At 37.6% G+C, this 247,695-nt stretch overlaps 1 protein-coding gene across 1 annotated transcript; it reads left to right on the top strand.

Annotated features, from left to right (window-relative positions):
• Positions 1 to 93,425: 93,425 nt before the first annotated feature.
• amon (prohormone processing protease amontillado) lies at positions 93,426 to 216,293 on the top strand. The gene is made up of 13 exons (XM_090386527.1): positions 93,426 to 93,913; positions 151,612 to 151,716; positions 176,411 to 176,542; positions 194,822 to 194,930; positions 198,251 to 198,288; positions 208,180 to 208,256; positions 208,885 to 208,973; positions 209,227 to 209,402; positions 210,223 to 210,435; positions 211,820 to 211,920; positions 212,396 to 212,629; positions 212,766 to 212,930; positions 215,437 to 216,293. The coding sequence occupies exons 1-13, from the start codon at positions 93,719 to 93,721 to the stop codon at positions 215,714 to 215,716; spliced, it is 1,914 nt and encodes a 637-aa protein (XP_090242653.1). The 5' UTR covers positions 93,426 to 93,718; the 3' UTR covers positions 215,717 to 216,293.
• The last annotated feature ends 31,402 nt before the right edge of the window (positions 216,294 to 247,695 follow it).

The raw sequence follows: 247,695 nt of genomic DNA, 5'->3' as shown, positions 1-247,695 counted from the left end.
TTCTTCAATAGAAATTTCTATAAACCTTGCACTGGTTGCATGCGTGCATTGTTCTCTTCCTTCATAGTACATGTATTTGGTAGGAAAAGTTGCAAAATGCTGTGGTTCTGCGGAAGATTCCAAGTTAGTTTCTTATTGTTGCTGTAGTACATGAGAAGAGAAGAAGCATAAACTGTACGAGTAATCATGTCGAAATCCAATCCTTCTTACATTTCGAGGTACAGCTCGAAACCGGTGTTCGTAGGCCAGCCTACTGTTTTAAAGCTTATGATGTCAATGTTTGCTCAGATCGTGTCAGTGAAATTATTCTGGTAGAGATGAAATCCTTTATTCCAAACTCCCCCTTAAAATCTGTTCCTTTATTTAAACCATGGTTTCCAATAAGAGTGTTAAGGCTGTTTGGATATGAGCCAATTGGCTCGCATCCAGATCTTCTAGTTCATTTTTTTCCTACACCAAATCTCGCAACAGTTGTAAAGTAATTATTAATAAATTAATAGTTAATCAATTAACTAGATTTTGGCCTGGCTAAGAACAGAAAACTTGCTTATCCAAACGATGATCGAGCATTTTGGTCACTTGCCAAAGTTATCGGCCGCAACTTTTGCCCATCTATATTCCCACATCTGTTAAAACCTAATATCCTGATGTGGAGGTCGCAGTGGCGACGAACAAGAAGTATTCAGCAGGACTGCGGAATAAACATCCTCCTGTATCCCCTGGCCAATCTTATGATTTTCTGTTGCTAATGGGGAGCAACTTTAAGGCATCACTACTAAAAAGCCTACAATCGGAATTTGACAGCTTCTGCGACTGGTGTTATGATCACTTCTCTTGCGAACTTCGCAATTATTTTAAAGGCAGCATCCCCCACGATCAAGCCTATTTACGAAACCCGTCAGTATTAAAATCGTTGGTCCTCGAATTCTTCACCCTGAGCATTGCGATAAAGTTGTAGAAATCAATCACCGTGTAGTAAGCATATCTCATTTCTAGAAAAGGTGATAATATACCTGAGATGTTTTCGTTTCACATATCTTCAACTGACACGTCAAATGAAGAAGAAAAGAATCCAATGCTTGAGCATATTACGTCCCTTCCAACGAGCCTGAGCCCTGCCGGCACGAAGACTTCACAACCTATTGACGTGCACAACTCATCAAACCAATTGCTAAGGATATCCAGAAGTTATGCACATATGAGAAATGCGCCAAGAGGTTATATCAGCCGTCACATTGTATCGTATACCTTATAAAAATGTCATCAGCACAATATCAGCAGGTACTCTTACAAGAACGGAGCCCTGTCCACTCACAATACTCAATTTCCGAGAGTCAACCAGTCACGTGGCCCCGTGCACGGTTGAAAATGGCATGTGTAAGGAGGCACATGAAATTCCTCTAGGCTCAGAGCCGTGACGCTGCATCGCAGTACCTCTAAGAAATTTTTGTTTTCGAGGTTGCACTCCCCAACAACTCAAAAAGTAGCCAGTGTACTTCTTCAAGATCCTTATGCGACTTCTACACGATGTCAGTGTAGAAGTCGCTAAGCTAGCCACAAAGAGCAATAACTACGCTTCGTTCATGTTAACCTGCCAAGTAACGTTTGTCGAAGTCATCAGCAACTCTTTTTTTCTGGCCAATTGGCGTTATTGTCTGACCGCTCTACCAAAGCTGCAGTATTAGAAGGAGAACCATCGCCTTCCATCTGCACCAGATGGAAGCTGACCTGAGACCCAGGTTAAACAGTGGTCGCGTTTCTTAGGCTACATGTTTAGCGCTGTGTGCGGGCAACGCGAAGTCTCACAAGGGGTCCTGCGGCCAAATGCCAGAACACAGCACAATACCACACATTCAACATAGAACACTTTTCTGGAATTTACAGCGTACATACGCCACAGATGTAAACCACAGGTAACGCCTGACCCTAACACTATTAGTAAGCAATGCCCCCACAGCACAAATACCCTGAGCAAGCTATGCTGGCCGATCCCAATGATACAACCAAGACCTAATGTGGAATTCTGTCTTTCTCGTAGACAGAAAAATTTAATTTGTGCTAGGCTCTGACACTAACTTTAATGTATTAGAACGTTAGGAGCTTAAGGAATAAAATAGACTACTGAGCCAATCCTGTTGGTCAAGGCCGTATTTACATATAAGCTAAAAAAACTACAGTTTAGGTGGTCTCATATTATAAGGGCCTCGCTCCACCTTAAAAATTCTTTTTTAATATTGTCACAGTGAACCGATGAATGTCCTCATACATGTTATAGCTTTGGGTCACAACAGGTTTAAATCCGGCTCTGCTGTTAGCAAGCGAATTCGAGATCTCACCTATATCGAAAACGTTACTTCGGCACGATTAAGAGAACATATCGGTAGCTGCCCCAGCAGGCTATGTGGCACAGTTTACCTCCAGAATTTCGAAGCCTTAGCCATCACACTGATCAGAAACATCCACAATAGATATCTGCTTAATATATATCTCCCGTGTACCCACTATTGATATATTATTGAGGCGGCGAACTGGCCTATAAACCACTTGCACCCCTCAGCTTACAATATTGTCATCGGGGATTTCAACTTCGCTCCGCAGCTCACGGCCCACAAGAAGGTTCTTGTTGACCACCCGAAGTCAGCAAAAAAAAAAAAAAAAAATGTACAGCTAATCAATCATCACCCTACTAGAGGAGAACACCATCTTGATTTGCCATTTTCCTCCTTAGCATTTATGAGTGGAGAACCTGAGACATATTATGAATCGGATCACTAATCTATATGTGCAACTTAATTATACCTACTCGGGGCCAACCTGCCCCAAACAAAAGGTCCAAACCTGCATCATCAACAGTGCCAAGTTCTGTAACAGACAAAAATGCCTGCCAGCTGCTGCCCTTATACCTTGACATATCCTTGAAATGTGTGATATCTTGTTTGCGATACCTCTGCTAACAAGCTGGGTCAACACCATTGCACAATATGCCTTCTCCTCAGAAGATCAAGATTTCATCTCATTCCAAAGCCTGGTGGAATATAGAAGAACTTTTCTATTAAAGCACCAGATTTGGAGAAGCACTCAGCAGGTTTCCAACAGTATATCTTACTCAACAGTATGAGTGCAATATAACAGAGAGACAACAAGTGCAATAACAGCACATCTCAGTGCCCAACTTCAAAAAGAGAAAGTCCCATACAACTCAAAATCCTGTAGCTTATATAGTCAGCTGGATCCGGCCCAATGGCTAGAGAATATCACTAGATTCACTATGCCCTCGGGACAGCCAAACTCTCATCTACGTTCCGACCATGAATCACAACAAGACATCCTGCATTCCATCACCATCTCTACACACCAACTGATATCAGCGATAAATTTGCTTCCAACGAATGAAATCGTTCGGGCCGGCGAAGTTCCACAGTTTATGATAAAATGCCTTAGCCATTCATCCTCCCTCCACTCAGGTCCCTCTTCAATTGAATTCTGCCCACAAGAACCTTTCCTAAAGTCTGGAACAGCTGCTTGTCAAACCACACCCAAAAGTTCGAAACTCCACTCTACCAACACACTTTCGGCCGAAATCTAATCCCTCAATGCTTCTAAAATTCCTGGAAAAAATTATGCTGTCCATCTGAACGAATCAAGCCCTTGGAAATAAGCTGTCACAGATCCATTACGCCATCAGAAACCGGTTTACATTGACGAGCCTCCTTGCAACTACACATACTATATTGTCTGTTTTTGAACGGCACAAGAACTCGTCTTCACGTACCTAGATGCTAAAACTGTCTTTGATGCCATCAACCTGTCGGCATTCCTCTCTTTACTTAAATCTCACTATTTAATCCAGGTAATAACCTCTGGTTCATAGCATCACAAGACAGAGTACTACAGATTGATGCCCATGGACAATCGCACAAGAGAGCGATTTCTGCAAGTGTGCCACAAGGAGGAATAGAAGAAATCGTTATTGTACAGTAAAGATACAGATACAATAATGTGCCCGCCACAGCCAGGAGGCCAGGGGCTTGACAATGATATAGGGTAATATAAAAATATGTACAGTATAAAAATTTGTGCAGTATAAAAGATTACATAACAATTAAAAACTTAGCATTAGCCATTCAATAGATATGAGTATGTACATAGTTGTGAGGCAGACAGTACACCAAGGTATGTGCACGTTCATATGTACAAAGCACATATTTAAGCATATTCACAAAAGTCAGAATATTTCACAGTGCCAAATTGATGTTCGGTATTGCATTTTCTTGTGAGACAGTTCGTCGATTTGCCTGCGACGTGCCGTTATGCGCCCCATAGGAGATAGCAGATGGAGATATCAGTATGAGTCGACATCAGGGGCCAAACAAAAGGGGAACAAGTTCGGCCAACGAGCGCCTGTAATTGCGATCAGAAGCGAATTTCTGGAGGTCAACTCCGATCATTAGCAGGGCTTGTACTGTAGGAAGTACTTGTCCAGGTAGGAATCTGTCACTGATCTTCAGCCTGTTCCGTTGTAGCTGAAGAAGAGGGGTGGCTCGTAAGGAAGGAAGTGGAACGTGCCACTGGCATATATCCCAGAAGTCAGGGGAGTTGATTCTGCCAATCAGCATTTTGGCTGTGGTCACAGTTCTCCTCATGCTGATTATTTGAGGCAGCCGCGGGATTTGGAGTTGGTCGGCCATGCTGGTGGTCCTCTGCTGAGGGGGGAGTCGATGTTTGTGGGTTGCCCACTTCAATATCCAGTATTCACTGGCAAAGATGGGCTTCATGAGAGAAGGTACTACGGAGGCCCATATTTCAGAGGCATACAGAAAGGTAGGATACACAATGGTTTCCAGATATCTGATTGTGGTTCTTGCGTCTGTGTTATGAAGAAGATGTTGACGGGCAATCCAGCGCATTCGGTTGATCTTGCGTAGAACACATTCGATGTGACAGTTGAACCTAAGGTTTGGGTCGAAGGTTACACCGAGATCTTTGTGTTTAGTAACACTTGGAATAACTGCACCCTGCAGTGAGGGTTGTATGGATGTGGGACACTTCTTCAGAGAAAAAACTATAATAACGGATTTTTGGGGGTTCAGTTTGAGACCGAAATGGTTGAGATGGCTAGAGAAAGCTGTGATCTTATTACAGATTTGCGATGTGATCACTCCCCTGTCCTATTTGGCTTCTAATTTAGAACCATCATAGCACTTCTTGTCAGTGGCAACGAGCAAATCATTGGTCGCCGTAGTCGAGTGGTCAGGCGCGCGGGTGCTTAAGTACACATGCCTTGAGTGACCAGGGTTCAAGCCTGTGACTGCTGAATATGGTGCTGTTTCTTGTATTCCGTCTATCTTGTGAACTCCTCTGACTATTTAGTCGTCCCGGAGTATAAACAGAAAATTTATTTATTTATTACGTACGCAGTCAATACAAATACTGTATTCTGATGACTGTTGGGAACAACAGTCATCAGAATACCGTAATATCAGGCACTCATACCCACTGAGATTTGCGAATAGTATTTGATCCAAAACTTTGGTTTTATACTCATGCAGACAAGCTAACGTTCAGAGCAGCTTCTCTTCGATGGATAGCAAAACAGTACTTAATCTACTGTATGTCAAGGATCTTCAAATAATTAGGAAATAAATTAGAATAGTAATCTTTATATTCCACTTTCCGTGTAGCTGAAGTGTAGACATCAGCAGCTACCACAGCGAAGAAGCTAATCCTTGGTGCATAATTCTCCTTAAATGGGCCAACCGGAAGCTGTTCTCCTACCACAGGATAGAACTACAACCTTAACCATTTCAATGGGAATCTAGCAACTGCCTGATATCATTGAAATACAGCGACTGGCCATAGTTAAAATTATCACAGATCAAATATCAACGCCGTCCATTTGTGATTTATGTTACTGCGAATACCCAGGCCACAACTTCGGTGAACCTTGATGCTGTGAACGAAGCATCGCAGACTTCATTTCTCAGGTCGCTTTCTCCCAAATGCAATGCCAACTGAAGTACAATACCTCAATGCCGATTTGAATAAATTTTCCACTAATAAAACCTATAGGATAGAAGTCTTAGCAGTTCCCCCTGCATAGTGCCATGAAGGGTTTGTAAAGGTGGGGTACTTGGGTGTACCTATGAACCTTACAATAAATATCATTTTATCCCAGAAGTCAATTAGAGTAAGGTCGTGTCCCTCCGTACCACCTGCCAGGCTTTTCTGTGTGTACTATTTTCAGTTACCAAAAACAAAACTTAGTGATACCAATCCTGCATGTTACCAAACTGTTTTATATGGAGAAGAATGCTCTGCAATGTGCGATGCGCTGGACATTAAATTCTGATGTGAGCCTTTGGCCGTGATGGGACAGTTGCAACATTAATCATGCTCTACACTGTATTTATTTAGTGTACAAAAAAAAAAAAAAAAATCCCGCATTTTCCTCAGCTAAAGATAAAGCCGTATTACTAGCATCCTACTTCTTTTCTAATTCTACTATTTACGGTCTTGCAAAACCACCTCCTAATATTCCTAGTACACTTCTCTCAATGTCGCTTGTGGTCTAACATCAAAACTATGGCAGAAGAATTTTGAAAAATCATTATGCCAAGAAAGCTTTAAGTCCTGATGGAATTACTCCATTTGTTCTCAAAACCGGTGTTCCTGAGTTTACTCCTGTTCTGTGTCGTCTTTTTGCACTTTCTTATTCCACTGGTGTTTTTATTTCAGCTTGGTGATTAGCTTATGGCCAGCCATTTCGTAAAAACGGTGACAAATCCCTCCCAATTATCTTCCTATTGCATTTACCGATACCCTTTACAAAGTAATGGAGAAATCCAGTAACTGCCAACTGATAAACTATCCAGAAAACCTTCCATCTGAACACTGATCGTCGCCAATATGAATTCCATCAGTATTAATGGAATGGTGATATTTTTACTGACGTTAACCATCTATGGACAAATTTAATGGAAAATTGTGATAAAACTCAAGCAGTTGCTCTTGACAGTTCCAAGGCTTTTAATCATTTTTGGCATAAAGGTCTCCTTAACAAGTGTCCACCTTATGTAATGCTGACTATGTTTTGCAATTGGTTATCCGGTTTTCTCTCTGACTACTCTTGCAAGTGATTAAATGGCTCTCTGTCTTCCGACTTTTCTACTAATACTGGCGTTCCCAAAGGTTCAGTTCGTTCTCCCACTTTTTCCTCGTTTATATTAATGACCTTCTTCCATTGACTGTAAACCCTATTCGTAGTTTGCTGATAATAGCACATTGCATTCAACTTTCTAGTGTGAGGAACCTTGCCCTGCACAAAGAGCATCATCTCGAATATCCACCACCAGTTCCTTAAGTGCTGATCTCCATGTAATTCTTCAATGGGACAAAGACAACTTAGTTAATTTCATTACTTCTAAAACTCAGTCATGTCTTATATCTCGCGAAAAGGAGTATATAGCTCCTATGCTTATCTTCGATGACCCTCATATTTCAAGACAAGACTATACATTTGCCCTCTTGGAGTATAGTTGATATGATCACCATCCTCCCCACACCGCGTGGAAAACACCTGAGTTCGAATCCAGTGAATGACATGATGAATTTTTATGGGCCTTTTTGACTACGTGGCTGAGTTAGTCAGTCTCAGGCGAGGGTTACATGGTTTTACAGGGAAATGTATGTAAAAAAAAAAACACTAATCTCATAAGTGCGATTTTTGTAACTTATTTTATTTTTCCTTAAGACAGTTTTTCCTTGCTTCGTAGTTGAAAATTGGCATTAAGGAAGTTTAAAATAAACTTATGAATTCCTATCAGGAAAGTAAATATTGATCAAGTGTGAAAGAGCTGCATAGCGGAAAGTACATTAATTACACTACTCTGCATTTCGAAAATAATTCCTGATATTGTCTCAGAAAAGGATGTTTCTGAATAATTTTTAATGCTGATTTCAAAAATGACTTCCGTTTGTATTCATCACATCAAGTTTCTTCAAAAATCACGAAAGAAAATTTGATTTATCACAAATTATATTAATTTTGGCAGAATTTGTGCACTGAAATTATAACAAAATGCTACTTTTACCACTTTTATATTTAAATACATGTCGAAAACACTATTAATAAGGGAAGTTTGGTGAACAGTCCATCAATCACTCACCTCTCATTTTAAAAACTGATCTACAACGGATCAGATTTTTGTTTCTTTGATTTTCTTGCAGGTCTTTTTACTTTACAGTCCCTCTTCAGCATCCAGCAATAGCAGCATTGGCGCTGACATTCCATTTCTCCTGGTGGCTCATCTCCAATGTCCTGGTGAAACCTCTCACCCCGCTTTTCACTAACACTTCCTAGACTTTATGGGATGTAGTCGGTGTTGGAGTGAAAAAAATGTGCCAATCGTCAAAGCATGCAGTGGTAAACTCCCTCTTCTCCCCGTTTAAAGAAAGCAAGAATATTTCGATCGAACATCAAGTTCATGCTTGTCGTTTTCTTTGATCATGGTGTTGTTCATCAGAATTTGTCCCGCCAAATCAGACACTCAACATTGAGATTTTAGGAAGCCTTCGTGAAATAATTCGAAAGACATGGTCCAATTTATGGCGAGAAAAGTGGTTTTACATTATGATAATGCCTCGTTCATTCCTCTTTCCCAGTGACCTTGTATTTAACGAAAAACAAGGTCAGAACATTGGAGCGCCAGCCTTATTTTCTAGATCTCGAGCCGTGCGACTATTTTCTGTTCCCGAAAATTAAAATCCACCTCAAAGGAAAACGATTTGAGGGCTTAACAGATATTCAGGAGAACACAACACAACAATTAAAAGCGGTGTCTTCCAAAGACTTCCGCTAATGTTTAGATCCTGGAAATCGCAAATGGAGCGTTGCGTACGCGTGACTGGAGAGTACTTTGAAGGGGATAAACATTAAAACTGTTTTATTATGATTTAAAAAATATTTCTCTTGTTTTTAGCTGCACCTTGTACGTGAGAAAATCCGAACATACACATTTTTTTTTTTCTAACCATTCCTTTATTCTTTTGAGAGAAAAATTGAAGGAAGTGATATAAATCAAAAGCATGCCACCCGCAAGGGAATTGTCTGTTAAATAAACTAACCACACTGAATGTTAATGTGGAACTTTATTTTTGACCTTTGTAGCCAATCTTCCCTTCATTTTGCAATCCATTTGAATCACAGCAGAACTTGATCACGGAATCGGCAGTACTTCCAGGTAAAGTTAAATGACTACTTTGCATGTGTTGTAGAAGCACCCGTATAAAAAAGGGAAACTGCAGCCATTATCAACCCACTGCAGGATGGAAGCCTCCTCAACAATTCATGGTGAGGGAAATGGACCATAATCTGCCACGCTGGTCCATTGCGGGTTGGCAGATCGACCGTATTTAGCAGTTAGGGCTTGAACCCCGGTCTACTCAAAGAGCGTGTGCATTCCCGATCCTGACCACTCGGCTACAGAAGCACCCGTATACTAAATGTTTAATCGTACTAAATTTAATTATATTACATTAATTATTTAATTAATTATATCTATATCCCGGAGGCTCACATCTAGTGAGTATGGGCTTGGCATACCCAGGGTCCTGAGTTGGATATCATCATTCTTCTCTTTCTTGGTGATTCCCTTTGACTCTCTCTCTCAGGGTAACTGGGGAATTTTTTTTTTCTTTTGGCTGGTGCAGCATTAGCCTCAGGCTTCCTTGCACCCTATAGCTAATAATAATAATAATATTTAATTACTAATTTAAGTACACTAAATGTTATATTATACTAAATAGTAGTTCAAACGTTTATAATACGCATTCGTAAATATCCTTGAGTGCAGTCGAGTTATGTTGTTAATAGCCAAACTAAACTGAAATTCAAGCATTATACATAAAGATATTGCCAATTCTTATTCTAATTTTTATTTAAATTGTTTTCTTTTACTGTTTAAATATAACTACTCGTATCCTTAATTTGGTAATAGAATACGTATTTTTGAAAATTTGACTTTATTGAAAGATATATTAAATTCTTCTTGTTACTACCAAGTCTCCCTAAGTTAGGGTACTCATAAATACGGAAAAAAAAAAAAAAAAGAAAGAAAAGAAAAAGATAACTCTACCAGTACAATTGGTCCCGTTTTGCACAATTTCCGTTTCCTGATCAAATTTCCGATGCTTGATGAAATATTCGGAGGAAATGAGAGGGGAATCTAGGAAATTGGTTGTTCTTGTTGTAGGGTTTTGGAATCATCAGCGACTAAGTCCATATTGTTTCTTATATACAGTACTGTTTGTAAATTTCGTGTGTTCTTTGGTCGATTTTCTGTTTTCTAGACGAAAAACCAGAATTTTTGGAAGAAGAAAAAAAAAAAAAAAAATCTATGCTACCCTCCCTGAAACCGACTAACTCGGCCACCTTGTGAAAAAACTCTATAAAAATTCTTCACCTCATCGATGAGACTCGAACTCAGGTTCTTTTCTAGGCGGCATGGGAAGGACGGAGATTCCCTCAACTGTGTTACCCAGGAGGACTTAGGAAATTGAATAATGTAACCCCAAGGGCTCACATCAGGTTCTTTTCTAGGCGGCATGTAACCCCAAGGGCTCACATCTGGTGAGCATGGGCTTGCCACACCTAGGGTTCTGAACTGGATATCATCATTCTTCTTTTTCTTGGTGAGTCCCTTCTACTTCTCTCTATCTCTCCGGGTAATTCAGAAAATTTATTTTTGGCTGGTGCAGCATAAGCCTCATGCTTCCTTGCACCACATGGCTAATAATAATAACAATAATAATGTACTTTTTGGTTTAGTGATTTTTTTCCCTTGGTACAAGTTCATAAAACTGGCCCCACGAGATTCCTTTAAAATATCTTTTTACAGTCACCATTGCCTGTACCGTAATCAACACTTAGCCGATTCTTTTTAGGCGCATCGGCAATGTAGACCATTTCTCCACTGTTTATTATGAATTGCACATTGTGTGGCTTATATCAAGTGGACACTCTACTCCCTCTGCCGGAGATCGGTTTACTCGTCCCCGATTGAAGGGATCTTTAGAAATACCTGTAGTCATCGACGAGATCCGAACCCAGACCTCTCCAAACAAGTGACACTGGCGAAATCACCATACTAGAGAGAAACGTTCAATTTGCTCCACCCGAAAATTCTGGAAAATATCTTTCATTGTTTGTGGATGTATTTTGATTGTTCTGCATGCTGTTTTTTTTTTTTTTTTTGTTTGCATGCAAAAGTTTGCTGTTTGTTTTAGGTAGACGATTTCCTCAAAGATTATCTTGGTCAGCTAATTGTCACTGGAAAAATTAATCTTATAGTTTTCATCAAACTATTGGTAACACTTTACCACGCCACACTTTTAAAACTATCCAAGACGTTGAAAACATGGAAAGTGTGGGTCCATATTTGCATGTTTTCTATTGAAGTATTATAAAAGTCGACAATTTAACCGTATTTTTAACTTTACAATTTGTATGCGTCAGTGGATCAAATTACCTAATAACACTTCAAAATGTAGGCATTTGTACTTTGCATTTTGTCCCTTTAAATTTTTTTTAAAATAAAAGTTGTATTGGAGGATTCATCTCTTACATACTCTTATATATCTATGGTTATATACAAGTGAATAAAAAAATTAAAATAAATCAATATTCATTATTATTATCAGCCATAATGATGCAAGAAGCCTGAGGCTTTTGCTGCACCAGGCAAAGAAAAAAAAAAAATTCTGAGTTACCCTAAAAAAGAAAGAGAGAGAGAACGGAATTACCAAGAAAGAGAAGAATGATGATATCCAGCTCAGGGCCCTGGGTGTGGCAAGCTCACACCCCCTTGGGGTTAACTTTTGCTGATAAGTTTTAATTAATTTGATAAATAAACAGGGCCAAACTTATATATATGAAGTGCCCTGAGTCAAACCATTTCTATTTCATGTTTTTAAAATTTTAATTCTATGTTATTTGTTGCTAAGAAACTTATTTTTTTATTTATTACAGAGTTCAACATTTTGGACACAATTTCTACATCCATATATTGGCAATAGATGGCAGCACTTTCCTCTAAACCAATTTTATGACATTTGTAAATTAAATACGAATTGTAGTGAATTGAAAAGTCTGAATATTTGAAGCTCGTTTAATTATTGACCGCCTCATTACCTGAAATTTAAACTTTAACCATATCAGTACACAATATTTATTTATACACAGTGGTGTTGCTATATGAATATCATCCTTTTGTTTGGAACATGGTGATTTTTTTTGAACATCCCAATCAGATCACCTCAAAGGCAGAGAAGAAAAGTGCATGGGATGATAGTGAAGCCTATGGCAGATATAAATTCGTCTGTAATCAATTGACAAGGGAGGTTATGCAAGCTAAGGGGGATTATTAGAATTCTTTGGCAAAGAAAAACAGCAAATACTTAAACAGGATATTGATAGAATAATAATGCAAGAAAAGCAGTAAAGACGTCTATGCTTATATTAACAGTAAAAAGAAGGGGTTATTATTATTATTATTAGCCATATGGTGCAAGGAATTTCAACTTTAACCATATTAGTACACAATATTTATTTATATACAGTGATGTTGCTACATTAGCATTAACATTAGTAGAGGCATTCATGCAAGAAAGCAAGCTTATGCAGCATCAGCCAAAAAAAAAAAAAAAACCTCTCCCATTTCACTCCTCCGTTCCAAATTCCTGGCCAGCTCAGCCTCAAATTTATTTAGGCTATCAACTTCCACAACAAGGGATGGAAGTCTGTTCCACCAATCAACCACCCGCTGGCTAAAGGCAAATTTCTGCACATCTATTGTAAAACTGTCTTTCCTCAATTTCAATCTATGTCCCCTCAGGTTCTTAATCTGAACAAGTGGAAGAAACCCATCAGCATTCTGCTTGCTCAACCCATTCAAGGCCTTATACACCTCAGTCAGATCACTCCGCAGGAGCCTATTCTCCAGGCACTGCAATTTGCAGAACTTTAGCCTTTCTTGGTAAGGACATCCCTTTGTTCCCCTCACCAATCTTGTTGCCCTTTGTACTCGTTTTAGCAACTCTACATCCTTTCTGAAATGAGTTCTCCAGACCTGTACACAGTACTCTAAGTGTGGCCTGACCATTGCCTTGTACAATGGGATAATCACCTCCCTGTCGCTGCTAGCAAAATTCCTATATATCATTGAGAAGACTCCATGACATGCAGTGGCAGCCTGTCTGCACTGATCGGCATACTTAATATTTGACTGCACAATTACCCCAGGTATTTTTTACTTTCCACTTCCCTGAGTGTAGTACCACACAGTTAGTATGTTTCTCTTAGGTTATTGCTATCCATATGCAGTACTTTGCATTTGTCAATGTTAAACTTCAGTTTCCACTTCTCAGCCCATTTGCCCAACTTATCTAGATCCAGTTGGAGTAACATACTGTCTTTACTGTCGTTAACAACCCTGCCAACCTTTGTATCATCTGCAAACTTGGACATTAATCCCGATATACCTTTATCAATATCATTGATGAATACACAAAACAACAATGGGCCCAGCACCAAACCCTGGGGAACTCCACTAATAACATTTGTCCACAAAGAGCAGAGTCCATTGATTGCCACTCTCTGTTGTCTCCCACTCAACCATCGCTTTATCCATTGTAGCAACTTACCCTTAATGCCATACCTCTCCAATTTGTACAGCAGTCTTCCATGTGCAACAGTATCAAAAGCTTTCCCAAAATCCAAGTATATGATATCAAAATTATTTTTGGCATTCAGTTCCTTTGTAACCACATCATAGTATCCAATCAAATTGGTCAGACAAGACCTCCCTTTAACAAACCAATGCTTTGTCTTAACTGTTACTGCAGTCTTGTCTAGATGATCCTGAAATGCTTCTTTAACCAGTGACTCCATTATTTTCCCCAGAACACAAGTTAAACTAACAAGTCTATAGTTACTTGTGTCACCTTTTGAACCCCCTTTGTGAATTGGTGCTACATTTGTACACCTCCAGTCCATGGAGACCTCCTCTGAGACCAAGGAAGCTCTCATGATTATGGCTAAGGGTTTGCTTACTGCCTTTGCTGCCCCCTTTAATATAACTGGATAGATCCCATCCACCCCAGCTGCCTTCTTTATGTTTAAGTTCAACAATTTCTCCTCTACTTTGCTCTCAGTTATTACTTAGCTCTCTGTTAGAGTTTGATAAACTTCTGGTATTCCCCTCATTGAATAACTCCTTATGTGTGAATGTAGATGTAAAATACCCATTCAGTGTATCAGCTATGTGAGCGTGATCATCAATAGTCAACCCATCTATGTTAAGTGGTCCAATCAGATTCATACTTTTCCTTCTAGAGTTTACATAAGTAAAGAATTCTTTGTTATTTTTCTTTGCATCTTTTGCCAAAGACTTGCCAAGGAAGTGAAGCCAGTCGACATCGCTGGACAGTGCAGTGTCGAGTCAGTTTGGTGTGACATAAGCATTGGGAGATCAAAATTGAGAGTAGGAGTGTGCTATAGGCCTAATGACTCTGATAAGTATAATGAGCAGTTGTGCAGAGAAATAGAGTGGGCCAGTAAATCAGAGAGTCTTATAATGGGGGATTTTAATTTCCCAGGTTATTGACTGGAATTTGTGGGTTGGTCACTCACACACTAGCAAGGCTTTTGTGGATTTATTGGATGATTGTTTTCTACATCAGCATGTTCGGGAGGCAACTAGAGGGAGTAATACTCTTGATTTGATTATCAGTAGTGATTCTTCATGCATTAAGAATCTGCAGATAAATGAACGACTAGGTGGCAGTGATCACAGTGTGCTGAAGTGGGATTTACTCAAAGCGGTAACTACCATCAAGGGTAAAGGGAAAGGTTTTTGCTTTCGTAAAGGTGACTGCGATGGGCTGAGACAGTATTTAAATTCTATACAGTGGGACCAACCGATGATGTTACCAACAGCAAATTCAAAATGGGAAGCATTCAAAGAACTTATCTTGGAAGCTACTAGGCTTTACATACCAACTAAGAAATATTGTTCAAGGTTTAGGCCAAAATGGATGTCAGATGAACTAATGGGACATATGGCAGAGAAGAAAAATGCATGGGATACATATAAATTAACACGTGACACAAGCCTATGATAGATATAAGTTGATCTGTAACCAAGTTACAAAGGAGGTTAGGCTTGTGAAGGCAGATTACGAGAAATCTTTGGCAAAGGATGCAAAGAAAAACAGCAAAAAGTTCTTTACTTATGTAAACTCTAGAAGGAAGGGGATGAATCAGATTGGTCCACTTGATATCGATGGTTCACTGTTGATGATCCTGCTCAGGTAGCTAACAAACTAAATGAATATTTTGCATCGGCATTCACAAATGAGGAGTTATTCAGCAAGGGGAATTCCAGAGGTGTATTCAACTCTGGCTGTAAGCTAGATAATCTTGTAATAACTGAGAGTAAAGTGGAGGAGAAGTTGTTGAAGATAAACACAAGAAAAGCACCTGGGGTGGATGGGATCTATCCAGTTATATTAAAAGAGGCAGCAAAGGAAGTAAGCAAACCCTTAGCCATAATTATGAGAGATTCCTTGGACTCAGGGGAGGTAACCATGGACTGGAGATGTGCAAATGTGATCCCAATTCACAAAGGAGGATCAAATGCTGACACAAGTAATTATAGACCTGTGAGTTTAACTTCTATTCTAGGAAAATTAATGGAGGCACTGGTTAAAGAAGCACTGCAGGATCATCTAGACAAGACTTCAGTTATAGCTCGGACACAGCATGGTTTTGTTAAGGGAAAGTCTTGCCTGACCAATTTGATTGGATACTATGATGCAGTCACAAAAGAACTGGATGCAGGGAATAACTTTGATATTATATATTTGGATCTTAGAAAGGCTTTTGATACTGTTGCACATGGATGACTGCTGCACAAATTGGATCAGTGTGGCATTGGAGGCAAATTGCTGCTATGGATAAAGGGGTGGTTGAGAGGGAGAAGACAGAGTGGTAATTATTATTATTATTATTATTATTATTATTATTAGCCATAAGGTGCAAGGAAGCCTGAGGCTTATGCTGCACCAGCCAAAAAAAAAAAAAAAAAAAAATTTCCCTGTGTTACCCTGAGAGAGAGAGAGAGAGAGAGAGAGAGAGAGAGAAGTAGAAGGGAATCACCAAGAAAGAGAAGAATGATAATATCCAGCTCAGGACCCTGGGTTTGCCAAGTCCATACTCACCAGATGTGAGCCCTGGACACTGCTCATCGGGGACTAATGTTATTAGTGGAGTTCCTCAGGGTTCAGTGTTGGGTCCATTATTGTTTTCTGTATTTATAAATGATATTGATGATGGTATATCAAGCTTAATGTCCAAGTTTGCAGATGATACAAAGGTTGGCAGGGTTGTCAAGGACACTACTGACACTATGCTGCTTCAACTGGATCTGGAAAGGTTGAGCAGATGGGTTGAGAGGTGGCAAATGAAGTTTAACATTGACAAATGTAAAGTACTACATATGGGAAACATGTAGTACTTTACATTTCGATGAAGGTATATCAGCATTTTGATGGACATTATGTGAGCTACTGCAACAAGATTTAAAAAAAATTAGGCAGATGGGAAGAAAAATAGCAATTGAAGTTTAACATTGAGAAATGCAAGGTTCTGCAGTTGGGTAGCTGTAATTCTGTAACATACCAACTGTGAGGTACTACACTCAGAGTGGTGCCTCCGTAGCCAGGTGAGCAGGAGCAGCAGTGCGTAGCATACACTTCTTGATTAGACCGGGGTTCGAGCCCGTGCCCACCAAATACGGAGGATGTGGAAAGGTCAGGGAATGACCACCGCATATCCCCGGAGCAATATGGCCTTAGTTGCTAATGCTCCTAAATAAAAAAAAAAACACTTAGAGTAGTGGGAAACAGAAGAGACCTGGGTATCCCAGGGCATGTGCACGTGCACACACACACAGGGTAACTCTGGAAATTTTTTTGGCTGGTGCAGCATAAGTCCCAGGCTTCCTTGCATCATATGGCTAATAATAACTTGAAAGGGATGGATAGGTGAAATGGAATGTTTTTTTTTTCCTTTGGCTGGTGCGGTATGAGCTTGCTTTCTTGTATCATTTGCTGTTACTATTATTAATACTAATACAGCATGAAAAAGCAGTAGATAATCTCTTTGCTCAATTAAATCAATATATGAAACTAATCATTCCATTAATTTTTTATTTCTATTAATTTTTATTTTTATTGTATTTATACTTTATGGTACATATTACAACTCTATATTATTCTGGCTCTCTTATGACTTATTTTCTTTTATATATATTTTTTTCAAATTATAAATAGTGTATATTTTTAATATTATCATGACTACGATATGTGAAAGTCATCATACATTGTAAATGGTTGAAACTATTATGTGTTTGTTAAATAAAATGACAAAAATTTTGTTTCATGTATTATTTTTGGTGTGTCTGCCATAGTTTTTACATCTTTACCTTATCCTCTCATTCAGATGTTTTTATATTATTTAGTATACTTGTACAAAGAAATATAATGAATATTAGTACTGTGAAATTGTTCTAAAGAAATAGTTTTACAAGCTTATTTAGGATGTTTATAGTTGTTTGCTTTTATCAAACAACTTCTGTTCCAGGAAATATAATGGAGTCACTGGTTAAAGATGCATTGCAGGATCATCTAGACAAGACTGCAGTAATAATTCAGACACAGCATGGGTTTGTTAAGGGAAAGTCTTCTCTGACAAATTTGATTGGCTACTATGATGTGGTTACAAAGGAACTGAATGCAAAAAATAATTTTGATATCATATACTTGGATTTCAGGAAAGCTTTTGACACTGTTGTGCACGGAAGACTACTGTACAAATTGGAGCAATATGGTATTAAGGGTAAGTTGCTACAATGGATAAAAGGGTGGTTGAGCGGGAGAAGATCAATGGTAATTAATGTATGCTGCTCTTTGTGGGCTAATGTTATTAGTGGAGTCCCACGGGGTTCGTTGTTGGGTCCACTGTTGTTTTGTATATTTATCAATGATATTGATGATAGTAGTAGTAGTGGCATGTGATGCAAGAAAGCAAGTGTATGCAGCATCAGCCAAAAAAAAAAAAATTACAAAACAATCCCCTCTAAATATTTGTCCAGTTCCTCCTTAAATTTATTTAACCTATCAACTTCCACAACGACAGATGAAAGTTTGTTCCAGCAATTCACCACCAGCTGGCTAAAGGCAAGTTTCCACACATCTATTCTGCATTTGTCCTTCCTCAATTTCATTTTATGCCCCCTTAGGTTCGTAATCTGAACAAGTGGAAGAATCCCATCAGAATTCAGCGTGCTCAACCCATTCAAGGCCTTATATATCTCAATCAGATCACCGCGCAGGTGCCTAGTCTCCAGCCACTGCAATTTGCAGAACTTAAGCCTCTCTTGGTAAGAGGATCCCTTCATTCCCCTCACCAATCTTGTTGCCCTTCTCTGTACATGGTCAAATAAATCTACATCCTTCCTAAAATGAGGCCTCCAGACCTGTACGCAGTACTCAAGGCATGGCTGACCATTGCCTTATACAGAGGGATAATCACCTCCTTTTCCCTGCTAGCAAAATTCCTGTATATCATTGACAAAACCCCATGACCTGTTCTGGCAGCCTGTCTGCATTGCTCAGAAAACTTCATATCTGCCTGCACAATTACTCCCAGGTCTTTTTCATTTTCTACCACCTTAAGTGTAGTACCACACAGTTGGTACGTTTCTCTGGGGTTACTTCTACCCATATGCAGTAATTTGCATTTGTCAAGGTTAAACTTCAGTTGCCACTTCTTAGCCCATCTGCCCAAATTTCCCTTTCCCTTTCAAGGGAAAGAGATTTCGCTTTCAAGAACAGGTACTGGATTACAGCTCTGGCTTCAACTTTGTCCATGATGCTATTTCGTCACACGTTCAGTTGTGTAAGAGAAAAACAAATTATGACACAGGGCTGAAATTTTACACCTTTAGTACAGAGATATGTATGATGCTACACACAAAATATCTCGACTCTGCGATGTGTGGAAGTAGGTGAGAGCGATTGTTTATTGAATCACCCTCGTATAACAAACTGGTTAGCCTTTTGTAAGGAATTCCTAATAATGGCTACATTTTTCATCTACCAAAATGAAACCTTCAAATGAAAGGGGGAAGCAACCTTACAAATTAAACAGTGATGTTGAAGATTAATATGAACTGAGTAATTAACATAATTTAAAAAGAGGCAACCAAAACTTACATAAATTTGAGCAGTATTTGTTTGGTGTGATTGAGTAATTCATTGTTCATTATTTTTACCGTTAGGTTTAAAATCAGCTGTGAATGATCAAATTATTTTTTATTTATATACATATATACACACACTGAATTGTGACCACCCCATCCATAATGAACTATGCCACATAGCTCGCATTGTAAAAAGCTGAACAGGCTTTGTACACTAGAGTAGTGTTAAGTCAAAGTGATAAAGTAGTAGTTATGGGATGTAGTAAAGATATCATGGAGTTTCAAAAGAGCATGATTGTGGGAGTGTGTTTGGGTGCTTCCATATCAGAAATGGTACATCTTGTTGGTTGCTCACATCCCCCTGTGGTTAAGATGTACAAAGAATGGCATTGAACGGGTCAAACCACCTCCTGTCGACAGAACTGTAAAGGATTATGCAAGGTGGATGTTTGTGGTGAGCAATAGGTGCAGTGCATTCTGCAGGCTCATTAGCAGGTCACTGTGCAAGAGTTAACACCACAGTACAATATGGGGAATGTAAGAACAATATCCAAAATTACAACGTACCGCACAATCAGATGTATGGGATTTCACAGAAGATGGCCCAAGAGACAACCTCACCTCACCACTAATCATTGTCGATAGCAAATGCCGTGGTGTTAACAACATGCTGGTTGGACACTGAAGGACTGAAAACGAGTATGCTGGTCGAATGAGTCCAAATACTTGGTGCAACATGCTAATGGATGCCTTCACGTGTAGCATAAGCAACAGAGTTCATGGACCCATTATGCATGGTGCCCACTATTCAGGTAGGTGGCGGTGGTTGTTTAATATGGGGCATGTTTTGTTGGCAAAAACTAGAACCCCTGGTGCATATGGAGAAACATTTCACTGGTGAAGTTTACTGGCAGGTTTTAGGAGACCATATATGCATTGCCATGTTGCATTTTTTCCCAGACCAAAATGGGATATTCCAAGATGATACCTGCACTACACATTTTTGAGGAACACAGAGATGCTATCATCCACCTTGATTGGCTTCCAAATTCACCTGATCTCATTCCATTTGAACACCTATGGAATGTTTTGGAATGAGAAGTTAGGCATTCGCAACTGTCATCTATTCCAGCACAGTGGAAAGCCTTGCAGGTGGCATGGCTGCAGATCCATATGGACATATTCAGATATCTAGTGGAGTCAATTCCTAAGGCGAATAACTGCTGTTATCCATGCAAATAGTGGTCCAACAGGGTATTAGGTAGGTAGTCATAATTCAGTGATCATTCAGTGTGTGTTTATACACTGAGCGATCACTGAATTATGACCACCTGTATGAAACCGGAATGTGACCCGTTGACCACGTGAGGTACGAGAGTGCACAGTTAGTCGATCTACGTAGCATGGATAAGGTGTCAGTGGTTTAGTAGGTAGTAAAATTCCGAGCGTGATGGGTGAAGAGAAGGATTTATCGGACTTTGATAAAGGACAGATTGTGGGGGCTCGATGAGCTGGTGCCTTGATTTCCCAAACGGCTGAACTGGTGGGGTGTTTGAGGCTGCCATAGTTAAAGTGTACCAGGATGCGTCAAAATGGTAAACAACGATCCGACGGCAAAACTGCAAAGGTCAGTGAAAGGGTGATGTTAGAGGTGAGTGCCGGGTTCGACGTCTCGTACAGGCAAACAGGCACAGCAGTGTTGAGGAGTTGACTACCTAATACAACATGGGACAACCCAGAACAATATCTGGCATGACCATGCTTGCACGTATGGGCTATACCAGCAAACAATCCCTACAGCATTCTCTCCTAACCAAGGTTCATTGGCATAAAAGACTCGCTTGGTGCAAAGAACATACAAGTTGGGCGTTAGACTGGAAGGTGTGCTGGTTGGATGAGTCACGTTATTTACTCCATACCGTGGATGGTCATGTACGGATTTGGCATCAACAACGAGAGGCTCTTAGCATTAGTAGAGGCATATGATGCAAGAAAGCAAGCAAGCTTATGAAGCATCAGCCAAAAAAAACTCCCATTTCATCCCTCCTTTCGTTCGAAATACCTGTCCAGCTGAGCCTTAAATTTATTTAAGTTATCAACCTCCACAACAAGGGATGGAAGTCTGTTCCACAAACCAACCAACCACCGGCTGGCTAAAGCAAAATTTCTGCCCATCCATCCTATAACTGTCTTTCCTCAATTTTAATTTATGCCCCCTCAGGTTCGTAATCTGAGCAAGAGGAAGAATCCCATCAGCATTGAGCATGCTAAAACCATTCAAGGCTTTATACACCTCAATCAGATCACCTCGCAGGTGCCAAGTCTCCAGACATTGTAATTGGCAAAACTTAAGCCTTTCTTCGTAAGAGCAACCCTTTGTTCTGTTCACTAATCTTGTTGCCCTTCTCTGTACTCGTTCCAGCATCTCTACATCCTTCTTAAAATGAGGCCTCCAGACCTGTATACAGTACTCAAGGAGTGGCCTGACCATTGCCTTATACAAGGGGATAATCACCTCCTTATCCCTGCTAGAAAAATTCCTGTATATCATTGACAAGACACCATGAGATACTCTTGCAGACCATCTGCACTGCTCAGAAGACTTCATATCTGCCTGCACAATTACTCCCAGGTCCTTTTCATTCTCTACCACTGTCAGTGTGGTACCACAGAGTTAATCTGTGGATTTATGTTACTCTGGGATTACTGCTTCCCATATGTAGTACTTTACATTTGTCAATGTTAAACTTCATTTGCCATCTCTCAGCCCATCTGCTCAACTTTTCTAGATCCTGTTGCAGCAGTGTACTCTCATTAGTGTCATTAACAATCCTGCCAGCCTTCGTATCGTCTGCAAACTTGGACATTAAGCCTGATATACCATCATCAGTATCATTTATAAATACAGAAAACAACAGAGGACCCAACACTGAACCCTGAGGGACTCCACTAATAACATTAGTCCATGAAGAGCAGTGTCCATTGATTACCACTCTCTGTCTTCTCCCACTCAACCATCCCTTTATCCATAGCAACAATTTGCCTCCAATGCCACACTGCTCCAATTTGTGGAGCAGTCTTCCATGTGCAACAGTATCAAAGGCCTTTCTAAGATCCAAATATATGATATCAAAGTTATTCTTTGCATCCAGTTCCTTTGTGACTACATCATAGTATCCAATCAATTTAGTCAGACAAGACTTCCCCTCAACAAACCCATGCTGTGTCCGAGCTATAACTGAAGTCTTGTCGAGATAATCCTGCAATGCTTCTTTAACCAGTACCTCCATTAATTTCCCTGGAACAGAAGTTAAACTAACAGGTCTGTAATTACCTGTGTCCCCCTTTGACCTTCCTTTGTGGATTGGGGTCACATTTGCACATCTCCAATCCACAATCCATGGGTACCTCCCCTGAGTCCAGGGAAGCTCTCATAATTATGGCTAAGGGTTTGCTTACTTCCTTTGCTGCCTTCTTTAATATAACTGGATAGATTCCATCCACCTCAGGTGCCTTTCTTATGTTTATTATCAAAAAATTCTCCTCCACTTTACTCTCAGTTATTACAAGATTATCTAGCTTACTGCCAGAGTTGAATACACCTCTGGAATTCCCCTCCCTGAATAACTCCTAATGTGTGAATGTAGATGCAAAATATTCATTTAGTTTGTTAGCTACCTGAGCAGGATCATCAACAGTTGAACCATCGATATCAAGTGGATCAATCTGATTCATCCCCTTCATTCTAGAGTTTACATAAGTAAAGAACTCTTTGCATCCTTTGCCAAAGGCGCCTCTGTAGCCAGGTGGGAAGGAGCAGCAGTGCGTAGCATACACTTCTTGATTAGACCGGGGTTCGAGCCCGTCACCACCAAATATGGAGGATGCGGAAAGGTCAGGGAATGATAACTGCATATTCCCAGAGCAATATGGCCTTAGTTGCTAATGCTCCTAAAAACCAAATAACAACCTTTGCCAAAGATTACTCATAATCTGCCTTTGACTGCCTAACCTCCTTTGTAACTTGGTTACAGACCAGCTTATATCTGTCATAGGCTTCTGTGTCACATGTTAATTTATATCTATCCCATGCATTTTTCTTCTCTGTCACATGTCTAATTAGTTCATCTGACATCCATTTAAGCCTAAATCCTGAACAATATTTTTTTGTTGGTATGAAAAGCCTAGTAGCCTCCAAGATTAATTCTTTGAATGCCTCCCATTTTGAATTTGCTGCTGGTAACGTCATCAGTTTTTCCCACCGTATAGAATTTAAATGCTGTCTCAGACCACCGTAGTCACCTTTACGAAAGCAAAAACCCTTCCCTTTACCCTTGATGATAGTTACCTCTTTGAGTAAATCTCACTTCAGCACACTGTGATCACTGCCACCTAGTGGTTCTTTATCTGCAGATTTTTGATGCATGAAGAATCACTACTGATAATCAGATCAAGAGTATTACTCCCTCTAGTTGCCTCCCGAACATGGTGCTGTAGAAAACAATCATCCAATAAATCCACAAAAGCCTTGCTAGTGTTTGAGTGACCAACCCATAAATTCCAGTCAATGTCTGGGAAATTAAAATCCCCCCTGATTGCATTGTCCACCAACATCAATTGGATGCACTTCCTTAGATTTTATGTGTTTCTTAACTAACAGCATAACCTCTCCTCCCTTTCTGTCCTGTCTATCCTTTCTGTACACAGTGTACTCCCCAAATTCCAGTTCTGCACCGCTTATGTCTGTGTAACACCATGTCTCTGATATTACAACAATATCTGCCTTTGATGTCTTGGCTAGCAGTTCAAGCTAATCGAATTTATTAACTATACTCCTAGCATTGGTGTACATGCAAGTATACATGCACCTGTTTCTACTGTTAGTTACCCTAACATAGCCCATGTATTTACTTGTTCCACTATGACTCCCAGCAGTCCTGGAAATCCCCATTGCCTTGCTTTCCAGGCTGCTGCTCAATTGCATTTTGATAGAAGTAGTGCAAGAATCACTTTTACCTCTGCCAGCAGCTACTGTTAATCTATTAGTCCGTGTATCCCCACAAGCTAGCAGTTTTCCGACCCATTTAACTCTGTCTCAATAGCATCAGCAAATATTCTTGCACCCTTTCGATTTAAGTGTATCCCATCCCTGTAGAAGCAGTCTCTCCTGTTAACAAGCACAGGCCAGGCTGAGAAAAATTCTACCCCTTGAGCCTTGTACAATCTCTCCAGGGCCGAATTGATCAACAGGGCTTTCATCATATACTCCTCGTATCGTGTCTATGCAGAATTGCAGACACTTTCAAATTCAACCCTAAGTCACGGGTTTTTTTCAGCATTGACTTGTACTTGTTAAGTAATTCCCCCAGTCTCCTACTCTTAATATCATTAGTGCCAACGTGTACAAAAATATCACCCTTTATGCCCTTAAAATATGATATCTGCTGTACAATGTCATCAACCTTTGCCTGTGGCAGACATACCTTGGTCCTGTTCCATCTATCCTTTTTTGAACAATATGTTTCCTGTTTCCCTGACAATAGTCACTTACAACAACTAGTTCCTTTGGGACCAGCACATTCTGCCTTGGGGTTTGCCGCTGTGTTGCTTGATGTTCAAGTGCAAGCTCTGGCATTGATGTGGGCAGCTGAGAGCCTGATGGGCCCCCTCAATTTAAATCCTTCGGGGGCATCCACCCTGTCCTTCAAGCTCTCATATAAGCCCATAATAATGCTGAGTTGGCACCTGATTTCCTCGCACTCCCTACATCGTGCACACACAAAGACATTCCCCTTGGCAATATCATGTCCCATTCCTGATTGCTCCACAAACATCAAACAAGCAGTGCATTTCAATAGACTGTGATTCAGAGGACAACTGCTCCCCTAAGTTCTCCCCAGAGCCACAGCACTTCCATTAGTTTGAGCCTTTTGCTTTGCTGCTCTGGTCTGAGTCATGATTTCTATTCAAGTTCAATAAAATTCTAATACAAAATATAATTCTAAACTTATATCCCAATGCAGTTATAACACTATATATATATATATGTATTTCAGCATCGAATGTTATCCCCAAGTTATGTTATATGGCTTTCTTATCCCCTGTCAACTTATATATATTAATTTAATGTTACGTTTGTAAAAACTAGGTCGCTATATTTATTTAGTTATAGTACAATTCAATTGACAATGGAATTTAATAAGATTAATAAATTTTACTGATTAATTGATACTACTATACTCGCTATCTAGTTTCCCGTTAAACCTTACGCTATCAAGTTCAGTGCACACGTATCGCATAACAAATTGCCTTATACAAAGGAATAATCATCTCCTTTTCCTTACTAGCAATATATCATTGTTGTCAATGATATACATTGACAAAATTGTTGTTGTCAATGTATATCATTGACAACACCCCATGACCTGCTCTGGCCATCTGTCTGCATTGCTCAGAAAATTTCATATCTGACTGCACAATTACTTTCAGGTCTTTTTCATTTTCTACCACCCTAAGTGTAGTACCCCACATTTGGTATGTTTCTCTGGGGTTACTTCTACCCATATGCAGTACTTTGTATTTGTCAATGTTAAACTTCAGTTGCCACTTCTCAGCCCACCTGCTCTAGATCCTGTTGCAGTAGCACCCGGTCATTAACAACCCTGCCAACCTTTGTATCATCTACAAACTTCGACATTAAGCCTGATATACATCAATATCATTGATAAATATCCCTTCATCAATATCATTGATAAATATACAAAACAACAGTGGACCCAACACCGAACCCTGTGGGACTCCACTAATAACATTAGTCCACGAAGAGCAGCACCCATTGATTACCACCCTCTGTCTTCTCCCACTCAACCATCCTTTTTTCTATTGTAGCAACTTACCCATAATACCATACTGCTCTAATTTGTGCAGTAGTCTTCCCTGCACAACAGTGTAGAAAGCTTTCCTGAAATCCAAGTGTATGATATCAAAATTATTTTTTGCACTCAGTTCCTTTGTAACCACATCATAGTATCCAATAAAATTTGTCAGACAAGACTTTCCCTTAACAAACCCATGCTGTGTTGTGTTGTTATTTGGAGCATTAGCATCTAAGGCCATATTGCTCCAGAGATATGCGGTGGTCATTCCCTGACCTTTCTGTATCCTCCATATTTGGTGGTCACGGGCTCGAACCCTGGTCTAATCAATAAGCGTATGCTACTCACTGCTGCTCCTACCCACTTGGCGACGGAGGCGCCTCCATACTCTGTCTAATGAATTGAATTTAAATAGAGAAAATCAAGTTTCATTGCCATCATTTTGATGGTCATTTAAAGCAGCCATGGAGATGACTGCTGTAAATGCAATTGATAGATGGCAACAAGTCGTCTGGATATTAAATTGAATTTAAATGAAAACAAAAAAAATTTTACAGAATCTAGATTTCTATAATGACAACTCTTATATCACGTGAATATTAAAATAGATTATTCAGCTATTAATTTAATCACTATGCATTAAGGTAACACAGTGGTTTTCAACTGGGGTGTTGTAACAACATTCCAGGGGTGCCACGTAATTTGGGTTTAAGTTACTTAAACTTATTTTTTTTTAAAAATTTGTATGTTTATTTCATTATAAAAAGGTGTATGGTATCTTTTTAATTTTGTGGTGATCTATAATTGATGTTTATTTAGCATCTCTATATAAAGAATAAAATTATTATATATATATATAATTTGTATTATGAATTGTGATTTTGTTTATAGTTATATTATTGTAATAACTATCATATAACACATTTTTTTAATATTATATATATATACAGAGAGAGAGAATCGGTTCTAACAGGCAGCAAATTGAGTAGGGGTGCCACAAAATAAAATAAATTACTTAGGGGTGCTGTTATTAAAAAAAGGTTGAAAACCACTGAGATTTTGGGAACCTTGCTTGCTCAATTCAAACTGCTCATTCTTCTCCAACTATATTAATTTTTTTTTTAATTTGAGGGGTATTTTGAGACAGGAAGCAGTTACAAAAATAATATTCATTAAGATTTATTTTTTTTCAAAAGAAACCATTTAGAACTCTTTTAGGACTCAAAATGAACATTTTTCAACGTATGACACATTTTAAGTTAATACAAATCCATACATATCTACTAGGACCTTCTCTAAGGAAATTTTTAGAACTGTACATTAAAAAACATAACAATCTACCATATGGAAACTATGTAATTATCAAATGATCAATCATTATTTAGGCACTGTATCAGTGAAGTAACTAGAAAAAGTGGGTCCCAATGCAAAGTTTGGTGTGGGCCCCCCTGAAAATATTTGTTTTGGTAAAAATAAAAAATCCTTAAACATAAGTCCTTAAAAATTTCTCTGGAAGCGGCAGCTATTCTACTACTATTTCACCTCTACTCACTACAGTTTCACTTGTGCTGGGTGGCTAGCTAACAATAAACATGCTTCGTGTGACAAAAATATATATTGTTCATAGACATAGTAAATTTTATCATAAACATAACTAAAAAACTACATTTTTACTCAATTCATTTTTTTTTTTTTCAGTTTCGGGCAGGAGGGCAGGCCTCAATGCACCACATTGTATCATTATTGTACAATGATACATTTCCTTATCATAGTGCACAAACTGTAATTTCATCCTGTTATTTATTTATTCTTAATTTTTATTACAATCTTTTATATAAATCATGAGTTTTAGTACTTTAACAGTTCCAAATGTGTTATCCATTGTTTTGAAAATTGAAAATGCCAGCTGGCTATAAAGTGCCACAGTAACAATGAAAATAAAATTTAAACACATTTTTGTATTTATTACCAATTTATATTTATTTTGTATTTGCAACCAATGTTATGAATGATTAAATATTGCATAATGTAGTTCTATTTGTAAGTTGGCAGAACAAACCAATATGCCACTCTCCAACTGACTCTCATCTTACTTATAGCAAGTAACTTATGCATGCACATAGCATACATAGACTTAGAGCCCCTTATGGGCAAAGGGCTGACTGAGTTGTGCCAGAGAAAAATTAAAAAAAAAAAAAAAAAAGGCTTCAGTTTCTAATCTTGCATGCTTTTGTTAACGTTTATTTGCAATAGATAAGTAATTAATTAAAAAAAAAATGTCAGTGTTATACACCCCAGGGGCTCATATCTGGTGAGCATGGGCTTCGCACACCCAGGGTCTTGAGCTGGATATCATTATTCTTCTCTTTCTTGGTGATTCCCTTCTATTTCTGACTCTTGCTCTCTTTCTTGAAGGTTTTATGTACCTTTAACTCTTCATAGAGTGAACCATGTTTGCTCTACATAGGAAAGTAGTAAAAGTCATGAGGTTATATTATTTTCAATATTATACTGAAAATTAAAATGCATAAGATTTTCAATATAATTTGAAATTTATATGCATTTCTGTATTCAATTATAAGTTTTCTTTCATATATTATTTAGTTACTTGTTTAGACTTGATACATTGTTCACTGATTCATTTTGTTACCACAGGCAACATTGTTTGAAGAGCCATCATCACATCTCAAAATAAACCAGGGGCTTGCATGTCGTGAGTATGGGATTGGCACACCCAGAGTGCTGAACTGGATATCATCATTCTACTCTTTCTTGGTGATTCCCTTCTACTTCTGACTCTTGTTCTCTCTCTCTCTCAGGGTAATTCAAAATTTTTTTTGGCTGGTACAGCATAAGCCTCAGGCTTCCTTGCACCTTATGGCTAATAATAATAATAATAATTGTCACAATGGTACCTTGAGTTTTAACCCTTTCACAAGTATCCAGGCAGTGAAGAGAACTTTTTTAAAGGAATTCAGAGGTTTGTAAAAATTGAAAACAAATTAATTTATTAAATAAATAAATAAATTTAAATTTATTTCCTAGTGTGACCTTATAGACTAACAGTAGAGTAGAGTTAATAAAATTAAAATAAATGAAATAAAAAAAAATTATAAAAAATTTGAAAAAAAAATGGTGAGACCCGTATTTTTTTTTTTTGTAATGATATCCTTTACCTTTTATATATATTGTTCAATTCAGTTTCAGCAGTTTTTATATTTCTCTAGAATGTCAATTCTAAAGAAATATAAAAACTACCGTTACTTGCAAATACAATTGATAGATGGCAGCACGTCTCTAAAATTTCAAGAGAATTTGTAGATACAGTATACAGACATAAATTGTTGATACTGCATTGAAAGATGCCTCCAAAACGTATATGTACGTTCGTACTACTTTGTAGTAGTTCCAAAAAAAAAATTGGAAGAAAAGAAAATTAGATAACTGAACAATGCACGAATTTTTGATTAGTTAGCGTATTAATTTGTGTTTTACAAATAGAATAAATAGACTTAGTGCTGTTCTTTAGCTTATTTTTTAAATTTTAGCTAGTGATTTTGTAAGTTACAACTCGTTACTCCTACTGCTATCGTAGCAGTGTTTTTAGCGGGGAGATTGTAGCGTAACCAGAACTCAGAAGAATAGCAAGGTTGAAATTGTAATAAGTATTTTGAAGGATTTAATCGCTTTTGGGCATATATCTGTTGTATTTTTTGATTATGTAACGTATTAATTTGTATTTTACAAATAGATTAATTAAATAGGCTTAGTAGCGTTCGTTAGCGTATTTTTTAAAAATTAGCTAGTGACTTTGTAAGTTACAACTCGCTTGAGGAGGCTTCCGTCCTGCAGTGGGTTGATAATGGCTGCACTTTACTTTTTTTTTTTACTTTTACCGCTATCGCATTAGTGTTTTTCCTGGAATATCGTAGCGTAGAAGAATAGTAGGGTTTTAATTGTAATAAATAAGTATTTTTAAGGTTTTAATCAGTTTTTGGGCATCAACCCCAGGGGCTCACATCTGGTGAGTATGGGCTTGGCACACCCAGGATCCTGAGCTGGATATCATCATTCTTCTATTCTCGGTGATTCCCTTCTATATATATCTCTCTCTCTCTGGGTAACTTGGAAATTTTTTTTTTAGCTGGTGCAGCATAAGCCTCAGGCTTCCTTGCACTATATGGCTAGTAATAATAATAATAATATATCTTTTGTATTTAGCTAAGGATATAACTAATTTAGCATTGTGATCGTTATGGTATAGCGTAACTTGATAACGTATATTTCGAATTTGATAGCTAAGCTATAACGTAAAACTACAGTATATACCGGAATAAGAATTACTGCATTAGCTTAGCATAGTATAGTAAATTAATCAATTAAATTTATTAGCCTTATTAATTTTCATCGTTAATTAATTAAATGGTATTTAAACGGAAAGCATACCCCAGACTAGAGCAGCAAAGCAACATGCACAAAGTAGCTGGAGTGCTGTGGCTCGGGGGAGAACCGAAAGGGCGATTCTCCAACGAATCACAACCTAAAGAAAGTGCAATTTGTGAAATGTTTGCAGGTTTCCTGGGACGGAACATGATGTTGCCAAAGGGAGATGGACAGGGTAGATGCCCCCGAAGGACTTAAATTTGGGGGACCCATCAAGCCCTCAGCTGCCCACATCAATGCCAGAGCTTGCACTTGATCATCAGGGAACACAGCGATAAGCTTCAGGGCAGAATGAGTTGGTCCCACAGGAGCTGGTTATTGTCGGTGACACTATTGCGAGGGAGATGGGGAAGTATATTGTGCAAAAAGGACAGGTGGAATAGGACCAGGGTATATCTGCCAGGGGAAAAAGTTGATGACGTTTTAGAGCAGTTATCTTTTAAGGGCACAAAAGGTGATATTATTGTACACGTCGGGACTAATTACATTAAGAGTAGGAGATCTGCGGACTTAACAAGTACAGGTCAGTGTTAAAAAAAAAAAAGTCGCGAGTTAAGGGTTAAATTTGAAAGTGTCTGTAATTCTGCCCAGACATGATAGGAGGGAGTATATGACGAGAACCTTGTCAATAAATTCGGCCCTGGAAAGATTGTGCAAGGCTCATGGGGTAAAATTTTTCTCGCCTTGGTCTGTGTTTCTTAACAGAAGAGATTGTTTCTACAGGGACGGGAAACACTTAAATAGAAAGGGTGCAAGCATATTTGCTGATTCTATCGAGGCAGTGTTAGGTGGGTCAGAAAACTGCTAGCTTGGGGGGGGGGATTCACAGACTAACAGATTAACGGTAGCCACAGGCAGAGGTGGAAGTGATTCTTGCACTGCTTCTACTGGAATGAGCAGCAGCCTGCAAAGCGAGGTACTGGGGATTTCAAGGGCTGCTCGGAGTCATCATGGAACAAGTAAATACATGGGTTGTGTTAGGGTAACTAATAGTAAGAATAGGTGTATGTATAATTGCATATACACCAATACTAGGAGTATAGTAAATAAATTTGATGAATTTGAATTGCTGGTCAAGACCTCAAAAGCGGATATTGTTGGGATATCAGAGACGTGGTGCCGGACGGGTATAACCAGTGCAGAATTGGAATTTGGGGAGTAAAATGTGTACAGAAAGGATAAACAGGAAGGGAGGAGGGGTTATGCTGTTAGTTAAGAAACATGAAATCTAAGGAAGTGCATCCAATTGATATTGGTGGACAATGCAATATTGAGTCAGTATGGTGTGACATAAGCGCTGGGAAAGGGAAAATGAGAATAGGTATGTTATAGGCCTAATGAATCTGATGAGTATAATGAGCAATTATGCAGAGAAATAGAGTGGGCTAGTAAATCAAAATGTTTTATAATGGGGGATTTTAACTTTCCAGATATTGACTGGAATTTGTGGGTTGGTCATTTGCACACTAGCAAGACTTTTATGGATTTATTAGTTGACTGTTTTCTACAGCAACATGTTGGAGGCGTAACCGGAGGGAGTAAAACTCTTGATCATTATCAGCAGTGATTCTTCATGCGTTAAGAATCTGCAGGTAAAGTAACCGCTAGGTGGCAGTGATCACAGTGTGCTGAAGTGGGATTTACTTAAAGATGTAACTACCATCATGGGTAAGGGGTAGGGTTTTTGCTTTTGTAGAGGTGACTACATTTGGTCTCAGAGAGTTTTTAAATTCTATGCAGTGGGATCAACTGATGTGTTACCAACGGTGAATTCTAAATGGGAAGCCTTCAAGGAATTAATCTTGGAGGGTGCTAGGCTTTTCATACCAACTAAGAAATACTTTTCAAAGTTTAGACCGAAATGGATCTCAGATGAATTGATGCGGTTCGTGGCAGAGAAGAAAAATGCATGGGATGCATATAAATTATCAGGCGACACAGTAGCCTATGGCAGATATAAGCTAGTCTGTAATCAAGTCACATAGGAGGTTAGGCAGGAGAAGGCAGATTACGAAAAATCTTTGGCAAAGGATGCAAAGAAAAACAGCAAAGATTTCTTTACTTGTATGAACTCTAAAAAGAAGGGGATGAATCGGATCCGTCCACATTTGACATAGATGGTTTAGCTATTGAAGATCATGATCAGGTAACTGATAAACTGAATGAGCATTTTGCCTCTACATTCACACAAGAGGAGTTATTCAAGGTGGAGAGGGCCAGATGTTTATCAAAGTAACAGGAGACTATAAAGCGTTTAGGGCTAAAGCCTCAAGCTATGGAAAAGTCTAGACTATGTATAAGTTAAGTGCGATAGCATCATTAATACATAGCCAAATCTGAATTAACAGAATATTTGCAAGGCGGCATCGTTTTAAGTTATATCTCATATTGTGAATACCTTCACAATGAGTTGCCATGATATTGCACTTCTTTGAATAAGTAACGCTTCACCTGAGGAGAGTCTGCGCGGGTAGCACAGTGGTACCGTCACCGTCTTCCCCACACCGGGTGGAAAAGGGCCTGGGTTCGAATCCCGTCGATGACACGAGGAACTTTAATGGGCTTTTTTCACTCTGTGGCTGAGTTAGTCGGTCTCAGGCATAGATAGCAAGGTTTTTCTCTCCAGTAACTGGGGTTTTTTCGTTCAGCAAAACAGGCAAATCGACCATAGAACATACGCAATTTACAGACACAAATACGGGTTAATGTATTTAATTACGGGCAACCCTAAAATAATAATAATAATTCACCTGAGGAGAAGACTAATGCTACTTATTCTCAGATGGATACCACCACCAAGACGGCACCGTTTCAGAGCTATTATATACATCTCAATCAGATCACCTCGCAGGTGCCTAGTCTCCAGCCACTGCAGTTTGCAGAACTTAAGCCTCTCTTGGCAAGAGGATCCCTTCATTCCTCTCACCAAACTTGTTGCCCATTCTCTGTACACACTCAAGCAAATCTACATCCTTCCTAAAATGAGGCCTCCAGATCTGTACGCAGTACTCAAGGCGTGGCCTGACAATTGCCTTATACAGAGGGACAATCACCTCCATTTCCCTACTAGCAAAATTCCTCTAGATCACTGACAAAACCCCCATGACCTACCCTGGCAGCCTGTCTGCATTGCTCAGAAAACTTCATTCTCTGGGGTTACTTCTACCCATATGCAGTACTTTGCATTTTTCAATGTTAAATTTCAGTTGCCACTTCTCAGCCCATCTGCCCAAATTTTCTAGATCATGTTGCAGTAACACACTGCCATTACTGTCATTAACAAACCTGCCAACCTTTGTATCATCTGCAAACTTCGACACTAAGCCTGATATACCTTCATCAATATCATTGATAAATATACAAAACAAAAGTGAACCCAACACCGAACCCTGTGGGACTCCACTAATAACATTAGTCCACGAAGAGCAGCACCCATTGATTACTACCCTCTGTCTTCTCCCACTCAACCATCCTTTTATCCATTGTTGCAATTTATCCTTAATACCACTCTGTTCATTTGTACAGTAGTCTTCCATGTGCAATAGTCACCAAAGCTTTCCTGAAATCCAAGTAAATGATATCAAAATTATATTTTGCATTGAGTTCCTTTGTAACCACATCATAATAACCAATCAAATTTGTTAGACAAGCCTTTCCTTTAACAAACCCATGCTGTGTCTGAATTATTGTTGCAGTCTTGTCTAGATGATCCTGCAATGCATCTTTAACCAGCGACTCCATTATTTAACTTCTGTACCCGGAACAGAAGTTAAACTAACTGGTCTGTAATTACTCATGTTACCCTTCGATCCCCCTTTGTGAACATTTGCACATCTCCAGTCCGTGGGGACCTGAGTCCAAGGATGCTGTCATAATTATGGCTAAGGGTTTGCTTACTTCCTTTGCCGCCTCCTTTAATATAACTGGATAGATCCCATCCACCCCAGGTGCCTTTCTTATGTTTAACTTCAACAATTTCTCCTCCACTTTGCTCCCAGTTATTATAAAATCATTAAGCTCCCTGTTACAATTTGATAACCTGGCATTTTCAAACCTTAATAACTCCACATGTTTGAATGTAGATGCAAAATACTCATTCAGTTTGTTTGCTATCTGAGCAGGATTATCAACAGTTGAACCATCAATATCAAGTGGACCAATCAGATTCATCCCCTTCCTTTTAGAGTTTATATAAGTAAAGAAATCCTTGCTATTTTTCTTAGCATCTTTTGTCAAAGATTTCTCGTAATCTGCCTTCACCTGCCTAACCTCCTTTGTGACTTGATTACAGACTAGCTTATATATAACATAGGCTTCTGTGTCGCCTGATAATTTATATGCATCCCATGCATTTTCCCTCTCTGTCACGATTCTCATTAGTTCATTTGACAACCATTTAGGCCTAAATCTCGAACAATATTTCTTAATAGGTATGAAGCGTTTAGTAGCTTCCACTATTAATTCCTTGAATGCTTCCCACTTAGAATTTGCTGTTGGTAAATCATCAGTTGGTTTCACTGTACAGAATTTAAAAACTGTCTGAGACCACTATAGTCACCTTTACGGAAGCAAAAACCCCTTCCTTTACCTCTGATGGTAATTATATCTTTATGTAAATCCCACATCAGTACACTGTGTTCACTGCCACCTAATTGTTCCTTTATCTGCAAATTCTTAATACACGAATGATCACTGCTGATAACCAGATCAAGGGTATTACCCTCTCTGGCTGCCCCTCGAACATGCTGCTGCTGCAGAAAATAATCATCCAATAAATCCACAAAGTCTTATTAGTGTGCGAGTGACCAACCCATAAGTTCCAGTCTATATCTGGGAAGTTAAAAATCCCCCACTATAAGACATTGTGATTTACTAGCCCACTCTATTTCTCTGTAGAATTGTTCATTGTACTCATTTGAGTTATTAGGCCTATAACACACTCCTACTCTTATTTTTGCTTTCGTAGTGCTTATGTCACACCAAACTGACTCAACAGTGCACTGTTCATCTATATCAACTGGATGCACTTCTTTTGATTTTATGTTTTTCTTAATTAACAGCATAACACCTCCTCCGTTCCTATCCTTTCTGTACACATTGTACTCCCCAAATTCCAATTCTGCATTCCTAATATCTGTGTGACACCACGTCTCTGATATCCCAATAATATCCGCCTTTGATGTCTTGACCAACACTTCAAATTGATCAAATTTATTTACTATACTTCTAGCATTGGTATACATGCACCTATTCTTATTCTTAATTATCGTAACACATCCCATATACCCATCTGTTTCACGTGACTGCGATCAGTCCCTGAAACTTCCAGTACCCCTCGCTCCAGGCCGTTGCTTATTCTAACAGAAGTAGTGCAAGAATCACCTTCACTACTGCCTGAAGTTACTTTTAACCTTTTAGTCTGTGAATTCCCCCCAAGGTAGCAGTTTTCGGACCCACCTAACACTGTCTCGATAGCATTAGCAAATATTCCTGCATCCTTTCTGTTTCAGTGAATGTATCTATTTAGAGGTACTGGAACGAGTACAGAGAAGAGCAACGAGATTGGCGAGTGGAACAAAGGGTTGGTGTTACCAAAAAAGGCTTAATTTCTGCAAATTGCAGGGTCTGGAGACTAGGCACCTGCGAAGTGATGTAATTGTGGTGTATAAGGCCTTGAATGGATTGAACAAGCAAGCCCCGTGCTAGTAGGATTCTGCCTCTTGCTCAGATTACTCACCGCAGGGGGCATAAATTCAAATTGAGGAAAGACAATTGTAAAATAGATGTGCGGAAATCGGCCTTTAACCAGCGGGTGCTTAATAGTTGGAACAAACTTCCATCTGTTGTAGTGGGGGTCAGCAACTTAAATAAGTTCAAGGGAGAACTAGACAAAGAATTGGAGTGTATGGAATGGGTGAAATGGGAGGGGCGTTTTTTTTTTTTTTTTTTTTTTTGGCTGATGCTATATAAGCTTGCTTTTTTGCGTCATAAAAAAACACATGGCCTTGTAATGCTAATGATGTGTTGCTAACCCTTGCGTTATTTGCTTACCAGTTTCTCTTTTAACGTGAACTGTTTGACTGCTTGTGAATAAAATTATAAAATTATTTTATTCACAAGCAGTCAAATTTAGTATAGCCAATTTTAAAAATTGGCTATATTAAGTTAATTTTCTAATAATATTTTTTTTTTTCTTGTTGTTCAGTTAAGCCAACGAAACTATTGTTTCCGATTTCTGCCACTATTGTCATTAGCGCTGATATATGAACAGAGAGTTTGAGGTTTTACTGTAACAATGAAAAGCTAAATGGACTGAAAAAGAACGAAAATAGATATAAGTGAAGTAACGGTTAGCAGTGATTGACAAGTAATCTCAGTGATATAATTAATGAATTTTGTTCCAGTTTCAGCAAGACTTGTTTTAAAAAAAAATGTTGACAAGAATTCTGTTTGCTTTCCATCTCAGTTGTAATCCAAATTGGTTTTGCTACATTTACGTTTTGAAGATTACGTCAACTAATTGTGAACTTTGGAGCAATTCGACTTAAAATATCGTTACCTGAAGCTTTCGTTTTTAATAATGCCACGAGTAAATTCTTTTTTAAGTTATAGAGCAGAAGAAAGGAGGTAAGCCTTGATATTAACGAAGTTAAATCTAAGCTTTAATCTGCGGTGGTGGCTCGTTTTGCAAGCTTCATAAATACAGCAAGTGTTCTTTACTCCGTTGAAACTCAAGTATATCGTAAGCACAATAGGAACACTTAGGGGAGTATCAAACTTTGGACGCCCCCATATTTATTTTATATTTCGAAAGAAAGAACGTTAAATGTGCACTAAAACTTTGCATTGGCTATAAGCAAAAAGTGAAAGTACTGTTGAATGTTGGAATGAGTTCTTTTGTGATAACATTAGCAGCTAACTTAAAAATATAGTTTTAATCCAGTACTCCTTTCAGAGTAGTTTCAAATTTGGCTTTACTGTATTTAAAAGCTGTGTTTTTTGGCAAGTGTTTTGACAAACTGAAAAATTTTCATTCTCCTAAAATTTTGCATAATACACCAGAATATGACGTATCTTGGAGGTTGCAACGCTGAATTAAAAGCTATTGAGTTTGTACTGTGCGTGTGAGAGAGGTTAGCAGATATAAAATGATTCAGGGTAAGTAAATTATTGAAAATAACCAATGATTTTTACATTGCTATACTGTAATTTACTCTCTCAGTGAAATATTTTTACTAGTTTCTTAATTCACCCTTAATTATTCACTTATTTAACTAGTTACATAAAACAGTTCATTCCAAATGGAATTAACTTTTATAAGTCAGATTTTTGTAAACCCACTCCTCACAGATTTCTAAATACACAGTAATAATGTTATATCATTAGTTCCATGTTGGCCCATTTCAGATTTTGTCGACCAATAAGTTTTTCCCGTACTTTATGATACCCCCCCCCCCCCATTTTCTAAACATCTCAAAACATCTGAGACTGTAAACAGAACATCTTATTTAAACCCTTTATTAGAAATTACCTTTATTCATTTATCCTGATTATCGATGGTATTGCTATAAATGATTTTTTTTTTGAGAAAGAGCAGCTAATTATAATTTTAAGGAATGGAATAATTACGGTTTAGCCATCTTAAAACAATCTGTCCCAACGATCATTTTCAGTAGTTGATATTGGACGCAATGTCAGAGAACTATGAGAAATGATTCGGCGATTAATTTATAGGTTCATGTGTGTGTGGGGCAAGGAACCCAAGCAAACGTAATTAACTTCGCAAGTCTGTTGGATATCTGGACAACATAGCGACGTCCATCGTGGAGAACATTAATGCCACTGTTGTGCCTAGTATCCAATAAATCATTCTTTGTATTTTGCTGCAAAGAACGCTAAAAGTTTTAATGAAATTGTGCGTGCGTGTGAGTGAAAGAGCGAGATTGAAGAAGGAAAATTTATTTGAAAGTGAGTAAGTCATGGTATTTTCAAATATAAGTGTGCTTAAGTAGCCAGCAATTTTTATGGTATGAATTATTTGCAAGGAAAGTTGAATTCTAATTGTATTATGGTTGGATGTTAATAATATTGAATGAAAGGTCTTTGTTTCATGTGCAGTTAGTATTTATAGAGGTACGTAACCTAAATGAAGTGACATTTTAAATAGCCTGCAAATAGAGGAAATACTGAAGCAGTGGTTGGTCCATGGATTTAATGATAGTCACTTCTCGTTCTGATATTTAACAAAATTCTTTGGAAGCTGTATCGGCATTTTTGTTTTGTCAGTCCGAATATTGATGTTATTGAAAGTTGTTAATCAGTTATTATGGTGATAGGTCATAATCGACTATAACAAATCATTATATTATTTCTAGTATTCAATTCGGATGACTACTGACCATTCGATTATGCATATCACTAGGTTATAATAGGCTCATCCAACCCTTTTTGGTTAAGGGGCAAAAGCAGATACAGTAATAAAGATCGAGAGCCACATTGATTATCTTGGGAAAAAAGCTGCAAGAACGTATCTTACGCATTTTTCGAAATATAATTTAATTAATTTTTGTTAACCGTTTATAAATAAATAAATAAATAAATAAATAAATCTTTATTGTGAAGTAGATTTACAGCACAATATTTACTGTTTAGTTGTTTTGCGTTTAATAATATCAAAATCCAACAAAAGCATAACATTAATAGCATTCTTGTTATAAAGATACTGTCTGGTCAAAACATTGACCCCCCCACCTAATAGTGGTATTTTCTCCTCTTGCCGCTAGTACTGTAGCCACAACGGCGAAGCGTAGCCTCTATAATGCTGCTGCACCATGTCGCCAGGGTTGCGCACCGTAGATTTGCGATAGACCATGGTGGAGGACCCAAACGCCCGAGCTGTTGATCTACGTAATCCCAGAAATATCCTATGGGATTAACATCCGGCGTCGGCAGCCATGGTAGCATTTGGAAGACTCTCGCGTTCGGCGAACCACGGTCGAACAATACTGGCAACGTGGCGGCAGGGCGTGGTATCCTGGTGGAGCATACCTGTAGTGCCCGGGAAGACAGGCATCATGATGCTTGTACCTGATCAGCCAAAATGGTTTTTACTGTTCAGAGTGCGGTCTAGAAGTATTGAGGACTCCAAGAGATACCCAGGAAAACATACACCATACCAAAACACTGCCTTCACCTGGAAAGGAAACACCGATTCATTGGAAAATGCAACCTTTTTTCAGCCCAGAAAATTCGCAGTTTCCTTAATAGTGTCGCCCTTCTACGATTATCCTACCATAATCCCCTTTTTGAATCTGTCAGATCACGTCACTCGCCATGTCGATCAAGTACTTCTCATGGACCGTATGCCATGAACGTTCAGTATCACATTTACCAATTCTTACTGAGACACGTGTGCCACCAGGTGGGGGAGGAGGAATTGCCAATTGTTGAAGGAGGGAAAGGGTGGTCCCAATGTTTTGACTGCAGATGTGTAATAATGTTGTTAAATTTTACTGAGACAAATGCCGAAAAATCACTAAAGACAGATATTTTAACGCTGCCTACATTGCCGTGGTTTCGTCAAACCTAGGTTAATAGATTCTTGAATCTTTTGACCTAGCGGATGGAAGTACATGGAGCGGATCTGGCCTGAAAGCACATGGGATAAGCGATATGTAACGTTATGGCCAGTGTTCTAAGGTGGGAAAAGCATTTTGCTCTTCAAAATATCTTGTTCTAAATTAAATTAACGTTCACTTGTAAGCCTCTTGTGCGCTGGGTGGACAGAAATCATTGGATACCTTCCTAGTAACGGGAAGGTCCACCTTTCGCCCAGATAAGGGCAGTCATTGAGTCTACTAGTTCAGAGAATCGTTACACAGGTATTTCCATCAACGCTTGCTGCACCGCTGTCCATAATTCCGTCGCATTCCTGTGTGCAGGATCAAAAGCTCGAACAGACCTTTTCACAGCATCCCAAATATGCTGCACAGGGTTCATGTCCAATGAACAGGGAGGCCATTCCATCGTGGTAAAATCTGTGGAATGCTCTTTGGACCATGTTCTGGTCACCACGGCTCTGTGGGGAGGCGCACTGTCCTGCTGGAAGTCCATTGGCCTCTGGGTGCAAGATGACCATGAAGGGATGCAGATGGTCTGCAAGAATGGACACGAAAACTGGACCGTTCAGAAATGCGTCTAGATGTACCAGAGGTCCCAACGTGTGCCAGTTGAACACACCCCAGATCATTACCCACCGTTAACTTGCCTGAACATTTTCTTCACATGACAGGGATTAACAGGCATAGACACACAGCATGGCGCATATGAATTTAAATATTTGAGTGGCCTAATATAAATTTTTTTTTTTTTTTTTTTTTTGTTGACATGACGGGTGCATAGCTTCGTACGGTTTCTGCCGGATATGCATCCTTCCGTCCTCTTGGAATAACTGGAAATAGGACTCATTCGATCAGGAGATGCGTCTCCAATTGACCAAGGTCCAGTACCGATATTCTTCTCCCCTGTTGAGGCAGGCCTAGTGTCGTGATGTTAGCAATGGGACTCTGGTGGGTCGACGGATCCCATAACCCATTGCGGCTGATGGTCTTGGTGGAGACGTTTCTGGCACCTCCCTCTTTGAAGTCTGTGGTGATTTGTGCCACTGTCGCTCTCCGGTTGGCTGAAACATTCCGAGACAGACGTCGACGGCCACGTTCATCTACCACATTTCTCCACCCACAGGGCTGTCCCACAGCTTGATACTGTCGAACTGGGATAATGCAATTTCTGTACCACCTCCGCGATAGTGACCTAAAGTCGGTTTACTCACTACGTTTAGCCATAATATGACATCGAATTACCGTCTACGTGAGTGAAGTGATGCAGTATACCTATATACCTGCCAAGCGGTGGGTTTGTCCACTAGCGAGAGTGGATGACAGTGTTGCGAACCAGGTATTCCATGAATTCTGTCCATTCAGTATACTTCTGGGTGAAAACAGTTTTTTTTTTTTTTTTTTTTTTTTTAACACTCTTCGTATATCAACTCGTCTAACTTGAAACTGGTTTGAATAAAACAATCTTGAACTTGCTATGCACTTCTACATCTCTGAAGGTGTGTGACCATAAATATCATCATTTGAGCAAACTATAAACTTACAATTTCGCATACAAAATTACTCAACCAGACCAACAATTTCTGGTTTTTAGAGTAGTAGTAGTGGCATGTGATGCAAGAAAGCAAGTGTATGAGCTTATGCAGCATGAGCCAAAAAAAAAAAAAAAAAAAAAATCACACCATTCCCTCCAAATGCCTGTCCAGTTCCTCCTTAAATTTATTTAACCTATCAGCTTCCACAACGACAGATGGAAGTTTGTTCCAGCAATTAACCACCAGCTGGCTAAAGGCAAATTTTCGCACATCTATTCTACATCTGTCTTTTCTTAATTTGAATTTATGCCCCCTTAGGTTCGTAATCTGAACAAGTGGAAGGATCCCATCAGAATTCAGCGTGCGCAACCCATTCAAGACCTTATACACCTCAATCAGATCACCGCGCAGGTGCCTAGTCTCCAGCCACTGCAATTTGCAGAACTTAAGCCTCTCTTGGTAAGATGATCCCTTCATTCCCCTCACCAATCTTGTTGCCCTTCTCTGTACACGCTCAAGCAAATCTACATCCTTCCTAAAATGAGGCCTCCAGACCTGTACGCAGTACTCAAGGCGTGGCCAGACCATTGCCTTATATATTGTGAACGTGCCTTGGAAAGTCTGTGAAATTCTTTATTTACAATGACTAATTAATTGTGAATGTATTATGATCACGTTATTCACCAAAGTTCAAATTTTGTCGATGTGGAACAAAGTGTGCAAATCTTCAGTGATAAATTTTGATTCCTTTTCATAAATCCGTCAAACCAATCCTGTGTTGGACGCCCAACTTTAAAAGGGGTCTTTAAAACTTTAAAAGTCATTATAGTCTTTTACCAAATTTAAAAACACTTCCTTAGCGCGGGAAGCCCATCTCTGAATACCTTTCGCCATTATCACATTTACAAGTTCAAAATTATGACCTTGTAAATGGAGAATTCCAAAGTTTCAGGGGTAATTGTAAATGTGCTTCTTTTCGTCCAAGCACAGTGTACATTAAAATTGCACCCAAAATCCTAACAGTGATGTAATTTTCCTTGGTGATCTTAATGCTCCCAACTTCAGCTGGTTTTCGTTTTCTAGTTACACGGACCCAGCCGGTGTAGATGCTAAAACTTTTGCAATTACTAATGACCTCGCAGATTGTTCATTTATCTACTGGAATATCCAACAGTCCTAACCCCACACAGATGGAGCAACACTCTTGAACTTTTTCTCACGAACAACCCTTCCTCTAGTTTCATTACAAGAATGCAAAGTGGAATGAAGTGCTATTCTTTTCTTTGGTTTACTCTTTTCAATCTTTTGATGTCTGTTTGCTTGGATCATGTTAGTGAAATTATTCTTATATGGATGAAATCCTTTATTTATACTCCACCTCAAAATCTCTTGATTTATCTAAACTTTGGTTTTCCAACAAATGTGCTAAGTCTATTCAAGATAAGATTGTTGCATATTGCAATCGGCTTGCATCGAAATCTTCACATTCATTTTCTGCTTACCCCACAGCTTGCAACAATTGTAAAGCAGTTATTAATCAGTCCAAATTAGATTTTGAATGGGCTAAAAGTAGAAAACTTGTTTCCTGACCAAATGTTGATCGATCGTTCCGGTCTCTTGCCAAAGCTATTAGCCGCAAATTTTGTCCATCTCTACTCCCGCATCTGTTAAAACCTGTTTGTTCTGTTGCCACCTCAACATTTACCCCAACTAACCCTAACTGAATGGTTCCCCAATCCAGTTATTTGTTTTTAGAGAACAAATATCTTATTTTATAAAATATTGTTGCCTCTCAGAGTAAAGCAGCAATCAGTTTAAAATAGGGACCAGAACACGCTTCAATTTGCTCTATTTAACTTATTTCATTATTTTTTTTAATAGCAACTTTTGCATAGGTTTTAATCATTTTTCAATGTTAGAATTATCAGCAGTTGTTAATTTTATTGAATTAATCCGGTACTCGAATCGGTATTCTATGCAAATGAAACATTTTATGTAAATAAATATTAATTTATAAGCCAATTTACCACTTGCCTAATGATAATCAGGAGAAAATTTTTTTGTTTTTTGAAAAACGTATTACAATACACTAAAAAAAAATATATATAAATACAGTACATAGTTTGTATATATAGTATAAAAACAGACGACAGATAGCGCCACAGTCGCAGTTAAAAATTATTTACTGATCTAAAAATGGCCTACTGATATAGATGTTCTTGTAATAATGTGAATGCCAGATATTTCATTTTATTTTCATGAATCAAAAGAAGCTTTGATGTTTATTAAAACGAATAAATAAAAAAATAATTATAATGTAAGTTATATAAAAATTCTAAAGCTTGAATTCATACACTATTTTTATCCAAATACTTTTCTAAATAAAGTTCAAAAAAGAATAATTAAGGCAATTAAAAATATATCATAAAATTATTTAAAATGAAATTAGAACTGCCGGGAGTAATAAATGTACAGACCCAAATGGAAGTGAAATAAGAAACAAATTATGCAAAATGAAAGCAACGCACAGAAAGTTCTCTATTTGGTCTGTTTTCACCAGAAGGCATTAAAATTAGATTAAAATACAACTGAGTGGAATCATGTGAACCCTGTAATTAATTAATATATGTTATTTGAACTTTCAGTAAAATTTAACGGCAAGTAAGCTTGCATCAAGCTTACTTGCCTTTAAAGTAAGAGCTAATGGCTTATTTCCGTATTATAAAGGGAAATGTTCCATTACGAAGCCAAATCAAACTCAACTTATGATTTTTTTTTTCATGTACCAATTTTCATGAAATGCAGCATAATTTTGATTGTCCCATTAAGTCCAGAAGTACCGCCTCTAGTGTATTTTTTTAATGAGGAACTTCTTACTAAATGCTGCTTTACATTTTTATTTGATCGTCTTCCATTATCTGAAAGATGGACAAAGCCCTCATGTTATACGAAACTTTTAATGACTCTTTCTCTGTAAACAATAAATAAATAAACCGTTTCCTTTGAAGAAATGATTAAGATAATGGGTATGTAGACTTTAGAGGATTACTTTCAAAAGCTCTTTTAAATGATTGAGGTACCTTGTGAACTTTCAGCCTTAATTTAAGGACACTGAAGAAAACCCTTATAACAACATTAAGCTGTGTGTTTGTGGACAGTCGGAGTCTTTTCCAACAGTGGAACAAGAGGCAGTCATTTTCAGGGATATTTAATCACATCGATCGGCTACTCTTCAAAGTAGATTAATAAGGTGAAGTGCCTCTTAGTTATTGAAAGATATTTTCTTTGGACAAATAATTTTTTAACTGCTAAGGAGTTTTTATTTATTGAACGTCTTATAAATCTAAAGATATTGTTCTAAAATATTTCAATATATTCATGCATTTTTGTTATGGTCATGTGTGAATATACAGTTTAGTCAGCTTGGTTATATACAGGGTGGTAATAAAGTTTTTTTCTCACTTTTAATAATTAATAAAAACTATAGGATGTATCGAATAGTTTTAGGATTCAGGTAGCCTTCTTCGAAACGCTTTACAATACTTAATATGGTTGTTCACGAAAAAGGAGGCCTTGAGACATATTTCTGTCTTTGATAAGCTCTGAGGGTTGCATTAGCCCTTGTAGCCATTCTTGTAATATTTATATATATTTATAATGTGAAGATAATTCAGCCCAGGTCCGAATTGATGGTGAAATTAATAAAAATTTGCAAGTATACACAGCACGCAGTTGGAAAACGAGACTGATGTTATGACAGTAATGTTGGTACTGCCATCTACTAGAAATAAACATAAAATTAAAGAGTGATCGTTCCTCGAGCACAGCAGTCAAGGTCAGCTGAAATTGCTGCTATCTCAAAACTTAGCGTTGTGGAGGGACAATGGAACAAAGAACAATAGTTTTGTATTCGACTGGGCGAAAGTGTCACGGTAACGGTTCAAAGCAAGTGTATGGAGAGAATTGTCTGTCTCGTGCACGTGTGTTCGAGTGGCATAAACGTTTTGTGTCCATGGAGGAGAATAACTGGAAGACTACAATCTGTGCTTTAATAAGGAAACCATTCGACAAATAATAACCCAGGATTTGAAGAAAATGAAGATCTGTTTCACATTCGTTGGCAAACAGTGAATCAGGCCTGAGTTTAACGCTGCAGACCACTCATTGAGGCCGCTGAAAGCAAATCCAACTTCCTGAATTTGATCGTTACGGGTAACGAGACGTACTGTTTTCAGTATGGCCCCCCACAACGAAGCAACAAAATGCGAAATGGAAGCCGGCAAACGCTCTAAGCCAAAAATGTTTGCCAAGAAAGGTCAAAAGTCAGAACCATGCTCATAACTTTTACGATAAAAAGGAATTGTGCACAAAGAGAGAGAGTTCGTACACAATGGCCAAAGTGTTACTGCTGTCTACTCTCTGGACATTTTAAAATGTTTTTAGCGGAGAATCCGTCGTGTGCAGTCTCAGTATGGAGAAGACAGTTGATTCCTCTTGCACGACAATGCACCAAGCCACAAGGTTCTCATTGTTCATACTGTATTCACCGGACTTAGCCTCGTGCAACTTCTTTTTGTTCCCGAAGCTCAAGGCGCCACTCAAAGGCTGCTATTTTCTTGACGCCGACACCATTCAAATAGCTGTGACGAGAACATTGAACAATATACCAGTCATAGCCTTTCACCAGTTCCAGTCGCTTCGTGATCGTTGCATGTAGTGTATGGATACGATATAATAATGATATTGGTTGTCGAGTATACAACCGATATTGAAATTTTTATAGGCTGATAGAGGAAGGGTCCATCATCCCTTCTGATTTTGATTTGCAATGGGGATGCAATACAGTTGAAAAGAAAGGTAGCTTTATACAAAACGAGCTCTAAAAAGCATTAGTAAAATTCTCCTGCTCTATGACGCGAGCTGAAGGACTTTACTGCACAATTCACGGGCGGTGTAATGAATTGTTAAAATTCAGAAAAATGGTTTCTACTGTTCGTAAAGCGGTTCCAGACATCTAGGAGAAAAAGGCCTAGGGATAAATTAACCTATAAGAATAGGTATATAGAGTATACATTTAAGATCTAACCAATAAGATTATTACGGTTTAACCAGCACGATAATTACGAAGAATTAAAGTTGATTCTATTTGTTATACAACTTAGAAATCGCGATCTCGGAATCTTGTTAAACATAACTTGGTAGGACTTAGTAGATAAGATTTTATAACTCTATTACCATAATATATAAACCCCGGGGACTCCCATCTGGTAAGTATGGGCTTGGCATACCCAGGGACCTGAGCTGGATATCATCATTCTTCTCTTTCTTGGTGATTCCCTTCCACTTCTCTCGCTCTCAGGGTAACTCGGGAATTTTTTTTTTTTTTTTTTTGGCTGGTGTAGCGTAAGCCTCAGGCTTCCTTGCACTATATAGCTAATAATAATAAAATATTTCTATTGAAAACGATATACCGATTAATATATGCCTTTAAAAATGATGAATACAACACTAATGAAATATAGAAAAGTTTATTCTTCAAGAACTTGGTGATGCTGTTGATCCTGCGTATATTTTTTGAAAGTAATGACGTTAAGCCTTTTTATAAGTTGTCAGTTTTTCACGAGTAGTAACTACTAATTTCAGATTGAATTTGCTATGAATAGGCCGAACAAATCTTCAGGCTGAGATCATTTGAAAAAAAAAATGAACATAATGGCCATCTTCAAAAATGGACCAAAGGAATCAGTCCAGAATTAAGGCACCTTTTTCTGCCAAACATTATCACCTAGTTCAGTGTTGGCAAATTGTGTTAATCGCAATATATTCAGACATTTCAAGAGCAGCCTCTGAAACCGGGTCTACCCCTCTTTCTTTCACTAAAAAGCAAGTTCACTCATCGCATATATTTGGAAGGCCTTTTAGACGTATCTGCTTCACAGATGAATAAATCACTGTGATAGCTTCGAGGGAAATTCATATCACATTATCAGCACCCTAACATTAATCCATGTCTTCCGGTATTTTGGAGAGCAGCGGACTGCAGAACAAGCAATAGATATCTCATTTCTGCTTACTGCTTAAACTATCTGCTTCCGCGACTGGATATTACATTCTCGCTTGACAATATTAAACTGATCTGAAGCAGTAGTGTCATAGTGAAACAATTGTCAGAAAGTTAGTCTTCCTCTTCGATTGAATACAAAGTGATACCCTGGGAACTAATATTCAACTCAAAACCCTCTAGTCCAACCTTTCGAACGCATAAAGAAGAAAACTTTTATTTTTCCTATCAAAACTAAACATTGGTTTGTCTGTTTTAAAGTAGTGCTTCCAGTGTAGGAGAACAACAATTTCATCCTGTGCTGATTATGTTTCTTTGACATCTTAAGTGTGTTCGCACACTTGGATGCACATCATGGAAACAAAGCCAAACAGTCGCCTAGCAACGCAAGCTCCTCTTAGTTTCCCTTTTATTCCAACCATGCGTCTTTCTCTCTGATTTGCTTTCTCACTTTCTTTTATTTCACCTTTCCTTTTCACCCCCCCATCTCTCTGTCTCATTCTTTCCTCATCCCCGTGGCTTCTGGTTCTCTCAAGATCAATATTTCTTCTTCTCACCACACAGTTTTCATATTAAACTTTACTCTGACGCTACGCCAGCTTCCATCTGAAAGTCCATTTAGTTTTGAAAGCTTTTCGATTGGCAGTCGCTTGTGTAATAACAGAGGGGAAGAGAAATAGGTACGTTGAGTTAGGGAGGTGGGGTAGAGTAGAAGTGCCTTTCTAGTCGATGCTGGAACTACTGGGCTTAGGTTGAAAGGAAGAAACTATCAAGAGGTTTTATCCACTAGTTTTCTGAATAGAGATGCCCTTTCGTGTTGAAGATTAGCGAATCACAGGCCTAAAGAAAATACAAAGAAAAGCTAAACTCGAAACGAAATAGAATCCTCTGTGGGTTAGAGTCGCTTTTTTTTGCAAGGACATCAGTTGAAAAGTCATTGTGGAGCTCACTCAATGCTTTAATGATATAGTCTTGTTGGGCACTGATTTATACTACGAGGTATTAATAAGAACTAAAGCAAAACGTACGATTCTTATTTGTAGAATTTATCCTTTACATGTTTAAATTTTTCAACAAATAGATAGGAAGTTGGAGAGATCTAGTTTTCTCAGGCTTTTCAATTCTCAAAATTTATTGTTGCGTATTCATTTAATATTTTACATAGTATTTATGCCTCATTCTAAATTTGTAGAGAAGGTTTTCGTGTTTTCCCTCTCGAGAACAAATATCGTTCTTCGTATTTAGTATATTAAAAGCAGATTAAATGATCTCAGAATTAATATTAATAGGAGAAAACTATGCAAAGAAAAAAAAAAGCATGCTTCTACCGAAAAAAAAACAGTACCTCACCTTATGTGTCGATCTCATTCAAACTACCACCTTCACAACACCAGATGCGATTTTGTTCCCACAGTCAGTTACTCTTTGGTTAAAATCAAATTTTCGCACATGTATCTTGTAACCATCCTTTTTCTGTTTATGTCCCCATGCCCTGGTGGATAGCACTGTTGGTAGGATGGCTGTCCTCCCCGTACCTGGTCAAAAAGACCTGAGTTCGAGTCTCGTCGATGGCAGGAGGAATTTTTATTGGGCGTTTTTTTAGAACGTGGCTGAGTTAGTCAGTCCCAGGTAGCATGGCCTTCTCCCAGAAACTCTGGTTTTTCATCCAGCAAACAGAAAATCAACTACAGAACACACGCAATTTACAGAATATACACGGAGCAATATGGCCTTAGTCACTGATGCTCCTAAAACCCAACAACAACATGTCCCCAGTGTGTGTGTGTGTGTGTGTGTGTGTGTGTGTGTGTTGACTAAGGAAGAATATGGATCTAATCAGCTTTTAGTTTACTCATTTCAATTAGGGAATCTTCCTTAAGAGAATCAGTTAATTTTCTGGGGGCATACGCCATATAAATACAAGGGTGAATCAATTAATAAGATAAATTTTCGTTTTAAACTGATATAAGCACCCATACAAAAATAAGGCCAACATAATTTGGCGGTTCGGCGAATTTAATTGTTATATCCTGGAAAATTACAACTTTTGGTTGTCGTCCAAACCATTAGCTGTAATCAAATCTTTTATAGTTAATTTGTGGTTTTAAAATTTTCTTAAATGGAGTTCCATGCTCTAAAATAAGGCACGGTGCGTCTTTAAATAAAAATTATAGGCCCTCCAATTTTTTTACTAACCATTTCCACTTTGCAGATGATTTCGTTGAGTTCTCCTGGAAATTCGAAACTTTGCTTTGCTTTAGTTCTTATCGCCAGACTTTAGTTTAAGACTGTCATAGTTTTACTGAGTTTCTAAGGACTGCAGACCTATTCCTGGTTGATTCATATTCTATGTAAAGAAAAAATACACTTCATTCATATTTGAACAGTCATATCTTAGAAATACCCATAAGTATAAATTTTCTTTTGGAAAGAAGGCATTTACCAAAAAGGTCTAGACTTATTTTCATCTGATTTTTTCCTCTAACGTGCTCCCATAATATTTTTTTAATCTGTTTATAGTCAAAGGGATATAAGCGCTACATAATAATATATAAAACTTTTAGATTGCTTACATTTTATCAGGAATATTAACAAAAAAGTACTATCCTAAAACATTTTATATTACTATATAAAATAATGCACTCCAAGCTCGATCAATGGAGGTATTTGCGCTTATAACTACATCATAGTAGTTTTGCTCCTTTCACAGACTATGCAAGATATTGAAGATTTTCTCAACACTATTAGGTCTTCATCATACTTCTATAAGGAAGTTATCTGCCCGCTATCCAGGCTATGCTTCGTTTCTAATCTTAAGTAATCCAGCTGAACAAGCACGTATTTTAGAAACTGATGCTGTTATTAAGCCTTAAATGTCTTCAGGAACTGCCACCCATCTTGCCGGACGTACTTATCCTAGCTAGCAGTTATCTTCTCTGCGTATATATCATTTCTTTTTCATTTCTTCCTTTTGCAATAAAATTTTGCCATAGTCGCCTTCACTGAAACCTGGTTACATCCATGTATATCTGACAGTGAAATTTTCACCCTTTTCCTATTCTGTATATTGTTTGGATCGAAACTCGAAGGGTGGTGGTGTTATCTTTACCCATCACCTTGTCAAAGTGCTGCAGTTCACTGCAATTCTTTCATTGAAGGTATCTCGTTATTAGTTAGCTATGCAGAAATCTTCTGTTTATGCTTTTTAACTTTGCTCTCCGTTTCTTTATCGACTATTCAACAATTAGAGAATATTATAGATGAAGAGTCTAAAAGCAGTGCCACTCATTCTGGTGATTTTAATATCCAATCTGCCTTTGACCCGAATCGCTCACCAAATTCACTGTCCAAGGAATTCTGTAGCATATAACTTCGTAACGCCCAACTTAAAACTCTCTGCATTGATTTAGTTTTTACCCATGCATTAACTCTCCTCACAGTTTCTAAGGGTGACAGTTTCATTCGATCAGATCACTTTCCTATTGTAATTGATTTCTTTTTTTCTATTTCTGAGCCTTCGTTTGATGGATACTTTTTAAGCTTTAAGAACAGTGATTGGACTTATTTTCTGGGCAATGCTGATTGGACCCCATCTGAAACTTTGAATCGACTGATTATTACATTGACTATCTGTACTTAATCCTCCGTTCTGCACCTAAGTTCATTACCACCAAATTAGGTGCAGAACGGAGGATTAAGTACAGATAGTCAATGTAATAATCAATCGATTCAAAGTCTCCAATTACAAGTATTGATACATTCAAGGACTTAGGTGTCCTATTTCGATCTGACCTTCATCCCTCTTCCCATGTTGATCATGTAATATTACCATTGGCATTAGTAGAGGCATATGATGCAAGAAAAGAAACTTATACAGCATCAGCAAAGAAAAAAAAAAAAACCTTCCCATTTCACCCATCCATTCGCTCCAAAAGTTTGTCCAGTTCGTCCTTGAATTTATTGAAGCTATCAACTTCCACAACGACAGATGGAAGTTTGTTTCAGTAATCAACCACCCGCTGGCCAAAGACAAATTTTCGCACATCTGTTCTACAAGTCTTTCCTCAATTTGAATTTATGCCCACTCAAGTGCGTAATCTGACCAAGAGGAAGAATCCCATCAGTATTGAGCTTGCTCAAACCCTTCAAGGCCTTATTCACCTCAATCCGATCACCTCGCAAGTGCCTAATCTCCAGACGATGCAATTTGAAAAAATTAAGCCTTTCTTGGTAAGAGCAACCTTTTGTTCTCCTCACCAATCTCGTTGCCCTTCTCTATACACGTTCCAGCAGCTCCACATCCTAAAATGAGGCCTCCACACCTGTATGCAGTACTTAAGGTGTGGCCTGACCATTGCATTATACAAAGGGATAATCACCTCCTTATCCCTGCTAGCAAAATTCTTCTGTCATTGACAAGACCCCCATGAGCTAGTCTGGAAGCCTCTCTGCACTGCTTAGAAAACTTCATATCTGACTGAACAATTAGCCTTACAATTACCCCCAGTAGCTGTAGTACCGCACAGTTGGTACTTTGCTGTTGACAAATGCAGTATTTTGCATTTGTCAACAGTACACTTCAGTTGCCCTCTCAGCCCATCTGCTCAACTTTTCTAGATCCTGTTGCAGTAGCGTACCGTCACTACTGTCATTAACAACCCTGCCAACCTTCGTATCGACTACGAACTTGGACATTAAGCCTGATATACGTTCATCAATATCATTGATAAATATAGAAAACAACGGCCCAACATCGAACCCTGGGTGACTCTAATAACATTAGCCCACGAAGCGTTCATTGATTACCAATGACTATTTTCTCTCACTCAACCATCCCTTTATTCATAGCAGCAACTTGCCCTTAATACCATACTGCTCCAATTTGTACAGCACTCTTCCATGTGCAACAGTATCAAAAGCTTTCCTGAAATCCAAGTATATGATATCAAAATTAAATTTTGCATCCAGTTCCTTTTTGACTATATCGTAGTATCCAATCAGATTGGTCAGACAAGACTTCCTCTTAACAAACCCCATGCTTTGTCTTGTCTGAACATAACTGCAGTAATTTCTAGATGATCTGGAAATTCTTCTTTAACCAGTGACTTCATTATTTTCCCCAGAGAAGTTAAACTAATAGATCTGTAATTATTCGTGTCACCCTTTGATCCCCTTTGTGATTTGGAGATAAAATTGCATATCTTCAGTCCGTGGGACCTCTTCTGAATCCAAGGATGCTCTCGTTATTATGGCTATATCTCAGACTTCCAACCTGACGAAGTTATTCTTCTCTACAAGCAGCCTATACTTTCCATTTTTGATTTTGATATTAAATTGGTCCCTACAACAAGAATATTTTCTTCACAGACGAGCGAATTCAAATGAAATTCATTAAATTAGTATGCTTTCGAAATCGCCTTGCTTTTCACCATCGAAACTATGAAGCTCTTTGTGGTTGTTTCAGAATCTCACTCCAGAAGACAGCTCTATTGGTCTTTTATTTGTCAACTATCTATTCTCCATCTCTTCTTGAACAAATACCTTTTTTTTTCACCATTATCTAAGGTCTGCGTACCATGTGGATGAGAAGTTTTTAAATAAATAAAACCTTTGCTGACATGCGTACTTATAGATTCAATGGTGGGCTGGCTATATATATCTCACCTACTTTATATTGTATTATCAAAAGTGTTGGGACTCTTAAAAGAATTACGGTTTAAAGGTTACAGTTGGGCTTTTTAAAGCATCTTTTCTTGGTGTGTGATACCTTTGAAGTGTTTTTTAGCTGGCGTAAAAAAATAGTTTGTGGTAGCCAGATGACTATCATCTGCATATAAAATGGTACTCCGAGATTAATTTAAAGAGTTATGAAAATTACCTGACAAGATAATGCATACCCATATTTTATAAAATGTCGAAAACCTTCCCTGGCGTGTGTTTCGAATTACGCAATAGGCTGTTCCAGAAGAAAAGTGTTCCACGTCAAAAGAACTCTCTTTAACATAGAGAATTGTTTTGACGGAAACTAGCTGTGGAAATGGAAAAGTCGTGTTACATTGAGAATTCGCTAAGCTTTCATTTGGAGGACTCGGTAGAAACAGGCAAGAAGAAAATGTTCTACTGAAGTATTTCCAGTTCATTTTTGTATGACGGTAGAGCGTATGAGATTTTTCTTGTTCAAGTGGACGAAGAGCTCAATCCCATTAGTAGACACGTGCAGAGAGAGATGTGATGAAATGGATACGATGTTTGTGCATGGACAGAAAAGAGAGAAGACCTAAGAAGAGGGACATCAAGAAATGGTAAAGAATAGTAAAAAAGATTAATTACAAGGAGCGGCGCAAATTACTTAACAAGATAACGAATAACAAGGTAATGCAATTAAGTATTTAATTTGAATGCGAAGACTAATGAGAAAAATGATTAGATGTGGCTGATAGGGCAAATCTTGTTTCTTTATATGATTAATCTAATAAACTTTTCAATTTATTTTTTTGGTAATCCCAAAGATGAAAGCTTTTAAAACATAAGAAGGCCTACGGCTCTAGCAGGTTTAGTACCTTTTGAAGGTCTCTGGTTTGCAAAGCACGGAGAATCTTGTTAACTGAAATTAATTATCTCAAGTGTTTGGTGTAGAGTTAAGATGAGAATGTTAGGGAGAAGGAACCATGTAGTCCTCGACCAGGTGTGAAATGGGGCGCCTAAAAATTTCTGCCCTTCCCAACGTGAAGTACTGTATTTCTTAACTTTGGGCATTGAACTTAGGCATTTTCCAGATTGAATATACTTTTTAGATAAAAGTGGTATAATTAGTGGTACCATTCGAATAGTTATCTACAGCATATATCACACATTCTCAGGATTGAGATCAGGTGAATGTGGGGGTCAGATAAGATTGTGGAAATTTCGTGTCATGTTCTCAGAACCATGCTTGCACGATTGTGGCACCATGCGCTGTTGCATTGTTATTCGTAAAGTGGACACCACTTTCGAGATAAAATTGTAACATTGCAGATGCAGTAGATCTGATACAAATTTGAGGTACTCTAGATGCTATTTTATCTTCCACCGGTTTCAACGAACCCAGCCTTGCCAACAAAACATTTCTGATGTCATGATACCACCTCCAGATGCTTGGGTTGTTTTAACAAAGCAAACAGGGTCCATTGCTTCATGAGGTTCTCACCACACTTTCTGCCTACCATCAGTGCAAAACAAAGCGTATAATGATTCGTCTGACCACATAATTTGTTCCATTGTCCAATCACTACATTCTCAGCACCACTGCAAGCGGATTTTTTGTGTTTCTCTGAAATAGGTGGCTTCCGAATAGGCAGGCGACTGCCAATACCAAATTTCTTCAATTCTCGGCGCATGGTGCGGATTAAAATAGGGGCAACTCTGTACTTGGTCGAATTCAGATGTTATTTGCTGCATACTGTATGTTCTATTTTTCCATACAGTCCTCCTTACAGTACCACGGCTTCGCTCTTGATGTATTGTTTTTTGTCACATTTACGCATTCGAGATGTGGACGAACCACTTGCTTTCCAGTCACTGAAAACCTTTGAGATGGATGATTTTGAGAAACCAGTTATGTCTTTCTTTTCTTGAATCGTGACTCCTGCTAAACGTGCATCCACGATAGGATATTTTTCAAAGTTTGACAGATCACGCGTTTTCCCCATTCTGACTTCAGATTACTGCATTCGAACAGCTGTGCAGTCTTTATACTCTACGAGGCAACGCGTTATAATCCACGTCAGTTTTCTTTGTATCTATTCGTATTTATTTGCATTTTTTCTGTCTGTGACTGTCTTAATACAAAGGTTCATATTTTTTTGGCCAGTGTGTGTATATTGTAATAAGCCCAATTCAATATAATAAATTGCGCTTATTTACATAAAGTTACTCTTATCGTTTTGAAATGTATCTTATTGTTTTGTCATGGGCTGGATACTTTCAAGAAGAATTCCTTCTGATGAAAACACCAATCGCAGAAAGTCTGCGATTGGTGTTTTTATCTCTCTTACCATTCGCACAGTGTATTTTTAATGTTAGATCTTGTATTTCACTAAAAACAATCTGATGCTTTATCAGCACCCGTTTTGAAACCTACTTATGTAGTATATATTCTAAAATACGGTAATGGTCTCATTGATATATGGACCACTTTCGCGCTTCTCTGACGTTTACCAATTCCAGTTTGATTTCCGAAGTAGAACAAATGCTGATTTATGGTCGAAGTTTTGTAAAAAATCCTTTTTTCTTTCATTTGCAGCGAAGTGATAACGTACATTTTTCTTATTTATATTCTTTGATCGTTTAACTTAACTTTTTAAGTTAGTTTTTTTTTTATTATTAATCTTTTCTCTAGTGAATGCGAAAAGGATATTTTATTTTCTGTTTTATCGATGGATGGGTGTTAAAAATGTCAAATTTAATTTCAGGAAACGCTGTTTATAACTGTGATTATCTATAGTGTGTTTTGAGCTCGACTATATGAAAAACGTGTTTTGAGGTAGGGAGACCATGTAACCTTTGCAGAGACCGATTATCTCGGCCAAGTCATGAACAAAGCCCATAAAAGTCCCTCTCGCCACGACAATACTGTAACTAGGCCTTCTCCACAAAGGGTAGAAGAACAGCAGTCGCAACTCAATGTATGTAGGAAATCACTGTAATCCTCCAGAAAAATCCTTTCAGATTTTGAATTCCTTCTAGACTTGTTAAGTGCCAAAACAGCTAAGGCTATTGGGAGCCAGTATATTGTGCTTGTAAATTGCGCGTAATCTGTGATCAGTTCGTCTCTTCGTTGGAAGGAAACCCTGAGCTTTCGAGAATGAAAACCATGCACACCTCTCGCCTGAGACCGATTAACTCAGCAAAACAACCTTAAATTCCTTGCTCCATTGACGGAATTCGAATCCAGGCGGTGTGATGAAGGCGGTAATTATATACACTGTGCGTTGTAAATGCCTTTAAAATCTGATGCGACTGCAATAGCAAATAATTGTACCGTGCTGGAAATCAGACTGACTGCAATAAATCCTAACTTCACTCAAGATGTGAGTTCTTATTCTCATGACCAAATTTCATCCTTTGTGCCTTTTAGCCATCCACTAAGGAATATCGGTATGAACGGTCGATCGATTCTCAAAAATGACTTTTTTTTCATGGCAGAACTGAAAAGACCAAGCTATTCATCATCCAGCTAAATTTCAAGCGTCATCTAGCCTGAAGCATTCTAAAGACGATACCTGAACCTTTTTTTTTTTGTCTTGAATTGATGAAATGCCTTGCCGTGTGTATGTGGAAAGTCAAGAAGATAAGTATTTGTTGGACATAATGAGATAGCTAATTTTTGTGTAGGAAGCCTTGGTCCTCTGGGAAATTTAGTGATTTGATTGCAATTGTCTATCGTAAGATGGCAAACATGTTTCTGGAGCCAGAGCAGGATATGTTATAATCCATACCCAGAAAAACTAAAAACTTACTACATAAAATTACCCAATGTAACGTTTTATTATTAATAATAATGAATTTTGAATATGAAAGAAAATCTAAACTAATAGCGCCAGACCATGTTCCAAGATTTGAATTAATAGCATGATATTTTCAGTATTATTGCTCAAAAGGCATTCCTTATATTTGTACTTATTCGCACACAATGCGAGCTTGTACTTAGAATGTGAATGGTTTATCAAGCTTGTTAAGGCAATTAGTATGTCATGAGAACTTTATTTTGGGCTGGACTTTTGGGTTCTTATTTTTTTTAATTGCGCTGTTAACAGAGAATCCATTATATTTTTCTTGCCAATAATTTTGACCAAAAGTTTATACCAAATAGTTCGCTCTAGGCTCCACTAGCCCCTTGGTTATGAACGTTAAGTACACATTTTATTCGTACTTGCACTAAAAAGTACCTGTTCAGTTACTGCTAATTTAAGAGGATCGTGGATATCCTGGAAAAAAAATTGCACATAAGGGTATCTCCTTCTGAGCCTGGTGACTTTCAGCTCTTTGCACATGTTTAATTTTAAACACACTTTGATTCAACTTTTTGAGCCGCATGTTATAGACGGACGAGACGGGAAAATCAAGAGGAATAAGATACAAGTAACACTTAATGGGCTCAGAAAAATCCTCATTCCATTCGTAAAATCTTATTCCAGCAGTGGGTCAATTATTAACATCCATCCACTTTTCTTCCACACGTTCGACTGACCACTGGCACGTATGCTGAGATAATTGAGACCACGTTTTCACTACTACTAATGGAAAACCTACTTATTGTGTGAATAGCAGGACGCTTCCATTATGAAACCCATGGCTGAATGAATTTCCTTTGGTGATGGACTTGACAGTAAAGAGATGAGTACGTGGCCCCTTCACGGAAGGCGTTTACAGACCAGCGTTCTCACGAACTTTTTTCTTTATTTTTAATTCCCAATACACTGCAGAGGTCTGGAAAGAGTTCTGAATCCCCGTATTTACTGGGAAACCAAATAAGAGAATCAAATTCAGGGACAAGCAAAAAGTTGCTTGTCTGAAATAATTTCCATTCGTTTACGGATAAAACAAACTTTTTTTTTCTCAATCAATTTTTATTTTGCTGCAAATAATAAGAAAATCTTCATGAAAATCTTTCTCCACAAGAAATGACAATTACTCTCAAGTCTTTGATTTCTGAAAGATGTGGTATGATAATGTTCCTGATTTCATAATTATAATATTGTACTGATTTACCAGACTTTTTCAATATATTTGACATTTCAAGACTACAGGGTAGTTATTTCAACAAAGATGTCCGCTGTTTTATCAAATAATCGTATGGGTTCAAAAACGCTTAAGTATTATAATATTTGTGGAATTTCCGCAGAAGAGGAGAGCAAGCCCCATTTTGGCTGCCTCAAACAGAAGCACTCTTCCTTACAAATCTACCGGTAAACATTCCCTTTCAACGCAAATCCGTCTTGTCAGAAATGGAAACTGTTAGCCTCAATGAAAGCTTTTAGTGCCTATGGAAATTCAGCGGCTAGAGCCTGATATGCATTTCCAGCTTCACCTCAATTTAATCAAATTAAGCTTTGTTTCAACACGCCCTTGAAGTGATGGAAGTTTCTTGAGCGAAGTAGAAAGCTGTCTGGTGTCGCGTAAAAAAAAAAAAAGAAAGCCAAGCTCGCTTAAATCGGGCAGTAGGACATCAAATACATATATTAGCGTATAACTGAATTTGTAAATCGTGAGTTTACTCATACAGTGGAAACAAGGCAAATATTTCATACATTTGTCAAGACTTAACTGAAAGAATGCTCTTTAGCAACTCGACATTCATGACTGGCGTGAGTAGTTGGATGACGTAATTAAGAAGAAAGCTAAAACTACTTTAGTGGAGATTAACTGTGCCGTGCAGCTGGAATAAATACATAGATTCTTATCTACCTAGCTTTTAATGAGAGATCTCGTGCTGGCTTTTATCACATCTTGTCTTCGTTCCTGCAGCCCTCTTCGGAAAGAGTTCTGCACGATTTGTAGGTCTTACTTGGAGCTTGCATCTAAAACTGAAGCTGATTAGACTACCCACGCACGAACCAAAGTTTGAGTGCTGTATGCGGTTACCAAGGGAACAATGGTAACTAGATCTTGTTCTTCCTTCACTTAACTGGCCAAATGATAATTCTATGTATTAAGTCTAGTGAAATCAAGGATATACTTGAACTGTTTTTCCCGATTTTAATTAGTATTTCATTTATTTAATTGTACGATTTCGTAATATATTCTAATTAAAGGAAATAATTTATCATTTACATACTTGGTGTATGTGTGTGTGGGTATTAAGCGCCAAAGCAACTTTTCTATTTCGATCCCTGATTTTTATAAAATAAATTTTATTCACGTATGGTTACCACAGTATTCTATAATAAGTATCAGTAGGCCCCGAGTGCCAAGCTATAGTGTCCAAGCGATTTTCTTGAGCGATAAATAAAATGATTTTCTGAGTGATTTTATTTCCAGTGCTTTTCTTATCCTCAGTTCTTTTGAAGTGGTTCTGTACTTAAGATTGAGTAAGAACCCAGGAAGGAAAATCACCTTTTCTTAGTGTATTAATTAATTTTTTCACTAACAAACTAACCTCTCCAGGCGCTTGGTCACTAGGTGGCACCGCTCCTGCCTCCCCGTGGCGGGGTCGGAAACCTGAAAAGGAAAAAATGCTCCTTTCGGGGCTAAAAGGAGCAAAAATGGACTCTACAAACCAGGTTTCACCTGAATCATTGGATCAAACTGAACACTATCGGCAGCAAGATGATCATAACCCATCTACTGCCAAGAGACAAAAGAAAGATGTGACCCAGACCATCTCTCCACTCTTTCTAATTTTACATTCCTTATCAGACCAGCCAGTTAGTAAACCTTCTCCTTTTATAATACAAAGGTGTCTAGAACATGTAGCTGGTCCACCGAAAACGGTTCGCCGCTTGAAATTAGGTGACCTACTGATAGAAACAAATCACCGTCATTCTGAGTTACTTCTTAAAACAATTTTTGGTGGGATTCCCATCAAAGTCACTCCACATGCCACTTTAAATACATCAAAAGGGGTTATCATGGAATGGGATCTCCTAAACAGCTCTGAAGAAGAAATTGTACAAGAGTTACAAAACCAGAATGTCATTCATGCGAAAAGAATTCTTATCAAAGGATGGAAGGAAACCTAATACCAACCCGCACCATCATCAGTGAAAGCTGGATACCTGAATTGCTAGGTAAAGCCATACATCCCCAATCCAATAAGATGCTTCAAGTGTGAAAAGTACGGCCATCGCAAACAGTATGCAGAGGTTTAGCCATTTGTGCCACCTGTGGCTCAAAAGATCATAATGATAAAGAATATAATGCACAGTCTCCTCGCTGCCCAAACTGCAAAGGAGACCACTCTGCCTACTCCAGAGACTGCAGTATATGGAAAAGAGAGAAGCAAGTACAGAAATATAAAACTGAGTATAAAGTTACATACCAAGAAGCTAAAAAGCAGATACCATTACTCTCATCAGTGAGATCATACGCCGCAGCAGCAGCAACGACAGGCGCCTCCGTAGCCAAGTGGGCAAGAGCGGCAGTGCGTAGCATACGCTTCTTGATTAGACCGGGGTTCGAGCCCGTGACCACCAAATACAGAGGATACGGAAAGGTCAGGGAATGACCACCGCATATCCCCGGAGCAATATGGCCTTAGTTGCTAATGCTCCTAAAATCCAAATAAACAAACATTCCACCTAACCATACGTATACACTGCAAGACTTCGAGGACTTAATTGACCAATTACCATCTCCTTTCTGTCTGATGGACGAGCTTAATGGACATTATATCATTTGGGGTTCACTTCATATAGACAAAAGAGGACAGATGATCGAAAAATTTCTAGATAACAGGAATTTAACACTCTTAAACACGTACTCATACCCATGTCCATTTACCAACAGGGAGTACTTCTGAAATCGATCTCGATATCTATTCCCCGGCTCTTTCCTATTCTTGACTGGTCTGTCTCAATTGATCCCTATAACAGTGATTATTACCCAGTTGTTTGTCACCTATTAACAAATGACATACCGCAATTAATGAGAGGTAAAAAGTGGAAATTTCGCAACGCAAACTGGGAAAAATACCAATTTGCTGTTTCTTTAGATGAGCAAACTATAAGGCATTGTGACATCAATAGTGCTGTTATTTATGTTACAAACCAAATCATCTTTGCTGCAAATATTTCAATACCAAAGACTACTAATCACTACCATAAACATTTCAAGCAGTGGTGGAATGAAGAATACCTGGAAGCAAAGAAAGAGAAAAATAAAGCTTGGAATCAATTCAGAAAGTTGCCCACCACCACTAATCTCACAAAATTTAAGAAAATGAGAGCAAACGCACGTTATATACGTCGAAATCCCAAAAAGAGTCTTGGATATCTTTTGCTAACAAAATTAATAGAAATACTGACACTAGAATTATCTGGAATAAAATTAGACAAATCTCAAGTAAATATTCAACAGCCCATAAACCGATAATCAGCTGGAAAGGCCATGACATAGCTGATCCAGAAAAAATTGCAAACCTGTTAGGAGAGATCTTTGAGGAATTGTCAGCTACATCATCATATAGACCAGTCTTTCAAAAATATAAAACTAAATTTGAAAAATACAAAATTAATTTCCGTACAATCAACCCTTCACTATAAATGAGCTACACAAAGCCTTAGCCAAATCAAAAAGTGCAGCAGGTCCGGATGGAATCCACTATAAAATGATTAAGCACCTCACAGAAAATTCCTTATTCATGCTCCTACTTCTTTATAATAGGACATACCTTGAACACACATATCCAGACTCTTGGCGGCATTCGTTTGTGCTGGCCTTTCGAAAACCAGGGAAGGACCACTGAAATCCAAATAATTATCGCCCTATTTCCCTCACTAGCTGTCTTAGTAAAACTAGAAAGAATGGTGAATGATCGGTTAACGTGGTTTCTTGATTCGCACAATCTCCTTAGTCCGAGCCAATATGGTTTTCGGAAAAACAGATCAACACTGGATATATTGACAAAAGCCGAAGCAAACATTCGCGATGCCTTTCTCCCAAACGAACATCTTGTTTTGATATGTCTCGACATTAAAAAGGCTTCTGATACTACCTGGAGATATGGTGTCCTACAGAAATTGCATAAATTAGGACTGCGAGATCATCTACCAAAGTTCCTCCAGAACTTCATGTATAAAAGAACTGTCCAAGTCCGCTACCATAATAATTTGTCTCGAATATACAATCAAGAACAGGGGGTACCCCAAGGGATTGATAAAAATCAATCCTATCACAGACGTCATTCCAGAAACAGTAGAAACATATCTATATGCAGACCATCTCACTATTTCATGTCACTCGCAGAATATGCGGACAATCCAGAGACAGCTTCAATGCGCTATAAAGAAAATTCAATCCTGGTCCACTTATAATGGATACCGACTCTCAGTACAAAAGACAGCGGCAATACACTTCTGCAGAAAACGAATGATGCATCCTGACCCAGAACTAAGAATAAACAATCGACAAATTCCACTGAAACATAGTATCCGATTACTAGGTCTAATCATGGATCAGAAATTAAATTTCCTAGACCATATTAAAACATTTACGTACGGTGTGCGTAAAAAAAAAAAAAAAATCAAACATTCTACGAGCAATGACTGCCATGTCATGGGGAGCTGATCGTTATTCACTTTTGCACATTTATCGAGCAATGATAAGATCTAGATTAGATTATGGTTCTCTCATCTGCGAAGAAAAGTGTTCTAAAATGGTTAGATCCTATCACAGTGCATTACGTGTTGTATCCGGGCACTTTGTACCTCACCCGTGTACAACCTATACACAGATTTATGAACTCCCACCCAGTTTTCGTAGAAAACTTCTTCTGAACTACCCTGCAAAAATTCAAAGCCTTCTCGGACATCCAACATGGCAATATCTATATACTCCAAAATGGGAAACTTTATATGAGAAGAAACCTAGCATATGCAAACCTGCTGGCATACAACTAAAAGAAATACTTTCACAATGGAACTTAAAAATGGATAAAATCTATCTACCAAGATACCCCCATGGGAAATCAGTTGAGTCGACTGTGACATGGACCTCACAAAATGGAAACATCCAAAATCAGTATGTGAAACGTGTATGTTCCCTGTTTATGGTGGCCCCCAGGCATGTGCCTATCTCCACTTAATGTCTCTGTGAGGGAATAATCTCTGTACATAGTATTAACACACACTACATAGTATTAACATAGTACTAACACACACTACATAGTATTAACATAGTACTAACGCACACTACCTGACATAGTATTAACACACACTACAATACTGTAGTATGTGTTATCCATGTCAGGCCATTTTGCCACCAGGGAGCAGCTGTCCCTGGATAGCCAACAAAGTATATGAAACAGCTGCATTCCTTTTATGTAATGCAATTATCCGATTACTCACATCTGTACACTGATGGCTCCAAAACGGATACACACATTGGTGCCACTGTGGTCCTACCAAATAGCATAATCTCTGTCCCTTCCAATAGAGCGTAGTATCTATAGTGCTGAACTGTTTGCAATAAGTCTCGCACTATATCACATTGCCAAAACTTCCCTCGTAAAAAGTATCATTTTTATAGACTCATTAAGTGCAATATATGCTTTACAGCTACAAAATCAACCATCCCATCCGTATCTAAGAAAAATTCTCTCCTGCTTGTCGCTTCTTAAGGCTAAAAACCAAAAAGTTGGATTCCTGGACATTTTGGAATACTGGGCAATGAACGTGCTGATCAGGCTGCCAAACATCCGTCAAATGAAATTTATCACCTGCATAAAATTCCACACAGTGATTTTAAAAATGTCATTCGAAAAACCTCTGAAAATATTTGGACCTGAAAAACTCAAGAAAACAACAAATTATATCAACTGAAACAGCAGCCGAAATCCTGGAATCAAGTTTTCGGACAAACACACACAGGTTATCCTCGCCCGGCTTCACATTGGACATACACATTTAACACACTCATCTCCTAATGAAAGATGATCCTCCACAATGCCCTCAGTGTCTAACCATACTAATAGTAAAGCGTGTCATCATAGAATGTCCACGTTACCAAATTGCCCGCCAATCGGCTTTCAAATCGCATTCAAATGAACAATTAAGCCTTCAACTCATTATGGGAGAAAACTCAGATGTAAAGGAACTCTTTATGTACTTCAGTCTAATAAACATTACCAATCGCATCTAATATTCAAATATCAGTATTAACATAAATGAAATAACAAAACTGGAACAGGCACAATATAGCCGAAGCAGCTTTTGCTCCACCAAACTACAAACAAGTATCAGTAAACAGGTGCTCTTATGTTCGCTTTGACCTCTGTTCTACTTAATCGTTCTGTTTGTATTTGTGTGTAATGGGTGGGGTGTTCACCCGAAATCTGGATCGGAAATATGTAAATGCCAGTCGGCAAAGGGTATATAGAAACGCTTAATTCGTCAATTGCTATCATAGATGGGATATAGTAGCAAATGATCTTCGGGTTCCACTCTTGTTAGCTAAAAACAAGCAGCTAGAGTATGCATTGGAACACCAACACTGGAAATTTGAGGAGTGGTAAAAGCTCGCCTGTCTGACGAATTCCGGTTCCTGTTGTTCCACTGACTGCAGGACCAATGTATGGCGACAACAACGTGAATGAATTGACACAATCGTGCCAGGTTTGACCACTGCATGTTTGGTAGTGAAAGCGTTATTTTGCGGGGAGTGCTTTCTTGGCACAAGTTAGGTTACCTGATATTGGTAGATCAGTGACACAGTCTACTCGAACATCCTTGCTGATCAGGTGCAATCCTTTATGCTCACAGTTTACCAATTTTGGAATAGCAACTTCCAAACAGAATAATGCGCTCTCACTAGGCGCGGATCGTTCGGGAATGGTTCCAGGGATACTTTACAATACTTCACTAGCCTTCTCAGTTATCGAATCTCAACCAGATTGGGCGCCTGTGAGGTGATAGAACGAGCTATTCGAAGTTTATTGTAGGACGTTTAGCATTTTTGTTTGTCTTTTACTTAATTTGTAAGTTCTTTATAAAAAGTGCAATTAATGGGAAAGAGTCAATTTCTTTTATTCTTCTGTTTTATTCTGATAATTAATCCTCACAGTTAGGTAAACTGTGTCTAGGCAGAGTTTCGGAATCCCTGTAAAATGCTTTCGATTTTTTTCTCGTGGAACCATTAGAGACAATCTAGATTCTCTAAGATTGTCTCTTCGTGGACAGGTTCTTTCTTGATGTCTTGGTAAAGATAATCTTATCGGTTTTGAGCTTTAAATTTTTCTTTAAATGAAAAATGATTACTCTCTCCTCCCTCTGTCTTGATTTAGAGAACCCTCATCGGTAGCAAAGTGGTTATAATGACAGTTCTCCTACAGTGGGTGGCAAAGGCCCGAGTTAGAACCCCATCAACGTGACTTCAGTTAGGCGGTCTCAAGCGAAGGTTGCATAGTTTATTCTCTTGGTAACACAGATTTTTCATCCAGTAAACAGCAAACTGACCGCAAGAACACACAATTACAGACATATAAAATACTAACGCCTGATAGCCTTAAAGTCGTATCTACAATCACGTGTTGTATGATCGATTCTTTTAAAACTCTACTTGGTCATTCTGGCTCAGATATTTGTCTAGTACATTCTAATTATGCACTAAACAAGTATGTCATACACTTTCATGGCTTTTCAATCATGATAACGAGAAACTTCCAATTACTATAAAAAATACTGAAAATTAATGAAAAGTTTTTGCTCCAAGGAGGAAGGAAATTGGAAACATCGATCAAAGTTCCTTTGCACACTGATTGGTGATTTTTCTATTTAAAGTTAGGAAACAGTATGCGCTTTCTTACCTGTAAACTTGGCGCAAAATTAATAACCTTTCTCCTAACGGAATTATATAAAAAAAGCTTGCAACCTGAGCTTCAGTAACTTAAGAAAACCGGATTGCAACGTCAGCTATAGAGTAAGATGCTCTTGTAGTCGAAGGCAGATAATGAGACTGAAACACGATACATCATTGATTGCTATGGCCTTGGATGAAGGTATTTACTACATCAGAAGCTTTGCATAAGGAGCTCCCACTCGTCCGAGAACACTTCTATATACAAATTTAATATAATAATATCCAAAAGTTAAGCTACAGACATAAATCTGATGTACAGGGTGGTGCACAAAATGTTGCCAAATTTTTGTGATTAATTGAAACTGAATTGTCTGTTGAATTTTGTTTAAAATTGGAGGAAGTGTGCAGTATATTGGAGTACAATGGAAATCGTACTCCAATATACTTCACTTCGCAGTTTGAAACTTCATTTGACTTCTCTTTTTTCAACACTACAATTAAATTCACTGGCCAAAAAAGTAGAAACTTTTTCGCAGTTGGCTTCAAGAGATAATGTACGGTATGCAAACGTAAGTTGTAACAAGGTATAATTAAATTCCTTGGTATCAGATAAATACTATTTGCTTTCTTGGGGCTTCTTAGTCGATTCTCCTGCTAAAGTTTTCCAACAATAGATTTTTATTGTTGGAACACTTTTAGTTCGGGAAAAAGGTGTGGTGTGATGGTATCGATTTACACATTTGTTTGCTTCAGTGGTAGGTGAAAATGTGGCGTGAACCTCATGAAGCATTGCATTCAGACTGACTCATGTCCATCAGAGCGGCTGGAGCTCGATATCATGGTATGTTCTGTTGGTACAGACTGGGTCCGCCCATACTTTTAGAACAGTGTTTCTCAACCTTATTTTTTTAATTATCGCTCCCTATAGGGCTTTTTTAGACATTTTTTTTTCCTAATCGCTCCTCATGAAATTTTAAACAAGAAAATACTTTATACTTACTCTTTTTATTCAATGGGATCCCTGAGTCTTATGCTTCTTAGCTAAAAGTTCAATGTTTAGTATGATGTTAGTAAGTTTCCTCTTGAACATATCAGTTCTCTTTCTTTTGTTAGTATTTTATTTACTGAACGAAAACCACTTTCAACCATATAAGACGTTGGAAAACTAAAGCACTTTGGCCATTTCAGACCACATTGTTGGATAAAGAAGTTTAGTTGCTTTTGATCCCCACAACTCAGCCATTCCATCTTTTTCGAATTTATATTTGCATTATTCGTTACATTTTAATTCAAGGAGTTCTTGAATTTCTTCACTAGCACACCCAAAATCACATCCAATTGGATCTAACATCCATGGCTTCACTTCAAAAGAAAATAGATGTGAAAATCTATTTATCTGAATAATTCTTAAGACCATTCTCTGTAAGAGATTCATTGATTTCAGCTAACTCTTGCGTACCATGAAATCGTTTTCTCATTAAATTGCTTTCAAATATTTCCAGTTTTTCAGTGAAGGCTTTTAATACGCGTTTGCAGTCTATCACCATAATTAATTTCCCTTTACGTTGAAGCGATACCTCATTCAGTTTTCGAAAAATCCAAGCCATATAGTAGAAGTGGTTTTTGTGTTTACTGATATCCTTTGCTAAATCTGTCTCCTTCGCTTTCTAAAAACTAATTATCGTATCAAAAAGGTTTATAAACCTTGTTAGTTTTCTCTTTAGAAAGCCATCTCTGACTCTTGTATGTAAAAGAAGCCTCACATACTGTTCATTATCAACACAATTTTCTGAAAAGACTATCATATTTGCTATGTGACTTCATTTTATTGATAGTTTTAATAACTATACTGAGAAACTGATAAAGAAAATTGGAAAGTGTAGTTTGGCTTTGTAGTTCTGTACTGACCAAAATACAGCAGCCGATAAATATCATGATGAAAAAATGGTCAAGCCTGGAGCTAGACACTCTCAGACACCTAATGGATTCCATGCCACACCACGTTTAAGGGCTGTAATTCGGATAAAAGGTGGCCCAATTACCTATTGAATCAGTGTTCTAATTTTTTGGCTGGTGATTGTATATAAATGCTTAGGACATTTACAAGAAAGCGCAAAATGCATTTCGACATGCTTTGCCGTTTTACTAATAGTCATCTGACTTGGTAATTTGTACCATTCAACTAATTGTGCATCTTTGTATCGATCTGTGTAATACGAGACACAGGATTCTATTCTGATTTGATTCAACGGTCTTTTTATCCATTACTCAGCCTCATTATTTGATTTCTCTTTCAGCTGTCTGCTTCCTTTTATTTTAAGTCCGCTTTCTGCACATCTGTCGCATTTCATTCAACCGGGATGTCCTTGTAGACTTTCTTCGAGTCTTGCTTCCAAAGCTCTGTTGCTGATATAGAATTTCTTTTAGCTCTTCGTTATATCAGGGCAATTCAGCAGTCTCAGAGAGTAGAATTAAATCATTTAGTATCCTTTGTCGTACTACATGTTTATCTGTGAGTATGAGAGGGAATGTGGTGTGCATTCATCATTTAAACAAAAAACCTGTCTTAAGGCCACCTGAGAATTACCTCATCTACCCCGTGTGTTGTGTATTATGTTCATAAATTGCGTGTGTTCCTGGTCGGTTTGCTTGTTTTGCTAGATGAAAAACCTAAATTTCTGGGGTGGGAGAACCGTGCTGTTTTTGCTTGAGGCTTACTAACTCAACCATGTTGCGAATAAAGTCCACAAAAGTTCGTCGTGTTATTAACGGGATTTGAACCGGGCTTTTTCCACCTAGTGTGGGGTTAAATAGTGGTTTCAACACTAGTTAACCTTATTTTGAAATATTTGTGGTTTTTGCTGGTATTCTACAATTTTTTTAGCGTTCTTCGGAGCTGTTTGTTTGAGAAAATATATGGTATCTGCAAATTAGAGGTATTCTACCGTAGGGATGAAAAATCTTAGTTTCCTGGAGAAAAATGCATGCAAACTTCGCACGAGATCGACTAACTCAACTGCTGTGTGAAAACAATGTTTCTTCCCTACCAACGAGAAGTATTTCTCATGTTTCATGAGAAATACTTCATGAGAATTGAACCTGGAGAGTACCATACTCTCCTGTTATTAAGCTACCTGATGGGTGAATATGCAGAACATATCGTGTTCCTTGGAAAACAAAGTGAAATATGAAACAACTATCTATATAGGTCTTGCCTTGTACTTCTTTCTGTGAACTAAGAGGCTTACTGCATCAATCTCCGTGAAATTGATCGACTTGCAAAAAAAGAAAAAAAAAAAATTTGTGGAGCCCACGATTCCCAAACCTTCCTGTATGTAGTAATAGAAAATGCGCCTTCTGGTTTGCGAAAATGTTTCGAAATGTAAGGGCATATGTTGAATTGTGAATGTTGTGTTGGACCAGTTCTCCACAATATCTACAGTGCATAATCTCAAAAGTATTTCGATACTTCTCAAACAGTAGTGAATCAGATCGTACAGCAGTATGTAAACTAGAAAAACATGTAAAAATGTCGATTGAGCATCACACATTCCAGAAGCAGCCAAGTATGGACTCTTTGTGTGAACACAGTGAAACATGACCAACGATGTTGTGCTTCACCTCCTTCGGATCTATATAATATAACATGCACAAAACCTGCAACCTAATATCTAACCTATAAAATATCCACAGAGTAGTTTTCTCGGTAAACCATTACTTTTCCTTCGTTGACTCAGTCGTCTGGAATAGAGGTAAACTAAAAGTTGATAAATAACTTAAGAGTATTGTGTAAAAAAACTATAAGAGCCCAGATATAAAATAATAGTTCTGAATAGCGTATGCAGGATTTAGTTACAACTCGATTTTTCTGGAGTAAATATGGACACATCACTCCAGAGTATGAATTCCTATGTTAACGGCTCCCAAGCGTAACTTAAATCCGTATAATTGTATTATGTCTGCAGGGACGTGTATTCATGAGCCAATTTGAATGGTGTGCTGACAGAAAAACCCGAATAACTCATGGAAGGAAACTAATCCTTTCGCCTGAGCTCGGTTAACTACAGCTTCGATTGATTGAAAAGGACTTTAGAAATTCCTCCAGTTGTCGACTGGAATCGGACCCACATCTCTCTCTCCAAATGAGTGGTAAGTGGCAAAACCACTGTACTGTCACGGAGGACCATCACTCCAAAATATAACATCCGATCATTCATCATTTTCCACTGCACGAGGAGTCGGGCCAGGATAGTAGGAGGGACATCTGACGGAGCCTCCGATCTAACAAAGCAAAGGAGAGAGCTCAGGAAAAGAAATGAGAAAGGAAGAGAGTTGGATGTAAAGTGGAGGGAAAGGAGGAGACATACAGGGGATGTCCTCAGGCGAGAAGTGCAAAACCACTGATTAAGTGCAATTGCTCTGCGAAACCAAACTGGGTGCCATAAGAGACAATTGGGAGGAAAACAGTTTCATACATGAGCTGCGAAGCTCTTCCTTTCCCTCAAAAACCCGGATTTTTTCTCCCAGAAAAAACAGAAAATCGACTACGGAACACGCAATTTACAAACAGTATATACGGAGCAATATGGCCTTAGTCGCTGATGCTCCTAAAACCCTTCAACAACAAGAGCTCCTCCCTTGAGACCCCAGTCTGTTTTTGTAACTCGAGTTAGTAATTTGATATATCCTTTATTCTACTTGATGAAGCCAATATGTGGAATAAAGCAATCTGTCTGAACTTATAACTTTGTTCTGAAAAGATGGATATAAATAAGAAGCCCTCTTGGGTAGCATAGTTGGTATAATCACCGTCCTCTCCAAGCCAGGTGGAAAACATCTGATTTCGAATCCCTTCAATGACGCGAGGAATATTTTCGAGTCTTTTTCACAATTTGGCTGAGTCAGTTGGTCTCAGTCGAGGGTTAGCATGTTTTTTTTTCTCCTGGAAACTCGGAATTTTCGTCAAGCAAAATTCAAATCGACTGTAGAACACACAATTTATAGACAATATATACGCGCAATATGGTCTAAGTTGCCCCTAAAACCCTACAACAATTGGCGCATTATGGCCATAGATGCCGATGGGCCTAATAAATCCCCAACCAACCCTACAACAACGCACCAATAAGAAAGAAGGTGATGCTTTGTCAAAAACTGATCTATGCTATGTTGTCACTTCAAAATGTTGTTTATCTTCATTCTTGGTGTTTTTTTTTTTTTATGGATTTGAGTATGTTGATTCCGAATATCACTTTAGGATTTGCATATCATCCCTGATTATATCAGGTTTATTAACAGTCTAATTCCTATTAAAAATCACTATTCTGTAGATTGATATTCAGACTAGAAACGAACGCTTGACAACTTAATGATGTCCTGTATTTTCGACAATTTCTCTAAGCCAAAGCTCTTTTTTAAATAAATTTAATTATGTCTGATGTCTGACAGCGTACAAATCAATAATTACATAAGATTCTTTCTGAAAATTCGTTTAACTACACAAACTATTCTGACAGTATTCCATTGTGTTTTTATATAATTTCGAGGAGCAAATCAAATGGCTGCCGGTTACTCTGGGAAACTAGAATTTTTGATCATTAGTGACATCCCGTCAGTATTACTAAATCATAAACCGGCAACCTTCTTTCCATGTGGGTATCATTTTTGTTCATCGCAACTATAAAAATGTTCACGGGTGTTCCTCGGAAAGATGTATGCAAAATAATTCAATAAATACTTTATTTTAAGATTATTTTGGCATTCGAGGCATTAAAAATGAACGAATGACGAAGTAAGCAGGAAATCTTCGTATATTGGGTTGTTGTCGATGCTAGTGAAACTTATGGCCATCAAAGATTTCAATTCTTATTTGCATGACTGCTTTAGAGTAGTATATATAAACAGTGCACTCATATTTAAATAAATTTAAGTTCGCGCTGTTTCAATTGCTATTAGTTACTGGATTTTTTAGTTCTTCCAATTCCTTCACTCTAGTGCACTTCAGATTTTTCTAAGCAACTAAGACTGAATATCCGATGAAGAAGGGTTCTGAGATCGAGACTGGTTAACTCGGCCACGGCGTGAAAGCAGACCAAACCCAAACTTTGGAACCCAAACTTTTTCCATAAGGTGTGGACACACGATAAGCAACCACTAAGCTATTTTTCTTTTATTTCTTACTTTCATTTCCTGTTTAGTATTCTTTTTCTAAACAGGAAATGAAGATGTTTCCAAAAGAGTTTAGGGCTCGCTTCTCTTATCAACGACTAAGTTCCGAGAATATAAAACTATAGAGTTTTATTGTGTTCTATAAAGATAATCTTAGTAATTAATTGATAAACCGATAACGATTTTTGCTTTTCACTTCAGTTAATCACAAAAAAAATAAAAATAATTGAAGAAAAATGATCAAGATATCACATCTTCAGCGTATGTTCCGTTGATTCCTGGCAAGCTTTGAAGATCAGTCTCCCCTGTCACCATCCCCCGACCACAGAAATATATTCATACAAATGAAAGTATATTTTGCGTATTACTCTAGAATAAAAAGTCGGATGAGACCAAATTTTGAATTTATTGTCGGTTCCAAAACAATTCTCTTTAAATATACATTTTGTCTCATTTAGCCACAATCTCTGAACCCTTTTCCTTGAAAAATCCTTTCAGTATCGACAGAACAGATATTTCTCTACTGTCCACCATTTTGTTATTATAGGATCAGTGCTGCCTTCTGTGTTTATTCCTATTTCCTGAGTAACATAAGAGATGTTTCTTCAGTTGCGCCTTCTCTTTGAATTTTCCATCGTTTCAGAGCATCTACGTCGTGCGCTTTATAAAAGATCAGTGATTTTTCAAAGAGAATGTCTTATCTTGTATGCCATTAACGAAGAAGGAAGACCGAAGCTTTGATGTATGAATAATAAAAACTCCGGAATTTCATCGGTACCTTTTATGAGCCTTTATTCAGTAGCTCAAAGGCTGCTGGAATAGAGGTAAACCAAAAGTTGATAAACAACTTAAAATATTGTATAAAAAACCCATAAGAGTTCATAAATAAAAGAAGTTCTTGTTAGAGTATGCAGGATCTAGTTACAAGAAAGTTTTTTTTTTTTTTTTTTTTTTCTTGAGTAAATATGGACACATCACTCCAAACTAGAACACCCGATAATTTCGTTTGAAATGTGGTGTTAAAGATAAACAAAAAGGATAAGCCAGACTGACAGAGTGTTAAATGAGGTTCTGAAAAATGTCAGAAAGGAAACAGAGCTGCTGAAGACCTTAAGTAAAGCGAAAAGCAGCTTATGTGTATGCCTTGCAGGGTCATCGAGAGAAGTCTGTGCAGCTTACAGCGACAAGGAAGGCTGAAGGAAGAAGAGACAGGTGAAAAGAAAGTAGAGAACGGATCGATGGGGTAAAAAATGGTACGAGAGACAAGATGATGACAGGCCAGAACAGAGACGTCATGCGGATAAAATGACAATTATATGAAGCGACAAAAAAGGAAAAAGAGACAAACTTTCTCAACCTGATTCATGTCGCGAGTTTCGTGTTCTTCTACATAATTTTCAAGCTTTACGGTTTTTCGTATGAGTTGATGATCAAAAACAGTGCCTCCTTTGTAATGTTTCCGCTAATAATGATTTATTAACGTAGAACTTCTGGAGAGGGTTCAAAGAAGAAAAGCGATCAGATCAGTGATGAGAGGAAATCGATGAACATATGAAGGTGTGGACTGCAAATTTTGATGACTAGACATCTAAGGGGAGATCTGATTGAGGTGTATAAGACGTTGAAGGGATGAATAAAACGAAGGAGCAAGTTCTGTTCTCCCTTGTAGGTGCCACGACGACCAAGGGGAACAAATTTCGTGAAGTTCATCTATTGGCAGTGGTTGTCGAACACTAGAATAAGCTGCCGCTCAATGTGACAGAAGCAGTGACTGTTTAAGTTTGAAGCGGAACTGTATGGTTACCTTGTGGGAATGGGAATAGTACTATTTGAAAAAAATTATACGATATTTATTAATACGTATATATAATAACAAACGACATTATTATACCATGTGAAAATTCTTAACAAATAAGTTTTATTAAACTCATATTTAATACAAGCTCTATACAGTACTATAATAATTTTAGTAGGTGACGTTTCAGCTTGCCGAACCTCATCTTCAGACCATAAATGATACGTGTTTGTTTTACAGTGCAGGAAGTAAGACATCCGTTTCCTCCAAAGTATATCATTAGTATAGTAGTAGTGGCAAATGATGCAAGAAAGCAAGCTTATATAGCATCAGCCAAAAAAAAAAAAACAACAACTTAAATACTTTACCTATCCATACCTCCAAGAATTTGTCTAGTTCTTTGAATTTATTCAACCCATCCACTTCCACAACAACAGACGGAAGCCTGTTCCAACAATCAACCACCCGCTGGCTGAAGTTAAACTTCCGCACATCTATCCTGCAATCATCCTTCCTCAACTTGAATATATGCCCCCTCATGTGTGTGAAGTCTCAGCAAGAGGAAGAATGTCATTCACATTCAGCTTATTCAAGGCTTTAAACACCTCAATCAGATCTCCCCGCAGGTGCCTAGTCTCTAGATGCTGCAATTTGCAGAACTGAAGCTTTTATAGGTAAGAGACCCTTTTGTCTCCTTCACTAGTCTAGTTGCCTTTCTTTCTATCCCCCTTCCAACAGATATTTTCTGTTTTTTTTGATGATGCAGAAAATGTCCACTTCCTTGACTCATTTGGCATTACTAATACTATTTTGTGTTATAATGATCTCAATTATTATTCATTTGTCTTTTTCCCCACGAGTTTTTGAAAAGTGTTAAATTTTTTTTCCAGCCCTATTATGATGAACCCTTGCAACTAACAGTGCATACGGCCACTGTTCTTGAGTTCCAATCCTTTGGGAAGAGAATTGGAGGGTAGGAACTTTTATGGGCTTTATTTCAAACCATGGCCGAGTTAACCGGTCTTGGGTGAGGGTTCATTTTTGCGTTAATTTCTCCAGAAATACGATTTTTCATTATCAAACTAGAAAAAATGACCATGGAATACACTCCAAAACAATCTAATAAACAAATCCATTCGAAATTGTAGCTGATACTGTTTTAGGCGAATATTTCGGATTACTTCAATCGAATTAAATTTAAAAAAAAACTGACCAAAATTGTGTTCAGAATAAAAACCGGCATTGCCCGAGCGCAAAAACTTCCCAGTATACTTCATATTCAATTTCTACGATCCTTGGAGATTTATTTATTTCAAACGTACGTTACGACAGAGGAGTAAATTAAAAGTAAATTCAGTTTGCAATTTTTGAGAGATAAATAACACATTTTAAGATTTAAAAAAACATCCACTCAAGACTTTCTGATTGCTCTCCCTGCTAAAAAGGCCTTAAAGTAATTTCTCTACCATCAACATAATTTGAACCCAGCCTTTTTCAAGAGATAGCCAAATCAGTAATATCAATAGTACTGTATTGTGTTACAAATTCTGGACTCCAATAACTCGTGGATTTTTTTCATTATTTGCAAATGCGATTTGCTACTATGCTGAGAAGGGATGGAAGGTTAAGGAAGATATGCGGAGTATAGTAAACAAAACTGTCATGATCAAAGTGGGGAATAAAAAAGAAGAGAATTACATCAACCACCTTCATCTAGACATCAATAAGGTTTATCTGAAGAAGGAAGTTGATTTATTGCAGAAACACATTACGAATTTCTACGGGCTAAGTCTAAAGGTTAAGTTAAATGGATGTGTAAGATGAGAAATTTTTTGTTCTTTCTTTCTCATTTCATTTGTATCTTTTCTTTTTTTCGCTCTTTCTTTCTCCATTTTACGTATTTCCTCTCGTGCTGTCTTTTTTATTTGAGTATATTTTTTCCTATTCTTTACTCTCCCGAGAGCATAAATTGGGTTATCTCATGTCTTCCGTCCTGATCTATAAACCATTCCTTTCAGAAATCCAGGCCCAAACTGGATTACAAACGTGTCTAGTAAACAAGCTAATAAAACTTACAAGTTGAAGGAGATTACAGACTTTTGTCACAAAACTTTTAAAGCAAAATTAAGATTTATCAAACATTTCGGTTCCTCGCAAATTAAACGAAGTTGGTTCTAAAGAAAGTTGCATCCAAGAAGAAATTTTTCAATCAGTCTACATCATGGGTTTAATTTTATAGGATCAGTGTGTGGCAATGCCTGGCTGAAGATGAAATATTGAGTTACTCTAACGACATTTTCAAGTCTAGTATTAAAACCGAGTATTTGATTTCAGATAAATTTTTCTGCTTATATCTCATCAATGAGCCTTTAGAATCAGAGTACTACTTTCAGCAGTACTCTGATTCTAAAGAATTATGCTAATGAAAGGTAGATTTGAGATGAAACGAACGGTGGAACTACACATTACAAATGAGATGGACAAAAGGCTTTGAAACATGCAGGTGTCCAGTTACTGTTGGCAATGTGATGTCTTAATTGTTCTCTTACCTCTGTTTCTCCAAGAGGTTCGAATCTTGTCAATGACATGAAGAATTTTTTCACTTCGTGGCTGAGTTAGTCGGTCTTAGGCAAGGACAGTAAGGTTTTTCTCCTGGAAAACTCGGGTTTTACGTCCAGAAAAATGATTTAGAAACTTACAGTAGTTTGCTCTTGATTATGTATGAAGATGGGGCTTTAGCAACTCGCGTACATTAGTATAATTTTTAAATTCAGCCCTGATTAAATTTTTTGTATTAATGCTAAATAAGTATTGCATAAGTATTTTAAGAGTAATTGTTATGCAGAGTAATGACGCTGGTTTCAAAATGACAAGTTACTTTCTGAAGATTATCTGAAGGATTCCTTTTTTTATGTTCTTGTTTTAATCGGGAAATGTCTACTAATTTAATACCTTCAGACTACCAACTCAAAGGAACTAAGCATTCATTTTATAAAAGTGAATAAAAATATCTTAATTAATGAAAAAAAAAAGTTGTTTTTACACTCTATGCTGCATGTTGCTACAGGAAGTAAACAGGCTCTGATGTTCTTCTTTATTCGCTCACGTAATTGAGTTGTAGCTTTGCTTCTGGAAGTAATTAATTCATGAATTTAGAATCTCGTCCAAGAAAAATTTCGATAATTATTTTCAGCTAAATTTGGATGAGTGCGTGCATGCTGATGTCTTACTTTCAGTCTTTTGCCACCTGGTTTTGCTTTATGCGTACTTGAGGGTAACTCTGTTGCTGTGAAATTAGTTTGTGTCTACTGGAGGGAAAGAGAAGGTTGGAGATGGTTATAAAAGAATAATAATAATACCAAAACAGGTGTCGTAGAAGATGCAGATGGTAGAAGCTAAGCAATTTATGTGATGCAACTGAATAAATTTTCCTGCAGTGAACACAAGGACTTGAACTATATTGGAAAGCGAATTTCAAAAGCTGATGTGATTTCTTTCTGAGCTTTAAACGTATTTGACTTCACACGATTCGAGATGTCACTGGAAAAGTTAAGTTAAATGCCGCAGTAGGCAGGAAGAGATCGGATCTTTTGAAGGGGGAAAGGGTGGACAAATATTTTTACAAAGATAAAATAGGTGAAAAATGAAATTAGTTTTAGATGAATAAAGAGAAAGTCGTCATTGTGGTATTGTAATAAGCCCTACATGATATAAGGACAGTGGAACGGTGGAAGTGTGTGCCAGAAGCGCAAAGCAACTAAAGTTATGAGGTGTCTGTAACTGCGTGTATTCTTCGGTTGGTTTGCCTCTTTGTCGGATAGAAACCCAAGTCTACAAGAGATAAAACTACTATCCTTGCTCGAGACCGACTAACGTGTCCACATTACAGAAAATAGCTGATAAAATTCCTGTCGTGATTGTGGGAGGAAGGTGATGGTAGCCAGTGTGCTACCTTGAGAGGGCTGCAGTGTTTCCTCCATTACTGCTGGCAATGCTCCCATTCGTTTTAGATATACAGCACAAATCACTTGTCATAATCACATGACATATCAGCAAGTCTGCATACGACCTCGTGAGTATCTAATAAAGTGGTTACGGACTACAAGTAAATTCTGATTATTCAATGATTCCTTCTGGTACAATTTAAATTTAATCCTATAATTCTAATAGACTTTGTGCGCATACTGATATATTCTATTGCTTGTATTGTATGGCCAGTTTGCATGTTTTTTGGCTGAAAAACCACACTTTTTGGTGGGGGGAGGACAGTTCTTCTCACCAGAGACTAATTTTGCCACGGGATTCGAACCTGCGCCTTTTCCACCCAGTGTGGAAGGAGAACTATTGTAACTACTGTGCTAGACATGATGTTCCTCATACGTACATTAAGAAATATGAAATTAATCCTCTGAACCTTTAAAATGCTGTCCAAAGGGTGTATATTTCTAATATATGACTGAGGAATTTACAAATGTTATAGTCGTTTACTGATCGGGATTTGCAATACCTTCAAAAAAGTATCCGGACACATGGCTTCACATTGACGTCACTGCCACTCCTTCAATAGCGTGTCGTTCCTCCTTTTGGGGCTCACCCTACGTCTTTTTGGATAGGCTTTCCACCGTTGAACGATACATCGAAGTGGATATGATCCTTTCCTCCTGCAATACGGTTTCCAGGTAGGCCACTGATGTACTGTATGTTACTCTGGCTCTCATCTCATAGGTGCTCCATAGGATTAAAATCGAAGGTGTACGAGCCACACTAACTTGTATGGCTCATACACCTTCCTTATACCCGTTTGTGTCACTTGTTTCTATAGAAACGTTCAATATATTATGAAAATAGGGTGTCAGGATACTTTTTGGAGGGTAGTGCATATTGATCTGGAATAGTCGCTGCTTTTTTTTTACTAGTACAAAAAGCAGCAGTTTTTCAATAAAGGGATCTAAATATATATATAAAAAAAGAATATCGAGTGTAATAAACGACTGAATGAATAAGTCGACCATCATCTGTACGATATTTTATAAATAACAAATTTTTCTATCGAGAGAAACTGCGTGGAACGTGAAAATTAAAATAAGTTATCAGGTTTGCGCAGCAAACTTTATTTTGCAAACTTTTATGGATAAATCGAAGATCTGAAAGAATCACCGTTTGCCCAAGGGCTGCAAATTATAGCTTAGTAAATATTCATCGCATCGATGTTTAAAATATCCATCCTCACCATCTAATCTAAGCTTAGAGTTAACAGCATCGCTTTGTATATTTTTCAAAGCAATAACCTGAGGGCCATCAACAGGGGACCAAATAAAAGAGGTAAATTCTAGAATGGTAAGAAGGGGATATAGTGTTCTGTACAGGGACGTTGAATACAAGGATACGGAATATCCTTTCAACAAACATAAAGCTTGATTATTGTGTGTAATAACTTTTTTTAATATGAATTAAGAAACCGGGATTAGAGGTAAGTGTTATTCCCAGATTTTTATAAGACAATATTCTTTTTAACTCATATTCCATGCGAAGTGTACCAGAATCGGTATATGTCATAGAGAAGGATTTTGTTATTAACATGAGCCCAAGAATAAAAATGTCCAATATTGTTTTTAATTCAATAAATAGCCGATATTAACTGTTTATTAAGCCAACGTGGATACTTCGATGTCCTTTGCCTACACAGTGGGATTTAACTTGGGAAGGTTTAGAAAAAAAAAAAGAATCAAATCAGTTGCTGTATCTAGGGGGATAGAAGATTCTTTCTCAATTAAGAGAGAATAGCTATTGCAGGAAACAGTTGATGCAAAGAGGGTCTTTCTAAAGTAATATCGATACTTTGAATTGATCGAAGGAGAAATTAGATGTAAGATAGTTGAAATAGCCTTATGATTGTCAGGAATGATGTTTGGTACAACATGCGAGTTATTTCGTTCGAGAACAGGAGATGCAAGTAATTTTTCCCACTAGCTGGACTATTACAATATTGCAAAAGATTAAATTTTGCCATTGTGTTAAATAAATTTCTAATGATTATATCTTGCTGATCCAAAGATCATCAAAAGATATAATCATTGTTAAGAGTATTATTCGAAACATTCGATGTCACTACCATAGCAGCCTTCGACGTTGAAAACATTTCATGAAGTATTAACTTTAATTATGTACACTGTAGATGAAGATGATAGTCACTTTACTGGCAGTTGTAGTAAGTTCGGTTGTGGACTGTTCTGGTGGAATTAATACCACATGGGTCCAGTGAAGGTCACAGTCAACTGATTTTGCTGAAGAAGAAACCGTGTCTTTTGGTTCGTTTGTTACTTAACTTTGGTTTAGGGAATGGAATATACAGCAACAGGCAATCTAAGAGGTAGAGGACGAATCACACGGTATTGATTTTTATACGAGATTGCATCTTTTTTACCTCCATAAGAGTAGATTCAAGGATTGACATAAAATTGAGCATTTCTTTTATTATTTTTTTATTTTATTAATTCCAGTGGTAATGTTTCTGTGATAAATTTGCCCCAACCGGATGTTTGTTGTTATTTTGTTTTGGAATCATCAGCAACTAAGGCCATATTGCTCCGTATATACTGTCTGTAAATTGCGTGATTCTGAAGTCTGTTTTCTAGACGAAAAACCCGAGTTTCCGGGAGGAAAAACCACGCTACCCTCCCCTGATCCCACCTAACTTATCCACGTTGTGAAAAAGGCCCATAAAAAATTCCTCTCAAACTCAGATCTTTTCCTCTCAAACTCAGATCTGTGGGGAGGACGGTGATCCTACCAACTGTGCTACGATATTTCTACTTCCTCTCTTGAATCAACAAAGGGATTGCATAAAAAAGATTTTCAATACAATTGTCTGCAACAGATGACGAAGCAAGAGGGACGACGAAAAGTGGATGAGACCCAATTCATTGTTGATTTGATTGATTTGGTAGTTGTTGGCGCATCGGCTTCTGTGGCCATATTGCACCTCCCAAGGTTTTTCAGTACTTTGGTCCAAGCCCGAGGCGGGAATCGAACCCGCGACCTTTGGGTTGCCGGGCGGGTACTTTACCCACTCGGCTAGCCCGGTCGGCCCAATTCATTGTAGATGAAAAGATTAAGGGCTATTTAGAGTTGTCTGACCTTTGTTTGATGTTCTGTCTTCTGCAGTAGAGAGAGAGAAATTGAGTTGGTTTGCGAATCTTTGCAAGCACGACATCGCCAAACCTCCCTAGATGAATGACTTGATTTCTTTGGATTTTCTTAAACTACACGAAAATTTACATTTGTCTATTTTCGGTCTCAGAAATCTTTTGCATATAATGTTGAAACATTGTGTATTAATGGTGCCTGCGAAGGCTGGAGGATAAAAGACAGTTTCCAGCAATAGAATATTGAGCGCTATCAGCGCACCTGTTGAAATGCAGCGAACTGGATGTGTGTGGGGAGGGGTTAATTGATGTTGAGGTGGACAACGTGTTCACGTTCTCTAATCCCAGTTGCCTAGCCCTTAAGTTGAGCTTAAAGTGCTCAGATTTTATCGCGAAGGAAGTGTGATATCGATCTGAGAAAATCGTTGTGTGTTTTTGTTGGTTAAAAAGAAACAGCCCCTTTTAGTTTTTGTTTTCATTAACAGGATGGACACGCGAAAGAACCAAATAGAACCGCTGCAGGCTGTGATTAATGAGAAAAGACAAACTGTTCGTCTTCCTTCTAATTTCTGACACGTCTACTTCTCTCTTTCTTTCCGTGCATTAACGAAAGTGTCTTGGCTGGGCTTTTTGTCTTTATTTCTCTATACGTCCAGTACTTAGTGGTAATCCTTCTTCGAAATGAATGGGCTCCTTACACAACGTGACAAAATCTAAAGGAAAAAACCCAGTTTCTTATTTTTCCACTAAATGACATGAGGTTTTCAAGCTTCAGGTAGTTGTAATTTCAGCTTGTTGTTCCACTTTGCGGTTTCGCTTCTTTGAACGGTCACAAATGATATATCGGTAAGAGATAAAGCCCTGTATGTACGCTATTATCCAAAAGTTAAGGAGCAAACACAAAAGATATTTAAATTTACAATAAATTTGACTGTAATAAATATTTAGAGAAAGGGGCATTAATTGGATGATTGCTATTGAACTGTTAACTACATTGTCTAATATTTTGGCAAGGTAGTTTAGACATTTTGAAACCTGATTTAGCTTTTTAATCGCTTTAGCATATATTCATAATGTGTCTTTGCCATCTGTCTGTCTGCCCTCATATAACAACTCGACTCTCAATGGATGGATTTTAATGAAATTTTAATTTTGAGCATTTGAAGAAGACTTGCACAGCCATTCCAAATTTCATTAAAATCAGATGGAAAGAAATAAAAAAATAAATTTTGAAAATTTCTCAATCCCTTCTGAGCACTAATGCATTCCGAATTAGAGTTTAGTAAACTGGGAAAGCGAGTCCCAATAACATAATATCTACAAAGAGATGTTTCTTAGGGCTTGAAGTGTATGCATAGTTCAGCTTTCAGTTGACAATGCTTTTATTTAGCTTCTGTCGTATCTTCTGAGATTTATCTGTGCTTTTTGGCCGACTTTTAAGGCTAGCTTTGTTGTGTGGATGAAAAGTTGGGAGGGAGCGCGCCTATGAGGCCTTCTTTATCCGTTTTGAAGATTAAGGCTTTTTCCTAAGGTCAGAAAGCGGACTATAGGCAGACAGCGTCTCTTCCACCAAGAGTAGGAACAAGGTTCTTCTCTTAAGACTGCACAAAGCATTTCCATCTCCGTCTTCATGGCAACCTTTTTTTACAGTCGACTTACAAAATAAATAAAAGGATCGTTTTAATGGTATACCCTACTCTAGCAGAACAAGAAGAGTACCCAGAGGTTCTGTATCTGTAAACAGTGTCACTTTAATATTTCGTTAGTAGGTTGGAAGAAGACTTTTAATTATGCAGTTTTACTACACTGCCTGACCAAAATATTTGAAAAATGAAACAGAGCGACAACAGATACCGACAAACACAGGAAACTTTAAGAGAATACTCTTACAGGAATGGATATCTATGTGCACTTTGTAAAATCAGTGTGAGGAAGGTTGCTTCATGGCCTCTGAAGGAGGTCAACTCACTATTACCTCATTCTCTAATATTTTGCTTGTGTAGTGTAATTGTCTGAAAATATAATAGGTTTTAGAGCAATACCAGTTGCAGTTTTACGGTTTTGGCTGTTGAGCAGCATAAAGTGAGTGGCAGGCGTAAAGAAGAATCACCTTGCGATCCCACCACGCCCATTGACAACACGAATGCAGAACATTTATAAGGACGAATGTCATTTCTGATTACGCCCACTTTATATCGTGTGATCTGACTCTTCCTTTCCCGTGTAATATCCGTGAAATAGCTCCTTAAACAGGCGTGGTTCACTCTAGGCGAATGCAGTGAGATGTTTGTCGATAATAGCCAGTCCAACGAGGCGTCTGTATTGGAGACATCAACTGATGCTGCCAACTATAAAATATCTTCATCTAGCAAAGAAAACGAACTTTATTTTTGATTTTCGAATATGGTTTAAAATATTACGATCGTTCGGAAACTGAGAACTGTAAGAGGAACTCTAAGACAGTTGGATGTCATAAACAAAAGCCCACCACACCTACTCATAGATGAAATAACCTTGAAGAGACAATATGTCTTTAATCATGCTTTTAAATGAGACATTTTCTTCGCTGGTGATAATAAACCATTCCAACGACTTATACACCACGATGGATATTTGTTGTGTATAAAATGGAACGGTTTATTTCTTAAATATAAAGAAGGAAGTGTTCCAACGCTGATTGGACAGTTTCCACATAAAGCTGAATGAGAAGTTACAACTTGTGTTCACTCGCTAAATATTGCTGGATTTCAGCTTTTACACGTATTTTCGAGATAAGCCCGGTTTCCTGGTACATCTTCTTACCTCCCACTTCCGGCATTTTATCTACGATGCCGTGACACTAATGGTAAAAAAAGTGAGCCGTGTCTCTCTTCTGCGGAAACTCGGTTTCACTAGAGTCGCCTTGAGGTGAATGTTTTATCCATAACAGCTACCGGAGGTACGAAAGAAAAAAAATGGCAATAACAATGTTCGTACACTCTGCTATCAGGCAATCTATTCCGACTGACAAGCACCTTGACCTTATGACATTTGTGCCTTCATATCTGTGATTTTTCCGTTTCTTGATTTTCTTATGGATTTATATATCAGAATTGTTCAAGAAAGCTAATCATATGAACAAACTTTTTGAAACGATAAATAAATGAAGTCTATTAAGTATAGATCGATGGAAAAACCCTAGATCGACACCTGTAAACATTTTAATCAATGCCCCCTGTACATGTTGTTACCACGCAGTACTCAAGTGCTTTGCAGAAATGGCAAAAGGATCTCTGTTAGTGACTGCTCTTAATTTTATTCTTAATGTGAGTGGTCACTTTATTAAGAACTTCTTTATCATAAGATATTCTACTTTTGCTGGTTCTGCTCAAAAATGTTTCTTTGAATTAAAATATCCACGGGGTCATGACGAAAAAGGATCGAAATTATTTGCCAACTAAGAATCAACGCTAGCATCAAGATTTAAGATAATAATTCTTGCATTTAGCTAATGGAAAACCAGAAAGTTGCCTCCAGGAAGCCCAGTAATGCAAATTCAGAACAAACACTCTTCTGGACTCACTACAAACAGAATCGTTATTAGATTAGTGAGCTGTGTGAACTAAGTCGCAGGAATCCAGGCACCGACAGAGTTCGTCAAAGATGTCCTTTCCGTACGTGGCACTTAACCTCCGGCAAAGAACATCCCTTGAGTGATAGAATAGAACGAACAGCAGCTCTATGACGTCTATGCTAATAGCTTAATTTAATCGACGATGGATTTGTTCCCTTCCTTTAAAGACCCTACTTTACCAACCTAATTCCCAGTAAGTCAGTTACAGATACAAACCTGAAAGTAGTTTCTTAAGGCATGTTCAGCAATTACTGGTAGAATACACAGGAATTTATCTACATATTTGTGTTTACTGATCTCTGACATTTTAGCCAACTTCAATTATCTGGAAGAACCTTGTTCTATCTCCATTTTAATGCGGATAAATTGTTATCATCAATGATAAGTGTTTTATTATATATTTTTGAATTAGTATAGTAAGGCCAAATGATCAAAGGAAACAAATATTTTCTGCATAATTTAAAAAAGCAAATAAAATGAAACAGAATATTCGTACTATTCCCATTCCCACAAGGTCATCTACCTTTTCTTTAGTCAGACTCACTGACTCCACCACTTTGGGAAGCAATTCCAATGTTCGACAACCTGCTTTTCATAGATGAACTTCATGACATCCAATCTTTTCTTATTTCCTCTCACCCATGAGGAAGAATAATCCTTCATTCATTTTACTCAATCCCTTCAGCGCTTTATACACCTCAGATGCCTAGTTATCAAAAATTTCAGTCCACACCTCCCCTTCTTTATATGGGTATTTCTTTATATGAGTATCAATTCTAATCGTCACTAGTAGTGCTTCTCTGAACCCTATCTAGAAGTTCTATGCATTTTTAGATGCGATCTGCACGCATGAATATGATATCCCAAATTCAGTGTAACCATCGCATTGTAAACAGGGATAATGACGTCGTTTTTCCTACTAGCAAATGCCCTATAAATCATAGATAAGATACCATATGCCTTCCTAAGCAACCTGTTTGCACTGCATGGAAAATGTCATGTCAGACTGATCATCTAAGTCTTTTTCGTCTTAAATCACTTTTAGCTGCTGTCCCACCTTCTTATACTTGAATCCAGTATTTCTCTTTCTCAAATGCATGACTTTTAGAAACATTAAACTTTAGTCACCATTTTTAGGACAATATATGCAACCGATCTAAGTATTTTTGAAGAAAATAGCCTGGCTGAATTTGTTAACCATCCTTCAAATCATCAGCAAACTTTGAAAATTACCTTGGATACCATCATCAACACACCATTTATGAAGATTAGAAATACGGAGGTACCAACACAGATTCCTGAGGGTCCCCACTTGTTACGCTGGCCTACCCGAAGGCCAACCATTGATATCAACCCTCTGTCCTATCTTTCAGCCTACATTTCGATGCAGCGTAGGATCTTTGATCCAGTAATTTAAACTTCTTTCAATTTATTTAGCAACTTTCCACGAAGGACTATAAAAAACTTTACTAATGCCTGGATATACACTGCTAAATGGCCACATCATAGAAATTTACCACACTGTGAGTCATAACTTAACATATCCATGCTGGGATGTATTCAAGATACAATTTTTTTTCGAGATTGTCTTTAATCGTTATCCTTAACCATAGACTACACGATCTTCCCATATACGGAAGTCAAATTCACTGGTCTATATTTATCTACCTCCTCTTTAGGGCCACATTTGTAGTTTGAGGAGACATTAGCACTTCTCCAGTCCATTGGAATCTTTCCAAAGTTCAATATATATATATCTTTCCTTGCTCTGGATCTTTTCCTTTTAATATTAGTAACTTTTTTCTAATAAACCCTTCTCTAAGATCATTATATCACTTATTTTACAGCAGGCTGATTTCTTATCAATCCCCTTAGTTTCGCGAATGCTTTCGACTGTAAATATAGATGAGAAGTATCTGTTCAACTTATCTGCCATTCCAGTTGGGCTTTCTGTGGACCTTTTTTGTATCCAATTAAGGGAACGATTTAATCTTTCTCGTATTCACGTAAGAGAACTCTTTATCCCTGTTCTTAGCTCTCTTTTCAAGTGCTTTCTGACAATCAGCTTTCACCTGTCTTACCCCGTCGGTGGCTTTGTTACGTATTCTCTTATAATGCTCATACAAATCGACATCACGTGATTTCTCTGGAACGGTTCCTTGCCTGCCACCATTTTGGCATCTTACTTTTACGGAATTTGACCAATGGTATGAATATGCTTATGATTTCGAGGATGAATTCCTTGAACGGTTCCATAGCGTATTTCTATCTGATATCAAACAGTAGTCACTCCAGTTAATCGACCACAGTGAGTATCTCATTCTATTATAGTCTCCTCTCTTGAAATCGAATCTCTCGCCTTTATCTTTTGTTAGTCTACAATGATTGATTTGTTTGGAAATAATATTTTGTTGATTTCCTAACATATGTTAGGAAAACATGTATTTAAATTGCATTTGTTCTTTGTCGATTTGGTCTCTTTTTTGGGATGAAATTCCCGAATTTTCGAGGTTTTTCATCTCTTCTTTGGTTATCAAATAAAGTATCCCAGGGACTAAACTTCTCTGAACTGAATTAGTGTTTACCAAGACTTAAGGTAGGATTTGTGTTGAAATACTTATGGGGGAAGGATGAGTGCACAAGGGAGATGAGTTAATTTAATCTATCGACATGATTTTAGGTACAATGTCTATAATAATATTCGAAATAAGTTCGGAAATTTCGGAGAGGATCGAAGCTACTGTTCCAAGCTCATAGAAATGTTTCTATAGGGGAGAACTTGCAGTCGAAAGTGCCCATGGAAACGGAACTGAATCTAAAATATCTCTAGGACCCATACAAATGAAATATACTTTCACTTATATCTCCGATCTACTGAAGGTAAAATAGTATATATGGATTCATTGTAAAATAGGATTGTTCACGTCATCTCAAAGGCGTCCGATCGGATTCAGGTCTGGACTTCGGGCCAGCCAGAGGTGTTGGACTTTGGTTTCCAAAACCAGGTTTTTACACTGCTCGCAGCATGCAATGGAGCATTCACGTGTTGGAACATGAGGGGTATTTCAACAAAACTTCCAGAGTTGTGGACATCACGAAATTGTCCAGGATGTTGACCATGATGTTCATGATTGTCTATGACTGAAATTGAGGAAAGACAGTTGTAGAATAGATGTGCGGAAATTTGCATTTAGCCAGTGGGTGATGGATTTGCTGGAACAAACTTCCATCTGTTGTTGCGGAAGTTGATAGCTTAAATAAATTCAAGGGAGAACTGGACAAACTTTTGGAGCGAATGGATGGGTGAAATGGGAAGGTTTTTTTTTGTTTTTTTTTGCTGATGCTGCATAAGCTTGCTTTCTTGCATCATATGCCTCTACTAATGCTAGTGTCATTATACAACCAAATATTGAGTTTTGGCTAAAAGCAATGGTTTGAGGCACGATGTAGGCCCACTCAATGTCCATGTCTCCTCCAAACTACATTGTGAACATAATGCATTGTGGTAGATGGCGTTATGTGTCTTACTGCGATTCATTCTGCTTGTTTGTAATAATATCTTTGCTAATAGGTTTAAAGTATGTCGCAATAGTAAAGATAGTGCCAACGAGATGAAAAGCAGAAATAGCTACCTTTGATCTCGTTGGCACTGTTCACCATATTGGTAAGGCATCCGAATACTTTTGGTAGCGTAGTGTATGTATGTATATATATATATATATATATATATATATATATAACGCAAAATATGTATAAAAAAAAACCCAGCTGTATTTTAGTCGGATTTGTTTATCCAATTTTAATGAAAATTGCCACAGCTCGAGAAATTGTTTCAAAAGGACCAAATATAAAATGTCATCAAAACTTGCTCACTGAGACTTGAATTCTAACTGGACCCTCAGTGATAAACAGATCGCATGTGTTGTATACATTTTTTTTTTCAAAAAGTCCTGGTAACACTGTAGAGTAGCATGATGAGTAAACAGCGCCATTTGGACAATTTATTTTGTCTGTTCAAGGTGGTGGAAAGGAATCAAAGCTTGGTCTCCTCTAACTGAAAATAAAGAAAGAAAAATAGATGTAGCAGTTAATAACGATTTTAATACGGAAATGTAAAATTCCTAGTTTCACCTCTTCGGATCAAATTGTAAGATTTTTCTTGTACTTTCACAAAAAAAATTTCCGATAGCAGGCTTGACGATTTAGAAGGCTTCAATTTTAACTCTGTTGGCTAGTGAATACCACGAAATAGATTAAGAATGTTGCATTTCTTCGACTCTTGGTAAATGTATGCTGGTTGTGATTGTATGCATATGAAGGAGACATTCTACAAGGAAAGTTGGTAGAAAGCCAAGTTTAATATGAAGAGCTTCTAAACTTTTTCAAGATTTCCTTCAAGTACAGATGTTTGGAATTTTTAAATTTATCTTCTTTTCTTCGAGAAATCATAGAAAGTTTCTCTGCAGAAACGTCTTTTTCCAAGTGAAAATCGAAATGTCTGAATTTCTTTTCTCTCTATCACTAAAATATTCTTCGAAGATATAAGTACTCTAAATGTCAGTGGGTCGCAGTTGCGTTATCTTTGTTTGTCAACTTTAATGGTGTGTAGATGCTGATTTAATAGGGATTAAAACAGGCCCCTCAGTCAAAAACATTGTGTAACTGTTTCAGAATATTTGGTGGAACAATCTAAAATTAAAAGTAATCCCAGATGACAAAAATGTTTTAGGGGGTTTAAACCTGAGTCCCTTTACTGTTTAATGCCAATGCTCGTTTTTAGAAGTACGACTTCTGCGAAGTCAAAATGATTCTGATGATGCTTTGGCATAATCTCTGACGAAACATAAAGCGTATGGTACAACCAAAGCCAGATTTGTGTATACCATTCTTCCCTTTGTAGATGATCCAACAGCCCAAGAACATTACCCGGTGGATCTCTGAAAAGCAAAGAATTCCATATGTTATTAATTTCATAAATAATCATTCATATATTGAAAATTATTTCTTTCGAAATACTTAGTCAAGAAGTGGTTTTGTTTAGAGAAATCATTCATTTATAGTGCAGCTCATGGATTTTTCATTACATTTTTTCTTAAGTAAACCTCTCTTCGGCGGAAGCCCTGTTGTTTTAATTAAGACAGCTCTCGATTTATACTTTAATATGTCTGATTCACTTTTTCTTTTGATTGGGCAGAGATATTTCATAAGAGACGACAAGATGCTAATTAACTGCCCCTCATGGTAGACAACAAACTGCAAGGTAGAACCACTGGATCAATATGTTCACTAAGCATAAGAAGTTAGAGCATCCTCACTACTTTGAACTTTACAAGTAGTAATCCTCTTATGTTTTAGTGAAAGAACCATTATTTAGGATTAAGCTAACTTTTCTTCAAAACAACTCTGTGGCGATTAGCAACAAACTTCGTGGTCTAATATGAAAGATTAATATTTCTGCATGTAAAGCAATGCATTCTCCAGTCATAACCGAGAGAGCGTGTTCTGATATTTTTAAAGCAAACAATCCATTACTCTTAATTCTGACCTGAATAATTTTAATAACTGCACATATTGTAGTTTGAAAGTTCCACCCTCACTGAGAATTCTTTTACAGGCGGATACTTACCATTAATTACATCACTAAAATACATAGTTAATCTGTATAAACACATGCATTCAAGGTCTGAAGATGGTTTCCAGGAGGCGGATCCATTTTAGCATTTTGAATTTACTTCTACTTGACCCTCGCGGTTAGCAAAGTGATTATAATCATCACCTTTCCAAACGAAATGGAAAGGTCTGTGTTTAAATCCTGTCAGTTGGGAGAAGAATTTTTATGGGCTTTTTTTTTTGCAATGTGGCTGATTTAGTCGATCTCAGTCAATGGGTGCATGGTTTCTTTCTCCCGGAAACTCGCTCGTGGTTTTCGTTCAGCAAACAGCAAATAAAGGAAGCAGTATTTTCTTCTAAATCTTCCGAAAAAAGAGAGAAGTCCAATTACTTACTTGCCTTACCGTCATAAAGTGATTATCCAATTCCACATTGAACTCAACCATTCCCTTTGCCTCGGCTACAGTGGCAGGTAATTATATTCCAGTTTATAACATGCTGCTTGAAGGTAAACCATGAGATCTAGCTTTCTGTTACTGCCTAAGATTTTAAATTTGTATCTCCCAAACCTTGTCTCTCCTACCAGTGATGATCTATTCTTTCGTTCATTTTACTGATCCCCTTAAGGGCCATATATACAAGATATCTATTTGCAGTCAGAATTTTTAATCCATTCTTCATATGGTTATTGATTATTGATTTCATTAATCTGATCGTTTTTTCTTAAATCCTCACTAACTCACGTTGAGATCCTTTAGGTTCTATTCTTATCGAAGTGGTCTTGTATTGTTATCTGTCTTGGTGGACTTGCAGCGAAGGAACTCAGTACTGACAGCAGACTTTAAAAATCCCTTCGTTATTTTTTGCGTTTTACAATTCACAGATGTTTAAATCCATGAAGGAAGAATTCTTTACAGGCAGAAGGAATGTTTTCCATCTGGTAATTATGTTAATGTCTTCAAAGAAGACACTTTGTAAATCGTATTAACTGTTGCAGTCAATTTGTTAATAGAAATAAATACATATATACAGTTATGGAGAATTTATTCCAACTTCATACGTGTACATATCCAAATTAAAGATAATTTATTATAAATAAGCGTAAAAATAGCGTTACAAATGAATTAATTTTCGTAGCTAAATATAAATATGAAAACAGTAAATCGCGCGTATGAACTACATGACCATAATAACATTTTAAACTCAGAAGGAAGTGGTAGCACCTCATCCAAGATTTATCAACATTACTAGAAATTACCAAATAACTACATATACTGGCCAAAAATATAAGAACCTTTTGTATTAAGACAGTTACAGACAGAAGAAATGCCAATAGATGCAAAGAGAAGCACCCATTCAAGAAACGAAAGACAACTGGTTTCTTAGAAACATCCATCTCAACGTTTTTAATGATTGGAAAGTAAGCGATTCTTCCACATTTCTAAGGCATAAATATGATAGAAAAACAATACTTCAAGACTGAAGCCTTCGTATTCCAAGGAGAACTGTACAGAAAAATAGGCCAGTGTGTGCGGCTAATAACATCTGAATTCAACCAAGACCAGAACTGCCCTATTTCGACCCGTACCATGCGAAGGGAATTGATGAAATTGGGTATTGGCAATCGTCTGCCTGTTTATAGGCTACTTTTTTCAAAGAAGAACTCATAGTGGTGCCGAGAACGTTGTGATTGGACAGTAGAAGAAAGTCATGTGATCAGACAAACCACAGTACAGTCTGTTTTGCACTGTTGGTAGGCAGAGAGTTTGGCGAGACCCTGCTTGCCTTGTTGAAGTGGTATCACGGCATGGGGAATGTTGGTTGGCACGGACTGGGTCCTTTGATAGTGGTGGAAGGTCGAATGATCCAGGGAGTGCCTGAATTTTGTATCAGATCTAACGCACCTTGCACTGTTATACTTTTATCCCGAAGTGAAGGCTACTTTATGGATGAGAAGGAAACAGCGAATCGTGAAAGAATGGTTCGGAGAACATGGCACGGATTTTCACCATCTTCTCTATCCCCCACATTCGCCTGATCACAATCCTATTGGGACAGTGTGGGATGCGTGAGAGTGCTATTCGGCAAGAAGTCCTCTTCCTTCAACTTTGTTCCAGCTACGCAATATTTTGCTGGAAGATTGGTTAGAATAAACCAAATGCACTAAAACATCTCATAGAATCCATGCTGCGCCGCAAACTTGCTGTTATTCGAAACAAAGTCGCCCCGATTCGATACCGAATAAAGGTTTAAATGTTCGTATTTTTTTGGCCAGTGTGTGTATGTTTCGAGGGTATTTCCAGAGACTTTTCACAGGACCTTTCAGCTATACTTTTCAATAATATTCTAAGTATAATTTCCGGTTGTAGATATAACTGCAAAAAAAGGATATTAAAAATAAAAATTGCGTACAATCATAAATTCCAGCAGTCCATTCTCATAAAATCAGGAGAGGAATAATGCTGTATAAGAATAGCAGGCAATGCCACTGTTGGGATAAAATCATGTATTGCTATTGAGCAGTTTTTCTGCTACTCTCCGCTCACAACTATTATTGGTGTTCTTATGAACATTTCACGCGACCCATCTCATCACTATGGCCACGACCTTGTCTTAAAAAAGTGACAAAGGCGTCGAAAGAAACAAGAGGCGCAGAAACCACCTCAATCGGCCTTCACTAATCAATAACACTCCGCAGATTTTCATCCAGAAGGTAGAAGTGACGTTCGCATGACGTCACTGCACCCGCACCTCTCATGTGCCGAGCCGCCACGGACACTGTGCAAGGCTTCTCTTCCTCCCTTGCTTGCGTCCGCTCTACATATAAACCATCGGCGACCAGCATACACCTTTCATCCATTCTATCCGGGTCCAGCGACGTCCCCCCGTTCTTTGGACTCACTTCTGGAAACCTTATCGAAGTTCGGCTTCCACTCCCCAACACTTCTCTGTAAAGCGTCGTCTGGTTAGTGATCGCCGTCTGCCTTTCCGTGGCCTTCCAAGGCCTCGTTGTTGCTGCTAGCGTGCAGTTCCGCCGAACGTGCCATGCTAGCACGTTCTCCTCCATGCTGGTCGCCATGCAGTGCGGTTTTAGCGCTGGTGGTCCTTGTGAGTGTGCTTCAGCGATCGGAGACCGATGAAGTGTTCACAAACTCTTTCCTCGTACGACTAACAGACGACCATGGCAACCAGATGGCCCATACGGTGGCCAAAAGAAATGGGTTCGTCAATGTTGGCCCGGTAAGTGCATATCTTTTGCTCACAGACATTTGATAAATCAAAGGGCTCTATCTTAAGGTAAAGGTACAATAGCATACGTCATGTACCGGTATAATAAGTGCCTCTAAATTGTTTTGTTTTTTTTTTTTTAAGCGTACATCTTCTCTGGTGTGGTTAAAGACTTTTCTATATCCTCATTGTTGAATCATTGACGTTAGGCTTAGCAGTACAGTAATCATAAATGGGGAAAAATGATTTGTTTGATTTGCATATTCGTTTATATACTTTTGTTTGATTCTGCACACTATAATCGGTCTCTGTCTAGCAAAGCTTCTCCCTAAATCTTAAACTAAGGGTTTGAATACTACAAATGATGATTTAATAGTGCATCAGCCATTTAGCATATATAGTAATGAAAATGGAGAATTCTTTCAGTTTTTTTCCTTTTAATAAAATCTAATCAACATAATTCTTTCATTGATTCTTATTAGTGACAATATGTTCCATAATTATCATTTAGTATTAATTATAATTAATTTATTTATCGTATTGTACAAAAGGTGTTATCTTTCTCTCTCTCTCTCTGGCGTTTTCTTGTTGGTATATGCGTGTACTTCTATTATGATACGCTGTGAGTTAAGAATCTTAATAATAAACTTAGGTGTCACGAGACACGCCTATTGTTTGCGCCTGCGCACTGCTTCATATGAAGATGTAAGATTTATTTATTTTTTGTACCTTTTTTGTTCCATACGGAGAAGGGATTCGTGGGCAATTAATAGATGAGAGATTTTCTTATGCGTATGAAACCAATATGAAAAAAAGCAGAAACGTAAAGATGGGAGTTAATCTTTGAGACTAGAGAAGAGCTGTTCTTCTAAAGAACCCAACTTAATGCTCGTTTGGAATAAAACCAATGTACACAAGTGTACATGAGGGAATATACAAAGTAACTTCGTAAAGTTTTCGTAGTGGGGAGGGGGAAGAATTAATTTTTTTCGAAATTATAATTCTGCTAGCTAAAGATTTCTCGGGACATATACCACCTGCTTCTCCAAAGAACTGATAATGCCCTCTGTTGAGCAGGCGTCGGATTCCTAGCCATATGGTGAAAGCGATTTGTTGGCTAGTAATGAGTGAAAAGTAAACCTTACTCTTTCTCTCTCTACTTGCGTGCCCTCAGCAGAGTTGGTAAATCGCCGTCCTCCTTCCACCCGGTGGAAAAGACCCGAGTTCGAGTCCCGTCGATGAGGTGAGGAATTCTTCAGGACATTTTTCACACTGTGGCTGAGTTAGTCGGTCTCGGGCGAGGATAGCATGGTTTTTTCTCCCAGAAACTCCGGTTTTTCGTCCAACAAACAGAAAATCGATCACAGAACGTGCAATTTACAGACAGTATACACGGAGCAATATGGCCCTAGTTGCTGATGGTCCTAAAACGCTATAACATCTATTTGCATCTTCTGTCAACTCATCCTATGTTTGGGCACTGGTCCCAATACGGTTTTGTACGTTATATGAACATGGGCCATACGAGCATCATGTGTTCGTACTACGCGATATAAAAGATAACCCGACAGAATCGGGTTCAACTCCTGTCACAAAAAAAAAAAACACCCAACAACAAGAAGGTACATGTCGTTTTAGCAGTGGGCCCAGAAACACCAACTCTGGTAGGTGGAAGTTTGATAAATCGTTTCCTGTTCTGACGAATCCCTGTTCTTGCTGTTTCACGCTGATGGGAGGACCAGAATATACCACGAAGAATTCAGTCTGAGGGTTAAAGGAGTTAACTCTTAACCATCAGAACTTGGTTAGATAGGTGGCATTATGATTACTTGTCATCAGATTGATTTAAGTTGGCCAGTCAGAGTAGTTAAATGAATATAACTCTCTTATATTCTCGGAAGGTAACTATATAGTCCCATAAATACAATTCCGTTATACATGATTCTATTAACTCAAAATCCGTTTTCCCAGATTCCAAATTTGTTTGCTCTCTTAACTTGATTTTATTGATTTACCTGATAACTTGATTTATAACAGTATCCAGAACATTTCGTTTGTATTGTATTTCTCAAAAATTACGTCAATTCAAGTCCGGTGCTAGGTTTCTTCTGATTTCTCAACTCTCAGCCCATTTTTGATACTGTTCAAGATCACTATAAAAAATAATTTCAAGGTTATGGCAACGTTCAGAAAGGTATCTCGAAATGAAGTTCAAGGTCTTTCAAGATTCTTGGTTATGTGGAATTGGGGTAACGAAATCAGTTAATTCAGGCATAGTGTAAGAAAAAGGCCGATAAGTTTCTCCATTTCCAAGAAGAATCCGCTCCTTTGTTCATGGAAGAACCGTGGTCTTTTGAATTGATTGTGCTACTCACGAGAAAAGCAAGAAAGGCTAAGACTATTCCAAGCAAAGAAATGTGATCTTGCGTAAAAATTTGGATGGAACGTATAGATGAAATAAATAAGAAAAAAATTCTGGGAAGAAATATGATAGGATCGGGTTTCTACCTCAAGCTAAAGTTGGTGTGTCCTCCTATCTCGGAGGATAGTGTGGAAATACATTCAAGCAACTGGCGTGAATATTTTTAGATTTTTAACAGTAGGAGTATAGTATACTATTATCAGAAAAGCGTGAGTAAGATCCTTAATGGACGGAATTAGGTTGATAGAGAGATGCATGCAGACAGGAAAGCGAGTATCCAGTTGCGAAAGAAAAACAACACGTCATAGGCTGACGCTTGCTTAGAATACTTTCCCATCTAACCCATTTTCATGGATTTTAAAACTTCAAAGCTAGTTTCAACGTTACCATGGTATTTTGTCATTAAGTAGATGGGGTAAGCAAGACGTTCCCTCGAGGATAGCCAGATACAGAATCGATCTAATGACCATTAATTAACTGGAGAGTTTGATGGTAGTTTCAGGTGTTTTTAAATAGGTGGCTTCTAATGGATTTTTCCATTACGTTTCAAAGGTCTGTGGTAAGAACATTAAGATGATGACTGGATGGTGCAGATTTGTTGTTTTTCATTTTTTTCCCAATAGGCCGAACACGAAACAAGAAAAGACGGCGTAAAAACACATCACAGTTAATCATGAAGCACATTGAATTTGAATAATTGGAGGAATGCCATTAGGGCCGAGCATCTTCTTCGTATCGAAGTTCGTCAAGGTTTTCCTTTTGTATTTTTGATGAAAAACAAAAGAAGTTGGTGAAAAATAGGACGCTAGTAAATTATCTTCAGTTGAAGATGAAACAGAACGCATGTCCTGTGGTTGGTTTGTCTTCTTTTCCGAATGAAAACTCACTTTTTGGAAGAAAAACCACTATGCGAGGCCAGGATGCAATGGTAGCGGAGGTAAAAATCAAGTTACAGCCAATGGTTTTATCAGTTGACATAAATGAGCGATTGTATTTGGACAAGAGAAGTTTCTAATCTTTGGCTCTTCAAGATGGCTGAATATGTTTTTTATTTTGTATAACATATCAGTTGAAATCTAAGATTTTTATCAATATGTATAGAGGAAGAGCCTTGGAAAAGGCCAATTGAGATTATGTAAAGGATTCGGGAAGACCCTTCTTGCTTGCTCGCCAACCAGGATAGAAATCACAAATAAAATAAAGTTGATTTTATACTGTACAAAAATATAGTGACGATTAAAATATAAAAATAATGATATCAAACTCGGACTGACTGATAAAATGAACAAAGCAAAAGGAAAAAAAAAACCAACCATTTTACCTTTTGATAATCTTGTATCTCTTTCAACAATAACCCGACATTCAATTTTAAAACAAATCTATAATAATTGTAGATGTCAACTGTTAGTGCAATCAATAATCAGTAGTCAAGTTGCAGTATGGAGGACTCACATGATCATTCTTCCTACGAATGACACGTATTGATGAAGATCATGTGGTAACACTGCAGTACTTGAACATATTACCACAGAAATACCGGAAACCTAAGCTAGTCCAGCAGTGTATGTATACCATACCATGACGTATGCTCAGTTCACCACAAGGAAATGGCCGGTCTTGTATGATCCCCACATCCTAGTTCAAATTTCCTCATGTAACCCGGATGTGTAATGACTCTAGCCACTTCATGGTTATAAAATTTTCCTTTATCATAAAAATGTTTCATTAAATAATGCTAATGTTTGTTTTATCTATTCAGCATTTATTCTCCGCTCTAGATTCTATTTTCAGTTACCAAAGCTACAAAAATTACATTCGGATTTCCTTTCCAGATGGTTAAAGCTGACTATGAATCGGTGAATTAGTCCGAAAATAGAAACACGGGTGTCATAGAAACATATTGTGGTGAGCTCAACTTTTAATTTGGCCATTTCAACAGAGATATAACCGAACGTTATTGGACTGTGAATACGAGCTAATATTATCTCCCACACACACCAACGCATACACGTTCTTTGAAGAATTATTGCCCTGACTGCTTCAACCTCTCCATCCGTTAACAGATGCTAGAAAAGCTGATCGAGTAGCTATAATCAACCACATGTTGGTGACAGCTGTCTGTAACATCTGGAGAAAGGCTTTTTCAGTCAAACAGAACCTACCTACTAGTGGCTTTGTATTTTGTTCCAATTCCAAATACTATTATAATTTGGCACAATAACTGCTGGTGTACGAAGTGTATGATATCAGCTTTGTTAAACAGCTGTTTATAGGTTGTTTGTTCCAGAATATTCAGATTCCTCAAAAACAAATAAACTATTGAGGCATTGGTAAAAATAGCTATTGTACAGGCTACCCTGGTGGGTAGAACAGTTGATGTAATCACTGTTCGTCCTCCCACACCGCGTAGAAAAGACCTGAATTCGAATACTATCAGTGACCCATGAAATTATGGGTTTTTTTCCCACAACGTGGCTGAATTAGTCAGTCTCAGGCGAGTGTAGCACGATTTTCTTCTTGAAATTGGAGTTTTTCATCCAGCAAATCGACCACCACACACACTCAATTTACAGACACGAGTTTTTCATCCAGCAAATCGACCACAGAACACACAATTCAGACACATATAAAACCATACAATAAATAACTAACCAACCAATAATAACAATAAAACTGAATGTGTATGCAAATAATAAGAATATTATTATTTGCGTACACATTCTATTTTAATTAGTGCCAAAAGAAAACGTCATGTGAAGTAAAGGAGGATCTTGGTGGCCACATATTCTTAGCAAGTGTAGGCTCTTACTTTTTTTACAAGCCAACCACTGTTCTTTGACGTGCGATGACTATGCATGTGGTGATTTACCGCTGTGCGCCATTGTAAGGACGTTCTAGCGATGCTGGTCGTGTGACTTATTCATCACAGTCGTCTAACTTGTGCCAGCCGTTTGCCTCCTGGTCGATGACCTATAAATATGGGTCTTAATGACCTCACCACACTGGCACGTGCGTACCCTGAAGTAAACAAAAGGTTTCGCAAAACAGAATATGCATTCAAAGCCCACATTTTATTTCCACTCGAATAATTTGTTGAGATACATTAGGAGATAGTAGCCCTTTGATAATCCTGATGCTTACACCCCCCAAGATATTTAATCGCATTCACGATCTGTTGTTAATAAACAAGTGAATTTGAAGTATGTTTATCTAATATTTTTCCCCTTTTCTTTGCTTCATCGTTCAAAGTATTTCTCCTTTTATTGGTAGCTGCCAATTCTAAATTGCTGATAGAAGGGGCTGGTGTCTCATTGGTTTACTGAGAACGTTGTTAGTTCTTCCTAATACGCCCACGCGTACATGGAGACAAAAACAGTTAAGGTAGATACTGTAAGTGCATTTGGCCTTTCGAACAAGCGCAGGTTCATTCTGATGGTGAAAACTGAAGGGATGTTGTGTCTACAACTTTGTAGCTTATGAAGGCGCGTTGCGTACGAATTGCGTTAAGGGAAAAGATATTTCTTGAAGAAAATGTCGGAGTGGCGCATATATGATGTATGTAAAAATGTTCACGTGATTTATATTGATTTAAGAAAGCAAGTTTCAGTTTGTTGTATTTTCGCAAGTGCTGGTGATTTGCATATAGTTCAAACAGGCGCTGTGACTCGTTAATTCAAAATATCCAATGAAAATCAAAACTTTTAACTTTAAATCGTAGCTCAGTGTAGCGAGAAGTTCATAGACTTGATGATTGAAGAAAAAAAATCTAATTTGTTGTGTTCAAAAAGCTTACAAACACGTGACTTCCTGTCACTCGATCATGGATTTTGTCTCAATGTTCCTCCTGGTTTTATCATCCCACAAACGAGTCTTGTAGCGCAAAGAAATTTACAGACATGGACGCCTCAACGCCCGTGTTGCCGAGCGGTAACCTATAACCCGACGCTATTCAATATGAGCATTTTAAATGATGCTCAATACGTCATGATTATTAAAATGTTTTCTTTCCAAGTAATCCAGGAAGAACGTGGGATTTCAAAACATACTTGGTTTCCTGTAAGTTATATTAAAATCAAAAGTTTGTAGATAATTGTATTGTAAAGAACTGGTTTGCTTTCTACTCGTGTTTCTGTTTTTAATGAACTGCACTAACTCCACTTAATGAGAGTTGACGATAAATCCTCAGGCAGTTCTATCGTAGAACTTTAGAACCGTGGGTGTGTTCATGTAATTGATCCCACTGTTTTAATTTTATTTTCTCGTAGTGCAAGTTAATGTCAAAGAGCAATGTTGGAGACTACTATATGAAACTGCGATCGTTGGCTTAGTATTACAGCCATCTACAAAGTTGCGTGCCTAGAACCTTGGTCATCTTAAAGAAAGCCTATAATTTAATTCTTTAATAAGGATTTAGAAATTCTTGACGTAGAAGCCCTTGCTCACTCAGACTACTTTAGAAGCAGATAATTCCCCATGCAAAGAGGCTTGTTAATGAAGCGTAAGTAATTATTATGTTAATTACTTCGCCCATTTTTCCTTGATCGACTGTCATTCGCGTATTCAGAGTCTTTAAGGATTCCTTCGACCATGTGACAGTGACATGTTTCTGTACCAACAGAACCAGTACCTCCTATCTCTAATGTCATCCCTTTCCCAACCTCTACTTGCCCTTCCTGTTGGCACATTATAGTCTTTGTTGCTTATGTCCAATAAAACTTAAACCAACCAAACCTTTCTGTTCTTTTTTGTCAGGGACTTGCTCTTCGGCATGATTAAAAGTACTTAGTTTATATGTTTCGCTATGATCATTATCCCACATTGTTTTGTAGACTAATTCTCTGGAAAGTTTACTTCCGATGTTCTTAGTGAGTGTTTTGTTCTGGTTAAGCATTAGGGCCGTTTATTGTTAATATTAATAGCTTCGTATTGGTCAGAGTCCATAGCTATTTACGAACAAAGTACTACAGATTGACATAAGCTGATTTCTTGGAGTAATATAGGCAAAAGGGGACTGCGCTGAAGAACGTCTTTCCAGTTCATATCAAAGATGCTCAATGGGATTGAGATCAGCAGAACTCACAGGGCAGATGGTCGAAGTCTTCATGTTGTCATCTTGAAAGTGCCCGCTGTTCGTAGCGGTTGCGTAAATTGGCCCTCCTGCGTCCGTCTCCCTTGCATTTTCGTTACTAAAGTAGAACAGTGGTTATAATAACTTTCCTCCCTCACTGGAAAAGGTCTGAGTTCAAATCCCCTCAATGACGCGAGGAATTTTTATGGGTTCTTTTCAAAACGTGGTTGAGTTAGGTGGTCTCAGACAAGGATTCATTGATTTTTGTCCCGGAAACTCCAGTTTTTGTCTTTCAATCAGCAAATTTTTCAGTTGACTTGAATTTTTCTCTTTGTTAAATTTTAGTTTTTAGAGAGAAGTTTGTTTAGTGTACAATATAAAGAAATGGTTGAACTGAACGTGGTTCCTTCTTTAATTAATAACTGAATACCACATGTCCTTTAAACAATACTTATAAAATGGAAATAATATTGTAAAAATATTTATATAGGTTTTTTTGGTATCTTTAAAATTTTTCAAACTTTTACATATGATGTTGCACATACCCAAAACTGGGTTGAAATAGGAAATGTTTTGGAAAGAAACTATTGTTTTATGTAGTTACTCTTCTAAGAAATATAGAAAACTGGCTGAAAAACCTCGAAGAATAAATAACAAGCAGGTACAAAGCAAAAAGAGAGGTTGGGATTGTTATGGAATAAAAGTTAATCCAAGACAAACCATGAAGGAATAAATTACTGTAGTTTGGTAGCGGGAATTGAACCCTGGCCTACCCAAACTGGTGAAAAGTGTCATAGTCACAACACTGCTGAGGAGCAGGTACAGATAAATAAACCGCCCCATTTTTTTAAAAAAAATTTCTTGGAATTTCTTTCTTAATATTTTTCTAAGGCTTTTTTATATTTATTTTTACCAAGAACAATCTCTGTCTTTGCATCTCTCTCTCTTTATTTCTTTCTTTCTCTCTCTCGCTTTGGTATTTGCAGTTTCCATGTTCAATGTTTACCCAGTTCAAATCCTAAGAAAGAAACTCTTCTTTTTACGGTTCGCTGGCCTTGCAGCCTTCCCTAAGGGCTTTCGAAGGCGTATATATGCACCAAAGATATCTACTTGCTTGCCAGAGATAGGAAAAAAAAAGTTCTTGGAAAGAAATCCGAGTGAGAATTGAAACTTGGAAGCAGTCAGCTTTAATTCCCGAGGGATTATTTCTTCCTCAATTCTTTGACGCTCTTTACCATAACTCTCCAGCCAACGTTAGAAAAAGAAACAAAACATCTGCAAGCACACGTACACGTAGACTGTTATAATTTTTGGATAATTAATTAATTAGCGAGCTCATTTCGAATGGTAATTTCATTAATTATAATCAGATTTAAAAATTCACTCGCTATGGTTTCTATTATATGCAGGTAAGTGATAGTGAACCGTGCATTTTATTGGAAAATAAAAGCAAATTTTTTTCCAGCGATCTTTCCTTTTCTCTGGGCTATGTCCGCGTGGGTAGCGAAGTGGTTCCTCCTTACATGGTGTAGGAACGGCCTTTGTTCGAAATTTTCAATTATGAGGAAATTTCTCGGACCTCAACATGGTTGAGGTCCGAGCTCTGGCGAAGGCATTACAATCATTGTTTATTGCAATCTGTTTTCCAGAATCCATTATCAGGGAAGTGTGCTTCTGATGCTGTGGTTATAACCAAGGACATACTCTGCATAGTCAATTTGCTAGGTACACTTAAATGTACACTCCTAGGTGAGTTTTGAAATTATGGTTGTCAAAACCATAATTCCATTATGGAGTCTATTCGGACATGTGCTTACAAAATATGAACATTTTCCAAAAATTCTGCCACAGAGACGTCTAAATAACTGGAGGCACAGTAGTTTTGACCGCTACCTTTCCACAACCGTATGGTAAAGGCCTTGGCTTGAGTCCCTTCTTGGCGGAAAAAATTATGGCTTTTTCACATTAATATCTATTGTGGCCGAGTTATTCGGTCTTGGGCGAGAGTTTCTCCTCTGATTTTTCATTCAGCAAAACTGGCAAATAGGCCATAGAATACACTTAATTTGCAGACATAACATACTGATCCTGGAACTGTAATTACTGCCATCCTGTATTTTATATATTTACAGTCCCCTCAACATAGATAGATTCGTGATGTCTGGATTTTACTTCTGTATAATCTAGAATAAATCGATATCTATAATATTAACCATGCTGGTGCACGATATCTTCGATTATATTATCATGTGTGCTCTATATAGATTTATTAACCATGATGTAATCCAAAAAAACAAAAATAAATCATATCTTGCAGGTAACAGATACTTCAATGTTTCCATAACCCAAAACTAGTGAGAGTTATGTTTAAAATGAATCGATTCAGTTGATGATCGAAATTGCTGTCTGTGAGTGAGTAATCAAGACCGATTTTGTTGCGCATGCAGGGAAAAAACACACGGTCATCAAATAGCTATTTGGAAAGAATCAGTAGCTCGAATTCTTATGGGTTCTTCCAGATAGGAAACTTCTAAAGAGAAGCCAAGGAAGTGCGTTATTGAAAGATTTCATCTTTCGTTTTATTATTGCCAACAAATCTGTTCTAATGAAGTAGCATATCGTTTGGTTTTCTTGATTATTTTAATTAAAATCTTTCCGCAAACCCAGGAGGAAGAGTTTCACTTGGCTTACTAATTACTCGATGTAATGAGAAATAAAAGGACGAAGAAGTAATCCACGAGATTCTTAAGAAATTCAGTTTACGTGACGTGACTTAATTAGTATGCACCCATCAGTGTGTGTGACAGGGAGAAAATATGAGCATTTCTGCATAATTTTCCTGAAGATTTGTTGTATGCTGTGATATAAACATTAAATGCCAAAGTAATTAAGGTTACGAGGCGTTAGTATATCCTTCGGTTTGGATCACAAGATAAACTAAAGTTTCTGGGAGGAACTATAGAACTCTTATCCGAGACCGACTAACTTGGCCACGTGTGAAAACGGTCTGTGAAAATTCTTCACATCATTGGTGGGATTCGAACTCGCGCATTTTCTACCCGTGTTGGTGGGTGGTGATTATGGCGTAGAAAACGTGGTAACTCGAGCAGTTTGCGTTGAAGCGGGACAAAATTTGGTATGGTGGTGTACCATTAGAATAAGGATGAAATGAGAAGACAACAACAAACTTCTGTCATGTATAAGGGATATTTACAGGGGTTATATAAGAATTACTGAAAGGGTCACATTACAGAAGTCGATAGAAAATACTTGAAAAATTGTCACATGACATCAGTGCGGCGTATGGTCCCCTCCAACCGCTAAAGAACCCTGACAGCGGCGAACCATGCTCGATATAAGGGCGTTTATAAGATTCTGTGGCAAGAAATCCTCCTTTGACCTTGGCGCATTATAGCCTTAGTTGCTAATGCGCCAATAAAATCGAAACCAAAAGAGCGCCTCCGTAGCCAGGTGGGAAGGAGCAGCAGTGCGTAGCACACGCTTCTTGATTAGACCGGGGTTCGAGCCCGTCACCACCAAATACGGAGGATGCGGAGAGGTCAGGAATGACCACCGCATATTCACGGAGCAATATGGCCTTAGTTGCTAATGCTCCTAAAAACCAAATAACAACAACAACAATCGAAACCAAACAAACAAACCTTCTTTCACCAAGTGATCCCTATCTACCAAATGAAGAGGGATGCGGTCGTTAATCATCATTCCGCCCCCACACAAGAACACGGCCTCTACCATAAGTGTCCCTTTCTCTGATGGTGTAGGGATGGTACCGCATTCCTCGTTGTCTTCAGATGAAATAACGTCTAGAATCTGTTTGTGGGCTAAAACGGGACTCCATCTTTTTTGCTTCATTGCAAACTGCACGAATTACACCACACCACATTTTCTGTGTTCTGTTAATTTTGTCGAGAAGTATATATAATTATTCTATAATCGTCTTCAGTGCTGCAATTGGATCATATGAGATGGGCAGAATGGCAACAGAGATGCTAGTGTAGAGGGCGATTAATTAATTAAAATAGACTCCGAAATAAGATTTCCCCGATAATCTGCAATATGAAAAAAAAAAAAAAAAAAAATCGTGAACGTGAGAAAAACGTAAATTAATTACAATTCTGTGATTCTGCCAGCTGTGGTCTTCCAGATAAATACCCATGAGGGCATTCATATGGAAGACTTATTGTATTTATAAATGACATTATATAACATTTGACCATTTGATTATCATTCTGTGCCATCACCTTTTAAGAATGCAAGTGTATCACTTAAAACAAGCAAATAAAAAAACAACTTAACAGGAAGACCTGTTGGTATTCATCCTTAAGGTCTTTAATTATATCCAGTAGGTGAACATACGATGATTTTCAAGAAAAATTTCTGTTTTGAAGAAGTGTTATTTTATTTGATCGTGTTATCTCTCATGAATATATTATTACATATAATAAGTTAGGTGGGATGGGTTGTTTAGAATAAACCGGTGGCAGCTCAGACAACGTGATGTTTGCTTATTTGGAAGGATCAAAGATGCGAGTTTCCTGATACAAATCACGTTTTTTTAACGTATATGTTCTCTGAGAAGCATTACTTGGAAATTTTATAATTAATTTCAAAACGTAAGAAGTTGATCCCTAACTTAGCTTTGATATATTCAGCTTTTCATCAAGTGAAAAATGCTAAGTATTGAATACAAGTGACAACCAAAATTAGATTATTTTTTTTAAATTTTACAAGCGTTTGCTTACTGTCCATACATTCTTAATTCCTTTTTCTCTTTCTATCAATTTGTCTTGAGAACGAAATCCCCAAGGGCATCTGAAACTTTGACATCGATTATAATTTTACTTAGTTAATTGAACGTGCTTTATTAAATTGTTTTTTTTTTCCTTACCACTGGGTAAGAATCAATAAACCATTTAATTTGCAAATATTCGTGGAGTCTGTTTTTTGTCTTTTTAAATGTCATCATGCTTTTTGATTTTTTGTCGAAAAGTAGCTTATTAGGCATTAGTGTAATTGATAAAAAAAAATTCAAATTTGTAGCAGGAGAATGTTCAGTTTTGCCCGAAACCGGCTAAATTGGCCACAGGCTTAGAGAAAAGCACAAATTCCTCTTGAAAAAATCCTTCTCTTGAGACCGATACGACCAAGGGAAAAAAAATAAAAAAAAAAAAAAAAAAGCAGCTAATCGAAGATCCAATCGGAACCGAACCCAGGCTTTTCAAAAACAAAATTTGAAAGAATAGCTGTCTCAATTCTGTGCTAATTTCAAAGGTTGTTTAAGAGGGTCTCTTATCAAGAACCATCCCAAATATTTTTAAGGACTTCTTGATTATTAAAAATTGGCACCAGATCAAAATGTACATGGTGCAGATGGAGTCTCAATGAAATTTGTTTATGGCATTCGTAAAACATTCAATTTAAATGTTTTTGGTATTTTTTTCCCTTTTATTCTTATTTTGCCATGACTTAGTATTTCATTTTTGTTTCGAAGTTTTTCATTTCTTGCTCTTTTATATATTTCTATAGCTTACCGCCAAAATAAGCAGGAATGCCAATAATGCTTCTGAAATGAGTGATAGTTAAGAGACTGATGGCCCTGGAAGGCCACATATACTAAAGGTCGTATAGAATGTTTCAGAATTTAATTTCGCAATAAAGCAGTCTCCGGAGATTCATCTTCTACATGAAATAATTTATTCTTCAAGGTTGCTGTTGATCGATAGTGTTAATGTGATTGGAGAGAGCTTAGTCTCGCCAGATGGCGCACTAGAGTTACTGCAATTATTGATATACGGTACCTTTGAGAGTCTCTCAGAAGTATGATTAATTGAATTGCTTGTCACTGCTAAATCTGACCGAGACACCGCCCCTTTGAGATTTTCTGATTGCTTCTGCTGTCCTTAAGTTAAATTCTTAGCTTGTTAAATGGTGATATTCTTCTGTTAACAGGTGGCCCATATTGGATAAAGATATTTGTTTAACAAAGCATCTCCATTGTCAGAATTTCTGGAGCAATTTTAAATTCCACATATGTTTAGTGATAAATGGAGTTATGTTGCACCAACCAACTGAAGAACTAAAACTTCTGTCTAGTTTTATGCTATTAACTGAGTAATTCAGCCGTCCAGCATGCACTCATGCCGATTCTCTAGACATATAAATAAAAGCATGACATTTTTAGCCAGTTCTAATAGCAGCTGTTATCCGAAACGAAAATGATACCAGGGATAAAATGCTTTGCCTTCAAGGGAACGCCATAATGCAAACATAATCTATTCACAGTAATCCATCATACTTAAGAGATCCTTGAAAGGATCGATGGTACTGTAATGAACCAGATCTGACAGGAGGGTAAGTCTTCAGAAAGAGGAAACAATGCGCATGAGAAACGGACAGGAATTTGTAGATTGGTTTTATTTCACTCATTAAGGAGATCATTTGAAGAGACAGGTGATAGTTAGACAAATGATGGGCTCAGATGCGGAATTGAAATATAAATTATCTGGGATGGCAAACATCTAACTCCTCCGATTGCAGACATCAATCGTCATTAATTTTGACGTATAAAACTTAAGGCTATGTATTGATTAAGAGTTGTATGATGTTTAAAAGGGCACTGCAATATGATTCTTTGCTACTTTTCTACTGGAATTTATCTTCATTATATCTGAGTTTTGCCATTTATGAAAGTTTGAGCCCCTGTTTCTTTCTGGAAGTCCATAAGCAACAAAGATATTCAAGCAATTCCTTGTTTTTCTGTCAGACTTAAAATGATTCTTATATTTTATCGTGCTTTTAGATAATAGTGAGGAACTTAGAATAAGGGTATTTCTGATTAAAGATATTCTGTTTGACATTGTCCCCCCGGTTTTAAAAATTCTGCAGCACTGCCCGTTTAGGGGATTCTATGAAAGTATTATAAAGTCAATCGGGTCGGGTAATATCCCGTGCCCATTGCAGGCGGAGATGTCGATGGTTAGTCAACATGGGCACATGAAAAGGTTGCTTACTACATAGGCCTATCCGCAAGAGTGTCCACTGAATAGTGTTCCTGGAAACGTTTCTCAGTGCGTCCTTGTAGTCTGCTGTTAATTGAGGGATCTTGAGCCGTCTGTTGTCCTGAACAGTACGTGCCAACCGCCGTTCACCTCGACTGTTAGCCAGTGGTGTTCTTCACGTCCTGGCACATTGGGTCGTTGTGTATCCCTCTTTGGACCATTCTGGCCATACCATCACTACGGCGACCCTCGAACAGCCGACAAAGCCTACAGTTGCTGAGATCTTGCCCCACCCGCCTTCCTAGCCCCGCAAATCATTCACCGTTAAAACTCTGTCAGATCCTCCCTAATGGGTAGTTTAGTTGGTATAATCACCATCCTTCCTATAGTGGGCGGAAAAGACCTAGTTCGAATTCCGTCAATGACACGAAGAATTTTTTGTGGGCTTTTTTAAAACCTGACTGAGTCGGTGTCATGCGAGGACAACATGGTTTTTTCTCCCGGAAACTCAGGTTTTCGTCCAGAAAACAGCAAATCTACCACAGAACGTGCAGTTTACAGACATTATACATCGCAATATGACCTACGTTGCTGATGCGCCTAAAATCCTACACCAATAACCAACTATTATATATTGATTGGAAATTGAACGTTGCTTCAGTATTAAAGAATAATGACAATGCCTGAGAATTTAAGTATTTCTGTGGCCTATCGACGTTTCTTGTTTAAATTATATCGGACTCAAGAATATCTCTCCTGCATCCAACTCCTCTTGGTTACACTGATGCAACCAGAATTATCAGAGAACTGCTTTGATGGCAGTTTCACTTACCGAGTGTAAACAGCTTTTCTCTACGATCAACACACATTGGTGAATTATCTTAATTGGGCACGTACAGACGTATTCGTGTCATTAGTGTATATTTAGAACAGAATAGGAAAGATAATTGGATGTTTGTGGTTATTACTCCTGTTAGACTATATTCTCTTCTCACACCTTTGTCTTGCCTGCTTTCAGTGAAGAAACTGATAAAAAATTTCATTAAATTTTGTCTCTATACGCTTTCATTTTACGTAATTAGATGGTGGCTCACCGAATCAGAAGTTGTAATTAAGTCTAAAAATACAAATTGCGTGAATGTGCATTTATACTTAAGGCCATAGTAATTTATTTATTTTTTTTTACTTTTTCCAGTAATTGTGTTGTGTTCTTTCTGGAAAACTAGGATGTATTATTGAAATTATGCCTGTAATCTATCACTGCCAAATTCTTTTCGTTAGTCTTTCTAATGAAGATAAATGGCTGGGGTGGTAAATATACCTTTCGGCTTTGTTTTCTAGTTATGGTAGTTCCTCTCATTTATGGAGGAAGTTTTTTCGGAAAATTGCGTCCATAAGTTGAACACTTTTCATTCGATGAACATTTTTCACATTTTCTAGTTGAGTTAATTACATAAACGGATCAATTCCAGGAATAATTTTGTTCCTAGCATTTCTCTTATTGTATTTTATCTTTATATGCGACTTTAGGAAAAATTAATGTTTCTTGTGACTGGTTTTCTATTTTTGTCCAATTATGCATTGCAACATACGGTTTCCCATGAAAGAGTATGTAATGTGGGATAGTAGGATTGCTGGTAAAGTCCTTCACTGGATCAAGGGTTGGTTAAAGATAAATGGGCATTCTACAGAGTGAACTAATGTAGAATAAGTGGAGTCCCTTAGGCTAGTATTGGAACCCTTCTGTTTTTAATCTTCTTTAAGGACTGATGAGGGAGTATAGGAGGAAGCTGCCAAAGTTTTCGGTTGACTTAAACGTAAGAAGAATGGTTAACGGCTATAACCATGCATTGGTGAGTCAAAATTACTTGGATCGGTTGAAGCTATAGTGTAAAAGTCAGTTATCTTTGGGCAGTGTGTTGTAGATTATTACAATAAGTTACCTGTCAAGATATCCGAGGCAGATAATTGTAATTAAGTTCAATGTGGAACTGGATGATCACTTTTCAGCGCTGAGTAAAATGTGAGTGATTCGAATTTTCTTTTTTGGAGAATGGTGCTGTTCTAACACGCATGTGGGATACAGAAGAAACCCTTTCTTATCTAAATTACCACTTTAACAAGCAGTCTATGCGTATGTGGACCACAGAAAACCCGAATGAAACAATCGAGACTCAATTGCATCCCAAAAAATACACAGTATGATGGTTACCACAGGGGACTGCAGCCCACTCTGGAGAGAAAAACCCACATTTTCTAGCGCATGATTCCTTATAACTGACATACGAAATTTTGGGGTGGAATACCTTAACAAGGCTAAATTTTTCATGTTATTTCTCCTTTAATTGGCCATTTGGCATTGTGACATTTAACAACTGATGTTCCACAATTTTGGTAATTAAATTCTAGTAATATTAATAAGTAATAATTCTCAAAGTCTGACATCTTTGATGCTCAAAAAATGACATACCATGTTAATTCTGGTATGTCATTTTACAACTTTATTTACATTTAACTACATTGTATTCATCTAGTTGTAATCAAGATTTTCTCTCTCAGCATGATTGGAAATTTACACGGTAGACAGATTCCATTTTCTGACAGTTGTGATTTAAGTAGTACCTTAGTTGCTTCGGTAACAGGATACTAAGGAAGAGTCCGACCAGGCACCAAGATGTAGGAAACGGATCAGCAGCTGTACATTATTAACCCGCATCATTCTGGTAAACTGATGGATCTATCAAAAATGATAGGGGCCATATAACGTTACCCAAATGAATGAATGTGTCAGACGTTGTGGATGTCGGTGTACAGCGATATCTGACGGATGTAGATGGAGAGATTCATTTCAACATCTAATTACCCGGATGTCATGTATATCCAAGAGCGTTTCCTGTCCTCTGCTACATTTTGATCTCAATTTCCATTAGTAATAGAGAGATTTATTGTAGGTCGTTTCTACCTGCGGTGATTTCGTTCTAATTTTAGCCCTAACTTACAGTTAATGAATCTCTTGAAGTGTGCTGTCAGGTTACCTCATGCATGAGGTTTCTAACAAGTTTGGGATGTAATTAGGAAGTGTCTTCCCTTGCTCTTTACACATCCACCTACAAGGTGCACGCACACGTACACGCTTTCGATCTCGCCCTCTCTGTATTTCATTACGTCATCTACGGTAAATCCATCACGCTTCGACACACTTTATTAGCTGGTTGCAATCTTCCAGACAAATGATGCTGCAAATTAAACATCAATGTCTACCAATTGCTTAGTTTTATCAACTCTTCGTTTGCTTCCAAACCGGTAATTACATTGCCACTAATGACACTCTCTCTGGACTATCTGGAAAATTAAAGGAAAAACTTAATATAGTTTAATGGTTATGAAACATGATTCACAAAATCGAAGTATGTAGTCTCTATGCCAACTGGATGCTCATTGAGTTATCTCATTCAAAAGCTCAAAATCAAGCTTTCAATTCTTCTGTATGCTATAAGCAACAAAAAAAAATATATATTTAAAATTGTTCAATGTTCATAAAGTAATATGGAAAATGTTCTATATTCCCAAAGTTATAAGTTTTTTAAAAAAAGATTTAATTATCCTTTCTTGGCCTCCGTAGCCGAGTGGTCGGGAGTGCAGTAGTACACGCTCTTGAGTAGACCGGGGTTCAAGCCCATGACTGCTGAATATGGTCGATCTGCCAACCCGCACTGGACCAGCGTGGCAGATTATGGTCCATTTCCCTCAGCATGAATTGTTGAGGAGGCTTCCATCCTGCAGTGGGTTGATAATGGCTGCAGTTTACCTTTTTTTTTATCCTCTTTCAGTTGATTATGCCCCATAGAATTCCCGAATGACCTAGATTATGAAGCGCATTATTAAATTCCAGATTTTTCTTGCCTGTCTTGACTAATTATCCATGTCAGCAATATTGCCTCCAGCAAGATAAATTACTGCATACGTAATCCAGGTAAACAGCTATTTGTGTCACCGGAGAAACTTTTTATTAAACAAATTGAGAAAATTCTTAAACATACTGTCAATAAAATAGAGTTAATAGCGACAGTCAAATTTGTTTACTAAATAAACAAAGAAAAAAAACATCTCCAGGATTACATTTTATGTTCAGGGTGACCTACTTAATATATTAGCATTAGTAGAGGTATATGATGCAAGAAAGCAAGCTTATACAGCATCAGCCAAAAAAGAAAAAAAAATCCAATTTCACACATGCATTCGATCTAAAAGTTTGCCCACTTCTTCCTTAAATTGATTTAAGCTGTCAACTTCCACAACGACAGATGGAAGTTTGTTCCAGCAATTAACTACCCGCTGGCTAAAGGCAAATTTCCGCACATCTATTCTGTAACTGAATTTATGCCACCTCGGGTTTGTAATTTGAGCAAGAGGAAGAACCCAATCAGCATTGAGCCTACTCAAACCATTCAAAGCCTTATGCACCTCAATTAGATCACCTTTAAGTGTCTAGTCTCCAGACGCTGCAATTTGCAGAACTTAAGCCTTTCTTGGTAAGAGGATTGTTCTCCTCACCAATCTTGTTACCCTTTTCTGTACTCATTGTAGCAACTCTGTCCTTCCTGAAATGAGGCCTCCAGACCTGTATGCAGATATTGAGATATATATATATGTCAATAAAATTGTTAAAGTACTCGTATTAACATATTAAGCACGTAATTACTTGTTTGGGGGATAAGATTATTATATAATTAAAAAAAAAAAAGTCTTATTGCTCCGACCACATGACCAACCTAGTGACAGAAACGCACATTTGGTAGAATGCCCGCCCTCCCCAACCCGGTTGGTAAAGACCTCAGTTCGAATACCTTCAATGATGCGGGGAATTTTTATGGGTCTTTTTCACAACTTGGCTGAGTTAGTCTGTTTCAAGCTAGGGAAGTATGGTTTTTCTCCCGGAAACTCGGATTTTTCATCCACCAAATAGCAAATCGACCAGAGAACACACTCCATTTACAGACATATTATGGCTCAGTATGACCTAAGTTGCGGGTGCTCGTAAAATCCTGCAACAACCAACCAACTTTATTTTTCTAAGATGATTTTTATAACAATTAGAGAAAAATGAGAAAAAAAAATCTTTAGCAAATTTCCTAATACGTCCCACCATTTTTTCTGTCCCAATTCTTTCGAGAACAGCACTTCATTCCAAATAAAAGAGCTTTACTTAAAAAATAAGTTATTTACACGAGGAGGAGAAGATGTCAGCTTTATCGCTTAAATTTCGATATGGTTTAATGACGTGCGCTTAACCAAAAACCAAATAAATTTCTTGCAGCGAAGAATTCGCTTAACTAGTTTAGACAGTGTCGAGAATTTTAACTTTTAATTCCGTTAAAATCATCTGTTACGTTTAATTATTCACAATGGTTTCGTTGCCTTAATATTCTTTTTTAAATGCAAGATCAATTTTAAGCGAAGGGTCAAAAGTGACACGCTAATTTTTAAACTGCGACGCTTTATTAATGTGTGCTTTTAATTTTAGGATCAATATGGAATGTGCCTCTGTTATTACGAGTTAATGTCATGCGCATTTTTTTATCCCTGGCTTAATTGTCAGGATTTCATTTTCTAATAAGTTATTCGCTGGCTTCCGAGTTTTAGTATCAATTTTAACCCGTCATCATGGCTAATTAAATTATTACGGCGCTGAAGAAACATTTATAAGATAGCTGGCAAATAGTGCCTTTAAATTCCTTCTTTTTATGCTGCATTTTGGAGTTAAAAGTTTTGTTACTGCCCCTCCCCTATTTTATATTAATATATTCCTCACAAAAGAAGTTGCATTAAAATAGAATTCGTCTATGCTCTTTTAACCCGTGGTTAGCACAGTTGGTAGGATCGCTGCCCTCTCCAGCTGGGTGGAAAAGACCTGAGTTAGTCCCTTGGATGACGTGAGGAATTTTTAATGGCCTTTTTCGCGACGTGGCTCAGTTAGTCGGTCTCAGGTGAGAGTAGCGTAGTTTTTTCTCCAGGTATGTAATAATCATCTCGTTAATCTTACAAGAAAGCATTGGAAATTATCCTGTTGCGTGGATGTGATGAATCGACACAGAGAAAAATAGCTGTAGAGTTCAACAAACTCGTAACATCGTGTAGGCTTTTAGGCCATATTGCATCGTATATAATATGTCTGTAAATTGCATGTGTTCTATGATCGATTTGTTGTTTGCTGGAAGAAAAACCAGTTTCCAGAAGAAGAAAACCATGCTATCCTCGCCTGAGACCGACTAACTCAGCTGCTTTGTGAAAAAAACAAATTCCTTGTGTCATTAACGGAATTCAAATCTTGTGGAATTGCGTTCCTCACGAAATTCCACCTGGTGTGGGAGGACGGTGATTATACCAACTCTGTTACCCACAAGAACACACACATCGTATAAGATAGGATCTTGTAGGTAGCAGGACTCTCTTAAGAAATTTGGATACCCTGGATTAATAACACGATGTTTTAAAATGAAATATGTTTACATTGATACCAGACTTGATAAACATCTTATAGCGAGTGGCCATAGAACTCAAAGTATTCGACTACATTTTAAAAATAGGGAATTATAATGTTTCTAAATTATTTTAGGTGTTTTGTCATGATCAGGTAGGCAGTTACTTTTTTTTTGGATGTAATAAAGGCCACAAGAAACGCTTAGTATTTTAAATAATGTTATCGCAGTTTGCCTTTCTGGAAACACGAGACGTTGCCTTTTTGAATCTTTCCTGGAAAGTATAATGGGTTTCTGTATTGCTCTTTCTAAGTTTGCTTGGGGCCATGTCGAATGATGTCTCTCCGAAGAAAAACACATTTGGAAGATGGGAGAGAATTTTAAGTATTGCGTCGTCCACTGAGGATTGTCACCATGTAGTATCCTCTTCGAGTATCTCTCACTTCTGGGAATAAATGAGGTGAATATAGAGAATGGAGCGCAGGCAGTACACAGATTTTGCAAATCCAGACAAGCCAATAACCTTCCTTTTGTGAATTTTAAGATAATTTTTTACAGGTTATGCTTTACGAGGCATTCTCTTTAATGCATTGATCTACAGGGATTTTAAATTTACAGAGATGAAATATTCAAGAACCTGTGCGGTGTTGCATTTCTTATCAGGATTCTTGCTGTTTATTTTAGCCTTAGAAAACTTACGGTTGGGCTCTTTACGATACACGCCGAGAGGGCTAAGGCTATAAGGAGCCACGACCGGTGTCCATAAATTGTGTGTGCTGTGTGGTCTGTTTTCTTCCTTTGAGGGATAAAAAGAAAATTTGTGTTTCGGAGAAAAAATTATGCAGCCTCGTCCGAGACATACTAACTCTACCATGTTATGAAGAAAGCCTATAAAAGTTCCCTTGTTCCAACGGAAAATATTTCTAAGCCTCAATTGGTGACGAGAATCGAAGCCAGGTATTTTCCACTGCGCTACACGAGAAGGGCTAAACAGAGGATTCATAGATCACAAAAGATTGCTATAGAATTATTTTCTGTAGAGAAATAGATAAATATAATCCCATTACTGGTGAATCTCATTTGAATAGTGATAGCAATCTTCTGCAACATGTAGAAAATGTTTGAATTTCAATCATCCTGACGAGAGGAATATTTATGAACATATTTAAACGCTCATAAATGTTCCTCTCTAGATTAAAAAGCTGGATTTTCATCCAGGAAACTAACCATAGCTTATGCAGAATTTACAGATATAAACACTAACGCCTCATAATTGTTTGAAACACACGCGAACTGTGAAAGATATCAATGATCCTGATTTAATCCTCTGATCAGTTCTGCAATTCCCTGGGATTTGCAGATTCTATAATTAGAAGAACAAGAAAATGGGGTTAATTTGAGCCATACCTTTCAGCATAATTTATCATATAGCACTTTAAATACACTTAATGGGCGTGTTGTGGGGTAATTTATCTTACAACATTCATTAAGAATGCTGCATTGAACCTCCAGATAATGCATGCGTTGCAACGATCATCACCCATCTTTATATTTTACGAAATTATGTAAAGCATTCTTGCAACGCAATGTAGCTAAAAGGGATTTAGTTTGCCTGCGCGCCCGTCGTATAAAGCAACCTCAAAATGGTCGATGTTTAGCTTTTTCCAACTATAGGCTCTCCCGGCGAGTGTATTGGTTTGACGGAGAGGACAGTTATGGTCGGTGTCTCGTGAAAGAATGGCCATTTTCGTACTTTGGTCCTCGCGGTAGCGCCGACATTCTCGATCGATGGCGATGCGTTTGAAATCTGGGTCACCAGCTTGTAGCCCGCGGCGAATGTTAGTTTGATGCAGCCTCCTCCTAAGATTCTAGAAAGTAATGTACAGTAGACAATGTGTATCGTTAACACAGACACAATGGTCAAAAATCGTTCCAGCAAGACATGTCCACCTTATAAGACTGTTAACGGTTGTTTTGGAATGGCGAATCGCAAAGAAACAACTAAAATTGCTTTTGTTACTACAAAAAAGTAAACTTTTTTTCTTTTTCCCCATTGCCTTTAAATTGCGGCCAACCTATCGCTTCTATCCTTCCACGTTTTGCCTTGGAAGAATAGAAATTTAAGTTTTCTTTTAAATATAAAATTGATATTAAAAATTGACTGTTAAAAATCATCTCGGGACATTATCATTAACATTAATATGAATATTTCTACTGCAGATATTATTCATAGAAGTTCTAATAATAATCTTTTACACAATTTTGTTGCAACATAAATGATAAATTTAAAACCAATAAATAAACTTTTTAATTAATAGATTTTCCTAAGTAATTAATAAATTACTGATGCTAATTAATTAATCAATTGATACTAATAAATTAATTTATATGCAAATTGAGTACTGTATTAATATTTAAATTAATATTATTAATCAATTTTTACTGTGTTTTTATTTGTTCATTTTGCTGTAGGGTTTTGGAAAATCGCATTTTATTTTAGATAAAATGCTTTCCATCGAATATAACTGTATTTTCGTGTTCCAAAGGTGAAGCTAAATCGTCCTGATAATGGGATAAAAGTTGTTTAAGCTGAAAGCTTTTATTAGAATCCTGTTAAGTATGTACTGGTAAATTTAGAAAATGGTCAGGATGTTACATGCTACCTAAGTGCGGTCCATTAATTCAATTTGTATCTAAATATCCGAATCCAATTAACGGTGGCTTAACTTATACGAAATAAAAAGAAAGAAAAGACAATTTCCATTGGGAGAAGTCTATTCTTTCAATAATTGATCTCGGTTAATGCGACATCAGTGAACTTAAAAGGAGGTTTAAACCTAGCCATGTAATGCGTTAATGGAAAGAAAGGAAGATGTTTTTAAGAGTCAAATACACTTGCTTTGATCACATTATGAATAATATATGTTTCTCGTTGAGGATGATGAAAGTGTTTTCATCGCACAACCGTTCAATTAGGGTAATCCATGTTGATTTAGTGCAATTTGGCCACTTTCGTCTTATAGGTAAAAACTTTTGTGGTATTCGCTGTAACTCGGAAGGTAATATTCTTTTAATTCAGTATGAGAGCCATTCGTAATATGCTTTTGGGAATGTTTTCTTATAGAATCATCGTCTTTCCTAATAGTTTTTAAAATAGAAGAGAGCATTGAAGGAGATGGTGCTCGTTAAGAGCAGCGAAGCCACCAGCAATGACACCTCCTTAAAGAAATGAGGTGTCTCAACACGATAAGAAAGTATAACTCCCCGTCCCCTTAAAGTTTGACACTGCTAATTAATGCGTCAATTCCATATTGCGCATGAACTTCGCTGCGAGTTGCTTTGGTATTGCACTGCTTCAATGGAGAAGTGCATCACTGTTTATTTAAAGCGTATGCCACTACTCAAATCGCAGTTTGGTCGTGTTATATGAAATGAAACTCATTTCAACCTGCTAGGTCTCAAATAATAAAACAGTGGGAACGAAGAATGACATTAGAAGAGTAAAATTGGATATTGAAAGGCAAAGGAAGCCACACTCTACACGCCATCAACCTCAAAAAGAGCATAGCTTCCGTCAATTAGGTCCCTGATTGGGACTGACTTAATTGATGAATGGGCTGGCACCATGAAGAACTGAACAAGCTATTGAACGAGATATATCCACGGTATGTGAGATGACACAGCAGATAAAGTAGTTTATGTACTCGTTACTCGGTTGTCAGGTTTGCACAATATCTGCCTATCCATTGAAGATTCCCTGATCAGAGTCTAAATCCAGCTCTGAATATATATTTTAAATAAGCGGCAATATTGGAGCATTTCTTTTTAGAATACTGCAATATCTAGGCAAAGTAGTATTGGAGTTTCTTTATACTTAAGATCTAATAAAGGGAGGGTATGCTTTATTCTTGACGTTGCTGAATATTCTCAACCCATTACTGTTTGAGAATGATGGCAGTAGTGCGAATCTTTTGTTGAGAAAGAGCTGCCAAAATCATTCTATAAAACGCTATTGATTTTTACAAATGAATATAGTAACTTACGAAGTAAAAGCATCTCTTTAAAATTTTAATAGGCCAACAGCGTGGCCTCGCGTAGTTATAAATTTGGTAATCTTGGTAATAATTGCATGTCACGCTGAAATAAAGTTCATAACGTGATAAGGTTGATTTATAATCAAGTTTTAACTCTAGTTTTTATCAGCATCGGGAAGGAATTAGCATTTAACTGTTTCTCCATCTGGTAGAGAGTTCAATAAATACCACTGTTGCTTGAGATAAGCATGGCTGGAGAATGGCAATTGAGTGCCATGCTAATCAAATAAGTAGCTGTCCTCATCAGACGGGGAGCTGTAATGGAACAGGAAATCCCATTAGATGGGAGTCTGATCAAGCCAGAATATAAATGTTCCTGTCTATTGAAGGGAACATTTGAAATCCTTAATGTACATATTCAAGTATTCTTCCAATTTAATTTTTTATTAAACAGTCCCAATTCATTAGAGACAGCCATGTTTGTTCGAAGAATCTTTAAGCATTTGGACCAAATGTACAGTGTCCAGGAAAAGACCTTTTTCATTGCAAAAATTCTACAATTCTTTAACTATAAAAGGCAGATATTTGCAGTTTACGTTGACATTAAGGTTTGAGTTGACAATAACTCAAAAAAGTTTAATTTTTTTAAGACTTGCTGTAAAGGTTTTTACTGTACTTTCAGAAGAGTAAACGCTATATTAGAAACACAAAAATGGAGAGAGTCTGGAGATTAAATAGGATATAGCAAGAAGAATATTTGGCAATGCAATTATGACCATTACATGCTTTGACAGTTGCTAGACAACCATCAATTTCCTATATACGCATTGTTTTTGATCGTACTGTATTACCAATAAAGCCCCTCCAGTGCCCGTCATGAGATATTGCAGTCCTGACATGTCCATAGTTGTTACCGGTAGTTCTTTTCTCTGTGCACCAGTTTATTAAAAAAAAAAAAGTACATACACGCATTCCTTTCTGTTCTAGAGCCATGACCAGTTGCCAAGCAACACCACAAGTGCATGTGCTTTGTTTCTTTTATGGTTAGTGGAAAGGCCTTAAGCCACAATCGAAAACCCTCTGTTCAGCCTTTGCACAGTTCTTTTACTCGATCGGGGATTTGTTTACAGGACCAAATATGACCTCGTGACATTCAAAAGGTAATTTTAGTTTCTTGTCCAACCACTAATATTAAAAGAAAAGGAAATTTATTTCAAAAAACTTGGCTGTCTCTTTTTACTTTTTAAAATTGGATCTGTACATCACTGCAATGTTTTTCTTTTGGTGAAACAAGACAAGTTGTTTGTTTAAGATGAGAAGAAACAGTTGAGTTTAATCAGAATACGAGATCCGGGTCATATCAAGAACTTGATTTATTAATTCCTTGAATGACGCAAATATTCCAATAAATGGTAAAATAAATGCAAATGTTAATTACTTCCAACTTAGTTTTTGATTGTAACAGCAACGAACACCAAGATTTTCCTTTGCTGGCACATCATGAATGAACAATCAAGACTTACCAATTTCTTGTGTGTAATGGAGTACATAAAAATTATTTGCATGAGCTGCATCTCTGAAACTACTGCCATTATATGTTTGTGCTATCTTTTCACAAACGATGAATATTGAATTTTTTTTCTATGTTCCCCTCCCATCATACTCGAGTATCAACTCTGCCCTTCAATGGCTTTTCACAGCTGTTTACTCTACTGTGTGTGCGCGCCTTCAAAGCTCAAAGTGTGTACATAACTCGCATAATCTTAATAATCGCCTACGTACTTCTTATTCCACCGGAGGGGGCGCTGCCTGTTATATTTACCCAAGGAAAAGCGCTTCTCGTATTTTATCTTTCTGAATAGTGCTTACTTCACCTGCAGCGAAGGCTTATTTAATTACGTCTGTAACCGTTGATGGGTGCAGCTGTATCGTATGAGAGAGAGAGAAGAGAAATTAATAACTTGGAGGAAGCGCTCACACATAAAATATTGCCAGCTTTTCTGCTCTTACTCAAATACTTCAGCGAACACTGAAACAGCCTGATGGGGTTTTCTTGGTAGCTACAACATTACATATAAATTCTGCGCAGCTAGTATCAATAAAAATGTAGGCTGGAAGATATGACAGACGGGCATGCGTAGTAAATAAAGAATATCGCTTAATTGAGACATATTCCTAGAAGTAGTAAGAAGGCAATATGTTTGTGAAAGATTCTTAGATATATACCCAGTTCTTTTCATTATTAAAGGAACATTAAGGTTTGTTTATTATTGGTGGTTCTTGTTTTCTGCTGATTTTTGTTACGATAGAAAAAATACATCTAAGCGTTTATTTATTATAGCGAAATTTATTAGTGGATCTTTCTGGAATCGTATATGATACTCACCAGGAAACAAAACTCCACTTTGGAAAGAAAAGAATTAACTAATGTCTTCAATAAAACAAATCTAATAGCTGGCTTAGCGAATGTAGTCTAGGACTTTTTGTTGGATTGAAGATTTATTTCTTTTCCTGTGGAACCATTCAGTGCACTTTTCAGATATATGGAAAAGTCAACTCAAGTGATTTGTTTTCACAATATGAGATCGATGCATTTCTTAAGAAACCTTTCTTGTAGCTATGTTTACTACGAAATGTATCGATTTCATATTCTCTAAGACTTGATGTGCATTCTTAATCCTTATATCATTTTGACCTCTGCTGTCTGATATCCCATCAGCAAACCAATGTCCTGTAGTATTTGTTACAAGCTACTTGACAGTTTCAAAGCAATCTCTTACAGAGGATTAATTGTAGAGCAAGTGCGCCACCATACTACCTACAAGAAATCACCCTTTGAGGACACCAGATGTAGTGCGTAGGCTGGAAACTGCCATTTTCAGCAGTTCCAACGCACCCACGTTCATCATCGATACTAGCTTTGTGCAGACCGAAAACAGAAGTACTATCATCTAAGAGAGGATTAAGAAACTCGGTAGTTTTGATTTGAGTAATTCACTTGTGACGATATCAGTGGGTCACAGTTTTGCTGACAAGGCCACAAGTGATTCTGTACAGACGTTTCATTTTCTCCAGTATTTGCATAATATGAGAGAGATGCTGTTTAGGGAATTAAAAAGGCTCCAAAGCTTAAAACAGTTGAAATTAGTTGGCAATAAAGTATACTGCATATATGAAGTTAAATGCCAGATGTCTGATTTTATACCATTCAAAATTCTGTAGCCGTTTTTTAAAATTCAAACAGCCTTAATTTCTTAACTAATCAGATTCGGATACGTGTTTATGCGAGTTGTTTTCGTATTTTTCGACTCTAGAATACCTCACAGAACTTAATTCATTTAAACGTGAAATTTGGTCGAGAAGAATGAGTTTTTAGCAATATTGAGAAAAAGGTTATCCAAACAATGTGGAGTGATTTTCATCCCCACATGTGTAGGGCAGATGGATGAGTCTGTTTGCCACTGGACTCTGGTAGAAATAAGAATTGATTGTAACATTTTATTCTTACTATTACCGACTGGTTTTGAAAATACAGATCAATCGATTCAAGGTACGTCAGTGTTTCACGAGCTTATTTTTATGGAGTACCTATAAAAGAAAGGATTTCACAGAAAGGAGAAAAGATTCTGATGGGCGTCTTGCGATACTTCCTGAATGTTAGATGCTTTCGACCTGGGCGGATAACATTCTCTTACATCCCATCACAACTTAAGCAGTTCCGTTGTTTCCTTTTGAAAATAGAATACAATACCTAGGAAACAATGTATAGAAAGAATGTTACTGGAAGTTAAATTTCTGAGCCGAGAGTGTAAGAATATTTCATTTTAGTAGAGAATCGCTGGGCGAAAATTCACTCACTGAGAACATAAAACAGCCCACAAAACTCATTGCTTTTGGAAAAAGGAGAAGGAAGGGGGGGGGGGAGGGACTGTCTCCAGTAGAAACCTGGTGAAAGCAGGCAGACAGACTGGCAGTATTGAAAGAATTCTTAAAGAATTTTTTCGCAAACTGCATCAAGGACTTTTACCACAAACGAAACAGTCACCATGACTTATTGTGGAAATAGCTTCTGAGACTTTATAAATTTTTAAAAATCCACAGTAAAGAACGAACTCAAGCCCAGTTAAATGCACATACACCGACGTAGTTCACTGTTTATATTTGCAGGTGTATTGAAGTATTCTTAAGACGGAAGATATTGAAAACTTGAAACAAGTAGCTCCTTCATTCCTCTCCTCCATTAAGTTTTCCTTGAGTTACACGTATTCCGACGTTCACTTTAAAACTTTCTTTACAAAGACACGCATTTACTTCGGTGGATATTGACATTCACGCAGGGTTCCGGACTAAGTCTAATTAGGTTGCGACTGACGTCATAGTGTGATTGATTCAGAGATATCGTGATTGTGTGGCTGGCTTAACATCTCTTAGGAACCAGAGCTGTATACACTACACCACTTCTCTATCAATGTTGAATTTTCAGACAGTAACTGTTGTAATCAAAGGATTTCTAAGTGGAAAAGATTCTGTTTTTGACTTAATTCTGAATGAAATTTTGTGCGAATTACCTTATTAAATAGTTTATATCACTGGCTCTTAAGATTTTCCAAGGATCATTTCGATACAATCACGAACCACTGATTTAAAATCGATAAAATAAAAGAATAAAAAATTACCTGTGTATATGACTCCTCTCCCATTGGGCCGTCAAAGTGATCTTGTAGGATCTGTGGATTAGTTTCAGAAATGCTAGTTATACTTGATATTTAAAGTCTTAATCTGTTTCTGGAGTTTAGCTTTTTATGTACATAACCTATTTCAGTACGGTTTGAACTCCTCAATATCAGTACAAAGGTATGTCTGAATTGCAGAGACATATGTGCAATCGTTCGTGGGGAGTCAGTCGCATTTCGCTCTTCAAAATGAACACTTTGGTCTTGAAAAAGATTGGAATGAAGTGTCCTTCGATGGTTTCAAAATCAAATTGTTAGTATTAGAATGGCTATGTAATTCAAAGAAGCGGACTTTGAGAGAGCAGGATCACGTTTCAGGCACCATTTCCACTATGGTTTTGAACGACTCTCATACATGATTATTTTTAGGTTTAAACGATTAAAATAGTGAAAAAATATTTATTTACAATTTGTTTTTTAGAGGTTCAAAATCCCCCAACCTAATCGTCTATCGACAAAGCCATCTATCTTCTCGGGGTAATAATGAAATACGATTTTGAAGGCTACAGAAAACGAAGTGAAAATAATTCGAAAGTAAAATTCATTGAAGTAGTTGTTGTAGTAGGAGCATCAACGACTAAGGCCATATTGTCAGGACACAAAGAAATAAAGAAGCATGGGAGATTTCGTATAAAATATTATATGCGATGAGAATAGATCACTAAGTCAATGGTGAAACCTTGAAGGGTCTGAGGCCAACATTTGGGAAGACCATGAAAGATTGGTTAAGTTTTATTTACTGAAGATGAGATTTTGGTCAATGAAAGGCAAAGCTTAATATGGACACAAATAAGATATGTTAAAAGAAAAGAGTTGGATGGTTGAACTAAGCTGATTTGTATGATATTCAAAATTGTAGAGCATCTGGTTTGGATTTCATAGAGGCCGAAATTAAGAATCTTTGCATTAAAACGAGCAGAACTGCTATTAAAGATAATTAACTATTGTTTAATGGAGAATAGTTTTCTTGATGATTATAAAACTTGAAAAGATTATTAATACAGAATAAAAACTTCTTCAATGCACTTCATAAGATACCAGGAAACCTGCCTACCAGAAAACAAACTTTACAGATTACTTATAGTATCAACTTGATTCCACCAAGTCTGTCTAAAATTGGAAATAATGGGATTAAAGCTTGCCCAAAATTTGATTTACGAATATGGCAAAGGAGCGTTGAAAGGTGGAAGTTAGATTTACAAACTTCCACCTTCCACCAAAAACAAGTTAGATTTACAAAAGAAGTTAGTAAAATATGGCAAAGCACATGGGACAGTTCTGCTAAAGGCAGTCTCATCTAAATATTCCTGCTAGATGTACTAGACGGTTGAAAGCAATAGGCTATGATTAAATTTTGGGTTATTAGGCACAAAGTTGATAAGTCGTAGTCTGAGACCCAGATTTGGCTTGTTGAGCATCGAGGTTAATCCTCCCCTCCTCGTTGGTTGACGTGGGAAACTCAGGAGCTAAAATTTAACTTAAGTTAAATGAAGGTCTTGGGGGTTAAGAATTCGATTTTATTTCGGTTGTAACAAAAGGTTGAGGTTAACAAAGTTTAGTGAAATTGAATTGAATTAAAACTCATATCTCGCTGTTCTTTTGTCGTTTCATTTTGCTCCAAAGGAGCTAAGGCCACAAGGCATCAGAGTATGGTGTATTTAAATTTCGTGTGTTCTATTGTTGGTTCATCTTTCTTATTAGATGAAAACCCCGAGTTTCCAGGATTAAAAAATACACTGATCTGAGAAGAGCTAAGTCAGCCATGGCATGAAAAGGTCCATAAAAATTGCTGACAATATTCGAACCCAGGTCAGGCGATCTTAATCGCTGTGCTAGCTGTAAGGGTATAATCCTTTTTGTTTATCCTCAAAGTAACTACGTATAATGCATACAGTTCTTCATATCTATTCATTCCTAGGGGTGTTTCCTTCTCAAGTTTGTATATCTTAGAAAAGTTATTTACTTTCTGTGGCTGAAGAAGATAAGCACCATCAATACTCATTTTGTAAATAACTAGCCGATAGCTTCTGAACGTTTCTTTTCCATTGGCTAAAGCTACTTCAGAAATCTCCACCCAACTTTTATCGATGTCTCCAAATTTTCACGCAACTTTTCAATCATCGTGGGAGCAGAGAAACTCCTTCTTTAGGTAAGATAAGGAGTAGCTGTGATCCCAGAAAAGCCATCTTCAGCGTCAGTACAAATCATCATTAAAGAAGAAAAAAGAAATACACCAAGAGAACTGTTGACGATAGGAATTGATCAATACTGCAGCGAAGAATGGTTAAAACAGTGATACAACCTGGTCATAGATGAATTGTGAGCAAAGGATGGAAGAAAATCAGATGACAAGCACACGTATCCCCCTTACTGAGCCTAACTCTTTCCAACCTTTATAGTATAAACAAATGGAAATTGTTTTCTTTCTTTCTTTTAAGGTTCGCGAGCTCAAGGCGAACACCTTTGCGTTCATTAGAGATGATTATAGTAGAAACTGCTGCTAATGATCACCACAAGCACGATATGAGAAGATAATTGTGGTTGTTCGTAAAGAGAAAACGAGACAGTCTAATCAATGACTACATTAAGAGAAGGTATCATTCTCTTCCCCAGCAGATAACCTACTGCGCATGTGTCGAACTCTGTATTTTGTTATTTTTTATTCGTGATCAGTTATGTTTTGTTTGTGTGCTGCTAATTACTTTAAGCATACCGTCAGCTGCAGTAATTAGCATGCCATTATTACAGCTATTTTTAGAAATTTTAATGGCTGAGCTTAGCAAGGTGTATTTTATTAGCAATTGAAGACCCCGCAGCAAGAAGGGTGCAGCTCCAAAATTGCTAACTTTTGGGAATTAAAGAAACTGTGGAGATACATTTAGAACTATTACTGACTACATACACATCGGATCTGCATCCTTTTTGCACTAATCGAGAGCACCTTCAGCACTCACCTAGTTCTATCTTTCTCCAAGGAAACAACTTTCCGATTCATGTATTCCTAGCTGCAAAAAATTGCTGCTTTATATGTAGCCTGTCACATGATTCTGCTCACGCGACTTTAATTCCACTACTTTTTGAACGGCCCTCGTACATGACAATTTTTGAGTTTCAAATTAAAATAGAGAAAAACTATTTCTCTAAAATTATCCTTTTTTTTTTAAGAGGCTCAAATCCCTGAAACTAATTGCCTATCGACAAAGCCATCGATCTTCTCCAGTTTCGTTTATTTACCAGTGATAATGGATAAACGGATTTTCATTAATTCATCATTCTCGGAGAGGTAATGAAGTATGATCCTAAAGATGCAAGAAAGTAAGAAAAAATAATTAAAAAGAAAAGCTCATCAAAGTGGTGAAGGGTTTTCAAAATTAAAACCCAGTTTCAGGACAATAATAAAAGGGGATGATTAAGATTTGAGATTGGCCCATAGAAAAAGTAAAATATTAATATGAAATGTCGCATATTTCTGCTACTATAGACATCTTGAACTAGTAGGTCGCGATCCCAGAGGTAGTCGCGAAGTACTGTACTTGTAACTGATGTATATGCTTTTTTTTTTTCTTTCTAGTTTAGAGAATAATTCTGTCATTCGGCTTACCATTCCCATTTTTTATCCAAGAAATTTCGATAAAAACTGGGGAAGAGGTAGAGAAATTCACCTGAGCTGCTAAAATGTTATCGAAAGTGTCAGCAGATTAGTGATGTCTAAGACGAAGCGTTGCTATGGAGAAAATACCCTTGAAAGAACACACACACACAGTAAGACAAAGTGTAGTTGGGAATAGATGGTTTGGGTCTGTTGTAAGAAGGCAGCTTACTGCTTATATGGTTGCAGGGGATCTTCTAACGCCTACCTGCGATTCTGAGCTTGATGGCTAATGCAAGGGAGATTTCCACCCCATTAATGCCCAACTACTCTACTCTACAAGAGCTGTAATGCATCCAGACCACATCAGAAGTACGAGACATTATCTCGATCAACATCGATACGAACTAGAGGTTACTGCACGTTGACTGCTGTAGGGATTAAGTTGCACTTAATGGCCAATTATAAAGAGGAATTGAGATCGTTACAAGCGGGAACGTTTGATAGAGAACGACACGTGTGTGTGTGGTGTGTGTATATATATATTATTTTATATTTTTCTAATTTTTAATCGTAGTTTTTATCGCAGGAACATCGAAGTCTTCACTATGTCTGTCTGTCTGCCAGCATGTAATAACCTTACTACCAGTTGATAGATTTTAATGAAGTTTTACATTCGGCTCTTTTAGAAGGTTTTGTCGAGTGATCCCTAATTATTGCCTTGTGCTGGAGGAATGGGTGGGCAATGTGGTGGATGCGCAGAAACGAAATGTTCTCTGTTCGCGCATAAGTCGTTGCTTTTTTTTTTGCTCGGTTTTGTTATCAGTTTACTAAATACATAAATCATGAATTATCAAATAGTTATTACTGTTTACTTATACTAATCACAGAATAAACTTTAAATGCGTGTTATATTTCAATTATCATTAAAATTCAGGAAGAACTAAGTAAACTACATTACGAAAGGGTTGACAGTATACGACCATCATTTAAGGTAACAAAGCCTAAAATTAGTTTTGCACTTCATTATTTTAATATCTAAAACTCTACTTTTGTCTGTTATCACAAGAGACCAGTTAGTTTTGAAATAGGCTGTCATAGCAGGCTTATCTTTTAAACAAATTACCAATTGGATTGCCATTTGTGTGAAGATAGTGCAATACCAGGGTAACTCGTTGCCAAAGGCAAGTTTGTTCTCCTGTAAAAATTAACACCATTGCATTATCATTGAAGTTTAAACCCTAATGGCCCCCAAAAACAATTTTCCACCCTGAAATTAATAAGTTAAAGAGGGACATCGCCTGTGGAAGGAGACCTCCAACTGTGGGGGACTGCTAAGACGAGAGCAAGATGTGTGGTGGTAGGGTCCACCAGGCCCGAAAGGTTTGGTGGGAGGTGTTGAAGGGAAAATAGGTATTGATGAGAATTAAAGTCATAGGGTTAGGGTGCCCTGTGTGGGAGAGGAGATTGCATTGCGGACAGTGTTCTGTGTTATATTCCACACTGGCCAGACCAGCTGAAGCCAGCGTCTTCAGATCCCTCGCCATGCCTTTGCAATGGACCATGACGTCAGAAAAGCAGGGCAGTTTCCTGATAGGTTGCCTCTCACTGCAGTCTAATGGGGGGATATCAGAGCATTTGCAATCTTACATCCATCTTCATGATTCACATTCATCAAATCTTGAGTTGAGGAATTCTTAAGATTCTCTTCAATCGGGGCTATAGTAAGCCAATTTCAGGCCGGACAAAGGAGAAGCAGGCTTTTATAGTCAGCACAACATGTGGATCAGTCTAAAGTCACAAAAAAAATACATAATCTGCATGTACGCATGCTCGGATAAGTCTAAACCAACCAACCAACTGAAACCTCAAACTTAGTTTTAAATTAAAATGTAATCTTTGTAAAGGGAAAAAGGCTTTTACTATGATGATTAAACGCAATCTTTGTTTCCTAGTTATCAGCTAACCGATAATTAGGAAACAATTTCATATTAAGTAATAATTAACAATGTTGATTGTCAATTATAACTTAATGCGAAACTGTTTAAATGCAATTTGAGAAGTCCTTAACTTTAATTAGTACCAATTGGCAATTAGCATCTCTTAATTGGAAATTATCATTAATTGTGACGAACTGAAAATGGCGAGTGAAATCTGTTTACTGTGGAAAGCAAACCGAGACAATGACCATATACAGTAGCGTAGTTGGAATATGAGTCCAATGCAAAGACCATCGAAGGGCCCCCTTTCTGCATTTTAATTGACACGAAATGCCAATGCCTTCCTCTTAAAATATCTATAGTGTATTTATTAAAAATCACTGATTAGTTCTTTAAGGCCAATTTTGGCGGCTTTGTGGTCAATATTCAGTATAACGAGATCATTTAATCCAGTTTGCCTTATAGAATCTCTTTCGTGGACTTTATTAATTTTAATTTACCAAATTATCTTTCAGTATTGGGCACCATCACCGGAAATAAGTAATAACGTATGCTGGCCCTCTGACTGATTCATGTGACTTTCGTCTTCATGGACCCTTACGTTTTGCTGATTCTTGTGCCCTGATAGCTACGTCTCGGCCCATAGAACAAGGTCAATGCAGTATTTAATAAAGTAGGAGTACAGAGAAGGGCAACAAGATTTGTGAGGGGAACAAAGGAGTCCTCTTACTAAGAAAGGTTTAAGTTCTGCAAATTGCAGCGTCTGGAGACTAGGCACCTGCGAGGTGATCTGATTGAGGTGTATAAAGCCTTGATTGGGTTGAGCAGGCTCAATGTTTTGTGAAAAAATTGTTTTAAAAACTCCATGGACGTCACTTCGAGTTTTAAGAGGCAACAAACTAATGTTTGTACATCATATGATAATCATGTATGTGTTTTTCATCCAGTAAATTCTGGTTTTTCGTCCATAAAACAGAAAATCGACCACAGAATACAATCTGGTCCTCCAACGTTTGGAGGACCAGATTGTATTCTCCATAGTTGATATTAAATTGAGAGAACCAGATTAGCATTTGGAGATTGACTACGCGGAAATTTAGCTATATACAGAAACGTTTGTTTGAGTGCCACAATGATGATGATGGACTTAGAAAGAGATGGTAGCTGGGTTTGATATTGTGGATTTGACTATTAGAAATTCCTGTACGTGATTTGGTATTATATCGCTGCGTAAATGTATAATGCTTTCAGGACAGCTTTGAAGGAACAATTTTATTTTCCATTTCTTTTAATCAAAACAGTTTTGTGAAACTAAAACCTCGATCCCTTCTTATGCATTACAAACATGGAAGAATGGAATAAATATTTGGATGCCTTTCTTGAGTTTGTCGGCCTCTCTGTATATCCTTACATTCCTACAGTTGAACACTAATAGATTCAGGCTACTGAGCTAAAATCTCATGAAAACTTTCCATTTCTGGGACTCCTTGGAGAGTCAAAATCAGAACCTTGAGATTTACTGCATAATACCATTAAATCTTATGGCATTATTCACCTGCAGTTTCTTCTCGGGGGCATGACTGTCGAAAAAGAAAATGTTGCATTCGCCTCTCTGAACTCATCTGAGGCTTAAGAAGATTGCCGTTTCTCTTTTAAAATATCATACTTGAGGGGATTTATTGGAATTTCTTCGTCACAACCTATCTTTTATTCAATAAAATCTTTTCTCCCACACACGATTTATCTATTTGTCTAAGAGGATTTGGAGTTAGTAAGTAATCTTACAGAGAAAGAAGTTCAGCTGCACGTGATAAATAAGAAATTTATTAATGTCTGCCTAATAAATATAATTCTTGAAGTTAGCGCTGTGCAGCTGTCAGAGAAGACACATTTCCCATTTCATTTTCTTGAACCTGTTAAACGAAGCTTCTTCCTCACTTCCAATAAAAGAGTAATGAATGAGAAACCTTCAGATAGAGGTTTTGAGTTTCGAATCCGAGTCTTAGTACATTCTCTGATATTTAATTTATGAACTGCAGTCTAAACCGAGTTTGTTTTGCAGGTGATGTTACAGATAGTTTAGATTTAATAAAAGATTTTTCCATTTATTGAGGTCTTTTTTTTTGGATACGCTATTTAGATATCCTAAGGATTGCAATCCAACCAACTAGAATATAAGGAATTTCTTGGACCATCAAAAAAGAAAACATTTAAGCTAATCCCTTTGCATATTTTCTGCATCTGTTAAAGCGAGCGAAAGAGAAGCAAAATCCTAGGAAGACGATTGGAAAAGTGAAAACATTGAGCAGCCAAGGACATGCGCACTAATGATGTTTTGAAATTCAACTCTGCTCGTCAGTCTACTGGAGAAACACTGCGTTGTTTGTCCACAGCTCAACTGTAACTGCTGCTGCTGAATTTCCAAAGATTAAAAGGATTTTGTTGGCCTGTTATCGAAGTAGATACCATTACGCCTGCTCACTGAATAAATCGCCAGAGATGCAAACTTGGATTGTCATTATTAGCAGTAAAATTCAGGTCACCATGAAAATATACAAGGAAATGGTGGAGTACAAAGTAAACAGCCTATTTTTGTATCTCCTTGTATGGTATCTATGGTGACATAACAGCTTTGGTCTGTACAGTGGTTTCTATGGGACAGTTATACGCTTTAAGTTACAGAAATTTTTGTGTCTTCAGTCACTTAAAGGAAGCGAGAGAATGGAAGAAAAAAGAATTTACATTTTTGGTTGCATTATACAGTTTTATTCATACGTCAGAGATCTCTTCTATGCCATAGGTGGCGCTGCCTTATTGCTGAAACTGTGGAAATAATTTAATGATATAAACATGAAACCGTTTCTCCTAGAGACACTGTCTTCATCTTCTATTTACCCGGAAATTAACTTCCCCTGGATATTTCCTTCCTTTTCTAACTCAACTCTCATGAAACAATTGCGCTCTCTTTCATGCACTAGAACGAAGAAAGTTTATTTCCTTAGTTTGAAAGAACTCTATCTTATGACGGTTGAAGTATTGCAGTGGAATCCGACTTCCCTTTAATGAACATTTCTAAATGCGTAAACACATCCTTGTTTATTCACAGGAGAATACTCCTACTAACAGACTAATTGAGATCAAGCGATTCTATGCACAGTCATTACTGATTAGAACATGCCATACAATTTTTAACTATATTTAGAGCAATAAATGACATGTACATTGTACTTTATGATTTTTGTACAATACATACTCTTATGTACAGTGCCCTACCATTAATATCCGGACATCTGCCTTTTAGACAAAAGAAAGAGCTTTTATTGTGTCATTTAATACTTTGTGCTGAAACCTTTTGCTTTTATGATGGCCTTCAATCTTCGCGGCATACTCTCAACCAGCTTTTTATAAATGTCAGCTGATAAGTTCTTCCACTCGGCCTTTAACGCAGTCACCATTTCGGCCTTGTTCTTTTGGACGATCTCGAAGTACATGTACCCGACGATCCAATACATCCCAAAGATGCTCGACAGGGTTCAGATCAGTATTCTGGGCTGGCTAGTCCAACTTTTCCAACCAAATTATTGCCATAATGTTGGAAGTACATAATTGTCCAGGATATCCTCGTACTGCACAGCATTCATGGTTTTGTCGATAACGGCTAATGGGCCAAAGCCAAACCACGAAAGGAACCCCATATCATGACAATGCCTCCACCAGACTTCATTGTTGGGAGGATACAATCGGGAAGGAACTGTTCCCCTGGCATTCGCTACCCGGAACGGCCATCAGACTGTTAGAGTGCGAACCTTGACTCGTTTGTCCATAGGTTTGTTTTTTCCATTGCTCCACAGTCCAGGATTCGCGCGTCTAGCACTTGTTGAGGTGATCAATTCTGTTGAACGTGTCATTTTACGTGCCCACTCTTACAATTGTCTGTTCGAAGCCCAGTGTGCATATTTATAGCAGGATTTGTGACGTGTTGCATGCATAGGACCTGTTTCCCCATCCATGGAGGGTTTTTTTCAATATGTTTTCAGCTATGCCAGATTATATTTGATCCATAGATACAATTATGCATGGCTATAATGGAAAAACAGACATGACAGGTTTTAATAATTAAAATTTTAAATTATAATGAACTTCAAAATAGACTTTGTCGTCCTGGTCTTTATACTTCGAAGGATTATTATAAGCTGTTCTAGCCTTGATCATAAGTAGTAGGGTATTAGAAAAAGCATCTTTATGGAATTGACTTTTACATCAATAATATTGTGGGAGAGCCTTTGGGGATAATATTTTTCTAGGGAAAACAAATGTACTCTGCGAATACGATCAAGGTATCTCGATATAGAGCTCCTATTTTATACAGGAAGGTTTAGAATTTCATCAACAACTATATTCATAAATTGGATGAGCCGATTTTAAAACGCTAACTTTGAGACAATAAATCTCCCAGTTGTGTATAAGGCTTTGTTGACATTACAGCCAGGAAATTGCATCCCTTATCTCTATGCTTGTTGGAGAGTTTATTGAGTGAGCGTTCATTTAAAAAAATGGCAAAATAAATGCAATTTTGAAGGTTTATTTAGTCTTCTTTCATGGGGAAGTTTTTTTGTGTTGAATTCTGATGAGTTTTTCTGCGGTATTTTTATCCGACTTTATTCCTTTCATAAGTAGATTCAACTTTAGGTGCATCCTTACAATTCAGATGCATGTTCTCTGGAAATCTCCATTGGAGATAAAAAAAATAAATAAAAACACATTATCATATCATGATAAGAGGAAATACAGTATCTATGGAGACAGAAAATGGAATATCAAAGACTTATAAAAGTAGAGTTTTACATTAATTGCAATACATAAAAGGATGAGAGACGATGTTTGCTACGTTAAACAGAAAATCCTTTGGTCTGAAGAATGCATAAAGTACTAGTTAATGATGTGAGCAAGGGAATTATTCAAATAGAAGATTCCAAGACGGATAATGGAGATCGTTATTAACACACTACTAGGAAAGGATCGTGATTATTTGTAGAAGCTATTAGTTGAAGCGAGGCATTATATTTTCATTTTATGATCACTGAAATAATTAGTTTTCAGCTCATTTAAGTTGGTGGATAAGTTTAAATTTATACAAAGGATGGCTTATTCCAGAAGTGGTTTAAGAAAATGCAATTTTGGATAGTTTCTTAAATATCTCTTCTAGCATATACTAAACAGTGGTTCTTTAATTCATCTGGTAACAATTATCGAAGAAGTTTCGAAAGGTTTATTGTAGAACTCATTGTCTGCAATTTCTGTTTTTCATCATAGAAAAACAGAAATTTAAAGAATGGAATGATTTTTCGTTAAAGATCGGTAAAAGCATATGGTGAGAAATCTGCACTTCAAGCTGGATGTTTTGACTCATTTCTTTTGAAAAATGAGTCATTTGGTTGGAAACACGTGGGTGTGCATTATCAGGAAACAATGATTCCTTCTGTCAATTATCCCAAGCACTTGCCTTTGAGGTCGAGGCATAGGCGTAGTAGTGTGAGAATAATGTTCTGAGTTAGGAATCAGGATTTTTAGGTTGACCAACAAAAGACCAAGAAAACGGTTACCATAACTTTCGCAATAGAAATCTGCAATGGACATGTCTATCCTCTTGAAGATTGACGATACTTCCACTACATACTGGAAAGCTTAGACAGCAGTTCTTGGATAGCAACAATCCTCATGTTTCTTTTTTGCGACCACCAAGATTTAAACTACTTGATTAATACAATTGTCTTAAAGCTCACAGCAGAACTAACTTTGTCCTCACAACGAGTTACCATTTCATTTTACTTCATTCGAACGTCACAATGGGCAAAAGATTAATCTGTCATTTATTTAAGCGAGATTAGCTTTTTGGTGTTATTATGACGTCTCCAAAAAGATTACCATGCCAATTGCGCTACTTTAAAATAAATGTTTTAAAATAGTATGGTACCACACACAACTCCTCTCACCCAATTCCAATGAGTCCAAATAGCATTGGTTGTTTTATTTTATAATTTTTAAATTATTATCCAAAAATTTCCAGCTATTAATATAAAAGCTACACACTTTTATAATAATTAGTTTAGATAAAAAAAATCGAAATAATATTTTTAAAATAAATCATAAATTCGATTGAGGATTTTCATTTAATCCATTCGGCACCTAAGGTCAAGTTTGTCATATTGTATTTATGGCGCTGATGGCTCGCATTAATCTGGCTCTAATTAAGTGCTGAGTCCACTTTAAATGGTCAACGATGATATTCGTTTAGCACTATTATAGCCATTTCTTGCATTTGGATTTCTTGAGTCACATTTCCAGGGACACATTCTAAAAATCGGGGACATTCTGGGAACAGATAATTTCAAGGACAGGTAGTCAATTGTGGGGACGTCATAACCTTAGCTGGCCCTGTTTTTTTTAAAATGAGAATAAACATAGACGAGAAGGCAGAAACTATAGTAAGACAGGAAAGCTAGTTTGGTGACCATATATAATTCACCATTTCTTCTGAAGAGGTCAGGGTAAAAATCAAAGCCGACAACTTAACACCAGGTGGCCTGGAGCCTTTATTCTTATACAGACTCCAAAGAATACAGCTTTATACGCAACAGACCATAACATCCCAACTAATCACGAACGATATTGCTCCTACATAAGGGGATTATTTTTTCATTTGTCATTCGTGTGTTGTCATCCTCGTAGTCTTTCGCAACATCTCATCGGACGTGCTGATTTTGAACTAGACAGAAACCATTGATTACATAGTGACGAAGTAGACTTTCTAGTAGAGACCAGCTAAGTCTTGTGCACAGGGTCTAGATTGCATTAGTTTCATATTCGAGAAAACTTTTCTTTTGAATTTAAAATATCCAAGAAGAGCTTAAATTTTTCTTTGTAAAACTATTCTCTGCTAAGGAGAGAGACTAAAAATAAAAACAATGTACTTGATGTTGTCCAAAAGTTATAACATTGGTCACTTAACGTCACCTTTGCTAATACTGCGAATTTTTCCAGTTATGTAGTGATAGAGTATAGTTTCGAGATGGTGTTCTTCTTGATATGCTATTTTGTGTCACATTAACCACGTATGTGGAGATGAAGACATGTACATCTGTCGCTGAAATTTATTGAAATAAGCGATTCATATCAAATATAATCTGCGGCTCTTTGTATACACTAACAAAGAAAGTTTCAGTGACCGATGTTTTAAATTCTTATCGCGAATCCTTTGGGGAAAGGGATATTAAGGTGTAATGTAGTTCCTTATCACTTTCTCAGCAGTGATATGGCGACTCTTACCCAGCTGATATCCGAGACTTGAAACTTTGACAATACACCGAAGCTCAGTTTCCATTGGAGAACTTGATCGCTGCATATTGCTTTGATGGGAAGTGGTTTGAATTTCATTAAAAATCTAGTAGTTTCGAGACGTACAAGTTGTGAAACTTTTTGACGTAATAGATGAAGATCTATAGCTTGGTGTGTCCTTAGGGATTGCATTATAACTACATTAAATCCTCATTTGGTTAGATCTTTGTTTTACCTTATATGGGTAGCTATTCAAGATCAAAGTACACCACTTGACCTTTCATTCAATCTTCCATGATTATGACCTCCTTTTTTGAACTTGACAGACCTTGAAAGATCTATCCTTATACTCTTCCCTGAAGGACAATCTTCCAAGTCTACATCTTTTTATGATATAGACACATGGCGTCTCCGCATTGCAACTGTGCTTTGTGGAGAAACGTATTACAACTTCTGTGAAAAAATATTCAATGTCACCACATAAACAGAAAAATATCTAAAATAAAGATCTAAAAGATCTAACGTTTATGTTTATAATACTGACTCCGTATTCAGCTTAAAACTTATAAAACACTGAGACACAAGCTGAACAAACGCATTTAAGATTACCCAAATCGTTCGATAAAGTTAAAAGAAACAAGATATCTGAATAACGCGTTATGCAGCAAAATTACATTTCCAGATCATTTTTAGAGAACAGTTATTAGCATAAAGGAAGATAATGAGATTCGAGTTTAATTTAACTCGAATCTCATTATCTTCCAAAATGTGTCTGCAAAAAGAATTTAGCCAAGGAATACGTCAAGAATGGCCTTTGACATATCCTGTTATTCAAATGAGATTGCTTTATGGAAAACGAAAATGAGCTGCTAAAAGCCCTTTTATTGCAACGATAAGAGGTTATAGCAATATTTAAGGACAACCTAAAATAAGTAATGCTCCAGTTGGACTCTGTTAATAACAAATTACATAAAACAACGCTGGTTCAAAGAGATACTAAATTAGTTGAGAAGTATCCTGGAATTCTTTCTTTAAAAGAACTACTGCATTAATAAACAAACATAACTTAGATCTTACTTTGGGAAAGAGTTTCACCGGGCTGTCTGGAACCGGTTATCTGGTTGATAGGCTTTTCTTGTATAAAGCTGTCTTAATCTGTTTCTTGCAACTCCCTGCTTTCCTGGTATGATGCAGGATTAAAGGAACCCAAGACATTATATGAATCTGTTTCTTGGACTCCAAACAAAAGAAATATTGATTGCTGGTGATGATTGAACAGAAATCAAAATAAAACATAATTAACCCAGTAGTACGTCCCAAGTTTGTGTGATTTCTTGGTAAAAAATTATGATAGATAGCCAGCTATTCGTTATACAGGATGATCATTTTAGAAACCATAAAAATGTGAATAACTTTGAGTAAAACCTGCTGATCGTGGTGGAACATATACAGCAAAACAGTCATTTAAAACTACTCAACGTGATTATGCAGAATTTTTGTACAATTTCAATGTCTTAAGGCACCACAAAGATCTGCAATATGGAAACTTGTGAAAATGAAAGCAGAATATTCAACATCACAACCAACACGCTACAGGCAATGTTGTGTTCGAACATCTTCATGTTTCATCGTGCTGTGATCATTTTCGACAAATTAAGTAAGCCAGATAAATTTCGTGTATCGCTCACTCTTTTACTCGAAATCATTCGCGTTTTAAAATTATCAAATACTCCAAAAAAACACTGGAGGAACCAAATTGCATGTGCCTAGGTAGCCATTAGCTTACATAAGATAGGAATGATATTGTTTTTGATATGAAAATCTTATTGAAAAGAGATGAAGAACGGAATGTAGCTGTCTGCTTACCAATATTTGACTCGTGCTGGCAAGAGCGTTATGTTTGCAGAATCTCTCAGTGAAACAGAATTATTTGGATAGATATCGTGTCTAGCTTCTTTTCTCCTTATTTTCCGAGTTTGGGTCAGAGCAAAGTTATCTTTAATTAGATTGCGATCGGGAAATCTTCCCTTTTTTTTCTCGCTTCATTTGATGTAGTTGAAAGATGTCGGCTACTGTCAAAGAGTGACACTGATGTAATTCTGACGTCCGTTTTCCCTAGGGAGAGAATTTAACAAGGACGTGGAAAAACTTTCAGAGGTTTATTGCAGAAATCAAAGACGTGCATTAGAAGAGACAATTATAGAGTTCATCTGTTAGTATCTCAGAACAATTGACAGAAAAGAAGGTTACGATGATATCTAGGCTATGTTGCAATCCAAAAAAAACTGGATGGCATTAGTCTTGCGCAGAAATTCCTATAAGGATGTACATTTATGTTCTATTCCTGCATCCGCATCTTAATGGTAAAGGGCATCCAGAAACAGAAAGTCTATCTCACGATGTTGCAGATATAATTGCACATGCGCGTTACTGTAATAATTTTACAGATTGATCAATAAATAGGACTCAAATGTTTCCCAAATACTTTTATCTTCGCAGTTTACAGCTGGATTTAAAGCGTTCTACAGTGTGCAGAAGGCTCGCAAATATCGGATCCTTGCGATAAGAGGTAGCGATTAATTTTCCACGGACTTTCTCCACCGTGACCTTCTCTCATTGCTGCATTATCACCAGGAGTAACCATCTAACTGCCACTAGCAGGATGGTCGTAAAGATTCTATTCACTACTCGACATTAGCATCTCTGTAAGCCAGACATGCTCCCAACCTGCACCCTAAACGAAGAAGGTTAAAGCAGCTTTCGTTTTATAGAGGCATTTTATCCTTCTAGAGTGATTCGTCTGAATCAGTGAAGATGCGTCGCTGTTATTCGTCTTGGCTGTGGCGTCGATAATGGTCTTAGGTAAATTGCTCTGGTTGCCCAAAAACGTCACTGTGGGAACCCTTAACTCCATTTATCATGGAGGATGGAGTAGCTCACGACACACGGGTCAATGATGTGCACAAAAATTGTTTCTCGCGGTTTTGTGTAGTCACAGCTAAGTAGCTAAATTATTGTCTCTTTGGGAGGTTCTTATTTTGTGGAAGACCGGTTACACGAGTTTTTTTTCTTCTTTTCTTTCTCATCTACTGTTTGGTATAAATAAAACCAGTCATTATCTATAATAGTGGATAGCGAATCGTTGACGAAAATTCCCTAGAAGAAATGTTACCAACTTGTAATTATTTCAAGTATCATCATCATGGCAATATATTGTCTAAAGTAGCTACTATGAGTAATAAATTCTACTTTGCGACCGCCATTTCCTTCCTATATCCATGGAGGAAGGTGTTGACGTTGTTTAGGCCTAAGTGGATTTCTCTCTTTGATCCTCCAACATCCGCATCTAAGCTCTTAATCATAATAATAGGAAGAGTAAATGGACCTTAGTGTACGTGAAAGTTCTATTTTTAACCACACACTTGTTTTTCTTTATTTTTTTCAGAGTTTTAGGATAACAAAAGGCTTGAAGGAGTTTATTCAAAGCTGGAAGAAACATGGTTAAATTAAGATGGATGCGAATTGTCAGCCTCAGTCAATGACAGCAGCTTAACTTTCTCGGTACTTTTTTTTTGTCCACTTTTCTTAATTACGTGATAATATTTCTTAACCGTGTTTTCCAAAAACCCCTAAATCACACACACACAAGAAAACTGAGAAGATATTATTTGCATTAAGCAACTATTTTTCTCAAACTAAATTATTTCCTCCTTGAATCACTGTAGGTTGTAAGTCACGATTTTCTCCTATCATAAGAGGAATAAAATGTATAATCCGAGTATATTCATTATATATGCTATTTTTCTCGTGGCTTGAACATTCTTAATTATATCTTCTGGAGACACGACCATGCAATTAAGATGATTAATGCATTCTACAAAGAATGCCACCAATGGAACATTACTAACGAAAGATGCGACGTCAGTGTACACAGGAAAGAGAATTTCTGGAGAAAGGAGGTAAATAATTAACTAGGAACCAACGAAAACTTCCAACTTATGCCTGAAGTTTTCATAAATGTGCCACCACATTGCATATAAAGTGATCTACTGGCAGTTTGTTTATCTAAAAATTTTATTTGATTTCTAAAGATGCCACGAATGCAATGATCATTAATTCATGTCTTCTGATGGAATTAGTACTCCAGTCGATGTTAAAGGGTTTATTTACTTTAAAGAAAGATTTGACATTAACTATTTCATCCTTTTATGAAATAATGTCAAACTGCTTCTGGAAATTTTAAATACATTAAACATTTAAAAATGATTTCATTATGAGAGGATAGATCAATAAATAAAATGAATTTTCAGTTTTCGCTTACGCAAGTATTGATGTTATTCTGTGAAAGAGATAAAGTGAAATTTATCTTTGAATATACACTGCCCTATCATTAATATCCGGACACCTGCATATCTACAAATAACTTTTATTTAGAGGAAAAATAATATCTCGTCAACATAGAGATTCTCAGTGCCTTTGAAAAGTTACTCGAGTCATTGATGGGATTAGAACCATGGCCTTTTCCACCCTATTTGGCGATCTTAGACGCGACTCCATAAAATAACCGTTATTGTATAACGAGGACATTTCCCCTCATGTGCCAATGGCAACACTGTAATGCAACTGCTAGTTGAGATCCTACCATGGTCCTTCATACTATCCAGATCTTGTTTGGTCTGATTTTCTCTTGTTTGTTTCAGAAGCATTTCGATGGGGGAAAAGTAGAAAAAAGCAAAGTTCCAGGATGATGCATAAGTTCAAAATGAGACATATAATTGCTTAGTCCTAATATCAAACATTTTTCTTTGCCAAACATTTCGATGGAATGAAAAATCATTTCGGTTGTCGTAAAAATTCGTCTTATCGATCCACTCTCTGAGGGACCATCTATATTTTCTTAAAGGTACACAGCCTCTGAATTGTAACAGTCGCTCTGCCTGAAGAATATTCTCTTAACCTTCACGTACAGGTTTTGGTGACATTTTCTAAATGATTGATTACCAGGACAAGGCCATCAGAGATCATCACCCTGACTTCAGTTATCACAATCGATATCTATTGTGCGCTTAACACATTTTAGTGTAGTACTAGATAATGTAGCTAGGGAAATGTGGCATCTGTCTCAATAAAAAACCCGAAGACCACAAGAGGGAGTTAGGTCTCTTTCCTGGAAGCTAAATGGGTTTATTCTGTTGAATGTCCATCAGGGATTGGTGTTTAAAATTGTTCCGCAACTGGTTTAAAGACCTCTACTTCCAATTTTTTTAGTTTATAATCTGATACTTGCTACAGAAACCGATAACTGTCCAAAATAAGTAATATATACAGAGCGTTTTTAAGATTGCCGAATTCATATAATTGCATATATCTTCAGTTGCACTTGTGGTAATAACATATCTGACTTACATGGAGACTTGTTGAATAAGGTCTCAATGCGTTATGACAGTAATGTTCATTCTTTTTGTTGAAGGGCCGAATTGGAAATTTTATGAGATTTTCCGAGTCGGGCAGTCAAAGGGTTTAAAAAAACTCAATGATCTCGAAGTAACTTCGAGATCATTTAAACTAGAAATGAACTTATAAAAAAGGTTGAGGCGCATGTTTTCACCTGAACAAGCTTGAAGCTGACTGATGTCGTGCGAAACTCTAGTTCCATTTTTTGCTTCTAAGATGCCTAATTTGACCAGTGATAATTTTTGAAAATCCTGTTGTCAGCCAAGTCCGGTACACGGGCTGTACCTTGAGCATTTCTGTGCTATAAGCGATTGGTAGTGTCCACCATTCTGTGCTAAACGCGCTCGAACCCGAAAACACATTTCTGGTGACGTATTTAACTGAAGCCTGTCCTTGGAACTCTGTAGGTAATTTGGTGTTGGTGTCCTTTGGTTCAAGTAAGCGAGGATTGTTCATATATGCTTGACAAGTAACACCATACAGCAGAATTAGGGGGGAGAACCCCCGGTGCTGCTTGACAAGTAACACTATGTTCCTAAGTACACGCTCATTAAACATCAGGAGAAGTAACAGCTGATGATATTACTGTTTTTTCCTGTCGAACTACTACAAAGGAACTGAGTTTGAAATATCGTTCCACAATAAAAGGGTTAACGGTTATCGCTAGTGAGTGGCATTACTGCCCACCTGGTTTCGTATGCACGTGATGTGTGCTGCCATCTGTCATCAAACTTCCGATCTACCAAATTATATGTTGTTCCCACAAATATAACTGGAGATATTCAATTTTATGCGTTCGGCGACTTTAAAAACACCCTCTAGAAAATGACGACTGGAGCAGTTGGCTTCATGGATGGTTAGTCTAAAATATGCGCTATAAAGATAAAATAAAATTATAACTGCATATAAATAATTTAAGAATAAACACTAAATCTCTTAAATGTTATCTCAGCGGTGTTCTGTTCGATCTCACTTCGCCCCATCTTTGAAAAAGCGCAGCAGTGGACGTGACTAATAGATGTTGTCATCGATGAATTACTTTTTTCATATTTATGGTACAGTTGCAGCTTCTGATTACATCAAACTGAAGTAAATCCATCTTTCTCCAAGGTGGTTCATTTTGCTTTTACCTCTCCTGCGCTAACGAACCGATCATTCCATCGCATCTGAAAAAAAAGATACCATTTCTTTTAACTCTTCTTCTGAGTAGCATTTAGGCATGCTTATATCACGAATTGAGAACATTCGTTTACAAATTTCCGGCGTAGTCGAGCCCTCATGACCTAAATTTCCTTATCGTTAAATCAGAAACTAATCACAAACCCACACGGACCCTCTCTTATTTATCGATCATCATTGCCCATTCTATTTATTCCAATAAGATGCTGGCGAATCTAAACGAAATAAAAAGAAAAGAAATAAACTATCTCAGGAGAATCCGTACAATTACCTATTCGTGATGAGTTTTCTACATTGCATCCGTGAAAAACATTTCCAAATAAAATGAAAAATTTTCCAATTATCATGCTCATAAAGTCCTTGGACTGCTTTTCAGAATATATCATTTGATAAAAATGGGAAATTTTCTTTCTAGCTTTCCTTCAGGGGCTTCAATGCTTCTGTAGATTTTTTTGGCTCTAGGTGAAAACTGAAATTGTAAGTGTTAAGTCCAAGCTAAAGATTACAAAAGCAAAGAGGATTAGAGAAGACTTATTTAAATACGCAGGTAATTGGAAAGGCGAAACTATACTAATATATTCTCGGTATAACTGTGTTAATCTGCATTTATAAAGCTCTACTTTCTTCTGTTTTGTCCTATTAGACTTATTTTGTTATCTGACTGCCGCAGAGAATAAGAGTGGAGTTTCTAAAAATAATCGCTTACGTTGCCACACATCCTTTCACGTGCAGTTTCTAAAGATGTGTTATCAGCAGTGACTAAGTAATGAACTGGACTGCGGTTCGTCATAGATTATGGAAGTACCACTTCTTGCGAACGGTAAAAGACAAACCTTCGACAACCCTTCTCTTTCCATTCATTTGGACGCTATTTGTGCTCTTGAAGATAATGGCAACATTGTATTAATCAAGAGAGCGCCATATAATTACTTTTCTGGAAAGAATTGGAGAAGATGGAGAAAGAATTTGTTTTCGGTGGAAGTTTTAAATGCAGCTTTTCATTTATCTTAGACAATGAATAAGATTTTGGTGGAAACTGTGACAATAGATGGATTTGAAAGGCAGATCCGAGAATAATGGAATATCAAAAGGGTAAGGAGACGCCGAGGGGTAATGAAACCAGCAATAATGAGAAATAGGAATGTTAGAAAAAATGGAAGGTGCAAAAACCTTATGTTCCTAATAGTTTTTTAACAAATCTAAATAAATTCGTACTTGAGTCATGTGCTTTTTCAAATCCAAGGGGAAATTCACAACTATACACTACCCTAACAAAAGGCAGGGGATACCCCTCTGTTTGCGGGAATTGTGTGAAAATATAAAGATTTTTTTTCTTTATATTTGCATATAAAGACCTTAACAAGGTTTCACAATGAGTAACAGTTGGAGTGTCACATAGGAGGAATCTTTTCTTTGTACGTCTTATTGTTCGAGAATTAAACCTTATCGAAATTAAAGTCTACAATTGGCAACATGGTGAAGAAATAGAAATCCAGAAGTGATAGTGAAGCCGAAAGTAGAACTGATTATGCATAAAATGCTAATGGACAGTAATCCTCATCTCAATATCGGATCCAAGAGAGTTGGAACTCCGAGTAGCCACAGACAGCCCTGTAAGTCTTTCTTCGACTCTTAGAGAGCTGCAATGCATGAGCTTTCTGTCTAAAATCCTTTGATAAAAAATGCACCCATCGATTGGTATGGTGAATGTTACGCCAAATTCGAAAAATCAATGGAAATCGCTCCTGGGAGCGACGAGTCATACTTCCCGTGTGACTCGTATGTAATTTTTGTTATGGATGATGCTTAAGAATGCTTACTACTACCTAAGTATGTTGTTTCTTCTGTGATGTTGTGGCCTTGGGATGAAACGCAACAACTCCATGTTACAAACCAAGAATTGAGAACAATGTTTTGAAGACAATGGCATCGGAACCGTGTGACGGTCAGCTCACGATTCTAGCCTCAACTCAACTGAACATATTTGGAATTAATCGAAACTCAGAATAAAGGTAAAGCCAAGACACTACAGCTCGTAATTGGAGTTCGAATACTTTCAAGAAAGAGTGGAGCACAATACCACCAGTTTCCCACCAGCAATTAGCAGAAAGTCTTCGACGATGCACTGTAACAAAGTTGGGCCAACATTCCATTACTGTCTTCGAATAAACACATATTTTGTTCATACTTACAAAAATTCCATGACATTTGGTAAGATAGGGTGTCAATAAGACGGCTGGAAGTAGTGAAAGAGTCTCTTCCTTTCAACAACATTGCTTCATAGCCTCAGTAAATATTCTTGCGCTACTGCTATTCCTATTCACTTTTGTATTTGACAGTTGTCACCTTGAGGATCCGATGCTTTAAGCTTGATATGGAGTGGTAGAAAGAAGATCTTTTCTTGGAACCAAGGGATTGCATGTGCCAAGCTGCAACCCAATTCTGGCATACCACTTCTGCAGTGCTGATCTACTTCCCTGCTGTGTCACAGGATAGAAAGCAAAGGGACTTGGTATTACTACCTTTCAAACTCAGAAGGAACTCCAGTGGCCCTCGTGGGCAGAAATGCCGTCCTCCCCACACCTGGTGGAAAAGGCCTGAGGTAGAGTCCCGTAGATGACGTTCTATGGAGCTTTTTCACGACCTGGCCGAGTTAGTTGGTCTCAGGCGCCGGTAGCATGGTTTTTTCTCCCGGAAATTCGGTCCCCCCCCCCCCACAAACAGAAAATCTACCACAGAACACGCGCAATTTGCAGACAGTATACGGAGCAATATGGCCTTAGTCGCTGATGCGCCTAAAACCCTACAATTACAACTTCAATATCTGAAACTCTCCATAAACGTCTTATGTATACTGGTCATACTTGGCCTTCTCTAATATGTGCTTAACCTTTCTGTCTTCTGATTCTTTAATATAAACAGATCGCAGTTTATATTCCCATTGTGAAAGAACTCGGCTTTCAAACTTAATTTGAATCGTCTGTGAAAAGACGCCACTCTTCTGAATTGTAATAATTTATAAAGACCAATAAAATGAAAGCGGTAGCACCGGAACTCTGCAGAAGTGTGAAAACGTACCTACATGACATGTCTTTCTCTGTATGTGGAAGTCTTGAACCTGAGATCCAGTAGCTTCTTGTGTTTTTAACGAAATGGCAGGAGCTCTCCACTGGATTTATTTAGACTCAAGGAGAAATGTGGCTCTACAAACAGCTGTTTATACAAGGAGATGTAACTTTGAAGTGCTTTTTTTTTTATTTTGAAACTTGAACCAACTGCGTAATCAATGCGATAACGACTATAAGGGACATAAAAATTTAGAACACATTTTAAAATATTTACTAGCATTTCCTTAGTCGAAAATAAATGCGTCCGACTTCAATCGTGTTTCTTTTACAGACTTTTGCGAGAAACTCTGTAAGAGTCTTAATAAAACAGTCCGATCACAAAGTCACTTCCATCTGTTGATAAGATCTGCCCCATTTGATCTATGGGGAACCATCACAAATGGCTACAGAGCATGTGTTTATTCATAGAAGGTAGTTTCACTAGTGAGGAATGATGCTAGTCGTGCGTTATCAGTGAATGCCATTTCGAAAACTACAGATTATGATTGGGAATTCAGGCGACTTTGAGCATACGTGAGATACGTGACAGATTATGAAGTTTGCTTTTCGATTTTCTCTGTTTATTTTGAGGTAATGGATTGGGAAGTATACTTAAATCCGTGCGAGTTTCCATGTTTTGTCTCCGGATAAAACATTGGAAATTGATCCATTCACTGGTGTATCTTTTCATCGAAAAGATCCATGAGATCCACACAGAGATGAAAAAAAAAAAGAACTCTGCGAACACATCTCGCTTACCCAATTTACATAGTGTCTTCACCTTTAACAAACCAAAGCTACATCTCGATGAGAATGTTTTAACAACTGATGTTTCCTGTGAATGTGGAACATCAGTCTGGATAGATATGAATTATTTATGTTGTCGGTGGTGGTCCCTTCCTTTTGCTTTAATTTTTAACGTTAACTTCAGAGAGTTTATCCGTTGTTGTTTCAGTGCTCTTTGATGTGGAGTTCGTGCACTAGAAAATCCACAAACTTAATTTAACGCCTAAGTTTACTGACTGCATGTAGCTTCCGGGTTTTAACGGTTTTCTTTCTCTGCATCATCACCTCTAAACCTTGTTGCTATGGTGATGGTGTTGGGCTCTTTCCCCCTTAATGGAAGGCGGGTAAGTTCGTTAAGACTCTAAGCCAGCTGAAGTGAAAGTTTGCTTAAAAGAAATTAGCTAATTGAGCGAATATTTGAGGTCTACTGCGATGTTGTAGGTGTTCATATTCACTTAAAGTGGACCACATAAGTCAATTTAATCAGTACATGGTAGTATACCTCGAAAGAAAAAAAATACGAAATCAGTTGGTGTCGATTGAAGAAATTAAACTATTACCATCTGTCTATAATACTGTGCAACGTGGCTCTTTCTGATTATCTGACATGTCATCCAGTTATATATAAACATTCTTAAAGTGGATCATTTTCTGATGTGATTCTTGTTTGTCAAAAAGTCATATTTTGTGTTTCCTTAACATAAAATTTATTTATTGTATGAAGCAATACCTGCCAAAACTTTGCCAACACCGCTAGTTAATTTAGATAATTATAAACCATCTCCCCTGCTTGAGCAAATGCAGGGTGGGAGGACATTAAAAATATATAAAAGTAAGTAATAACAATAATAAATAGAAAATAAAAATACGCGTATATATAGGAGACAATTCAAGGTCCAGACTGAGGTGTTCAATTTCAGGTGAGGGGTCCAAGTCCAGTTCAAGGCCTGCCGAAGATACAACTGCCAGCACAAGGAGCTTGAGCTCTGTAGAATCACGAACTGCACAACGAGTTGGAATTCTTGTAGAATCATTACAAGGAACTGGAGCTCTCGAGCGTTCGAACCAGTGCTCGGAATTGGCCGTGACAATCACAGCAATGTTGACAGCACCATGAACTGCCAAGGGATATCAAAATAAAACGGATATCGATTGTGTGGATGCGGAAGTGGGAATGAATAGCCGCCCTGATTCAGGAATAGAATACAAAAATCTTGCCCACTCCCATCGAAACAAATCCAGTCATTCTATTCCGCCACACAGTACAATCCTGCTTGTGAGACCCTATAAGCTGTGCAAGCTAGCCTTGTTATTGATGCCACACACATCTTCCACATTCGCATTCGCAGCTAAGTTCTATAGCACCCAGATCTCACTTGTAGATCGCAAAAGCCTGATCTACCGCAGTGCCATACTCCACTGCGAGGGACTCCCAGTTTTCCCAAAGGCTATACCTACTCCTGCCAGAAGAGATGGAGACTTGAGCGTGATTCCTGAATCCAGCAATCCAAGTTCTTAGGATTCTAACCAAACAACCTAATGAACCACACACTATATTGCTGTATTCTGCACTACCAAAAAATTGTGCAAATTATTTCTCTGTAAACTGATATTAGTCCAACTAATTTAGTAGTAAGAAATTTTCTAACCGCTAATGTACAGACTGGGCCATATGCCTTAAGTATCTTTTATTTGTTCAAAATAAGAATGAAAAATATTGACAATAATTAGACAAACCCGTCATGGACCTTGCTATACACACAGATTATAGTCAATCTCAGTTAACTTTTGAAGCTCCTTCTGTAGAAAGTAGTTCTGTATTCCGCTGAGAATTGTAGAATATAATTTACATAAAAAAAAAGGACTGCACTAATGTCTGAATTTTGTATATATGTAATATACGAAGTTGTTTCGAAGAAAACTTGGTCGATTAAGTAATCTATATTTTATTTTAAAATGAAACTGTTACTAGAAAAGATCCTGATTGTACGATTGAGATAAACCTTCCATTCTTCCTAAAACAGTAAAAGTTAGGATGACGAAGGCAAGTGGTAGTGTTTTGCTGAAAGGATAAAACTTAGTCTACCGCTCAGATTATGTTGAGAAACATAATCTGAGCATTTCGTTAAGGAACATTTCGTAAAGGAAAAAGAAAATGGAGGACCTCTACTAAACGTCGAATCCGTTTATTAAAGAGCAGCACGGGCATTAGGAATTTCTTGAGGTGTTTCAAAGTATGCAGCTGCTGAACAACAGTCATCGATGCCAGGAAAAAGACCCAAACGGGTCTGCTTTTCCTGGAAAGGGGGGGACAGTAGACAGACAATGCCATGCTGACGTGGTGATATGCTTGCTAAATAGCAACTTCCTGAAAGTCTCAAGTCAGATAAGATGGACTTGAAGGATATATTATTGGATGGATAATATAAGGACCTGTTTCACTGATCCTACTGGATGTATGACTCTTCTTTCTTCCACAGCTTATATTATCATTCAGTTGCACATCTACCGTCTCTTCCAGGATATAAGTTGACATCCAAAGTACTAAGAAATTGTCTGAAAATATAAGGTCTACTTATCTGCCGGGTATAGAATCCTAACTTTGAATTAAAGGCACGTGCTTAGAGGAAGATATGAATTAATACCGATATATTTAGACTGTATTACATATATTTTTACGCAAACATACACCTTTGTCCACCTTCATTTGATGAAAACAGTTTTCACAAGAATTGGAAGTTGCTTTTGAGATTTACTTTACAAGATTGCCAACTTCTCTGACTAGGGTTAAGGTGATATCCTACCTTCTATCAGCACTATTTTTCATTAGTGATTAGTTTTTATAAGAAGGATAATGTTTGCCTCTTTGATGTAAGATGTTAATAGGTTTATCGTAAGTTGCTTGGGGTCACCATTGATTTAAATCTCCGGGAATTTCAGTTTAATATTGAGTTGCCTGTGTGTATCTCTTGCAGTATTCAGAATAAGGAATTATGTGACTATTGGTCACCCAAGTGGATTGCTGAACCAATTGAAATAACAGAGTATCTACCATTGATTTAATTGGACTAGGCAAGCTCTAGTGGTGTAGGCACTGCAATGCTCACGTAGAAAAATAGATACATAAATCTTCTCACTTCATTCACTTATCAAATATTTTTTAATGATTTTTTTATGCACAAAATCCTGTATTACATAAGACCAAAGTGTTGACAAAAGCAGGGAAATAAATGTTTCGCTAAATTAGTTTATGATTACATGGCACGTATGGTGTAAGTAAAATTACTTTTTATTTAATCTTTGATCGTTAATAGAGGGGCAATCCTTTATTAAAAGAAAACAAAGAATAGAATTTAAAAGAATGGAGACCAGAAGCGCAAAGATATCCAGCGTAAGCACAATCACCAAAGACTCAACTGGGTTAAAACTTTGATTAGAAATGCGGGTGATTCAGGAAGTGTAATATTAATTAGAGCAAGAGAAACAGCCTAATAGGAAATGCATATGAAAACAAAACAAAAAGTAAAAAAAAAAAAGAAGCGAGGGGTATTACTGTGCTCATAAATAATCATACGAAGCGTGTGCTATCTTCATACAAGAAGGCAATACGTAGATAATGGGTTTACCAACACACGCTAGTTTAATTACTGAGATCCTTGCGGTATGTGTTTCACACTTTCCTTTGAAACAGCGGCAACATCATTCATCTGCTGTCACACAGGGATTTCCATCTCCCTCCAGGTATTCAACGTTTCTCTTTATATGCTAATATGGCTTCGGTTTTAGCTGGCTACAGGAAATAAATTCATCCGATAGGTCCCTAGTTCCATGCATTGCCCTTACTTCGCGAAGATCAAAATCGTAGTTTTCCTGGTCACACATCCAATGGGCTATAGCAATAATTCTCTTACAGCGGTGTTTAATGGACACATCTGGGACTGATTGCGTCCATTGGACTGTTAGGCGCAAGAGAAAATTGGAAACAATGAATGCTAAACTCATTTCTGCAGGATAAAATAGTGTAGTGTATCGAGTCAGTAAAGAAGACTAGGCAAGAAATCTCTGCCATAAAACTAATCTGCACTCCAATTGAGTCTAAAAACGTTAAACTATCCCTACTAGTCACTTAAGTGTTTTTGGTTTGCAGCATATTTAAACCTATTTGAAAAAAAGGATCGGCTTGATGTAAGTTATCAAATTCATTGGGCAGAATGTGTATTGAATACTAGGCTAGCCTTTTTCAGTCCCGGCTGGTGGGGACTTTTTAGTGTCCATTTGAAAAAAAGGCTTAATGTTGTGTTTTCCTTTTTTGATATTCTAAAATGAAAAAGGCAAAGTATTTAAAATAGCTTTTCAACTTATAAGATCTTTTATCTTGCGTTCAGTGGAAGTGAAAAAAGAGGAAAATAAATAAATAAAACCTGAGAGAACTTTGAACAAAAATAGTAATGTTGGTGATAAACTGTAGGCAATATTTATATCTGTCTATATACTAGTAACTATTTCAAAGTCAAAGATGAGAAAGATAAAGCTATAACTCACTTCCTCGTTTCTGTCTCTTATAGGTGTTGGGATCCCAAAGAGAATTTCATTTCGTTCACCGGGCAGTACCACATGCACGAAGGAAGAGAAGCATTCCACATACTCGTCAGCTGAAGTCGGATCCATTGGTAAATATTTAATATTTTATTCGCTTTTTATTGCAATAAAAATGTGGAACGTTTTCCAATTTAACAATCTTTAATTCCATTAACACGCTTCTGATTATCTGCTAAGAAATTTGTGTCATTTATCAGATATAATTTTAACTATTAAAATTGGACACGTTTGGGACATGTTAACCTGTCTTAGAAGAGTCTAGTCGCCTTACAGTACAGCAGCTTCTCTTGAAAATAGAATCCCAAAACGGATCCGAAACGTCGACATCAGTTAAATTGGGACATTACAAATTTAAGTAATGCAAATATTCTACTAAATACTTTTAGCACCTCTGGGTTTCTTCAAGATGCATTTTGGATTCTACACAAGGCGAAAATCCAATTGCAAAAGGGGATTTAAAGTATATTTGCACCTCAACTCAACTTTCTTTATATAGAAATCAAATTTCAGAAAGATAAATTTTAATATCCTTAATATTTCCATTTGCTGATTCACAGATAACAGATCAGGACCATGATCTGTTATCTGTGAATCAGCAAATAACAGATCAGGACCATGTTCCAATAGCTGTAACATTGAATGTAATGTTTTTAAGACACAACACGTGTTCTTCTTGTCTCTAACTCTCCGTTTGTTTGCGAGAGACGTACTATTTCATTTCAGAGAATTGTGACATCTGACATTTTGCTAACTTTGCTTCTGTCGACTTTAATCCATTGTTATCCTTCTCTAATCTCCTAACACGGATGTCTCTGGCAGCGAGGATTCCGACTTAATGCTTCATCCTTCACTTGCTGACGTCAAAAGGGATACGCACGAGTGTTCTCACGAGAGAGTGTATCTTGTTGGTTTAGTTTGCCAATTAGCGGCACTCTATACACACAGAAGGTGTTGGGGGAAAGTGCTAACATCTCAATCAGCTGTTCACTGCATCTCTGCGCCAACGAAGAACAATATGTCACACGTTGTATAATCATCAGAGAATTAAAATAATGGCAGAAATAAAACAAACAATATAATATGTTGATTTAGAAAGGTTACAGTAGTAATAGCATTTTCTTGTTGGATTAAATTTTACAAAATTAAGTAGTTTGACATCTTTTAATAATAAACAGTCCATGCTGAACACGGCATTTATATTTTTTTCATTTAATCTACTTGTTGAAACTGAAGTCACTTATTCTATTATGGCCCATTTCCCTCAACATGAATCGTTGAGGAGGCTTCCATCCTGCAGTGGATTGATAATGGATGTAGTTTGCCCCTTTTTTTTACCTTCGCCACACCGGGTGATAAAGACCAGAGTTTGAATCCCATCAATGATGCGAGGAATTTTATGGGTCTTTTTCACAACGTGGCTGAGTTATTTGGTCTCGGGCAAGGGCAGCTTGGTTTTTTCTCCTGGAAACTCTGGCTTTTCGTCCAACAAACAGCAAATCGACCACAGAACACACGTAATTTACAGACATAATATATATGGCGCAATATTGCCCAAGTTGCTGATGCGCTTAAAATCCTACAGCATCTAGCAGCTAGAATGGAACTTACCTTTCCATTTATCAAATTCCAAAATCATATTCTTAATCACAGTTACAAAAAGCTCACTCCAAAAGTAATACCACACAATATTTTTACAAAGTTATATTTATTCTACAACCTTTTTGTTTGTAAATTGTATAGACATATTACCTGGGAACATCGTCCTCCGTGACAGGATAGTGGTCCCCCTTTTGTCACATGTGTGGAATGGTCTGGGTTCGATTCCATCGACAACTAGAAGAATTTCTAAATCCATCAACGTGAAAATCGGCACTTGAAGTTACTCTTTGGAACCATTAACGTAATAATTATTATTATTACCTGGCAACATCGTCCATTTTTCTGCATAATTACTGCCACTCGAAACTGCGTTGTTGATATCTTGAAAAAGAGCCTAATATGTATTAGTGGTAAAACTTTTTTGCCCTACATCTTTAAGTTACTGCTTTGCAACCTTCAACTATCAGTTGGAGTGACAAAAAATTCCTGAAATTGGATAACTGCAAGTTCGTTCGAAAAGAATTCAGAAATTCCTCCAGTGGTCTACGGGAATAGGATTCACATCACTAAAACGGAGGCTTTGTACTTTAATTTTTTTATATACGGGGGGAGGGTGAAGCCTTCATGGCCGAATATGAAAGGGTAGTCGTATAGTGTTAATTTCTGTGCTTCATGTATAGCACTTCAAATAGTGACCCCACCAAATTTCATTTCTAACTCCAAAGTCAATTCATGAGGTTATGGATCATTGGGGGACGATGTCCCTTCCTATTCCATGGTTAAGACGTGGGTAGCAGAATTTAAACGAGGGAGGAAGAGCCTGGAAGATTACCTGAAACATCAATCACTCCAAAAGTTGACAGTGTGGATGATATGGTGATGAGTGATTTGACCAGTGACAGTTCGGTACATTGCCAGCATCTCATCTGAACGTGTGTATCGCACGATAACAAGTTCTCCCTATGAAATAGGTATCAGCACGATGGGTCCCAAAGTTGTTGACAGCAGATCAAAAACGCACAAGAGCTGTCAAGTAAATTGAACATTTGCATCGTTTTCAAGCAGATCCAGTAAAATTCCTTGCAAGTTTTATGACCCTGGATGAGACGTGGGTCTACCAGAAACAAAGTCGCAGTTCAAACAGTGGAAGCATATTTCTTCTCTTCCTCCAAAGAAAGCAAAGTCGATTCCCTTTGCTGGCAAGGTGGAAGCACCGGTTTTTTGGCATGTTGATGGAGTAAGTGGATTATCTACAGAAAGGCAAGACAGTCACGGGGACATATTACACAGACCTTTTGAGACGTTTGCGTTAAGACAACAAAGACAAACGCCTAGGAAAACTCAGCAAACGAGTCTTATTTACCAGTACAACGCACCTGTCTGTCATTGCCATGACTGCACTGCTTGAATGCAACATTGAAATCTTGAACCATTCCCTATACGCATTCCTGGAAGCTCAAGATAAAACTTTATTTGCTGTATCGGTGGCAAAAGTGTATTGACTCCAAAGGGGACTATGTTGGAAAGTAGCATACTCTCAAATAAACCTTTTAACTCAGTCCACGAAATTTTCAAACGCTTCTCGTATAACAATTTAGCAATTGTTAAACAGTACAGGCATACAAAGTTTAATCGAAGGCCAGATTGTTTTTGAAACTTGATAAGCGTAAATGAGGTTGGTCAAGTACATAAAGACTACATCCTTTTAAGAATGGCAGTGCAAAATCATTACACTCTACAGTCTCCTGGAATGCAACACGAAGATGCAAGAGATTAAGAAATGCAGAGGGCATAAGAAATTGGAAGAAATGGACGTACATTAATTAGATAAAGATCCAAAGGCACATGAGAGAGAGAGAGAGAGAGAGAGAGAGAGAGAGAATTATCTCAACCACCCGTTTCAGCGCATTTGACATCGAATAAATCGGAAACTTGATTTGCATATAAAGGAGGATGTTTAATTTGCTGGTTTGAATCAATTGATTAAGTTAATCCACATTTATTGAGTCGGTAAGAATTCATAGCTCAGTTCACTGATCATATAACAATTGTTGAACTCCGTAAAACGCAGTCGGAGAAGTGAGGAAAATTATTACGCTTCAAGCGTCTCTATTACGAACAGCGACTCGTAGTGCTATTTCTAAGTAGTCGGTGGAGGCGAAGGTTTAAAATGTTATCAGATTATTATCTTCCAGCGTTGGGACTACAGATGATGGAGGAGATCTCGGCTTACAGTGGTCGCTTGGTATCAGTTACTGCTGTTTATTGGAGAGAAGAAGATTACTTCTCCACTAGTCCAGTGGTGGAGCAAAAGGATGAAGAAATGCGTATAAGAATTTTATGATAGTGTTGAAGCACAGAAGACTTGGAGAACATAATGCAATACACGCCTTCGCGGTATATCGATCGGTAACCTAACAGTGGGAATGATATCGGTGTCATCTGGGAGGGGATTTTGAGCCACCAGTGTGTGGTTCTGTTGAGAGTAAACATAAGAACATTTAAAAATATGGGAAGTGTATAAAATAAAAATCAGGAAAACCGCAGTAAATTAAGTTTAAAATAGAAATAATTTATGGTAAATGAAATAGGGGCTTACTCAGGGTTATGCAATATGTAATATAAATAGGATTTCCGAGATTCTGAAAGACAAACCTTACTTGCCTGAGACAGATTAACTCAGCCAATGGGTGAAAAAGTCCATAAATGTTCGAACCCTCATTGATAGGGTTCGAACCCAGGTCTTCCACCCGGTGTGGGGAGGATCAGGTTTATGACCACTGTGCTACTCGTGAGGAATTCGAATGTAGGAGAAATAAAATATTTCATCTATCTATGATTGGTGATCATTGGAACGAATATATAGTTTTATGATTACAATTGGCATTCATTGGACATTGTACGAAACCTGTCCGATATAGAACGGAAGATATATTAAGATTTGTTTTAAATATGGAGCAATCACTTATGGCACTCGACGTGGTGTTAATGTTGCTTTTGCAGTGAAGATGAAATAATGCATCAAAACACCACTATAAAGATGGCGGAAAGAATAGGTAAAAATGTGTAGGACAAGGGCGTGCTCTCACCTGAAATATTTGTAGTAACGTATCGCAAACTCTTACGAAGAGTTGAGACAATCCACCATATGTCATTTAAGTGTCCAGTGAGACTGAATTCATTATGACCACGTTGAGGAACTGGTTGGTTCCACAAGTGAAAGTAAAATTCTCTTTGGCCAATTATGATTGGGTGGGCCCATTATGCCATTGAATCCATGATATATGTTTTATGTACAACTTTAACATCGCCAATCAAGTTGAAGCGAGTTTATCGCTGGTCTTTCAACTGAACTCTGTGCAATCAAGAGTTCTTCCGAAGTCGGGTACAGTGTGACCTTAGCCTTACTTAGGAATCCGTTGTCTCTTCGCTCTATGATTCCTATGAAAGTTTATCAAAGCACATATCTCAAAAAAACTTTACAGCAGTGGTTCTCAAACTTTTTCGACCATCCCCTTTGGTTCCATAAACTCATCCCATCACTCCTCCAGCGCACCTCTGCCGTCTCTTTGCCTCTTAGCGCCCCCTAGATAATCCCACCACCCCCAAGAGGGGCTGTATAGTCCACTTCTGTGAACTTAACAGCATAATCAGTGAACCAAAAGTGTAAAATAAGCATTTGGGTTTGTTCATGCAAATATCCTGGACACACATGAAAAGTATGGTGAATGTTTCTATCAGTAATATCTACAATAAGAATGTTGCTTGCTGACTACTGTCCATTACTTGTATGCTTTATTTATCTGAAGAATAACAGAAACATTGCAGTCCTTCCTTTACAATGTGAGCTCCCCTAATAACTACATTCCGAACAGGCGAAATTTAAAATCCAAAAACAACTGCCATCCGAATATAAAAGAGTAAAGTAAATAGCACAAAATCCATGTCTGACGTCTGAATAGCATTGCGCATAACCCTGAAAGTTATTGCATTCGTTCAATCCAATATATATCTTGCAGAATACTATGAGGAGTAAGTTTCTTGAAGAAACTGAATAGCAACGATGGAGGAACTGAGCATTCGTAAATACAAAACAATAAACGAGGACTTAAGGGATAAGGTTGCAATCAATATGACAATCGCACTTCTGAAAGGTCATCTCTCTGTGCGCATGTCACACGTGCCAGTGGAATATCTATCTTAACCGTAGTGCAAGCTTCAAGATATTTTTCTCTCAATAGGAATGCGGAAGGGAGATTGGTATTTGGAAGAATTACTTAAATCCTGAACATCGGGGTGGAGGAGAGGGGGTTGCGCACCTGTTATGGAAGTGGCAGCGATGGGTTTGCGGCAACGTTGAATTGACCTGTATCACGAGGGAATTTACGAACCGGCGGAGGAAGTTAAAAAGCGTCCTTCTAATACGTAGAGTTTATGGACGCTGAGAGAGGAAATATTTTATCGGAAGATTTCCTTCTGGGCGCTTTCCCTTTGAATACCTCCCTTCGAATTAGATTACCGAAAAGGCCCACTCAATCATTTTTAAAGTGTGGTTGGATATTAAAATACCCAGAAGGTACAAAAAATAAGAATTTCGGGGTGGTAAATTTCCTTTTGCGTAGAGAAATGGATCACAGGTAAAAAAAAACACTGCGATCCGTTATTTTAATGGTAAAGGAAAAACCTTTTCACGATGTAAGAAGCTAATCTCAAATTGCTTTGAATTCACTTAAGAAATGAAGGGACAAAATGCACAACAATGCTCTTAGAAAATCCTTTTTTTATTTTTTTTAAATAACAAAGTAATAGAAATACATTGATCCAGAACATCATATCTACTTACCTAATTGCGTGTTAGGCCACCTTTCGCGGTGATAATCGCTTGCACCCTGGAGTGGCATCGATTCCATGTCACCGCAGAATGGTCCTCAGTAACCTGGATCAGCTGGACAGGAGGAAGTCCAGGACTTCAACAACGGGGCGAAGCATCGGCGAGAACTGGTGAATGTTGCCTTCCAATGCATCCAACAAATATTCGATGAGATTTATGTCAGGGGAACATTGGCAGCCAGGTGAGTAATGAAATGCTGGATATGATCCTCGAACCATTCTTGTGCAATGTCGGCATTGTGACACAGGGCCTTCTCTTGGTGTAAGAGTCCAATGCATTTGAATACACGGTCAAATCCTCACCGCCAGATCCTACTCCGAGGTATTTATTATTACATTAGGCCACTTGAATATTTAAATTCATATGCCATGCTGTGTGTCTTGTGTCTGTTAATTGCGTGTGTTCTATGGTCGATTTGTCTGTTTTTCTGGACGAAAAACTCCAGTTTCTTGGGGGAAAACCTTGCTATCTATGACTGAGATCGACTAACTCAGACATGGAGTGAAAAAAGCCCTTTAAAGTTCCTCGCGTCATCGACGGGACTCGAACTCGGGTGTTTTCCACCCGATGTGGGTAGGACGGCGTTTCTACCAATTGCGCTACCCACGAGGGCCGCACGCGTGTCACTCTGGAAGTATTAATTTTCCCCAAATTCCAGGGATGTTCGCATCCTTTTAATGATTACTGTGGATATCCCTTGTAATTTTCCTTAGATCAACAATATTCTTAGAGTTGTTTGCGAAATAATTCTATTTTCATAAAGAAAAGATGCTTTTATCGTATAAAGTCCTCCATGTGGCTGGCAATCGCTGTCGTGTCTAGCCAGAGGGCGCTTCGAATGTCATTTTCAGAAAACTAATTAGGACTTCAGGTTTCATTTAAACTAGATGTCACGCTTTCCTTTATGAAGTTCTGTACACGTTCATTCAGTAAAAAAGTCTTTTAAATGACGGGCTAGACGTGTAAACAGATTAGTTCTCGACATAAACAGAAAGAAATTCAACGATCAATATACGAGTACATAAAAAAAGTAAGTTGGTAGCACTTAGCAGATTACAGACTTTGATGGATGCTTCTAATACAACTGATCTTGAAAATGTACAAGAAGAAAAATGAAAGACTGCAAGAGTGGTACACGTGTGAGTGGAGTACCTTTTTTGAGAATAATGAAAAAGAATGTATTGAGAGGTTGATGCAGCATGTTTGTTTTGCTTTCGTGCTTTAAAATTACTTAGAAAATAATATGGGTTCCAGACATCACGATCAATAGAATGGCCACAGAGTTAGTATAATGAAACATATATCATAATCAGGCGCTTTTCGCAGCAAATTGGGCCAATTTATGCTGCATTCAATACGCAGTCTGCGTTCCAATTTTGTAAAGCATACTATAAATAGATGCCTTTCGCATGTAGCCGTGCACTCTCTATGGACCAGAAGCGGTTCTGATTATAGTCGTTCGCAATTTTAATGACAGTTACTGGAGTTACTGGTAAGATCCTATCTGAATTGAAGGCTGGCTAAAAGATAGGAGACAGAATTGTCATAAATGATCAGTCTGCAAAGTTGGGCCAGCGTAGCAAGTGTTATCCCTCAGGAATCGATGTTGGGTCTCCTCCTATTTCTAATTTTTTCCTAAATATATTATTCGTAATTTATCTCAGGCGTGGTTAGTAAGGTCTTCTCGCCTTTCCCTCCCGGAAAACTCTGGTTTTTCTTCCAGCAGAACAGGTAAATTAGCTACAGAACGCACAATTTCTGGACACATGGACAGATCAGTTGGCTTTTGGGTAGCCCTAATACAACATGTTTTTTTTTTTTTAGTATTGGTAGCGATAATTGTTTTTATAGTTTCCGAAAAGAAGACATCAACAGAACTTTTAATATTTCCTGGCATCTGAACCATCTGAAGTCGATTTGATTTTGATTTGGTAGTTGTTGGCGCATCGGCTTCTGTGGCCATATTGCACCTCCCAAGGTTTTTGCAGTACTTTGATCCAAGCCCGAGGCGGGAATCGAACCCGCGACCTTTGGGTTGCCGGGCAGGTACTTTACCCACTCGGCTAAAGTCGAACTTCAGATGGTTGCCTGAATCTGAAGTAAGCAGAGAAAGGTTGTAGTAGTTTGGTATTGATTTAAAAGAAGCTCGCTACCGATGAAATCAATAAAATTTGCTCTTAGCAACATTAGAGATATTCCTTTGCGTAATGTCAAGATATTGCTGCAGAGCAGTGCTATTTTGAGTAGTAGTAATGGTCATATAAATCTTTAACCTTATTGGCAAATAATTGATATTCAACTTATTATTCAGAAAACAGTGAGCTGATTCCATTTGCATAGCATGTAAAATTGGGACGGACAGAGCTCCTTAAAGTGCAAATGAAGCCTGACGGTTAAAGAGAAATCGAGCTATAAGAACGATCCATTAATAAAATATTCCATAAGACTATAGTTTGTCAGCCCTTGATCTACAGTGCTCGACAAATTAACAGAAGACATAGAAAACGTGGTGTAGCTTGTGATGAAGCGGGAAAAAATGACAAGGCAGCAAGAAGCTTCGGACAGTTTTAAAAGACATGTATAGGGGTTGTAGAAGAATTACCAAAAAAAATCACATTATAGAAGCCGATGCAAGACGTTCGAAAATATGGTCACATGACATCAGTACGGCGTATGATTCTCTCCAAAGGCTAAACAGGGCTGACAGCGGTGAACCATGCTCGATATATGGGTATCCATAAGATTCTGTGGCAACAAATCCCATTCTTCCACCAGTGCAGACCTTAGCTCACCAAATAACTGAGGAGTTGGCTGTCGGCATGAAACTACGCCCGAGGGCGTCGTACACGTTCGATCGGATTTAAGTCTGGTGATCATGCTGGCCGCATCAGTTATTGGATATATTTAATTTCAAGATATTCCTCTACCACTTGAGCTCTATGTGCAGCGGCGTGGTCGTGCATGAAAACAAAATCTGGGCCAACCGCACCGCTAAAAAGTCGAATGTAGGATTCGAGGATCTGTTCTCGGTACCTCTTCACAGTTACGGTACCCCTATCAAAAACATGGAGAGACGCGACCCTTGATCATTATTCCGCCCAACACGAAAACACCGCCTCCACCGTAAGTGTCCCTTTTTCTGATGTTGGAGGGATGGTACCGCATTCCTCTTTGTCTCCAGATGAAATAACGTCTAGAATCTGCTTGTAGGATAAAACGAGACTCGTCAGAAAACAGAACTGTACCCCATCAATCAGGGCTCCAACTAACATGTTCATGGCACTATTTTCGACGAACTCTGCGGTGGTTTGGGTTTAATGGGATTTATTTATTTTTGTACTTTGTTGCGGCCTCCAGGGTTCGCCTATACGCCAAAGGGTTAATGGGCTACAAACCACTCGCTTCCTTGCGTAGAATCCACATGAATTGAACCTTGTTGACACAGACCACTCGGAAATACTTTCGCCTGTGGCCGCAGCAACCTCAAGAGAAAGTTCATGATAGGACATGATAGGGATCCGTCTTGTTGTTAGAGACAGATAGCGGTCTATTCTGGTTGACGTAGCCCTCGGGCTACCTTGGCCAGCTCTCTTTGTAATGGTTCCTGTCTCCTGAAACTGCTTTCAAAGTGCCGAGACGACACTGCCGAGGTGACACATTTAAGCCAGCGTGCCACCTCCACCCGCGTGGAGGTGGCACGTTTTGATATGCATGAATAATTTACATAAATTGCGGTTCTGTAAGGTGGTAGATCGATTTCTATTGAATACTCGGAATTTGCATGTCAGGATGCCTATTATATCAAATAATCGTCTCGGGTGAAACTGTTCACAAGAAAATATTCATGGAAAACATTTTCTTCTGTTACTTTTTTCGAGCAGTGTAGATGTGATTTGATAAAACCATGAAACCCTCGCAGGACGCCATCTGATTTCACTCTGTTGTGAAAAAAGCCTGTAAACTCCTGCATCCGTTGAAAGGTAGTCGAACCTGGTGTAGAAGGTCTCTAATTGTAACCACTGTGCAACTTCCTGCGAGGACGAGTTTAGTAGTAAAGATGGCCAGTTCTGGAGACGTGTATCTTTTGGGATGAAATCAGTATGGTTCAGTAAAATCTCCTTTTTCTTAAAAATAAGAGAACCACTTGTGTACATGTTTGAAATTGAGTGGATATTCCTCCTGGGAGAGACAGAAGTTGTAGAGCTGTGTGCTCTACTGATGCGAGTATAGAAATAGTTTTTGAATAGAACTACTGACTCTTCTGTCAGAAGCGTGGTCTTTCAACTGATGGTCAACGTAAACAACTCCAACTGTCATTTCTGAGTTCAATAGAAATGGGGTGATTCAGTGGAAACTGCAGAATAAACTTTAGAAAATTGACCCGCAAAAAGGTTCGCTTTTCCAGATGGAGTATTAACTGGAGTTTTACATTCTACAAGTTTTGCTGAACTTCAATATTCCCCAGAAAGGCTTGATATTTGATTTGGTAATGAGACCATTTTCAACAAAAGCAAAGTAATTCTAACATTGGGAACGAATGGTTCTCTTGAGCTCGAGTCTAAGATGTGAGAAATGATCGAAGGGAAGAGGGAGTGTCGTATTTCAGACACGTTTTACACAATTTTACTTTTGATTAATAATAATTTAAAAATTTTTACTTTTACAGAGCATGCACAATAGTTATGAGTTAATATTATTGCACATGCTCTGTAGCACGTTTATGAACGGTTTTTTGTTTATTATGAGTTTCTCTATTCGCTTCTTTTTCTGTGGTCTTGCAGTGTTCTCTTGTTCACCTTGATTACTATTGGAACAAAACATCCCGCATTTTGACCGAGCTGATCACGTGAAAGGGGTGTGGTCAGATTAATGCTTAATTCGCTTTTATTTCCCGGGTTGCAACACATCTCGAGTTTCATTTTCACGGCCAAAATCGAACAGCTGAACAGCAGACATCAAAGGGTAGAAGAAGTCAGCTTCGCAGGAAGATTTTCTTCTTACGAAAGGTTGGAGGTGTTAGGTTAATGGGGTAAGTTGATAACGCCTACTCTTTTTCTGGAATCCCTAGACAATACCAAGGAACAACAGAACGGCTGATGAAAGTGCTCTGCGGATTCGTTATTCCGGTCAAATTGTGTAAAGAGAAAGCAGAAAGAAATCCTTTTATTGTGGAAAGGTCTTTGAAAAATGCCCAATTTTTTTTTGTACCTTTCTTTCTTTTCTTCTCATATGGTCAAGTGTTGCGCATAATTAGATTTAATCTACGAAATAAAGTTTCTACGTGTCGACTTTTCTGGATATTCCTTCTTCAGACTGATAAGGGAGTGCACGCGAGGATAAAGTATTCATTAAATGAAGAAAAATGACCAGGCATTACAATCCCATATTGAGAAATTTCCAAGAAAATCGGGGGAGAAAGTTTGCTTTGCTCCTTATCATTTTACCCCTCAGTCTTCGTGGTCCAAGGACTAAACGAGAAAGTTTACCAGTCGATAGGCTGCGGGTTCGAATTACACTGTTTTAAATATATATTTCTTCTTTCTAAGTTTATACATTTTTATTTTAATGTTTTTTTTTCTCTTTATCAGCTCGTCTTAGCTGGTAACATAGTGGTTATGATCATCATCCCCCTACAGGGTCAAAAAGGCTCGGTTCGAATCCTGTCATTGACATGAGGATCTTTTATAGACTTTTTTTTTTTGTCCATGGCTAAGTTAGTCTGCCTTAGGCGGGGATAACAAGGTTTTTTTTTACCAGAAAACTGGAGTGTTTTTGTCCAACAAAAACAGGCAAACCGACCAGATAATCAACAGTTTATAGATATAATATACACACAGAATCCCAGATATTAGTTGATTCAACTGCTGATCATCTCAATTGTCCGAATCATTCCCTGTATGATTCCTTTCGCTTAAAAGGTGGTATTTGTGCTTATGTCCGTTTGATATTCCCTGTCAGAGACAGTAATTTGGAATCTCTCCTTTTCGATCTTCTATGGCTTAAAATCTTTTTACCACTTTCTGTGAAATTCATCTGTTGCCTCTATTGTTCTTCCAACTCCAATACTCAAAACCTTTTTAACTTCCTCTCTTTGAAACTTTACTCTTTTGCAGTGAGGTCATTTTTCTAGTCGATTTTAACGTTCACAACTCCAGCTGGCTTCCATGTTCTAGTCACACGGTCCTAGCTGGTCGAGCTGCTGAGACTTTTGCAATTACACTGAAAGGACAGAATTCATGGGATACTTGGTTCCTAGAGAACACGACGTTGTCACCCCTCTCTAGTGGACGAACCCACCACTTGGCATGTATATAGGTACACTCCATTCACGCAGACGGTAATTCGATGTCAGTATGGATAAACGCCGTGAGTTAACCTACTTTGAAAGAGGGATGAGAGTGGGTGCCCGATGAATGGGAGACTATCGCGGAGGTGGTACAGAAATTGTACTATTCCCGTTCGACAGTATCAAGAGTGTATCGGGAATACGCCATTTCCGGAATAACATCTGATCGTGGACAGCGCTTTGGGCGGAGAAAGGTGGTGGATGAACGTGGACGTCTGTCTCGCATTGTTTCAACCAACCGGAGAACGACAGTGGCACATATCACCGCTAACTTCAACGAGAGAGATGCCAGAAACGTCTCCACCAAGACCATCAGGCGATCATTAGCCACAATATGTTATGAGAGCCGCTGACCCACCACAACACAGGACTCTATTCCTCAACTGGACGAAAGAACATCGACAATGAACCTTGAATGATTGGAGACAGGTCTCCCGATCCAATGAGTCCCGTTTCCAGTTATTTCGAGCGGACGGAGCTCTGCACCCGTCATGTGAACAAGGAACTGTTCAGGCAGGTGGACGGTCTTTAATGGTTTGGGGCGTGTTGAACTGGCACACGTGGGATCTTTCGTACGTCTAAACGCATCTCTGAACGGTCCAGGTTACGTGTCCATACTTGCAGACCATCTGCATCTCTTCATGGTCATCGTGCACCCACAGGACAATGCGTCTCTCCACAGAGCCTTGGTGACAAGAGCATGGTTCGAAGAGCATTCCGCAGATTTACCACCATGGAATGGCCTTCCCGTTCATCGGACATGAACCCTGTGGCGCATCTTTGGAATGCTGTGGAAAGGTCCGTTCGAGCATTGGATCCTCCACCCAGGAATGCGACGGAATTATGGACAGCGGTGCAGCAAGCATGGATGGAATACTAGTGAACCGAATGCCTCGACATGTGACTGCCCTTATCCGGCCGAAAGACGGGCCTACCCGTTACTAGGTAGGTATTCCATGATTTCTGCCCACTTAGTGTACTAATGACCTCGCACAGATTGCTCATTTACCTACCAGAATACCCGACAAAACCTAACCAGGACCAAAGTTGAAACCTCACTCGGTTTTATCGGTAGTTTCTGAATAGTGTCATAATCGTACAGTTTGTTTCGTTTAAGGCATTCTTTAGTCCGATAAAGTTTAAAATAAAACTGCAATGACACGAGCGTTTTGTCCCTCCCCCGTTTATAAGCGAAAACGTATTGAATATGAGGTTATTTGCATTCATTCTAACCACAGTGCTTTATTGGTCGCATTAGAATCTGTAATGGTGTATTCCATCTTGTCATATTTCGTATCTGAAATAAGAATGTTAATGATATGTACTTTGCTTCGAATTTTAGTTTCTAGATCTGCAATGGTCACCAGAACGAAATCGTATTGCAGCCTCCCTGAATTACCAATTTACTGAGGACCTTCTAATGCATCCGACTGCGATATCAACACATTCCTTCCTTCTTAGCTTTCTCCTTCAGTCAGTTAGCTTTAATATCTCCCCAAGCAAGGAACTTTTGTAATTTGACTGTGTTGGCTGAGAACGTTGACAGCTGCGCTCTTCGTGTCATCAGACACGTCAACAGCTCCTCGACGGAAGACACCGTGATCAGAACCGGAAATCAAATAGCCCATTTACTGACACGCAGCGTTTGCCAACAGTTCTTTTCGAAAGATAAGCGAATGTGGACCATCTCACCTCTTCCTGCTTTATTTAAAAAATGACAGTGATAAGGTGCCCTCCTCTCTTGCACAGTGTGGTTTCTCATTGGTATACATTTTCTCTTCTTTCTATTTCGGCATTGCTATCTTCGCTTGATTCCATTTCTTTCCATTAATTTTTCTCTTGCTGCTTTTAGTCTTTTGTTTCTTAGCTGACCTTAAAACACAGTTTATGTTTAAGGTTTCACTACAATTTTCTTATCTTTCTATTAAGATAAGTAGTTGGCAGAAACCACTTATTTCTCCTTCTTTCTGTTCTTGTTGTTGTTTCCAATGGATGAAAGACAATTCATTTTTGTTTTTCTCTTCCATTAAAGCGAAAAACAAGCATCTCATATTAGCAATTACTTTGAAACAAGAGACGAACGTTTCTTCTGCATTTTCTTTTAAACCATAGCCGGTCTATAAAATTCTGTAAATATTTACTTTAAATGTTTATCCATTTAATAAAGTATTTTTGAACGATTAGACCATGAAACATTTGATGATAACAAACCATGGGTTTGTTTATTTATTTTTAAACATAATGATAGTGGTGTGTACTTCTATCTTCTAAAAGCCCCTGGAATCTACGCCCTCCTGAGTAGCACAGTTGGTAGAATCGTTGTCCTCTCCAAACTGGGTGGAAAAGATCCGAGTTCCGTCGATGACGTGAGGAATTTTTATGGTTTTTTTTATAACGTGGCCGAGTTAGTCGGTCTCAGGCGATAGTAGCACGGTTTTTCATCCAGGAAACAGAAAATCGACTTTAGAACACACGCAATTTACAGACAATATAAATATACAGGAGCAACATGACCTTAGTTGCCGATGCTCCTAATACCCAACCACCACCACCAACAACAACCTTGAGTATACTGACTCCATATCTGGAGTCGGTGTACTCGAGGTACAAAGATAGGTAGCGCTACCGATATCGGCTAGAGGTCATCCATATAAAGAGAGACTTCGAATATTTAGGCTACAGAGCTCGGCATCTAGTCAAGTTGGGGGAAAGGAGTGCTCATTGAGGGAGAGGGACAGTAAAATGAATGAAGGGCACGTTTCACAGTTACAAATGATTCTAGAACAAGGAGATATAAATTAAGGAAGAAGAATTATACGAGGGGATATAAAAAGTTTTTTCACGGACTGGTTCAGATTTTGAACATGTATTATCATTCTTTTATGTAGTCACTACCCAAAGAGACACATTTCTCCCATCTTTTTGGTATTTCCTTATGCCATTTTTATAGGTCTCACTTTGCCCTTGAAACCATGCTTCTGTCACAGAAATTACCTATGCAATTGCCAAAAAAAAAAAAAAAAAAAAAAATGCTTTCCACGCAAAAATAATTTCGGGGAATAAGGCGGGTGTGGTAAGGTATGAAGTCCTAACTTCCGGTCAAGATCAGTGATTGCGACAGCATTGTGGGCCGGTGGGTTGTCATGAAGCAACAGCATGACTTTGCTGAGCATTCCGGGTAACTTTTCTTTAATTGCTATACGGAACTGCTTCAGTAAGTTGCTGTAGTATTGTGCATTGATGGTGGTACTCATCTCCAGGAAATTGAGAATAATGCCTATCTCATCCCAGAAAACTGACAACACCTTCGCCGCAGATTGTTGCATGGAAGTTTCAATTGGAATTTTTGGGAGTTGATGATGGATGTTTCAATTGTTTTGAAACCTGTTTTGTTTCTGTGTCAAAGTGATGTATCCACGATTCCTCGATAGTCACCAATCGGTTTAAAAAAACAGGTGAGTATCGTTGTCACACATGGCGACAATTCAGCAGAGCAGGCCTGCATTTTTTTCTTTCTGAAGATATGTGAGCAAGCGAGGAATCCGTTGTTGAGACCTTGTTCATGATCAAATCATTGTGAATTATGGTCTCCACTGATCCATAGCGTGGCCCAGGCTCAGCAACTATGTATTTAATTGTTTTCTGGCGGTCATTGAGCATCAGCTGTTCAATTTTATACATGAATTCAGCAGTGTGAGATGTGGTGGCCGCCGTTACCATCAATGTTTTACGTCATACAATGGACAGATATTCCCATACACCGTAGACAGCTCTTCATGGATAGTCCTTGGCTGTTTGCCTTGCAAAAACAGCAGTTTTGTTAATAGATCGATATTCAACTTTATCCAAGATTGATACTCTATCGCGCATTCAGTTCTGCAACAAAAACATAAGCGTTAGAGCAATGAAACTTCTACATACAAAGGGTACTAGGAAAGTTTTGCAATATGACGCAACAATGAATCACAGGAAGCTGCTTGTTGCTGCATGTTGAGACATGTTCATACGTGCATAGTAGCCGCCGCGCCAAGTCGATGGGCTCAGTTATTCATTAGTAGTGAGAGTGTAAAGTGCTTGCGATGGCATCGTGGTCACGAAATGAGATAAGGACAGTTTTGCGGTATAATTTCGTGCGTGGTTTAACCATAGACCAGTGCTTAGAAGAAATGACTCTTGCACTAGATGATGATTGTCCACATCGTACAACGATATTCAGGTGGTATAGAGAATTCCAAAGGGGAAATTTCACTCTGGAGGATTCTGAGAGGCCGGGAAGGCCACGAACGTCAGTTACGGAGGAAAACATTACTGCTGTGAGGAAAATACTTGACGAAAACAGGCGAGTGACCTACCAACAGATAGAGGATACTTCGGGCCTGAATGCACCAGCAATTCGTTCGATTCTGCAAGATCATTTGCACGTGAAGAAACTTTGTTCTCTCTGGGTGCCGCATCAACTGACTGAAGAGCAGATGACACGACGTGTGACTTGGTGCCGGGAGATGTTAAAAAAGTTTGATAAGGGACAATCTCGGTATGTGAACAACATCGTGACAGGTGACGAGACTTGGCTGTACTATTACGATCTGCCGACCAAGGCTCAAAACAAAGTTTGGGTCTTTGATGATGACGACACACCCGTAATTGTCAGAAAATCCCGATCTGTAAAGAAGAAAATGATAGCTGTATTTTTCAAATCGAGTGGAATTGTGGAACGTGTCGTTTTGGACACGCAGAAGACAGTCACAGCTAAGTGGTATACTGAACAATGCCTGCCTAAAGTCATTGGATCTATGAAGAACCTGCGGCCAAAGTCAAGAATGGACACCTGGTACCTCCATCACGATAATGCTCCAGCTCACCGCGCCAAAGCCTGCACCGAATATTTGACCACGACAGGACTGAAACTTCTCGAGCACCCTCCCTACAGTTCAGACCTTGCTCCCTGCGACTTTGCACTGTTCCCGCATGTGAAAATGAAGCTAAAAGGGAGGCGGTTTTCCAGTGATGAGGACCTTCTACGGGCTTGGGACAACGAGTGTGCTTTACTCCCTAGTGAAACTTGGCAGAACTGGTTTAAAGATTGGTTTCGGAGGATGGAGAGGTGTATTGAATGTAGAGGAAATTACTTTGAAAAAATTAAATAAACAAAGCTGTATTGCAAAACTTTCCTAGTACCCTTTGTATATTACTAGATAAACAAGCAATACAATCAATAAACCATAACGTTTATAGAATACACAAAAGAAGGTCAAGGGAAAATCTTTTTGATACACCCTCGAAGAGTGGATTGTATGAAGTGTACCATTAGTCAGAGAGTTGTTAATCACTGGAATAAATTGTCTTCTTCGTGGGTTATTTCCAGATTAAGAACTAATTCTAATTACGAATATTCCACGATAAATTAAATTTATTCAAAAGCATAGCGTTGACGAACCCACATCGGGTCCTTTGTTTTTAAGGCGAATAATAGGTGTAGTCGGAATTGGAATTTTGTGGTTTGTTGGCCAAGAGGTTTTTCCCTCTGCGTATGCTACCAATTCAGTGGCTTTTTATACTATATTTCAAGCTGTTTCTGTGTTTAAGAAATCTTTGGTTCAGTACAAAAAGTGTTGCGTCAGCTATATTTGTTGATGGTAGCGAAACAGGGAGCATACGGAAATGATAGAAGAATAGCTACAAATACCAGGTTTATGAGAGCATCCAAAGATAGATAATAAAAGAACTTGAAAGAAGAAAACAAGATTCACATATGGATAACAGATGGTATGGATAGGATGAATGCCAAATCAAAGACGGAAAAATATCTACAGTATGATGACATTCAAATGACTTAAAAGGAAGAGAACTCCTTAGACTCTGGAGATTGTTTGGTTATTTACTGCAAATAAATCATGGCCAGAATTTATTCCCACTGGAACTATTGAAAATTATGAGTTATTCGACTGCTATCCAGAACTAGGAGACTTGTGGCCACTTATGGATGGTATTGCCGTCTTTTCCTGCTCATGACGCAAGTAGTCATCGATACGTAGGATGAAGTGAGTGGTGGTTCTAAATAAAAGCACTCCTCTGACAGCAGTAACATGAAACGAGATGTAATACGTGAATCGCTTTTCCATTTTCTGACATTTTAATATTGGGTGATTTATAGCTGGCACTTCTTCGGTGTCAAAATAATTAAAATTTATGTGCCCGCTTTCTGAAGTAATTAATCACAGTACGTGGATTCGCTTTCATTAAACTCCTAGATGATGATGAACGATTTGTTTACGAATACTCAACGTTGTCTGACCAAAATCGCTCAATTTATTTGGTTCACATATGTAATGTTTCGGTAGTTATCCGTTTGAATGTGTAATCAGGTGGTTTTTCATCCCGGAAACTCGGGTTTTTCGTTCCAGCGTATTCTGGGTTGGAAAACTCTTCAGTTAAATTTGCGATAGAAAGAAAGGAGAGTCTGTAGTTTATAAAATGCAGCGGTTTCTATAAATACTTCACCATTTTTCAATATGCATGTGTTGTATATAATTGGGTTAGTTTAATAGACAGAAATAATAAACATTTCACTTTGCAGAAACACCAGGTGGCGTACTAGTACCTCTTTATTACCTTCACAATTTAGCGATCTAGAATATTGGGAGAATAATGATGTCTGTAATAAAAATTCTGATGCAAAGCAACACTCGAGAAATAAATAATGAGATTGACTGAAAGAAAAATAGATTTTTTTTATTATTCTTATTAAATTGAACGACGTTTACAAAGCTGTATAATTATATTTGCATCCTATTTACGGTTATAATAAAATAATTCAAAGATAGGAGAGCATGCATTGGAACAGTAAGGCTATATCGCACCCGGTGCATTCCATTTAGACAATTTAAGGGGGGAGGGAGAGAGGGGCGTCGTTAATAAGTAAATCAAGAATTAAGGAATAAAGAAGCGGGAAACTGATGAACATAGAATTATGTTTTGTTTTTTTTAAAACATAATTCGCAAAATCATTTATAAACTTGTCCCATCACTTTACCAAATTCTAGAAATTCGTTGGGATTTCCAGACTTGTTTACTGACTCTTTCTCCCTCCCATACACAAAAAATTGAACAGTCAAAGGGACTGGTCCACTATAAGTGAGATCCCTTTTTGGAGACTTTTTTTTTAAATTTTTATCCATGTTTTGACAGATAATTGATTTTTTTTAGCTTGTTTATGAAGTAGAGGCTTATATGTAAGTTGAACGCTGCTTTTATTGTCACCTTTTAAACTTTTTTTTTTTGGTTTAAAAAATAAATTTTGAAAGATTATTATATTAAATTAAACACTTCTTGGATATTACTGTATAAACGTAGTACTATATTAACAAATTGATGCCGTGTTGTCATTGATGCATGAAGTTTGCGCGAAGTCTTTCATTTCGGTTCGTTCAGACTATTTTGATTGAGGATTGTGGCATGAGACGATTTGACTGCCGCGCCTTTTTTGGCATCACCAAGCCTAGAAAGGGGCAGCAGTCAAGATGCCATGTGAAGGTTATGCCAGTTACATTTTTTGAAGTTTTAAACAGTTGAGAGACGAAATGGCTGGCTCCTTCACCACGATAATTCGTCATGTCATACGTCACTCGCCATTTTTCTATCGTGCTGCATCCTCCTTATTCGTCTGCTTTGACTCACTACAACTTTTAACTGCTTCCAATATTAAAATAGGACAAACAATTTGAGCCGATTCAAGAATTAGTCAAACATGGCGGACTGCTTAAAAGCATTCACACAGTACGTAGACGAAAATTTTCCTATTCATAACATCAAAGGGTGCAATTATAGTGCGCTGGACATTGGTGCCTATAGCATGTTTCCCTTCCCCCTTAGTTATGCCCCCGTGGGTAGCACAGTTGGTGTAATCACCTCACAATGAACAGAAAAGACCCGAGTTAAAATTCCATCAATGACGCGAGGAATTATGGACTTTTTTCACGACGTCGCTTAGTTAGTCGATCTCAGGGGAGGGTAGTGTGGTTTTTCAACAGCAAATCAACGACCACAGAACACACGCAATTTACAGACATATTATATACGACGCAATATGGCCGATGCTGATGCTCCTTAAACCCTGCAACCACCAACTAATCCCTTCTGTTTGTTCTCTTTTTCCCTCCCAATCTGTTTTCCTTTGATCAAAAGAACTGGCATGTCCACACTGAGATGCATCCTTGTTTGACTGATCTTTTATTAATATTTCCGGCTTTTGCCAGTCTTCTCTGATTCATTCAGCAAAGTTAGAAAGCGCGATATTATATTTCTGTCATAAAGGAGCATCTCTGAGCTAGAGCAAGCAATCATCGAGTTGTTGGTTAATACAAGTGCGAAACATTTGGTGCTAGGACCGACCAATAATGACCACAGCCTACAACTGACACGTATTGCCATGGTGACCACGTTATGAGCAGCATGTCATAATATCAATTGTAATCTTAGCCGAAGATTACAAAATTTCATTAGCCATCCAAAGAATAAAAAAGTTACGTAAGAACGCAATAAAACGAACCCATTCTTCGACGGTGAACACGAGAAATATTTGATGGAACACGCTCATCCTTAGTGCTTTTCACAAACTACGGCATCGCATCCTATGGCGAGATCTCCCTGCTGCGCAAACAGGCTCGAATAATGAAGATACGCAAGGCTGGTATCTCGCTGTCTGCAGGACACGTATTAAAGAAAAAGATTATAATTGAGAGATGGCATACTGGGAAGGTGGACGATATCAACAGAATGCTTTTATTAAAGCCGCGCGTTAGCGAGATGGCTTTTCCCATTCACTGTCGTCTGCAATTTATTACCCCGTGGATAGGAGGAGGTCTTAGATGCTAAAATAAATGACCCACTGTTAGATAAACACTACTGGCCATGATAGCAGCAACAAACGCATCATATCCACCCTCGTAAGACAGTATAGATCTATTTCGATCAGTGAGGACTAATAAATCTGATTATGTGAGCTGAATAAGGAAATATAAAAGATAACTAGGTCAGTTACTTTAAATCACCATCCTCCCCACACCGGCTGGAAAAGACTTTGGTTTAAATCCCATTAGTGACGGAACTTTTATGGTTTTTTTTTCACTCCATGGTTCAGTTAGTCGGTCTCAGGAGAGGATAGCAAGGTTCTTTTCACCAAATTTCTTCGCTTCGTTGATGGAACTCCAACCGAGTTCTTTTCCGACATGGCGGGAACACGGTGATAAACCCTCAAGGACAGATGCCTTCCGAGGGTTCTCCTTCTTGAACGAACTAATCTTAGAACGCACCAGTGTAATAAACCAAATACTTTCACACGCGATAACCTGCTCAGCTATAATGATAAGCAATGGTTTATAGTCTTTCGATGCCAAGAACCAAATTCATGGCACTTGACAGCAAAACTAAGATTCTTAAATCTTTTAAAAGCATCCTGAGGGATTCTTAGTTTATTACTATTTATCCTTTCAATTTGTTTCCGTGCCCACAGCCAGTGATGACAGGTGGCTTCTCACGTTAGCGGACGCCAATAATAAAATGTTATATCTGTATTCCTAGCTAATCTCCAGGCTCTTTCTTCACTTCCCCCGTTTTCATCATTGAAGTCTCGACATCATTTGATAGCAGGTGTCGCCTGCAACCTTAATTTACGACCGTTACAAAGTAAACTTATAAAATTTTCCCTTCTCAGCTTCTGTTCCTTGCTCAGCTAATAAAGTTTCATTTAGACGGTCAAGGTTGTCTTTTGACAGATGGATGGTGAAGCGGATTATTAACAGATATTGCGCACCATATCCACTCCTGCCGTCGGGTTTTCACTGGCAGCTATTATGTCCAATGTAAATTGTTTGGGATCGTCACTGTGGGACCTCTGTTGTTAATATTCCAAGTATCCACAGAATGTTCAACCTTGAATGTAATAAACGGTTTCAACAGTAATTTATTTTTTCTTCTTCGAGTTTCGCAAGCGAAAATGAGCGTGCCTAATATATCTTTCGGGATTCGAGGATGGAAAATATTGCTCATTGGAGGTTTTAGAAACACGTAGGGTTCATAAAATGTGACTCAGTTTTAAGAAAGTCGTAGCCTCTCCATTCGAGGGAGAGTCGATAAATACGATTTGTTTTTCATCAGTAGTATTCGGCCTCTTGATGGTCTAAGGCCTCTCTGCGCCTTCTTCATATATTTCTATTTTTTGTTTTCCCTTTTTATTTCTCCGAAAGCTTCTTAATTTTATCTTCTCATCTTAGTTTCGGTCTGGCAGTCCTCTCATTCCATCTCTTGACAACTATAAACTATTCTTGGTTGTTTATTCTTTCTTTGGGCCACGCTAGACGACTGGTGTAGTTGGCAAACATTTGTCGCTTGCGTATAATATTCTCTTGAAACAGTACACAAACATTGGAGCCATTCGAGTTGCATTTTCTTTACTTAACGTGGTATATTGTATTTACTATTTTGGTTTTATTTATTATCGACTCCGATCCTTTCTTCATATGGTTCCATTTTCTCCATAGTTTTCCATTTTTCTTATGGGTAGCCATTATGAATTGTTTCAGTTTTTATAGCGATTGGTTAGTTGTGTGTTAAGCGCCAAAAGCTATTAGGCCTCAGCATATTCTGTGATCCTCTTTCCTGGACAAAAAGCCTTTATTCGGGATAAAACCGTGTAAGCCTCTCCTGGCTAACTCAGCCACTTTGTGAAAAAGGCCTAAATTTCTGGCGTCATTGACAGGATTCGAACTACTCAAACCATTCAAACTGTGCTACCCACGAGGGCTGTGTGCTCTTGAATTAATCATTACTTTGAAGGGATAAGATATCCTAATACATCTTGGAAGACTGTATATGTATACTGCAAACACTGAAATGTTTTTTGAATCAATTATGTTGATCGAATACAGTTTGTGATATCTTTAAAATCGATTTTAATTAATTTTTATTTATTATTTGTATTTTATATTGTCATACTCAACACCAGCGTTGTTGGAATGTTTTAAAAAGTATCTAGAATACGTATTTAAAATTACAATACACCTAAAAGAAAGATACAGATATAATATAATTTTTTAAATAATAAAATGTGTAAAATTTGCTCTAATATATGTGATACAATTTGATAATATTTCCTTAAGAGTGGCGCATTTTTATCCATTTTTAATTTGTATTTTTCTCCATATTAAAATTCTTGGTTTGTTTATTTTGATATTTAGGAAGAGTCATCAATGAGCTTAATTGTTTTCTATTTTATTAATAAACTTCGCCAGTTGATGCCGAGAACTTCCAAATAATTAAACACGCTTAATTGATGTTTCTAATTAGTATAAAGCTCAGTCCATTTTAATAATATGCAATAGTGCGTCTACGTTAAATTCATATTTGATTAAGGAAAGTGCAACTTTTGTATTACTGAATAAATGACAATCTCCATGCTTTTGCAAGTCCCTAAACAAATTGACTAATCAACTTTCACGAAAAAAGTATCTAACGATAGATGGCGCTGTTGACAAGCATTACATAAACCAAACGTTTAATGCCTTCCACTAGTCACGTAAGCATGACTAAAGATATTTATTTTCACTGTAATTTGTCTCTAAAACAAAATATCGCGAATGTATAATTATTGCGTTTGATTATATTATATTTTATAAGTGATATTAAATTATTATATTATAATATTTTCAGACTAAACTATATTTTTAGAAACGAATGTTTTATTTCAATGATATGGTGTATATGACATCTTATGGCCAGACTTAGTATGCCAAAAAACATAAATGGTATTAGGGATGAAAAGAAAAATGCTTTATTTATATTTAAAGTCTGAGAATTTTGGATCACTTCTTTGATGTTTTAAGGTGGATATTTATTCATTAATATCTTATGTAGTTTTTTGTTTTGTTTTCAGGTGTCGCTGGCTGTTCAGCAAACAGGATTCAAACGGGTGAAGCGAGGTTACAAACAGCTCCGACTAGGAGGAGAGAGCCGTATTCTTCCTAAAGAACCCTCTGATCCCTATTTCCCTTACCAGTGGTATCTGGTAAGTTTAAACAACATGTATATTTATGTATTCGTGTTTTTAATCAAATAGAAATGGTTCTATTTGAAATGGTTGGCTCCTTAAATAGAACAAGCTGCGTGAGAACATCCAATCAAATGTCATATGTTTTGCTATTACAGTATATGCTACCCTCCAAAAGGTATCTGGACACCCCTGTTTTTATATTCCATTGGACTTTCCTGGATAAACAAGTGACTTAAACCGGTACATAAGGAAGGCGCATGAGCCACACACAAGTTTGTTATTCTCGTCATGGCAGGTTTTGATATGGCGCTCTTTTTCGTGGTGTGGCACTTGGACCTTTGGTGGTTGTGTGGGAACCACGAACGTCAACATGAACCTACCTTAAGATTTTGGACACTTACATGCTCCCTGCCATGTGGCAGTTCTTTGTTACAGATCCAAGCTTGTTTCAACAGGATGTCTATGCAATACCGCCGGTGTTGTTCGAGAATGGCTCATGATCATGTGTATAAAAGGTGGAATAGCTGATGCAGAGTCCTTCTTTGAACCCTATGGAACATCCATAGAATGGACTGGAACGTTGGGTGAGGGTCAGACCAGTTTGTTGTTCGTTGGTCGAGAGCCTATCCAGGATGGTGGAGTGTCACAAAGACTAAAGAATTACTGACAAAGCTGTTGAAGTGAATGGCAGTGACGTCAATACGAAACGGAGTTGTGTCCGGATACGTTTTAGAGGATAATGTATGCTAACTCGTTGTATGCTAGGTTATTTTCTAAAACGGCTTTCCTGTTGGACAATGAATAATTGTTCTATGCAATGAGTAATTGTTCTATGCAATGAGTAAGTGTCTCCATTCTAAAAGGTAATGCTGGTTCAGGCTATAATGAGACATAATGCTATCTGTGCGTGTATTGTGAACAGCAACAGAAGTACTATAACGTTCATGGTGATAAGGACGTCTGAAGCCGAGTGTGATCTAGTTGATATGACTATTAGCTAGATCTGCTGGCAGTAATCCAGGACGAGCGGTACGAAATAAATACTCAAATATCTCGACAATGATCAGAAACAATGCGAATGGAATTAAGTCTGCAACAACTAGAGCGTTAGTTTCATACGTTATCTATACATGCATTCTTGGACAGCGTCACGAGTGTAGATGACATGAACAGGCCCTCTTAACTGGAGGACAAGCGACACAGTCCGTAGTAGATATATCTCCCATCTCCACAGCCGAAAAATCTCTCAGAATTTTGAAAGCGCTAGAAAGATCGTGCTCATTGTGTCCTAAAACTCTTAAGGTCCATTTGTGCAATTTCATATGACGAAGTAAAACAGCCACATCGGTTCAATACTCAGACAACCTCCAAGGTGATCTGCAATGTTTAACTGAAAGTGTCTTGTTATCCAACAGTACATGAAGCAACCCTTCCAACGACTCTGCTGCGACGTACTAAGCCAGGACTTGTCGCCATGCAACTTTCATGTTTTTCTAAATCTTAAAAGTGGTTTGCTGTTCCAAATGGACGATGACCAAACAAAGTTGCGTTACAGTTAACGCCAGAAGCAATCAAGACTTTCAAAAAAGTTTCAAAACTCTAATATATTGTTTCAGAGCCATAACCTCGTGTTTCATCAGCAGTACTAGTGCTAAAGATGAAAATGAGCTCTATATCCACTCTTCTCTCTCTCTGTTTTTGAAGAAGACACTTTTTTTATCATCTTGGAATAAATTTTTGTGATACTCGACGCATGCCAAGGTAAAAATCGCCTTACATGATCCAAAGGATATTTCTAGTCTATAAGCAATTTCACGGACGGTTAGTCACCGATCGAATGGGAATTTTTTAAGAAACTAGCAACTATTTCATCACTGCTTAATGTTGAAAGGTCAACGTGAATGTTGGCTTTTTCGACCATTTTTAGCCACTGATAACCGACAGCCTAACTGAAACAAGCGTCAGCAAGACAGTTGTTAACATTTGGAAGATTACCTCTGTTTTTTCCGTTCTTCACACAAAACGTGACGAAGTCACATATTATGGCGATTGCAACAGAGGCCTTAAGACGTCTCAACTTGAACGTCCATCTACTCGTAGGTTACCACTTCTTTGGTAATAAAATAAAGTCTGAACGTTTTGGTCAGACCTGGTAATATTAGTAAACAAATAAATCTCGTTTTCGTGTGATTTATCCTCATGGTTCTCCGTTCTTAAATGCTTCTGGAACTTCCCGTTTCTCATATCGATATAAAATGCGATCTTCCTAAGAATGAAGTTATATGTATGAATGTCTCTCGCGGTCTCAAGTGCACTGAAGAACTTTGTCAAGGCTGTAAAGTCGAGCTCGACACGTTCTTCCTTCTGTTTTTGCTGACAGATATATAATTGGTTTTTGCTCAACTTCATCCAAACTTTAAGACACTTCTGTGTTTGCAAGGGGGAAGAAAGCATCCGTTATTGCCTTTTATATCCCCCGTGCCATAAAATTCCAAGACTTAAACGCTCATTTCACGTGCACGGGCCGGTATCCATGGAAACCTTTTCGCCAAGATGCCATGAAATTAATTTTATGTTCTACTCTTAAGTGCAGAAGCTCACTAGGATTAATTTGCCTCTAAGAAATCACATCCAAGTAGCCAATGTAGTCTCACCTTGCGTCATTCTCCGGCCATATAAGCAGAACAAACCTAATTACTCTTCGCTCAAATGTCTCTGTCACCTTGGAGAAAACCGGGAAACTTCGTTATGCTGTCAGTTTGTTCACTTTGGTTTTAAATTATGCATTGGACACGTTGGTGAGTAAACAAAATACCTAATTTTCTGCAAATTCTTTCTGCAACTTTCGAGAAAAAGTACCAAAGGCATTCTCGAGGAATGTTTGTGAAGTAACCGAAGCACACGTAAAACGGAACCCGTCGGGTACCTTAGAGAGGAATCGATTTATTGGAGAAACAAAATATTCAGTGAAAAAGAATTCCAAGTTGTTTCAAAAAAAGGTGAGGCATAATATAAGAAGGCATCGGATGACTGCTTTTTTCTATTTCCATTCTGTGAATCAACCTGCCTCCAAATATTTTTTTTCTCTAACAATTTTCTTTATTTGTAAAATTATAAGAGAAGTTTACCTCAATATAATACATAGAACACTTCTGTATAATACTCTCCAGCAATTAAAACGAAAAAATCGAAAATCTTACGTTACAGTAACAAATAAACAATTAATCAATCTAACGCAATTAAAAATTAAATAAATTAATTAAAAGAAATTTAACGAAAAAATTGCAAAACGATTTTCCTTCCCGAAGCTGACAACGCTTTTTGACCATATGTCTTGATCACAGGAACGAAAATTAGCGAATAGGGGCGAGCATGAAACTTAAATAGGGATTATTTGTCTTCGCACATGCGAGTGCAGAAAACCCCACGAATTGGAGATTAGAAATGGCCGGCGAACATTAACAGAATTCTCATGTAATTTAATTTCGACAGTTTCTGCAATTAATAGTCTGGTATAATTACGTTGGACACTAAGTATTTTGGCCTCGTTAAATAAAAAAGTATATTTTTCGTTAACGGCATGAAAGGCTAATTCTGACGCTGCTCAACGAGAAGCACGAACTGATACCGCGTGTTGATTAACACGAAAATTCAACGGAAACCGCGTAGAACCTTGGTACAACGAGTTGCAACTGATTGCAACTCTTCGTACCAAGGTTCTACGCGGTTCTAACCAACAATCGTAATATTAAAAAAATACTTTATTTTTGTCCCATAGGTTGGAACAGTGGCACAAACAGCTTAACAGATTCTTGAAAGATACCGAATTTAATATTGTGGCCAGGACAATACGGAAAGTACACACTATACTGAAAAATCGCTCAGTCCTTTCTTCGTTCGCAACACCAATAAATGACCTTGTATACACATTTCTTGCAGTGACTGTAACTCGTCATACCAAGGTTCTACGCAGTTTCCGCTGAATTTTTGTGTTAATCAACACGCGGCCTCAGCAGCGTCAGAATTAGCCATTCATGCCGTTAACGAAAAACATTTTTTTATTTAACGAAGTCAAAATACTTAGTGTCCAACGTAATTATACCAGACTATTAATTGCAGAAACTATCGAAATTAAATTACATGAGAATTCTGTTAATGTTCGCCGGCCATTTCTTATTTCGATTCGTGGGCTTTTACGCGCATGCGCGAAGACAAATAATCCCTATTTAAGTTTCATGCTCACCCCTGTTCGGTAATTTTATTTCCTGTGATCAAGACATGGTTGAAAAGCGTTGCAGCTTCAGGAAGGAAAATCGTTTTGCAATTTTTTCGTTAAATTTCTTTTAATTTATTTAATTTTTAATCGTGTTCAATTGATTTTTAATTATTTGTTACTGTAATGTAAGATTTTCGTTTTAATTGCTGGAGAGTATCATACAGAGGTGTTATACGTATTATATTGAGGTAAATTGATATCTACGTAGAACGGATTGAGCATTACAGCTCTGCTTCGTTCTAACAATTTTCTTTGTAGGCGTCTTGGGGTAGACCTTGTTGCCTACCAGAAAGTCGAAAAACAAGCCAATGTTTTTAGTTCCAGCGATGTTATTATGATAGAAATGAATTCATATTTCAATAATACAAAAGCCAAAGCCGAGGTGTTATAAATCACCAATTGTGGAAGCAAGCATCTCTGACTTTTCCATAACACAACAACAAGAATAATTTCTTATTGCAGTATCACCGTTTGTTGCAAGTGCAGACCTTCAAGACGTTTCTCAATTTTTATCTTAGATATTTTCTTAAAATTGGTTATCTCACCCAATGACAATGCAACAAAATACAATCGAATTCTCTTGATGCAAAGAAAAACAAGAGTAACGAACAGTAATATCGATCACACGCTTGAGAAAAATATTTTCTTTCCCGCTGGAGATTCAATTCTCCAAAGAATTGACTGGACTTCGTTATGGTTTCCCGCTGTTGATGGAAGACAAACACCGGAGAATTTATTTTATATATATTTAAGGAGATATATTTTATAAAAGTGGAAAGAAGATATCACGGACATAATTGTCTTCTTCCATTTACCTTCAGTTCATTCGAGTGGATGGTGAGGTAAATTAAAATAAAAGGCACCGCCAATTTCGAATTAATTGGTTTTAAGTTTAGTTGATGTGAGTGGAGTTTAAATTCGTTGTTTTTATAGTTTTCACATCCTGAGTATCACGTGGGTTATTATAAAACATGGGCCCGAAGTGTGCGCATTTTATAACTTATTCTTTGGGTTTTCTATACTTTTCTTATTCTTCCTTTTTTTTTTGCATTCCTTTAAAGCTCATCTGAATGTTGTTTCTCTTAATATGGTCACTTAGATTAACGATATGCGCTTTGTTGACAAAAGTATCTGGACACCCCTGGGATTCGGGAAAAATTAACCATACCTATCAGTCAGAAATATGAACAAAAGCAACTCCGTTCCACTAGAAGCATGCAGACCAACACCATACAATAGATAGTTCTTGGAATTGAGCTTAGGATATTCAACGGGGAATCATCATAGGCTGTCATACTAACTATGAATGTTTTCGTGCCAGTGCGCCCTTGTGGGTAGCACAGTTGGGAGGATCGCTGTCCTCTCCACACCGGGTGGAAAAGACCTGAGTTCGCGTCCTGCTAATGACGGGAGGAATTTTTATGGGTCTTTTTGACAACTTGGCTGAGTTAGTCGGTCACAGGCGAGGGAAGCATGGTTTTCTCTCCCGAAAATTCGGGTTTTTCGTCCACCAAACAGGAAATCGACCTCAGAACACGCAATTTACAGCAACAGATAACGAGAAATATGGCCTTAGTCGCTGATGCTCCTAAAACCATACAAGAAGAACAACAACAGTATGCTTACAATTGATTCGTAAACCTAGCAGTGCCAGTTCGTGCCATTGCAGCAAACTGCAACACCTTAGATCAACAGTGGCTGACTTATCCACAAATGGAAATGTTATGGTATTACTACGGCCGGGAAGAGTTCAGGTAAACCGCATAAATTGATGGAGAGAGAGACCGAAGAGTGTTTAGAAGAGTGCTACGTAGATTCCGCCTAGTCCTGGTCGAATACTATCAATCAGGAGCTCAGGAAGGACACAGGAACCGATATTAGCACAAAGCCAATATTTAGCGTCGACTTACTTGGTGTGTAATCCGTCCTAATTGGTCGCTGAAACATTGGAAAGCTGTGTTACTAAGTACTCTGTTTTCCGATTTGATGGCCGTGTTTGGGCCTGGTGAAGATTACCGGAGAACGTCATTTACCAGAGCGTATTGTCCAAGACGAAGTTTAGCGAAGGTACTGATACTATCTGGAATTTTCTTGCGGGTATCGATTATGGCTATTGGTTGTTCCTGGAACAACGAATGTCTTTCAGTACACTGACATTCTGGAGAATTCTGCTCCACTTACACTGTGAAAACGATACAAATTAATAAATCAATATTCGTTTATTTGTATGTGGATAAATTTTAAGACATCTAGCCATACATACTCTACTCGGAAATAGCCAGACGGGTTTACATAGCTCTCATAGTGGGGGAACCCCGTGGTGCCATCAGACAATTAACACGGTATATAGGGCAAATATACACCCATTTAAGCAAACATAGATATTGCAGGTAAAGTACATAGATACACGCCAAATACCAATGATGACACTTCATTGGGCATTAATACAACAAGCAATATGTAAAAAAAGAAACAGAAAGTAGCAGCTATTCTAGCGTATGGTTTGTTTGTGGAGGAGTTCAGCCTTGTACTTTCTGTCATCCATAGATAGCGAAGAATCAATAATAAATGGATTAATAACGTCCAGGGGTGGTCCTGGAAAACACTTATAAAAGAAATTTGTCCAGTAATACCAGAGACTGTTTGGGTTTCTATTTCGAGGGAAAATATACCAGCCTATTCGACTCCAAATAGAACGTGTCGTGTGGGAACAATGCTGGTTGGTTGTATAGTTTGGTGAAGGTCTTTTTCTGTTTCAGCATGACAACTATGTCATACTGCACAGCCTGTAGTGACTTGGTTTGCAGAAATAAATGTGCAAAAGCTTCACTGGCCTTAATCCCATTTAACATTTCAATGAACTGGAGTGTCTGCCTTAGGCCAGACTAGCATGACCGTAATCGGTAGTACCGTCTGTCTGTAATCAAGATTGGTTCGGCTTCTATCGACAAGGACCAAACTGGCGTCCAGCTATATGTCAGTATTTGTCCTTAGTCTATGATGATTCATATTTTGTCATTTCATTAATGATATTTAAGGTAAAGTTTCATTCTAGAATAAATATACATTTATGTTTATTCACTCCATAAACATAAATATTGCACGTGTTTGAATCACTGATAGTATTTGCGAAAAGAATTTGCTTCATTTGTCTTTTGTGTTTCTCCTGAATTCTCCACGTATCACAGATTGTTCGTTGGCATTCGGAACTACAATCATAGTTTGTTGTACTAACTGTTTCTCAGTCTTCCTTGGCATTTTAATAACTCCGAGTGTGTGACATTTCTCTTTGTATAAGTTCGCTGCATTCCTGTCATACCAGAATCCAGAATAATAAAAAGCAAGCCAACCAATGGTAATTATTTCTTAGGAGGAATCAAATGTGCTCAATCACTGTCAGATTTTGTTTTCTGTTCATTCCTGTGGTGAGATTCTTCGCTGCTACAATTTTTATCTCCACCACTGAAAACCGAATGCTGTCTCGACACTGATTACGCCGTCCATCAGCTGCAGATGAATGATCCCATCTAGGTACGGTTCGCCATTTTTATATTTCTGTTGCCATTTGATGTATAATCCTCATTACAGTAAAATATTGTACTGATTTTAGTAAGGCAGAATGATGCAAGGAAGGGGCTTCCTTTTCCATTAGCCGGAAAAAAAAAATAATAATAAAACAGAATCTTCATACCATTCCCATTTCTAGGAATGATACGAAGGAACCGTCCAATTTTGCTTTGAATCTTCTGCGCATAGGTGAACTTCATGAGATCCATTCTTCTGTGATTTCCTATTTTATATTTGTGTCTTCTAGTTGGTGTCTCGCCCACGAGGGAGAACAGACCATCCTCATTTCTTTTACTGAGACTCTTCAGCGCTTTATATACCTCAATGAGAGGTGTATAGAGCATTGAAGATCCTTAGATAACAGTAATATAAAATAGGTTTCGGCCAAAAAATCACCACCCGCAACGGCTGTCAATTCAAACAAGTATATCTCCTGGATTTAAGTAATAGACAGAGCTAAGTCATCAGCGAGATAAAAATTATAAGATGGAATAAAATTTAAGACACAGATAAATTGAAAGACCACAAAAACTCCGTGCTTCACCGAAGCTGAAAAGAATTACGACGGATTCCAGTCTCTGTAGAGTGATCTCCTCGAAAATCCTTGTTCTTTGATCAAGTTTATTTCCCAGTGGCATCGTTGGTGTAGATTTTCTCCTGGAAAAACTGACGCCGCAACAATAATTTTGTTTTTTGATTTACTTGTTGGCTGCAAGATTTGAAAAATTACGCGCAGCAGGTAGTAAACTTCTTCCAACGATATATCTGTCCTTTACCACCGCATGCTCCATCTTTTAGATTTGTTTCCTTAGGGATAATCTTCTTTTCGTGAACTAAATCCTACTGGAGCCTAACGTGAACCGTTAGGCTCCAGTAGAATTATATAAAAAAAAAAAACGTGTGAAGGCTTTTTTCTAGGTTTTCGATCCTTTTTTGAAAACTATTTATCCACATTCCATTGACTGTATCTTAATTAACATTTTTGTTGTTTATCTAATCAATTGTTGGTGGACTAGCCTTGATCGGAACCAATCTGAAACCACAATACTGGTGTTTTCACGTATTGATGTCACCTGGCTGAATCGAGATTGGTTCAATAACCAAATAACGTCCAGCCAATAGTAATCCTCAGCAGAACACAAAAAGGGATACAGTGGCCTCAGGAGCACTAAAACTGGACATTTTTTAACACTGGACAGTGGAGTATTAGCAGAAAAGCATTTCTTGGTCTAACGATGGTCCTTGCTGCTTCACGCTGACAGGACAACCAGGATATGGCATAAAGCGCATGAGTCCATGGACCCATCCTGCAAGGGTTAGCAGTGCCGTCTGGAGTTGATGTTAATAGTCTGAGGAGTATTTTCATGGTGCAGTTGATACCGGTGGAGAAACATTTGGATTCCACGCTTTCTGAAGATTGTTTCCGACCAAGAGGATTCCTTCATTAGTGCAGCGTATCTATCTGTGAATGAGTTCTTCCTACAGAATAATGTACCGTATTATAAGGCCTGAATTGTACAGAACTGGTTCCAGGAACATGAGACTAAATTCAGCTTGCTGTAATGGCCTCTCCAGATCTCAATCTAATTAAGCAGCTGTGTGATGACGTCTCACATCACTTCGGAGTGAAGATCCGAATTTGTAATAACTGTGGAAGGCAGCGAAATCAATATGGATCAGCCTCCATGTGGTATACTTTCTTTCTACACCTTGGATCGATCCATATCACGACGAATCCAAACTGTTCTAGGGAATAAAGACCTACTCGCTATTGAGTAGGAGTACCTAATGATTTTCTCACATCACTTCTGCAACTACCTTTCCCAATTTAAATTTATTCTTTTGCGTTTTTACAACAACTGAGGAAAGGTAAAGATGTCATCGTCATTTAGCACTTAGGTCTCACGTAAATGCCTAGTTTCTAAAACTTGAAATTTACACAAGCCCAATCTTTCTTGGTAAGAATATCCTTTAGTTCCCCAGACTAATCGTGTTGTTCTTCTGCACCCTTTCCAATAGGTCTGTATTTCCTAAAATGAGATTTCCAAACCTGTATGGAATATTCCAGATGAGGCCAAACCATTGCCTATACAATGTCCTCTCTGTCCCTGCTGGCAACATTCTGTACATATCATTTGACAGAACCACATGAGCTGTTCTAGCAGCTTGTCAGCACTGGTCAGAGAATTTCATGTTGGGATGCACAATTATCCCATGTCTTTTTCATACTCCACTGCCATGAATTTGATACCACCTAGATGGTACGTTACTCTGGCATTACTGCTACCGGAATTCAGCACCTTGCGTTTATCAAGGTACTGCATAAACAGTAAAGACCAGCAACGTTTAAACCCCAGTTGCCATTTTCCAGCGCACCTGTTTTTTTTTTTTTTTTTTTTAGAGCCTCTTGAAGTAGTATACAAGTACTTGTACTTAGATTATTGTCATTGATGATTCTTGACAACCTGCATTCCAACATGTGAAGCAATTAATTAGATATAAACAATGTGGGATAAATTAATAATAACTCTCCCGTTTTTTACCTATTTTCTACATTCTTCGATCAATACAGTATTTTCAGATCCATCGTGGGGAACGGTTCTGTTTTCTGACAGCGATTCTTGTAATTTTACTGTTGTATGTGACTTATCAATTTGAAAGTGGTGAAGATGGGATAAAAATAGATATTACTCCTGGAACGTCTGTACAATAAGGAATATGAAAAATCAAATTGAATTCTGATGTTGTTGGTGTAGACTGTTGGGCAGCAGTTAAAGAAAATGGCGAAATTGGGAGAAGCTCGAAGTGGAGGAGTAAAGAAATGTGACTGAAAACTCATATCAATTTCAAGAGCCGATAATCACGTTCGTAGGTGTATTAAGTCTTCGCGAAGAACACAGTGCTTATAATCACCGTCCTCCAGACATCGAGTGAAAAATGTTCGGGTTCGAATCCCATCAATGGCGCGAGGAACTTTTGAGGTTTTTTTTTTTTTTTTCCCCATTTTCGCCCAATGGTTGAGTTTGTCAGACTCATGAGAGGAGAGCGAGGTTTCTCTCTGGGAATCTCGGGTTTTTGATCCAGCAAAACAAGAAACCGACTATGTATATTAATTTCACTGGCATGATTGTTTTTTTTTTTTTTGCATTTGCACCAAATTCTGGCACACTTCTTGTAAGATCGAGACCATGGTGTTTCCCACCATTGCGATGGTCTGCTTTTCAGCCAGTGGTGTGTGAAAATTGAAATTCTTGACAGAACTCAGGTTGCCATAGTAAATTAAGACATTTTCTTCTCGAATGCTCAACAACGAAGAATTCATTTTCAAGACGATTCTATCCTGTGTGACAAAGTAAGAGAATGCTATGGTCTTTTTGTCGTCCAGAAACCTTAAAACATTATATGAGCTCAATAATTCACCAGATTTTGAAACCAATAGAAAAGCTGTGAATGTAGTAGAAAATAACTTGTGTGCTGTTTGCAGTACGTTACGTTTCGGGCGCTTTCGATTTTCCTCTTAAATTAAATGATTTTCTTTTTCTATGATTCATAGAAGTGAAAAGTAAATATAGTTATCTGCTATCTAGAATGTAAAACTCTATAGTTTTACATTCTAGAAACTTAGCTGTTCAATTTAATAACAACTGTGTAATATTTATTGCTCTTCTCCCATGTACTTTTAATTCATTGATAAAATATTCATTTAATCAATAAATTCTTTTTTTTTCTATATAATTTTTTATATAATTTCCGTATTTCTACTTGTCTGATTTTTAATGATTTAAACGTAGTAAAGAACAAAAATATTTGAAGTCATACTTTTAGCTTTAAAGGCACATGATTTTCTAACGTTCTTAAGATTCCATTAACTCTCAGTTCCGGCGCAGATGCAAGAAATCTTTTATTCCTTTCAGTTTGAATGATATTTTATTTAAATTTCTTGCTGTTGGTATGAAAGTTCCGTTTTTCTCTTTCATACACAACCTTTGATTTTTATTGCCATTTCTGCGAATGCACAAAACACACAAAAGTCTACCCCGTGTCTTGTATTTTATTGGCTTCTATGTACAGAAAACATTGCAATTTTTTGCCAGGATTAATTAAGAATTTAATGGAAAATACTTAGAAGAAAACGGAGATGTATGGTTGCGCTAAATGCATTTTCAAGTGCCCAGACAGTACCATTATTAGTATTTCCTTACCTCATCTTAATTTATCGCCAACTCTTATTCTTATCATAGAAATTGATGGTGGCTTTTAGAGTATGCCGGTTGTCATAGCAACCTGCGTTAAAAAGTTGGTTTTGAAAAAGAGAAATGTTCCTTAACTTTTTCTTTTTTCTCCGAAAGATTGGGTTCAATGTTCGCTTGTCTGCTCTGGGGATTCATACTTAAAACTATTATTACAATCGTCGTTTTTCACATTAATCTTTATAAGGGATGCCATTTTACTTCTATGTTCTCTTACAATTCTTTTTATTCTGAAAGTTCATCATGAATAAGAATTGCAAATGATTATCTTTATTGCAATCAGCGAATAGAAATAAGGTTTTACGTGGAGGACTTGATGGAATACCATAACAGAAACGATGATAGGGGTTATCTTCGATTTCCGGTTGAAAATAATTACTAGATATAGATGTTCCCAAAATAATCAATAATATGCCAAAAAAGCACAAAGTAGGCTTTAGTTTTGTGTTGAAGGAATAAAGAAAAACCTTTAAAAAATTAATATTGATTTTTCTTAAATCCCCTCTCTTAAATCTTCAGACAACAGCATTGTTGAAAATAGTTACCAGATATAGAGGTTCCCAAAATAATCAATAATATGCCACAAAAGCGTAAAGTAGGCTTTAGTGTGTTGAATGAATAAAAAAAATCTTTAAAGCTATAATTGGTATTGATTTTCTTAAATCCCCTCTCCTAAATCTTCAGACAAGATCTTCAAAGTTTTAAACACACAATTCATCACCTTAATTAGATTTCAGAAAATTAACTTAAGAACTACACACTGTATTCTTAGTCACTTGTCACGGTTCCAGTCCCTTGTTAGACCGAAAGAATTTTCGAAAGCCTTTTCGCTGGGGTTTGAGTTAGCCAGTCCCAAGTACAGTAACGGGTTTTTCATCCACGTAAAGTTGTAAACTGGCCTTGAACACACGTGGCTATACACCCGTACACATTAGACATGGAAAGCAATGGGAAATCATCTCATGTAGTCTGTATAAAGCCCCCCTCCCCAGGGTTTTCGGACTAAATATATATCATCAGTCTAATTTCTAAACATGGAGATGATTAGAACTTAATTATACTTAAATGGTCTTTGAGAATTACTCTGGTTTCAAATGAGACACTAACTCGGACCCTTCCAAATATATCTTTAACTCCAGGGGCTCACATCTAACCCCAGGGGCTCACGTTTGGTGAGTATGGGCTTGGCACACCCAGGGTTCTGAGCTGGATATCATCATTCTTCTCTTTCTTGATGATTCCCTTCTGTACCTCTGATCTCTCTCTCTCTCTGGGGTAACTCCAAGGCTTCCTTGTACCATATGGCTAATAATAATAATATATAAAGTGCATAACTGCCAATATCACATCGAAATTTGTTTAATAATTTGTTGATTGTGTTGTTGTTCTGATATTTTCAATAAAAATAATTACATAATAATTAAAACTGTAGTTCATGATCTTTTATGAATTAAATTCTATGAAAAGTTTAATGTCAACAGTACAGATCATTACAACCGCGAAAACCGACCTTTGTCAACATGAAAAGTGCAGGGTGTTTCCAGTGCTGCCATCTTCCGGTCAGAGAAGGATCTACAAGTATTTTTCTTTCTCTTAAATAAACTCTGTTGGCTCCAATCGTGACATAAATGATCGTTGTGGAGTAAAACTCTCCATTGGTTAGCTGATAAGTACCACTGTATTGTTTAACACCTGGCAAATGACAGCTTTACTCGATGGCGATTTATCTCTGCCAGGATTGAAGTTAGCTATCGATGGCTGCGGAATTCTGACTCTTCAGTCGGGGGAGGGAGTAGGATTTTAAGCCATTCTAGATTTTTCATCCCGCAAACAGACTTGTGAACACATCTTTTTTGCACACATGATTCCCATCCGTCTGGTCAACGTCCGAATGCAGGCATTTTCACTGTATACCGGGGAAACTTGCACTGAGTGGCCAATTTATTAGGTATACCAACCTAATAGCAATCAGGTCCTCCTTTGATTCGTCGTACCTGTACATGGATTCAAATCGTTCCACAGATATATTCCATATGACTCAATTGCTTCTCACAGTTGTTGCAAATTGGGTGGTTGTGGATTTCTTGTCAAGAGCTCGTTCCATCTCATCCTACTGCTATACTCGATTCGGATCAGGAGGCCCGGCAGTGTATCGCAGTAGGGCTCAATTCACTCTCATGTTCCTGGAAACAGTTCTATACAATTCTGGTCTTGTGACACGAAGCGTTATTCTGTTAGTAGAACCCGTTCGCACTTGGATATACTGCAGCCATGAAGGGATGCCCGTGGTCAGAAACAAATTTCAGATAATCTGTGGCATCCTGTCACTGGCCCAGTATGTACAGTGACAACACTCCTCACACAGTTACACCGCCTATATTATTGACACCTGACAGGTTGGGTCTGTGGACTCGTGCTTTTTTCACATTCTGTCCTTTCATCATCGTGCAATAGCAGGAACCAGGATTTGTCAGATCAGTCAATGTTTTTCCCAATCCTCCACTACCCTGTATTGTTGTTCCTGAGTTCACTGTAAACGTACCTTGTTTTTTTGCTGACACAAGTAGATCTCGGTCTCGTCGGTTGCGATACCCCATCTGTGACAAGGTACGACGAGCTGAGCATTCTGAAATGTCCTTTTGGCTATCACTCTTTTTGATCACTTCTATTGTACTGGGTTGGGAAATCTTTTCAGCTTCCACTGATCTCTCGACGAGAGAGAGACCAATGAGCTGTGTCCAACACAGGATTACCATTGGCTGGATATTATTTGGTCATTAGACCAATCTCAACACACCTGAGATACAGTCATACGTGAAAATATCCGCATGTTCAGTTTCTGAGATATTTATACCGACGTGTGTGGCACCGATTACCATGCCTTCTTCAAAGTCACTTAAATTTTTCGTCTTCCCATTCTCATACTGAACTCTACACATAAAGCATCCCTATCTGTATCTGCTGACGTGCGTTATATCTCGTTTTACGAACACGTGTTACTGAAAGAGCGATACATTTCATGAAAAGAGTAGGTGTACCCAATAAAGTGGACACTCATTGTATGGTCCTGAAAGGTATGATGTTCGACGGACATCAGTTACATCTGATGATGTGGCTATCTATATTTCAGAAGATAAGTTCTCTCTCCCCCTCTTACTTTGTGAAATACCTGCAACGTCCATCACTCCAGAAGTTATTGACAGTGTGCATGATTTGATGATGAATGATCGACGAGTGACAGTTCAATGCAATTGCCAGCGTCTTGGGCACCTCATCTGCATGTGTGTATCGCATAATGACAAAGGGTTTAGTTATGAAAAGGGTGTCAGTACGATGGGTTCCAAATTTGTTGACAGTATATCATTAATGCACAAGAGTTAATCAAGTCAGGTCAATGTTTGCATCGTTTTCAAGCAGATCCAACAAATTTCCTTGCAAGGTTTGTGACTATGGATAAGACGTGGGTCTGTCACTTTCCTCTTCTCCTCCAAAGAAAGCCAGGCCGATTTCTTCTGTTGGCAAGGAGGATGGCATCGGTTTTTTTAGGATGTAGATGGAGCGTTGTTAGAGGATTGCCTTCAGAAAGGGCATATTACGCAGACCATGTGAGGCGTTTGTAAACATCAAAGACAAACACCGAAACAAACTCGGAAAGGAGTCTTATTTCACCAAGTCAACCGGACTGTTGACAAGGCTCTCATTGCCATGGCTGCGCTGCACGAGTGTGGCTTTTAAATCTTGGACCATCTCCGATATTCACCATCCAACTTTCATCTATTTCCCAATTCCTAATCAATTTTCCTACCGACAGTGACGTCATTGATGCAATGGATGCATTCCCGGAATCCTCAAAAAACCCTTCATACTCAGGCGGCTACAAACTTTTCAAACAACCCTTGTATGAAAGGATTTGTTGCCATATTTCCCTAAAAGTATTTTACCTTTACGTTATAATTCACGTTGTGGGCAATTTAAAACTAAAATGAAATTATTAAAATTTACCAAAGTTCAACTAATTTTTTTTTAAGAAAAGTATCTGTAGAAGTAAAAACTTAGAGAGAAGGGCCGGGTCAAAGAACAGCTTGATTTAGTATACAGACTTTATTCATGAAGTGCACACTCGAGAAATTTTTGCTTATTTTCAAGGGTTAGTGGCAACTCACCTCTTCAGATTCTGGTTTTCTCATCCATAATTTGAACTCACTCCTGGAGAATATTCATTTCGAAGAACTGCGAACCCGAAAGAGCTCCAATAATCGCTGAAGTAGTTAATACTTACAGAAAAGTTCCAGCAGAGCAAGAAAATCATTGGACTATCTCGAGCGACGCTTCGATCAAGCATGTGTATGCAAATATCTTTGCCCGAAGGTGTATCAGACTCTCGAGAAACCTCTTCGACACACACTTGAAGTATTTCGCATAACACTCAAACTCGAAGCACGGTGCATAAAATTACGGACCCAACATTAGCATCCCTCCACCGATGTTCTCGTGCCCTGTTAAGAACCCTTCCCAAGGCAGAATCTTTTAACCTTAAACTCCATTTAAGCGGCAGCGGATCGATAGATGAGTTTGCTGAGCGGGCAACCTTGTTGGTGTCCGACAAGGACGGCAACAGCCGGTATTGATCCCCTAGTGTTACCCGGGAACTTACAAAGTCAAGGGCAGTGCGTCCTTGATAGTTTCAATCCCTCAGTAGCACTTGGATAACACACAGCTGATTGCCCAGAGCGGTGACTTGTGTTTGGGAGGCGATTTTAACTACCTGTTTAAATCGAGTTGCTTGGATATTTCTTATCCAAACCCAGCTTGGATAAGAAATGTCTTTTGATGCGTTCCTACAATGGGATTATAAAGGAATAGAAAGAGCCTTTAATCCGAGCTACCAACAACTTTCTGTCACCAGCTGCTGCTTGTATGGATGTCTCAGTTGCCTACCAAATGCTGATTGGACAAAAGTATGGTAACGCAAACTGGTCTGCTACTGGAAGCAGCCAGTTATTGCATCACTTGTCGGTTGTATGATTGGTTTAACAGCCTCATTTCCTTTTGGCCTATCATGAAATAATGGTTATAGCTGTTGATTGTCAACTACTCTTTGTGTCCCATTATCTTGAAACCCTCTATAAGAGACCGACTAATTCGGCCACGTTGTGGCCGAGTTAGTCGGTCTCAGGCGAGGGTAGAATTGTTTCTCTCCCGGAAACTTGGGATTTTCATCCAGCAAACTGAAAACCGATCACAGAACACACGTCTTTGGACAGCATAACGCCGTAGAACGTTTATAGTATTCCTGGTTCTTTGTTTCTCTATGCGAGACAAATTCACAATGAACAAAGCCCTGTGAGTCAAAAAAATATGATAAACATGATCTTCATATTTGATTTAAGACTCTTCGTTTTTTTGGACCTTGGAGAAAACAGTTTTCAATTGAGAAGATTGGGCCTTTGTTTCCATGTCACGGCCATACACTTACTATTGTCACCAGTAACGATGGAAGAAATAGTGTGGGTCAGTGGCAGCACATTCGCCTCTCTGTGATCGTCAGTGAGGATGCGTGGCATGAACTTGGCTGAAACGAGTCGCGTTCCTAAATCCTTTGTTAAAATTTGATTGACAAGTCCCATAAGAAATACTAATTTCACCAGTAAATTTGCGGAAAGTTAAACTTCCTGATCACATCACTAATACGAATCATTGGTTTTTGAAGGTGGAGGGGCTGCTAGAACGAGGATCATCTTCGACTGAGAAGCGGCCCTCTTTAAACTTTAATCAATGAAAAGTCTTTGAAGGTTACATAGCTCCTTCTCCGAAAGCCATTTTTAATATTCGTTGGTTTCTGTTTCACTTTTCTCTAATTTGAAACAAAATTTGATTCAAATTCTCTGATCAGGAAAATCATTCATTTTAAAATGCTACTAAATACGTAAAACGCCTTCTGTTCAATGCGCTAATTCAGATTGACTGCGGATAAACGGTTGATTCATTCGTTGCTATGTCTGGAAGAGTCACTAAACATGTTGCGACAAGTCACAACTCGCTACGTAGTCACATTTTAAGATACTAAGTCAGTCCTCGAACTTTATAATCACACCTCGTATATCAAAAAAATTTTTTTTTTTTTTTTTTTTGAAAATCGAATTTATTCAATCATTTTTGTTCAAAATATTTTATTTTATTAATGTTTTTCTATTTCTTTAGAAAAACGTCGGACAAAATGGAGGCAAACCTCGGCTGGATCTCAATGTCGAAGCTGCTTGGGCCCAGAGTTACACTGGGAAAAATGTCACCACAGCTATTATGGATGATGGTGAGTGAAAACTTTTTTTGATTTCACACTAACAAATGTTGTTGGATGCAGCATGGACCTCTCATGTTAAATATAATATGCGAGGTCTATTGACATTGGCAAATACGGGGATATATTGTACTGAGGTTTAACCTTATTTAATAATTTATATTGTTCAATATTTTGAATTCTGTTACTCTCTGTAAAATTAGTTTATTTGAGCGATTTTATTAATAATACTCGTATTATTTACCAAATAGAGCAAACCTTCAATTTACCGGACGTAATTGTAACTTAGGAAATAGCGGACTGGTTAAACTCCAAAGGAATATTTCTTTTGAGTTTAATGAACCCTCTGGGGTAGCACAATTGGTATAATCACCCTTTTCTCCACAGGGTTGAAAAGACCCGAGTTAGAATCCCGTCAATGACGCGAGGAATTTTTATGGGTCTTTTTCACAACGTGGCCAGGTTAGTCGGTCTCAGGAGAGGATAGCTTCTATGACGGTGATTCTTGCCTATAAAAATATTTTTCCAAGTGGGCGATGGTCTGTTTGAGTCCTTTGGAAGGGAAGGAAGAATGCACCCGTGCTCTCCAATTGAAAACTCCAAAGCACGTAAGGAGCCCTCTGTCCTTAGAAGAACAACCCGGTATCTCCTCATTAATTCTTACAGGTCCTTTTTCCAGTCTCAAGAGGAATTGAGCCTACACTTTTTCGACACTGTGCAGAAGAAAAGGATGGTAATGGACTGCATTAAATATTCTGAGTGACTGAAGATTAAAGATAAACTACGAAAGGAGCTTTGTAGCCCAATAAAGCATCAGTGTTCTGGGTAGCTTCGGTTTTCTTGTACTGCTCGCTAAAATCTGTAAGAAGTTTATTAAAATCGATAAGAAATGACAAGGAAAGCCGTGACGTCAATGGAGAAGAAAACAGTTATGAATTTAATCTTTCGAGAAAGTCGATAATGGATTGTAGAAAAGGTCAGCATCTGTTGTTTTTGGAGCGCATTCACCAATGAGATTTAGTGGACCACATAAAATTTTGCTGTTAGGAAATACTTAAAAGCCATTTTAATAATTCAAAAACATCTAATAAAAGTTTAATGCGCATGCATGTGTATAGCAGACGTTACCACTTTATAAACTCTGAAAAACCAATTAGTTTTTTTAGGGCACATCTTTCCAGATAATCCCTTTCATTTAATTCTTCGGATTTATTTTAAGTGGTTAAGAATATTTTGGGTTAGTTCTTCAAACTCATTCTTTCTTTAATGAATGCATTTTTGTAAAATTAAACTTGTTTAAAGGGTATTTTTGGTCTGATAATGCATTCGTTTGGTTAATAGTGCAAAAAACCCTAAAAAATATCAGCCTGGTCTTCTTAAACGTAAAACCGGATGTTGGACCAACATTTCCCTTTTATATTATTTGCCATTTCTTAAAATTGTGTGCTGTCTAACTCGTATTAACTAAATAAATTAATTCATAATGAATTAACCTGAAGCTTTTCCAATTTAATCGAGAAGCAAAGCGTGATTGAAAGATGACCTATCAACAGTTTTTATTTTAACTTTAGCCAATGTTTCTTCATTCATTTTGATTTTTTTTTTTTTGATTTATTATGATTTCATAGAGACAGATTATTTTTCCACAATTTATTTACTTATCTTTTTATATCGTTTAAATGTTTTTAACTTTGTGGATGCATCATTTAATATACTTCAGTGTTAATTTGTGGTTCCTCCACTCTTAATTGTCATTCATCAACGTATCTTCTTCTGTAGTTAATCATGTTTATCGCTACTGTTTTAAGCCGTTATTTGCAATGCTAATCAAAGATCTAACTCCCATAATGTTTTGTAAAACCGTGTTTTAAAGAAATCGTACTCAACTTGATGCTCTGGATAAAGATCCTTTTCTAATGTAAGTAAATGTGTTAAGAGATTATCCAGTGATTAGATAAAATAAGTTGAGTTAGTCTGTAATCGCAGTTCAAAAAAGATCTAGAACCCATTACAACAAAGATGAAGCACACAGGAATTCAATAACTAACTAGATGAAAAAGTTTAAAGAAACAGGTTAGTCAATGATAAACCACGATCTGGAAGACCAAGGGCAGGTTGTTAATAGTGAGACATTGGAAATGCTGCAGAATTATTTTATTCCTGAACTAACACGTTTAGGACTTACTGTAGTTGATAGTGTTTGCGCTCACTCAGTGTTAAGCAGTTACAGATGGATTGGAAGAGGTGGACCGATCTCTTGGCCACCACGTTTGAGCCCATTTGATATTTTTCTATGGGGACATTATCCTAGTCCGATCTTCGGACTAGGATAACTAATGTGATTCAAAATCGTGTCTCATTTTGTATACGTAATGGCGGTGGACATGTTGAGAATTGACAATCCCAAGAATAAATGTATATAAACCTGTAATAAATTCTTTCCTTTACCCTTTTTACAGATTGATTTTATCATGTATAGAACAGAAGTTATGAAATTTTAAAACTCCACAAGGACTTTATAATGATCCAGTGTAATATATCATATAAATAACCATAGAACTCCATCAACGCTATACATAATGTCATATTAGTGTTTAACAAAATATTTTTGTTTTCAAACATTACTCTGGTGCTAAGTTATTATATTTTTCTATTTATAGATGAATAGCCGTTCCTTAAACGATATATTCAGACCGATAGTGTGTGTAAGCTAAATCTTTATTTTGAACTAATGACCCTTTTAGGCTGGGTGAAATGCTCGTCTTCGTTCGTCTTGTTAAACAAATCTGGCCATTAATTATAAAAGGAATCCCAGTCTTCTAGTATTACCTTTATGGTCGCTCTACCGCATTTCCATTATGCCAGCAGCCAAGATGAAAATTTACCTAATTACTTCAAAGTCAGAGCTGTCGTACGTTAAGCGTTAACTTCCGCTGGTGTTGGTGTGTCTTTTAATCACAGTATCTTCGCAAATGCTCTGTAGCTCAAACAACCACGTCCTAATGTCTTGATGCATTTCGCTAAGAACTTCGTTGCGGTATAATCCGTCTTTGACAGTGGATAGTGGCCATTAGGTGTTTATCCACTTCTTTCTTTACTCCCGTTCCAGGTAGGCAGGGTAGGAGATTCCTCCTCCTCCTCTTTGATGGATTTCTTCAATCCAAATCTAGGTTCTGTTCACCATAAAGGAGTAAAATTTTCTGATTTTCACTTATACTAGCACCCAAAGTTAAAAATTCATTTCATAAACAAAGTTAAATGTTAGAATTTTTGTTGACAACGAAACCGGAATTTATTGCTCATGATGTTAACTATTTTTTCTCTGTGTTTAGGGGTTGATTATATGCATCCGGATTTACGAGAAAACTACGTAAGTAGTTGCTATATTTCTTTGCTTTTCTGTGTAATCTATACTTTCATTATAAGTAATAAAATAATTAATATTGTGAACGATGATACTTTCTTATAAAAATAAAACTGCTCGATAAACTTAACAGATATTGAGTGGAAAAAACAAGGCTAATGAAAATTAACATTAAAGTAGATTCAATTCTTTTTGAGATAAAAAGAAAGATTGATTAAAATGTAATCAAAATTTATTAAAAGTAAAGAACCTTAAATCAGAACAACTGGTATTGAGGCGAAACTTTTGCAATTATTTTTGACTTTGCAATTAGCTCTTTCTTTGTTTAATAAATAATTCTGAATGCCCCAATGAAACCTCGTCTGTTTTGGACATTCGAAACTTTTCTAATATATTGAAAATGAGAATGTCTGCTATTGAAATGCGAACTTTTAATATAAGTTCCAAACTTTTAGCTTCCTTCCTTCGCAGTTAGAAATTCTGGCTGGAACCTATTAATATCACTTCATTAATGAAGAGCCACAAAGCCGAATGACGTCATTGGCGCAAGAGGATTTTACGATGCAGAAACAGGCGAAGCCCGAGTAAAAGTTTTACAAAACGGGAATATTTATTGGAATTCCATAGGAGGTAGTGGAGTCCTTCAGTGTCACGTGCAGATATCGGAAATCTATTATTCGGTCTAGCGAGTAGCGACTGAACTAGGAAGATTTCCAGATAAGGTGTTCGAGATGAATTCACTAATTAAAAACAAATTTTGGGCAATCCACTTCAGTTTTCGAATAATATTTTTAATCTTCTGCTGATGCTGTACTTATTATTAATGTGAAAGTTATTCGACATCGACTATCAGTATGAATATCAACGTCCACTTCATGGACTTACTGTAGTGGAGAAATCACAAGTCTCCACCTTAACGTTGAAATATGAAGATTCTCCATGGATTTTTACTTAGTTGAAATATATTCTGATCGTCATCTGGAGCCCAAAGACAAAATAAATCTTTTCACGGACGTCTTTTAAATCTCCTACTAGAATTCAAAATTAGGCTTGCAGAATTCAATTTCCGTTCTTTAAACTAAACAGGGTTTGGGTTTCTTAGGTGAATAAATGAAGCATCAGTAGAACTGGAGAAGCAGGGCGGATGAAGATTGCTGGATAGTTTCGAAACGTGAGCAGTTTCATATTCCCTTTTGTGCCATTAACTGCTCGATACTAAGATGCAGAGCTCATTAAAATAGAAAATGCAAGCAATCACTGTAACGGCCGTAATGATGCCTGGTGTAGTTTGACACTGCAGTAATAGTTGCAGTCTTTTGCAATGGAATTTCGTTAATATAACGATAACCAGCAGTGTTCGGTGTAAGTCTGTAAATTGCCATGGCAACATGTCAGTTAGTGAGGAAGGCACAAGTCTTCCTTAAAAGCGCTTAAAACGTTATACGAACTAGAAAATCTAAGCGTGTTTGAAGATGACTGTAGTCTCACTGGGTTGATCAAAGTAGTGGAGAATTGCGCATAAACTGGTCAAAACGTCTTGATATAGTCGGAGCTGGCTTGGAAAAATCATGGTGGCCAATGCTAAGTGTATGTACGGAGCCTCTTATTATTGAAAAATATTTAATAGAAATTTTTTTCTGAATTGAAAAAATAGAAATATAATAAAAATATAAATCTTAGATTAATATATATATATTTATAATTATTGATAAAAAATAAAGAAAGAAAGTTAAAACGACAATAACTGTAACTAATATGTAAATAATATTTATGAGTCAATGCAGTTGCAAGAAATCATGCAATACACCCATAATGTCTATAATATTAAGGATAATATAAAGAACCATTAGAATAAGTAAATCAATCCAATAATAATACCATCAGGGATCTAAGAAAACGCAAAAAAAAAAAAAAAATATATATATATATATTATCGCTTTTTACCGACAATCTAGATGACTTCAACTGGGGCCAACCACCCAGAATGAAGGCAAAAAACGACAAGAAGTTCTCTGTTCCTGTGATGATCAATATATGCTAAGTAATTTAAATCTAACCAAATATAAACCAGAATAGGCCGGATGTAAATCGAATATAAATAAATCGAAAGAAGATAATAAAAGTTAAAAAAATTTAGAAATATTAGAATCAAAGGTAAGAAATATAAGTAAAATATAAATGTAAGCATATATTAATCATCGTTGACCCGACAGAGAACGTAATTTAATGATTAAAATAAGATTAAATATATAATACATATTAACCGTATCTAGGACATAATGTAATAGTCGTCAAAATAATGTGGTGCCCCCTATGTGATGGATACGGTAAAAATAAATAATTAAATTAACGCATAGAGAAACATGCAGATAGTAAGAAGAAAAACTAAAGGAGTAGGAATAATAGAACCTGAACTCCATAAAGGCGAAAAATAGTGGTATAGATAAGAAATAGTTTCTCCTACGTCCTCGGATTGCCCTAATAATTTCGGAGAAATAAAAATAAAGAGTGTAGGACAGTTTAAAGACATTACAAGATATAAGTTGTGGCTCGGGTATGCCCGGGATCGCAAACCCGTTCCTATAGTAGGACCCTGAGCTGAATTTGCATGTTATCTCAGCGTGAACTTAAGTAAATTTAAATGAATTTAACTATATATATTAAAAAAAAAAAAAAAAAAAAAAATGATACACTGTAATTTGCAAGCCGGTGGGTACAAGTTTTCTACGCCGTAAGACACCAAGAATGCAAAGTGTATTCTATTTACATATATACATGGCACTAAATATAACGATTATATTGAAAATTATATTAAAACAATAGGTTCAGAAAACAAATTTTTGAAATTAATTATGTTTATCGCTTTCCTGAAATGATATTTCAGGTAAGCGATAGGGAAATTATTATTGATCAACCTGCCGTACAACGCTGTTAAGCCCGCTGAACAATTTTTATTACTATTGCAGATATAAGCAATCCTTAGACATTGCGATAAAATTATATTAGCATGCACTGATTTTGATATATTAGATTTCCAGTTTGTAAGGTTGACTACGTTAAAATTAAATGCATCTCTTTTATTATATATGTTTACGTCTATATTATTATTATGGAATATTTCTATATGAAGATCCAGATAATTTGCTATAGTATCGGAATTATTAGTTTTTTCCAATACTAGTTCTACTGGATATAATTTACTGTAATCCTGGACAAAATGTGGACAATTAAAAACACATATATCATCTACGTATCTATATATAAGTAGGTTATCTTGGAATTCTCTTTCTGTATAATGTAGATAAAGGTTTGCGATTATGCTTGATGCTGGACTTCCCATAGGGGTGCCAGTCACTTGTAGGTATAACGATGTTCCGTTATATACATAATTATTAAAGATGCATAATTTTATTAGAGAATCCCAATAGGTTAAATCAACCTTTATAGCATTTTTATTTTCTAAATATAGTTTCTGGAGGACGACTTTTAAGTTATCAAGATTAATGCTCGTAAATAGACTGTTAAAGTCAAATGTTTGTATTTGATGAATATTGTTATTTTTTAGAGCATTTATAATAGGTAAGTTATTATTTATTATAATAGTTTTATTTAAGTTATTTAATATAATTTTAAGTAACTTTTCTAACATTTTTCCGGGAAATTTAGCATAACTATCTCTACATGATGTTATGAATCTAAAAGCAATCGGTGTTTTATGAAATTTGGGTATGCCATATATAAATGGATATTTTAGGTTATTATACTTTAACTTTAATTTTTTATGCAATGCAATTAATGTTTTGATTATTATATTAGAAGAAGATGTTATCTGTTTATATGTATGGCTAGACTGTAGTTCATTTTTTAAATTTTCTATATAATATGATTTACATATGATTGCATAATTGCAAGCAGCTTTGTCAACGGGAGTAATTACAAAATGTTCATGTATATCTTTGAGCTGCCTATTTATTAATTTGGTATTATATAGATTATCCTGTATGAATTTCAATTGATTATATTTGCTAGATATGATATTAAGCATTGTAAATAGCCACATGTGGTATGCTTCCACCGGTATGTTATGGTTGTATGCTGATCTTATGCAGTATTTAAGTAAATCTAGATATAACAATTTTTTAAAGTTAGATTTATTAACAGGTAAATTAGGTCGAAATTTAAAACCCAGTGATAAAATATCTCTAAGTTCAGGATATGGGATTATATCTAAATTGCCGGTTATAATGTGATTATGGTTAGGATCCACGTACCTATGAAAAGAAGGTTTGTGGCAAACACATATCTCCTGTCCGATGTTAATATTGTGAAGGTTTGTAGCTATTGATTTATAGTTACACGCTTTAAGACCAAATGGTCTAGAATATCTAAATCTGATATTAATATGTAAGTTATTAATAGGCAGTAAGTCATTACGTAAATTAATAGTTTTATGTATATCTAAATCATCCATTAATTTATTTTGAAAGTATAAGATGACAGAGTTTTCCGGCTGCTTGCTAACATTCAAAATATGAAATCTGAATTTGACAATGTCTGATATGATGTGCATAAGATGAGAAGATACAAAGACGTAATCATTGGTTTTTCTATTTAGTGCTTTGAGTACACTAAGTTTAATACTGAAAAGTGTGTTATGTATTTTTCTAATATTTATAGGATCCGTGTCCCACATTTTGAATAAATCTATGAAGTCTCCTATATGTTCTCGGTTGCTTTTATATGTGTTGGATTTACTATATTTCCTATTGCGATTATATTTACGAAGTTTGGCAATTTGAAACATATTATAAACGCAAATATCTTTTAAATTATTCGTCAAATATTTTTGATTAAATTTATTATTTACACCGTATGGATATAGTGTTTTATATTGTAACATGCTAATATCTTCTTGCAATAATCTATCATTTGCGTTATTAATTACGTTAAGTATTGAAATGAAAATATTACCAAAAGTATGTTTTTGGAAATGTCTGAATTCAATATCATGTTCCAGATTACCTGTTTTCTTGCTGGATTTGTTATTATAAGTTTTAATATCGGAACGATGAAGGTTCATTCTAATGTTTAGATTATTGCTAGTTTGACCAATATATTTAACATTGCAAGTACGACATGTGATCATATATATGACGTTATTCATTTTACAGAATATATGTGAATTCGTATTAATTGTAGCATGATTAGGATGTATATAGGGGCAAGTAAGACATAATTTGTTGTTACAAGGTTGAAATTTAAGAGATGGTGATCGGATATTAGTGCCAGAAGCATTATATGCTAAACTGCTCTGTAAAGTGTGTGATATTTGTGTATGTGTCGATGTATTAACATGGTTAGGATTACTATCCAGGGCAACAATAGTATCCTCGGTCACTTTTATCCTACTCTGCCGATGTAGTATATTATTATTATTATTATATTTAAGTGACATAATAAGAGCAAAGTTAATATAACATAAAGTAAAAGCAAAGTTAATATAAAATAAAATATAAATTAAAATCAAGATGCGCAATCATAAATCCATGAAGGTAAAATTAAGAAGGATCGATGCAGTTCAGAAAATAGAAAAAGAAATATAATAGAAAAAGCAATCTTAGGTAGTGTATACTTAACCCAAGCAAAGCTTTTGTATATATTTATAATTATTGATAAAAAATAAAGAAAGAAAGTTAAAACGACAATAACTGTAACTAATATGTAAATAATGCTAATATGTAAATAATGCAAATAATGTAAATAATGCAAAGTTAAAACGACAATAACTGTAACTAATATGTAAATGCAAATTCAGCTCAGGGTCCTACTATAGGAACGGGTTTGCGATCCCGGGCATACCCGAGCCACAACTTATATCTTGTAATGTCTTTAAACTGTCCTACACTCTTTACTTTTATTTCTCCGAAATTATTAGGGCAATCCGAGGACGTAGGAGAAACTATTTCTTATCTATACCACTATTTTTCGCCTTTATGGAGTTCAGGTTCTATTATTCCTACTCCTTTAGTTTTTCTTCTTACTATCTGCATGTTTCTCTATGCGTTAATTTAATTATTTATTTTTACCGTATCCATCACATAGGGGGCACCACATTATTTTGACGACTATTACATTATGTCCTAGATACGGTTAATATGTATTATATATTTAATCTTATTTTAATCATTAAATTACGTTCTCTGTCGGGTCAACGATGATTAATATATGCTTACATTTATATTTTACTTATATTTCTTACCTTTGATTCTAATATTTCTAAATTTTTTTAACTTTTATTATCTTCTTTCGATTTATTTATATTCGATTTACATCCGGCCTATTCTGGTTTATATTTGGTTAGATTTAAATTACTTAGCATATATTGATCATCACAGGAACAGAGAACTTCTTGTCGTTTTTTGCCTTCATTCTGGGTGGTTGGCCCCAGTTGAAGTCATCTAGATTGTCGGTAAAAAGCGATAATATATATATATATATATATTTTTTTTTTTTTTTTGCGTTTTCTTAGATCCCTGATGGTATTATTATTGGATTGATTTACTTATTCTAATGGCTCTTTATATTATCCTTAATATTATATATATATTTATAAAATTAGGATGAAGTTACGATTCTACCTGACGTGAAAATTTCCACGCACTGTAAACAGGCGGCTTGGAAGGCAAGTCTATTTATACGATCTTTGCTAGCAGGAAGAAGGACGTTGTCAACTCTCTGTGCAAGACTGCATTTGAAATATTGTATTCAGGTCTGGAGTAAGTGCCTAAAAAAATAGGACAGAACGTCCGGAGAAGGACGAAAGATGGTGAACAGATGAGTGTAAATCGGTGCTCTTGTCAATTAGAAATTTAATTAGAGATCTGATTGAAGAGTATAAGGCCCTGTATGGGTTGAGAAAACTGAATGGGGAAGGTCTGTTCTTCCTTGTACATGAGATCGGAACCAGGTGGTATAAATATAAAATTTCAGAGAATAACAGAAGAGTGGATCACTTTAAATTCACCTAGAGGAAGCAGGTTGTCAAGCATTGGAATACATTGCCTCCCATCGTGGTATTTAGATAGTGACTGTGGTTATGTTGAAATCAGAATTGGATGGTTATCGTGTGGGAGCTGGAATATTCTACCTTGTTTTATTATTTGGCTGAAAAAGAAAAAAAATTGGTATATATATAGAATACAGAAAGTTTGGAACTTCTATAAGAGCCCGGCCACTTTTAGCGATCATAGAGCTGTTCCTAGTGCCTATCCTTTTGTTACTTATAGGGAAAACAAATATGAAATTTAATAACCCCACACAAGTTACCTACAGGCAGCTTTGGAGTCGGGCTCATGCGCAGTATCGACGTTGTTAAGGTGGACTGCCGATTCTCCATTCTATTTTTCGACTAATTAAATGTTTTTCCAGAACAAGCATATCTTATTAACGGAACATGAGCCGGACATCGGTTAATTAAAGTTCACTGAGAACAGCAAACACCCACACAACTTTGGCATCATTATCAATTTGAAAGGAGACTGAAGAAAACAACGCCAGTTATTGCTGTTTTAGGAATCAAAGCTCTGCGTGATGTTTACAAAGATCAGCGAAAGTCATAGTTATTTTCAATTTAATGTTACCAGCTAATCGATATAAAATCAGTCACTGATACCTCCTAGTATTACAGGGACTTATATTACAGTAATTGGCCGAATTTGATACTTAATTGAATATTTGAGTCGTGATTGTTAGCCAGTTTTGTTTTTAATAAATAAATAATCTTAGTCAAAGTTTCAGTTCTAACCAAGATATGTCAGCACTTATTTTGAATAGTTAACAATATGAGCAAAACGTTTAGAATCATAGTGAAGTAAGTCTGACTTACGCCATTCTGTTCCTAAACAGCTTGTATGATGGAAGTTATGTTTCAAGTTTGTTTGTTGTAGCAAGATCTCTTTTCATATTTCGTACTTCACGTTTTCATGCAGCAAGATGTCTTTTAAGTTGAAATCTCAAATGGGGGATTTAAGTTGAAATCTCGAGAAATGGAGCACGTCAAGAGGCCAACCAAGTAGAAGAACCATACCAGGAAACTTCCTTCAGACCTAGAAAACTTTAAAGGAAAGAGTCAAAAAGATCTGTAGCCAGAAGACTTCGCAATTCCGGTCAGGCGTATGTGAACTCAAAAGGAACACAAGTTCAGTGTAAGCGGCTTGAAAACTTAGATTGTGGTTGTAAAAAAATATGCATAGAGTCCTTAACAGAAGAGGAAAGAAGAAAGCAGTGTGATAATTTTATATCCATGGCCGATTTTTCTCGACAGAATGCATATTTATGCAGTCTTATATATCATGAATCTATAAAGCAAAGGTGGCCTCGGAATGGTAGTTAGGGAGGAAAGCAGCGTACGAATCTGTTGGAGAAGATTTACGTGTAGCAGCACAAAAGATAACTGACAAACAAAAAACAGTTACTTAAGGATCATATTTATATATTTCCCAGCATTTCAAAGTCATTACACTCGAAAAGATAATCAGAACAGGAAGTTCCTTAGCCCTGGTTTGAACGTAAAAAAAAATGTGTGCGCTTTATTGTGAATGATGTCAGCAAAGAGAGACATCTATAGACGTCTTAAACACAGAATTTAATTTACATTTTCACTTTCCTCGAAAGGACACTTGCAAGGCCTGTGGAAAGTATAAACAGTCGATTGATGTAGAAAAGGACAATGAAAGGACAGATTATTTGGAGGGGCAACATGTTTTGCATTTGGAAAAAGCAGAGAATGCAAGAAATCAGCTAAAGGGTTGGTGGGAAAAGGCTCGAGTAAATTCTGGCTGCTATACAATCGTGATAGATTTACAAAAAGCCCCCATTCCCAAAATTAACTGTTTCTGAGGCCTACTATTAGGTGCAATATGTACTGCTATAATTTAGGTTTGCATTACGTCACAAATAACCTTGGTTACATGTACGTTTGGGATGAGACCATTGCATTCAGAGCTTCCCAAGAAATTGCTTCTTACTTGACTAAGCATATTAAGTTGAACAAAAAATAAGCATGTGATGATATACAGCGACAAATGCACTGGCCAAAATCAGAACATCAAGGTATCTTTATCGTGAATGAAACTGATTCAAGAAACTTCAGTTGAAGTCATAGAATTCATGGTTTCTGGCCACTCTTACCCTCCAAACGACTCATACTTTGGGCTCATTGAGAAAGCTGGAAAAAACAATATTATTTGTGTTCCTGATGGATAGTATAATACTATGAAGTCTGCCAGAAGGCACAACAGGTTTATGGTTGTAAATATGCAACAAGGTTACTTATTTTGAAAACAGGAGCTCTTGAAAAAGGCATAACAAAACGGAAGAAGAATGTTGAAGGCGAAAATGTAAACTGGTTGAAAATACAATGGCTCCATTATGAAAAAGGAAACCTCATTCACGATTTTATACAAGTGTACAGTGGATGAAGATATCCCTTTCAGGCAACTGAATGTCAAACCCAATAAGGAGGGTCGACCTAAGAGCTTGAAAAGTACTGAACAAGAAAAGTTGTATGATGGTCCTAGAGTGCTGAACTTTCTAAAGAAAAGAGACATGCTATACCTTCTCCAATACATACCCCCAGTTCACCATGCCTTCTTTAAAGGTATTAGAAGCTCAAAAAAAGTTCATGATCTAAGTCACTTATGACTACGAGGAAGAAGATGAAGCATAAACAATAGTTTGTGGTGACTGTTTTATGATTATAGAATTAGTGATGATGACTTTAATTCCTTTTTTAAAAAAAAATGCGAACATCAACAAAAAGCAACTATAATTTTTTTTTAATTTTGCGACCATCTTTTACATTATAATTAAATTTATTATGTTGATCTTTCTCCACAGAATGCTAAAGCTAGTTATGACTTCAGTAGCAACGACCCATTTCCTTATCCTCGATACACAGACGATTGGTTTAACAGGTAGGTGGATGTTGCTCTCCAGTTTATATAAAGACTTTATCATATTCTCTGCTGTTTGAACGATGTTTATCATATTCGCGTTATTTCATGAAAAACTGCTAGTAATTCGAGATTTTCATCCAGCTGGATGAAAATCCCGTACGAAATTTCAATTAAATATTTAAGAAAATGAATTAATTTACAAAATATGGATATCTTATATTTATATATGTAAATAATTGTACAGAAAGATATATAGATACAATAGCGAAATAAGTATACCGTCGGGTTCTTCATTGCCTGGGGCCCATGGAATGTAAGGCTGGTTTGGGATGATTTTTGAAGACCTTTGGTCATCTGGAGTGTCCAAAATTCATAATTTAGCTTCTGCATAGATATCTTCTACCAACTTATACATTTCTATTATTAAGAAAATAAGTGGCTGACCCATGTACGTTTGTCACTGTCCCATCTCAAAGTAAATTACAAAATAAGTCAAAAGAAACAGTGCTTTTGTCACTATAATCGCTGCTTACAACGTTCCAGTATCTTTTTATATTGAAGTTGAAGCCTTATTTATCATCCATTTAATATTTATTTTTATATCGCTGTATAATCATTGCTCCTCACTATAACCTTTCGTTTTTAGCCACGGAACCAGATGCGCAGGTGAAGTGGCAGCAAAGCGAGATAATGGTGTGTGCGGAATTGGTGTAGCCTATAACTCCAAAGTAGCAGGTGGGTAGCACCATCTTCATATCATCACAATAAATGTCAGTCGTAGAGATTATTCGCTCTTAGTTTTTGCATACGAATTCTTTTAACATTCTCTTCTAATAATTGAGTATTGAATTAAATATAAAACGTAAAGGTAAATTAAAACAGTAAAATTTATTTGGTGTGAATTAATTTTCAGGGAGACTGTTTATATTACATTAACTGCTTGCTAGACATCCCGAGCTTCAAAACTGTTTGGTTTCTGTTTATCAAGGAATCCGAATGCTGGACCAACCTTACATGACCGATCTGATAGAAGCAAATTCTATGGGTCACGAGCCAAATCTCATTGACATCTACAGTGCCAGCTGGGGCCCTACAGATGATGGAAAAACAGTCGATGGTCCTAGGAATGCTACTATGAGGGCAATTGTACGCGGTGTCAATGAAGTGAGTAACATTCAGGCAATAATATTGATGTACTTAGCTTGCTTAATTAATTATGTACACTGTGCATAAACTACAATACCAAAACTCTCACAACTATCAACTGGAAAGGTTTATATATTATGCAACTCTCGCCACATTCATTAAATCAACCCCATTGTGAAAGAGACCATAAAAATTCCTCGCGTTATTGACAAGATCTTAACTCAACCCATTTCCACCCGGTGTACATTATCCTGACTTATAAAAACTGTGCTACAGGCGAGACCTGAATGGACACACTTTTTTTTTAAAGTTATAAATCACATGCAAGACCAAAAATAAAAGTCCCAAAAAGTAACACCAGGGTGAAATTTTCTGCTAATTTCTGTGCTAAACAAGGTTATTCAGATCACAATATAGACTGAAGTCAGGAAAATTAAATAATTATTATTTGATAAATAGGGAGAAATTATGGTGCCATTGAAAATATGTAGTTAAGCAACTGTGTCAGTGGGTGAGCAATACGAGTTGATGCCTCATCCCCAAGGAAAATGATTGTGCCCTAGCAGCTTGTGAAAATGTAAAGTTTAAACTTTATTGTAATAAGTTTCCAATGCAGTGGAATTCATGGAAAATAGTTGAAGATACTCAACGAAGTGAAACAATCAGACAGTCGTGAAATCTTAAATTTATTATAAACTTTGTTCTTTTAAGTTAATGGTTAAACTGTCTAGGATACTTATTGTTTAATGGTTGAAGTATATTTGTTTTATTATATACAAAAAATAGAATAAATCGGTTTATAACACTAGCATAGCTGTAATTTCTATATTTTCTTCAGGGTAGAGGAGGCCTTGGTAACATCTACGTGTGGGCTTCTGGAGATGGGGGAGAAGATGATGACTGTAACTGTGATGGCTACGCTGCTTCTATGTGGACCATTTCCATCAATTCTGCAATCAACAATGGCGAAAACGCCCATTATGACGAGTCTTGCTCGTCCACGCTAGCCTCAACATTCAGTAATGGAGCTAAAGATCCCCACACCGGTGTGGTGAGTTCTCTTACTCTGATCATCTATTTTCTTGTCACATGCTAAAAGGGGAATCTTAAAATATAACCGTGTATTCAGTTCCTGTTTGAAGTAATAATTTAAAATGAAAATAATATAATTCCTTGCACGGTTCAAGTTCTTAACTAAGGTTAGTTAAGATATTTAATATACAAACACAGGGCAAAAAATTAAATTATTCTCCTTCAGCACGAATCATTTCATGAATTCTCGTTGGTGAGATTGAACTAGACCTTTTAGATAGATTATATCAATATTAGGCCATTCTTAAAACAATTCAGCCCGTAATTTATTCAGGTTTCGGGAATGCTGTTATTACGTTGTAACTTCCCATTCAAGATAACTCCATATATTATCTATAGAATTTAAGTCTGACTTGACTATACAATTTTAATGGCCTACCATTCCCTGGTTTTCCTTGTTCCAGTTTAAAACAGTAGACCCTGTGAATCACAGTTTTCATCCTGGAATACAGAAGTATTGAAATCATGAGTGTCTCTCAGATGATCAGCAGAGGGCACAACCTAATCCTCCAGAATATTTGTATGGCCATCCTGATTCAATCTAATTAGTATTTCAAGCAGAGGACTCACTTTAGAGTATAGGAAAACTTGGATTCGTCAGACCACAACACAGCTTTCCAGTCATCAACAGTCCACTTTCATGCTTTTAGCCCATATCAATCTGCCATTTTTATGCGTAGCTGTTAACATTGGTCTTTTTCAACAGATCCTACTTCAGAATTTCGTTTACTAGATGCAATATTCCTCGCCGACCACAATCACTTAGAACAGACTTTTGATCAGAGTTCTTCTGCTGATTTCTAGTTGGTTTCGACTCAAACCATTCCTTAAAAACTTATTACTGCTCCTTCTGAAACACCAGCAAATTCACTTTAACAGGATGTCTATCACTCCTTTGAGTGCAGTAAGCAAAGAGGAGTAGAAGATATACGTGTTTAATCTATTATATGCCCTGAACACCACAAGTGACATTTTTTGCCTGGTGACTGTCAAATTTAATGATTAAAAGATGTTTAAACTTTCTGGAGAGTGTCTATATAGAGGGTGTTTCATAACATGTGGGCCATACTTTCAGAATTAATTCAGGATCTGAAAAAAGTTAATATAAACATGTATTCAAATTGATAATGAAAATACGGCTTCGCGTTAGGAAACGTCATGTACATATACAGATGCATGATTTATAGATGGGCCACGAGCAGTTTCTTGAATTTTAGATGGCCGTTATTGAAAAGATTGAGAAATATTTAAGTTAAAGCACTTTGATTTCCATTTATTTCATAACATTTGCAAATTGTCTTTATGACATCGAACTCAACTAACTCTATGATTTTGTTCCCTAGGCAACCACAGACTTGTACGGCAAATGTACCAAGACGCACTCTGGTACATCTGCTGCAGCTCCGGAAGCGGCAGGGGTATTTGCTCTGGCCATCGAAGCTAAGTGAGTAGTGCAGTAGCATCCCCTGATGATTACATTGTGAAATTGGAAGTTTAAACTTAACTGTCTGATTATAATTTATAAATTAAATGCATGCGTCTATACAGTATTTGTATATGGATAATTGTTATACTCTTAAAGAGAGGAGTTGTTGGACTTTATGGGGACTGAGAATACAATAGGATATTGACTCGATGAATAAATTGGATGGAGATCTTAAATATCTTAAAGGATACCTTAAAGATTCCTACATTACTTTAAAGATTTCTTTTAAAGGATGCTTTAATGATTCCAATTTGAAAAGTTGCCTTGGGGATTTTGGTTTAATGCCATCTTACGGATTCTAATTTATGGATTCCTTAAGGATTTTTGTTTAAAGATATCTTCATAATCCCATATTAACAATTAAACTTCCAATTAAAATTGGTTTTGAATGAAGTGTTTCGGTTTCTTAATATCCTGAACTGTTTATTTTCAGCCCTAACTTAACCTGGAGAGACATGCAACATTTGACAGTGCTAACATCTAAACGCAATTCCCTGTATGATAGTAAAGGTCGATTTCATTGGAACATGAACGGGGTTGGGCTCGAATTTAATCACCTTTTTGGGTTCGGCGTGCTCGATGCCGGTGCTATGGTCGCTTTGGCTAAACTATGGAAATCAGTCCCTGCTAGGTACCACTGCGAGGCAGGAACAATATCCTCACCCCAGTAAGTATTATGTGAGAGACTTTTCCTGGAGAAAAATAATAAATGTTAACATGTAATCTGAGATTTAGAGATATATCCATGCTCCTGCCTTTTATTCACGTTTGTATTTGTTTTTTTGTTTTTTTTTTAATACCAGCGAAATACCAGGCAATCGTAGCTTGTTTCTTCACATCGTCACCGAGTCATGTTCAGGGACAGACACAGAAATTAACTATGTAGAACACGTGCAAGCTGTGGTTACACTGAACAGCACACGACGGGGAGATGTTACACTTTTCTTGGTATCTCCCATGGGCACAAGGTAAGAAGTGATAATCTCTCAATCATGTTTTTCTTTAATATTCTTCGATCACTTTTATTAGCGTCAACGTATCCACTCAGATGAAACAACTCGAACAGTATTTAGCATTTTAAGGAACATTAGCTAGCTTCGACATGGAGAGGATGTTCACCAATACCCCTCTCACGTGAATCACACACCAAGAATTCATGTCTGTGGAACTTGAATTGTAGGGTTTAGGAGCATCAGCAACTTGAGTCATATTGCATTGTATAGATTTGTTGTATAGGATTCGAACTCGGGCCTTTTCCACCCGGTGTTAGGGAGAATGGCGATTATACCAATTGTGCTATCCACGAGGGCACCCATCCATTGCCACAGTCGGAGTAGTGAAGGGTCTTACCTAACTTCCTGCAAAACTGCAGTTCCCAAGAGTTTTAACCCGAACTATAGAAAATAAAATGCATTTTACAATTAAATCATCATTCCCCATAACTTTATTCATAAACCGCACCATAGAGTAGTACAGAATCCGACTCTAAGCTGAAACCCTGTCCAACCATCTACTTTTTCCTACCACCCAGGAGTCTGGGAGACCATAACTAGAATTGTGCCGAACATTATTAAAAGAAGTCTGAGTAATCAGAAACTCAAGTAAATCCTGGATCTCCCCACCATATTCAGCTGGAGGAGAAATATGAAGGAGTAATGATCGTATAAGCTGTGACTGCTTGTTTCTCACAATCAGTCAGCTCATGTATTACATACTGCGCACCACTACAGGAGAAAGGATCTTAATAAGTCTGGGCTATTCGGTACAGTGTCATGTTAAGCCACCTGAAAACTAATTCATCTGCCCGCGTGCATTGTGTCTGTAAATTGCGTGTGCTCTCTGGTCGATTTGCCTGTTTTGCTGGACAAAAAACCCGAGTTTCTGGTGGAGGATCTTGCTGTCCAAGCCTAAGACCGAATAACTCGGCCACGGAATGAAACAGCCCATAAGTTCCTCGCCTCATTGATAGGATTCGAACTCGGACCTTTCCCACCTGGAAAGGAACGACGGTGATTATAACCACTGTACTACCGCACAGATGGATATCCGATACTGCCTAGATAACATCAGCTGCACCCCATAACCACGGAAGAATATGGTTCTTCGCTCAACGGGCTTACCTCTGCAGTAACACTAAGAGCAGCTTTTTCAACCTCTAGGACTGTAGCTCTACACGCACACAACATACATTACACACTTACGGTTCCAAAATTGTCTCAGATCCACATGTGACGTCAAGGAACCTCAACCCATTAAGACTAGCCGCAACAAGACCACAAAGAACAGTTTCTCTTCACTTTGCTTCAACTAAGAATCGGAATCAAGGAACTTATATTATCCCATGTTCGAAAAGGCAGCTTACACGGTCTTTGCCTTTTCGAATCTCCAATGTAAGTTCGTGACATGTTCATTAGACATTCAAGACGATTGTTTTCGGATGTTTTGTTGCCGATCAAGATCCAGTAGAACTGATCGAAAAGAACAGAATTTTTCCTATTCATCTGAATGTACGAGTTTTACGTCTAGGAATTTCCGATTTTATTATTTATTATTAGACATAGAAAGACGAAAAGGAAAAATTTAATGAAATTTTACTTAATTGACTTTTACTAAACATTAGATTGGCAAAAAGATACCTGTACGAGTATATTATATTACCAGTTTAAAAATACTTATTATAGTTTGTTTGCAGTCTAGATAATAACACACAGAAAATATCAGAAGAAATATCTAATTTCTTCTCCAAAGGATAAAAAATTACATATATTTTTTAATATTTCATTTCGCTTTTTCCAAGAACACGATGTTTTCTCTAACTGGAATTTTTTTTTTGGATTATTCATTTTGAGTTTCTTTTTTTTTTATCAGTGTGGTGCATTTTTAAAAAAAAAAAAAATTAAATGATAGATAATTATATAATGAACCTAATATTTCCATAGCAAACTCATTCTTTGTTTCCGACTCGTAATGGTTGCGCAATGATTCATCTCCAGTGACGTTATGATCTAGAAAACTGATCAGCACACCGCGTGTAAAACGGCCCGGGATTCGAATCCCTTCAGTGATGTTAGGAACTTTTATGGTTATTTTCACTCCGTGGCTGAGTTAGTCGGTCTTAAGCGTGAACATTAAGGTTTTCTTCCACCGAAATCTTTGGATTTTTTGTTCAGCAAAACCGCAAATCGACCATAGAACAGAAGCAATTTATGGACAAAATACACATGGGCTTATAACTTCGAAACCGGGTGGCCCTAATAAGACAGTTTTGTTGTAATGCATAAAATGTTTTGGTCCGAAAATATTTTTGAATATATCGTATTGCGATACATACAATTACATAAATGAATAGATTTATTCTATTCAACAAAATGATTTGTCCAAATAAAGTTGTCCTTCGTATAATGATATTATAAAGTTGTTTTAATACTGCATTGCTATTAATACAACAAACTGATGTTTTGTATTTTCCTTTAGGTCCATGATTCTCAGCCGACGACCAAATGATGATGATCGCTTCGATGGCTTCACCAAGTGGCCATTTATGACCACTCACACCTGGGGAGAAAACCCAAGAGGAAAATGGACTTTAGAAGTCCGTTTTGAGATTCAACCTCAACAGAGTGGCTTCCTGAAAGAATGGACTCTAATGATTCATGGAACGCGCGATCCACCTTATCGCGATCTCCCAGTGGAGGATGAAAATTCAAAACTCGCCATAGTAAAGAAAGCTCACGAAATAGGTTATAAAATCTAAAACCCAACTTGAATCCTAATCACGCTTAGCCCATTGTGTATAGTGGCTCCTACTACCTAAAGCGCTTTGGTCCGAAATTGTCGTACACTTTTCCGTTGAAACCTGCTTCTTGCTCTCCATGATGGCTGTTTAATTAGGACTTCAGTTATATATGCATCATGTTACAGATACTATAGTTTCTGCAATATAATGCAAAAATCATTTGATTTTATTTCTTGCTATCCTTGCATTACTAGTTATTGCGAATGTAGCTTTTGCAGCTCCTTTCAACGTTCTCCTTACCATGCGTTGTATCGATCGGTAATATTGTTCAACCATTACACACGCACACGGATAAAGATTATGTTGAAAGGCTAAATTCGTGGAAGGTGCCGTGTGAATAGCATTATATCAATCCAGTCTCTCCATCTCTTTTTGTTGAAATTCCAAAATTAATATAACTCTCTTTAGTAGAGCTGTCCTCAATCAAATTATCAATGTTCTGATTTTTCAGTAATCGGAAATCCAAGATGCTTGCGTGAATAGGGACCTGCTGTTTTCCTTTATGTTTTCTCTTAATATAGGTCTTCTGGCTATTTTTTTTTTTTTTTTTTTTTTTTTGCAGATTAGATTGTTTGCCTCTGAACGTGTAACGTTACCTTTAAGCATCTCCCAAACGTGGTCATATCAGAACACCCAACAGCCTCCCTGTTTTTGTGTTATCCAACAGTTTTTTCCAAAAAGTGAACGCAAAGTTTAGGAATTTGATTGTGTTCAAAGTGTTCGGTTCGGTAATAATCTCACACTGCGGCACCGTCACTTATAATGTGTGACTCCTGGGACTAAAACATAACTAATGTAAGGATATTAATAACCAATTATCTGCAAGCAAGTTCAACATTCGGCAAAACAGTCTTCTACGTTGGGGATCAACTGTAATGCGACTGTTGGTCATCTGTGATCATGGCCAAAAAAAATGCACAAATCGGCAGCATTTTTATTAATGTGTCTGATAAGACTGTTCCCAATACTCGAAAATAGTTACCCTCGTGTGCCCTTGAGATCCAAACCCAATTTCGTTTGACTTTTTTTATATGCTGGCTAAGTTAACTGTACTTTTCTCAATTCCTGACACACGTTCCATATTATCTAGCGATGCGCCATATTTGTTTATCACGTGACACACCTGAAATTTAAGTATTGCAAACAGCATATTGCTCATATAACATGCTTAAACATGTTTAAATTTCAGGTTGTAGATCGAGTTAGTTTATAACGAGATATACTGGAAAAAATGTAAAGACTTTTAGATTACACCTTGTAATATTCCACAAGTTGTCGAGCCCTTCAATGTAAATAGATGCTAAAAGAAGTAATTTTTAAGCGAGCTACTGTAAATGTGAACTAGGTATGAATCTGAAATGTTAAGCAAGCTAAAGCCCATCTTTTTTAAACCCTAAATTTGTTTATCACTAATAGAGGAAATCATTGATAATAAAAGGGAATATCTTTTAGTTTATGTACCTGTTCCTCTATCTCTCCCCCAGCCACCCTCTCTTTAAATCAACGATCGTTTATTTTTAGAATTAATTTCTTTGTTGATTACCGATAAATCCACATATCAATATTATCTCACAAAACTGGATTTGTTATTATTGCTTTGATCCAAAATCTAGATAGCAGGAGATGTTAGCAAGTATACGAAAGTATATTTTTATATTAACGTGATAACAGGAGCAATATTCTATTAGGGAAAAAAATAGTCGTAGTTCGCATATGATTTGGAAGTCCTTCAGTCTGAAAACCAAACTTGTCCAATAATAATATTGTTATTATTAACCTGTACTATTAAACACCATTGTCCTAAGAGGTTACAGGTAGACTTTCCTTTATGCGTACACATATCTAGTTCCTGATACCAATTTCAAGTGGTAGTACCTCAAAGAAACATCGGAAAACAGCGCAAAAAAAGAAATCAATAACTTTAGTTCCGAAAGACTCGTTAGCGATTTTAGTACAAAGAGCATGCTGAATTCCTCTATGAACTGTAAAGTAGGCTTAGCTAATTAAATCAGTATTAGTAAGCAGTTTTCTGTAACTTTATAGTGACGATTGTCACGACATATATAAAAATTGCAAAAATAATTGTTCATTGTGTTTGTTTACCTTAAAAATAAAAACCAACGCACCAATGAAATGAAAATAGTAGAAAATTAGTGACTTGTATCTTCGCAAATAGCTGTATATATATATATACGACATTTGTTGATAAATGTTGTGATGTATGCAATTCTGTATTGTAAAATATCTTTTCTTCGCCAAGTTATTGTCCACAATAAAACAGACATACTTTTTTTGTTAGCTGCTATTTTACCAATAGTTTGTCTTTCATAAGTAAAGATTCTAGGAAATGGGTTCCTAGCCTATTTTCGAAATAAAACCATATACACTCTTTACACTTTTATTTAAAATATATTCAATTTTTCAGTTAAATACGTACAATATTATTTATTGATGAAAGAAGTTTTATTTATCTCGTGGGGAGAAAATAAAATATCCTCCTAAACACGAGATAAAGGCAATATGTGAGCAACCCGAAGATTATGCGAAAAATAATTTTAATATTTGATAATTCCCTGGTTGTATTGGTCATTTAATTGGGTTTGGGTTTTTCTTTAAGAATGTAACCAAGAATCGTTGGAATTATGTATATACATACAAGTGATTCAGTGTAATTATTTTATTTAGATGGTTTTAAGAATAATCTAATATACATTTTCAACAGTCCAAAGCATATCGAATATATCTTACGAAAATGTACCTGAAGATAAATGAAAAATCCATGTACCAGTGGTACCGATAATATGATCCAGTAGAGCTAAAGTTTATACCCTTTTAGAACAAGATGGTTCTTATACCATTTCCAAAAATACTGTTCGATTCTCTTTAGATTTGTAGATATTTTTTGTTAACCTTAATTTCGTTTACAATTATTTAAAAAGGTATAAAAGTACAAAGATTAAATTCTAATTCTTTCGTTTATTTTATTTATTTATACATCGAATATTTTTATTTCTGGTAATGCTTTAATATCATTTAATAGTATTTGCCAGAATACCACGCATAAATCAATATTTTGGCAGACGATAATAAATAAATAAATTGAAAAGGAATTCCAGGTGGCGCTGATGGTTTTTAATTTTAGGCTATAACGTACATTTCGCATAGAAATATATTGAACTTTCTGGAAATTATTAAACCATCGAATTTCTAAAATATCAGAAAATGTTCTAGTCATGTATATATAGATATTTTTACCCTGGTAATTGTTTTATGCATTAAAAGTTTTTTTTTTTTTTTTCTTAATAAAATTCCTAAATTAAAAACGGTGGTTATCATTCTGTCAACGGATTTCGAAAGAACTGAAAACAGAGCTTCAATTTTGAGCATCTAAATCAGCTTGATTTGCAAATTAAACATTGAAGCCTTGTATTATATTACACTGTCCATCTTTGCTATTTACCGATTATTCTGTTTGCCAAAAAAATGTAAATCTGTGAAATTAGCTAAAGCTGTCATATACAGAGTAAACTGTGTAAATCTTTGTCAATAAAAAAAAAAAGGCAAGCAAAGAAATAATTGGAGTGACAGTCGCCTACAAATGTACGATTATGTACACTGCTTTTTTTTTTTTTTTTTTAATTCAGAATGTGCAGTAATTATGTATACCAAGAAGTCTAAGGTATAATGAAATGTTCTAAGCTAATAAAATCAATAATGTAATTTGTATTTTCTATCTGTCAAAGGGCATATATCATCACAAAAATGACAAACTTGACTAGATCAGTATTATGATTTACTGAAACGATAAAAGAAAAATACCACCCAGTCTTTGACTCAAGGTGGGGACTTTGTAGTGACCACTGTATTGAAAAACGTTCCAAAAAATAAAAAATCGATCAATGTAAAAAAAAAACCTTTTTTTCTCTTTATCATTCTCTTTTATGATTGTTTTTTAAACGTGTTGCGGTACTTAGCAAAGAACAATTTTAAGAAATGCATAAAATTGAAAATGTTTATCACTTAAATGGTTTAAATGACTGTCATAGTGGACTGACCCATAGGAGTAAATGGAACATAAACCAAACTTGAAAAAAGACAAAATCAAAAAGGAGAGAGAGAGAGACTGTTGGTAACAAACCTATATGCTTGTGATCCATTAGTTGAAACGCAATCATATTTGAATACAAGGAGCATTCACATGGGTTCTCATGTAACTTGGTAGAATCGCCATCCACCCCACACAGAGTGGAAAAGACCCGAGTTCGAATCCCATCCATGAGGTGCTGAATTTTTATGGGACTTTTTCACAACGTGGCTGAGTTACTCAGTCTCACGCGAGTGTAGCATGGTTTTTTCTCCCGGAAACTCGAGTTTTTCGTCCAGAAGACAAAAGTAATCACAGAACACGCAATTTACAGACAAGTATATACAGAGCAACATAACCTTAGTCACTGATTCCCCTAAAACCCTACAACTACACATACATCTTCCCTGCGATAAACTTAATTAATATTGTACACAAACATTGTTTACTGGATTCACAGCAAATGAAGACAGTAAACATTGCTTACTGTCTTCATTTGTTGTGATGCGATTTCATTATAAACTCGATGGGAAATCTCTTCAGTGCTTTTATTAAACTCAATCATGAAAATTGTCTCAATAAGATGTCTTATATAAGAGGTCTGGCTAAATAAGATGGCTTATATATATAAGAGGTCTGATTAAGAGTTCCAAGGTTTTCATGATTTTATAAGTGAACAGAATGAGCTCTATGAACCGAAACATATTGGCTATCGTTATGAAGGAGAACAACTTAGGTTTGACCTGGAGGATTCAATAAACAATCTCCACTGACTTCATTGGAATGCAGTTCTTAAGTCAGCATTGTTACTAGAGTTGACCTGGATGAGTCCTCACGTGTAGTACAGTAGAATTGCCGACCTCTCCACACAATGTAGAAAAGACTTTAATTCGAATCCCGTCAATGACGCATGGAATTTTTTGGGTCTCTTTCACAACGTGGATGAGTTAGTCGGCTTCAGGGGAAAAGTAGCATGGTGTTATCTTCTGGAAACACGGGTTTTTCGTCCAGCAAACAGCAAGTCTACCACAAAATACACGCAATTTACAGACATACTATATACGGCGCAATATGAACTAAGTTTCTGATGCTCCTAAAATACTACAGCAAATAATCAAACTGCAAGAGGAAAATGTGTAAAAATGCATCGCACGGTCTCTGAAAAGGGTGTACTTGGAGAAAAAAAGAAGTTTAGGGGTTGGAGTCCTGATCCCAGAACCTCTGCAGAATCTTTCACCAGACTCAAATCCTTCACGACATAACTTGATCAAGATTTGCTAGTGGAGGAAGAAGCGGCCATATTGGGTCCACGTACTATATGATCTCATTGTAGTTGGAATATCTGGTTAAGAAATGCCGCTTATTCCTGGTAGGTTTATTTGAAATACACAAACAGAATCTTCTCCACGGGACTTCAGTTCATGCCAGCCCTTAGGGACTTCAAAGTTCGTAGTCTTTCCAATGCAAGAACGGCGAACAGTGAGGAACCCATGACTTGTTTTGGTGTCCTAATTTCATTTCATAATACATTTTCTTCACAAAATCTGTGATGTTCTGCCTTTGAATTAGCTGCAACACGTGGAGCAAAATATGTCAGCAAAAAAATTTAAATAATTTAAAATAAAATTATAAAATTCTATTTTTGCCGTATGGATTTAAAAAATGGTCGAAGTTAATATCAATAGGGGAAAAAATTGTATAATTTTTAGATTTACATAAGTAGATATAGGTTAAAGGTTACATAAAATAGCCTGGTCACTTGCAAAAAATTCTGATTCATAAACGGATGTCATTTTTAAATTTCACATAAGAACACCATAAAACATCGGTGATTGTAAGAATTATAAAAAAAATGTAGGTTACAAACAATGTGAAAAGGGATAATGTGATATATATATATATATATATTTTTTTTTTTTGAGTTAACCAAATAAGAACCTTCATGAGGTTCTCGCCACACTCCACTTACAATCAGTGCACAAGAAAGTGTATCGTGATTCGTCTGACCATATGACTTTCTTCCATTGTCAAATCACGAAGCGGAGTTGGGGAACCCACCAGAGACGCATTACAAATAACACTATGCATTGTATACCCAATCATGAGGCGCCTCCGTAGCCAGGTGGGAAGGAGCAGCAGTGTGTAGCACACGCTTCTTGATTAGACCGGGGTTCGAGCCCGTCACCACCAAATACGGACGATGCGGAAAGGTCAGGGAATGACCACTGCATATCCCGGAGCAATATGGCTTTAGTTGCTAATGCTCCTAAAAACCAAACAAACAAACAAACCCAATCATGAAGTCTCGGCATCACTGAAAGCAGATTTTTCTGTTTTTCTCTAAAACAAGTTCCTTTCCAATAGCCAGGCGTGTCCAATACCCAATTTCTTCAATTCCATGCGCTTAGTATGGGTTGAAAGAAGGCAGTTCTGGGCTTGGTTGAAATCGGATGTTATTTGCATCTGAATTTGAAAAAATAGGACACCCAGCATGCAGCTGAATATCCTATTTTTTTAAGTCACACGCCGAGGAATTGAGTCCACTAGCTCACGAAAGCGTTCAATGGGTATTTCCATCCATGCTTGCTGCATCGCTATCCATAATTCCTGTGTGGAGGATCCAAACCTCGAACGGAACTTTCCATCCAAAGATTCTCCACAGGGTTCATGTCCGTGAAACGGAAGGCCATTTCATGGTGGTAAAATCTGTAGAATGCTCTTCGAACCATATTCAAGTCACCACCGCTGTATGGGGAGGCGCATTGTCCTGCTAGAAGAGTATTACCCTGTGGGTGCACGACGACCATGAAGGAATGTGGATGGTCTGCAAGGATGAACAAGTAACCTGGACCGTTCAGAGATGAGTCTGGAAGTACCAGAGGTCCCAACGTGTCCAGTTGAACACGCCCCAGACCATTACCGACAGTCCACTTACCTGAACAGTTCTTTGTTGACATGACGCGCGTATAGCGTCGTGCGGTTTCAGCTAGATACGCACCCTCCTGTCAACTCAAAATAATTGGGAACGTGACTCGTCATACCAGGAGACCCGTCTCAAATCATTCAAGGTCCAGTGCCGATGTTCTTTCGTCCAGTGCGTAGAGGCCTGTGTTGTGATGTGATTAGCAGTGGGACTCTGGTGGGTCAGCCGCTCCCATAACCTATTGCAGCTAATGATCGCCTAAATGGTCTTGATGGGAGACATTTCTGGCACCTCCCTCGTTGAAGTTGGCGGTGATTTGTGCCACTGTCGCTCTCCGGTTGGCTGAAACAATGAGAGACAGACGTTGTCGGCCATATTCATCCACCACCTTTCTCTGCCCAATCCCCAAACAGCAGCTTAAAAATTTTATTTTACTAATCTTAAATTTTTAATTATCTATATTTGTTTTTATTTTATTTATTTATTTTTTAAATTTAATTTTATTTATTTATTTTTTTAATTTTATTTTATTTATTTTTTTTTTTAATTTTATTTTATTTATTTTCTCATTTTTCATTGTTTTTTTTTCATTCTGTTACTTTTTTCCCTCATTCCTTCCCCCCACTCTCCACTAGTGTAGTTTCTCTCTCTCTCTCTCTCTCTTTTTTTTTTTTCTTTTTAATTACACCACGGGATTTTTTTTTTATTTCTCTCTTCCTCTGAAATCGGCCCCCAGAAGAACTTGGCCCACCTTTTGACAACATCAGGTGAGTCAGTCTCTCTTTTGAGATGGTACGTGGTTTACTGGGATTGACCCATCTCTGATTCTGGGTACTCGTGGTGTGGATGAGTACCCAGAATCATCTGTACAGGTGACTGATGCTTCTGGGTAGCGAAGAGGCCAGAACGGAACAGCAGAACACACACACAATACACACTAAGCTACGTCGCACACACACATCTGGCCCATTCACAGAGATACGAGTGTTTGTCATTGTATTAGGGTCTTTGCAAAATGCTGCAACACTTTTAAATATTTTTGATCCATTAAGTTGGACCGAGTTTTTTTGTAATTTGCAACTAAGGCTATGAAAGACCCAGTATATTGTCGATTTTCCTGTTTTCTGGATGGAAAACCACAGTTTCCAGCGGAGAAGGTGTGGGGTGGAGTTGTAAATTTTAAACACTTCATAAAAAAATGCATAAGTCTCTCTAGTCCTGTGAAATTGCTTTTGTAAACTTCGATCGACAACAGAAATAAAATCTCTGGCTTTTCCATAGAGAGCAAGAGAGCAGTGCCGATATCCACCATCTCCCTCCGAGGGAGGGAGGTGTAAACGAAAACATAATTTCAAGGATTATAGAAAAGCATTTCCAGTAATGGACTTTCTGACATATGCTATTCTATTATAAACAAAGAAAATTTGTCGATAACAAATTTCCATTTTTTTACTTGCATATTCCTAGCTTTTAAATTTGTTTTCTTTGTTATCATATCCATATGGAAGAATGAAGAGGAGGAAATGTATTTTAACTATAATTTCTGAATGAATAAATTTCAATAAAGAGACGCCCACTCTGACACAACTGGATGTATGAGGATTACATTAATATCATTCAGTATGCATGAGTTCGTTAGTCTTGCAAATGACGTCGGCTAATAGCATCTCAAGAAAGCATGTGAATAAGTAAGAAGTGAATCTTTTTTTCATTCTGTTAAATATTTTAGTGATTCTATTATGTTCAGCAATTTTCAGAACAACTGTTATTGCAGCGACATATTTTAATTAGAGAAACGAAGCAAGCAACGAAGGGAGAACATGAGATTAACTCAGCTGTTTTAAGTATATAGGAATGTCTTGATATTAATCAAAACTGGATCTCCAACGACTGTTGTCAAAATTAAGCCTGAATCGATTGGGATATACACTCAGTGATCACTGAATTAAGACTGCCTCATCCTGGACTATGCAGTATAAAAAACAGAACAGCTAGAGCAGTGGTAATTTGCATCTAGTCGTGCAAGTCAAATTGATAAAGGAGTAGTTATCAGAATTCGGCCGCAGGGCCCCTGGTATCACCCTACGTTACCGCACACACCACTAGCAGGTAGCTGCCCGTTATTCTCCAGCTTGTCTCTGCCTGAGTTTCCTGATTGGAGACAAGAAAAAAAGTCGGAGGGAGTACAGAATGTACTCAAGATGGGAGGGCAAAGGCATCCTCCAGGAAATCAATGGCGTAATAAGATCCATCAGGCGAAATGGTAGCCCATTAAGCGTAGGTAGATAAGACAGCAAGAGAGCTGCGTGTAAGTCACCATTGGCAATTCATGTGGCCCGAGGGCCACTTAATCCTACCCAGGTTAAGTCCGGTTTACCAGATAGTGTAGGAAAGATGGGCTTTCGGATCAGATGTTTGGAGTCTTCCTATTCTGCATTGGCAATAGGGTGTTCCGTCTGGTGAAGGATGCTGCGGAGGTCCTCATAACGATTCCAGTCTTCTATATCACGACATGCACAGTAGGGGTTGTCTATGATTCCCATAGATGTTAGTTTGTCATTTATTGATCCGTGTCGTGTATGGGGTTGCACAACAGACAACCCAAGAGACATCCTATCCTCACCGATTATCGTCGACGGCGAACGTTGTGGTTTCAACAGCAGGCTGATTGGGCAATGCAGGGCAGATTAGCAATATGCTGATTGGATGAGTCCAAATATTGGTGCAGCATGCCGACGGACGCCTTCCTGTGTGGCGCATGAACCCGAGTCCATGGACCCATCGTGCATAGTGCCCACTTTCCAGGCATGCATGTTTTTGTGGCAAGAACAAGGACACCCCTGGCGCATATGGACCAACATTTCACTAGTGAGGTCTCTATTGTTTGTATGTGTTTCCTGTCTATGGTGGCTCCCAGGTGTATGCCTATCTCCACCTAATGTCTCTGTGGTAGAATACAGAATCTCTGTAAACGGGCCTGATATAATGTTAGTGCGTGTACTGTAGTATGTGCTGTTGTTAATGATTAAGCTTCACACCAGAACCCCACCACCGCCCCCTCAACACTGGCTGTCTGAGTACCTCCTTGCCGGGAAAACTCCAGCTTTGAAAATTGTTAAAAAATACTTCTCATCACACAATTTAGAAATCACCTTTATAGAATTATTAACTAACTATTTAGCAACCTTTTAGTCACAAAAAGGACAGTTACTTAGTAAAAAGAAGCCCGCTATCGAAGTGCAATAAAAAACTTTTTTTTTATTTTAACACAAAAAAGTAAATGATAGATTTCAATCGGAATAGTTTTCTTGATAAGCATCGAATAACGCATAGCTAAAGTGTAAGGCGTATTTAGTGTCATGCGGCACCAGGGGTTTCCCCCATCTCCGCGTAGTTTTCGTTGTGGGTGTATCAGTTCGCTGGAAATGCCAGAGATTTAAAAGTCTATGGATATTGTATATGTGTAGTGTTGTGTACCGTTGTTCATCTGGTCGTTTAGCCGCTGGACCCCTGCTGAGGCCCAACGTTGCCCCACCATCGCCCCGTGGAGGCAGACCAGGAACCCAGTAGTTTTAGTTTCACTCTGGCAGGTCCTGCCACCTAATGTTCTGAGATTTCAGTGGCTAGGACCTAAAAAAAAAAAAAAAAAACACGCGCGCGCTCTTTTACATGCACATACGTACAGACAGATCTATATATATGCGATACATATATCCATCATCGTTCGGTTTGATGATCGTTACGTGAGGGGGACACCGATTGCATAATAAAGGCCGAAAATATGGGCGAACGGTAATTTTGATATAAAGTTTAAGTGTGAGGGGCATTCGCTGGCATAAAGATAGTGGGTGGGAGACTGAAGGCTTGGGGGAGGGCTAAGGTAGAAATATCGGGATGATAATGTAGGCAACCCCAGAAGTCAGTGAGGCAGGTCCATGCCTCACCAGGAGAAAGTAGGGGGCGTCGCAGGGGACCATCCCCACACCGGCGCAGGGGAAGAGGGTGGAAAGGCACAAGGCAGGGAACCCGGTGCGATTGCCAACAGGCGTCTGCAGGAAAACTATACATAGACCCTGCTGGTGGTGTCCAATATGGTGTGATGTCCGAGTTGTCAGCTGTGGGACCGGTGTCCCGTTCGTGTTAGTCCTTTTTTACCTTAGTGTGGTTTATTTCCTAAGTCTTCCAGTTCTCAGGAATGTGTCTTGTTCAAATAGACCCAGCTGGTGGGGTTCTAAGTTTGGTAGTCATCTCCATTTGTCATTCATGGGACATGAGTCCGTCCGTGTTAGTCTACTTTGGTATAGTTTGTTTCCTGAGTTTTCTAATTAAATAATATAAATAAGCTGAAGAACAGATGTTCTTTGGTTATAGTGGTAGTGTGTTGTGGGCTGCGGCGATTTGGTTTCTCCTCCTCGCGGACAGTGCCTGTGCGTAATCCGAGCAGGCTTGATACTACTCCTTCGTGTCTAGGAGGTGATGTTCTTGTCCCTCCCCCCCTGGGGGAGCCCACCCTACCTCACCCTCTCTCTTCTGCTTACCTTCTTTCTTCTCCTCAATCTCTCACCCCTTCTCCTATTTCAAAAAAAAAAAAAAAAAAAATTTTTTTTTATTTTATTTATTTATTAATTTTTTATTTTTTATTTTTATTTTTATTTATTTTATTATATTTTTTTATTTATTCATTTTTTTTAATTTTATTTTTTTTTATTTTTTATTTTATTTATTTATTTTATATTATTTATTTTTATTTATTCATTTTTTTTAATTTTATTTTTTTTTATTTTTTATTTTATTTATTTATTTTATATTATTTATTTTTATTTATTTATTATTTTTTTATTTTTTTTATTTATTTTTTTATTATTATTTTCTTTTTTTTTTTTTTTTCCTCTTTTTTTTTTCTTTTTTTTTTTTTTTTCCTCTTTTTTTTTTTCTCGGCCCTCCCTGGGAAGCTCAGGCTAACCCCAGGGTCGGCCAGCCAGAGTTCTCTTTCCACATACCTGGTCCGGCTCCCAGTGCCAGTGACGGTAACTAGCAGTCTGTGGTGTTCCACAGACCCTAGGCTAAGCGGCCAGATGAACAACATAACCCGCACTAAGCAAACATGAACATACACTAACATATGATATCTGGCCTTGACAGTACTGTACTGTCTTACTTCACAAGAGATTCAAATGCGGAGTTGTGCGAAAGCACCGGTGCCGCTTGTCAAAAAACACTGTCACTATGTTCTTGTCCCTGTGGTGAGTAGTGGATTCTGGTGAATAAAACACCACGTAGGTCTTCATAAAGCCGGCAGTCATACATGAGGTGCTGCCAGCTCTTCAGCCCACCCCCGCAAGTGCAAGTTGGATCATCCAGGATCCCAAGTAGGGACAGTTTGGCATTAATCGCTCCGTGTCCAGTTAAGAGGTAAGTTACCTGTAGAGAACCAGTTTGGTGAGGTTGGGTAGTTTTGTTCAATTTTGAGTAGAAACTTCTTTGTGATGTCTCCCTTTTGAGAGGTGCTCCACCTTTCCTGCCATGCCTGCTGCAGGTGAGTTTGTATCCTCTTCTTTTACACATTTCTGTTGCTGGTTAGGTGAATATTGAACCTCAGAAAAATCTGTGGCGTACCTTTGTCTAGGTAGTACAGTAGACCGCCACGTACGATTTCTAAGTCCAGCGAGCATCTGCAGAGCATGGGTGCTCACCGTGCGGCAGGCGCGGGAGATAGGAGAATGGATCTGTGAATTTGGTCTGTGATACGTCTGTTTACTGCTGTTGTAGTTTTTTGAAACGATGCGCCGGATGCGTAGGTGACGATCGGAGTGAAGATAGTTTTGTTGAACAGTTGGAGGACTCACTTTTTCAAGCTCCATTCTTTACGCGTGACAGTGGAAACGATGGCTGCGTAGCGTCTTCTTTTTTCACTGAGATATTTCAGATGGTCCTGAAATGATAGGTTTTGATCCAACGCATACCTAATGTGATTTTTAAATTTTTAGCTCCCTTAGCGATAGAAATGGAGTGGGGGGAGACACGAAAATTACTCACATTTTCTCGTCTGGCGCCGCCATTTTTAATTTTAAAAATATTTTAAACCTACTCGTTGAGCTCTTTCCAACGGTGTATAATAAACTATAGTTTATCGACATTTTTGTTCCCCCCCATCAATTTCTCAGACAAATTTTCGTCAACAACGATCAATATGGCGTAATGTTCGCCCACATGATGTACAAACCCATGCCATATAAACCTCAATCACGCCCCCTCTAAGGTGCCTTGTTGCCAAGTTCTGTAGCCCACATAATTGTAGTCTTTCCTCGTATGGTAGCCCTTTTAGAAATTTCATCAAGCAAGTTGCCTGTTTTTGGACCCTTTCAGAAGAAGGTCAATATCATTTTTTCAGATGAGGTCTCCATAATTCAACATAGTATTCCAAATAGGGTTTTATAATCACCTTAAGCAGGCAGTGGAATTATGACCTCCCTATCTCTACAGGATAATTAGACATCATGGGCTTTCCTCGCCGCCTAATTACGCTAATTAGAAAATTTCACACCAAATGGAACGAATTAAGGCAAAGTACCGAATAGCGCATTTTATTACCTAATTTGCATAATTCTTCGCGAATAACTGTAATATCACGCAGCGCCAGATTTTACTGTTATTGTTATTGGATTTTTTGGAGCATCGGTGACCATATTGCTCCGTGTTTATTGACTATAAATTGCGTGTGTTCTGAGGTGAGGTAGATTTTCTGCTTGCTGGATAAAAAACCCGAGTTTCCAGGAGAAAAAGCCATTCTACTTTCAAGTGAGACCGACAGGTTGTGAAAAAGGCCCATAAAAATTCGTCTCTTCATCGACGGGATTCGAACTCAGGTCTTTTCCACCTGGTGTGGGGAGGACGGCGATCCTACCAGCTGTGCTACCCACGAGGGCCCAATTTTTACCGATACCTCTATTATCATCGTACAGCAAAAAAATTGAACCCTCACGACCAGCACATTTGATATAATCACCATCTTTCTCTAACCTGGATCGGTCTCAGGCGAGGACAGCATGGTTTTTTTCTCCCAGAAACTAGTTTTTCGTCAGCAAAACATAAAATCGACCTCAGAACACACGCAATTTTACAGACAATATGCACGGAGTGTCGAGCTCCTTAAACCCAACCAAAACAGCAACAACAATACGATGGAATAAGTAAATTACAATATTAGTTCCAGTTAAATAATCTGAAAAATATGATAACAAAATGTAATAAAAACCAGGTTTACTATCCGGTGTCAATTCCCTTTCTGATGAGTCAATAATACTGAAACAGCAGTCGGGGAATTGTTGCGAAAGATTACTGGAGTCCTGTATTTCATCCGTTCTATGTTTTAATATATTGTTGCGTATAAAAAATATTTTCATTGTAACTGTTTTATATAAATAAAACACATTGGTGATTTTTCTAAGAACAGAAACTTCTGCGAAAGAAATTTTTGAATTAGCTGTGATTATAATAATGAAAGTATATTAGGAATGGCACAGGAATCAATCATTTTAACTCTTAATAATACGGAAATGATTAATTCTTAACTGTATTCAGAAGGTCAAGCTTAGTTGTCCAATTTCTGAAGTATTCCTTTTTTATTTATTTGGACGTTTGAAATGAGTAATTAGATACCACAGAGCGAAGTTCCTTCCCTCTCCCACCGGGAAATTTCAGGTTTTTGACTTAGTGGCTATAATCAAAGTTAACTTTAAGCATGGCCACTTAGGACACTCTTCCGGAGTCTCCGGCGAGAGAGAGCGGAAACAGTAGGAATAGTATTTCCCCATACCCGAAAAGGGGGTCTTACTATGTACCAAGCTGAGGGGATTTCCACTAATCTAAAAACAATCCTGGTAATAATCAAGTAGTAGTATTCAACGCATTTGTCCATCGCTCATAATTAGAAATGGATTTATTTAATTTCTGCATTTTAACTGGCGTGGTGTGGAGAGGGGTATCTACGCAGTCATCAGGCGTGCTTTGAACAGGAAATGTTTATTGTCCATCAAGCAGATCCTGTATTTCTTAATATGATTTTACTGTATTTCTTAATACGATTTTACTGAATTTCTGTGAATGCTGATCAAAAAACATTACAGCGAATCCAGTAAGAGGATTTTTGCTTGATGGTGGTCCCGCAGTGACATAGAATCTAAGCAGGTAAGTGCTTGTATTGAGGATATTATCTTTGATCTGGTGCAAATCTGCTGTGATTACTAAGCCCTGGTACAATATTTGCTGGTAGAAGTATTCTTGAGAGACACGGACATACAAGGAGAGGTTGCGGTGAGGGGTTAATGTCCGATGACTGTAGTTTTGCAGTTTAATAAATTGAACGTGTCGTATTTTCTGATTTGGTTCTCAGTCTTTAATTGTAGGCCATACCCATCAAGAAATAAACTATTTCAACGCTTTATACACCACGTGAAATATTTTAATAAAATGAACCTCACGTTACAAACCCATTACCAGATTCTTGTTCACATGCCAAGCTGGAAATAAAACTCAGAAGTGCTTGATTGTGGTTTCGAGAGTTTGAACATTTTATACTGTTTTTGTAGAGTATTGAGCTCTCGTGGGTAGCTCCATCGCTCTCCTCCCCACACCGTGTGGAAATGACCTTGAGTTTGAGACCCATCGATAACGTGCACAACATGACTAAGTTAAGTCAGTGTCAGGCGAGGGCAGAATGGGTTTTTCCAGCGAACTCTGGTTTTTCATCCAGCAAACAGAAAATCGACCACAGAACAAACAAATTTATAGACGGTATACACGGAGCAATATGGCCTTAGTCACTGATGCTCCTGCAACAGTAACATGTAGAGTACTGTGAATGTCTATTTGTGGTAATTTGCTGAGTCAGTTTCATCTAGGCTTTGCAGTGTGATAACTCACACTGCAGAGACTAGAAAAGGTCACATGACATCATTACAGCCTACGATCCTCCCCAACAGCTAAACAGGCCTGACAACGGTGAACCATGCTTGATATAAGGGTGTCTAAATGATTCTATAGCAAAAAATCCCATTCTTCCATGAGCGCAGACTTTAGTTCACCAAATGATGCAAGGGTGTCCCATACATATTCGATGTGATGTAAGTCTGCTGATTGTGCTGGCCACAGCAGTCAGTGGATATCTTCATTTCAAGATATTACTCCACCACTTGAGCTCTATTTGCAGTGGCGTTGTTGTGCATGAAAAGGAAATCGGTGTCAACCGAACCCCTAAAAAATCGCAATCGGATCCGATTATCTGTTCTTGGTACCTCTGCTCAGTTATGGTACAACTATCAAAAATATGAAGAGGGGCGCGGCCGTTGATAATTATTCCGATCCACATGAGAACACCGCTTCCACCGTAAGGGTCCTTTTCTTTGGTGTGGGAGGGATGGTGCCGCATTCCTTGTTGCCATGTGAAATAACGTCTAGAATCTGTAGGCTAAAACGGGACTCATCAGAGATCGGAACCCTACTCTATTTGTCAGGGCTCAATGTGACATGTTCATGGCACCAGTTTCGATGGCGGCACCTAGAACGTCGGTTTATCTCTGCCTCGTGCCGCTCTGAAGAACAAAATCAACTGTAAAAGGGGTTCATGGGATTGTAAGGTATTTTTTGGTATTTTCCAGTTAGATTGGGAACGAGATTGTTGTGCGTGAAGGTTGCTAGCTCGATTGCTACTGTTTTCTTGTGTTGTAACATTAATTCTTGATAGATTTATTTATTGACGTAGTTTTTGGCGTAGTTAACTAATCTGCAGTTAATAATATTGTTGCTTTGAACCGACTATTATAATTAATGGAAGGCAGAATTCATAGAAAGAAGCTTGGTAAAGGAGGGGGAAGGAAGAGAAGATTGGAGCTTTCCCTCCATTTCCTTCCAGAGTTCCCACGTTGTACAATACTGATTCTGTAAAGAAGGCTTTTGAGAAATCGTCTAAAGTTAAAAATATTAAAGCAAGTAGTGTTTTAAGTAGTGGAGATAGTGGTGCAATGAGTACTGTTAGTGTGAATACTAAACCTGGGACATCTGGGAAAGCTGATTCTCATATTCAGGTAGGTGGTGTGGAAAACGTAGTTAGTTGGCTGCATGGTTGAACAGGGGGTACAGTTAGAAGAAGATGCCGGAACAGATTTGACAAATGATAAGATCAAATGTCAAATGGTTCCTTTGCACATGGACATAAAATTGTTGGTTTTCCTGCTGATTCCAGAGTTATAAGTGTAGTTGATGTGAAACCTAAAACAGCAATTGTGGTCTTTAATAAGTTATTGCAGATAATTGTCCTCTCCGGGCTGTGTAGTCAGAACTCAACATGTGTGAACATTAGTACTCCTAGGTTGTCTTTTAATAATATCTCTTTATTGTCCTCCAAGTCACGAAATTGTTAATTCTATCCATTATATGGAAACAGTTTTCAGTGAAATTGGTTGTAGTAATTTAATTATTGCATTGGATTCGAATGCAAAGTCTAACTTATGGTTTAGCGGCATGACTGATCAGAGAGGTCGCTTAATGGAGGACTTTATTTTAATGAATAATTTGTGTAGTCAATATATCAGGTCAGCCTTATATTTTTAATAATGTTCATAGCAGGTCGAATATTGATTTGACTTTAGTTACTCAGGGCCTCCATAGCCGAGTGGTCAGGAGAGGGAGTGCAGTAGCACACGCTCTTTGAGTAGACCGGGGTTCAAGCCCCTGACTGCTGAATATGGTCTTTAATTATGGACCATAATCTGGACTAGCGTGGCAGATTATGGTCCATTTCCCTCAGCATGAATTGTTGAGGAGGCTTCCATCCTGCAGTGGGTTGTAATGGCTGCACTTTACCTTTTTTTTTTCCTCAGGGGTTATCCAGACGAATCTGTCATTGGCTTGTGAAAACGGACTATACGAATAATGATCATAGATCTTTGGTTTTTCATATTAATTTGGCTGATTTAAATACTACTTTAGATTTTGATAATTTTGAATTAACTAGATTTATAAGAAGATTAACTGGTCTAGTTTTTCACGGTCAATGGCTTTAGATTTTTCTGGAGACAATATGATTAATTTGAATTTTTTAAATGCTTGTGAGTATGCTGCTTTCGTTCAGTCTTCATTGCTTAGAGCCCTCAGTTGTGCTTCAAGAAGACAACGAGTTAAAAGGAGTTGTCACTAGTGTGGGCAATACAGACCCTTGGGGATTAATATATAAACTAAGTATGAATAAAGTAAGACCTTGAGAGATAATGAATACCGCAATCGTCAATGGTGTGGAAACAACTGACAACTGATTGTTCTAGCCATAAATTAAGTACTAAGTTCGAAAAAAAGTGGGCCCAATACAGACCCCTGAGGACACCCTCGCGAAAGATTTCTATTAAACTGTAGATGCTTAGCTTTGAGTATAATTTTCCTACCATACAAATAACTCTATCGTTCTATACAACAAGTCTGGACATTGCATACCCCTTAATGCAGACAAAATACTCTCATGCCACACCACGTCAAAAGCTCCAGTAAAATCTATAAAGATGGTTAACACATACTTATCCTCTACCTGGTTGGCGAAATTCATGAGGTCATTAATGGCATCCTCCGTAGAATGCCCTCTCTTGAAACCATACTGATAAGGCAGGATCAAACCATTTTTATCTATAATACTATGGAGTTAAAGACCCCATATCCAAAGAAGCCAGCAGTGGGATGGCAGATGTACTCCAGGACCGTCAATATTCACCAGGTTTCTTCTTCTAGTGAAGGCACGAATACAAAACTTCTGTAATGCATTGAAATTACTAGCCGTAGCCAGTAATGACTGTTCCACTCCTGGCTGGAACGTGCACCATCAGTTCCTGCCTCTCGCCAAAGTAATGCGGACATTCATAGAGCGCATGTGTCCAAGTCTCTTCTAAACCACAATCACACTAACTATCAACCTCTAATCCGAAGTAACACAACTTAGACTTAAGCGACCCATGTCCAGTTAGAATATAAGAAGTGACCATGGAGGGTAGAACCATTTTCCGGCAGATGTACAAGTAATATACCTTACATCAGGAATAAACTTCATTGTAACTTTTCCTGTCTCACTAGCAATCCATCTTTCTTGCCATAAGTTATATAAAAGCTGCAGTATTCTCTTTTTTCTTTGTTAATATCACTGTTACTTTGGACACCAATCTCTATAATGGTTGCTATAATTTGCTTCATCAGAGCATATGACAACCCTCTTTACACTACATAAAGATCCGAAGGTAGAACCCCATTACTTGCAACGCATTGTTCGACACTGTTCTGCATGTTCGAAATATGGCTAGTAACATAAACCTCTCTAAGGATAACAGAACTTTACTCCTGATCCGAACTTTACTCCTGATCACTTTATTGTACCATATTCCGAGCCGCAACTACTTCTTCCAAAATCTTCCTAGATTAGGGGGCCATATGTGGGGCCCAGGAAAAAATGCAACATGGCAGGGAGCCACCCTGCCATGTTGCATTTTTTCCTGGAGAGAATCAGGATCATCCAGGATGATAATGCGCCATCTCATTGGGGCGTACTGTGAACGAGTGATTGGAGGAATACAGTGAAGATATCACCTGCCTTGTTTGGCCTCCAATTCGCCTGATCTCAATCCAATTGAATACCTGTGGGATGTTTTTAAACGGGAAGTGAGGCGTATGGACACACAACCATTATTTATTCAGACACTGTGGAAAGCCTTGCAGGCTGCATGGCTGCAGATCCCGAAACTTTTCTTGTAACGGTTCCTGTCCAAGGTCGCCCGAGGGATATGTCAACTAAAAAGCACTGCTACCTGGCTCTAATAGCAAGACGGAACACTATACAGGTGAAAACATTTCCAGCCCCGTATTAAGAAGGCTCAATTCAAGTGGACTACGCAAGGAAGCCAGTGGTTTATTATTATTAACAGCAATCAAACATTCCTGAGGGTGCATCTACGAAGCACCATTACACAGGTCCAAAGCAGCAGCATGGTGTATAAATTTCTAAAGTAAAGAGAAAAAGTAAACGTACATAAAAGGAACAGTACATTGAAATATACAGATAAAAATAAAACTAAATCAATAGGAGAGGACGGATCAGTCAGACTGAAGTGAACAGGAAGGAGGAAGGTTGAACACTGGTATTTCTTCACGCACACATTACAGAATCAACCTTAGAACTGGTAAGCAGAGCCAATTTTAAGGTTCAGGTTACGGATGTGGTTAGCAGTTTCTTGAAGTGTCCAGGGGTATTGATTTGTTTTGTTGAGTGATCTTGCAGTTCTGTTATAGTATTTGTTGTATCCATAATTAGTTCTTCCATAGGATGGTTTTAGCAGTAGATGGTTTGTATTCCATTAATCCATTGGGACTCCCCGCTTCCCTGATAGCCCCATTAAGAGTCTTTTCCTACTGGCAGAATCTGGCTGCCTCCACGTGGCTTGGGATTGGAGTACCCTGGCTGCGAAATGCCAGGCTGGCACTCAACTCTCAACAGAACCTAAACCACTAAACATACATATGCTTGCCGGCCTTGGCACTATGCCTTCTCAGTTCTGTCAGCGGCGTATAGGAGAAACTCTGGAGACCGCCATACAAACACAAATACCTTAAATACCTTATAATCCAATGAACCCCTTTTACAGTTGATTTTGTTCTTCAGAGCGACACGAGGCAGAGTTGAACGTTCTAGAAACTGGTGCCATGAATATGCCACTTTAAGCCCTGACAATTTGAGTAGGGTTCCGATCTCTGATTAGTCCCGTCTACAGATTCCAGATGTTACTTCATGTGGCGACAACGAGGAATGCCTCACCATCCCTCCAACACCAAAGAAAAGGACCCTTACGGTGGAGGCGGTGTTCTCACGTGGATCGGAATAATAACACCGGCTGCACCCCTCTTCATATTTTTGATAGTTGTACCATAACTGAGCAGAGGTACCAAGAACAGATAATCGAATCCGATTTAGATTTTTTAGAGGTTCGGTTGACGCAGATTTCCTTTTCATGCACAACAACGCCACGGTAAATAGAGTTCAATTTTTTTTTTTTTTTTTTATATGAACCCCAAAACACGAGAGGTATTAGAACCTATAGTACTTAGTACCGTGCTTGGGTTGGAGGTTGAGAAGACGAAAGAAGATATTTGTTGACATTGGACTTGAACTTCTGTAGATTGTAATTTTCAGGAAATACGTATGAAGAAAGGTTGTTCCAGAAAACGGCAGTTGAATTAATAAACGAGGAAGATGAAAAGTTGGTTCTGTGGGTTTGACGTTGGACAGTAAATGGATGTTGGCTGGTGGCGGCACGTGTTCGGACTGTTTTGAAAGAGAGAGGGGGAATTATAGAAGCCAATTCAGAAGAACAGTGCCCATGGAAGTATCTGTAGAAGAGGCATGCAGCAGAAACAGTACGTCTATGAGAAAGCGAGTGGAGAGACTGTTAGAGATGAATCATTAATTAACCTAACTGCCCTCTTCTGAATGGAATCAAGAAGCCTGAGTGAGGTTTTGGGGGCACCACCCCAGATGTGGGAACAATATTCCATGGTAGGGCGGATTTGCGATTTATACAGAGTCAGCAGCTGTTTGGAAGAAAAGTAAAGGTGAGAGCGAAAGAGAAAACCAAGTTTTTTAGATGCAGAGGAAGCAATATTAGTAATGTGCTTGTGCCAAGAGAGATTAGAAGGCAGGGTAATCCCCAAAGGAGATATATCATTTTGCCTAGAAATCGGAGTGTCACTAATGATAAGCATAGGAGCAGAAGTATCCTTTTTGCGAGATATAAGACAAGACTGAATTTTAGAAGGGTTGAAATCAACTAAGTTTTCTTTGCCCCACTGGAGAATTACCTGAAGATCGGCATTTAAGGAATTGGTAGCAGATTTTCGAGAAGTTGAAGCTGATTGAGCAGGACAAGGTTCTCAAAATGGAAAGTTGAATGCAATGTGCTATCATCGGCAAAACTATGGAAGGGATTTCCAGTCAATGGAAGAAGGTCATTAATATACAAGAGGAAAAGAGTGGGGGAAAGAACTGAACCTTGGGGGACACCGGCATTAGTGGAGAAGTTAGAAGACAGAGAGCCATCTACCATCACCCTCAGTGAGCGATCAGAGAGAAAACTGGATAACCAATTACTAAAAACAGTTGGCAAACCATAAGATGGAAGCTTGTTTAGAAGACCTTTATGCCAAACACGATCAAAAGCCTTTGAGATGTCAAGAGCAACTACTTGTGTTTCACCGAACCTTTCCATTGAATTAGTCCATAAATGGGTAACATAAGCCAGAATATCACCAGTGGATTGGCACTGACGGAATCCATACTGGCGATCGTTGATCAGACGGAAGGTTTCTAGGTAGTTTAAGAGTTGCCGGTTAATTGATTTCTCCATTACTTTAGAAAGAGTAGAAGTAATTGCAATGGGACGATAATTGGATGGGAGGGATTTGTCACCCTTTTTAGGAACTGGCTGGATATGAGCAAATTTCCAAGCAGAAGGAAAAACACCTTTGGAATAAGAAAGTGAAAAAAGGCGGCAAAGAATAGGAGTAAGTTCAGGAGCACAGGTTTTGAGAACAAGTGGAGAAATACCATCAGGACCTGGAGCTTTCTTAGCATCAAGATTCATCAAAATCCTTCTGATATCCTTTTGACGAAAGACCACAGGAGGCATTGAATGGAGCGTGTTAGGAATGGTGGGAGGTGTTTTACCAAGATCATTAATACATGAGCTGGAAGAAAAATGGGGTGCTAGCAGGTCAGCTTTATCCTTGGCTGAAGTGACAACAGAACCATCTGGTTTGGACAGAGGTGGGAGCAGAGATGGGCAAAAGTTGCGGCCAATAGCTATGGCAAGAGATCAGAATGCTCGGCTACCATTAGGGCAAGAAGCAAGTTTTCTACTCTTAGCCTGTTCAAACTCTAGTTTGGACTGATTAATAACTGCTTTTTAATTGTTGCGAGCTTTGATGTAGGCAGAAAATGAAACTGAAGAATTAGAAACAAGCCAATTACGATATGCAACATTCTTTTCTTGAACAGCCTTAGCAGATTTATTGGAAAACCAAGGTTTAGATAAAGGACGAGATTTTAAAGTGGAGTGAGGGATAAAGGATTCCATTCCTGCAAGAATAATTTCACTGACACGATCTGAGCAAACGTTGACATCAGAAGTTTTGAAACAGTAATCCGACCAAGGAAAAGAAGAAAAGAAGTCTCGCAGGTCATCCCATTTTGCATTCTTGTAATGCCAAACAACACGAGGTTGGGAATAGCCATGAGATAAAGGTTCCATTGGAGAAGAGACAATCACCAAGTTGTGATCTGAAGTGCCTAAAGGACCTCTCACTTCGACCGTGTACTTAGAAGGGTTGTTTGTGAGAAAAAGATCAAGCGTATCGTAATTGGCTTGTTTCTAATTCTTCAGTTTCATTTTCGAACTCAGGTCATTTCCACACGGAGTGGGGAGGACAGCGATTCTACCAACCGAACTACACACGAGAACTCAATACTCTACAGAAGCAGTATAAAATGTTCAAACTCTCGAAACCACAATCAAGCACTTCTGAGTTTTATTTCCAGTTTGGCATGTGAACAAGAATCTGGTAATGGGTTTGTAACGTGAGGTTCATTTTATTAAAATATTTAACGTGGTGTATAAAGCGTTCAAATAGTTTATTTCTTGATGGGTATGGCCTACAATTAAAGACTGAGAACCAAATCAGAAAATACGACACGTTCAATTTATTTAACCGCAAAACTACAATCATCGGACATTAACTCCTCACCACAACCTCGCCTTGTATGTCCGTGTCTCTCAAGAATACTTCTAACAGCAAATATTGTACCAGGGCTTAGTAATCACAGCAGATTTGCACCAGATCAAAGATAATATCCTCAATACAAGCACTTACCTGCTTAGATTCTCTGTCACTGCGGGACCACCATCAAGCAAAAATCCTTTTAGTGGATTCGCTGTAATGTTTTTTGATCAGCATTCACAGAAATACAGTAAATCGTATTAAGAAATACAGTAAAACATATTAAGAAATACAGTAAAATCGTATTAAGAAATACAGGATCTGCTTGATGGACAATAAACATTTCCTGTTCAAAGCACGCCTGATGACTGCGTAGATACCCCTCTCCACACCGCGCCAGTTAAAATGCAGAAATTAAATAAATCCATTTCTAATTATGAGCGATGGACAAATGCGTTCAATACTACTACTTGATTATTACCAGGATTGTTTTTAGATTAGTGGAAATCCCCTCAGCTTGGTACATAGTAAGACCCCCTTTTCGGGGTGTGGGGAAATAATATTCCTACTGTTTCCGCTCTCTATCGCCGGGGACTCCTCCGGAAGACTGTCCTAAGTGGCCATGCTTAAAGTAAACTTTGATTATAGCCACTAAGTCAAAAACCGGAAATTTCCCGGTGGGAGAGGGAGGGAACTTCGCTCTGTGGTATCTAATTACTCATTTCAAACGTCCAAATAAATAAAAAAGGAATACTTCAGAAATTGGACAACTAAGCTTGACCTTCTGAATACAGTTAAGAATTAATCATTTCCGTATTATTAAGAGTTAAATGATTGATTCCTGTGCCATTCCTAATATACTTTCATCATTATAATCACAGCTAATTCAAAAATTTCTTTCGCAGAAGTTTCTGTACTAAGAAAAATCATCAATGTGTTTTATTTATATAAAACGGTAACAATGAAAATAATTTTTATACGCAACAATATATTCAAACATATTGTTGGATTCAAACAAATTACAGGACTGTATTAATCTTTCGCAACAATTATGATGTCAATGCCCCGACTGCTGTTTCAGTATTATTGACTCATCGCCGACCGGGCTAGCCGGGTAGGTAAAGTGCCCCCCCTAGCAACCCAAAGGTCGCGGGTTCGATTCCCGCTTCGGGCTGGATATCACGATGGTGCCGAACCAACCGGTTGGTTGGATATCCCGGCCACGATACACGAAGGAAGCAAGAATAAACTGGTTCCTTCGTGTGTGGATCACATCATACGAAATAAAAAAAAAAAAAATTGACTCATCAGAAGGGGAATGGACACCGGACAGTAAACATGGTTTTCATTACATTTTGTTATCATTTTTTTCAGGTTATTTAACTGAAACTAATATTGTATTTTATTTATTCCGTCGTATTGTTGTTGCTATTTTGGTTGGGTTAAAGGAGCTCGGCACCTAAGGCCATGTTACTCTGTGGATATTGTCTGTAAAATTGGGTGTGTTCTGAGGTCGACTTTTGCCGATCTCTGCTCCCACCTCTGTCCAAACCTGATGGTTATGTTGTCACTTCAGCCAAGGATAAAGCTGACCTGCTAGCATCCCATTTTTCTTCCAACTCATGTATTAATGATCTTGGTAAAACACCCCCCACCATTCCCAAAACGCTCCATTCAATGCCTCCTGTGGTCTTCCGTCAATAGGATGTCAGAAGGATTTTGACGAATCTTGATGCTAAGAAAGCTCCAGGTTCCGATGGTATTTCTCCACTTGTTCTCAAAACCTGTGCTCCTGTTCTTTGCCGCCTTTTTTCACTTCCTTATTCGAAAGGTGTTTTTCCTTCTGCTTGGAAATTTGCTCATATCCAGCCAGTTCCTAAAAAGGGTGACAAATCCCTCCCATCCAATTACTTTTTCTCTTTCTAAAGTAATGGAGAAATCAATTAACCGCCAAGGCTTGGCACACCCAGGGTCCTGAGCCGGGTATCATCATTCTTCTCTTTCTTGGTGATTCCCTTCTACTTTTAACTCTCTCTCTCTCTCTCTCTCTCTCTGGGTTACTCGGGAACTTTTTTTTTTTTTTTTTTTCCTGGTGCAGCATAAGCCTCAGGCTTCCTTGCATCATATGGATATTAATAATAATAATAATAATAATAAAAACTCTTAAACTACCTAGAAACCTTCCGTCTGATCAACGATCGCCAGTATGGATTCTGTTAGTGTCGATCCACTGGATATTCTGGCTTATGTAACCCATTTATGGACTAATTCAATGGAAAGGTCCGGTGAAACACAAGTAGTTGCTCTTCACATCTCAAAGGCTTTTGATCGTGTTTGGCATAAAGGTCTTATAAACAAGCTCCCATCTTATGGTTTGCCAACTGTTTTTAGTAATTGGTTATCCAGTTTTCTCTCTGATCGCTCACTGAGGGTGATGGTAGATGGTCTCTTCACAGAGTCTCTTCTAACTTCTCCACTAATGCCGGTGTCCCCCAAGGTTCAGTTCTTTCCCCCCACTCTTTTCCTCTTGTATATTAATGACCTTCTTCCATTGACTGGAAATCCTATCCATAGTTTTGCCGATGATAGCACATTGCATTCCACTTTCCATTTTGAGAAACCTTGTCCAGCTCAATCAGCTTCAACTTCTCGAAAATCTGCTACCAATTCCTTAAATGTTGATCTTCAGGTAATTGTCCAGTGGGGCAAAGACAACTTAGTTGATTTCAACCCTTCTAAAACTCAGTCTTGTCTTATATCTCGCAAAAAGGATTCTTCTACTCCTATGCTTATCTTTAGTGACACTCCGATTTCTAGGCAAAATGATATATCTCTTTTGGGGATTACCCTCACTTCTAATCTCTCTTGGCACAAGCACATTACAAATATTGCTTCCTCTGCATCTAAAAAACTTGGTTTTCTCTTTCGCTCTCAGCGTTACTTTTCTTGCAAACAGCTGCTCACTCTGTATAAATCGCAAATCCGCCCTACCATGGAATATTGTTCCCACATCTGGGGTGGTGCCCCCGAAACCTCTCTCAGGCTTCTTGATTCCATTCAGAAGAGGGCAGTTAGGTTAATTAATGATTCATCTCTAACAGAGTCTCTCCACTCGCTGTCTCATAGACGTACTGTTTCTGCTGCATGCCTCTTCCACAGATACTTCCATGGGCACTGTTCTTCTGAATTGGCTTCTGTAATTCCCGCTCTCTCTTTCAAAACAGTCCGAACACGTGCCGCCACCAGCCAGCATCCATTTACTGTCCAACTTTAAACTCACAGAACCAACTTTTCATTTTCCTCGTTTATTCATTCAACTGCCGTTTTCTGGAACAACCTTCCTTCATACGTATTTCCTGAAAATTACAATCTACAGAAGTTCGAGTATAATGTCAACAAATATCTTCTTTCGTCTTCTCAACCTCCAACCCAAGAACGGTACTAAGTACTATAGGTTCTAATACCTCTCGTGTTTGGGGTTTACATAAAAAAAACGGGACTCCAACGCAGGTCTTTTCCACTCGGTGTGGGGGAGGATGGTGATTATGCCAACTGTGCTACCCACGAAGACATATTTTGTTTCCAAGAAACGCACTGACTGTAGAATTTGATGCAGTGCGTTTATGTTGCAGTGCTCGATTACATATGCTGTAAAGTGAAATATGTGGAATTAGGTTTCTGACATTTTTTGAAATTTGCTACGCTGATTTCGAAACTGACATCAAGTAAAAAGCTCCCCAAATTTAGAAAAAGGGAAACACAATTTTTCTGATTTTGTATTTATTAATTTATCAAAATAGCCATTCGTGTAGTGTGTTTTTATAATAAAACGAACAAAAAGTGAAGACAATATAAAAATATTGATCTAAAAGTGAACGCTTTTGTATAGAGTTCCAGATTTTTTTGAATCAGTTCTAGGCCTTTTCGTCAGTAATAAAAATTTGTGATCACTTGGCTACAGGTTTCTGTTTGTGATCGTACTAGAAAACCTTGTAGGAATGAAAATGCAATAGCATTTTTCGCAAATTATTTTAAAAAAATTTGTGACGATTTTCCGAAATATTTGCGTGTGGCGGAAAAATATTAACTCAAACATTTTAATTACTGACCCATTGTAGAGTTATATTATTTTTGTGTGCCCCATAGCACAGTATATTTTGAACAAATTTAAATCAAAATAGTAATAATATTTAATACATAATATTGAATGATATGCGCTTTTTATTCAGTGGCCGAGTTAGTCGGTCTTCAGAATTTTTATTAAATAAAACAAGTACTTCGCAGAATATATTTCTTTTACAAATATGATACACTAACTTTACATCCCTTAGATACCGTGCAAAAAGCTAAGTTTATTAGTTTTAAATTGCCATTATAAACAGTTCAAAAGTTATAAATGCAGATAATCAAGTTGTTGGAATCTGAAAAGTTGGAGCCGGTTTGATTTCTCTACTCCATATTTGGTAGTCAAACTGGTTCCATTAATGCCTTTCTCCAGTTTTTATAATCAGTATTTTTCATTGATGGATAGCACTACTGGTTTACGTTTCACGGATTTTTGTAAGTGGTAAGTTATTAATTAACCTGGCTGTCCTCTTTTGAATGGAGCCCAGAAGCTTGAGAGAGGTTTTGGGGGCTCGACTCCAGTTGTTGGAACAATATTTCACCATGGAACAGATTTGAGATTTCAGTAGAGTGAATAGTAGTTTAGAAGAAAAGAAATTCCGAGAACGAAAAAGAAACCCCCACCTCCTCTTTTTTTAATGCAGAGGAAGCTATATTTGTGATGTACTTATGCCAGGAGTGATTAGAAGTTGGAGTAATCCTTAATGGAGATGTGTGACCATATAAGATTGTAAGACATTTCCAGATAATTCGCTATATTATCATGTGTAAATAAATTATTCCATATTAATATTAATAGCACAGAAAAAAAAACTGCAAATATGCTTGCTAATTCAATATCAATAACGCTATTGATTTACATCTTCAGGAAATTGAACGTTTTTGGTTGAAACATAGTTTGGAAAAGAAGAGAATGAAATCTAATGTTTAAACAAATAAGAAATCAGCTCCAGATTTGCTTGGAAGTCGACTTTATTCTGAAGGAGGTGTTCAGGGTCAATCTGCAGTGCATTAAAAGTCCTCAGTAAACAGAAGTAAAAGTGATTATCACGCCTCCTTAGCATGTCATTTAATGGTATAAGTTTTGGTTTGATTCTAGCAGCTGGGTGAGAAATTAAATATTTGACTATAATTGAGGGCAGTTTAATCTGTAATTAAATAACCTTATAATTTTACTTTAGTAAGGGTGTTCTTTAGAGTAGGCCAAACTATTATTTTTAGGTCACCCGGATAATTTAATTCATCTGCCGTGCATTATGTTCGTAATTTGCGTGTGTTCTATAGTCGATTTGCCTGTTTTGCTGGACGAAAAACCCGAGTTTCTGGTGGAAAAAAACCTTGCTATCTACACCTGAGACCGACTAACTCAGACACGCAGTGAAAAAAGCCCATTAAAGTTCCTCGTGTCATCAACGGGATTCGAACCCAGGCCTTTTTCCTCCCGGTGGGGGCAGGACGGTGACGATACCACTGTGCTACCCGCTCAGACTACTTTAGAGTAGAATATTTTGACCATTTAATCATCAGCGATTTTGCCTGAACTTTCTTAAACCCAATCCCAAAGAAAACCCAGTTAAAAAAGAGATCGCCAAGGCTTCAGGTTTTTCAAAGTGAGAGTTAGCAAATCCTCTTGAAACAGGGGGACCACCGTGGGTAACAAAGCGCACAGAGCCGGAACTAGGGTGGAGCGAGCAGGGCGCCAGCCCCAGGTACAGCATTTTAAGGGCGCATCCGACCAGTTCTATATTTTAAAATTGCTTCGTTTTTGATTTAATTACAGTCGGACCTGTGTTTAGCGAATTTCTTTATAGCGAATTTTTTGAATTGCTTTTGGTAATTACATTTAAAAGTTTCTGTAGAATGAAGAAAATTTTCATATAACGGAATGATTACGAGAGACTTAACTTTGTATGCTTTTTTTCTATCTCCGGCCTTTAGGCATTTTAAGCAATTAGAAAGCGCAAATTAAGGGTTAAAGGGATTACCGTTCCACAATGTAAGTGAAACGTAAGACGTATACTACCACCTATTCCACATACCGAGAAGTCATGCTAGTCAAGTGCTTTCTATAACCAGTCAAAAGATTAAGGCGTATTCCCGACACTGATAATAGCTTCTGGTCAACTTGTGTTCTTTGTTTAAAATAAAAATAAAAATTTTATTAAAAGAAATACTGCATTATCTTTGTATGTGTTACTTATGATTCCAGAAATTTTTGTGATTTTGTGAGAGTGAAAAAAATATCAGGGAGGAACAGTGTTTTACAAATTTCGAAAATAACAGAGAAACTCCAATTACAAACTTCTACAAAGTATGGCCTATTTTGTGATGTCAAACCTCAGCTTTTTGGTTTGTCCTCAAGAATTTTTCAAATATCTGTTTAAATATCAACAGAAAATGCCCGTGAAGAGTGAAATCCTGTCAATGATGCGAAGAATTTTTATGGGCTTTTTTTTTTACTTAGCTGAGTTAATTGGTTTCAAGGGTTGCATGATTTTTTCTCCCAGAAACTCCGATTTTTCTTACATCAAACGTGCATATCGACCACAGAAAACTCCCAATTTAGAATGAAAACATGGCTTAAGTCGCTGTTGCTCCCGAAAATCGTATAATATCAAACGGGAGAAGCATAAAGAGTGGACTGATGAAGAAATTTAGTATAAAAACTTGGTAATAGAGGTAGCATTTTAGACGTGGTGCAGTTCTTGTTTCAAAATCCACAGTTTAGTAAATTTTGATATGAGAGATTCAATATTGGAGTCAAAAATGATTTCAAGACCTTTATGGGTATTTAGTTTTCGCAGCTAGCACAGTGGGTCGTCCAGTAAAACAGACAAATCGGCTAGCAACATACGCAATTTGCAAACATACTACACATGGATAAATCTCGGGTGACCCTAATATGATAATTTTTTACTTTTTTTGTGGTCATGGCAACAAAGAATAAGTCTTTTAATGGCAGCAGGTGGAAATGCTGTATTGTACTATAAAAAACACATTTTTATTTCCGTATAATTTGCAAGGTAAGCTGAACGTCATCATAATGAAATGTAAAATAGCCAATAAAGAAAGAAAAGAGTATTCCGCGTTCTCTGTATACATTAGTATTAACCGTATAGAGCAAAGAAGCCAGCGGAAAAAGTTGCTGGTTGCCTTGCACAACAAATAATAAAATTAAAAAAAAATAACCAAATATAATACATAACTAAATAAAAATAAAAAAGGTCAGCTGGATAGATACCTAAGGCTATGAGGCAACAGCATTTTATATATGTAAATTGTTTGTATTCTGTGGTCAATTTGTATTGTTTGGTTCACGAAAAACTCGAGTTTAAAGTAGGAAAAGAAACATTCAACTCTCGCCTGAGGCCGACTAACTTATCCACGTTGGCGGGGTTCGAACTCAGGCATTTTCCGCCTGGTGTAGGGAGGACAGTGATTATATCCATCGTGCTACCGCGAGGGCGATATTACCGGTGGTTATAAAATAAGTTTCCCTATTCAAGAGACCCTAGTGTAAAAACTGTTAGAGATAGCGCTGTGAAAATTGGTATGTCATTTAGGTTATGGGAAGCGATTTATAGAAAAAAAGTTCAAATTTCTGCCACCAAGGGAGAAATTGGCATTGTAAACATGAGATGGAACTTAGGATTAGATTTAATATCAGAACTTAGAAACCTACAAATATTGTTCTACGTGCTTTCCTTCACTTGAGATGACATTCTGAAAACAGAGGACTGCATGCGACAGTTTCACGTAGCATCTCATTGGAGATGTTGGCTACATGCTGTTTAATGCTTGCTTTCAAATCGACAAGCGTCTGTATGCTGCCCGCCATTGTAAACTCTGTCTTTCTGGTATCCCCATAGCCAGAAATCACAGGGATTCAGATCTGTGATCGGGCTGGCTAGAACTGCGGAAAGTCTGTAGAAATGACGGGATCATTTCCGAATGTTGAACGGAGCAGTTACTTCACTTGTCTACCAACGTGGGGACGGGAACCATCTTGCA

Source organism: Mastigoproctus giganteus, chromosome 12, assembly GCF_048544385.1.
Source record: "Mastigoproctus giganteus isolate SK-2022 chromosome 12, ASM4854438v1, whole genome shotgun sequence".
NCBI classification, from domain to species: Eukaryota; Metazoa; Arthropoda; class Arachnida; order Uropygi; family Thelyphonidae; genus Mastigoproctus; species Mastigoproctus giganteus.
This window is presented reverse-complemented; position numbering and strand designations above follow the sequence as displayed.

Excerpts from the sequence above, each read along its gene's own strand:
- amon (XM_090386527.1), top strand. The coding sequence starts at position 93,719 with ATGCTAGCACGTTCTCCTCCATGCTGGTCGCCATGCAGTGCGGTTTTA. Across the intron at positions 210,436-211,819 it reads AAGATCCCCACACCGGTGTG|GCAACCACAGACTTGTACGG; the intron begins GTGAGTTCTCTT and ends TTTGTTCCCTAG. Across the intron at positions 212,630-212,765 it reads GGAACAATATCCTCACCCCA|CGAAATACCAGGCAATCGTA; the intron begins GTAAGTATTATG and ends TTTTAATACCAG.